Raw genomic sequence first — 239,902 nt, 5'->3', positions numbered from 1 at the left:
CCAAAGGGTAGGCCTCTCTTAGCCTCCCCATCTGTTCTTAGATTATTTAACTCCCAGTTAATGTTGCAGTGGAATTATATGCAAGAAGTTTGGAAAAGAAATTTTACAAAGCCAGTAAAAACCAGGCTTTGTAAAATTTCATAAAATAATGGTCTTTAAAAAGGACCTTAGGTGTTATCTAATTAAATGGCCTCATCTAATAACGGAGGAAACCTAACCTCAGAAGGTGAATCCACTTGCCCAAGGCTACTCTATTAATTAACAGGAGAGAGAAGACTATCCCAAATCTTCTCATTTCAATTCTGCTGCTACTACTGTGTTATGTGAGAGTGGAGTTTACGGATATGTAACTACCTTATGTGGATTTGAAATCCCAGCCAGGGAGCACTGATTGCTATGTTAGCTTCCTGAAAAACTTCTAAATAATTAAAAGCTTTTTTTCCCCTGTAGTCTGAAATTTCTACTAAGGTAAAGAAGCAGGATTTCATGGCAGCCTTACTGTAAGAGATTCCCACAAAGTTTCAGAATGAGTTTAAAAAAAAAATTCGGCAACTAACCAAATGGGAACAAATTTTTGCAATTTACCCATCTGACAAAGGGCTGATATCCAGAATCTACAAAGAACTAAAACAGATTTACAAGAAAAAAGCAAACAAGCCCATTCAAAAGTGGGTGAAGGATATGAACAGACACTTGACAAAAGAAGACATACATGAGGCCAACAAACATATGAAAAAACGCTCATCATCACTGGTCATTAGAGAAACGCAAATCAAAACTACATTGAGATAGCATCTCACACCAGTTAGAATGGCGATCATTAAAAAATCTGGAGACAGCAGATGCTGCAGAGGATGTGGAGAAATAGGAACACTTTACACTGTTGGTGGGAGTATAAATTAGTTCAACCATTGTGGAAGACAGTGTGGCGATTCCTCAAGGACCTAGAAATAGAAATTCCATTTGACCCAGCAATCCCATTACTGGGTATATATCCAAAGGGTTATAAATTGTCCTACTATAAGGACATATGCACATGAATGTTCATTGCAGCACTGTTTACAATAGCAAAGACCTGGAACCAACCCAAATTCCCATCAATGATAGACTGGACTGGGAAAATGTGGCACATATACACCATGGAATGCTATGCAGCCATCAAAAACAATGAGTTTGTGTCCTTTGTAGGGACATAGATGAACCTGGAAACCATCATTCTCAGCAAACTGACACAAGAACAGAAAATCAAACACCGAATGTTCTCACTCATAGGTGGGTGTTGAACAATGAGAACACATGGACACAGGGAGGGGAACAACACACACTGGGGTCTGTTGGGGGGAAACAGGGGAGGGACAGCAGGGGGTGGGGAGTTGGGGAGAGAGAGCATGGGGAGAAATGCCAGATATAGGTGATGGGTAGGAAGGCAGCAAATCACACTGCCACGTATGTACCTATGCAAGAATCTTGCATGTTCTTCACATGTACCCCAAAACCTAAAATGCAATTTAAAAAATCCAAAAATAAATTGGTGCTATGCTTAGTTTTTGGTTTTGTATAGCTTTTTAGATGACCAAAGTACACTGTAGTTGACATTTATTGGGAAAACTCAAGCCATATAGGCAGGAATAGGACGAAAAGTGAAACTATCCTAACCCCATTACCTAAATTGCACTTCCCAGAGACAAGCTTTAGAGTTTGGTGAATATAAACCACCTTTGCCTTGTGTAGTGCCAGTGATTCCAACACAAAATGCCTGGCCAGGTTTAGGGGCAAGGATGGGGCAGGAAATAGCCCTTTTACAGCTTCCTGGGTTTTAACTGTAACAAAAGAATGTTAGGAACATGAAAATCACTCAGAAACAAAATCCTTAGAGTGGGTCACTCCCTGTCTCCCCGCCTCATAGGTTATTGAACTCTCAGTTGCTGGCTTGGGTGGATGTCCCTTAAGACATGATTTTCAAGTCATTCTGGAGGCATCAGAGGTTCTATTAGAGTTTAAAATTTCGTTAAAACAAAAGTGGCCAGGCATGACACCTCATACCTGTAATCTCAGCACTTCAGGAGGCCAAGGCAGGTGGATTGCTTGAGCCCACGAGTTCGATACCTGCCTGGGCAACATAGAGAGACACTGTCTCTACAAAAAATAGGAAAAATTAGCCAGGCACGGTGGCTTGTGCCTGTGGTCCCAGCTACTCAAGAGGCGGAGGTAGGAGGATCACTTAAGGCCAGGAGGCGGAGGTTGCAGTGAGCTGAGATTGCACCACTGGGCTCCAGCCTGGGTGACAGAGTGAGACCTTGTTTCAAAAACAAACAAACAAACAAAAATAAATAAAAGACAGAGAAAAAAAGAAAGAAAAGGTAGTAAGTACATCCAGCCAAATGTATTAAATGCCATGTTCTAGAGTATTCATGTTAACTCCCTCTTGGTTTAGGCTCACCTCAGAAAGAAGTTTCTGTCATTCCTCTGCATACGTGCAGGATTTGATGAGGAAAATTGTCAGTGGTGGTCTTTTAAAAATATATAGACCTTTTTATGTCCATCTAAGCAACCTGGGAAAGCAGGTACAATATGACTTATGAGTGGGAAGCAGAATATTTTCAAATTTGGATCCTGAACCTCAGAGTGTACAGTGGGAGTCTGGATTCTGCAAATGAGCAGTCTTAGGTTTGAATAGCTTTTTATTCCCCCTAGGCTGGAGTGCAGTGACACAATCACAGCTCGCCGCAGCCTTGATCTCCCAGGCTCATGTTATCCTCCCACCTCAGCCTCCCGAGTAGCTGGGACTACAAGTGTGCTACCATGCCCGGCTAATTTTTGTAACAGGGTTTTGCCAGGTTGCCCAGAGTGATCCTGAGCTCAAGCAATCTGCTACGTCTTGGCCTCCCGAAGTACTGGGATTACAGGTGTAAGCCTCCTTTCCGGCATGAATAGTTTCCTATGTGTCCTTGGGCAAGGCATTTAACCCCTCTGAGCCTTGATTTTCTCATGTGTAAAATGGGGAGAACATTATAAAAATAAAAGCCATACATGTTCTTAAGAGTCATTGGTTATTTCTGGAACTTCTCCCTGGCTGTCTTTCTAAGATGATTTACTATCTCATAATTTCTACCATCCAGCATCTTTCTAACTACCCTTCTCAAGACCCCAGTCTTCTACTCCATCTAATCAAATTTTTCTCTTCCTTTAGGCATTCCCTAACCTCCAGGAGTCGTATTCATTTCTTTGGAAGAGCAGCTTAGCTCTGTGCCTCAAGCACAATGCCTCACAGAACGGTTCCCTCATAGCTAAAATCTCTTTAGGAAGCAGCATTAAACAGAGCCTCTGCCCAGCACTGCCTTCAGCACGAGGCCCAGCAGAAGCTCTTAACCCAGTTTCCTTGAGTATGATTCACTTTCTTGGGCAAGGTGCTCTCCTCCACCAGCATCTGTGAGCAGGGGAGATTACCATCTTCAAATATAAACCCTGCCACCTTCCTCAGGAGGCACAGCTGCCTATTCGCTTGCTTCTAGAAGGGGTGAAGTTACCAATGTGAACTAATAGATTTGTCCTGATACAATGTTCCTTTTAACTCTTTTATATATGGGGGTCCCATGTTGGAGTTTACTAGAAATATAGGGCTCGGTCACTAAAAAAACAGTTGACAACCACTGACTTGGCCTTTTCTGTTTGCTCCCTGCTACTTAGAGGGAGACCGTTGGTTCCATTTTCCTTTTTTTTTTTTTGAGACAGAGTTTTGCTGTTGTCACCCAGGCTGGAGTGCTATGATCTTGGCTCGCTGCAACCTCTGCCTCCCGGGTTCAAGCAATTCTTCTGTCCCAGCCTCCCGAGTAGCTGGGATTACAGGTTTGTACCACCACTCCCAGCTAATTTTTATATTTTTAGTAGAGACGGGGTTTCACCTTGTTGGCCAGGGTGGTCTGGAACTCCTGACCTCAGGTGATCCACCCACCTCAGCTTCCCAAAGTGCTGGGATTGCAGGCATGAGCCACCATGCCTGGCCTTATTTTACTTTGAACTGCTAAGATGCCTTCTTTCTTTCTTACTTTTTTCAATTAACTTTTCATTCTCTCATACTTTAAAACTAGCAGAATGTTTACATCCTGACATCTGAGGATATAAGACCCTCTCATCTTAATTTCTCTCAACCATAGCAGATTTTTACATTCACTTCCTAATTCAAATGCTTTCATGGGTTACAGCTGCTGATTTTATAATTATCGATGAATTGTTTTGAATGCAAAGAGACATTTTCTTAAAGTCATAGCATTTAGAACAGTCAACTGACCAGAATTTTAACGACGTGATATTATAGGTACACATTTGTTTATATAACTAAAACAACAAACTTAGATTTTAGATATTTTCCCTCAAAATGAACCCACCTTTCAATTGCTTTGGAATAATATGTTAATATTTTCAAGATAAATATACAAACTTGTGTATACAGAAATCCCCAACTAAAGTTGGAACTATTTCCTTTATTATTTTGAGATGGAGTCTTACTCTGCTGCCCAGGCTGGAGTGCAGTGGCATGATCTCTGCTCACTGAAACCACCACCTCCTGGGTTCAAGCACTCAGCCTCCTTAGTAGCTCGGACTACAGTCGTGCGCCACCACTCCCAGCAAATTTTTGTATTTTTAGGGGGGCTTCACCATATTGGCCAGGCTGGTCTTGAACTCCTGACTTCAAGTGATCCTCGCCCTCCCCCCCGCCCCAAGCCTCCCAAAGTGCTGGAATTATAGGCATGAGCCACTACACATGGCTGGAACTATTTCCTTTAGGCCAATCTGAAAAACTGAGCTTAGCATGATAATGGTTGAGCTCTCAAAAAAAAAAAAATTAATAAAAGCATTTAACAACCTACATGATCTTCGGTAAACAGTAGCAATAAGAGTATTAATTCTCAAACTGTATATCTTGAAGATTTATAAAAAATGCAAACTTGCTTTTGAGAAATTATAGAAAAAAAGAAACTCTTTAAAACACAAATTTTAAAAAACAACACTAGACTGTAAGCACCACAGGGCAGGGGTTTCTGTCACTTCTGTGCTCTGCAAGATCTCCCATGCCTAGAACAGGGCCTGGCTCATGGCGGATGCCCAGTAAATACATGGGGAATGAATATATATATATTTTTTTGAGACAGAGTTTCGCTGTTGTTACTCAGACTGTAGTGCAATGGCACGATCTCGGCTCATGGCAACCTCCGCCTTCTGGGTTCAAGCAATTCTCCTGCCTCAGTCTCCCGAGTAGCTGGGACTACAGGTGCGCACCACCGTGCCCAGCTAATTTTTGTATTTTTAGTAGAGACGGGGTTTCACCTTGTTGACCAGGATGGTCTTGATCTCTTGACCTCGTGATCCACCCACCTCGGCCTCCCAAAGTGCTGGGATTATAGGCGTGAGCCACCGCGCCCAGCAGATGAATGAATATTTTAACAGCAAAGTTTCATTAACAATTTAAGAAATTACAGCTGCGCTTGAAAGGCAGTGGATCAAATGGATACTAAAAAGCCATATAATTCTGCATCTTAAATTGCCCCTGAAACAAACTGAGTTAAGCCCAATTTTTCTTTTCCATTTATAACTGGTTATGGTTTTAAAAAGTAGCCAAAGACCCCAGTTGAGAAAAACCAAGTAATTGGATATATTTTCATATATAAAATGTTACACTTGTCAAATGTTATTACTAGTCTATAGACCACAGATTTCTAAGCCCTGCTCACCATCCTTGTTGGCTTTTATTCTTTAACATTATTTAGGTTGCAGGTAACAGAAAGCAAACTCCAACTAAACTGAAGCAGTAAACAAGTGGAAGGACTCTGGGGTGGCTGATTAACTTGACAAACAAGTTCACGGGACCTCCCTCAAGCACTGGAAGGAAAACCTTAAAACCATCAGGACTCTGCCTCTCTCTGGATGGCTGCTTCATTCTCAAGTTTTTTCCATGAGGTTGAAATCAAGTTTGTCGGCATCACTGGGACTCCTATCCTCCTTTTCTGAGAGAAAATGTATCTTCCTAGCTCCAGTTAGAGAGATGCTAGGGAGGGACACCTAGTGACCTATTTTGGGTCAGAGTCCTGTCCTGAGGACTGGTGTCTGAGACCCATAAAGGAAGGATAGAAAAGAATTTGAACATTTTGAGGCCAGGTGCAGTGGCTCATGCCTGTAAACCCAGCACTTTGGGAGGCTGAGGAGGACGGATAACTTAAGGTCAGGAGTTTGAGACCAGCCTGACCAACATGATGGAACCCTGTCCCGGTCTCTACTAAAAAATACAAAAATTAACCACCCGTGGTGGTGGGCACTTATAATCCCAGCTACTCACTTGGGAGGCTGAGGCAGGAGAACTGATTGAATGTGGGAGGTGGAGGTTGCAATGAGCCAGTATCACATCACTGTACTCCAGCTTGGGTGGCAGAGTGAGACTCCATCTCAAAAAAAAAACTCGAACATTTTGAAAGTCTCTCCTTTAGACCATGATAGCAGGACAAAGAGGACAGAGTAGCTCCCCAGAAAGAGGGGTGGGCCATTCTCAGGAATGTCTTACTGAGGGTCACTGTTGGCTTCCAGCCTAGTATGTTTTCCATTAAAGATCAGTGTTTCCACAACTAAATGCAGCCCACAGACCGATGTTTGATATTTGGCTTTATTTTATAAAAATACACAACTTAAATACATATGACACTCTGTTTACAAGACATAAACAACTGGTAGATCTAACATTTTCAGTTATTTCAACAGAAAGAAATATGTAAATTACCTTGTAAGAGCAAAGAGCTCATTGATAGACTCTGCTTTCAGTTAATGGGGAAGAATGCCCAGGAGCAATCAATGTAGGAAGCTAACCAACACTGTCCAGCTCCCCAGCAAAACTCATCTCTCCAATAGGACCTCTATTGCACCGCCTAATATTGCACTGCTCGTTAGTCACCATCTCACTTATCCATGTCACAAGTGTAAGCTTTTGTCTTCACTAGAAAATTTTAATGGAAAAAACAATATACAGACAATATAACTGTGTCTTCCAATTGTGCTAAATACCAATTATGAGAAGTATGAACCTCTCTTCACTTTACAAAGCTTGCAATGGAAGGTGGTTAGGTATATTTTGCAGCTAAGTTCATTTTCAAAAGTTCTACAAAAACTTTGATTCAGAGTAAGCTTGATGGGGTACAGTAGCAAAGGAGGTTGGAATTTCCGTGCCTAGTGGAATTACTTGTAAGAGGGGCACTGTCACTCTCAAAGGCAACATGCACATGGCTTACAGCTCCACCCTTTCTAACTTCAGAGCCAAATCCCTCCCTCCCCCTTGTGATGCTGTCGTTCTATGATTCGGAGCTTGTAGTGGCTGCCTACTTACTCAGGCTATCTTTCAGAAATTTAGCTGCCTTATCTATGGCTCCTTTAGCTAACAGTGAATCAGGTACTAGTTTATAGGTATAAAGAAATAGTCACTTAGTTTAGAATTCAGTATATCAGAACCTACTAGGGTAAGTTTCCTGAGGTAAATGTATGCCTTAAAGAAGGATGTGCAATCTACAGAACCGTAGCAATTTCTCTTGGGTAGCAACACAATGACCCCCAAGTCTGTACTTTTAAATTAACAGGCTAATAAAACCAGGGACACATTTATATGTAGAAATAAAAATGACAAAGCCAAAGTCAAAGAAATATTGACAGCTGAGATATCAATCCAAAAGGAGGCATGAAGAGGAACAGATGAACAAAAGGAGGCTGTATCTTAAAGTGCTTAGGTAGATTAGACGATGAATTTGAAATCCCTCCAGGGATTTCTAACAAGTTTAAAAAGTGTTACTTCTTGGTGACTCAGATGTTGAAGACATGGCTTTTCTTCAATAATAGCTATTCAAGCTTTTTATTCTTTTTTGAAAAACAAGATTCTCTATAAAAACATTTTAGCCATTGTAATTATTCTGCCAGCTGTTACTCTTGCTAATGTATTTTGAAATCCTAACTGGCTGAAGGATTTTGAATAAAGTTGAACTGCAAAGCACACATCTGCACCAAGAATTTAAATTAATGCACAGAGGTCTGTGAAATTTTGCATGAAGTTAGTGCCAAAAACTTTCTATTACAAATCACACTTTGTTATTTCTTCACATTCTGCTGAAGGATTATAGAAATCAAAAATTGTAGGACCCTGAAGCTTAACTTGCTTATTTTATTCCTTTTATGTAAATGAAGTGCTCTATGGCCATTCTTAATATTAATAATGATGGTGCTGGAAACTGAGTTCCAAGCCCTAAGAATCAAGCTCAGGAATATTTCAGCAACTCACATGTAAGGATATGAATGGAAGCACTAATGAATGCTCTCTGCTATAATTGTTCATCTGCGCAATATAGTTGAATGACGTTACCAATCTGGTATTTAATAACAGTGATGAAAACTGGCACCAGCTTTCATGTAGTGCCTCACATTGAGTTATCATGTCAATCTGGGCTAACGCTACCATGCTCATCCCTCATTCATATACTTCTACATTCTATTGTGAGGGAAGACATATCTGAGTGCTTTCGGCATGATAAAGGCCTTCCTTAAGGAAAATTTAGGTCCCGAAGAACTCTGGGTTGAAGTTCTATAGCCTCAGAAGCCAGTTAAAGGCCAGAGGAAAACCTCGTTGACATATATCAAACAGTTTATTTAAAAAGTTGTTTTGATATTGCCAAGCTGAAAACTGATAGGATAAAGCAATGCTCTGGTTTCCTGATAACAAGCCCAGTGTAGCCCAAGTACAGTCACACAGTGAAAAGCTGCTGCGTGGAAAATCCACAAGACTGCAGTGGGCTTGGACTGGAAGAAGGTGGCTTTTCTTCTTAGGTGGTAAGGTAGACACTCTTTGGCAATTGATATGGGATAGCTTTTTAAAATTCACAAGATAAGAATATTTTACATACTTTCAAGCCCCAATTAGTCAGCTAATTGAAAGTATATAAAAATGTGAATTAGTGTGGTTGCAGCTCAAAATGAGTGATGTTAACAAGAGTGGTGATGTAGTGAGTCAAGTGCTGAGACTGGTTCCATAAGCAGGGAAAGGAGTGCCAGTCCTAATACGTGAACTTCATCTATCCCTGTACACCAAAGAGGAGGAGACTGTGGCCAGAAAATGTATTTTGTAAGCTATAGTTTAAAAATACCACTCTTTAGAGATTTGGAGCCCAAGCAGGAATTACAGAGATTCCTCCCCACAGAGGCCCCGAGATCTCCCCTGACTGGCAGCCAAAGGATCCATACTTGTCTCTGGTCAACCGGGCCCTGGCCAAGGCTTAGAAAAGGGAGGAGGCAGTGGCCAGAAGCCAGGGACTCAAGAGGAGAGAAATGATGGTGGATGCAGGGTTCAGAAAAAACACAAGAGGGAAAGGGGAAGAAAAAAAAGGAAGAAACAACACTGGTGAGGAAGTGTAGAAGAGGCCAGCTTTGCAGAAGAGTGACCCTGCCATTCCCACCTGCCTGAGGCAAAGGCTGGCAATAAGACAAGGGCTAAGCCTCATAAGAAGTCTCTCCTACTGCATGCATCAAGCTTGCCCCAAGCTTGGCTGGCCTTTCTCTCTGCCGATGTGTGCAGAATCTTCAAGTGTGACCTGTAAGTACCTTTCTTTTTTTTTTAACAGACAAAGTCTTATTATGTTGCCCAGGTGGGACTCAAGCTCCTGGGCTCAAGCAATCCTCCTGTCTTGGCCTCCTGAGTTGCTAGGACTATAGGTGGATACTACTGTGCCTGGCTTCTGCAAGTACTTCTTCTTGGGGTCTGATTCCTCATTCCCAGGTGCACAGTGCTCTCTACTGCTATCAGCAACCATTTGTATGGCAAAGGAAAGGCCTCAGATCCAGGGGCAGGATAAGCAGCAACCAATGTACCTAGAATTTGTGGCTGCCACCACCTTTTCTCTTAGGACTGGCTTGTCTCTCCCCCTGGTGGCTGCAGAAGGGGAAGAGAGTGAATGTCATAAAGGACTGCTCAATTCAGAACTGAATCACCTCATTTTACAAACTCCCAAGGGGCTGCCAAGAGTCATCATTACAGATCGATGGTTAAAATACCACCTAAGGAGCTCATTGTAAAAGCAGCACCTTGTCTTTAAGATCACACTAAACTTACAGGGGATCTGATGTTTTGCTTCCATTTTTGTTATTTTCTTCTCTGATGATGAACTGAGTAAAAAAGAAAAAGTGAAAGGGTCCTCTTGTCCTCTCTTCCCTCCCTCCAGAAACCTCGTGCATTTCCCCAAGTGAAATGTCTAAGGAATGCTACAATTACAGAGCTGATGAATGAGAAAAAAAATCAGATTATCTAGATATATGAAATGAAGTATAAGGGTGTAAGTGACGTTCAGTTCTCTTCACTTCATACAAGTGCAGATCATCTCTCAGTAAAATGCCTATGAAATGGCAACAGACACCTGAATTACTAATACACAAATGAATAAAAAGAGCAGTGAGATTCTGGGAAGGAAAACTTCATGTTGGTTATTTCACCTCTAGGGAAAGTCTGTTTGCGCTTGAGTCCCGCACTTGGCTTTTTTCTCTACCTTCTACTTGATGTTTTTCAGGAGGGCTGTCCGAGCATTCACAACTGCTTTGAAGGCATCTTCACTACCAGGCGCTACACATTTGTCAGGGTGAAGAAGCACAGCAAGTTTTCGATACGCTTTATTGACTTCATCCCTGTGAAAAGAAGTGAAGATCTGTGTTAGTAACAGAGTTAGCCCGACCCACTGCATGTTAGCTGCTCAGATACACATAATATCTCTTGCAGTAAACATATCCTAAATTATTAGCCTTTCTCAAAGGCAAGATTAAAAGACTAGAAAACAGACATTGAACCAATAAATAATATGCAATATATAATACAAAGTAGTACACAATGCAAAAAGTATATAAATGCTAATGAAACACTTAGTAAAAGCATGATCAGATGAAAACAGGCAGTATTTGGCACCTCGCAGGCACTCAGCATATCTTTGCTGATTGAAAAAATAAGGGCTTGGGCACCAGGGAAGGCACTAGAGTCATCTTCTGAAAGAAGGGGTCTGGGAGAGAGCTGACAATGGCCTGGAATGGAAGCAAAACAACCTCAGCACCTGGGCTTGATAATCACAACGGTAGGTGTTTCACGACAATCGTGTGCTGGGAAAACTGTTTCTTGAAGTTAGGATACAGGAGGTTGTTACATAACCCAGGCATGAGTAAAAGAGTTTAGATTAAGGTGTTTATGGAAGGAAACAAGGGAAGATAAAAGATAAAGAACGAAATGGCAGAGTGGATGATGAGCTGAGTATCCAGGAGGAGAGGATAAAAGGAAAAGGGCTGAAATGAGCTCCAGGGTCAAGGTCATGAGGAATCTGAGGCCCAAGAAGGTGATATCACTGAGAAAGCAAGGGATGCTGGAAAGGGGTAGACCAGAGTGACAATGAGCTCACTGAGATGAAAGAAGAAACATGACACAGATCAGTATTATCCAGAGATGTAAGGAGCTGTAAGAGTGCCTCTCCAATCCAGTAGTTCCCATAAACCAGCAGCGCTCCAGGAGAGAGCTGCAGGCTTCTGAGCTCCTCAAATAGCAGAAACTGGCTAGGGTGGGGCCTGGATAGTCCTGTCCCATCCCCACTGGTCATCACTTTCAGGCGTCAGGCCTCCCAGAGGGATCTAAGTACCCAACCACTCCCCTGGTCAGATTAAGCTCTGTCTCTACCAGATGGTTTTATTTCCCACCTTCCTCTTGTAATTCAGGGTTCCAGTGATCCTATAAGCATGGATATGCTTATAGCCTTTCTCCTTATATGCTTATAGGCTTTCTCCTTTATTTTTTATTAGAAGGATTTCTAATGTGGCTCTCTAAATCAGGGAGATGACCTTTGATACCTTGGCTATGACGGCAAGTTTTATGTTTCAGTTTGGAGAGACTGAAGTCATAGGGTCATGTTAACAGTTCTCCAAATCTTAGGTATACATTTTAGGGCCTTTTCTACTTTCTGCTCTTAGAGTGGTTCTGAATTTTCTTGTTTTAGCAAGAACCCCATTCTTTCAGAAGGCTGCTCTGTGGGGGCCTTCTTGGTGCCCTGAGTGTTGTTTTTCTACATGTGTAACTTTGATAATTTTGCTAATAAGAATGACATTCTCCCTCTCTGAAGCAATTTGAATTGTCAGAATTGTTATTTGTCCTAAAGACCCTGTGTCCTTGAGGAAGGCATTGCATCCTCTTCTTCCATGAGGGAGTCCTGGGAAGGGACCTTCCAGCCACTCTGCCTCCTGAGAGAGGGTGTCCACACTGGGTCAGTAGTTACACCTGGTCCTCTGCATTAAGAGTGCCTTTCAAGATGTGCAGGTAGCAGCAGAAACTCTCAAGATGTAACAATTACATCAATTCTGCTGAAGATGAAGATTTTATTAAAGTTCAAGAACAGTAAACACAGTTAACACTCAAGAAATATCAAAACTCTCTACAACTTAAGAAAAAAATATTTTAAGGTTTTTTCCCAAATGTACTCGGTGCCATACAAAATTAGTTTGCTAGGCCCAGTGGAACAAAGGTAAGAGAAGCACATGTTTCTATTGGTTAAGGATATGGACCCTATGGGGGTCTGTAAGTTCTAGTAAATTCCAATTAAGCAAAGTGAATACATAAGGAACCCTAAGTTTCTTCTCCCTTAATGAATATTGTTCTAAGTCTACTAGTAAGTAGACAAAGTAACCATTTCTTAAGTTTAGAGGCAGTATCCCTTGGAGATGACACAGAAGAATTCAGAAAGAGACTATGAAGGTCTAAAAAGAAATTTAAAAGATGCAGATATACGGATTCAGTGCCATCTGATTGAAACCCTACTGGCTTTTTTTTTTTTTTTTTTCATAGAGAAGCTGATCTGAAAATATATATGGAATTACAACAGATCCATAATAGTCAAATGATCTTGGGGGAAAAAAAATCAAAATAGGAAGACTCACATTTTCCAATTTCAAAACTTACTAAAAATCTACAATAAACAAGAGCATAGCACTGAGCAACAACAAAAAATAAGATCTCAATAAACTCTGTGCTCTACACGTGAGGTCACCTGAACTCCCTGACAGGTTTAAAGCATCCTCAATATCACCTGGTGAGTGAGTGTGACCAGTAGCAGTCTTCCCCTTCCCTTCCCCTCTTTCCTTCTAGACTTGAAGATATGCTGTGAGGCCAGAATGGAGAAGAGATATTTAGTCCTTTGGGTGCTGCATGGCAATTTCAAGACATGATTTTTTTCTTTTGTGGGAACCAAGGTGAAAAAGTAGGAAGGGTGAAGTAAATGCGGGGAGCCAAGGTACAAAATAAGACACATAAATTACAACATATGTAGTAATGGTAGAATTAGACCACCGAAAGTTACATAACCATACTGAATAATAATTTAAGTTTTGTACAAGAAACAAAGAATAGTGACTGTATTATTTTCTTGAATAACTCTTTTGACTAAAACAAAATAATTAACATAAATACACACACAGGGGGCTGGGTGTGGTAGCTCATGCCTGTAATCCCAGTACTTTGGGAGGCTGAAGTGGGTGGATCACCTGAAGCCAGAAGTTAGAGACCAACCTGGCCAACATGGAGAAACACCATCTCTACTAAAAATACAAAAATTAGCCAGGCATGGTGGCTCGTGCCTAGAATCCCAGCTACTCAGGAGGCTGAGGCAGGAGAATCGCTTGAACCCAGGAGACAGAGGTTGCAGTGAGCTGAAATTGTGTCACTCACTCCAGTCTGGGTGAGAGAATGAGACTCTGTTTCAAAAAAAATTAAATAAATACATAAATAAATTTAAATTTAAAAATACACACATAGATGAGGAACTTACAGGGCTTCAGAGACAACGACAGAGACAGATGAACATACAGTGTTCCAGGGTAAAGAACCAATGATACCACTAACTCCTGGGATTCTTGAACATGTTTAATCTCACTGAATCCCAGTTTCCCACCAGTAAAATGAAATGCTTTGTACAAGTTGATTGCCAACATGCTTTCCTCCTCTAACATTCTATGATTTAAGGATTCTCTTTTGTTAAGTTTTTAAGGTGTGCTAACTTCAAGGCTCTTCTTGTTCAACACAAAAGCAGAGCATACCATTTCATAAAGCATTTACAACAGTTTTCTTAGCAGGCGACTGTGTCCTCTATTTTGTCTCTGGTATTCAGCTAATTTAGTGAAACAGAGTCATTCTAATATATTTTTATACATCTTTGCATTTCCAGCCAATTGGAAGAAGATACACTGCACCTATAATTTTGGTGGTGGAGTCTTTTTGTATGATAGAATACTGTATGATGGGATACTCAGTGTTGAGTATCCCAGAGCACTTACCTTGAGGCCCCAGGTTTGACTCCCAGCATGTCCCAACTGTCTTTACTATTTCGAATTCTGCGAATGGCATCTGCTTGTTCTTTGGTGAAACTAGCACTGCTATTTGTAGTAGGGCGTTTCCCGCCATTTTCACATAAATCAACTATGGATACATAAAAGGTCTGCAAAAAGAAAACACATCCCAGTGTAGAAATGATTTGGTGAAAATAAGAATTCCTTTTAAGTATCAACTTAAGAGACTTTTAATACATTCCAGCAACTCTTAGAAGTCATGTATAAAGCAAATACATACTTTGGAAGATTTTTTTCTTTTATACTATTTAAATATAAATATAAATATATATATATTCACATTTTAATACACAAAAAGTATAAGGAATGAAATTAAAGTGGCTAATAATCCTACTTTCAGATAATGACACTTGAAGTTAAAAAGTAATAGATGAGCTTGGCATGGTGGCTCACGCCTCTAATCCCAGCATTTTGGGAAGGCAAGATAGGCAGACTACTTGAGCTCAGGCATTCCAGACCAGCCTGGGCAACATGGCAAAACCCCATTTCCACAAACACACAAAACACAAAAACTATCTGAGTGTGGTGGTGCACACTTATAGTCCCAGCTACTTGGGAGGCTGAGGTGAGAGGATGGGTTGAGCCCAGGAAGTGGAGGTTGCAGAGAGCCCAGATGATGCCACTGTACTCCAGCCTGGATGACAGAGCCAGACCCTGTCTCAAAAACAAATCAACCAACCAAAACCACAAAAGTAATAGATGAACACTGTTAGAAAAATACAAATAGTAAAGAAAAGTGTAAAATGAAAACTGTGTCTCTCTGTGCCTCAAGTTCCTCTCCTGGAGGTAACCATTGTTAATTTTTTTTTAACATCCTTCCAGAAAAATTTACCATCACTATGCCAGTATACACACAGATCCACACTCTTTCAACATATACCTAAAGGAGATCAGCTTATACACATCTTAGCACCTTGCATTTTTTTCCACATAATAATACATCCTGGAATCTTTCTATAGCTATAAATAGAGACTTTCTTTGTTCTTTTAAATGGCCGTTCAGTATTTTATTGTGTGGTTGTACCATAATTTATGTAACCAACTTTTATTCTTGGACAAGTCAGTTGTTTCTAGTTGTTGTTTTTTTTTCCACTACCAACAGTGCTTTAGTAAATTTTTCTTTTGTGTATACATCTCCGTACACTTGTGGAGATACTGCTTTAGGATAAATTCCTAAATGCAGAACTGTTGAGCAAGAGTGTATGCACATTTTAATTTTTGAATCTGACAACTGTTGTCCAAAAAAAGCTGTACCAGTTTACATTCCCATCACTGTGTGTGTGTGAAAGAGTGCCTGTTTCTCCACATCCTCATTAACACTGGCAATTATCAAACAATTTAATTTTTGCCAATCTGATACACATCTAATATAGTTTGATTTGCATGTCTTTAATTATAAGTGAAAGTGGATATTTTTACAAATGCTTATGGTCTTTTCTTTTTCTGCAAACTTCATATTCTTTGCCCAGTTTTTTTTTTTTTTTGAGACAGAGTTTTACTCTTGTTGCCTAGGCTGGAGTGCAATGGCGTGATCTTGGCTCACTGCAACCTCTGCCTCCTGGGTTCCAGTGATTCTCCTGCCTCAGCCTCATGAGTAGCTGGGATTACAGGCATGCATCACTACACCTCGCTAATTTTGTATTTTTTTTTTTCAGGGTTTCTCCATGTTGGTCAGGCTGGTCTCAAACTCCCAATCTCAGGTGATCTGCCCGCCTCCGCCTCCCAAAGTGGTGGGATTACAGGCATGAGCCACCACACCCAGTCTCTTTGCCCACTTTTACAATTTTTTTTTTTTCTTTTCTTTTTTGAGACAGAGTCTCACTCTGTCGCCTAGGCTGGAGTCTGGAGTGCAGTGGTGCGATCTCTGCTCACTGCAACCTCTGCCTCCCAAGTTGAAGCGATTCTCCTGCCTCAGCCTCCTGAGTAGCTGGGACAACAGACATGTTCCACCACACCTGGCTAATTATTTGTATTTTTAGTAGAGACAGGGTTTCACTGTGTTAGCCAGGATAGTCTTGATTTCCTGACCTCGTGATCTGCCTGCCTCAATCTACCAAAGTGCTTACAGGCATGAGCCACTGTGCTTGGCCTGTTTTTTCTTTTTTTGTGAGACAGGGTCTACACTGGCCAGGCTGGTCTCAAACTCCTGGGCTCAAGTGATCCTCCTGCCTCAGCCTCCTGAGCAGCTGGGATTATAGGTATGCGCCAATGTACCTGGCTATACTTTTCTAGTTTTTTAAGTGAAGGCTTTTTTGAACCTGCTCATGTTTCATGTTCTGTGTACTGTAATTATTATTGAATAATACTCATTTACCACACCATAGCTAATTTTAAATAGACATATTTCTTCTCTTAATTTCTTTAAAAATCTTTTTCTCTTCTTTTTCAGATTCTTCTAAAGTTCCTGTTACCTTCTAATATTTTTATCTTTCTTTTCGACTCTTCTTTCTTATCTCTAATAATACTTAATCAACTTGGTAACCTAACAAGAAGCCTTGATGTTTGAAAAGGGGTGTCAAAGGAATACCACTAGAGACCAAGACACAAGAAGTATTAGCTTAGCTTTACTCTATTTTAATATTGCTCTCTCTAGTAACAGTATCAAAAACTAAGTTCCTTCCTGACATAAAATGTCTATTAAATAGATAGAAAACAAAGAAAATATTTATTAAATTGAACCAGCAGGAAAGCACTACTTTTAAGTACTTACTTATAGATAGTGTAATTATTCTCTTCTTGTTAGACTTTTTTTTAACAGACTAATTTATCCATTAGTTCTATTCAAGATGTATCTAAAAGGATAAAAGCCACATAAAAGGGATCACAGTTCATGGATGTTTGCTAGTGGTATGTATCATTAAGGTTATTGTCTAGCCTATGAATTAACCCGAAGTATGAATACTCACAGATTTCTGAGGGCACAGGATTCCATTCACTATACACATGGTTGTAGAAGACAAGTCATGGTGTAAGTTACAGAATACTAGGATTGAGATCAAATCCTGTTTAAATTTCATGTCTGAGTTCCAGCCATGACAGAGTAATGAATACTGGATTAGACCTGCTGCCATCAACTATGATTGAACTGGGAAGAAAACTGCTGGCAGTGGACAACAGCAAGTGCAAGACCGTTCCCTGAGAGGTAAGCCCCACAATCACCTGGCTGTCTACTTGGAGTCCATTTTCCTGACCACATCACAGAGAGCTAGAGTCTGAGCAGACACAAATCTCACTGAGCCTTAGAGGTAGTCTAAGGCTCAGTGAGATTTGTGTCTGCTCAGACTCTAGCTCTAAGTCTCTCCTCTCCTTAGAGGCAGAGATTGGAGTTTGAGGCTGCTGAGGTGGCTAGAATCTGCACAGCAGACCACAGGAGAGGAGAGAGCTGGGCAGAGCTGGGCACCAAGTCCATATGGGGGTCTCTCATAAGTCTGTAGTCAAAGGCTAGGCTATATATGTATAGAGTGAGATCACCCAAGGCTTACCAGATAACAGCTGGTATGGGGTTGAGAATAAAACCAGTATCCTGAGGTCTAGTGGTGCCAGAGGAAGAGCTATCTGAGAATGTTAGGGTTTAGTCTTGTCAGAGTGGAGATACTGCCTTAACCCCTCATTAATAGCCCTACCATCTACTGAGGTATCACAGAAAGGCTGTGCCTTAAAAGTTATAGACTCATCCTAACAAAACCTAAAACCAAGAGCTAACAAGATCTGGAAAAGAGGCAGAATTTGGAAGCTGAGTCCTGCCAAATTAGAATGGCTTGGGAAACACTTTGGGCTTCCTTCAAATCCTTGCTATTAAGGCAAAAAAACAAGCCAACACAAATTCATTTTAATTTGTCAATAATTGAACTGCCTCCTGAGGAATCAAAAATCAACATTTGACCTTCTTCAATCAAGAATCAACAGTCTTCGGAGGAAGATAAAAGAATCTATAGTCTCTACAATATATATTATCCACAATGCCTTGTGTTTAATCAAAAACCACTACTCATACAAAAAAAAACATGAAAATGTGATCCATAGGAAAAAAAAGTAGTAAATAGAAACTGAACCTAAGATGGTTCAAATGTTGGACTTAGCAAAGATAGTAAAACAGCTAGTATAAATATTTCAAAGATGTAAAGGAAAATACATTCAAAGAATTAAAAGAAAATACACTCTTAATGAGTGAGCAGATAATTTAATAGAGAACTGGGAACTATACTGGGAACCAAATGCAAACTCTAGAGCTATAAAGGACTGAATGGAAAACTTCCCTTGGTGAGTTTAACAGTAGCTTGTCAGTGGTGAAGTCAAATCAGGAGAGATTATGCAATCTGAAAAATGCAGAAAAAAATGGAAGAAAAATAAATATAGCCTCAGGAACTCTGGGACAAAATCAAATGGTCTAATATACAAGTAATTGGAGCCCAAGAAGGTAAAGAGAGTCAGAATGTGGCCAAAAACAAACAAACAAACAAATAAAAAACCTAAAGAAATAATAGTAAAACAAAAACCAAACAAAAAAATTCCCAAATTTGATGAAAAACACCTAACTACCAATCTTAGAAACTCAGTAAATCTCAAGTAGAATAAATAAGAAGAGAACCACATCTTGGCATATCATAGTCTAACTGCTGAAAACCAAAGAAAAGAGAAACTATTGAAAGCAGCCAGGGGCAAAAGGGGCACATTAGGTACAGAGATTAGTAAGAGTCACAATGAGTGCTAACATCTCATGAGATACAGTGGAGGCCAGAAGAGAATGGACCAGCATCTTTAAAGTGCTGAAAGAAATTTCATTTCTAACCATTATGACCTTTGGATGAATCACTTTACTACCCTTGGATGCTCTCATATATGAAATGATAACACCTGCCACACATTGTTTTCATAAGTCTGCATGAGATGAAATGTGTAAACTTCTCCAGAATGGTGAAGTACTATTCAAATGGTTAGGTATCATTATTGTACACATATAGGTAAAAACTCACATAGCTCTATGTACTCAAAAGAATAGAAAGCATGGCAAACCAGCATCAACTTGATTTGATCTTGAAATAGAAACTACTTTTGGCCAATTCAGCCTGTCAGCCAAGGAAGAAATCTGTCTTCCAGTAGGAGGAGTGACATCTTGTGAGAAGGAAATTCAGTATAAAAGATTAAGTACAATCCCACTCAATAATTAAGAACAAGTCTTTATAATGTAACTACATTATTTGAAATGCTAAAAACTCCCAAAATATCAGATATATTCATAAGAAGAAAAATACATTATTCACACTACCACTTACTTCCAAAAGTATCTATAATTAAGGGCTGCCTTTGTAAGTTATTGTTTTAAATAGCCTATTTCCCTTAAAATTACTCAAGATGAGGTTTTTTAAAGTGGCATTCAGGTTGCAATGTGAGCACCTCCATTTCCTGCTTGATTGGCGAGGCCTTATTTTTATGTGTAATTAGCTGGAGTCTATACTGAGAGTCTCCTGTTCTCTAACTGCACCCCTGTGGGCTACGATATAGGATTATACTAGCTGTAGCAAGGCAATTTTTGCCACAATAATGCTTCTATTTGATTACTCATACAAATGTAATACCATTAGCCAAAGGTGGCTTTGCAGAAAATCTCTGTCCTGATTAAGCGGTGTATAATAATTGTTATTAAACTTGATGATCCTCAGAATCACCTGGAGAGTTTTTCTAAAATATAGATTCCTGAGCTCCATAGCAACATAAGTTTCCAGTAGATCTGGAGCCCAGAAGTATGTATTTTGAAGAATCTCCTCAGGTAATTCTCATGATCAGCTAAGTCTCATCTAAAATAGAGAGCAGATAGCTTCTTTGAAAAGAAAGAGCTTATTCTAATGAGAAATTCCTGTTACTTTTTTGCTTCCTATAATCTAAATTAAAAATTGGCACAATTGGCCTTGACACAAACCTTAAAACAACAAAATGCTAGGTTACCTGGAACATCTCATTAATGCCTTCTCCAGTTTGTGCTGAAGTTTCAAAGTACAGGAACCCTTTGCTTTCAGCCCAAAGACGTCCTTCACTTTCATCTATACAACGGTGTTTGGTACAGTCAATCTGAAATGTGGGGGTGGGCAGAGAGAAGATGACAACCTTGTCCTACTAGAATGGACCCAGTGCAGTCTTTGTCAATCCTTTACTAAGGCAAAGCTATTCTTAGTAAATGCCTGTACTAGTGTGTAAAATTACCAGGACCTAAAGGGACAGAAACAAATCCTAATATTGAATGTAGACTGATATTCTATAGCAGTAGGACTAGTGCCTGTTGCTGCAGTGCCCCACCTGACCCCTTGTGAAAACAGCTGTTACTCAGTTCTGTGAAAGTTGGCTTCATGATATCTGCCATACCTTTGGGGCCATAGTCTGCTTTTCATACCTTTCTCCAGTCCACATCACCTAATTAATGCCCCTCCTCCAATTGGATCAAAGTGTGATTACCCATGGCTCCTCCTCAGTCACCAACATCCTTCCCCAAGTATGGCACCAGAAAAAAAAAAGTATACAAATCTTGACATAGCAGGTTTTAGGTTGCTGTGCTGTTTTGTTTTTGTCTTAGGGACATTATGTTTTGAAAGGTTATTGATTCCTATATTACACAATAAGGAATTTTTCTTTTTATTTGATCCCCAACACTCAAAGCTCCACTCTTCCCCTAGTAACCTGAACATACCATTTCCAAAGGGGTTACCTTGTTGGCACAAACTACAAATATAATATTTTCCATGTTTCCATGAGGTCCAAGCTCTTGCTTCATTTCTGCCAGCCATGCATCAAGGGCATCAAAGGAGTCTTTCTGCCCAACATCATAGACCAGTATCACACCCTGTGTGTCCTTGTAAAACTCATTTCGAACCTTCAAATAAAAGGACAGATGCACAAAATGTAGTTTTTGTGATGTTATAAGAGTATCTCTCATAGTCATTAACCTGGCAAAATGTGTTCTTTTATAGTGTCTGCTATTGTATCTCAGTTTCTACTGGTCTCTAGAAGTTTTTTTATAGAATCAAAGTAATGCCATTCTAAAAAGTTATTAGTATGGAAGGACTTATAATGTAAAACAACGGCCTCCTGCCCCACTCCGCCCCACCTCCAGTTCCACTCCCCAGAGGCACTCGGTCTTTAACTATCAGTAGACCTTAAAAGAATACCAATTATATAAAGTTCTTCTTAGGAAGAATTAAGAAGATGAGTGAGCGATGCAAAAGAACTTAAGGCAAAAATGACACGAAGTATTAGCAATGGCTAGAGCCATTTATAAATCACATCCCAAAGCCGGCTTCCCCCAGGGTGCGAGGCAGAGCTTCCCTGACTCTCGGGTCTGCACACCAGCTTTAGAACTCCAAACTCAGAGCCTCAGTGTAATACAAAGGAAAAGGGCACAGGCTCTGGAGTCAGACAGATCTGGGTTCACACTTACTTACTAGTTGTATGATCTTGGGGAAGTCACTTAACCTCTCTGCGTCTCAGTTTCCTCATCTGTAAAATGGGGATAATACTACTTACTTCACAGGGTTATTATGAGGGTTAAATGAGATAATGCAGGCAAAGTACTTAGCATAGTGCCTGAAAAACAATGTCTATTTAACACCTTCTCCTTCCTTCCTGGCATCCATTCTCTGATTATCCTTTGATGCTTCATTAGAAATGGCAGCTTGCCTCTGGGGCATGGCTCCAAATCTGGGAAGAGGCAGCATGAAGTATGGGGCATACTCAAGCATTAAGGCCAGAGAGAGGTTGGGTGGGTGAGGAGCAGCATTGACAGACGGGGATTCTGGGACAAAGTTCCAGAAAGAATCTTGACAAAAGCCATACATTATACATTCCTTTCACAAAATTCCCAAATGTCCTCAGACCCACACAGGCTATGTAGTAAGAAATGAAAACATGTTATACATATCAGGTAGGGTTTCTGGGCATAGGCAGATACCTGGACCAAGAATTTAGTGCTCCTATTTGTTTACAGAAACCTAAGAAACTATCCCTGAAAGTTAAACCCAACCAAATCAGAAAGAACTAAAGATGATGAAGGCCACCAGTCCTTTCCCTCAGGACTCGTGGTCCTTGGCCCTTCTACAGCAGTTAACAATGGACTGTATCTTCTTTCCTAAAACGCCCGCTGCCTTGGCTCCTGTACGTCACATTCCCTAGGCTCTTACATTCTCTTTCACCAACTCCTTTCTCTCTATTGCTCCTACTCCAGCCCACCACCAAAGTGTCCTGTGCCCCCTTCCTTTCTTTTTGAATCCTTCCTCTTAAATCAACATGAACCACTTGTACAGTTTCAACTGTGAGAATCTCCAAGATGAGCCCTCTCCTCCGAGTTTCCGGACCTGCATTTCTAATTAGCACCAGATTCTTCCAGCTGAATGTCCTGTTGGAATCTCAAATTCAATATGCACAACACGAAACCCTTCAACTTCTTTCTTCTTAAACTATTCTCCAAAGTTCCAACTCTCTCAAATGATGTTAAAAGTTTCTGATCAGTCCTCCACCAACCTTTCCAGTCTTATCCTCCCACTATCCCCTGACCTTCAAACTGGATGATCTCTCATTCCCCAAACCTGTCCCATGCCTTCCCAACTCCATCTGGAAACAGACACCTCTTTATGTTTCATCGTTCAAGCCCTGGCTATAATGCTGTATCTTTCATGCAGTTTTCTCTGCCCCATTCCTCACCATCCAGCCACCATTCCTGCCAAACAGAATTTAATCTCTATGTCCCCTGGACCATACTGTTTTGAACTTCTAATAGTGCTATCACTTCCTGCCCAGTTTTGCAGTGTGTAGCATATCCAGCTGTCTTCCCTCCTATGCTAGAAGAAACATGAAGACATGCATCTTGATGCATCTACCCTTGTGTTACCCACAGGGCCTAGCCGATACAGGGACATCTCAGTTTATTGCATGCTATGTAGATATTTATGCACTTATGTAAGGCATACAGGCACACCTCACTTTACTGCATGGTATGTAGATATTGTGTTTTTTACAAAGTGAAAATTTCTGGCAACCCTAAGTCAAGCAAATCTATCGCTGCCATTTTTCCACAGTGTGTGTTCACTTTATGTCTCTGTGTCACATTTTGGTAACACTTATAACACTTCAAACTTTTCATCATTGTTTTATCTGTTATGATGATCTGTGATCAGTGATATCTGTTTCTATTTTAAGTGTCTCGGGGTACCATGAACATATAAGCTCATTTAAGAAGGCAAACTTAATAAATGTAGTATATATTCTGACTGTTCCATTGAATGGCTATTGCCCCATCTCTCTCACACTCCTTGGGCCTTCCAATTCTCTGAGACAAAACAATATTGAAAGTAGGCCAGCTGGGCGCAGTGGCTCACGCCTATAATTCCAGCACTTTGGGAGGCTGAGGCGGGCGGATCACAAGTCAGGAGTTCGAGACCAGTCTGGCCAACGTGGTGAAACCCCATCTCTACTAAAAATACAAAAATTAGCCAGGCATGGTGTAATATCATGCCTGTAATATCAGCTACTTGGGAAGCTAAGGAAGGAGATTCGCTTGAACCTGGGAGGTAGAGGTTGCAGTGAGCTGAAATCGTGCCACTGCATTCTGGCCTGGGTGACAGAGTGAAACTGTCTCAAAAAAAAGAAAGTAGGCCAATTAATAACCCTACAATGGCCTCTAAGTGTTCAAGTAAAAAGGAAGAGTCACATCTCTCTCATTTTAAATGAAAACCTTGAAATGATTAAGCTTAGTGAGGAAGGCATTTCGAAAACTGAGATAGGCCAAAAGCCGGACCTTTTGTACCAAACAGCTAGCCAAGTTATGAATGCGAAGGAAAACTTCTTGAATGAAATTACAAGTGCTACTGTGGTAAACACATGAATGATAAGAAAGTGAAGGAGCACATTGCTGATATGGCAAAACTATCTGTGGTCTGGATAGAAGTCTAAACCAGCCACAACCTTCTCGTAAGCCAAAGCCTAATCCAGAGCAGGTCCAACTCTCTTCATTTCCATGAAGGCTGAGAGAGATGAGGAAGCTACAGAGGAAAAGTTGGAAGCTAGCAGTGCTTGGTTCATGAGGTTTAAGGAAAGAAGCCATCTTCATAACATAAAAGTGCAACATGGAGCAGCAAGTGCTGATATAGTGCTGCAAGTTAATTCAAAATATCTAGCTAAGATCATTGATGAAGGTGGCTAATCTAAGCAACAGATTTTCAATGTAGATTAAACAGCCTTAGAATAGATAGCTCTAATGGAAGATGGTATCTAGGACTTTCAAGGCTAGAGAGGAAAAGTCAATGCCTGGCTTCAAAAGCTTCAAAGTACAGTCTGACTTTCTTGTTACATGCTAGCAGAGCTGATGACCTTCGGTTGAAGACAACGCTCATTTGCCATAATGAAAATCCTAGGGCCCTTAAGAGTTATGATAAATCTACTCTTCCTGTGCTCTATAAATGGCACAGCAAGGTCTGGATGACAGCGCATCAGTTTTAGCATAGTTTACTGAATATTTTAACCCCACTGTTGAGACCTGCTACTCAGAGTATAGATTCCTTTCAAAATATTACTGCTCATTCACAATGCACCTAGTTACCCGAGTTCTGATAGAGATGTACAAGGAGATTAAAGCTGTTTTTATTATGCCTGCTAACACAACATCCATTCTGCAGTCCATGGATCAAGAAATAATTTTGACTCTCAAGTCCTACTATTTAAAAAATACATTTTGCAAGGCTACAGCTGCTATAGCGATTACTCTAGGAAAAGTAAAGTAAAAACCTTCTGGAAAGCATTCTAGATGCCATTAAGAACAATCATGATTTAGGGGGGAGGTCAAAGTATCAACCGAGTTCGGAAGTTGATTCCAATCCTTGCAGATAACTCTGGGGGAGTTTAAGACATCAGTGGAGGAAGTAACTGCAGATGTGGCGGAAATCAGAAGAGAACTACAATAAGAAGTGGGGCCTGAAGATGTGACTGAATTGCTGCAATCTCACAATAAAAAATAAGTAAGGACTTGCCTCTTATCAATGAGCAAAGAAAGTAGTTTCTTGAGATGGAATCTACTCCTAGTGAAGATGCTATGAACATTGTTCAAATGAGAACCAAGAATTTAGAATATTACATAAACTTAGTTGATAAAGAGCAGCAGAATTTAACTGGATTGACTCTAATTTTGAATTAAGTTCTAATGTGGGTGAAAATGCTGTCAAATAGCATTGCATACTACAGAGAAATCTTTCATGAAAGGAAGAGTCAATCAGTGTTGCAAACTTTATTGTTGTATTATTTTAAGAAACTGCCACATCAACCACCACCCTGATCAGTCAGCAGCCATCATCACTGAGGCAGCCTCTGATCATAATAGAATCAAACTAGAAATCAGTAACAGAAGGATAACAGGAAAATCTCTTAACACTTGGACACTAAACAGTATGATTTTTTCTTTTTTGTGTTTTTTTAAATTGTTTTTGAATAGCACACTTTGTTTTTCAGATGGAGTTTTACTCTGTCACCCAGGCTGGAGTGAAGTGGCATGATTTTGGCTCCCTGCAACCTCTGCCTTCTGGGTTCAAGCGATTCTCCTGCCTCAGCCTCCGGAGTAGCTGGGATTATAGGCATGCACCACCATGCCTGGCTAATTTTTGTATTTGTAGTAGAGATAGGGTTTCACCATGTTGGCCAGGCTGGTCTCAAACTCCTGACCTCAGGTAATCCACCCTCCTCAGCCTCCCAAAGTGCTGGGATTACAGGCGTGAGCCACCGCCTGGCCTGAATAACACACTTCTAAGTAACTCATGAGTCAAACAGAAAGTCTCAAGGGAAATTAAAGAAATACATTGAAGCCGGGCATGGTGGCTCACGCCTGTAATCTCAGTACTTTGGGATGCCGAGGTGGGTGGATCACGAGGTCAAGAGATCGAGACCATCCTGGTCAACATGGTGAAACCCCATGTCTACTAAAAATACAAAAATTAGTGGGCATGGTGGCACAAGCCTATAGTCCCAGCTACTCGGGAGGCTGAGGCAGGAGAATTGCTTGAACCCAGGAGGCGGAGGTTACGGTGAGCCGAGATTGTGCCATTGCACTCCAGCCTGGGTAACAAGAGCAAAACTCTGTCTAAAAAAAAAAAAAGAAAAGAAAAGAAATACATTGAACTAAGTGAAAATGAAAATACATCTCAGAATTTGTGAGACACAATTAAAGCTGTGCTGAGAGAAAAATATGTAGCATTAAATGAATTTATTAGAAAAGAAAAAAAGTCTCAAATCAATCATCTAAGCTCCCACCTTGAGAATCTAAAACAAAATGAGCAAAATTAGCCTAAAGCAAGCAGAGAAAAGGAAATGATAAAGATAAGAGCAGAAGTGAAATGGCCAAACCAGAAAAGAACAAAAAACCTCCTTGGGAAAAATGAAAAAGCCCAAGGAAGGAAAAACAGAAGAAAATGGTCATGAGATTCATTTGGGGATTACTTAGGGGTGATAAGCAGATGAAAGTAAACCAAGTGGTTGCTGTAGCTTCTTCTCTGGAAAGAGTGCACATGACTAGGCATGAATAGGAATGATCACTCCAGTATCCTGATGTGAAAGAAGTCACATCATTGAGTTCTTAAGTCCAAGCATAAATGTAATTATTTTTTCACATTTTAGGCTAATGTATGAGGTAAAAAGCAAAAGTCCTCTTAAAGTCAAAATGTTTGAAATATTAGCAATGAAAGTTCCTACTGCTATTTAATGGGATAAACTAAAAGATTAACAGGTGTCTATTATCTTAAGGCTCTGAAGGCAAGCCATGATCAAGCTAAATTTATCCAATTTTACACATGATTTCAATAGTGGTTGTTTCAGATAATTCTGGATCTTTCCCACACCACCATCAATACTGGATATAGGTTTTGTTACAAAGGCTTTCTTACCTCATAGAAGAAGGGATGTCCAGCCATATCAAAGATGTTAACTTTGATTTCTCTGTCTCTGACGTGTACCCTGAAATGTTCAAATGAAAACAATCCCAAAGAAGGTCATGGTTTCTCCATTTACCTTAATATCATTTATAAATTTTAAAGGGTATGTGTATGCAATTTAAGAAGCTTTCTTAGTGCCTCTTCTTGATTCCAGATCATCTTTACAACAGTAGTCAGCAACCTGACAGATGATCCTTCCTTCTTATCTCAAGAACACTGAAGCCACATGGAGTAGGCATTCTCAATTACGTCACCTTCACCTCACCTCTAGATTCTCTGGTCCACAGCTCCCAACCAACAAAGGGTAATTTTTACTATGGTATTAAGAAAATTTGATTTGGGATAAGTAGGAGCAAGATAAAGGAAAACGAAAAGTTTCATTTCACTTAGTAAGAGACATCTTAATTACCACTGGTTATATTTGGTTACCATACAGTAGAATAACAAAGACGTATATTAATGATGTCTATTTAATTTTCTTGTGATCTTTATTTGAGCAAGGGCAATAGTGAATTTGTTTTCAGAAATTTGGAAATAAAGGATAAAACCAAAGGGGAAACAATAACCATTCATATTAGAAGTAACTACTATTAACATCATAGCATTATTTGTTTCTAGTCTTTTTTTTTTCATGAAAAATCACCATTGAAAAATGATAAAGGAACATTAGAAGTCAAACACTAAAGGAAAACACAAAGATGAATGCTTAAAAGTTATTCCAGGCCAACAGGTAGGGAGAGAGAGACGTAGTGAAATGACCCGTCTAGACTCCCTCCCTGATTCCAGCCATCTCTGAGGCCCCACTGCATCCTTGTCACTAGATTTTGTGACTTGTTTGATATCCTTTTTCTTTTATTTTGCTTAAGTTGGTTTGAAATAGGTTTCTGCCAATTATATCCTCCCGACTCATTATGGGACAACTATCTCTTCCAAAAAATCTCTGGCAGAAAAAGAATAGTCTGTTGAATATACCATGGTCCCATGCATAATATGGTAATTCTCACATCTTAGATAAATAAACTAGCTACTTACATGAATTCAGAACAAAACTACCTTAAATAGGATGTCCTACTATGTCACTGATGAAATTCTATGCTTTGAAGTAGGAAAGAGGAAAAGAAAACTAGAAAGGTGAATTTTATTTTTATTTGTTTATTTTATTGAGATGGAGTCTCACTCTGTTGCCCAGGCCAGAGTGCAGTGGCATAATCTTGGCTCATGGCAACCTCCACCTCCTGGGTTCAAGTGATTCTCCCACCTCAGCTTCCCAAGTAGCTGAGATTACAAACACCTGCCACCATGCCTGGCTAATTTTTATATTTTTAGTAGAGACGAGGTTTCACCATGTTGGCCAGGCTGGTCTCAAACTCCTGGCCTCAAGTGACCTACCCACCTGGGCCTCCCAAAGTGCTAGGATTACAGGAGCCACTATTCCCGGCCAGAAATGCGAATTTCAAATGAAGAGCTTCATACATTTCACTGCCAAGAGCTACAATTTTCATTCTTTAAGGAAAATTTGCAGAAATACCCTCTGCTGCTGTTACTTGAAAAATGGTGCTATAAGAGGATTACACAGAACTCTTGAGTTTTACTTTACCATTTACTGGGGCCCTATAAAAACTCATGAAGGATATGTCTAAACTTGACTCCACTCTTCACCTAATCAACATTCTGCTAGCTATACATCACAACTTTAGTCTACCTTCTTTAGTCTACCTCTCCTAGTCTAATCTGGCAAACTTCCTCTTTAAATGTATCTATCTTACCTAACAATAAATATTTGTTGAGTACCTATTAGGTATAAGCACTATGCCAGGCACAGGGAGTTTATAATCTAGCAGGAGATATTTAACATACACAAATAATAACTATACAAGGCAATTTATGGTAAGTACTATAAATAGCATAGAGAATGTTACGATTTCTGTCATTTGCAACCAAAGAGAGTCCTGACCAATAAAGGGCATGTTTAAAAGACCTTCTGGGAACCGAGAATTTTTATATCTTGAAGAAATTGGCAGGGGTACTCCAAGCAGAGAGTGAATAATGGCACTGAGGTAAAAGTATGAGGGTAACAGTTCAGTGTGGATGGAAAGAGAAAAGGGGGAAGGCCAGAGTAAGGCTAAAATAGTGAATGCCTGAAATTTCATGTTTAGGGAGTGTGCCATCTACCCCAATTCTACTCTATGGCTATTTCCTGCTAATTTAATCCAACTCTTCCAGCTCAACCCCCTCCTGACTCATCTCCAGGTAAATCCCCAATTAGATCCAACTTTACTCGTTCCAGATCATTTTTGTTGGATTCTAATAGCTATGAAGACCACAAGCCAATAAGAAAAGTTCTCTGGTAGAAAATTTTCCACATAATATTTATAGACATTTTAGAGAGAATATTTCAAAATGCTCTAAAAACACAGCTGCTGAAAGGACCTGTTAATATAGAAACATGTTTCCTAGAAAGTTACACTTGCTAGTTAGGCTTTGTGTTGACATGCTCATTGTTGCAGCCTACACCTAACACAAGGCATGGCGAATAGGGTGTGCTCAATACCTGTATGTGGGCTGAATGAATGATGTGATCATTAGATACCTGTAAAAGCCTCCTATTCCCATCTTTCCCAATTTATCTTCAAAGTCTGTTTCAAGATTACCTGCACAAGGGCACTGATGCAAAGAGAGATCATTTTTGAAAGTTCTGAACTTCTATGTAATTTACAAACCCAAGGAAACAATATACTTACTTTGTGACTCCATAGTCAATTCCAATTGTTGCCAGGTATTTAGACACGAATCTTTTCTCACAGTATCGCTTTATAATACAGCTCTAAAAAGGTAAATATATATGCATATAATAAATATACATTGAGAACACACAGACAAGAAGTATATTTCTTCATTATGGTTCCTTCATTCATCACTATGAAAAAGCACTTTCAAAAGACAAAAATGGCTGGGCACAGTGGCTCAAGCCTGTAATCTCAGCACTTTGGGAGGCCAAGGCAGGTGGACCACCTGAGATTAGGAGTTTGAGATTAGCCTGGCCAACATGATGAAACCCCACCTTTACAAAAATACAAAAATTAGCCAGGCATGGTGGTGGGCAGCTGTAATCCCAGCTACTCGGGAGGCTTAGGCAGGTGAATCATGTGAACCCAGGAGGCAGAGGTTGTGGTGAGCTGAGATTGCTGCCATTGCATTATAGCCCAGGTGACAAGAGTAAAACTTTGTTTAAAAAAAAAAAAGACAAAACTATAAAATAACTGAAACAATTATTAAAAGATTTTAAGACAAATTATCTTTAAATTCTTCCCTTATTACTAAATATGTATATGTTTTCAGTTGAGTTCTCAATCTTGTGCTCTTTGCTTTTGAAGATCTTTTATTCTTATCCTTTCAATCACAACACCAAAATACCTGTCTAGCTTTGACCTCACTGCCAAGACCAGATCCACATCTCCAAATATCTATTAAATTAGTTCCTTTTTTTTTTTTTGAGCCCAGGAGGCGAGGCTGCAGTGAGCCAAGATGGTGCCACTGCACTCCAGCCTGGATGGCAGAGGGAGACCCTGTCTCAAAAAAAGAAGAAAAAAAATTCTGTTAAATCAATTGAATTGGGTTTGTCCTACTTGCAGTAAAAAGTGCCCACTTCATAGAGTATTGTACATACTTCTGGAGTTTGCTTTTCTCTCTCAAGAATAATAAATTACGGTTCCCAAGTTAACTTTAAAATAGGTTAGTCCATGATATACAAATATTCCTTTTCATTGCTTGCTAATTACTTTGTCGTTTGATTTGTTGTTTGAGCCAAGGATTATTTACTAAGGCATTCCTTAATTTTTAACTTTAAAATGCTTTACCTGTATATATCCTATTATTTTCCAAATCCTTTAAAATGAGTAAATATGTGCTACTTTTACAACTAAGGCAAAATGGTTTGTTTTAAAAAGTTACACTTAAATCTTTTATTCATCTAGAATTTATTTTTGAGAAAGAAATGCAACAGGAATTCAACCTATTCCCAAATAGCAGATAGTTGTTCCAACGATATTTACTAAATGATATCTATTTTCCTAAAATTTTACTACATTTTTTTTTTGTAAATTGAATTTCCTTATGTATTTAGGTTTATTTCTGGATTCTACTCTGTTCCATTGATGTCTCCGTATTTCCTTCCCAATACCAATAAGAAAAGTTTGGTAGCTTGAAAACAAAAATTTTTAAATTAAATTATCATTTTATTGCTTGAGTACATAGACAAATTTATACGACCAGGGCAGAGGCTGTATGTAGATGACTCATTTCCAACTGGGAGGGAGGACTCACTTGGTCTTACAATATTGAGCCAAAGGGTCAATCCAACTCTGTCAGAATTAGACGGAATTTAGTATCCTTAACTTTTCTGTTCATCTCAAGATGCTTTCAAACAACTACTTTTGTTTTTGTTTTTGAGATGGAGTTTCACTCTTGTTGCCCAGGCTGGTGTGCAATGGCATGATCTCCGCTCACTGCAACCTCTGCCCCCTGGTTTCAAGGAATTCTGCTAACTCAGCCTCCTGAATAGCTAGGATTACAGGTGCATGCCACCACGCTCAAATAATTTTTGGTATTTTTAGTAGAGACAGGGTTTCACCATGTTGGCCAGGCTTGTCTTGAACTCCTGACCTCTGGTGATCCACCTACCTCAGCCTCCCAAAGTGCTGGGATTACAGGCCTGAGCCACCACACCAGGCCCAATAACTACTTCTTAATTAAAGGATAGAGATCTTCAGGGAGATCAGGAACAAGTCCCTTCTTGGACTTAAGAATTCTTAAGATTTTATTGCCTATCACAAAATGTACATGTGAGTCTCTCAAGATCACACTTGAAAAGGGAATCATGTTTTAACTTCCAACACCAAAGACAAACTGGAGAATGTGATGACATGAAGGCTCAGGTATCACAGCAGAGTTTCCTATTTGTAAGATGGGGTCTACTTTTATACATCACAGAAACTGCTATGGGAATGCATAAAAAGCCCCGACACTAAGGAAAACCTTTCTGGTGGAAACGGAATGTTGGAAAACCATCATCACAGTGAAATATTTTTTTTCTTTTTTATTCATCTCTAAAAAGTTTTTAGAGATGGAGCCTTGCTCTGTTGCCCAGGCTGGAGTGCAGTGGTGCAATCTGAGCTCACTGAACCTCCACCTCTACGGTTCAAGCAATTCTCCTGCCTCAGCCTCCCGAGTTGCTGGGACTACAGGCGCCCACCACGCCTGGCTAACTTTTTGTATTTTAGTAGAGATGGGGTTTCACCGTGTTGCCAAGGCTGGTCTCAAACTCCTGAGCTCAGGCAATCCGCCTGCCTCAGCTTCCCGGAGTGCGAGGAGTACAGGCGTGAGCCACTGCACTCAGCCTAAAAAATATTTTAAAATGGTAGATACAGTTAGTCTTCCCTCATTCCTTTTTTCCCCCCACAATTTTCTTGGTTGTTTTCACATTGATTTTTCATAAAGACTTTAGTAATCTTATATTATGTTCTGAAAAAGAAAACCCTTATTGATGTTTTCACTGGAATTGAATTTCATTTGTAGGTTATTTTGAGTAATTCACATCTATACAATATTGCGTGATCCCATCTAAGGAAAAAGTGTATCTTTCCATTTGCCTAAGTAATTTATGTCCCTTCGTAGAGTCTGAAACTTGTCTTCATATAGTCTACCTATTTCATGTTAAGTTTAAACCTAGGCACTTTATTTTTGTTGTTTCTGTAAATTAAAATTGTTTTTCAATATACATTCTAAATGAATATAATTTAGACACAATAAAATTAATTTGTTAGTATTAATTTTGTTTTACTGAATTTTTGTAATGTTTCTAATAGTTTTTCAGTTAATTCTCTTTGGATTTCCAGGTAAACAATCTCATTATTAGCAAATAATGATCATTTTACCTTCTCCTTTCTAATATTTCATATTTTCTTAGTCTTGCCCAATTGCGTTGGCTAATAAAACTAGACAAATGTTTAAACAGATGTGGTGACACCAGGCATTCTGAGCTGCTTCCAATGTTACACCATTAGGCACAGTTAAATTACTTTTTTTTTTTTTTGAGATGGAGTGTCATGCTGCCTCCCAGGCTGGAGTGCAATGGTGTGCTCTCGGCTCACTACAGCCTCTGCCTCCCGAGTAGCTGGGATTAAAGGCGTGCACCACCATGCCTGCATAATTTTGTATTTTTAGTAGAGATGAGGTTTCACCATGTTGGTTATGCTAGTCTCGAACTCCTGGCCTCAAGTGATCCACCTGCCTCGGCCTCCCAAAGTTCTGGGATTACTGGCCTGAGCCACTGAGCCCAGTCCATAGAGGCTTTTTTTTTCCTTAAAAACAAAAACCTACACAGCTGACGTTCAAAAACGTTGACTTTCAAGTGAATGTTATGCTAAAACATGCACACTGATACATAAGTAGTATCATAAAATAAAAAACACTAGCAAACATCTACTGAGCATCTCCTGGGTGCTGGGCACTGGCCTAAACACTGCCTCAACAGCTTTTTCCGAGTTGATTTTGACCGAATACAATGATGGAAAAGAGCACTGCAGTGGGAATGTGAAGACTCGGGTTCTAATCGTTTCTCAGTCACTGATTTAACGACCTTGGGAAGTTCTTAACCAACAGCTTCCACTTGCCCAGCGGGAGAGAATTTGGGTGAAGAGGAGGCCGTGTTGGAATTTATATGGGGAAAGGCCTCAGGTTACCTCTGGCCTTCCCTCTAGCACACGAAAGGAGTTTATAGCTGATGCATAGATAGGGTAGAGTGAAGGGCGGTGGAATTGACAGATGTGGGGACACCACTAGATCCAGCCATCCACTGCACATCCTCTGTGAAACACGTCAGCGTCATTACGCTCTCTCGTGACGGGAATGCAGAATCTGGGCTGCCGGGCACCATTTCGCGAACCCCAAATTCTCACACGCACCCCATGACGTTCCGCCGGCTCCCAGGCACAGCTGGGGGAACTAAACTTTCATCCTCCACCTCCCGGTCCCAGATGGCCCCCTAGAACGGGGGCACGGTATCTAGGCCAACGGCCCAGCATGGGGACCCAGGCCTCCTTACTCTTTTGGGGGCACATTCAAGGTTTAGAGGCCACTCCAGACACCTTCTCCGGGAGAGCGACGTCGGAGGAGGAGGGGGCAACGCAAAGGTCAAAAAGCTCAGGGAGTTTCGCTCGCGGAGTCGCAACCCTCGGCGGAGACCCGGGCCTGTTCGGGGGCGGAGAGGAGGCCGGGCCCCAGGCTGTTGAGTGGCCGCCCTTGCAGCCAATGGGCACGTCGCACCACTGCGCTGGGTCCCGCCCCTCCCGGCGCGCTGTACTCACTTTCCCCACTTCGGCGTTGCCCATGGAGATGACTTTGATGCGGAGGGACCTGCCGGGTTCCTTCCGCTTCGGCATGTTGGCCTCCATGGCCCTGGCTCTCTCGGGGCAACCCGCCTCGGTCTCTCCTTGTGCACGGCTGGCCCGTCCCTCAGGCCTCCTTGTCCAATGGCGGACCCGCTTCTCTCGTCACCGCCTCGGCTCCGCGGCTCGCCATCCCCGCCGCTGCCTGGCAGCAGGTGCTGGCGGTTGGGAGCGCTGGGAGCCGCGGGAGGGAGGTGGGAGTCTCGCGATGCTACCGCAGGGCGGCTGACGTCATCGGCAGGCCCTGGAGACGCGGCTGCAGTTACCGGGTCTCTGGGGCCGCATCCCCTGACAGGAAGGCGGCGTTGGAGGGTGGCTGGGTTTACCCTATGGGGTGAGCACGGCCTTGTCAGGGGCTCCTGGACGGGAGACGTTTGTTGCTTTCGCGGCCAAGTGGTGGAAATGTATTGACTATTCAGGGCAGGTCGGGTAGTATCTGGTCCATTTGTTGTTGTTGTTGTTGTTTTTCCTGGATTCTTCTTCGATTCCTTGGTCCGTTTCACCGGTCCAATATTATGTTCCCCTTGCTCGAGATCCCCGAGAGGCAGGCACTGGAGCCAGTAAAGTGTGGGGGGGGAGGGTCGGAACCCTGGTTCTGGAAGAGGGCCTTGGGCAAGGCGGGAAGCGATTTTGATTCTCGTTCAAATCGTTTTTCTTTTTAAATAGATTTGTCCATTTGGAGTCAAGGCAAGAGCGTTAGTTTAGTCTTAGCCCTCCTGTTACAGAGCTGTGATGGATTTGTTGACTCCTCTGTCGGAGAAAGGCTCGGCCTGCTGCAGGTGTTAACGCTCCGCCGAGGTGCGGGGCTGGAGCTGTGCGACGTCAGTTTCCTCCGCTGCCCTGCCCGCCGTTCACGTCGAACGTTACCTCGAGTTTGCTCTCGCCTTCCCTTTAGCTGACAATGTAACAGTGGAAGAATAATGAGGCCTAAGATAACCACTTTTCTGCTCTGATTCCAGGGGATGAGAAAAGCAGCTGGTTGAATAAAAGTCAGTCTGACAGGAACGGTCATTTTTTTTTTCAGCCAAATTGCTTCAGTTACCGAAGATAAATACAACTTGGCAATGATTGTTTATAGTGCCCTGAAAAAGAATGGCTGTATATTGCAGAGACAAAAGTAGCATTGCCTCTTTTCTCACCTAACTTCAAGGAAGTGCATTACAGGAAGGCAATGAACAAAGGCTCAACAGTTCATAGTTAAGGTCAGATTTTCAGACATTTTAATTTTAAAATGTGTTTTTCAAACGTTAAGTTTTTTTTTTTTTAAGACAAGTTTATTCTGGATTGTTTTTATAATCAAATATAACTTAATTCACTGAAGCTTCTAAAATTCTTTACAAATGTGAAATAGGTCCTGGTTAGAATTTGGATACTTTTTTTTTTTTTGAGACGGAGTTTCGTTCTTGTTACCCAGGCTGGAGTGCAATGGCATGATCTCGGCTCACCGCAACCTCCGCCTTCTGGGTTCAAGCAATTCTCCTGCCTCAGCCTCCCGAGTAGCCGCAACCTCCGCCTTCTGGGTTCAAGCAATTCTCCTGCCTCAGCCTCCCGAGTAGCTGGGACTACAGGTGCCCACCACCATGCCCAGCTAATTTTTGTATTTTTAGTAGAGACGGGGTTTCACCTTGTTGACCAGGGTGGTCTCGATCTCTTGACCTTGTGATCCACCCGCCTCGGCCTCCGAAAGTGCTGGGATTATAGGCGTGAGCCACCACGCCTGGCGAATTTGGATACTTTTAAAGCTTAAAAGAATCCACATGCTAGCTTCTTAGTATGATTTAATAAATTACTAAACATCCAATTTATTCTACACTTCACCTTAGACCCCATAATACGGTAGCTGTTAAACGACTGATTAAGAATGGTACTGTTGAGACTAAGCAATAAAACATATTAGAGATTTAAATTGATTACTGTTTTTTCATATTGATGCTTTTTTTTTTCTTCCCTTGAAACGGAGTTTCGTTCTTGTTGCCCAGGCTGGAGTGCAATGGTGCAATCTCGGCTCACTGCAACCTCCGCCTCCCGGGCTCAAACAATTCTCCTGCCTCAGCCACTTGAGTAGCTGGTATTACGGGTGCCCGCCACCACACCCAGCTAATTTTTGTATTTTTAGTAGAGATGAGGTTCCTCCTTATTGGCCAGGCTGGTATTGAGTTGTGGACCTCAGGTGATCCGCCTGCCTTGGCCTCCCAAAGTGCTGGGATGACAGGCATGAGCCACCACATCTGGCCCATATTGATTCTTTTGACATTTTAATATGTATAGCTACATTTTCTATTGTATGCATTAAATTAGTTTGGAATTGAAAGAGCAAGAAAATCCCCCCTGTCCTGCATCTTTGAATATAAAAAAAATAAAAATCAGCACGAGTTAGCTGCTCTTTCCATGGTATGGACCTGGGAGGTATGGTTTAAACATGGATTCTGGAGCCAGCCCATTATACTTAATGTTGGCATATGATGTAGGCATGAGGTGGTGGTAAGGATTGTAGAAGGTAATGCATATGAAGGGGTAGTGGCCTCCCAGCAGACAGTAGCTACATGCTTTCATTTGCTCATACCTTTTTTATGTATTAAGAAAAATCCTACATTTTTAAAATGTGTATTGTTAGAAAGTAAATTATGGGGGCCTGGCGTGGTGGCTCACGCCTGTAATCCCAGCACTTTGGGAGGCCAAGGTGGGCAGTTCACCTGAGGTCGGGAGTTTGAGGCCAGCCTGAACAACATGGGGAAACCCCATCTCTACTAAAAGTACAAAACTTAGCCAGGCGTGGTGGTGCGGCCTGTAGTCCCAACTATTCAAGAGGCTGAGGCAGGAGAATCGCTTGAACCCGGGAGGCAGAGGTTGCAGTGAGCTGAGATCAAGACGCTGCACTGCAGCCTGGGCGACAAGAGTGAGACTGTCTCAAAAAATAAAAAGTATGAAATATTTTAGACATACTTAAAGATATAATGTATAATGGAATGAATAGCTATGTATCCCCCAGCCAGTTTAAGAAATAAAATATCACCACTGGATATGGTAGCCCACACCTGTAATCCCAGCACCTTGGGAGGCCGAGGCTAAAGCCAGTGGATCATTTGAGCCCAGGATCGAGATCAGCCTGGGCAACATGGTAGAACCCTTTCTCTTAAAAAAAAAAAAAAAAAAAATGCCATGTAGTGGCCCAAGGCTGTAGTCCCAGTTATTCAGGAGGCTGAGGTGGGAGAATCACCTGAGCCTGGGAGGTTGAGGCCAAAGTGAGCTGTGATCATTGCCACTGCACTCCAGCCTGGGCAACAAGGTGAGGCCCTTGTCTCAAATAGAAAGAAGAAAACATCACTCATACTGTGTGTAGCTTTTCCCAATACATCTTTCCTCTCTGCAAACAGTTGCAACAATCTGAATGCTGCTTTAATTTTCAGGCATTTAAAATTGTTTTACTACATATGAATATATACCTTAAAATGTAGTATTGCATTTCATCTTTCAAGACTATTTTAAAATAATTTTACACAAAAAGTTTCAAGAATGGTAGCAAAAAAATCTTGCCTATACTTTATCCAAATTCATCAATTGTTAACATTTTGTCCCATTTACTATATCACTGTGCTGTCTATATGTACATGTATATTCACATTTTTCTGAGTAGTCAGAGGTTTATTTGCAGGCATCTTTTATAGATAGATTTAGATAGATAGCTAGATAGAGATATAAACACAGGCTCAGCTTGATGGCTCACACCTATAAACCTAGCACTTTGGGATTCCAAGGCAGATAGATCACTTGAGGTCAGGAGTTTGAGACCAGCCTTGCCAACATGGTGAAACCCATCTCTACTAAAAATATAAAAATTAGCCAGGTGTGGTAGCAGATGCCTGTAATCCCAGTGACTTGGGAGGCTAAGGCAGGAGAATAGCTCAAAAAAGAAAAGAAAATGTATATATATATATGCACACATAAACATATATAATATACACATTTACATATACTATGTGTATATATATGTATGTATATATGTGTGTGTGTATATATATATATATATATTTTAATATGTATAACTACATTTTCTACTGTATGTATATTTTTTTTTTAGAGAGGGAGTCTCGCTGTGTTGACCAGGCTGGTCTTGAACTCCTGGGCTCAAGCAATCCTCCTGCCTCAGCCTCCCAAAGAGCTGAGATTATAGGCATGAGCCATTGCACCCAGCCAATAGTTTTCTTTATCCATAAATACTTCAATGTGTGTTTCCTCAGAAAAAGAAGTTTATTCTTTACCTGGCAACTATATATCAAAATCAGAAAATGCAGCATGACTGCACTATTATAAAATCCTGTGGTTTGAATCAGTGCACTGAGGTACCTCACAGCTCCCCAGTAAATTCACAGGGACATATCTGTGGAATATCTTGCATTCTAAATTTTCAAGGCAAACAAAATGAAACAGACTATGCAAAACTAGCTTGAGGTTGTTTACAGTTTCGACAATAGATGGTGCCAAATTCCTTGGCTATGTCATATCTTGATCTGGGTTTTCCAGTTGGTTGTGATGAAGAGAGTACAGTGCAAAAATCAATGCAGAACAGGAAATGAGGGTGGCCTTCGCCCAATCTGATTCCAAGGTTTTAAGAAGTATGTGCCCTACAGGTCCACACATCCCTTGAGTAAGTGTGATTATTTAAGAATGAAATAAAAATGTCGTTTTCCTATTAATTTGCATGTATTTTTTTTTCAAATGGCTACTTAAATTATTAAGGCATAAATACTTAATAAGTTGTTTGGACCTAGATATTTCTTTTCACCAAGGGGCATCGTGAAATACTGAGAGGCTGGGCGTGGTGGCTCACAGATGTAATCCCAGCACTTTGGGAGGCTGAGGTGGGTGGATCAGTTGAGGTCAGGGGTTCAAGATCAGCCTGGCCAACATGGTGAAACCTCTTCTCTACTAAAAATATAGAAATTGACCAGGCATGGTGTCAGGCACCTGTAATCTCAGCTACTCAGGAGGCTGAGGCAAGAGAATACCTTGAACCTGGAAGGTGGAGGTTACAGTGAGCCGAGATGATGCCACTGCTCTCCAGCCTGGTTGACACAGTGAGACTCCGTGTCAAAAAAAAAAAAAAAAGTACTGAGATACTGAAAGCACTGTGAACAAAGAAAACTTGGGAAATTTTTTTTTTTTTTTTTTTTTTTTTTTTTGAGACAGAGTCTTGCTCTGTCACCAGGCTGGAGTGCAGTGGCACGATCTTGGCTCACTGCAACGTCCATCTCCCGGGTTCAAGTGATTCCCCTGCCTCAGCCTCTTGAATAGCTGGGACTACAGGTATTCACCACCACGCCTGGCAAGTTTTTTGTATTTTTTAATAGAGACAGGGTTTCACCATGTTGGCCAGGATGGTCTTGATCTCCTGACCTTGTGATCTGCCCACCTTGGTCTCCCAAAGTGCTGGGATTGCAGGTGTGAGCCACCGTGTCCAGCTGGAAAACTTTTATCTAACCCACAGTTAATACTCAAGTTTCACCATTTGTCCCAATAATATTTTCTTTTTTTTGAGCGGGAATCTTGCTCTGTAGCCCAGGCTGGAGTGCAGTGGCACAATCTTGGCTTACTGCAACCTCTGCCTCCTGGGTCCCAGTTCAACCAATTATCCTGCTTCAGCCACCCAAGTAGCTGAGATTATAGCCATGAGCCACCATGCCCAGCTAATTTTTGTATTTTTAGTAGAGATGGGATTTCACCATGTTGGCCAGGCTGATCTTGAACTCCTGACCTCGTGATCTGCCCACCTTGGCCTCCCAAAGTGCTGGGATTACAGGCGTGAGCCACTGCACCCAGCCAGTGATACCCTTTATAGCCATATTTGACTCAGTCAACTGGTCTGGGATCTAATCTAGGATTATTTAGTTATCATGTATCTTTAGTCTTCTTTAAGCTGGAATGGTTCCTCAACTTTTCTTTCTCTTTCAAAATAAGTTATTTTTAGAATATTCCTCAATTTGTGTTTATCTGGTGTATTCTTGAAATTAGATTTAGTTGTGTTTGACTGGAATACTACAGAAAAGATGTTATGGGCTAGGAGAGGTGGCTCATGCCTATAATCCCAGCAGTTTGGGAGGTGAAGGTGAGCAGATCACCTGAGGTCAGGAGTTCGAGACCAGCCTGGCCAACATGGTGAAACCCTGTCTCTACTAAAAATACAAAATAATTAACTGGGAGTGGTGGCACGCACCTGTAATCCCAGCTACTCAGGAGGCTGAGGCACAAGAATTGCTTGAACCTGGGAGGCAGAGGTTACAGTGAGCTGAGATCACGCCACTGCACTCCAGCCTGGGTGACAAAGCAAGACTCCATCAAAAAAAAAGATATTACATTCTTTTTTGGGCATTATATCAGTTGAGATGCCATTTTTTTCTGTTTATTAATGATGCTTACTTTAGTTTATTGGTTAAGGTGGGGTTCATGAGGCTAATCCAAAGTGACTTTTCCCTTTGTAATATGTAATTTGTAAAGGGGTACTTGGAGATAATATGGGTATCCTTTCTTCACTGAACTTTCACCCACAAATTTTTAGAACCAATGATTGCTTATGGCTGAAGAGATTATTACTATGATGGATGCTATATGGTGATTTTCCAACGCTGTCATTCCATTTGTATTTATTACTTGGTATTCTACCATAAGGGAAAGTTTTCTTTTCTCATTCATTCATTTATATCAGTATGACCTTATATATGCTTATTTTACTCCATGGATGTTATTTATTTTGATAGTCAGGTTGGCTCCTATGTCCTTTTGATATGTTTTCACCTTTTTTGTTATTTTTGTTTCTGTTTGTTTAGCACTTTCTTTCTTAGCACAGCAACAAGGCCTGCTTCCAAGGATCCTTTTAATAGAGGATGGTATTTAGAAACCAAGATCTGGGTGCTAGGTGTGCTCAGTAGTAGTAGAGTGTCTTTGCTTTTGGACCGTTCAGTTGATTGAGCCAAAAAAGAAACACATATACATATATACATGCATCTAAATCCATTTATTAAAATATAGTTCACATGGATAATACCAATACATTTTAGCATAACAGGATTTGTTCTAGTCTTCTCCCTTTCTGTATTAGGACTCCTTGCTTTAACAGTGAGAAACCTGGCTCCCTTTATCCTCATTATGTTTACTCATTTGCTCAATCCTACACTAATATTAAGTAGTTTTGGAGTTGCTAACCCATACCATTTTTAAAAAGCAAAAGCTCTTTGAACTAGAGTTCAGTATGTGTTTATGACTTTTTGTCCAAAACTGACAAATATAGTTTGTCATGTAGTATAAATATTATGTTCAAATGTTGGGTTAATCCATTTTTTTCCTTCAGTGTGATTATGGTTTCCATTCAATATACAATTAAGCTCATTTGTTTCTTTTGTATTTTAGTTTCAGGTTTTTGTCCCTCATGGTTATTGACTTTATTAAGTTCTGGGGGTATGTAAAACATTAACAGATTCAAAGTTAAAGCAATACAATCTGTATACCTACACGAGTGTCACTTTCACTCTTCATTCCAATCCTTTTCACCCCTTCCCACCTACCTCCTGTGGGCAATCAATCATGTAGACTGTGGTTTACTCCTTCCTGTGTTTCTTTCCATAAAAAATGAACAGTTATATGTATATTTTCTCATTTCTCCTTCTTTCTGACACAAAAAAGTAACATGTGTGTGCACAATTTTGAAATTTGCTTTTACACTTAACAATATATTCTGGGAAGGACCACATGCTATTTCACTATTACGTAAGAAAGATCATTCTCCTTTTTTTACAACTACATAGCACAATATCCTATTGTATGGATATATAATTTTTTCCGTCAATATATTTATGGGCATTTAGGTATTTTTGTATTATTGTGGATATGTCTTCAAGGTAAATTTCTTAAAAAAAATGGAATTACTGGATCAAAGGTAAATGTACATTTACTTTGTTATATATTGCCAAATTATGTAAGGTAACATTTTGAGAATTTTTGCATTTATATTCTTAAGTAATGTTGGAAGTAAGTAATATTATTAATACTAAAGTAATTTTATGCTACCTTTACCTGGTTTAGATATTAATGTTATACTTGCATTTTAGGTCAGGTGCCACGCGTGGCTCATGTCTGCAATCTCAGCACTTTCAGAAGTGGAAGTAGGAGGATCTGTTGGGGCCAAGAGATCAAGACCAGCCCTGGCCACATAGACCCTGTCTCTACAAAAATAAAATTTAAAAATTAGCCAGTTGTGGTGGTGCATGCCTACAATCCCACCTACTTGGAAGACTGAGGTGGAAGAATCACTTGAGCCCAGGAGTTCAAGGTTACAGTGAACTATGATTTCACCACTGCACTCCAGCATGGGTGACAGACAAAGACCTTGTCCCCAAAAACACCTACCAACACACACATATTTGGAAGTTTAAAAAATTCTATGCTCTTGAATAATTTGTGTGACAATTTTTTTTTTTAAACAGGGCTTCACCATGTTTCTCAGGCTGGTCTGAAACTCCTGAGCTCAATTGACCCTCCTGCCTTGGCCTCCCAAAGTGCTGGGATTACAGGCATGAGCAGTGGCACCTGGCCCAAAATTCATAAATTAGCAAAAGTAGGGAGAATAATGAACACTTGTTTTCCACCTTATCAACATGGATCAATCTTGTTTCATCTATACCCCACTCTCATCCAGATTATTTTTGAGGCAAACTGTAACTATGGTTATACTATAACCATCCATATCTTATTATATACTTTAGAAGATGAAGCTCTTAAAATACAAACAAATGAAATCTAACTGGCATACTATGGTGGCCGAATTATAAGATGGCCTCCAAGATTCCTGGCTCCTGGTACACACGTACCTTCTCGCAGTTAATCAAACATGAATTTGTGTGCTGCTACAAGGGATTTTGGTAATTAAGCTCCCAAATCAGTTTTTTTTTACACTAAGGATATTATCCTCCATGGACCTGACCCAATCAGATGAGTCCTTAAGTAGGATAGGGCTTTTCCTGGCAAGGGATATTAACTATGTGAGAAGCAATGGATAGGAGGAAGGTTCCCCAGGCTGGAAGGGGACACTTAGCAAGGACCTAAGAGTGGCCTCTTGGAGCTGACAGTAACCCCAGCCAACAGCAAGAAAAGGGGTATCTCAGTCCTACAACCAGAAGTAACTGTATTTTGCCAAATACCTGAATGAGCTTGGAAGGAGGTCCTGAGCTCTGATGAGAACCCAGCTGTCTGCTACCTTCATTGCAGCCTTGTGAGACTTTTTTTTTTCAGTCTCACTCCATTGCTTAGGCTGGAGTGCAGTGGTGCAATCTCAGCTTACTGCAACCTCTGCCTCTTGGATTCAAGCAATCCTCCCACCTCAGCCTCCCTAGTAGCTAGGATTACAGGTGTGCACCACCACACCCAGCTAATTTTTGTATTTTTAGTAAAAATGGAGTTTTGCCATGTTGTGCAGGCTGGTCTCAAACTCCTGGCCTCAAGTGATCCACCTGCCTTGGCCTCCCAGAGTGCTAGGATTATAGGCATGAGCCACTGCACCCGGCCTATTTTTTTGAAACAGGCTCTCTCTGTTGCCCAGGCTGGAATGCAGTGGCAAAATCATAGCTCACTGCAGCCTTGACCTCCTGGGCTCAAGCGATCCTCCTATTTCAGCCTTCCAAGTAGCTGTGACTACAGGTGTGTAGCACCATGCCTGGCTAATTATTCTTTGTAGAGGCAAGGTCTCACTATATTGCCCAGGCTAGTCTTAAATTCCTGGCCTCAAATGAGCCTCCCACCTCGGCCTCCCAAAGTGCTGGGGTTACAGGCCTGAGCCACTATCCTGGCCCTTTGTGAGATTTCTGGGCTAGAGAACCCAGCCTCTGTATGCCTGACCTTCTGACTTATAGGACTTCAAGATGTGTAATGTCTATTGTTTGAAACTGTTAAATTTGTGGTAATTTGTTATACAGCAATAGAAGACTAATATACACACTGAAAAGTTGGTAACAATTCCTCTCAGTGACCAAGTTTTTGTGGGAAAGTTTTTAACTACAAATTCAATTTTTTAAGGAGTTTTGCTTCCAGTATGGTAGTGTAAACACTTTAGATGAACTCTCCCACTGATTAAAAGAGCAATAACAGAGCTGGGTGCAGTGGCTCCTGCCTGTAATTCCAGCACTTTGGGAGGCCAAGGCAGGCAAATCACTTGAGGTTAGGAGTTGAAGACTAGCCTGCAAAACATGGCAAAACCCCATCTGTACTAAAAAGACAAAAATTAGCTGAGTGTGTTGGTGCACACCTGTAATCCTAAGGGAGGTTGAGGTGGGAGGATCGCTTGAATCCAAGAGCCAAAAGTTGCAGTGAGCTGAGATTGTGCCATCACACTCCAGCCTGGACAACAGAGTGAGACTCTTCCTCAAGAAAGAGAGAGAGAGAAGGAGAAGTGGGGAGGACAGGGAAGGAAGGAAGGAAAAAAAAACAACTACTGGGAGATTCTGAAGAGTCATAGAAACCAGGCTGATGGTAAAGGGGAGTAAAAATCTTGGACAAGCACCTGGCATGAGGATGAGTCTCTTGAGCAATGTGAGAACCTTGGACCCCTGACTCCATTGAGACTTTCTGCCTTCCTTATTAGGGTAGAGGGTTTTAGTTCTGAGTCTGCGGGCATATTATGCTTCCCTGTAGACATCCCTGTACTCATCCTACTACAGACCATCCCAAAGAGTGTGTGGTGGTTCATCTTTTCCAAAAGTGGCTGTGACATCTCCCATTCCATATGACCTTTTTTACGTAGTGGCAAAATACACATAACGTAAAATGTATCATTTTAACCATTTAAAAATGTATACCTCAGTGGCATTAGGCACATTCACGTTGTTGTATGTGCCATCACTGCCATCTGTCTCCAGAACTTTTTCATCTTCCCAAACTGACACTCCATACTCACTGAGCACTAACTCTCCTCCTCTCCTCCCGCCCAGCTCCTGGCACCCATCATTCTACTTTTGTCTCCATGAATTTGAGTACTCTAGCCACCTCATTTGAGTAGAATGGCTGGCTTATGTCACTTAGCATAATGTCTTCAAGGTTCCCATATGAAATTCTAAGAATGGGCTGGAGACTCCTCTTCATAGGTCTATGTTTCTCTACCTTGAATCTGCGTGGAATTGTAACTATGGTGTTAGTGACGTCATGCCACCTCCAAAACTAAGCCATAAAAGGCAATGCAATTTCCTTCTGGTTCTCTTGAAATGCTCACTTTTGGAATCTAGCCACCAAACTGTGAAGATTCCAGCTCTTCATGGAGAGGACCATCGAGAGAGAAACTGGAGCTTCCCACTCACACCCACAACCACAGCTGAGCTCCCATATGACAAGCAGCACCACCTTGCCAGCCCTGGGATTGAGCCATCTTGAAAGTGCCAAGACAATGAAGCAAAGATGCCAACAAGCAGTGGAATATAGCAATAAGGAACACATAACAAGTGATATTCAGTAATATGGGCAGGTAGAAAATTACCATTAACCAGATCATGAGGTCAGGAGTTTGAGACCAGCCTGGCCAACATGGTGAAACCCCATCTCTACTAAAGATACAAAAAATTAGCTGGGCCTGGTGGCAGGCGCATGTAACCCAAGCTACTCGGGAGGCTGAGGCAGGAGAAAGCAGAGGTTGCAATGAGCCAAGATTGTGCCATTGCATTCCAGCCTGGGTGACAGGGAGACTCCATCTCAAAAAAAAAAGAAGAAGAAAAGAAAGAAAATTATTATCAACCCAACCAAGAAAAATTTGGGCTCAGAGCAAGGTGCCAATTTCTTGGGCGACATCCTGAGGTACCTAGAGGATTACTGGAAGTGCTCAAATGCTATCTTCCTTCTGTTCTTTGAATGTCAAGTTCACATGCAGCTCATGGCCTTTGTATACAGGCCTCTTCCTAAAATGCCCTTCTCTAGATCTTGAGGTTCTCCAGCCATACCATTCTGGCTCCTCATGGAGAGATTTTTGGCACAAACCAGTGTTTCCACCTACATATCTAGTTGCAGTTAATGGCACCCAATTGCCTAATAAAAATGTAGGGAAGGGAAAGGAAGGGTAGGGAAGTGAAGGGGAGAGAAGGGGAGAGGGAGAAAGGAAAGAAAAGAAAAGAAAGGAGGGAAATCTTTAGAGCTATGGCACAGGGCTCTACTTTTTAACCCAGCTCTCTTTAACAATTTGGGTAAATATATAGCAGAGATAATATTCAAAAGTTGTGGATTGGCCAGGTGAAAGCTGTAATTCCAGCACTTTGGGAGGCTGAGGTTGGTGTATTGTTTGAGGTCAGGAGTTCAAGACCAGCCTGGGCAACATGATGAGACCCCATCTCTACCAAAAAATACAAATATTTTCTGAGTGTGGTAACAGGCACCTGTAGTCTCACCTGGTCTGGGGGCAGAGGTAGGAGGATTATTTGAACCCAGAAGGCAGAGGTTGCACTGGGTTGGGATTGAGCCATTGCACTCCAGCCTGGGTGAAAGAATGAGACCTTGTCTCAAAAAAAATTGTGGATAACAATTCAAAATTGAGAACAACGTTGATTTTTGTTTTACTTTTTTTAGACACAGGGTCTCACTCAGTCACCCAGGGTAGAGTGTGGTGATATGACCATACCTCACCATAGCCTCAACCTCCTAGGCTCAAGGAATCCTCCCACCTTAGTCTCCTGAGTAGCGAGGACTACAGGCACATGCCACCATGCCAGGCTAATTTTGTTTTCTTTTCTGCAGAGACAGGCCTTGCTATAAGCTTGTCTTGAATTCTTGGTCTCGAGTTTTCCTCCTGTCTCAGCCTCCCAAAGTGCTGGGATTACAGGTGTGAGCTACCACATCTAGCCAACATGTTGCTTATAATGGACAACTGAAAGAAGTTTTTTTTTTTTTTTTTTCGAGGCAGAGTCTCACCCTGTCACCCAGGCTGAAGTGTGGAGGCACGATCTCAGCTCACTGCAACCTCTGCCTCCCAGGTTCAAGTGGTTCTCCTGCCTTAGCCTCCTGACTAGCTGTGACTACAGGTGTGTGCCACCATGCCTGGCTAATTTTTGTATTTTTAATAGAGTCAAGGTTTTACTGTGTTGGCCAGGTTGATATTGAACTCCTGACCTCAGGTGATCTACCCGCCTTGGCCTCCCAGAGTGCTGGGATTACAGGCATGAGCCACTAGTGCCCAGCCCTGAAATAATATTTCAAATGATCAGTCTGCTGCTGATTGATTATGCATATTAGCAATTTGACTCAGTTTTAACATTTTGCAGTTAAAGTCCATCAACGTTACTTATACAACACTCACATTTCTAATTCAACTTAGGAGTTGAATTGCTTTGTCATTGGGTAGGTCTGTTCAGCTTTGGTTGGTACTGCCAAACAGTTTTCCAAAGTGGCTGTCAACTTACACTCCCAACAGTGAATGAAATTTTCAGCTGTTCCAAATTCTCATTGGCCCCTCAATTTTGCTAGTCTTTTAATTTTAGCCTTCCTTAGACATTTGTAGTAGTATCTAATTGTAGTTTTAATTTGCATTTCCCTGGTGACTAATGAGGTTGAGTGCCTTTTCATATTTTTAAGGGTTGTTTCTTCTTATATGAAATACCTGTTGCCTGGCACAATGGCTCACACCCGTAATCCCAGCACTTGGGGAGGCGGTGGGCAGGATCACTTGAGTCCAGGAGTTCAAGACCAGCCTGGGCAACATTAGGGAGATCCCATCTCTACAAATAATACAAAAATTAGCTGGGCATGGTGGCGTGGGCCTGTGATCCCAGCTATTTGGGAGGCTGAGGTGGGAGGATCACCTGAGCCCAAGAAATTGAGGCTGCAATGAGCCATGATTCCACCACTGCACTCCAGCCTGGGTGACAGATGTACCCTATGACAAAGCAATTCAACTCCTAGGTCTATACCTCTTAGAAAGGTGAAAATGTGAAAAGGCACTCGACCTCATTGGTCTAAAAAAAAAGTATCTGTTCAATGATCTAATGTTTTATTGAGTTGCTTATTTTTTTATTGATTTGTAAAAATCTTTATATAGTCTACATATATATTCTTTATCAGATATACACTTTGCACCAGAATATTTGTAGCACTACTATTAGTAATAGTAAAAACTGGAAACAACTCATTTGTCCAGCAGTGGAGGAATGGATACATAGTGATATATTCTTTCCTTTTTTTTTTCTGAGACAGAGTCTTGCTCCATCGCCAGGCTGGAGTGCAGTAGGGTGATCCTGGATCCCGGCTCACTGCAACTTGTGTTTTCCGGTTTCAAGCAATTCTCCTGCCTCAGCCTCCCGAGTGGCTGGGACTACAGGCACGCACCACCACACTCGGCTAATTTTTTGTACTTTTAGTAGAGACGAGGTTTCACCATGTTGGCCAGGATGGTCTCAATTTCTTGACCTCGTGATCTGCCCACCTCAGCCTCCCAAAGTGCCGGGATTACAGGCGTGGGCCACCGCGTCCGGCATAGTGACATATTCTTAAACAATGGAACTCTAAATTATTGCTATACAATACTAAGCTTCTGCTGGGAATCTCACAGATGTAATGATGAGTTGAAGAAGGTAGGCACAAAAGTGTATTACTGTATGATTCCAATCATATAAAGTTCAAACCAGATCAAACTAATCAGTGAGTAAGGAGTCAGGATTCTGGTTATTTCAGGGATAGGGATGGAAGAGGGCTATAAGGAGGTGTCTGGAAGCTGGTCATGTTCTAGATCTTGATCTGAGTTGAGGTTACATAGGTGTATTCACTTCATGAGAATTCAGAGGGCCACACACTAATGATCTGTATAATGCTCTTCTATTATATGTCACACTTTGAAAAAGTTTACAGAAACAGTTCCTTCCTAATTTTCACAGGGCCTAAGAGCTAAAAACGCAGCCCTGGCCTGATGTTTTTCTCTGCTCAGGGTTTCTTGTGCTGTGCCTGTGATAGCTCTTGGTGTCCATGGAAACCAGACGAAGACAGCGTGGTGGGGAAACAAGCCAGAGGGAAACTGGAGCTGGAGAAGCTTTGCTCATGTAACGGAGGAACAGAGCCCCCCCACCCCCCAACGAGTCTTCCCTCCCTGTACTCTCAGATTTCAATCAGCTACAGCCAGTTCCCTGCCACCACAATGTCCGCCTAAGACAACTCTGGCTGCTGCTTGTCGTAATTTACATCAATAACTGCTACCAGTCCACCTTCTCCTTCCTGGCTTTCATCTTCCTCTACCCAGCAGGAAAGTTGGCCTGCCAGGGACTCAAAACAACAACAACAAAAAGGTCTTCGCTAGATCAGGGGACACTAATACCTCATTAACCTTACGAGGGCATAAGTCCTAAAAGGCCTTTGAGTAGCCGTGGTAAATGTTACAGACTCTGTGCATTAGAGCATAAGCTCTTTACTCACAGGAGAGTTCTCTGGATTCTTGCTCAGAGCTTATGCATCCCTATTTTAAACAGAGTCGTATCACCTTGTTATCTGATTGCTTAGATCTGCAAAAACACAGGGTAGAAGTGAATGGGTGAAATTCTCCCCTGAGGGTGCCCACGTGCCTGGCTTTGTAAGTTTGAGAATTGTTCTGGTTATATCTGGGTACGAATGTGTGTATGCAAGCATATGTGTGGGGGTCTCTGTGTACACTCATGTGTTGGTTATAATGAATGTGTGTGAGAGAGTGTGGATTAGCATCTCGTGCATCTGTCAGTTTCGTGTGTGCATATTGGGTGTATACTAGATGAGGACGTTTGTGAATGAGTTTGTCATTTTTTGGGTTTATATGTGTACATGTGATCAGATGTAAAATATGTAAATGAGAATTAGCACTTTTTTGACTCTGTAGGAAATATGACACAGCATTTGTGGGGATGCTTATAAGTTTTTATCTTCAATTTAAACTGTAAGTTTGTATGAGAATTTATATAGGGATAGCTCTAGGGAAAGTTTTCAAGTCATATGGTTGAACCATATGGAATTACCATTTTTGTGGGCTAAAAATGGTTAAATATTCTGTAATTTTTGTATGATTCAAATTAATGGGTGTGTATGTACATGTGTATGCACACATACATAAATTCAAGTTAGCATAGTTCCTGCATCAATTAGTAATACAATCAGAGCTGAGAAGAAGATGACCACCAGGAGCCTGAGATCTGGGAAGAAACTTAACAGAGACCTTGAGGGAAAGATAAGATATGGAAAGAATGATGAATAATGCAACAGAAAGTTGCAAAAGGGAAATAATGGGAAAAGAAGTTGAAAGTTCTTTACCCAGGAAAGCCTTCTCCGACACTTGTTTTGTATCCATGCAACCCAAGTTCGCCTCTGCCTCGGGCCTTCTACAACCCCCATGAACTGACTCTATGGCAACACTCATCACCCTGAGCTATAATTGTTCATCTAATTGGCTGTCTTCCCCACCACGCAGCAAGTTCACATAGGGCAATGACTGTCTCTCTCGTTCACTTATATTCCCAACACTTAGGACAAAGCTTGGTACAGAATGGAAACTTAGCTAGCATTTATTGAAGAAACGGATGGCTGAAAGCCAGGTCTCCTGATAAAGCAGTGCATCATCAGTCTAAGGAGTACAACTTGTTCTGGCCAATGCATGTGACTATCAGTTTTTTGGCAACTGACAGACATTTTGGAGAGTCAGTTAACATAGACAAAACATCATTTAAAAATACTAATTTAGGAGTGGTATCAAGAATAGACAGAAGTAGGTCAGGCGAAGTGGCTCAGATCTGTAATCCCAGCACTTTTAGAAGGCTGAGGCAGAATTACTTGAGACTAGGAGTTCAGGACCAGCTTGGGCAACAGAAAGAGACCCTGTCTCTTAAAAAAATAAAAATAAAGGCCAGGTGTGGTGTGGTGGCTCTTACCTGTAATCCTGGAACTTTGGGAGGCTGAGGCAGGAGGATCACTTGAGCCCAGGAATTCAAGACCAGCCCAGGCAACACAGGGAGACCCCATCTCTACAAAAAATTAAAAAATTAGGCCAGGCACAGCGGCTCACACGTGTATTCCCAGCACTTTGGGATGCTGAGGTGGGTGGATCACTTGAAGTCAGGAGTTTGAGACTGGCCTGCCCTAAATGGCAAAAACCTATCTCTACTAAAAAAAAAGAATACTAAAAGTAGCCAGGCAGGTGGTGCACAAAATAAGTCATCCTACCCACTTGTGCATGCCTGTAATGCCAGCTACTTGGGAGGCTGATGCATGAGAATCGCTTGAACCTGGGAGGTGGATGTTGCAGTGAGCCAAGATCACACCACTGCACGCCAGCCTGAGCAACAGAGCCAGACTCTGTCTCAAAAAAAAAAAAAATTAGCCAGGGATGGTGGCACACACGTATAGTCGCAGACACTGAGGAGGCTGAGGTGGGAGGATCACTTGAGCCAGGGAGGTTGAGGCTGCAGTGAGCTGAGATCACACTACTGCACTCTACCCTGGCTGCCAGAGTGAGACCCTGTATAAAAAACAAAAACAACAACAATAACAACAAAAATGGAATGGAAAGAAGTAGGTTAATGTAGGTTATGGTTGGCCATCAGAGGCCCAGTAGTTCCTATGCATGTGGTAATAAATATCTAGATGACAATGGCAATGGGAATGGACAGCAAGGGAGAGATGAAAAAACTGCAATAGAAACAGCTTCTTGGTGACTGCTAGGTTTGGGGCAAACAGAGAAAGTGGAGTGAAGGCTGACCCCAAGTTCTGGAGCCTGAGTGGCTGAGATAATGACAGTCACCCCAACAGAAATAAGGAGACCTATTTAAACAGTGACAAGATCTGTTTTGAACACATTGTAGGTTTTGGATATTGATATGGTTTGGCTGTGTCCCCATCCAAATCGCATCTTGAATCATAATCCCCATGATCACCACGTGTTGTGGGAGGGACCTAGTGGGAGGTGATTGAATCATAGGGGCTGTTTTCCCATGCTGTTCTCGTGATAGTGAGTGAGTTCTCATGGGATCTTGATCATTTTCCCCTTCCGTAAGATATCACACTGGCCCATTACATTGATGGCACTGTGCTGATTGGATCCAGTGAGCGAGAAGTAGCGAGCACACTGGACTTGTTGGTGAGACATTTGTATGCCAGGGGATGGGAAATAAAGCCGACTAAAATTCGGGGACCTTCTACCTCAGTAAAATTTCTGGGAGTCCAGTGGTATGGGGCCTGTCAAGATGTTCCTTCTAAGGTGAAGGACAAGTTGCTGCATTTGGCCCCTCCTACAACCAACCAAGAAAGAGGCACAATGCCTAGTGGTCCTAACTGGATTTTGGAAGCAACACATTCCTCATTTAGGGATGTTATTCCGGCCCATTTATTGAGTGACCTGAAAGCCTACAAGTTTTGTGTGGGGTCCAGAACAGGAGAAGGCGCTGCAATAGGTCCAGGCTGTTGTGCAAGCAGCTCTGACACTTGGACCATATGACGCAGCAGCTCCAATGGTGCCTGAGGTATCAGAGGCGATAGGGATGCTGTTTGGAATCTTTGGCAGGCTCCCATAGATGAATCACAGTGGAGGCCTCTAGGATTTTGGAGTAAACCTTTGCCATCTGCTGCAGATAAATACTGTCCTTTTGAGAGACAGCTCGTGACCTGTTACTGGGCTTTTGTGGAAACTGAACATTTGATTATGGATCATCAAGTCACCATGTGACCTAAACTCCCTATCATGCACTGAGTGCTTTCTGAGCCATCTAGTCATAAAGTGAGGCATGCACAGCAGCATTCTGGCATCAAACGGAAGTGGTATATACATGATCGAGTTCAAGCAGGTCCTGAAGGCACAAATAAATTACATGAGGAAGTGGCTCAAATGCCCAGATCTCCACTCCTGCCACCATGTCTTCTCTCCCCAAGCCTGCACTGATGGCCTCATAGGGAGTAACCCGTGATCAATTGGCAAAGGAAGAGAAGACTATGGCCTGGTTTACAGATGACTCTGCACGATATGCAGGAACCACCCAAAAGTGAACAGCTATAACACTATAGCCTCTTTCTAGGACATCCATGAAGGACAGGGGTGAAGGGAAATCTTCCCAGTGGGCAGAACTTCAAGCGGTGCACCTGGTTGTACACTTCACTTAAAAGGAAAAATGACAAGATGAGTGGTTATGTACTAATCCATGGACTGTTGCCAATGGTTTGGCTGGATGGTCAGGGACTTAGAAGAAACATGATTGGAAAATTGGTGACAAAGAAATTTGGGGAAGAGGTATGTGGATGGTCAGAAAGAAGTAAGTGGTCAAAAACTGTGAAGATATTTGTATCTCGTGTGAGTGCTCACCAGAGTGTGACCTCAGCAGAGGAGGATTTTAATGATCAGGTGGATAGAATTACTTGTTCTGTGGGCACCACTCAGTGTCTTTCCCCACCCAACCCTGTCATCACCCAATGGGCTCATGAACAAAGTGGCCTTGGTGGCAGAGATGGAAGTTTTGCATGGGTTCAGCAATATGGACTTCCACTCACCAAGGCTGCCCTTTCTATGGTCACTGCTGAGTGCCTAATTTGCCAGCAGGAGAGACTAACACTGAGCCCTCAACATGGCATTATTCCTTGGGGGTGATGAGCCACCTACTTGGTGGCAGGTTGATTATACTGAATCTCTTCCATCATGGAAAGATGATTGTCCTCTCTGGAATAGCCACTTACTCTGAATATGGGTTTGCCTATCCTGCATGCAATGCTTCTGCCAAGACTACCATCTGTGCATTCATGGAATGCCTTATCCCCGTCATGGTATTCCACACAGCACTGCCTCTGACCAAGGCACTCACTTTATGGCTAAAGAAGTGCAGCAGTGGGCTCATGCTAATGGAATTTAGTGGTCTTACCATATTCCCCTGAAGCAGCTGGATTGATAGAACAGTGAAATAGCCTTTTGAAGTCACAATTACAACACCAACTAGGTGACAGTAGTTTGCAGGGCTGGGGCAAAGTTCTCCAGAAGGCTGTATGAGCCCTGAATCAGCACCCAATATGTGGTGCTGTTCCTCCCATATCCAGGATTCATGGGTTGAGAAATTAAGGGGTGGAAGTGTAAGTGACACCACTCATCATCACCCCTAGTGGCCCATTAGCAAAATTTTTGCTTCCTCTTCTGGTTACATTGCATTCTGCTGGCCTAGAGGTCTTGGTTCTAGAGGGAAGAATGCTGCCACCAGGAGACACAACAATGATTCCATTAATCACCTGGACACTTTGGGCTCCTCCTACTTCTAAGTAAACAGGCTAAGAAGGGCATTACAGTGCTGGCTGAGGTGATTGACCCAAACTATTAAGATGAAATCAGTTTACTACTCTACAATGGAGGTAAGGAAGAATATGGATGGAATTATAGGAGATCCCTTAGGGCATCTCTTAGTATTACCAGGCCCTGTGATTAAGGTCAATCAGAAACTACAACAACCCAATCCAGGAAGGACTACAAATGGCCCAGATCTTTCAGGAATGAAAGTTTGAGTCACTCCACCAGGTAAAAAACCATGACCTGCTGAGGTGTTTGCTGAAGACAAAGGTAATAGAGAATAAGTAGTAGAAGGTAGTCATCAATACCAGCTATGCCCACATGACCAGTTGCAAGAATGAAAATCCAAATGTTAATCACCAAGGTAATGGAGAAAATGTCTCCAGGGCTTGTCAGAGGTCTTCATGGCAGCCCCTCCCATCACAGGTCTGAAGGCCTAGAAGGAAAAATTGGTTTTGTGGGCCAGGCCTGGGGCTTTGCTGCTTTGTGCAGTTTCCAGACTTGGTGCCCTGTGTCCTAGCCATGGATAAAAGGGGCAAATGTACATCTTGGGCCATGGCTTTAGAGGGTGCAAGCCCCAAGCCTTGGTGGCTTCCACATGGTTTTGGGTGGTTCACAGAAGTCAAGAATTGAGGTTTGGGAACCTTCACTTAGATTTCAGAGGATGTATGGAAACACCTGGATGTCCAGGCAGAAGTTTGCTGAGGGGTGGAGCCCTCATGAAGAACCTCTACTAGGGCAGTGCAGAATGAAAATCTGGAATTGGGGCTCCTGCACAGAGTCCCCACTGGGGCATTGCCTAGTGAAGCTGTGAGAAAAGGGCCACTGTCTTCCAGACTCCAGAATGGTAGATCCACTGACAGCTTGTACCATGCACCAGGAAAAGCTGCAGACACTCAGTGCTAGCCTGTGAAAGCAGCTGGGAGGAGGGCTGTACCCTGCAAAGCCACAGTGGTGGAGCTTCCCAAGGCCATGGGAACCCACCTCTTGCATCAGCCTGACTTGGATGTGAGACATGGAGTCACAGGAGATCATTTTGGAACTTTAAGGTTTAATGACTGCCCTTACTGGATTTTGGACTTGCATGGGGGTCTGTCACTCCTTTGTTTTGGTCAATTTTTCCCATTTTTAATGGGTGTATTTACCCAGTGCCTGTACCCCCCACTGTATCTAGGAAGTAACTAAGTTGCTTTTGATTATACAGGCTCATAGGCAAAAAGGATTTGCCTTGTCTCAAATTTGACTTTAGACTTAGACTTGTGGGTTAATGCTGGAATAAGTTAAGAATTCAGGGACTGTTGGGAAGGCATGATTATGTTTTGAAATGTGAGGACATGAGATTTGGGAAGGGCCAGGAGTAGGATGGTATGGTTTGGCTATGTCCCCACCCAAATCTCATCTTGAATTGTAATCTCCATAATCCCCATGTCATGAGAGGGACCTGATGGGATGTAATTGAATCATGGGGGTAATTTCCTCCATGCTATTCTCATGATAGTGAGTAAGTTCTCACAATATCTGATGGTTTTATAAGTGTCTGGTAGTTCCCCTGTTGGCATTTATTCACTATTCTGCTGCCTTGTGAAGAGGTGCCTTCTACCATAATTGTAAGTTTCCTGAGGTCTCACCAGCCATGGGGAACTGTGAGTCAATTAAACCTCTTTTCCTTCTAAATTCCCCAGTCTGTTATTTCTTCATACTGATAGTGACAGGAGGTAGACAAATGCCTAAGCAGATAGGGTTGGGTCCCTTGTGAAACCCAACTTTCAAGCCAACAACAGTCCCAGGTAAATCCTCAGACCAGATCAAAAACCTGTCTTCCCTTTTGGCACATTTTCCTCTGATGGATTCCACCCTTCACCTATTTTACATATACCTACACTTCCCTAATTGGTTTTTTTACATGGCTGTTGTCACCTTTGAGTAGATTCTTTGTTTTAACTTTTTTTTTGCATACTCGTAAACCAATCAGCATGCACTCCCCTATTCTGAGTCCATAAAAGCCCTGGACTCAGCCACACTGGTAGAGAAACCACCAACTACAGGGTTGGGGGACCACCCCGTGTCCCTTCTTTGCTGAGAGCTATAACATCACTCAATAAAATTATTCTCTGCCCTCCTTACCTTTTGAATCATCAGCATATCCTCATTCTTCTTGGTTGCAGGACAAGAGATCCAGAACCACCATATGTCAATACAAGCTATAACACAGGCAGGCCAAGTGAGTGGGGCACCTCCAACAGCAGGCCTGGGGCCCAGCAAGGCCCAGGCTGAGAGTGGAGGTGGGGGTGTCACTGGCCATGGAGCTCCTTGGATGGCAAAGTGGCCAAGGAAAACCCTGCATCATATCTGGGGAATCATCTGAGATTTGTCAGACAGGTGAGTGAATGTGAACATATAACTTCACTTTTTTCTAAGGCTTCTTGTCCTTACACTTTTTATTGAAGGCAGACAAAGCACCAAACTTCTGATTAGCTAGTTAAGAGCAAATGGTGTGACTGGGTGTGGTGGCTCATGCCTATAATCCCAGCACTTTTGAAAGCTGAGGTGGATGAATCACCTGAGGTCAGGAGTTTGACACCAGCTTGGCCAACATGGTAAAACCCAAACTCTACCCAAAATATATATTTTTAAAAAATTAGCCAGGTGTGGTGGTGCATACCTGTAATCCCAGGTACTCTGGAGGCTGAGGCAAGAGAATCACTTGAATCCAGGAGGAGGAGGTTGTAGTGAGCTGAGATCCTGCCACCTTACTCAAGCATGGGTGGCAGAGAAAGACTCCATCTCAAAACAAACAAACAAACAATAAACAAACAAAACCCAACAAATGGTGCAATTACAGAGGACAGGATGCTGAAAAGGAACCCCCACTGTTGCTCTTGGGAGTTGAGAATGTCAGCCTCATTCCAATCCAGTCTTTTCTATGGCATTTTTCTTCTTTTTATTGTGGCTGTCATGGCACCCAACTCTGCCTTTTACAATGCTGACAGTGTTGTTGCAAACTACAGAAATATTACTGGGAAGAATGGGCACTTGGCCCAGTCATCAAAAATGTAATTCAGGACAATGCAGTTTCTGTCTTCTTAGAAGAGTGGGAGGAAGCAGTGATTAGGAGTTTCCTTCCCTGTTGGGGGAACCCATTTGCAGAAGAGCAAGAGGATTTTTCTCCCAGACACCTTCCCCTCCCTGCCCTTAAGCTGTTTTTTCTTCCTTTTCTCCACAATGTCAGGAGGTAACACAGCCCTGTGAATACAGAGAGCTTTTCTATGCAAAAGGTTTTTTTTTTGGAAAGGGGAAGGCATAGGCCAGGACACCAATTCATGGGATTTCTTTTTCACTGCCTTGTTTGAGGAGGACCCCATTCCACAGCTTCACTTTAACATTTGCATTATAATAAGGAAGCACCAGAGGAGCGGCCTTTCCAGCTGCTGGCTACAGTCCAGCAAGGGCCACCTGGGACTCAAGAGTCCGTGCACCCTCCTGAAGCACCTGTTTTTCCCAAACTCAATTCCAAGCTTTGAGTTGAAGTCTTAGAAAGGAAAACTGGACCTGAGGGATCCAGAGACAGATGACGATGGAAATCAAGGGGCACAGTGCAGGTAGGCTTAATTCCTGCTGATTAGGCCTCCCTCCTTTTCATGGATGAGAGTTATACCCGTATCCATGGCATAGATGAGGTTACTGACAGCAGGGAGGGCAGGCCAGCATGTAGATGAGTGTAGATAGTTCCTACCCTTTAGGTGTCCCTGTTACATGGGTGAAAGCCATTTTGGCACCCATGGGTGGCACTCTGCCAAGGTTGCCAGAGCTTGGGGATATAAGGAGAAAAGAAAAAAGGGGATGCCTTTTCTTTCTCTCCCTTACATGCCCCATGTATTCACTGGGAAGAGAAAGGACAAAGGGACTCCTTTTTCCCCTCTTTCCAGCTGGGTAACCAACCATCTTCAGTCTGTATTTCTCTCTAATGCATCCTGAATCACTGGGACTCCTTTGGGAAGAAAAGCCTTCTTTTTCTTTTTCCTCCTCTCTCCTCTCTTCATGGATGGGTAATTGTGCCCCCATATGACAGATGTATCCCTCAAACTGGGAAAAGTTTAATTTCCTCAAACCTTAAACTGTTTGGCTTAAAAATAAACCAGGAAGAAATTACAGATCAAACGGGGCAAATCTCCTGAGGAGGGCCAACTTTTACAGTATGCAAAAACTCTTTATTTGCTCCCCCTTTATGTGACTCCATGGTCAAAAGGGCTCCATAACTCAGGGGAAGGGAACCAAGAAGCCTGACTTGCCAGAAAAAGAGTAAAAGTTTTTACCAGTCAGGCTTCTAGCCTCTCTCTCTCTGTGCAGACTGGTTGAATTAATGATAAAAATCACTGTTTATATCCTCTGCAAAGTTTTGATTAATGGAAAAAAAGGATTAATGAGGCGAGTCTTAAGCTGTAGCCAATCGGGTATGCTTTGTGTGTTTTTCAGTATGGTTCTGTCATAAGGAGGAGTACCTTGGGATAAAATGTGGGTTACTGCTCATGCCAGCCCACCAAACTCGTCAGTAACAAACTTTGTTGCAGGTCTCTGAAGAATAAAAAACAACTGAATGAGGTCTCCATGTTGTTTTACATCCTTGGGAACTTGACCTTGTAACCACGTAGCAGTACTTTCTTTTGGTCTCTGCCATTTTACAGTGGTGACCTGAGTTCAGTCCTGGCTTAAGGAATGAGTACTTTCTGGTTAGTATCTGTGTGACTGTTACCATTTGCTGATTCTCTTTTCCTCCATGAACAACTTCTAGCTTCCTTTCTTAAATCTTCCTTTCTCTGAGCTACCTTTAAAGATTCTAGGTTTTGTTAAAAGTGCTGACTACCTGTTTGACAATACCTTGTACACTTACAGCTAAATCATAACCTTAGTTGAGGCTTATTGGTTTCATCTGTGAGATACTTTTGGTAAAGTTCAAAAGTCAGAAATATTGGCTGTTTGGCATGGTTAAAGTCAGGTAATAGGAATTGAAAAGGATTTTTTAAAAAGAGTGTTGTGGTTAAAAGCTTAATTAAAAGTGGATGCATATATATATGTGTGTATATATATATGTGTGTGTGTGTATTTATATATGTGTATATATATCTCCAAGCTGTAGGTATATCCAGGTCTTTATGGTTTTTTTTCTCTTCTTGAATCTTTTTTTGCTGGGAAAGGTTTTTTTTTCTTCTCAGTCGACTGAATTATTTTTCCCATTTTGCCTTGTCACTCTTAATGCATGTATGAGGGGCTCTAAGGTAACTTCTGATAGCCTGGGACTGCTTGGGAAGCCTCTGTTTTCCTCATGAAACCCCAAGAATTAAAAGCAAATAAATCCATCTCAAAATCTGTTTTTATCTTCCAGCTACATCTGCTTATTACACCTTAGAAACTGCATGATTTCCTATCCCTGCTTCTTGAAGGGTTCCACCCAGAGGCCAGTAATCCAATTAAGAAACCAGCAGATGAAAAATCTTACAACTACTGTATTATCTTCTGTCTACCTGTGTAGTTATATATGTGTATATATGTGATGTTTATATTAAAAAAGAGCTCTAATTAATTGGCTAGAGAAAAGTAAGTGCTTAGATCAAATCTTTTTTGAAGAAAAAATTGCCTTTTAGTTCATGCAACATTTATCTTTGAGAAATAAAAACAGTTTTAAAGATTACTGGCAAAATACAAATGTCTTCTAATGTAAACATGTAGTCTAAATTGTGTTCAGATATTAGGTTTGCTAAATGCTTTAAGATCATGAATTGCTTCTTTGGCTTTTGAAAATTGTTTAAGGCCAGGTACAGCGGCTCATGCCTGTAATTCCAGCACTTTGGGAGGCCAAGGCAGGTGGATCATGAGGTCAAGAGATCAAGACCATCCTGGTCAACATGGTGAAAGCTTGTCTCTACTAAAAATACAAAAAATTAGCTGGGCGTGGTGGCGTGTGCCTGTAATCCCACCTACTCAGGAGGCTGAGGCAGGAGAATTGCTTGAACCCAGGAGGCGGAGGTTGCAGTGAGCCGAGATCGCGCCATTGCACTCCAGCCTGGGTAACAAGAGTGAAACTCTGTCTCAAAAAAAAAAAAAAACTTACCAGATTTTACATTAAAATTAAAAATTGTTAACAGTTACCATTATAACATGTAATTGAGACAACTGAAAATAGATTCACATGCAAGGTGTGTAAGGGAAATAAAATGTTTTTAGTAAGATTATAAAAAGGCATTGGAATGTAAATTTTTGCTTAGTTTAGAGGGTTAAAAGACTGTTTTTCATTAAATAAGATAAAGCTAAAGGTTTAAACAAGTTGTGGGAGGTTTGTAAAAATTAATATTACAGGTGGGGGAGGGGAATAAAAAAAGAAAAAAGAAAAAATTAATATTACAAAAGAAATTATGTGTGTGAGTATATTGACTAAATTCAAAAGAGTATTATATGGTTTTTCCATAAATTGAGCATTGGTATAAAAACACAACAAGGTTTTCTTAAGGCACTGATATGCTCTTTAACAAAAATTTGTACAGGGTTATAAGAGGTTTATAAGAATCTGATGTCACAGTCAAACTGGTTAAGATTTGGTGGAATTATCTATGAGGACTCATTTTAAAAAACTGTGATTTGTTGACATTAATAGTAGACTAATGCAAGGGTGAAATTTGACTTTCTCTCCCTTGAACAAGATTTCATGTAATGGCAAAAAATAATGAAAGATTTTTGTTTGCCTTGTGAATTAACTACCAAAAAAGAAGAAGAAGAAGAAGAAGGAGGAGGAGGAGGAGGAGGAGGAGGAGGAGGAGGAGGAGGAGGAGGGGGAGACAGGAGAGAGATTGTTTGGAAAGCTAAGTCTTCCCTCTTAATGAGTAAAGATTTTTGCTTTTTATAAATTTTTGACTCATCATTTTAGCTAAATAAAATTACTTATGTTAATCTGGAATTCTGTTTCATAATATCAAGTGTTTTAAACCTCTAATATATTTAACATGCTTCCCAAAATGAAATTTTAGCTTCACAAATTGTCTTTTTTGACCTCTATCTTTTGAATGCTACAGAGGGCCCCTGGAGCATCCAAATGAAAGGTAAACAGGATTATTTGACATGCTTAGTTACATGGGATTGCCAAAATAAAAATAAGGTTTAATCTTCTTCAGGTTATATTTTAGTGAATAATATTAATATATGTTCCAAAATTATATGGTACAGCTAAAATGCTAATGTCTGAGTATATGCTGTCAATCATATTTAAGGTTACTAGGTTAAGTTGTTGTAAACCACAGAAATAACCAAATTTCTTTTTCAGTCATGTTTTTGACTGACTACATGAAGACATTTTGTCATTCTCAGACAATTGTTGTAATCTTGCTTTGATCCTCTTCAAAAGATGGTTTATAATCAGCTATAGGACTTTGACAGGTGCTCTTAATTGCAGGTTTCTGGTAACTCTGGAGATTTGTAATTAAGGAAAAATGTACAGGACTCACAAAGAGCTGAAATGTTCGTGACTATCAAGCAGAACAAGAGTTGATGGAATGGGCTGAACTAATAGAAAACCGAAGTAATCTTTTAAAACTTTTTGCTTAAAACATTGCTGATCCTTGTTTTGTTTTTTAACATCAGGAAAACTTTTATTCTGAACTATTTACAGCTTTTTACAATTGAGTAAGATATACTCTTATGAACAAAGTTTGCTTCTCTATGCCTGGTTTCCAGAATTGGGAAACTATTTGTGAGTTTTCTTTTTTCTTTCCTTCTTTTCCTTTTTTTTTTTTTTTTTTAAAGACAGTCTTGTTATGTCACCCAGGCTAGAGTGTAATGTCACAATCTTGGCTCACTGCAACTTCCACCTCCCAGGTTCAAGCAATTCTTTTGCCTCAGCCTTCTGAGTGGCTGAGATTACAGGTACCCATGACCACACCAGGCTAATTTTTTGTATTTTGGGGTAGAGACAGGGTTTCACCATGTTGGTCAGGCTGGTCTTGAACTCCTTACCTCAGGTGATCCACCTGCCTCGGCCTCCCAAAGTGCTGGGATTACAGGCATGAGCCACTGTCCCTGCCCTATTTGTAAGTTTTCTTAACTTATGGCAATATACTTATTTGCATCAGTGCAATAAGAATCTGTTTTATTTTGCAACAGGATGCAATTGGAGAAACTGGCTGTTTTTACCAAGGCTTTGATGGGAAGGGTGTGCTCCTCTTTATGGAATCAAGCTTGACTGGTAGAGCCAATAAAAGCTCCTGGGAAATCTGGCTTCATACGTCGTCTATACAGTCCCTGTACAGGGTTCCTAACCTGTAGTGAGTAAAGAATGTCACTTTCTAACAGGTCCAGGATCCCCAAGTTATCTTGCAATCTCAAGAGGAGAGAAATTTACACAACTCATAGGTATTTGAGGGTACTAACCCATGGCTGGGCTCAGCTTTAAAATGTCTTATCTGAGATTCCTTGTGAAACAGAGTTCCATCAAAGCCAATTTAAAAAGCTTATGTGAAAAATAATTATTCTTGTTGTACTTTATGCAAATAATCAGGCCAAGTATAACACTAAAGTTTATTTTGCAAATAACTTGGTTCTATTATGATTTGTTTTTAACAAAAATGAAGAATGGAGAGAGAAAACTTATCACACACCTGTCATTAAATTCTAGGCTCATTAGTTGTTTTTAAATTTTTGCCAGGCCAGGCGTGGTGGCACATGCCTATAATCTCAGCATTTTGGGAGGCTGAGGCCAATCACCTGAGGTCAGGAGTTTGAGACCAGCCTGGCCAACATGGTGAAACTCCCTCTTGACTAAAAATACAAAAATTAGCTGGGTGTGGTGGCGGGTGCCTATTAATCCCAGCTACTTGGGAGGCTGAGGCAGGAGAATTGCTTGAACCTGGGAGGCTGAGTTTGCAGTGAGGCGAGATCGTGCCACTGTGCTTCAGCCTGGGTGACAGAGAGAGACTCCCTCACACACACACAAAAAATGTTTTTGTCTACATTTTAGATTAACCCTGCTTATTCCTGTGAACCAACCAGTGATCTCCAGCTGCAGCTAAGAAGAAACAAAAGGGCTGCGTGATGTAAAAATATGGATCAATATTCTAGCTCTGGGTAACTTTCCTGCCAATCCTGCCAGGTGATAGGAGTAAATAGATTACCCATAACCCAGAGGTTTCTTTGTTGGGGAAAATAAGATCACTGGAGCCAGCAAAACCAAGCCCTATCCACCCAAATCTTAGCAGGCATAACTATAGCCACCAGTTATCTGGGCATGTTGGCAGCCTTGGGATTTTTTAGCTGTCCTTGCCCCCTTGTTTCATTTTGGTACATGTTTGGTACATGCCTGCTTCCAGTTTGTCTCTTCTTGCCTTCAGACCATCAAACTCCAAACAGTCATCCAACTGGAGCCTCAGATGATGGCTCCATTTTACTAGCAATCCTTGGCTAGGCCTCTGAGAGAGATCTCACTGCTGCCTTCCCAAAACAGCACTCCCTGTCAGTTAAGATCAGTCACCATCCTTATCCTAATGGCAGTTAGATGTACCACTTCAGAGGATGGAACTGAAACCTGACCTTCAAGTCGAAGATAGTCCTGGGTAAATCCTTGGACTGGATTGAGAACCTGGACCCTTTCCTGTGATTGATCTCCACCCTTCACCTATTTCAGCCTTCCCCAGTTGGTTTTCTTTATTCTTTTTTTCTTTCAGACAGAGTCTCACTCTGTCACCAGGCTGGAGTGCAGTGGTGCAATATTGGCTCACTGCAACCTCCACCTCTAAGATTCAAGCAATTCTCCTGCCTCAGCCTCCTGAGGAGCTAGGATTACAGGCGTGCACCACCATGCCCAGCTAATGTTTGTATTTTTAGTGGAGACGTGGTTTCACCATGTTGATTAGGATGGTCTCTATCTCTTGACTCCGTGATCCGCCCATCTGGGCCTCCCAAAGTGTTGGGATTACAGGTGTGAACTGCCATGCCTGGCCCCTAGTTGGTTTTTTTTCTTTGAGACAGAGTTTCGCTGTTGTTACCCAGACTGGAGTGCAATGGCATGATCTTGGCTCACCGCAACCTCCGCCTCCCAGGTTCAAGCAATTCTCCTGCCTCAGCCTCCCGAGTAGCTGGGACTACAGGCGCGCACCACCATGCCCAGATAATTTTTGTATTTTTGGTAGAGACGGGGTTTCACCTTGTTGACCAGGATGGTCTCGATCTCTTGACCTCGTGATCCACCCACCTTGGCCTCCCAAAGTGCTGGGATTACAGGCGTGAGCCACCGCACCCGGCCCCCTAGTTGGTTTTTTATACCGTCATGCCCACCTCTGAGTGGTGCCCTTGTTTTAACTTTTTTTTTTTAACATACTCACAAACCAATTAGCATGCATTCCCCTATTCTGAGCCCATAAAAGCCCCAGACTCACTCACACTGGGAGAGAAACCACCCCCACATCTTCTCTCTGCTGAAATCTGTTCCATCACTCAAAAAATTCTTCTCTGCCCACCTCACCCTTTTAATTGTCAGTGTATCCTCATTCTTCTTGGATGCAGGACATAAGCTCAGGAACTGCCAAACACAGATACAAGTCATAACACAGTTGGACGGAGTGGGTGGGGTACCTCCAGTAGCAGGTTCGGGTCACCAGTTGCCAAAGTGGCCGAGAAAAATTCTGTGTCAATAGCAGCATGAGAATGGAAAAATAGAGTAAATGTTGGATAGGAATTGAAGTTAGCAAACAAAAGGATGTCCTATTAAAGATGGCCAGTAGGCAGTTAGATATTTGAGATGAGCACAGACAGGAGGCCTCAGTTACAAATAATCAGTCACTCTCTCAAAACTTAATAATTATTATGTGTTCAACAATGGTCTAGGTACTGGGCATATAGCAGTGAACAAAATAAAGTTTCTATCAACTTTTAGAGTTTCCTCATCTCTGAAAATATTTTTCAGCTATTCCTTTATTTACTTACATATAGTAAGCATAGTTATATTATGATCTGTATCTAAAAGATCTATATCTGAAGTCTTTGCTGGTCTATTTCTGCTGTCCCTCACTCATATGATCTTATTTCCTTGTATGCTTGATTAGTTTTGAGTTTGGATTTACATTTTACTTGTAGGAATCTCTTGAGAAATAAAATGAAGCTATCTTTCCCTAGAAAAGATTTACTTGTTTTTGTTTATGCCAGTTTAGAAGCCTTTAATTCCAAGGCTTGTGGTTACTTGGTCTACCCTAGAGATGTGAATTAGGCTTCAAGTCTGTGTGAGGACTGGCTCATGGTTTCCACCAATCAGAGATGATATTCTTTTTTATCTTCCCCTGCTTTCTTCAGCATGCAGGTAACTCTCCCTATAGTTCTCTGGATGTGAGTGGGAGAAGGCAGTTTACTTCTATATGTTTATCCTAATGGTGTAACCCTTGGGGGTTCAGCTTTATATTTGGGTCTATTAGGCTGCATTGGGCTTTGATTTTTTTTCGTCCTCTCCCTTATGAGTCTGTCAAAATTACCATTTGGTTTCACAGTTTATGTAAACAAATACTCTCAAAGTATAAAATGGCTGCTTGCTTCTTTGTGTTCTAGCTTTTGCTTAGATTTTTTTTTTTTTACTTAATGAATTCTTTCTAGATTTTGACATATTTGGTGCTTTTATGAAGATATTCAAAATGTTTTATTTAGCATTTTTGTTGTTTTCAGCAGAAATACTGGTCAAATAATCCAGTCCATGGTTATCAGAAATCTTCCTAATGTGATTTGATTTCTGTCCTGAGATGAATTTATGTCACACTTTTATTTGGAACCGAGTCATGTGGGGAAAGAGGCAGGGTGCAGGGCATCCGTTTTCCTGGTATAAATTATGAGAGAATTGGCATGGTTCTGGAGCTAGGTGCTGTCACGGGGATTTTCTGTGGCAGTGTCTTCTGGGGCCAGCATTTGTAGCAGCAGTTTTCTGTTTCCACACTTTTGTGATCATGGAGGAAGTAGCCGCTCATGTCAGTGGAATCGTCCTGAAAGTTGTTTGCGTGAAACCTCAGAAAGCTCTTTATTTCTTCATCCCACCCATTGATTCCATGAGCTACTGCCCTTAATAAATTTCTTCCATTTAAAAATGATTATAGTTTTAATGCAATAATTTAATTGCAGGTGCCAACATTATACATTTTAATTGCATACACCAAAATTATATGTTTTTTGGTATAATTTGTTTGGGAAAATATGACCAAGGGAGGTAACCAAACCAAGCATACATTTTAGCTTATACAATTAAAAACTAAATGTAACCAAAGCAGCAATCTATTACAAACTTGTAACAAGCCCCATTCTTAATGATAAAACATTAGCAGCATTCCCTTTAAAAAAGACAATGGTGCTCAATATTGCCACTTCTGTTTAACATTGTCTTGAAGAAACTAGCCAGTTCAGGAAACTGTGGAAAAGAAAAAGAAAAAATGGGGGGAACGATCCAAGATGGCCGATTGATAACAGCTCAGGATTGCAGCTCTCAGTCAAAGCGCAGAGAACTAGAGGACGCCACACTTTCAGACAAATTCTGGTTGCTCATGGAGCAGAAGATCCCCAGTGGAGAAACCACACGGGTCGCCGGCGCAACTCTTGTGGCCGGCGCAGCGGTTTCGCCGGCACCTTGGCGCGGCAGCTCTCGGAGCAGAGTAAACAGGGCCGGCTCCCCTTCTGACCGAGGTTTGGAGGACCCACACGGGTCCCCAGCACGACTCCTGAGATTGGCGCAGTGGCTGTGACGGCACCTCAGTATGGCAGCTCTCGGCGCAGAGTAAACGAGACTGGTTCCCCTTCTGACCAAGGTTTGGAGCCCGGGGAAGGCAGAGTTGCCCATTACGGACACAAGAAGGAAGCCAGACAGGAGAATCCTGGGCAGAAAAGCACTATCAGTCTTAATGCCGCAGTTCTGGCCCTGGGAAATAACAACTTGGACGTCCAATCAAGAGACCAAATCTGAAAGTTGGTAATTTCAAAGACAACAGGAGGATAAATTTACAATGATGGGAAGAAACCAGCGTAAAAAGACTGAGAATACTCAAAATCAGAACGCCTCTCCCTCTAAAGAGGATCATAATTCCTCATCAACAAGGGAACAAGACTTGATCGAGCATGAGCACATCCCATTAACAGAATCAGGCTTTGAAAGATGGATAATAAGAAACTTCTGTGAGTTAAAAGAACATGTTGTAGCCCAACATAAAGAAACTAGGAACTTTGAAAAAAGGTTTGATGAAATCCTATTGAGAATAGACAACTTAGAGAGGAATATAAGTGAATTAATGGAACTGAAGAATACAATACAGGAACTCCGAGAAGTATGCACAGTTTTAAACACTGGAATTGTTCAAGTAGAAGAAAGAATAACAGAGGTCAAAGTCCAACATAATGAAATAAAACAAGAAGACAAGATTAGAGAAAAAAGGATAAAAAGGAATGAGCAAAGTCTCCAAGAAATGTGGGACTATGTGAAAAGACCAAATTTACGTTTGATAGGTGTACCTGAATGCAACGGAGAGAATGAATTCAAGCTGGAAAATATTCTTCAGGAAATTATTCAGGAAAATTTTCCTGAACTAGCAAAGCAGGACAATATTCAACCCCAGGTAATACAGAGAACACCACAAAGATATTCCTCAAGAAGAGCAACCCCAAGGCACATAATCGTTAGATTCACCAGGGTTGAAATGAAGGAGCAAATACTAAGGGCAGCCAGAGAGAAAGGTTAGGTTACCCACAAAGGCAAGCCTATCAGACTTACAGCAGATCTCTCAGCAGAAACTCTACAAGCCAGAAGAGAGTGGTGGCCAATATTCAACATCCTCAAAGAACAGAACCTTCAGCCCAGAATTTCATATCCAGCCAAACTAAGCTTCACAACTGAAGGAAAAATAAAATCTTTTTTTTTTTGAGGTGGAGTTTCACTCTTGTTACCCAGGCTGGAGTGCAATGGCGTGATCTTGGCTCACTGCAACCTCCGCCTCCTGGGTTCAGGCAATTCTCCTGCCTCAGCCTCCTGAGTAGTTGGGAATTACAGGCACGTGCCACCATGCCCAGCTGATTTTTTGTATTTTTAGTAGAGACGGGGTTTCACCATGTTGACCAGGATGGTCTCGATCTCTTGACCTCGTGATCCACCTGCCTCGGCCTCCCAAAGTGCTGGGATTACAGGCTTGAGCCACCACGCCCAGCCGGAAAAATAAAATCTTTTATGAACAAGCAAGTACTCAGAGATTTTATTACCACCAGGCCTGCTTTACAAGAGCTTCTGAAAGAAGCATTACACATAGAAAGAAACAACCAGTATTAGCCTTTCTAAAAATATACCAAAAAGTAAAGAGCATCAGCATAAAGAAGAATTTACATCAACGAATGGATAAAACAGCCAGTTAACATCAAATGGCAGTAACCCTAAATTTAAATAGACTAAATCCCCCAATCAAAAGATACAGCCAAAACCCAATGGCATGTTACATCCAGACCCATTTCACTTGCAAGGATACATAAAGACTCAAAGGGATGGAGAAAGATTTACCAACCAAATGGAGAGCAAAAAATAAATGAATAAATAAAAAGCAGGAGTTGCAATTCTCGTATCTGATAAAATAGATCTTAAAGCAACAAAGATATAGTGGTAAAAGGATCAATGCAACAAGAAGAGCTAATGATCCTAACACTCAGATACACAAGACCTATAAAGAGACTTAGACTCGACGAGACAGAAAATTAATAAGGATATCAAGGACTCGAACTCAGATCCAGAACAAGTAAACTTAATAAGTATTTATAGAGCTCTCCACTTTAAATACACAAAATATACATTCTTGTCAATACCACATCACTCCTACTCATAGGTTTAAATGAAACATTGATTGGCCATTATTAATACCCATTTTTTTTTTAGAATAAAGCAATATTTCCCTTCTCTCTCCCTCTTTTTCTTCCTCTTTCTTCCTCTCCTTCACTCCTTTTTTTTCTTTCCTTCTCTCAAAAAAAGAAAAAAAAGAAATCCACTTGTAGACCTCTAGATCCAGGTCGGCAATGTCTCTCTCATTACTCTATTTCCTTCCTTCCCTTCTCTCCCTTCCTCCCTCCCTCCCTCCCTTCCTCTTTTCCTCCCTTCCTGCCTTCCTCCCTTCCTCCAAAAAAAAAAAAATTAAGACGACCTTCTATCCTGACCAAGAAGACTTTCAGCTAAAGTGTGACATGGAAGAAGGACAAAGCCAAGCTATAGCTGCAAAATTCAGGACCTCTGAAAAGATACTTGCGTCAGAATTACATTTGAGAGAGAAGGGGTTTCTTAGCACTGGTTATTCCAGAAAGAGAACCAAATTAATAAATACACTAAATTGAAAAAGCCAAAAAATAGCCCTTGTAGTTGCAAACCACATGCTAGTTTTGTTTGTTTGTTTTATGGAGTCTCGCTCTGTCACCCAGGCTGGAGTACAGTGGCAGAATCTCACTGCAACCTCTGCCACCTGAGTTCAAGCAATTCTCCTGGCTCAGCCTCCCAAGTAGCTGGGATTACAGATGTGCACCACTACACCCAGCTAATCTTTTTATATTTTTGGTAGAGACGGGGTTTCACCATGTTGGCCAGGCTGGTCTTGACTCCTGACCTCAAGTGACCTGCCCACCTCAGCCTCCCAAAATGCTGCGATTACAGGGGTGAGCCACCTCGTCCAGCCCACATGCTAGTTTTTAACCCATTTCCTGCTGGAAGGAGACAAGAGGTCTGTGACTTCTGCTCAGCTCCACCATGGAGACCAAATCAAGTAGGCTTTGGAACTGCTGCTTCAGGTGAATGGTAACCAGAAACCCAGGGAATTTATAGAGAGGGCAAGGTCAAAGATCTGAGAAAAAGACTTAAGTCATGGTCAACACCTGCCAATGCAATGGTATAGGCATGAAAAGGCTTGAAGGCTGAGAAATGCCACTAAACCAAGTGACAATTCCCAGGGTTTCCCTTGAAAAGGTATTAATGAAAAAACAAAATAAAACAAAAAAAAAAAAGGTATTAATGGGCTTCAAAACAGAAAAACTTAGTTTGCTGTGAGGCTTCTGTTTTATTTTTTATTTTCTTTGTTCATTTATATATTTATTTATTTGTTTTTGAGACAGAGTCTTGCTGTGTCGCCTAGGCTGGAGTGCAGTGACACAATCTCAGCTCATTGTAACCTCTGCCTCCTGGGTTCAAGTGATTCTCCTGCCTCAGCCTCCCGAATAGCTGGGATTACAGGTGTGTGCCACCACACCCAGCTAATTTTTGTATTTTTTAGTAGAGAGGGGATTTCACTGTGTTGGCCAGAGTGGTCTCAAATTCCTGACCTCAAGGCTCCAGCTTCCTGATCTGCCAGGCTCAGGCTCCCAAAGTGCTGGGTTAACTAGCATGAGCCACAGCACCTGGCTGTAGCTTCCTTACTCTCTAAAGAAAATACGGCAGGATGGATGGATAATTTTGGGATTCAAATGTCAAATTCATAACCATATTCTTCAGCAAGGATAGGAAAGCAGGTTTACCGATGTGTTCATCAAGAGTAGGCTATTAACAGGGGTCCATGACAGGGGTCTGGAGGACCTCAACACTTAAATCGGGATAAGGTAAGGATTCTTTATACTAAAAATATTAATGAAGACATTATAACAACTCCACAATCCCAGTGAATTCGCAGACTTGGTGAATTATTGATGGCTAAAGAAGAGAAAAAGAAACCAGAAAAATATCCCCTAGAAAAAGCGAACACGTGGCAGAATTAAGGTCTGGAGTAGCAATACATAAATGGTACAGACAGGCATCTGCTGCTTATCCAGATCTCTGGCCAGTGAGTTCAGTGCATGGGGCCCAGCTGATCTCCAACCCCAATCAAGGGGCTCTGGCGAGCCAGCTGGGCTCAGAAGAGTGACTTCACAGCCTGATTTGCTTTCAGTGTGAGAGAGTATGTCGCAAATTATCACTGTGAATATTTGGCCACTTATTTTTTGGCATTTTTGACACCAGAATTTATTGACCACGTTTGAAGCCTGGGGAGATGAGAGATGACCCCGTATTTTCTTTTGCTGTGGCAAAGAAGACCATCTAGTGGGAACCTAGAGGCTTGAGGATTCTTGCCCTTCTTACCTGTGACAATGCCACTTCTAGAGAATTTCCCCATTCCTCAACCTTAAGGATTTCAGGCACAAACTATGAATCACGAAGAATCTGACAGCAGCTCTAGAAGCCTCCAAAGAGAATTGCACTTCAGCAACGGGGGCAGGGAGTGGAGTGTAAATATAAAAGAACAGTGGATGGCCTAAATCAATACGTGTCCCTCTTTGTAAAGAGCCACAAGTGTTTGACTAGAGAAAAAGGAAAAGAGGCGAGAGTAATGAGAAAGAGACACCAAGATCAGGAGGAATGGGGGAGAAGAAGATTTCTATGAAGTATAACTGTGAGTCATGGATAGGTCTTTATTAACAGACTTTGAAGGATGTAAATAGAATTGGAATTTCTTTATTTATTTTATGTTTAATTTTAATTTTTTTGAGATGGAATCTCACTCTGCTGCCCAGGCTGCAGCGCAATGGCACAATCTTGGCTCACTGCACTCTCCAGCTCCCAGGTTCAAGTGATTCTCCTGCCACAGGATTGCAGGCATGGGCCACCATGCCTGGGTAATTTTTGTATTTTTAGTAGTGATGGTGTTTCACCATGCTGGCCAGGCTGGTCTTGAACTCTTGACCTCAGGTGGTCTGCCTGCCTCAGCTTCCCAAAGTGCTGGGATTATAGGTGTGAGCCACTGCACCTGGCCTGGAAATCTTTTTAATTACTTTTTGTTGCTGGCCACCGTTTATTTGACTGTGATTTCATGCAGAGACATAGGACCATGGAGCTCAGGTCTCTCTTTGGGTCACACCAGGCTCCTGAAAGGTGACTGTAGTATAGTAAATAGGCAAGTGGGTTCATTATTCTTGGAGAATGAGAGACTGGATTGAAATAAAGAATAGGAGTAGGCTGGGTATGGTGGCTCATGCCTGTAATCCCAGCACTTTGGGAGGCCAAAGTAGGAGGAGTTCAAGACCAGCCTGGCCAACATGCTGAAACTCCATATCTACTAAAAATACAAAAATTAGCTGGACATGGTGGTGTGTGCCTGTAGTCCCAGCTACTTGGGAGGCTGAAGCAGGAGAATCACTTGAACCCAGGAGATGGAGGTTGTAGTGAGCCAAGATCCAGCCACTATACTCCAGCCTAGGTGACAGAGAAAGATTCCATCTCAGAAAAAAAAAAACAAGTGGTTGTGTGGTTGAAAAAGCAAAGCCCAAGAGCATGGAACTAGACATGGCTTTATGCACAGGCCAGAGAGAATGTCACCAAGGTACTCTCTAAAGGCATAGCTCCGTGTTGGATAACAAAGCATTTGATTCATCCACTCATTTATTCATTTATTCAGTAAACATTTATCAAATGCCTACTTATTTAATAGGTATTGTATTAGGCGCTGAAGATTAATTATAAACAAGGCACACACCCTTAGTGTGTGAATCTTTAAGACTGAGCACAGCAACTATGGCTCAGGGGCCAAATCTAGCCTGTGTTTGTAAGTAGTTTCATTGAAACATAGCCACACACATTCATCTACATATTGTCTTTTTCCTTCCTTCCTTCCTTCCTTCCTTTCTTCCTTCCTTTCTTCCTTCCTTCCTCCCTCCCTCCCTCCCTCCCTCCTTCCCTCCCTCCCTTCCTTCCCTTTCCTTCCCACACTCAAGCCATCCTTCCACCTCTGCCTCCCAAATAGCTGAACTATATAGGTGCATGCCACCACATCCTGCTAATTTGTTATTTTTTATAGAGATAGGGTCTTGTTATGTTGCCCAGATTGTCTCAAACTCCTATCTTCAACTGATCCTCCTGCCTCAGCCTCCCAAATGCTGGGATTACAGGTGTGAGTCACTGTACCCCACCTTAACCTTATTATCAAAGATAAATAATGAGGCCAGGCATGGTGGCTCACACCTGTAATCCCAGTGCTATGGGAGGCCGAGGCAGGTAGAGCACTTGAGGCCAGGAGTTCAAGGCTAGCTTGGCCAACATGGTAAAACCCCATGTCTATTAAAAATACAAAAATTAGCCGGGTGTGGTGGCAGGTACCTATAATCCCAGCTACTCGGGAGGCTGAGGCACAAAAATCACTTGAACCCCAAAGGCAGAGGTTGCAGTGAGCCGATATTGTTCCACTGCACTCCAGCCTGGGCAACAGAGTGAGACCTTGTCTCAAAAAAAAAAAAAAAAAAAGATAAATGATGACTATCATCTTACTTTTCTTAAATCCAAACTTGTTCATTGTAAGTAGGCACAAGCATCTGCCTGCTTTTTATGTCTTCAAGTTTAGCTGTACCTTAGCATTATGTATTAAAATACAATTTATTTCATTATAAATCATTTTTCTTTCTCTTTTATATCGTAGGTAAATATGAATTTTAAGAAATTGTGTCCTTATATAGGCTATATTACTTGTAAATTTCATTTTGGCAAGTTAGAAATACTTTTTAAAAGGGCTAATGGTGGGTTTTATAAGATTAGAACCCCTGTCCTGGAACATTAAGTGAACTTTTTTTAAAATTTGTTTTTGAGATGGAGTCTGACTTTGTTACCCAGGCTGGAGTGCAGTGATGTGATCTCGGCTCACCACAACCTCTACCTCCTGGGTTCAAGCAATATTCCTGCCTCAGCCTCCTGAGTAGCTGGGATTACAGGCATGCACCACCATATCTGGCTAATTTTTGTATTTTTAGTAGAGATGGGGTTTCACCATGTTGGCCAGGCTGATCTTGAACACTTGACCTCAGGTGATCAGCCTCCCGAAGTGCTGGGCTTATTAGGGGTTAGCCACTGTGCACAGCCAAAAGAACTTTTAAATATAGCTGCAGACCTGTAGTCTACACATACAAACCCCTATGTGTCCATATATACTGCACATACAAAGCAAATCTCTTTTTATAATATAATTTGTTATTATAAACCGTCACATATATCATATGTCATAACCACCTCCCATGGACATAACTTCCTATGGAAAGACTGAACCTAACTTGTCTTTAAATATCCTTCCTGGTCAGACTCATATTCTTGGAACAGGACCAAACTAAAACAGTTTTGGCATACATTATTGCTTCTGTAGCTTGAAAAGAGCCATGATTCTTGTCCTTAAGATTTCACTGTCTATATACATCTGAATTTGGATATTCAATATACATGATATTGTAGTGCAAGTTACAGTAGCTGCAATTACACTAACATCCTCATATAACGGGTTCAACCCTCTCTTTCCTTGGAGTAATATCCAACAAGATGCAGGACTGTTGTATGAAGATGTGTATCTCATCATTTTATACTTTAATCACCTGGAGGCCACAAGGGGCAGGGCAGCTTTACAGATTGCAAGAATCCAAACCCTTCTTTCCTTTGCTTTTTCTCTGCCTTCTTCCCCTCTTCATCTTTGTTTTCCTCCGTGTTCCTCTCTTCTCCCTCCCACTCTCTTGCATTTGCTGAGCCTCCACAGTTTGAGTCACAGGCTGCATCCTGTCTTGAAGGCATGATCATTAGTCAGGGATGCAGGATCAGCCTTCCCCAGGCTTTCTGCGGACATCTGGGAATCTGGGAGGCTTCAGGGAGACCAGGGCTGCTGGCACAGCCCATGCACCTCGGGAGTTTTTGCTGAGACCAAGGACAGTGACAGCACCAGAGATAGAAGGGATACAGGAGAGTCAGTGCTGGACACTGATGGAGGCTGTGCAGGGGAGGTAGAGAGGGAGTCACAGATGGCGTGGCAGATAGGGGTCAACCTGTCTGCCTGGTCTCTGAGGAGAAACCTCTGACTGAATGGGACCCAGAGTGCCGGTAGTAAGCTGGTCATCTCCCTGGGGTGTCACTAGGTATAGGCATGACACAGTGAGAGTTCCCCCACCTGCAGCTGCACCTGGGACCAGCCTTTAACCTCCCTTCTCTCTCCTCTGCCTCTGTTCTCATCCCTCCTCTCGCTCCCTCTAGGGAAACAGCATTCTGGCATTTCTAGCATTTGCTATGAGGTAATGCTCTGGAATTCCCAGGTAATCTAATGATATAAACCAGGGGACTTAGAGGAAGAAACGGTGCTGTCGAAATCCAGTGCTGCAGCCAAGCAGGAAGGCTTCCCTCTTTCATTTCACCAGGCTGTTTCAAACCAAGGCGCTGGGTTTTTGAAGCTTATGGTCGTTCCCCTTTCATATATTTTCAACTTAGAGTCCATGTGAGAACCAGACTCTTTTACTGAAACATAGCTACACAAATTCATCTACATATTGTCTTTTTCTTTTTCTTTTTTTTTTTTTTTAGACAGGGTCTCACTCTGTTGCCCAGGCTGGAGTTCAATCACAGCTCACTGCAGCCTGGACCTCCCACACTCAAGCCATCCTCACACCTCTGTCTCTCAAGTAGCTGCTTTGTTAAAAAGAGGGGACACAAAAGCTGAAAATACCCAGAAGGCAATGGATTCCTGGAACTGCAAGACTTGTAGCTGTGGCTGTGGGGTGGACCATGGAAACAGGTTTGAAGAGAGAAGCTCTGTTCTTCTCCATTTCCCATCATTGTTCTAAGCCAGGTTTCTGCCTCCTCCCTAGGAATGAAGTTTGGTAGCAAGGGCCAGAAAAATTAAAGTTCAAGGCTGGCACAGTTTCCTAGGGAATGAAGGTGGAAATGGCTACTACCCTTCTCCAAATTTCAAAAGGTGAAATAATGAATCATTATTATCATTATTTTTCGTGAGATGTAGTCTCGCTCTGTCATCACTCAGGCTGGAGTGCAGTGGCACCATCTCAGCTCACTATAGCCTTGGCCTCCCAGGCTCAAACCATCCTCCGACCTCAGCCTTCTGTGTAGCTGGAACTACAGGTGCCCACCACCATGCCTGGCTAATTTTTGTATTTTTAGTAGAGACGGCATTTCATCATGTTGGCCAGGCTGATCTCAAACTCCAGACCTCAAGTGATCTGCCCACCACAGCCTTCCAAAGTGCTGGGATTACAGGCCTGAGTCACCACGCCTGGCCAAGATGGACCCTTAGTTTTCACCTTGGCATCTCTAGAGAGCGAAAACTTGGGGAAGACCCACAGCTCTACTCTTGAGTGAAGTGGCCAAGTAATTATATTATAATTGGTCTTGAGTGTCATTCTTTTTTTTTGTCTGTGCCTCTCTTTCATCCCTTCCTGTTGTTCTTCTCTTCTTCCAATTTATTTCTGTCCAGGGGATTATGTTCTCTATCCAGAACGCCCCACCCAGGCCTCTGGGCAGGAGCTCATGCTGTAAGTCTACTTCTCTTTCTCCTTCTTCTGCTCTTCATCACAACTCTGGTTCCTTGGAGGGTGTAGTTTATCTTGGCTAGTAGTTAGGAGAAAAGCATCTAATTAAGCGAATTCAAATTAAAGCAAGGAAAATACTCTTTTTAAAGAGCTTGGCTATTTCCCCTTACTCCTGAAAACAGCCACACAGGATACCCAAGTGGGCTGACATGAGGGAATCATCTTTAAACCAACACGCTCCTCTCTCCCTTGCCTGTAGTATATGAACTCTGTAGGCTCCTTTAAAGAAGGCAGGGCTTTCTTACTTCCTTTCATGCCTCTGAGAAATTTCCCAGAAATTTAAGGTGAAAGCTGGAAAATATCCTCCATAATTGTTCTTTAAAATGCACTTGACTTTTTTTTTTTTTTGAGACAGTCTCTCTCTGTTGCCCTTGCTGGAGTGCAGTGGTATGATCTTAAACTCACTTCAACCTCTGCCTCCCAGGTTCAAGCGATTATCCTGCATCAGCCTCCCGAGTAGCTGGGATTACAGGGGCATGCCACCGTGCCCGGCTAATTTTTTTGTATTTTTAATACAGACAGGGTTTCACCATGTTGGCCAGGCTGGTCTCGAACTGTTGACTTCAGGTGATCCACCAGCTTCGGCCTCCCTAAGTACTAGGATTACAGGTGTGAGCCACTGTGCCTGCCCTGTACTTACATTTCTGACTCCAAGGGTCCTTGGGCAGATATCCACATTTCTGTCTCGGGAGGCAGTACTGGTCCTTAGCTCTCCACCCCAGCCCCCTTGTGTCCCTGGAAACTGAGAGCTGCCCGGAGTAAAGCAGATTATTGCTGACCTCAGAAGAACACAGATGTAGTCGCCATTTGTGAGGAGGAGGGTTCAGTAACCTCCTGGAACAGAAATAATGAAGATGAGGCCAGTCTTTCAAGTACAGCATGTTTTCTAGGTGTGCTTTGCTCCTTTGGAAGAGACATAGGGGACAGGAGCATGAGAACGGGGCCCCCAACTATACCTGTCCCTTCTGAGGCAGGTGAGAGGCAGCACAGATGAAAGCCCTCTTCCTGGCTGATAAGGGCAGCAGAGATGTCTCTACATCATTTCTCAAAAAGTAGCAAAGGACTACATGGAGTGAAATTCTTCCCCATCTCAATTTGCCTGTTTAGTCAAATGTGGAATGTTTTAGAATGCATCTCTTGTATATTAGTCAGGATTTTGTCAGCTTCCAAAGCAAGAAGAAAAGGATTTGTTGACTCCAACACCAGGAAGTTTAAAACATGACTCTTCAGATGTGACTGGGTTTTGGGATTTCAATAATGTCATTAAGGCCGGGTACAGTGGCTCACGCCTATAACCCCAGCACTTTGGGAGGCCGAAGCAGGTGGATCACCTGAAGTCAACAGTTCAAGACCAGCCTGACCAGCATGGTGAAACCCTGTCTCTACTGAAAATACAAAAATTAGCCAGGCGTTTGGCATGTGCCTGTAGTCCCAGCTACTTGGGAGGCTGAGGTGGAAGAATCGCTTAAACCCAGGAGGTGGAGGTTGCAGTGAGCCGAGATTGTGCCACTGTGCTCCAGCCTGGCAATAGAGCAAGACTCCATCTCAAAAACAAAAAAAAAAAAAAAAAAAAGAAAGAAAGAAAAGACCAGTATTTTAATCTTATGAGACCACTGTTGTATATGAGGCCTGTTTACCAAAACATCAGTAGGCAGCACATGGCTGTAGTTTGAATGGAGTACATGAGCGGGTACAGGGAGAGATGAATCCTAAGCAGTAGGCAGGAGCCAGATCACAAAGGGTCCTGTGTCAGGCTTACAGATGTAAGCTTGCCCCTGATTTCGAACAGGACATGGACGTGTCCAGATTTGCAATAGAGCATGCTCATTCTGGCAGCAGGTGAGAGAAATGAGCCAGGCCAGAGGCAGGAAGGAGAGTCGGGAGACTGCTGTGGGAGGGCATTTGAGATGTGCAGGGGACTCCTTCTGTGCGGGCAATGTCAGCTGATAAAATAGATAATTAGAAAAATCACTGTTCTGCAACCCCAGTTCAGGCAAGGATTCAGATTATCAGCAGATGCTAAGATATTCACATGGTCTTAAAGAATCACTCCACGGATTATTTAAAATAATTTTTAATTTTTTTGACCAGGTACAGTGGCTTACACCTGTAATCCTAGCATTTTGGGAGGCTGAAGTGGACGGATCATTTGAGGTAAGGAGTTCACGACCAGCCTGACCAATACAGTGAAACCGAGTCCCTACTAAAAATACAAAAAAAATTGGCCAGGCATGGTGGTGGGAGCCTATAATCTCAGCTACTCTGGAGACTGAGGCAGGAGAATCACTTGAACCTGGAAGGTGGAGGTTGCAGTGAACCAAGATTTTGCCATTTCACTCCAGCGTGGGAAACAGAGTGAGACTCCATCTCAAAAAAAAAGAAATTATTTTTAATTGTGGTGGGTACATAGTAGGTGTATATATTTATGGGGTATGGGAGATGTTTTGATACGAGCATGCAATGCATAATAATTATATCATGGAAAATGGGTATCTATCCCCTCAAGCATTTATGTTTTTATTCCATGGATTATTATTATTATTGTTATTATTACTATTATTGTTAGATGGAGTCTTGCTCTTGTTGCCCAGGCTGGAGTGCAATGGTGCAGTCTCGGCTCACTGCAACCTCCGCCTCCCTGGTTCAAGGGATTCTCCTATCTTAGCTTCCCAAGTAGCTGGGAGTACAGGCATGTGCCACCATGCCCAGCTAATTTTGTATTGTTAGTGGAGATGGAGTTTCACTATGTTGGTCAGGCTGGTCTCGAACTCCTGACCTTAGGTCATCTACCTGCCTCAGCCTCCCAAAGTGCTGAGATTACAGGCTAGAGCCACCGTGTCCGGCCATTCCACAGATTATTAACTACACAGTGGAAACTGTACTACTGTACTTTTGCAGTGGCAAGATCTGGTGGCCATCATCTTAAGCAAGAGGTAGTGGGACAAGCTGTCATTATGGAACTTCCGTGGGATGTGATAAGAGATGGGTAACATCTCCTATACAGTGTTCTTTCCAAAGAGGTTCAGCCTGAATCTAGTAATGAGGAAACAACTAGACAAATCCAGAATGTGGGAGGTTATATAGGAAAACAGGCTAGAACTGTTCAAAAACTCAGTGTCATAAAAAACAAAAATATAAACAAAATGAGAGGAGAATGTTCTCAATCAAACGAAGGAGACCCAAAAACCACATGAAATAAGTAACCCTGATGAGATCTTTGGTCAGACACTTAAAGCAGCCTGAAGGTGTCTGGGCACGGTGGCTCATGTCTGTAATCCGAACACTGTCTCAAAACAAAACAAAAAAAAACCAGCATGAAAGACACTCGGGGACAATGGGGACAGTTGAGTTGGAACTAAATGTGAGGTACTGGTTTTCTTAGGTGTGATGTTATGTAGTTATGCAGGAGAATGACTTTATGCTTAGGTGACATTGCAGAATTGCGGTGGGAGGTGTAATGATGTTGCCAACCTATGTCCCAATGACTCGGGAAAGCATGCATGTTATTATGTACTTACATGACATATGGATGCTTTTACATGTGTATGATATATGGAAAATATCATATATATGACAGTTACAGGTGTTCTTACAAATGTGGCAAAATTTTTTTTTGACCTGGCATAACTTTAATGACAGAGAACTATCATACGAACTACGAAGCTCTGGCATTGAATTTCAAACATGTTAACCCAGGGGGCTGCCCAGTTGAGTCTGAGTTCCTCTAAGCCACCATCGTCAAACATCAGGGTATAGGGGATAAAGCATGAGACATTCTTTAGGAAGAATCAGTGCACAGCACCCTTCCTGCACCAGGGAACCATGTGGTAGTCAGGCAGTGGTGGTTAAGGAGCCCCGGTTGGCACTGGGCCACTCAATAGGCTCCAACAAGGCAAGAGATGAAGAACAGCTTGGAAAGATACCAAGAGCTTTACGAATGTCTGGACTTATAACTAGAGGCTGCTTTTTAAAAATTCCTTTGGGGCCGGGCACAGTGACTTATGCCTATAATCCCACCTGTAATCCCAGCACTTCAGGAGGCGAAGGTGGGCGAATCACTTGAGGTCAGGAGTTTGAGACCAGCCTGGCCAACATGTTAAAACCTGTCTCTACTGAAAATAAAAAAATTAGCTTAGTGTGGTGGCGCACACCTGTAATCCCAGCTATTTAGAAGGCTGAGGCAGGAGAATTGCTTGAACATGGGAGGTGGAGGTTGCAGCAAGCTGAGATCACGCCACTGTACTGCAGCCTGGGAGACAGAGTGAGACTCCATCTCAAAAAAATAAAAATAAAAAAGAAAAGAAAAAAAAGAATTCAATTTAAACACTAGTAACCGAGGCATCCTGAAAGCATCAGGACACATGGAAAACGATGTATTACTGCCACAACCCATAGAGTCTTCCCTACAATCATGAGATGACAAATCTGGCTCCAAAGATCCTTTACTGAGATCCACCTGAAACACTTTGGTCCTAAATTTGTTAACTGAGTTGACAGGCTGATGGCTGATCTAAGTGAAGGTTTTACAGTAGCAAAAACACTTCCTGCCCAAAGTATATCAAAACAGCCTCCTGAATGACGTGTGTAAATGTCGTCAGGGTCTCTGTCCCATCTTCTTCAGGGTTCGATTAAGCTCCTTGAATTTGTGGAACTGATGGATGAAGAAATCCCCATAGCGCCTGGCGACCTTGGCGGCCACGATGTGGATCATATCCTTATCAGTGCAGAAGTCAACCTCTGAGGCTGACTGAAATTCACCATTCAGGGCTGAGATACCGCTGGTCCATACCAGGTTCTTCATCTTGTGTTTGAATACAAGAAGCTGTGAGATCCAGGAAGCCAGCCAGCTTGGCTACAGGCATGGTGGTATAGAGCTTGAGGAAGCTGCGGATGGTTGAAAGCTGGGCCTGCTGCTGTACTTTATCAGCAAACACATTCAGCTGCTGCAGGAAGGGCTCTTTGTGGTAGTTGGGGTGCACATTATCATAGTTGGGCACTACTGGTGATAGAAACTTGGGGCAGGAGTAACTGAAAGGTTCTTCATAGACTTGTGGGTCACCTTTCTGCATGAGCAGCATGCTGTCCCCATATTTCTCCCGCAGTTGGAGGTGAATGCTCTCATCGATATGCATGGGGTACATGGTGAGGGCAATAGCCAGCAGCGCATGCATCTGCTCATTCTGTTTGATAATCATCTCATACTTATATGTGGTCCTCTGGAACATGCCTTTGGTCCTCCGGATGTAGAGGAGGACGTTGGCAAAGACCCAGATGGCATCCTGGTAGCGACGCATCATCAAATATGCAAATCCAACATAATAGTACGTGGTGACCTGGCACTCTGGAACACGGGAATACATACTCTTTTTGTTCAGTTTGATGTTCTCCAGCACCTTGATGGCCTGGTAGTAATCTCCTAACAGGGAGTGCAGGCAGAGAAGCCCCACCAGGCTGAAGTGACCAAGCATCTTGTAGAGGGAGTGCCGCCCATACTACCCAGCCACACTCTCAGGGTCACCTCCGCTTGTGTATACCTCCAACTGTCGGTTGATGTTGGATTTGTCTACTAGGCAATGAAGGACATTGAGGACATTGTGAACATTCCAGATTTTGGGATTGGAACGAAGGAAGTCAATCTCCTCCTCTGACTTCTTGGCAGTCTTGCACCGGTAACTGACTGAATGACTGAAACCAGTAGATGAACTCATCGATGATATCCCAGAGCCACTGGTTGGGTAGTTCAAGGGGAGCAGGACCATCAGCATTAAGAATGTAGTTGAAGAGATTGCAATAGTTGTAATAGGATTCAAACCTCTGCTCCAAGGAACGTCCCCCACTGACTTTGGCATATATGTGCCTGTAGTATAATTCTTTGTATAAAATCAGGAAGACAGCATCGTTGCCAACCTGTGGAGCAATGGCTTCAGCCTCCGGCCAAGGTGTATTCTTGAAGAATCTTTCAGTCAGCTTGTTCTCATAGATGTTCTGGATCTCATATACCTTCTGGTCAATGACATTGCTGGAGACTCGACTGGCCTGTAGCTCATACACTTTCTGGTCAATCAAATCTGAGACAGTTTTGTGGAAATATTGGATGAAGTTCTTGATCACCTCAGGGATCACCTGATAGGTTTGCTGTTCATACTGACGTTCATAAGCAAGGTCCTGCTTTGGATCTCCTGTGTGCATATCATAGTCACCTGGATAAGCATAGGGGTCATAAGCCACCTCAGATTCGTAATCATCAGCGGCATAAGACATGGCTGCTGGGCTCACGAGCATGGTGGGAAAGCAAATGTGGCAAAATTTTAACAACATTTCTGTTCGCATGAGAGATACATGGGAAGTCTTATTTGATTCTTTCAGGTTTTTTTTTTTTCTTGGTAGTTTAAACACTATGATAGCTGAGGTCATGCCACTGTGCTCCAGCCTGGGCAACAGAGAGAGACTCCATAAAAAAAAAAAAAAAAAATGCCGGGCAGGGTGGCTCATGCTTGTAATCCTAGCACTTTGGGGGGCTGAAACAGGCAGATAACTTGAGATCAGGAGTTCAAGACCAACCTGGCCAACATGGTGAAACCCTGTCTCTATTAAAAATACAAAAATTAGCCAGGTGTGTTAGTGCGGGGCTGTAATCCCAGCTACTCAGAGGCTGAGGCATGAGGATCGCTTGATCCTGGGAGACAAGGTTGGCCATGAGCCGAGATCACACCATTTCACTTCATCATGGGGAAGAGAGAGATACTCTGTCTCAAATTTAAAAAAAGAAAAAGAATTTTATGCATGAATTTTAGGGGGACACGAACATTTGGTTCAGTTCACTGTAGGGAATTAAGAGAAACACAGGAGTATGGGGAATCTGTCCCCATGTGGAATGATGTCTGGGGATTCAGCTACAGTGAAGTTAGGAAAACCAGCCCAGTCAGGGGTTCCAGTACTGGACATAGATTAGATGACATCGTTTTTTGAGATGGAGTCTCCCTCTGTTGCCAGGCTGAAGTGCAGTGGCATGATCTCAGCTCACTACAAACTCTGCTTCCTGGGCTCAAGCGATTCTCCTGCCTCAGCCTCCCAAGTAGCTTGGGACTACAGGCACCCATCACTACACCCAGCTAATTTTTGTATTTTTAGTAGAGACGGTATTTCACCATGTTGGCCAGGCTGGTCTCAATTTCTTGACCTCGTGATCCGCCCACCTCAACCTCCCAAAGTGCTGAGATTACATGCGTGAGCCACTGTGCCTGGCCACTTTTTTAATGCGAACAGTGCCAAAAATCACCATAAATCAGCAATGCTTACCTTACCACACCAAGTAGAGAGTTGTAAACAGTGCTGAGTCAGGAATCAGGACGCTGGGGTTCTAATCCTGGCTCTGCCACTGAGCAGCTGTGAGTGAGGTGAGCTCTTCTTTGCTCTTCCTCTGAAAAAGGAGAAGATTGGAGCAGACCTTCCCTGAGGCCTTGCTCAAGTACACAGCTGTAGTCACCCTTCCTTCCTGATGTCACTGAGTCATCTGAGCTAAGTGTTAGTGAGATATTGGGGCATCTGCCATTTCATTCTTGCCATTTGATTTATTCCTCCAACCCTGTTGGCCTCCCTCTCATGAGAGCCTGTCCTTGACTAGATGAATTCCTCATTGAACGCTGTGCTTTATGGGGGAGCTGTAATCATTGCCAGGTCCTCATGATGTCTGCCCTAGATTTAGTAACAGGGTTTCTTCCTGGACTCTTGGATGCTGCTTTCTATTAACAATGCATCTGACTTTCTCTTTGTTTTGAAGCTAGCACATACTTATGATAGAAAATCTAGAACATTTGGGAAACTCTGTAAAAGAAAAAAAAAATTTTTCTTTCAGACTTGTCTTGCTCTGTTGCCTAGGCTGGAGTGCAGTGGTGCAATCTCAGCTCGCTGCAACCTCTGCCTCCTGGTTCAAGTGATTCTCCTGTCTCAGCCTTCTAAGTAGCTGGGACTACAGGTATACACCACCATGCCTGGCTATTTTTTTTTTAATTTTATAAAGATGGTGTTTCATTATGTTGTCCAAGCTGGTCTTGAACTCCTGACCTCAGGTGATCTGCCCACCTCCCAAAGTACTGGGATTACAGGCATGGGCCACTGTGCCTGGCCTTGTAAAAGAAAACTTAAGTTACTTACAATTCCAATTTGCAGATAGCCACTAATAAATTTTTTTTGTGAATGGTGTGTGTGTGTTGCATAGTTCATCTCTTAACATATACATAATTTTGTATTCTGTTTCATTTAATAATATATGTTGCACACTCTCTTGGGAGAGAATGGGACAGACTCCCATTCTAACATTTATTTTTTATTTTTTTTATTTTGCCTCCATTACCTGAAGCATCTGAATCCCAGCATTCTATAATTTCTTTTTCAGAATTTTACAAGCTTGGAATGTCATGATGGCGCCTCATTTTAACAGCCCTCCATATATATGAAACACATTACGTACCCAAGAAATGTAATGTTAAAATGTGTTTCTTTATCATATCTTTTTCTATATATTAAAATATTCAATATTTTCATATCAGAAAATTTCCAGGCCAGCCCAGGCACAGCGGCTCACACCTGTAATCCCAGCACTTCAGGAGGCCAAGGTGGGCAGATCACTTGAGAACAGGAGTTCAAGACCAGCCTGGCCAACATAGTGAAAGCTCATCTCTACTAAAAGTACAAAAATTAGCCAGGCATGGTGGTGAGTGCCTGTAATTTCAGCTACTCAGGTGGCTGAGCCATGAGAATCATTTGAATCCTGGATGCAGAGGTTGCAGTGAGCTAAGATAGAGTCACTGCACTCCAGCCTGGGTGACAGAGCAAGACTCTGTAAAAAAAGTAGAAAGAAAGAGAGAGAGAGAGGGAGAGAGAGAGAGAGAGAGAGAGAGAGAGAGAGAGAGAGAGAGACAGAGAGAGAAAGAAGAAAGAAAGAAAGAAGAAAGAAAGAAAGAAAGAAAGAAAGAAAGAAAGAAAGAAAGAAAGAAAGAAAGAAAGAAAGAAAGAGAGAAGGGAGGGAGGGAGGGAGGGAGGGAGGGAGGAGCATTTTCCAGGCCAGGCATGGCGACTCATGCCTGTAATCCCAGCACTTTGGGAGGCCAAGGTGGGAGGATGATAGCTTGAGCTCGGGAGTTTGAGACCAGCCTCGGCAACATGTCGAGATTCCATCTCTACAACCTTAAAAATTAGACGGGTGTGGTGGTGGTGCCTGTGGTCCCAGCTACTCAGGAGGCTGAGTTGAGATGGGAGTATCACTTGAGCCCAGGAAGTTGAGGATCACAGTGAGCTGTGATCATGTCACTGCACTCTAGCCTGGGTGACAAAGTGAGACCTCAATTAGAAAAAAAAAAAAGAGGAAAATTTCCAAATAACTGGGCAACACTTTTTCCACATTCTCTTGTTCTGCTGTAAGCCTGGCCTGTTACATCATCAATACCACTGGGGAAATACCAGGATATAGAAAAAACAAGGGAAAGATGTCTTAGTTTACGATGCTACATTGTTAATGGTGGATCCATAGAAATACATCTGGGTGTTGATGGCATTTGTAGGGCATGTATGCAGTGAGCTGGTGGTAGGGGAGAGGTAAGTAGAGAGGGTAAGGAAATGAATTAAATTGGATAGGTGTTGAGTGAGGCATGGAAACTACTTTGGGGATTTTTTTCTCTTCCTTTGTTACTAATGCCAAATAGCAAAGGCTAATTTTAATGTAATGGGTATATTCGTGTCTAAGCGGAGGGACAGACAGACCTCACGGGGAGAATGCATCCTAGAGTCTTTTTAAAATAAAAACAGAACCAGCACTAATGAAGAGCAATTTTCTAATATCATTAAATTAATTCAAAAACATCATAACGCTTGACAGATGGATATTCTTAAATGTCTCCAAGGAAGAACCTAAACCATTTGCTCATTCTAGCAACTCATATTTTGATCTGAAAAGTTCAAGCCACTTAATTCATCCTCATGGCTCTCCTGGGAAGCAAGGAGAAAGAGGAAATTACTCTCCACCACCTCTTTTATATGATATATGTCTATATACACTTACATTTTTATTACACACTTAACTTTACAGGAAAAGAAATCCCATAAACTAGGTGCATCTCTCTGAAATCACTTTTAACCCTCATTAGCTTGGAGGCATTCATCTGAAAGTTGCCTACATGCTCACTGTCTCTCTGCATTCTTTCCAAATCTACACATTCCAGTGACCGTCACATTTGTTATTTTTAATGACTGCATAGCATCTCATTGTCTCAGTCTGTCATTGTTTATACAATCATCTTATTGTGAGAGCTTTGGGGGCTGCCTTTAAATTATTTGAAACATCATAAGTAATATGAATGCATCATTGTGCAAAATATTATTTTTCTTTTCGGATTCTTGAGTCCCATTGATGCTGGCTTTTGCTGGCATATAATAATAAAAGGTAGATGACAGAACCGCTAGGCTGTTCATATTTGTCTAGTTTCTATCAATGGTTTAGGATATGGCTTCTATTTTCCTGTGTATAAAATTGTCTATTCTTATTATTTTACACTCTGGCTGTTTGCCAAGTAGAAGCTAAGGATAAGCCATATACATTTTTTATTAAATCTAGATTTTTTAAGGAATATAAGCTGTTATAAGTTATATTTGTCATGAATCATCTTCACATTCTGTGTCCTTCTCTTTTTAAACTTTGTTCAGTTGCATTATTTTTTATGATGTATTTTTGGATGTTATAGAGGGAGTGTAACAGGACTCACTCATGGACTCTTCCAAGAATTTCTGCAGCCCTTGGAAACTCCATCACCCATGAAAAAAACCTAATACCTGAATCCTCTGTTCTCAGCATAAGAAAATATCCTTGGTTCAGGACAGGAGTGGTGGCTCATGCCTGTAATCTCAGCACTTTGGGAGGCCGAGGTGGGTGGATCATGAGATCAGGAGTTTGAGACCAGCCTGGCCAACATGGTGAAACCCTGTCTCTAAAAAAAAACACAAAAATTAGCTGGGCACAGTGGTGCCTGCCTGTAGTCCCAGTTACTCAGGAGGCTGAGGCAGGAGAATTGCTTGAATCTGGGAAGTGGAGGTTGCAGTGAGCCAAGATCACACCACCGCACTCCAGCCTGGGCAACAGAGTGAGACTCCATCCCAAAAAGAAAGAAAGAAAGAAAGAAAAGAAAATAGCCTTGGCTCATGGTTGGGGCCTGGGATATCCTAGGAAAATGATCTCTGTGGGGCGTGTGGCAAGAGCTGGGTTGTCAGTCTCCAGGGATACTGCTATCAGTAACCTCCTTTTCCACTTTGCTCTTTGTTCCAAAACAATCATTGTAATATCTCAGAATTAAATCTCTGGCTGTGCTTTCAACCATGTGGTTAGGGACCAGACCTGATTATTCCCAGAACCACCCATGGGCCACGGGAAAGGCAAGGACCATGTGTTTCCTTGACTTAAACATGCTTGTTCTGGGCCACTGTGATCACACAGTTATCTTTCTTCCATTATCCTGGGCCTGCACATCACATACTTCCCTGGAGGTGCAAGATAACTGAAGGTTTTCTTCATGATCATCTTGAGTATGACCAGTTGTGGGGGTGGGGGGGTGTTTGTGCATGTGCATGTCTGTGCATATGTGCATGCTGCTTATCTCTCTGTATGTCTGTTGGGCTACACTCGCTATGCTTGTGCAGCCGACCCTCGTCTGCAGCCCTGCCTGGAAGGTGGAGGTGAGATGTCTGGATGATAGTGGTGGGGAAGGATGCCCACACAGCTGCTGAGCCATGCCCACATAGCAGCTGAGCCACACCCACATAGCTGCTAAGCCACGCCCACAGGCTCAGTTCATTCTGCTCAGCTGTGCACAGTTGGAATACAGGAGGTTATTGTTACTGGAACTGAACCCCCTGATCTAAATTCCGCCAAAGTATAAATAACATGACCCAGGATGAGAATCATGATTCCAGAGAGGCTGGGAGCTCCTATGGGCTTGAGAGCGGGGAGTGGTGGAGCAGGGAGGAGAAAATGTGGCAATTATCATACAATTGTCTGCTGATGTAGTTCAAAGGTGCACTCTAAAGCTTTTCTATAAAAGGATATATTAAAAAAAAAAAAAATGGGCTGGATGCAGTGGCCCATGCCTGTAATCCCAGCACTTTGGGAGGCCAAGGCCAGAGGATCACTTGAGGCCAGGATTTTGAGACCAGCCTGGTCAACATGGTGAAACTCTGTCTCTACCAAAACTACAAAAATTAGCCAGGTGTGGTGGTGCTTGCCTGTTAATCCCAGCTACCTGGGAGGCTGAGGCAGGAGAATTGCTTGAATCTGGGAGGTGGAGGTTGCAATGAGTCAAGATCATGCCGCTGCACTCCAGCCTGGGCAACAGAGTGAGACTCTATCTCAAAAAAGAAAACAAAATGCCATTAGGATCTCTGAAACTCCTATTAAACAGAAAACTGAAAAAGCCAGTGTTGAGGAGATGGTGGGAGGAAAGCTGGTCACATGTCGGCAGAATGAGAAAATTCAAGAACAAGACAAAGAAGGACAAGACTGGGGCAAACATGGTGTAAAGAAAGGGACGAGGAGAGAGGGTAAAGGGAAGGAAAGGGTCTGTCGTTACCGGCAGGGCTAATCCCAGGCAATGCTGTGTGCCTGGCAATCTTTTAGCCGAGCTCCCTACCGGTAAGTCTCTCGGTACAATGCCACAGGTATATAATGTGCTTCATATGTTTAATCAGCTTTCTTTTCAAAACAAGTATCTAGTTCATCTTAAATAGTACTATGTGGGAAATTACAACTTTGATATCTAGTTATATGTTTTTCTAATACATGTTAGCATAAACACACAATTAGTGTATCTGTCCATCTATCCATCTATGAAGCACCAAAAACAATCTCAGTTGCTGCCCAGTGGTGTGCACAGAATTCCATGGAAAGTCCGTTCCCCCCTCACCCCATAACCCATCCCTTAGCCATCATCATCTCTTACTGGAATTATTCAAACAGCTGTCTCATAGATGTCTCAGCCTTCAGTATTGCCCCCACTCCAATCCTGACGACAAACTAAAGCAATGGTGATAAATTCTAAAGTGAAAATTATATTATGATTAAAGATGGTTGATGAAATGCGTACATTTAGCACTGCTCTCTTCTAATACTGTTGAAACCATAATAAAGAATTTTTTTGAGGTGTGAAGTCATGAGAGCAAAGAGCATAGGAGAAGCTACCACAACCCACTGGGAAGAAGCTAGCGATCAGATGACAAAGTGCTCCTAGAGAATGCGAGCCCTCGGAAGTAAGAAGTATAAGAGATTGAGACCAACATCCTGACCAACATGGTGAAACCCTGCCTCTATTAAAATACAAAAAAAAAAAAAAAAAATTAGCTGGGCGTGGTGGGGCTCACCTGTAGTTCTAGCTACTCGAGAGGCTGAGGCAGAAGAATGGCTTAAACCCGGGAGGCAAAGGTTGCAGTGAGCCAAGATGGTGCCACTGCATTCCAGCCTGGTGAGACTCCATCTCAAAAAAAAAAAAAAAAAAAAGTACACCAAGAAGGGAAGAAGAAATGGGACTCCGGAAACAAGACTCCAACCCATGAGAGAGCATGATTTATGGAGATGCCAAGGAGATGCCAAGATCACAGCTACTGGTCCAGACTGGAGCAGGTCAACAGGTTCAGGAGAGATTCCTTTAAAACAGGAAACTGAGAATCCCTGAGGTGTCTGAAGACATTAAGAGACTTGGGCACAGTGGCTCATGCCTGTAATCCCAACACTTTCGGAGGTCAAAGTGGGAGGAGTTCAAGACTAACTTGGGCAATATAGTGAGAGCCCATCTCTACAAAACCTTTTATTTTTCTTTATTTTATTTTATTTTATTTTTGAGACAGAGTCTCTCTCTGTCACCTAGGCTGGAGTGCAGTGGTGTGATCTTGGCTCACTGCAACCTCCGCCTCTTGGGTTCAAATGATTCTCCTGCCTCAGCCTCCCAAATAGCTGGGACTAGAGGATTGCACTACCATGCCTGGCTACTTTTTTTTTCAGATGGAGTTTTGCTCTTGTTGCCTAGGCTGGAGTGCCATGGTGTGATCTTGGGCTCACTGCAACCTCTGCTTCCTGGGTTCAAGTGATTTTCCTGCTTCAGCCTCCTGAGCAGTTGGGATTACAGGCATGCGCCACCACACCCGGCTAATTTTGTATTTTTAGTAGAGATGGTGTTTCTTCATGTTGGTCAGGCTGGTCTTGAACTCCTAACCTCAGATGATCTGCCCACTTTGGCCTCCCAAAGTGCTGGGATTACAGGTGTGAGCCACCATACCAGCTGCTTGGCTAAATTTTGTATCTTTAGTAAAGATGGGGTTTCACCATATTAGCAAGGTTGGTCTCAAACTCCTGACCTCAAGTAATTAGCCTACCTTGGCCCCCGCAAAGTGTTGGAATTACAGGCATGAGCCACCATGTCTGGCCTCTACAAAACATTTTTAAAAATTAGCCAGGCATGGGGAAGCATGCCTCTCACCCCAGCTACTCAGGAGGCTAAGGTAGGAGGACCACTAGAGCCCAGGAGGCTGAAGCTCCAGTGAGCTGTGATCCCACCACTACACTCCAGCCTGGGTGGCAGAGTGAGACCGTGTCTCAAAACAAACAAAACACGCATTGAGAGGAGATTTACACAACCAAAGGATTCTCAAATTTGTGCTAGCACACAGAAAAGTGGACAACCAATAAAAAAACAGTCATTAACTCCAGACAGAATGCTTTACAGGAAAAGTGATTACAGTGCATGACACGGCTCAGCTGTGAATAGGCCCAGGGGGAGGTGGGGCTGACTGCAGTTCTGGAGCCCAGCGTGTGAACAGCAGGGGACAGGAAGGGAGAACAGGTCAGAGGCCGCAAGGGGCCAGTGTTCATCTCCATGGCAGGAGTGGCTGGATAATGAGGGAACAGGAAAACCGTGTTTGAGATTCCTGAAACTGAAAAGCTGAAGTGTTTGAAAGTGGTTGGCTGTGGGGAGGAAGTAAGAGTATGAAACAATTTGCCTCTTGGTTTTTTCTTTTTGCGATACTGAGTCTTACTCTGTCGCCCAGGCTGGAGTGCAGTTGCGTGATCTCAGCTCACTGTAACCTCTGCCTCCTGGGTTCAAGTGATTCTCCTGCTTCAACCCACAGCCCACCCATGCCCCCCAGCCCCCTCCAATACTCACCCCGCGCCCCCCACCCTCCAGTAGGTGGGACTACAGACATGCACCACCATGCCCAACTAATTTTTCTATTTTTAGTAGAGCCAGTATTTCACCATGTTGGTCAGGCTGGTCTCAAACTCACGAACTGAAGTGATTTGTCTGCCTTGCCTCCCAGAGTGCTGGGATTACAGGCAGGAGCCACTGTGCCCAGGCTACAGTTTGCCTCTTGAAACTGTGAGCAGTGCATAAATTTGAATTTAAAACACCAGATCACGTTATCGCTGCTTAAAACCTTATAAGCAATCCCTGACTTACTATGGTTGGTCTTGGGACTTTTCAACTTACCATGGTGCAAAAGCGACACACATTCCATTGTATTACACATTATTCCTCTCCACATTCAGTAGAAATCATTCTTTGAATTTTGATCTTTTCCTCTGCTGGCAAAATGTGGTACAATGAGACTCTGGGAAGAACAGTGAGTGATTCTGGTTTTCACTTTCAGTGCAGTATTTGATAAATTACATGAGATATTCAACACTTTATTATAAAATAGGTTTTGTGCTAAGTGGTTTTGCCTAACTCCAGGATACTGTAAGAGTTCTGAGGTTAGGAGGACTAAATGCATTTTCAACTTCATGATATTTGCAACTTACAATGAGTTTATCAGAATGCAACCCTTTCGTAAATCAAGGAGCAACTGTGATGGCTGGGTAAAATAGCTTTCGAGGCCTTTTCTGGGTAGGTCCTACCTACAGCCAGGGCTGAACCTTTCCCTGGTCCATAATGCACACTTCGTGTCAAGATATGCTTCGCCCCTAGGGCCAGCTATGATCTCTCAACTCATACATCTAGAATTTTGAACATGTGGCCCCCAGACTCTCCCCCTCCTCTCTATTCCCTTCTCTGGGCAAACTCTGATTCAATGTCAAGTTTCCATTTGGCCTTCACTTTTGAAGGAACTGTACCTCCACCCGCTAAACTCCCACCCAGCTAGACTGGGGAAGGCTTCCCTCCCGTCTGATTCCGTAATCCCCCTTTGTTCCTTATCACTTCCCATACTTGCTGCTGGTGCTTTATTAATTGTTTTCAACCCTCCACTGGAGAACTCTGCCAGGGCAAGAAAACAGTCTTTTTCATCATATTATCAGGGACTATCACTGTGCCAAGGACATTGTAAAACTCAGTAGATGGTTGTTGAATGAATGAATCCCACCGTCTAGTCCCTGGGGCAATATTTATCAAAATCTCCATTACAAAAATGTTTTCTCAGCTGAATTTTTTTTTTTTTTTTGAGACTGAGTCTCACTCTGTCATCCAGACTGGAGTTTGGTGGCATGATCTTGGCTCACTGCAACCTCTGCCTCTTGGATTCAAGCAATTCTTCTGCCTCAGCCTCCCAAATAGCTGGGATTACAAGCATTTGCCACCATGCCCAACTAATTTTTGTATTTTTGGTAGAGAGGGGGTTTCACCATGTTGACCACGCTGGTCTTAAACTCCTGCTCTCGGGTGATCTGCCTGCCTCAGCCTCCCAAAGTTCTGGGATTACAGGCGTGAGCCACTATGCCTGGCCTGACTTTCAATTTGAAGAGTATTCAGGCATCTAGATATAAATGAACTATATAAAGCAAATGTGTAATTGGCCTGTTTGTATGGTCCAGTTGGCCAGTGAGATATTTCTCTGCAGAGGATCCTTTCAGAGTCCCTCAAACCACACTTAGGTGGTAAAGTCACGTGTTTGGCTTCGTATTACTCAGACAAGCAATGTCATGTAGCAGTTGACCATGTGGTCACAAGGACTGGACTCCAGGGTTCAAATCCCAGCTTTCTCACTTAGACTTCAGCAAGTTATTTAGCTTCCCACGACTCGGGTTCCCTATCTGTAAAACTGGTATAAAATGATGCTTACTTCATAGGTGTTTTGCTCTGTTTTGAGACAGAGTCTTGCTCTGTTGGCCTGGCTGGAGTGCAGTGGTGCGATCTTCGCTCACTGCAACCTCCACCTTCCAGATTCAAGCAATTTTCCTGCCTCAGCCTCCTTAGTAGGTGGGATTACAGGCATGCGCCATCACATCCAGCTAATTTGTGTTTTTGTTTTTTGAAATGGAGTTTTGCTCTTGTTGCCCAGGGTGGAGTGCAGTGGCGCAATCCACAACCTCCGCCTCTTGGGTTTTCTCCTGCTTCAGCCCGAGTACCTGGGATTACAGGCATGTGCCACCACACACCCAGCTAATTTTTGTATTTTTAGTAGAGATGGGGTTTCTCCATGTTGGCCAGGCTAGTCTTGAACTCCTGACCTCAGGTGATCTGCCCACCTTGGCCTCCCAACGTGCTGGGATTACAGGCATAAGCCACCGTGCCCAGCCCTTCATAGATGTTTTTAGAGTGTTTTCAGCATGGTGCCTGGCACATAGTAAGCACTGAGTATATTATCATTATAGCTTCCAGATAGCTTTCTCTATATTCACTCCAGTTTGTTAATATTTTTTTAAAGTGTAACTGGTCAAAATTAAACGCAAACTATTTTGTCTGACAGAGCAAAGGGTACAGGGTTTTAGCACTGCCCTAGATCTAGAAATTTTACTTCTTTTAATGCAGTCTAAAATTACACTGACTTTTTTTTCTAAGCAACCGTATCATACTATGGAGTCATATCGACCTTGCATTTAATAACCCCCTCAGACCTTTTAGTGTGACTCTCTGTCCAAATAGCACTTCCCTTCCTGTATCTGTGCAATAAATTTTTAAAAATATATCTCTTTTGTTTTTTAAGATGGAGTCTCCCTCTGTTGGCCAGGCTGGAGCGCAGTGGTGTGATCTCGGCTCACTGCAACCTCCGCCTCCCAGGTTCAAAGGATTCTCCTGCCTCAGCCTCCCAAGTAGCTGGGATTACAGGCACCCACCACCGAGCCCAGATGATTTTTTTTATTTTTAGTAGAGATGGGTTTTCACCATATTGGCCAGGCTGGTCTTGAACTCCTGACCTCAAAGGATCTGCCCTTTTCAGCCTCCCACGGTGCTGGGATTAGAGGCATGAGCCACCGCGCCTGGCCTAACTCATTCATAAAGTTGCTGAACAGAAGGAGGCCAAGGACAAAATCAACATAACTCTAGTAAAGCCTGTTCAAGTCAACAGCAATCAACAGTCCAGCAACATTCTTCACATGCAGTCCTTCAGCCTGCAATTCCTTATCTCTGTCTATAAGGATATCATGATAAAGGTCCCAAATTACCATTTCTTAAAGATGTCTGAAAAATATGGGCTCTAAGGGTGTTTGTTCATAAGAGCAAAAAACAGAAAACACCTTAATGTCCAACAAGAAGAGATTAATGCATCTGTGTTTGTAGATATTTTCAGTGGACAGCTTTTGCATTACAAAAAAATTAAAATTCTGGCCACGTGCGGTGGCTCATGCCTGTGATCCCAGCACTTTGGGAGTCTGAGGCAGGTGGATCACAAGGTTAGGAGTACGAGACCAGCCTGGACCACATAATGAAACCCCATCTCTACTAAAAATACAAAAATTAGCTGGGCATGGTGGTGTATGCAGGAGAATGGCTTGAACCCTGGAGGTGGAGGTTGCAATGAGCCCAGATCACACCACTGCACTCCAGCCTGGGCAACAAGAGCGAAACTCCATCTCAAAAAAAAATTAAAATTCTGCACATTCATGTTGCCTAAACTTATTTTTGGCCATAGATAGATTGGCTATTTGGGGTTTAGTTCCCTAGTTTTCCTTCCCTCTTCTGGTAATATCACTCTGACTTTCTTTGGGTGGAAAGAATTTCCCTTTCTCACTGGGTTACCTCTAATGAAATTGTCTAATAAAGCAACTCTTGTTTCCCTAACCAGAGGGAGGATACTCGGCCCAAGCTAGGATATCGAACTGTCTCGTCAAAGACTTCGAGAACTAAGAAAATTGGAACTGATGTGTCACAGCATTTGTGCCCTGATCCAACTGGCTATAAATCCCTGCTGCCAGAGCCCAGAGCTGCCCCGTGTCCTGCTCTTTCTGATTTGGATTTTCCATCTCTCCCTTTGATGTGGTGGACTCCCCATAACTCCCAATGAAGGGCATTTTGCTTAAATCATCCAGTGTTAGTTTCTGTTGCTTATGATAAAAAACTTTAACTGGTTAAGTGAAGTCCCTTAAAATATTTTAGAACTGTTTTTCAAATTCCAATATATAAAACAGAGTGCAGACCAAGTGCAACGGCTCACATCTATAATCCCAGCATTTTGGGAGACCGAGGCAGGCAGATTGCTTGAGTCTGAGAGTTTGAGACCAGCCTGGGCAACACAGTGAGACCTCATATCTGCACAAAAAAAATGCCCCCCCCCAAAAAAAATTAGCCAGAGGTAGTGGCACATGCCTATAATCTCAGCTACTCGGGAGGATGAGGTGGGAGGATTGCTTGAGCCCGAGAGACAGAGGTTGCACTGAGCCAAGATTGTGCCACTGCACTCCAGCCTGGGTGACAGAGTGAGACCCTGACTCAAAAAACAAACATACAGGCCAGGCGTGGTGGTTCACACCTGTAATCCCAGCACTTTGGGCAAGTGGTCAAGGTGGGCAGATCATGAGTTAGGCCAACATGGTGAAACCCTTTCTTTACTAAAAAGACAAAAATTAGCTGGGCATGGCGGTGCATGCTTGTAATCCCAGGTACTCAGGGGGCTGAGGCAGGAGAATTGCTTGAACCTGGGAGGCAGAGTTTGCAGTGAGCCAAGATCACGCCACTCTAGCCTGGGTAACAGAGCAAGACTCTGTCTCGAGAAAACAAAACAAAACAAAAACAAACAAAAAACTCAAACAGAAAAATAAAGAAAAAAACAGAGTGCTCTTGCACGTGGCTGGTCTGTCCATTTGGTGACCTCTTACCTGTACAATAAACTCCCAGAGCTCTACAAATGCAGCGTAAAGTCGAAGTCATCTTTCGAGAATGGAATGAATGCTTCCTCTCCTCTCTGGTGATGCTAAGTATAAAGAGTTCACTTGTTACTTCCTACAAGTCTTATTGTTTGTTATGTGTGTTGTCCTGTCTTTCATGTTAGAAGCTTTCCCCAAATGTCTGACGATTTTTGGCTCTCAGTTTCTATTTAAAAGCAACCCAGTAAAATGATGATCAGAAATGTACATGGGCAGGGCTTGTACCCAATTCTCCTCTTTTCAACTCCACTCCTTGCTTCCGAGGTCCTTGGTGCTTCGGATTCCTGAGACTTCCTGGCAATCTGTTGCCCAAAGTGTCTTCCTTTGTTGGCATCTACTTTTGTAGTCACTTGCTTCCAGCTTTCTCTGTTCTGCCAAGTCAGTTACCACTCATCCATTTATTTTCCACCTTCCAAAAATGCGTTGTCATTGCTGGTCCTGTCGTCTCCTCTCCTAATCTCTTTATCTGTAGATTTTTATCTTTCTTGTTCCTTTCATATGATTTTAGTGTTTTTTAGTGAGAAGGAAGTAGAGATAATAGTTGAGTTCATTATTTCAGTGGAAATCTCTACCTTTTCTGGAGTTACCATGTTGTATTTTTATATTAAATACAAATAGGAGTATTTTTAAGTGGATGAAGACACAGTCCTATAACATTTGTTTGTCGTCTACCAGTGGTCTACAAACCTATTAGTCAAATCAAAAAGGAAATAAAGACGGTTACTATGATTTGTCCTTAATAAATTCATTGGGTTCACTTGATTATTTTCTGAGTGTTCACAACAAGCAACCCTGTTTAACCAGGTGATCCTATTAATTGCCAATATTCAACACCAAGCTGGTGATGAGCAGAATCCACTATTTTCCTTCATACAAGGTCAACTCAATTGCAATTCCTTTCTAGTTTCTCATGAAATTTTAAAGCCTATTGATAGTTACTTTGCAATCCCTTTTCCAAGTCCCCTCAGCTTCTTATAAATAAATTTGTCTAGACATGAGGTTTTTATTTATTTATTAAAATAATTACTTTAAATAAATTGCTTCACCTACTGTAGGCTTGAATCCTCTTTTTGCAATGTTTGTCCTAAGGTTTTTTAGTTTGAAGACTGCACTCGATTTTTTTCTGGGAGAAGTGGGACTCCTAGCATCTAAACACCCTTCTTATCTGGAGGGGAGTCCAAACATATGTGGAGACAGGGCTCCACCTCCCACCATGAAAACCAAAGGGGTAGAAATTCTCTCTCCTTGTCCTCTAGCAAGAGAGCATGTGACCTAGGCTCAGTGAATCAGGATTTTGAATATTGGGGGAATAATGTAAAGACAAAAAAGGTGGGAGTTTCTTCACTGCAGCAGTAGAGGAGTGGAGAGTAGGGCGGTAGTGGGCATCCTTTGCCAGTGATACCTAAAGTAGAAGGACCAGTATCCCCTGATGGCATTTCCAGCCAGGGTGGCCCTATTCTGGTGGCAGGACCTTGATAGAATTTGGCTGCCTAACCTCTCTTGGTCCCTGTTTGGGGCTTTTTTGTTTGTTTGTTTTTGAGAAGGAGTCTTACTCTGTTGCCCAGGCTGGAGTGCAGTGGCTCGATCTCAGTTCACTGCAAGCTCCACCCCTGGGGTTCAAGCAATTCTCCTGCCTCAGCCTCCCAAGTAGCTGGGATTATAGGTGCCTGCCACCACACCTGGCTAATTTTTGTATTTTTAGTAGAGAGAGGTTTCACCATGTTAGCCAGGCTGGTCTTGAACTCCTGATCTCAGGTGATCTGCCCGCCTTGGCCTCCCAAAGTGCTGGGATTACAGGTGTGAGCCACCACACCTGGCCCTTGGCTAGGTTTTGATCTTGGTGTTGTAGACTTCCCCTTGATTCTGTGAACTGCTTTACACCATTCCAGCAAATTTCTTTTGTGCTGAAGTTAACAAGAGTCAGTTTCTGATATCTGGACCAAAGACCTTGACTGGTACAGAGAAACTGGTAGAAGGAGATGGTTGCAGATGACAGAACCCTGGAGAAATGGATGAGGGAGGGAATCTGAGCTGGCTACCTAGTTACTTAGGACTGAGAGCAGTACAAATTTAGTTAGTATGTAGGGATAATATGTGCTTGATATTGTATAGTGGTAGAAAAAAATTAAAAGATATTTTCCAGATCACTGTTTATTAAAAGCAACTATTTGTCCCTGCAAACTATAGGAAAGTCAAAAGAAATCCCAAACCTTCAGAGTGGTGTTAATTTCTTTTCTTGGCTCTAGTCTGCTTCAACAAAAATAGATTACAAGCTCAGCTCCTTAAATTTTCAGATCATAATACAGATGAACACACAGGCATTTTCTAAAATCATACTAAAGAGAATCTCATTTCTCACAGCTACAGAACAGAGGTAACTGAAAGCCAAACTCCATGAATTACCAAATTACAAAGTCAGCTGAATTTTTAGCCTCACTAGGACCGGTATGTGAAAGTTAGAGCATTGATTGGGACCGCACTGCCGCTTGAGAACTGGAATGAGAAAATAGGAGGATATCTGAAAAACTCAGGGAACTCTGTGCCCCCGAGCCTCACTAAGCCTTCATCACCAGCCAAAACAAAGCCTACTCCTATGTGTAATGAGGCTATTATTGCTTTACATGAAGATGCACCTAAGAGAGTTATCTTGCAAAAGGAAGCCAATTATCTTCCTGTTTGACTCCCCTCACTCCTCATTATCTCCAAACTTATAACTAGGAGTAGGTACCAGCATGTCCAGGAGGGCCAATTATAAAGTACAACCAGAGAGTTAATGATTAGCACACACTGGACAAGATACACACACACACACACACACACACACACACACACACACACCAAGATTTGCTAATTTACAGTAATGTGGAGGAACATACATAGGAATAGATCTTCTGAGGGAAAAAGTAAAATTTTGCAGATATACTTTCTAGAAATTCAGATTTAGCAGGTTGACTCAAGTAGCTGGAAATGTTTCTAAATATTTTCTTGGTTGGTTGCCTGAAACCTAGTCACTGGGGAGGACAATGCCAAATGCAGTGGAGGTACAAAGTGGTGTCATGTTGAGGAAGGAATTCGAAGGCACGGGAAGACAGAAATACTGGAGGGCATTCATATGTCCTCTTTCTATGTCCCCAAGGTGGCCCAGAAAGCCAGTGAAGAAAATACCAGCATCTTTGAGAATGCTTTAGTGACTGTCTAAGTAGGCCAGGAATGCCGATGGGAGATGCTGCAGCTGCCATGGTTCCCCTTATTTTAACAGCAGTGGATAGATCCCGGGTCAGCAGAGGCTAAATGGTGGCACTTAACTGCCGGTGGCATGGATGTGACTTTCCTCTTAGGCAGCAAGGCCAGCATGATGATCAGAAACTTCAGGCCTTCAAGCCTCTCTTTGTTTTCTGGTTTTGGGTGTTTTTTGTTTTTTGGTTTGTTGGTTGGTTGGTTTTTGAGACAGGATCTTGCTCTGTCGCCCAGGCTGAAGTGCAGTGACACAATCATGGCTCACTGCAGCTTTCACCGCCCGAGCTCAAGTGATCCTCTTACCTCAGCCTCCAGAGAGTAGCTGGGACTACAGGCTCAAGCCACTACACCTGGCTAGCTTTTATATTTGTTGGTGGAGACGGGGCTTTGCCCTGTTGTTCAGGCTGTTTCAAACTCCTGGGCTCAAACAAGCTGCCTACCTCAGTCTCCTAAAGTGCTGGGATTACAGGCATGAACCACCATGCCCGGCCCCTTCAAGGCTTTTTGATCATGGTGCCTCAGTACCAAAACAAATGATTAGCCACTAGACATCCTCAGAATCACAGAAATGGCCTCCTGACCTGTGGAATAAAGCCTATATGTAAACAGGGCCATTTGAAAATACCTGTACTTCCCCCTACCTATCCAAAATCAGTCAAAACAACACTACATCCCCAGGGAAATCATCACCAGGATCTTGTTAGATGCCAGGTGCAGAGTTATACTACATTTCCATTAACTATTTAGTTTGGCTACTAGAGAAATTGGCTGGATCTTGAAAAATCGCATGGGTCCTCAGTGCTCTTGTATCTGCTATTCCAGATGGGGTCTCCTAATAGAGCCTGTGGCACTTGGAAGACTGCAATAACCCTAATGCCTTTGTTCTCTATCTCAGGAATTAGAAAACGCCAGGAACAGGGTTGTTTTCACCGGGAAGAGAAATATTAGAGCAACACGCCATCTTCCTTGGCATTATTATCTCTCTGTCTCTGGACAAGAATGAAATTCACAGGTTACTGGGTGTCTTTTTATCCCATTAGGCATCATGCTAGTCTACAATACTGATCCTACACCATGATGATAGGATCTGAAGATCCGGAAGTTCCAGGTACCCAAAGCACCTTGATAAAACACATGTCAGAGTAAGGAAAGGAGGATGGGAAGGAGAGAGATTCTATGAAGATGCAGGCATCAGTGATGCTTCTAGAGGTTGTAGGGATCTAACTCCCATCAGAACACCCCATACAAAATGAAGACTAGGTTGAGCATCTTTTAATCTCATCACTAAGAAAGAGGCATAAGCAGCTGGGTGCGGTGGCTCACACCTGTAATCCCAGCACTTTGGGAGGCCGAGGTGGGTGGATCACCTGAGGTCAGGAGTTTGAGACCAGCCTGGCCAACATGGTGAAACCCTATCTCTACTAGAAATACAAAACAAATTTAGCCAGGTGTGGTGGTGGGAGCCTGTAGTCCCAGTTACTTGGGAGGCTGAGGCAGGAGAATTACTAGAACCTGGGAGGCAGAGATTGCAGTGAGCCGAGATCGTGCCACTGCACTCCGGCCTGGGCAACAGAGCAAGACTCCATCTCAAAAAAAGAAAAAAAAAAAGGAGATAAAAAGGAGGTACAAGCTTTGCTGGGCCTTTTTAGACTTTTTTTTTTTTTTTTTTTTTTCCCGAGACAAGGTCTCCCTCTGTCACCCAGTCTAGAGTGCAGTGGTGTGATCTTGGCTCACTGCAGCCTCAGCCTCCCAGGCTCAGGCAATTCTCCCACCTCAGCCTCCCAAGTAGCTGGAACCACAGACACATGCCACCATCCCTGGCTAATTTTTGTAATTTTGTAGAGACAGGGTTTCACCATGTTGCCCAGGCTGATCTTGAACTGGGCTCAAGCAACACTCCTGCCTCGGCCTCCCCAAGAGCTGGGATTACTGGCGTGAATCATAGAGTCGGCCCTATTTAGGTATTTATCTTTGAGATAGAGTTTCACTCTCTTACCCAGACTGGAGTGCAGTGTGACAATCTCAGCTTACTGCGACCTCCACCTTCTAGGCTCATGTGATTCTCCTAACTCAGTCTCCTGAGTAGCTGGGATTACAGGCACTTGCCACTACCACTCAGCTAATTTTTGTATATTTGGTAGAGATGGGTGTTCACCATGTTGACCAGGCTGGTCTCAAACTCCTGACCTCAAATAATCCACTTGCCATGGCCTCCCAAAGTGCTGGGAGGCCATGCAAGATCCTTTTTAGACTGTCCAGGTAACACATACCACAGTTTGGTATGCATCTCCAATCCATTTGCCAATTGACTTGAAAGGCTTCCTGGTTTTCAGAGGGGCCAGAGAAAGAAAATCTCCAGGTTGCAGCATGTGTGATTCAGCCACTTGACCTTAACAACCCAGTGGATCCAAATAGTGCTTGAGTTAACAATGGCAAACTGGGCTGCAGAACATAGCTTGTGGCAAGCCTGATGAAGAGAATCACTGTGGAGACCTTTATTGTTTTGTGTCAATCTGTGACTTCTTCAGTAAGCAGCTGTTACCTTTGTAAGAGATACTCTTGGCCTGCTAGTGAGCCTTGAAAAAGATGGAATGTCGCCCACGGAGCATCCGGTCCCAGTGAGATGTTGAGTTACCCATCGTGGACTTGGTAATGTCTGAGCCACAGGACCGTAAAGTTGAGTGTGGTTAGCAGGTTACTAGAAAGCAGTGAGAACAGGTTCAAGTAGGTCCTGGAGGCACAATAAAAGAGAATTTTTTCACACGTCTCATACACCAGTTCCTGCCACTTGCTGCCGCTTCCTCAGCCCACATCTGTGGCCTCATGTGGAGCATCTTACCAGCCACATCCATTAACAACCCCATTCAGATTTGTTCTAAAGGGCATCCTCTCGGTGGGCAGAGCATATAGCTCATCTCACTGTCCACTTTGTCTTGAAGAATTGATAACTTGAGGTAAGAGTTTACAGTGAGTGTCTGGCAGTGTCCGGTTGTATAGCAAGTGACTTGGGACAAGACCGCAGAATAGTTTTGGGAAAGAGGTACTTTTAATGCCCTGTTGGTCAGAAATGATGCTGTCATTTTGGAGCAAGACGTTTGGGGAAGAAGAAAGTAAAATGGTCCAGGTGCAGTGGCTCACACCCGAAATCCCAGCAATCTGAGAGGCTGAGGCAGGTGGATCACTTGAGGTCAGAAGTTCAAGACCAGCCTGGCCAATATGCTGAAACCTTGTCTCTACTAAAAAATACAAAAATTAGCTGGGCATGGTGCTGCATGCCTGTAATCCCAGTTACTCGAGAGGCTGAAGCATGAGAATAGCTTGAATTCAGGAGGCAGAGGTTGTAGTGAGCTGAAATCATGCCACTGCACTCCAGCCTGGGTGACAAAGTGAGAGTCTGTCTCAAAAAATAAATAAGTAAATGTTTCTAGAATTTCCATAGTTACAATAAGTTTGTCAGAAATGTTTTCAAAAGTTCCACTCTTGGCCGAGTGCAGTGACTCGCACCTGTAATCCCAGTACTTTGGGAGGCCGAGGCGGTCGGATCACTTGAGGTCAGGCGTTCCAGACCAGCCTGACCAACATGGCGAAATCCTACCTCTACTAAAAATACAAAAATTCGCTGGGCTTGGTGGCACATGCCAGTAATCCCAGCTACTCAGGAGGCTGAGGCAGGAGAAACATTTGAACCCAGAAAGCGGAGGTTGCAGAGATCACACCACTGTACTCCAGCCTGGGTGACAGGGCAAGACTCCATCTTCAAAAACAAGATATAAGGAATCCCTCATATGATTTTCTTTGAGTTGAATCAAACTCATATCTCATCAAGATCCCTTTTTGTAATTATTGCTTCATTAGAGAGACAGAAACAGGAAGTAGAGGAAATAGAGTTGAATATTTGAAAGTCAGGACATCCTCGGTGGGTAGGCTTCAGTGAAGTCAGCAATGGACAGATGTGACTACACTCTTGGGGCTATATCAAGCAGATTCACAAGAAACGGATGTTTCCAGAGTGCCCACGTACAGTTAGAAATATAACTACATACAGGACTGAAATGTTCAAATTGGCTGGCTTGCCAGTCACACAGAGAAGCTAAAATATAACCAGAAGATTGTGGTGAACCAGGGAAAAGAACAAAGACAATTAGCAGGTTTATCTAAAGGTATTAAGCTTGATCACCTGATGCATCCATCTATGGGAACATACCTGGCAATTATACTGAAATACCTGGGTCTGCTGGTCAGGGATGTCTGTCCCCCTGAGGTGTTTGTTTCAAGTTCATTACCAAAGTCAGGCTCCCTGAGCACTCCTTTCCCAGGCTTTAGTCTGACCATCTGCATTATTTTAATGTGCATTTTCTTTTAGGGTGAGTACAGCCCCAGAACACTGGCTCTAACCTATAATCCTTTCACTTTGGGAGGCCAAGTTAGGAGGATCACTTAAACCCAGGAGTTCAAGGCTGGCCTGGGCAACATAGTGAGACCCCATGTCTACAAAATACAAAAATAAAGAAGATTAGCTGGGTGTAGTGGCATGTGCCTGTAGTCCCAGCTACTCGGGAGGTGGAGGCACAAGAATCGCTTGAACCTGGGAGGTGGAGGTTGCAGTGAGATGAGATCGTGCCACCGCACTCCAGCCTGGGCAACAGAGTGAGACCCTGTCTCAAAAAACAACACAACAAAGAAGTGTGAGTACAACATAGTAGACGAGGGCCAAGCCTGAGCCAGAGATAGGTGAATACTGTCCTGTGAAAGTGTGACAACATCCACACACTCTGTCCCCCTGGTACTCCCCAATGCCTGAGACTCCCATTGTGAATAGTTACCTCCTCCATTGGCTCCTCTCACTGACAGTTATTGTGTCAACTGAAGTTGTGAATTATTTTGCCCTTAACCACATACCCATCACTATATTCAGTTGTGCTGCGAGTTCTCATCTGTTTATTACAAAACCAGCTCCTGTCTCCTTTTCTAGAGTCTCATGTTGCACGCATTTCTGCTGCCCCTTAGCGATGTCCCCTTAACCACCACTAAAGGAAACTCCCCGTCTTTATCCTGTGACAGCCTCCTCCTTGCTCTATAGTCTCTTATGCTGCCTGCTCTCAACTCCTCTCAGCCATATCCACCAGTTCCCTCTCCCTGCGGAACCTAGCCTTCTTCCATGGGTCTGGCATGGAGCTCAAGAATCTGCCCTGTAGCAAGCTCCCCATGGGCTGCTGGCACAAGCTGAAGGGAAGCCCTCTGTGAATCACCTTCAGTTCCCCAGTGACCTTCTTTGAACAGTGACATTGGCCAGATTCATCTGCTACCTCATCTGTTGCCACATCACCAACCTGCGGCTTAGCTACTTGCAATCTGGTGAGAAACAGAAGAAAGAGAACAGAGTTTGGAGAAAAGCATACCTAGACTGGAATCCTGCTTCTGCCATTTATTGTGTGACTCTGGGAATGGCTCTTTTAAAAATGCATTTCCTAATTCCAATCTAGTTCACAGGGTTGTTGTGAGGCTTAGAGGGAGAAAGATGCTTCCTTCAGTAAGTATGTGCTGAGCACCTCCTATGCACCAGGCACTGGGTACTGGGTACTGGTACAAATACCCATTCCTTGCTTCTTCCCTCTCCCTCCCCGTCTCATCGCCCTGAAACCTGGAGGTCACTATTTGAGTTCTCCCTTCTCTTGGCTGGGTTTGTATCTCATCCAGCTGCCTCCTGCCACTCTTAGATTCCTGAGAGGTGACACGGGGCACATTACTGATGAATTCCTTGTCTTGATTCCTGATCAAGGCTTCTATGTGTCCAGTCTCTGGGTGGGAAACCCAGTGTGCCAAGCTAGGCAATGTGGAAACCAGTGTGGACCCATTTCCCCCTTGCCGATGAGCTGACAGCCACAGTTAGCCATAAGGAGCCAGCTTGCTGTAGCCTGTTCCCCTGGCTGGATGGAACCCTTTAAAGCCTAAGGAGCCTCCCAGGTAGGAGGCTTGCATGGCCCATGTCTTGCCATCCTAAGGACCACTTCCTAAGGGAAGGAGAAAGAGAACGTATGGGGATGAAGATGAATTTTATAAGCCCTTCCCATTCTTCCCTGGGAAACAGGAAGAGACTTTGTTCTGTACGACCCTGCTGTGCATCTTCAATGCCCCCAATGCCAGGAAACGTCTTACTGAAAGAGGCGGCCACGAGTCAGTGAGGAAATGTGTCCGGTCACCAGGGACCTCCTAGCTCCATACACGTCAGCCCTGTCTGCTCCTTCCCCCACCTATTAGCAACATCTCACACTGTTGATTCCCCATAGCTTCCAGAAGAATCTTCCTCACTGAATAGAGGCCAAAGTCCTTAGGTACTCAAGGCCTTCTGGGACTGGGCCAAAGCCTGCCTTTCTTACTGCATCCCTCCCCATGTCCCTTCAGTTCGCATATGTTCCTATCAAATGTGCCATTTGCTTTTCTTTATAAATAGCCATGACTTCCCGACACCTGCCTTTGCTCATGTTCCATTCTGTCTCCATGCCTGGCTCCTTCCCTAACTCCCTCCCAGTCCACCCATGTGGAGCCTCTCTCCTAGGCTTCTGCCAGGACTCCATTTTTCTCTCTCTCTGAGGTATATCTTGCTGTCCTGACTTGCCTTCTCTACTGGGCTGTGAGTTTTCTGGACGGCAGGGACTTTTTATTCTCTCCTCACCGTGTCTTGCATGTCGTAGGCTCTCAATAGACACATGTGCCATAGTTTAGAACATGAGTGAGGCCTAACCGACCAGACGTCAGATACTAATGGGACTCAGACTTCAACTCGATTTTGTCTGCTACATGCATGTTGGTGTGTGGACGTCTGAGCTTCTCCATTATGTTCACTGAGAATTGCTGAACATCTTCTTCCTTGGACTGTCGTCATGAGACTGAGGTCAGCTGTCATCCTTGAGCCAGAAAAGTGAGGGTGAACTAGAGATCTGGAAGCTGAGGATTGGGGTTGAGTATCAAAGAGGAGTCCTGTGGCCAAGAAGAGTCCAGAAAGGGGAAAGCAGGCGCAGCCAGGGATCCTTAACTACAGAGCTGCCAAATGCTGAGGGGGCTCTGGTGAATGTAAAATGCAGCATGCATTATTGGGAAAGGGGTGATATCAGGGTCCAAAGCCCATACAAGGCAGCTGCTCTATAAGGCCTGAAGGTCAGGGTTTGGCTTAGGCGGGCGAGGGTAACATCTCTGGAGAGGTTGCATCTGGCCCTATTGAAGAGCTGGGCTCTTCCTACGCCAGTACCAATTTTCAGGTCTTCGGGACTCAGCATCTCACATGTTCTTTTTGTATTCTCTATTAGCCAGGTTTACAATTTCCTGGAGGCGTTTTTCTTTTCATATATTTAGTTTTTTGAGACAGGGTTTTACTTGGTTCCCCAGGCTGAAGTGCAGTGGTGCCACTATGGCTCACTGCAGCCTCAACCTCCCAGGCTCAAGTGATTCCCCTAACCTCAGCCTCCCTAACAGCTGGGACTACAGGCACCGTGCTTGGTTAATTTTTTTATTTTTAATATCTGAATTTTTTTGTAGAGACAGGGTCTCATTGTGTTGCCAGGCTGGTCTCGAACTCCTCGGCTCATGTAGTCCTCCCGACTCAGTCTCCCAAAGTGCTGGGATTACAGGCATGAGCTACCACACCTGGCCCTGGAGGCATTTTTCTCCCTCTCTTTTCATTTTGTTTAAACCATCCTTTGATCCTGTTGGCCAGACAGTTTCTGGGAAAGCCTGTTCCTTGGCTGTGGTGAGGTGCAGATGTCCTTAGCTCTGACCAGGAGCGCCAGATCTGACTTTTTGAGACCACCTATGTAACTAGCTCTTCATTTCCTAGCTCTTCTTTTGTCTTCCCTGTCATGCAGATCAGCAGGAAGAAGACACGAAAGAAAAATGGCATGGACCTTCATGTCCTTCAGAGTGACGGTGGGCTTGGGCCTTGCAATGAGAACAAGTATCACCCAGGATGGAGATCGGCCAGGGGCGGGGGTCATGGGTGGGCTACAGGTACCTCCTACCACTGACAACAAGGAGGCAGAATTTCCTTGGTCTAGACTAGAGTCTGGGTCATGGGCATGGCCGTGCTTGAGCTTCTGACCAGAAGCAGGTGGACATGGATTTGAGCTTCGTGTAAGAATGGAGACTCCCCTCCAGGGACCATAGGGGCTGGCAGCTGAAGAAGGTGACCTGGCCCCCGTCTAGAAGGTGAACACAGGGTAAACCCAAGCCCATGAAGTGGATGCAGCTGGGAAAATCTGCCTGGTGCTTTCAAACCTCAACATCAAACACTGCTCACACCTCAAACACTGCTCACACCATGGTAAAATCTAGTTGCAAAATCTGTCCTGCAGCAGTTTTCTTTCCAGACGCTCAGGCCTCTCCTGGCAGCAGGCAGCTCTCCCCACCCACCCCCTCCACTCGTGCCCCTCCTACAGCCCAAGGCAACTCCCAGCAACCTTTGTGAACCAAGCCCATCTTGCCGCCCAGGCTCCGGAGCTGTTTGCATGTTGTGCAGATGCAGCCTTCAGCCTTGGATACCCACCCACTCCTCTGCTTGGGAGTTGTTTTCACAGGCTGCTCTTCCTGTAGCTTCAGAGAAGTAGGTCAAGTAGGTTAAATTGCTTTGAAGGAGAAGTGCCAGGGGTTCAAGTCATCCAGCCTGGAGGCAGGAATCCTGGGTTCTATTTCTGGCTTCACAGCTAATCAGCTGTGTGACAGGCGTTAGGGGCTCATTCTCCCATCTGGGTCTCCCTGGGTCCTTCTCTAGGTCCCACAATTTTTTTATTTTCTTGAAGCTATATTCCCTGGGACTGTCTTCTTCCTCCCTCTTCCCTCCCTCTGGGAGGTGCTTTAAAGATGTTGGCTGCTCAAGGCTGGCATCCTGGGCAAGAGGGGCTGCAGTTGTTGTAGCCGATGAGGACTACAACAACTGCAGCTTTTGTGTAGACACGGTAGAGCTTATGGGGCCATGTGAGGCTGGAGTGTCAGGAAGTCAGACTCCTGTAACTACAGGACAGGCCCTGGTGATGTGATGACGGGGATGCTGAAGCCCAGAATTTGAGTTCGGGCTCCTGGGTTTTATGCAATGGCTGGAGATTCCCTCCCACTTCTAAGCCTCTCTTTCTGTGTCATGCAGGGAAATTCAGTCTCTGGTTCATATAGAAACTTGGGACCTCACTGTGCTGCTTGCTCATGGCAGAAGATATCATTTGAGCTGTCACAGCAGAGGACCAAGGTGCATTTTGGCCAAAGAATAATAACCTTTCTAAGGCTTAGTTCCTCTGGCCTGACCAAACCAGTCCTAGGAGGCCCCTGGGCTCCAGTCAAGGTCACAGGAGAGGCCCTACATGGATGAGGCCTGGGGGAGCAGGGTGGAAATTAAGTGCCCAGGTTGGTGTAGATAGCCTCAATCCCTCTCCAATCCCCACCCTCCAAACCCAGTCATGGGGGACGTGAAACAGGTGAGGCAGAGAAGCAAATGTAGGTCAAGGGCAGGAAGGAACGTGAAGCTTTAGGCTGCCGGGAACTCCGAACTGCACTCAACTCACAGCACAGCTGTGGATGTGCACATCACATGTGCGCCGCCAGACAGCATGGCGTGATGGAAAGGAAATGGGTTTTGGATGGCGTGTTCTGGGTTTGAATCTCTGCCTGCCCATGTACTAGAGAGTAGTCTAACCGCTCTGGGCCTCGGTTTCCCAGCTGGGAAATGGGAATAATAGTGCTTATCTTGCACGGTTGCTGAGAGTGTTCCATGAGATGAGACAACCCGAGTAAAGTAACTGGCATAGACCTATCACATTTGGGGCACTCAGTAAATGCGACGTCCTTTCTACTTGCCTTCCTGTCATACCTTTCACCATGTTTTGAATTTCTGCAGCTAAAGATAGGAACCCCAATTCTCACTTTGCCTCCTTTTTGTAATTCACCTACATGCCTGACTTCTGCTCAGTGCCTCTTCAGAGACTCACTATTCTGGAGAGTGGGAACCTAGAGTTCTGCCCTTCTGGTTTGTTTTGTTTTGTTTTTTTTGCTTTGTTTTTTTGAGGTGGAGTTTGGCTCTTGTTGCCCAGGCTGTAGTGCAGTGGTGTGATCTCGGCTCACCACAACCTCTGTCTCCTGGGTTGAAGCGATTTTCCTAACTCGGCTTTCTGAGTAGCTGAGATTACAGACGTGCACCACCACACCCAGCTAGTTTTTCGTATTTTTAATAAAACAGGGTTTCTCCATGTTGGTCAGGCTGGTCTCAAACTCATGACCTCAGGTGATCCACCCACCTCGTCCTCCCAAAGTGCTGGGAAATCCAGGCCTGAGCCACTGTACTGTTTTAAACTGTGAGCCGAAAAACCATATCTCAGATTCCTCTTATGCATAATGCCACCCACTGTGGTCAACTTCTATGGCACCGTTTCCTGCACATATTTTGTCTAAATACCTTGACTGCACCTCAGAGAAGCTGGGTATGGGCCGATTCCTTCACCATTGAACACATAGAGCCCAGAGAACAATGTTGGCTGCTGAGCCCCGGGGGGAGAACAGAGATCAGAGCCTCTTTTCATGGTTCTCACAGGCCATATGAGAGACAGATGGGAGAAACTGGCTTCTGCAGGGCCAAAGGCCTCTGGCCAAGGCACCCATACCAAAGGGGACAGATTGGCCAAAGCGGCATTATCCCTGTCTCCTTAGGAACCATTCCAGTGGGATCTGTTTGGGAGTACAGGTTGGAAGTATGGCTGGGGAGACCTACTCTAGGCCCGGTTCAGTCATGAGGATTCAGGAACACCTCCAATAGCTGATGCTAACTACGGTTGCCAGATAAAACATAGGTGGGATTTGAGTTTCAGAAAACAAACAAAAAATGTTTTTAGTATGTCTCACATGCCGCCTGGGGCATACATTACAAATCACTCCATTTATATTTGAAACTCAAATTACATTGGACATCTTGTCTTTTTTTTTTTGAGACAGAGTCTCACATTGTTGCTCAGGCTGGAGCGCATTGGCGCCGTCTTGGCTCACTGCAACCTCTACCTTCTGGGTTCAAGCAATTCTCCTGCCTCAGCCTCCCAAGTAGCTGGGATTACAGGTATGTGCTGCTACGCCCAGCTAATTTTTGTATTTTTAGTAGAGACAGGGTTTTGCCAATCCTGGAGCTGTCAGGAAGGCTTTTGGGTTGGGTGCTTGTATGGGACAATCCTCTATAACAGCGTTTTCCCTCTACCCTCACACACAACAATCAACGCAGAGGAGTTGTGACCAAATTAGTGTGTGTGGGGGTGTTTCCCTATGCAGCAACCAGCTGGGTGTCCTCTAATGCAGTTCTGACACTGAAAGATGGTGTCAGATCCCACAGGTTGAAGGCTTAGTCCCCAAGACTGCCCCCAACAACACCCAGTTGTAAGTCTGGACCTCCAAAACTTCTGACCGATGGTTCCAAGCTGGGATTCCCATGACCCCCTCTTTGGGTTCAGTTCATTTGCTGAAGTGGTTCAGAGGGACTAAAATTTTTAAAGGTCAGAGATGGTAGAGGAAAGAGTATGGGAAGTGTGGTGTCCAAGCCTGTCTGCGGAAGCACAGTTGAGGAGGGAACAGGAGGTGGAAGTCAGGTGGGAAAGAAATCTGGGGCCCTATTGGGAGGACCTTGAGTGCTGTGCTGTTATGATAGACATTAGTTTTCCTCCACGATTCCTGCCTCATAACTCCCACAGCCCTTGTTATAGTCTTTTGTAATAATATTGCGTGTTAGGCCACAGGAAACAGAATCTCTACTCCTTCTCCGGCTGTCCTTTCACCTGCCCCAAGGCAGGACTCTAATCTTTCCTGAACTTTCCCATGGTCATTCTTGAGATCCTCCCCAGAGGGGTTCCCACCCTTTACCCCGGGGGAAGGAATGCTGACGTTATGAGGCTTTCATAAAAACCCAAGAGGAGCTTGGATACCTGAATACGTGGAGGTTCCTGGAGGGTGGCACCCCTTGGAGGGTGTGGAAACTCTCCACCCCTTCCCCGTATCTGAATGGTGTTTTCTTTCTCCCCTTCATGAAACTCTTCCCTGTTCCTTGTATGATAATTTTTATATGTCTCCTAGTTCCTAAGTATCTTCCACAGTGTCTAGCACATCATAGCGAGTGATCGGTAAATAGCTGATAGAACGAATTAAACTATCTGCCTTGTGAATTATCTAAATAGAGGTCTGTGCTTCTCATGAAAAATTGACCATGTTTTTTCTTGTCAAGTAATTTTTTCTTTTTTTGGAGATAGAGTCTCACTCTGTTGCCCAGGCTGGAGTGCAGAGAGGCAATCTAAGCTCTCTGCAACTTCCGTCTCCCCGCCTCAAGTGATTCCCCTGCCTCAGCCTCCCAAATAGCTGGGATTACAGGCATGCGCCACCACGCCCGGCTAATTTTTGTATTTTTAGTAGAGATGGGGTTTTACCATGTTGGCCAGGTTGGTCTAGAACTCCTGACCTCAGGTGATCTGCTCACTTTGGCCTCCCAAAATGCTGGGATTAGAGGTGTAAGTCATGATACTCGGCATCAAATAATGTTTTTATCAGTATTCATCTGGAATTCCCGGCTAGACTTTTCATTCTTTGAAGACACTACATTTCCTTCAGTATTGCAGATACCAATGTTTCATGAGTATATATTGTATTGAGTGGAATTGTGGGAAGGGAGTGTCTCTGGGAGACCATATCAAGCTAGAGTCCAGATTCTCCTTTCTGCTCTGGTTCAGATATGACTCTCAGTCAATCTCTTTTTTTTTTTTTTTTTTTGAGATGGAGTCTTGCTCTGTCACCAGGCTGGAGTGCAGTGGTGCAATCTTGGCTCACTGCAACCTCCGCCTCCTGGGTTCAAGCGATTCTTCTGCCTCAGCCGCCTGAGTAGCTGGGACCACAGACGCACACCACCATGCCAGGCTAATTTTTTTGTACTTTGAGTAGAGACAGGGTTCCACCATTACCAGGATGGTCTTGATCTCTTGACCTCATGATCCGCCCGCCTCGGCCTCCCAAAGTGCTGGGATTACAGGTGTGAGCCACCGTGCCCGGCCTCTCTCAGTCAATCTCAAAGCCACCTGGCCTGGTCCTGGAACTGAAGAACAGAGACAGAGCTTATTTGTAAGATGCAGGGTGTGTGTGTCCGGGGTCGGGGGTCTAGATTAAATGTGTGTTCCAGGAACCATCCCAGAGTTTCCCTTGGGGCTGGCATGCTGCTAAGAGAGTCAAAGAAGGTCAAGGGACAAGAAGAAAAACTGGAAACAGCAAGAGAATGGGGTAGGGGCTGGAGGTGGGGGCCGAGGCTAGAGAGAAATAGAAAACATGAGTTTCGGATGCAGCAATGAGAGCACTGCTTTAAAATTCTGGCAACCTGGATTCTTTCTCTGGCTCTGTCCATGCCTTGAGCCATGAAGGAAGGAAAAAATACATATGCATGTCTACTGTGTCACTTCACGTAGATTTTATTACAGTTTCCCAACAGTCCTGCAGGACGCTGGGAGGGTAATTACTGGCCTACAGACACATAGCCCAGCCTACCAACACAAATTTACCTCTCAACGTTAAACGAAGTAAAATGAAGTTAGGTTCAATTTTTAAGTATCTTTAAGTTCGTTTCCTCTCTGATTTCTACCAGCAGAGCATTTCTACTAGTAACAAAACAAAACAAAACACCCAAACAACTCTCAACCATGGGGCAAGAGAAACTAAGGAATCGATATTGAAAGGCCAGGGGGACCAGGAGAGGTGGTTCAGTCCCAGGCCTGTAATCCCAGCACTTCGGGAGGCAAAGGTGGGCAGGCGACCTGAGGTCAGGAGTTCCAGACCAGTCTGGCCAACATGGTGAAACCCCGTATCTACCGAAAAATACAAAAAGTAGCCAAGCGTGGTGGCATGCGCCTGTAGTCCCAGCTACTCAAGAGGCTGAGGTGGAAGAATCGCTTGAACCCGGGAGGTGGAGGTTGCAGGAGCCGAGATCGCCCCACCTCACTCCAGCTTGGGCAACAGAGACCCTGTGTCAAAACAAAACAAAACAAAACAAAACAAAACAAAACAAACCAAAACAATGACAGGGGAACGCGTGCAGCGTAGAGAAGCCCGGATGGGAAGACCAGGGAAGTCCTGAGCTAGCTTGGGAGAGATCTTCAGGAGTGGGGCGTAGGCATGAGTCCCTGCCTCTCTGTGCCTGTTCCTCACAGAGTCAAGGCAGGTGGAGAGCTGGAGTTCGAGTCGGCCCTGGGACTCAGCAGGAAAGGATCCTGGTGGCAAAGCTTGCGAATTACACATACAAATCTGGGAGAGGAAAAGCAAGCGGACTTCCTGCAGCCCTTGGGGGTTGGGAGTGGGGTGCGTTTCCTGCGTCCCTGACCCGGGAAGGACGCTGTTTGGTAGCAAGCACCTAGCCAGAGAGTAGCTGGTAGGGCGCAGCTAAGGGCTAGAGGACTTCATCTGAGAACCCGGCTTAGCTAAGGTAGCCAGGGGAGGGTGAAGGGTTATTTCCCAATTCCCATCCTTGCGCCCCCTGGCTTAGCCCACGCAGCCTGGACAGAACTGGGGGAGGGGTGCACCTGCAGCTCCCCGCGGCCCGGCTGACCTCGAGGACCCCAGGTTAGGGAGAGCTTCCAAGCGCTCCGACAGGAGCAGTGAATTCGGATGGGTGACTCCTCAGGTGCACGCCCCAGCCCGTAGGGCGACAGCCTCTGAAAAGGCGCATCTCCGGCTGTGGGTTTCTCGGGGGGCGCAGGGGCGGAGCGGGGCGGGGCGAGGGGCTCGCAGCAGCCGCGGGTTGGCTGAGCCTGGAGGGAGGGAGTCCTCATTAGCATATCTCCGCCCTCTCCTCCCCCCCCCTGCGCTTTGCCGGGCCCAGCCACCAGAGCGGAGGCGGCCGCGGCCAGCCTGGTACTGAATGGACTGGAGGCGCCCAGCTCTGTCCCGCCCGCGGCCGGCCCCCGCGTCTGCTCCCTCCCCGCTCCGGCCCTTGCCGGCCGCCGCCAGCGCCCTTCCAGGCTGTGAATGAAAGGCGGGCGCCGCCGAGGGCTGGCTGGGAACGCCGCGGCGACGCCGGCCTCCCAGGAGGCGCGCGCCCCGCCGAGATGTACGGTAAGGAGGGCTCCGCGCCCCGGCCCGGCCCCCGGGGGCGACTCCGCAAACTTCCCGGGCGCGGACCACTGTCCCCCAGCGCGGCCCCGGCGCGGGTCCAGGCCGCGGACCTGGTGCCCGCCGGGGCTGTTGCGGTTGCTCTGTGCGCGCGCGTCTGTGCTGCGAGGACAAAGATGCCTCGGGCCGGGGACCCTGGGGTCCTCTCCGGGCCCGGCGCGTGCCGGCGCTGGGCGGTGGTCCTTTGGGGGGCGGAGGCTCCGGTGAAAGCGGGTCTCCCGAGCCGCGCAGACCGGGAGTGCTGGAGGAGGTGGTCGTGTGGCGGCATTTGGGGAATTAACAAAAGCGGTTTGTGCCTGCGAGTTTTCTGCGGGAAGCCGGTCCTGGGCTGAGGGAGACGCCCGCGGCCGGTAGTCTGCGCGTCTCGGAGAAGGCGGGAGGCGGCGCCGGCGGCGCAGAGGCCCGGGGAGCAGCCAGTGCCCGAGTCTCGCCTCGCCGGCCTGGATGGACTCGGCCTCCGCCTGCCCCAGCGCCCCGCAGGATCCGGGTTCCCCAACTTCCAGATTTGCCCTCCGCAGGGTTGAAGGGAGGAGACGCTGCTGAGAGGGTGCAGCACAGCCCTGACCTCTCCCCCCCCGCCATCGCCCCCCCCCCTCCACTGCCGTGCAACAGTTAGACCCTCACGATGAGCGGCTCTGCTTGATCATTTGCCAGGAATCCCTCTGGTTTTGCAGGCAGTGTGGGTGAAGAAGAGAGAGCGCGTTGGGTTCCACATTGCAGCTCTGTTGAATGGAACACTGGAGACTCAGACCAGTCTAGGAACGGACTGCATTCGCGAGCCTGCAGCCCACCAAGGGCTGTGCGTGTGTGTGTGATCCCAGTAGACATAAGTCCATGAAAACCCAGGTCTCTGGCAGCTCTTCTAGGGCCAGCAAAAGAATTGGAGCTGTGCTCACTTCCCACCCCCACTGCAAGGCAGGGGCTCCGGCTGCACTTGAGGGTCAGTGTTTGGAAAGAGTACGTTCCCCATTTAACCCATCACTGAAGCTGCTGGGCTGCTCACCTGCCTCGCTGCACGAACAGACAGTGAGTCACAAAGTTTCTTAGGGGAGAGGAAGCTGAGAGCCTGGTGGAAAGGCTCAGCAATTGGTGGGCCCCCTGCTGAGGGGGCGGGGAGGGGGGGGGAGAGAGAGAGAGAGAGAGAGAGGCTGACTTAACTTTTTGATCAGTCCCTTTTCCTGCCCAGTTGCTCAGAAATACATGTGCATTTCTGATCCAGGGTGCGACATCAGCAGGTCCCCTCAGCAACTGCTATTTCTTTTGGACCAAGTGGGGTAGGAGGAGTTGGCCTGAGAGGCTGTGCTGCTGACCACTGGGGACTCTGGGGAAAGGTAACAAGGCAGTTGTGCTTTCTAAGTCGGAGGTTGTGAGATATGTATGAGTATGTATGTATTTTTTTTACTCTCTCTGTTTCCCCCCTATTCTTTTCTGCAGAGGGAGCAGCCTGAAGCTGCAGATCATTTGACAAAAGCATGTGACTGCAGGGGCAACTGCAGTGGGGAAGGAGTTAGGACAGTCTCATCAGAATGGGTTAGAATTAGGAACTGGGTTCTGCTGAGCTGCCTTATTGCATTTAGTCCAAGATAATTTAGTAACTTAGCCGAGATATCTGAAGTTGGGGGTCCCAGGCTGCCTCTGTTGTACGAAGCAAGACAAGGAAAAGAGCTGGACAGTCAGAAAGGTGAATTGGGGAGCCAGCGCATCTGGGCGCTATTTTGAGATACATCACAGATTTTCATTTCTCTTTCATAATATATTTTTATTTCCCCAGATGCAAACAGAGATGGTATTTACCCTGAATGATTCATAGAAAGATGATAATGAAGGAATCCTCTGGGCAGTTGCCATCAGCAAAGGAAAGTCACACCAAGTTTGGGTGGGAGATTATTACTGAGTTGCTGGTGCAGAGAGTCTGGTCTTAGGAGGTGTGGGAGGAAGCCCCTGGTGAGGACTCAGCTGCCTGAATATACTCATTTGAGTATATTCCTGACTTTCATGAAAAGAAAGGGTTCGTGTGATACTTAAAATCATTTTCTCACCAGAAGTCAATAGAGTGATGAATAAAAGTGTGACTGGGGAGGCTGGGGGAGACAGGCATAGAATTATTGGCTTCTTATCATTGCTATTTTCCTCTTGTTTTAAAAGTGATTTTTCCAGGGTGACACAGATGGAACAGGGCAGAATGAAAACAGGGGCCACCTGGCACCATGCTTCTTCCCCTCCCACCTCCCAACCTCCCCCATGCATACTGTAAAGGCTCATTAGAAAAATACCACCAGGGGTTTAATTAACTGATGGGCAGAGAGGCCCAGCTGTGGAGCCAGAAGTCACCTAAGAGCTTTAGGTAAATGTGTCCCTTGTCCAACCACCTTGGTGACTTGAGCCACTATACATTTTTCTTTCCATCTTTCCAGCTCTGGAAGAGCTCCATCTCCCATCCTTCCCCCTCCTCACCCTACCTCTGCCCTCCACAGCTCAGCCTTCTTTCTTCTGCTTTTGGAAGGCTGGGAGCCCCATGTCTTTGCTGAAGGATACAGTGCTATCTAGGATAAAAAGAATCCTTGTTCTGGGGTCATCCCACCTCAATCCAGGAGCCATTTCATGGCTGGGTGACCTTAGGCAAGTGGGGTTGTCACTCAGCATTAAACCCCTGTATACAAAGGTGAAATGCCTGTCTGTCTACCTTCCAGGTCTGTTGTGAGCATCATAAGAGGTTCCAAGCTCCTGGTTGCTCAAGAGCCTGTCCTCTTGGTGCCCCCTGGACCTGTTCCCTCCTCTCCTGTCTGCCAGCTCTGGCACAGGCCCGTTTGTATCACCTGCCGCCCCCGCTCACACACATACATCACCTCAACTGTGCCAGTGCCAAGCCGCTGAGCCGCTTCCCTTTCTCAGACTCACCCCAGCTGTCTCCTCACAACTCAGTCATCCCTAAACCTATCACTTTCTGGAAATGGCTCTCGAAAAGCACAGAGTGACTTTCCCACAGTTTTGTGTGGGAATCCTATAAAGGCAAATTGACAAGGGGTGTGAAAAAATAAAAACATTTTTACTGGGGTGAGAAGATCATTAGCAAATTCTCTGCAAAAAAATGGATTTCCCATGAGTTTTCTTTTTGTTAGAATTATACAGCTAAGAATTTCCCTGTTGCTCTCAGCTCCCATTTCCCCACTGAGGTGACACAGAGCTCTGAGAAATGCCACTGTCTGAATTAGGAGAGCCAGGGAGAAGGGACGTTTGGAAAGGATTTCCCCAACCACACTCTATGCACCCTGATCCCACTAACACCAAAGCTGCCCTAATTCTTCCTCACCTCTGACTGCTGCCTCATCCTCAGCAAATGCCTCTCTTCCTCCTCAGTGGTTGAGAATGCTGACTGTAAGGAAATAGCAACAGTGAACAACGTTTTGAAAATGTGCTTGGGCTGGGGGCAGTGGCTCATGCCTGTAATCCCAGCACTTTGGGAGGCCAGGGTGGGTGGATCACCTGAGGTCAGGAGTTCAAGACCAGCCTGGGCAACATGGTGAAACCCCATCTCTACTAAAAACACAGAATTAGCCAGACCTGGTGGCAAACACCTGTAATCCCAGCTACTGGAGAGGCTGAGGCAGGAAAATTGCTTGAACCTGGGAGGCAGAGGCTGCGGTGAGCACAGATAGCACCACTGTTCTCTAGCCTGGGTGACAGAGCAAAACTCTGTCTCAAAAAACAACAAAACAAAAAAACACTGAAAATGTGCTTGACGGCATCCTACTTGGTGAGTGAGACTGTGGCCAAAGTGGTGGAGAAACTGCAGGGCAAGCAGGCTCCCCCTGAGGGGCAAAGTCTGACTTCTGCAGAGATCTCCATAGACACCCTGCTCCTCCTTACCAGCGACCCCACAGCACATATGCGCATGTGCACACACAAGCACCAGCCTCCTCCCCCAGATCCTGTGATTTCTGCAGCCCCATGATGCCAGGTATGGCTTGTGCATGTGGGAGCTGTGTGCCCTGCCCCCTCCTACCCACCAACCCAACTCCTTTATTCCCCTTGAGAACAGGGCCAGGTGAGTATAGCCTGTTTTCTCTCCTGCTGCTCATAGTTCAGTGAATTCAAGTGGTCAGAGTTTTTTTCTTGTCCATAAATAAAAATAAAAAGGTGATATCTTATTACAGAAAATCTGGAAAAGAGTAGAGGAAAAAAAATCCACAGTTCTACCCGTTTAAAGCAACCTTCTATAGATGATAGCAATTACTGCTCTGGTTTTGTGTTCACCTCCTTTGGCTCTTTCCCTTCTATTTCTTTCTGATCCTTCAAGAAGCACCAAGAACCCCACAGCCTGGGTCTGAATCCTAGCTCCGACCCTCGGGTAATCTTGGACCAGAGCATTTCTCAGCCGCTTTCCTGCCTCTGGAAAGATGATGGCAATGTTTACCTCATAACAGAGATGAATTAGGATAAGAGAACTGTCCCCACTTCCCTTCCCTTGGCCTCCCAAGGTGCTGGGATTACAGGCATGTACCACCATGGCTGGCCCTTAATTTTTTAAAGGCAAAAATAAAACAGATAAAAATCTATGTTCCTTAAGATTAAGAACAGTGCTGTGATACCTTTCCTTGTATCAAAGAAAAAAATCTAATATAAAAAATCATCTAATCCCACTAGAAAATATAAACTATAAACAAACATAGCATTTACTGTTCAGTATCTTTCTGTCTATGTGTTTGTTTAGGTGGTTGGAATCATTTATTTACTTTAGAGACAGGGTTTCACTCTTACCCAGGCTGAAGTGCAGTGACACTATCATGGCTTACTCCAACCTCCTGAGCTTAAGCGATCCTCCTGCTTCAGCCTGCTGAGTGGCTGGGACTACAGGCATGTGCATGTGCAATCATGCCCAGCTAATTTTTTATTTTTTGTAGAGATAGGGTCCTGCTATGTTGCCCAGGCCGGTCTTGGTCTCCTGGCCTTAAGTGATTCTCCCACCTCAGCCTCCCAAAGTGCTGGGATTACAGGCATGAACCACCACACTTGGCCTGGAATCATTCATTTTATATCATTTTACATTCTTAGTTTTTACTTAGCAGTAGAATATAAGCAAGCCCCACAAGTCAGTAAACTCCTTGGCTATCATTTTTAATGTCTATGTAACGGCACACTGAGAAGTTGTATAATTTCTGTATTGTACATTTAGGGGTGTTTCTCTATTACAGCCCTTGGAAAAGTACTTGGTACTCAAAGCTTTGTGTGAACTTTGGAATTTTTCCCTAGACTGTCGTCCTTCAAATGAATTGGTCAAGGTGTATAAACATTTTAAGACTAGTTACACATTGTCCAATTGTTTTCAGTTTGTGTCCATTATACTCCTACTTGCAGTTATAGGATAACCCATCTCCCAGACCGGAATGGTGGCTCACACCTGTAATCCCAGCACTTTGGGAGGCCGAGGTGGGTGGATCACCTGAGGTCAGGAGTTCAAGACTAGCCTGACCAACATGGTGAAACCCCATCTCTACTAAAAATATAAAAAATTAGCTGGGTGTGGCGGTGGGCGCCTGTAATCCCAGCTACTTTGGAGGCTGAGGCAGGAGAATCACTTGAATTCAGGAGGCAGAGGGTGCAGTGAGCCAAGATCGTCCCATCGCATTCCAGCCTGGGAGACAAGAGCAAAACTGTGTCTCAAAAAAAAAAAAAAAAAAAAGAGATAACCTATCTCCCTATACTCTCAAGAGCATTCGATATTAAGATCTTTTTCCCTAGTACTTGCTAGTTTGATAGAAAATTTATATCACTTTAACTTACATTCTTTATTATTAGTGAAACGCTTCTTCATCTTCTAACCATTTGCATTGGAAGTATGAGTTATTAACTACTTGCCTGTCTTTTGCTGTCTGCTCTGTGTTTGGAAGAGATATGGACTAGGAATGTAAGCTATCAAGTATTTATGGAGTCGTACCTACGTGTGATACTACAGAGGCCATCATGAGGGATAGAAGAATATGTAAAAGTAGTTTCTGTCAAGAGCATTAGAATTGAACTGGGCAAACAAGTTGTAAAATATGCAAACAATGAAATGATACCAAGTTCAGTAAAATTGCACAATGTTTTGCAAGGTAGAATGGAGTTACTCATCAGATGTTCAGCCAGCAGTGATCTTGAAATGGAAGAGAGCAGTGTGAGGTGGAGTCATTTGGGCTTGCTGGGTGCTGAGGGGTAGAGAAGGGAAGTGGGTGTGGTTGGTGGAGGCACCCATGCAAGGAAGTGTGCATGGAGGTGGGGATGGAGAAGACCTGTCCAGGGAGAGTTGGGGGCTGCCTAGGTTTGAGCAGAGTTTAAGTGGAGAATTATGTAATAGGTAAGGAGATAGGCTGGGTGTAGTGGCTCACACCTGTAATCCCAGCACTTTGGGAGGCTGAGGTGGGCAGATTTTGAGACCAGCCTGACCAACATGGTGAAACTACGTCTCTACTTAAAAAGATACAAAATTAGCTGGACAGGGTGGCTCATGCCTGTAATCCCAGCTACTTGGGGGGCTGAGGCAGGAGAATCGCTTGAACCTGGGAGGTGGAGGTTGCAGTGAGTGAGATCGTGCCATTGCACTCCAGCCTGGGCAACAAGAGTGAAACTCTGTCTCAAAAAAAGTAAAATAAAATAAAAATAGTTAAGGAGATAATGTCAGGATAAGGAGTTCTCACTCATTCCTGTAAGCAGTGGGAGCCATTGATGGTTTGAAACTGCCAAAGGACTGACTGACTCATGTGATGTTGTGAAGTGAAATCAAGCTGGGGGGAACTTGTTGTGGGGAGATGATGTGAAAATGAAGAGAAGCAGAGGAGGAGACAGTTGTTGCAGCCACAGGTGGTGGCCTAAGGAGAGGGAAAGCTTTGGACCACAAGTTTCTGTGAGTATGCAAAGGATGATGTTGGTCCCTTTTAAAAAAAAAGCTCTGTGTCAGGGTACAGGGGTAGGAGTGAGGATTAGATGAATTGAAACTTCAAAATATTTTTTTCCATGGTACATAAAATGGAGGTTACATAGGCAGTTATTTTTAAAAAGTTGATTTTAAAATAGAAAATAATTACCTAGAGCTATACATTTATTCTAAAGAAGATTTGAGGCATATGTTTTACATGTACATGACAATACATAAAGAGATCAAAGCAAATAAGATCTTAGACAAAAAAAGCCAGAAATAAAGTTATTTCAGAAAAAAATGCATATAAGCAGGCCATGTTGCAAATTCTATTTTAAGCTTACTGTAGGCCAAAATTAAGAGGGGGAAAGTCATTTACAAGATTCATTAGCATTGTAAAATTAATGAGATTGCCTAGGATGAATACTGCTTTTTTGAGATGCTAAGATCTGAGAGGAATTCATCCTAAAAGAGGAGATACTTCCTAAACCTTGGTTTAAATTAGATATTTCTTTTGAAAATATAGTCACCTTAATCTGCTCTTTATCCATTTGCATAGTGTTAAGATTGGTCCAAATGGGAGTTTGTGAAAAGGTTGTGACTGATTCCCTCAGTGAAATTGCCATTGGCCCTGGTCTCGACTGCCTCCTGATTTGCTTGTGGAGGCTCCTGCCCCTTTGCATCAGTGGATATGATTTCTCTTTGTTTGAGGCAGAGTCTCATTCTGTTGCCCAGGCTGGAGTGCAGTGGCATGACCTCGCCTCACTGTAACCTCCGCCTCCTGGGTTCAAGTGATTCTTCCTCAGCCTCCCAAGTGGCTGGGACTACAAGCGTGCCACCATGCCTGGCTAATATTTGTATTTTTAGTAGAGATGGGGTTTCACCATGTTGGCCAGGTTGGTCTTGACCTCATGATCTGCCCTCCTCATCCTCCCAAAGTGCTGGGATTACAGGAGCCACCACGCCTGGCTCTTTTTTTTTTTTTTTGAGACCGAGTCTCACTCTGTTGCCCAGGTTGGAGTGCAGTAGTGTGATCTCATCTCACTGCAACCTCTGCCTCCCAAGTTCAACTGATTCTTCTGCCTCCGCCTCCCAAGGAGCTAGTATTACAGGCTAATTTTTGTATTTTTAGTAGAGATGGGTTTTCAGCATGTTCGTCAGGCTGGTCTTGAACTCCTGACCTCAAGTGATCTGCCCACCTTGGCCTCCCAAAATGCTGGGATTGGCCGGGCCTGGTGGCTCATGCCTGTAATCCCAGCACTTTGGGAGACCAAGGCAGGTAGGTCACCTGAGGTCAGGACCAGTCTGGTCAATATGGAGAAACCCTATCTCTACTAAAAATACAAAAATTAGTTGGGTGTGGTGGTGCATGCCTTTAATCCCACCTACTCAGGAGGCTGAGAGTCAGGAGAATCACTTGAACCTGGGAGGCAGAGGTTGCAGTGAGCCAAGATCGCGTCATTGCGCTCCAGCCTGGGCAACAAGAGTAAAACTTCATCTCAAAAAAAAAAAAAATAAGTGCTGAAGATTACAGGCATGAGCCACTGTGCCTGGCAGAGAACACATTTCTCTTATTCTCTACTGCATCTTTAGGACACAGAACACTGCCTGGTACTCGAAAACCTTGTTGAATGAATGCATCCTGAGTGAGGCATTATCTTTTTCATTTGCTTCTTTTTAACTTCTGATTCTCTATATATTTCAGCCTCAGGTGAGTTCTGAATAACAACACAGTTACTATTAGTGTGGCTTCCATTCGTTGGGTACCACTATGTGCCAGGCAGAATTCTTTTTTTTTTTTGAGACAGAGTCTTGTTCTGTTGCCCACACTGGAGTGCAATGGCTTGATCTCGGCTCACTGCAACTTCACCTCCTGGGTTCAAGCAATTCTCCTGCCTCAGCCTCCCGAGTAGCTGGGATTATAGGTGCCCACCACCATGCCTGGCTAATTTTTGTATTTTCAGTAGAGACAGGGTTTCACCATGTTGGCCAGGCTGGTCTCAACTCCTGACCTTGTGATCCACCCACCTTGGCCTCCCAAAGTGCTGGGAGGGACCTATGCCCCCATTTTAGAAATGAGAAAACTGAGGCATTGAGAGATTTAATAACTTGTCCACAGCCACCCAGTTATGTGAAAAGTCTGGCATTGGAACCTCAGCATTCCAGCTCTAGGGAGTGGACACAGCCTTCTATCACACTGTCCCTAGAACATTCTGAATAATCCAGAGAATACAGGTCTTTCCTCTGTGGAGCTCACTGTACTTCAGACTCATGTGTTATTAGTAATTTGGGAAGGGCAGGAGAATGTAAGAGGCAGGGCTGAAGGTCCCAGGCCAGTCAACAGTGAGGCTGGGAGCTCTCACTTCTGATGGATTCTCTTGGCATCTTTCCCACCTCCCTTATCTTTGCTTTGTCAAAGGGGGAAAAGGGCCTCAGGAAGAGCTTTGGGGACCACAATGAGTATAGGTCCTGAGAGACAGGCCAAAGACTAGGCTGAGGTGGGCAGAAGACAATATCAGCACTGACAATGGCCTTGAAAGGAAGCGTGGGCCTGCCTTTAAGAGACAGGCAGATTGCAGGGTGGGGTGTCACGACCAGGGCTGGGTCACACACACACCTGGATGGGCAGTGTTCTTAGAAATGGGTTCCATGGTCAGTGCTTGGCCTGGAGGAGAGCAGAGACAGGAACCTGGCATTGCAGGAGGAGCTTCTGCTTCTCTGATGGTTTGGCTGTGAATGAAAACTCCTGCCCTACATTTTCAGGTCCAAGCAGCAATTGGTGCTTCGAAGATGTGGAGCTGAGAACAGGCTGTGTGGTGCAGGCCCATCCTGTACAGATCCCTTATGCCTAGACAGCAAAGCTGTGCAGTCCAGGGGTTAGACTGGAATTGAGGGACATAAGTACCAGATGACCGACCATCTTCCAGCCAGGGGGCCCTGGACAGTTGGCTCATCTTTCTCTGAGCTCATTTCTTCCCCTGGAGAAGTGGCATAAATTAGTTTGCCCCACTCATGAGGGTGTAGTGAGGGGGTCAAGTGAGATAATGTATATGTACATGGACTTATATTGCAGGAAACTGTACCTGTGAAAAGTGATATTATTACCATGCAAGTAATCTTTTTTTTTTTTTGAGACAGTCTTGCTCTATCACCCAGGCTGGAGTGCAGTGGCGAGACCTTGCCTCCCTGCAACCTCCGCCTCCCTGCAACCTCTGCCTCCTGGGTTCAAGTGATTCCCCTACCTTAGCCTCCTGAGTAGCTGGGATTGCAGGGGCCCACAACCATGCCCAGCTAATTTCTTCTATTTTTAGCAGAGATGGGGTTTCACCATGCTGGCCAGGCTGGTCTCAAACTACTGACCTTAGGTGATTCATCAGCCTTGACCTCCCAAAGTGCTGGGATTACAGGTGTGATCCACCACACCAGATCCATGCAAGTAATTCTTATGGGTGCTTGTGGAATATAGCCATACCCTTTCCAGAAAGTGACAATCTAATTAAAATCCTTAGAAGGGTCTGGGTAGTAAAAACATAGGAACAGGGCTTCTGTGATACTGATGATCCTGCCTCAGTGCTGTCTGTCCACCCCTGAGAGGATGATTGCCTTAAACACTTCCTCGTCACCTAGAGGGCTGCCTGTAGGTCAGCAGTCCATGACTGTGTCCCTTTCATCTCTGCACTGGAAAGACAAGAAAATCTCTTAAGCCACAAAGAGGACAGAGGTGACATCTTTCTCTAAATCCTTATGCAATTCTAAATTCATATGCATGACTAAAATTTCACAATGTTTATTCCATGCCATTCTAAACATTCTCTCCATTCAGAACAACTCTTTGGAGGTAGATGTCATCATTTCTGTGGCTGAGTGGAGAATGCTGAGATTCAGAAGTTCAGTAACTTGCCCAAGGTCATGCAGCTGGTTCAAGTCTGTTCTCTCCACTGCCTCCTAAGCAAGCGTTCACAGAGCTTCATGTGAGATTAAAATACTGCTTTGACCTGATGGCAAAGCACACGTCTTATGCCAAACAGCAAATTTCACTATTAGAGAACTCCAAATTGAATGCTTTCATAGATTTTACGTAGTTAACTTATGACCTTACATCTAGGGCTTGGGTTATATGAATCCCTCATTGGGACCCATATGGACTTTTAAGCTCAGTACTCTATAGTACGTCCTTTATCCTGACAGAGTAGTGTGTCTATAAATCTGAGAATTAGGATTCCTGGATTCAAATGCTGTCTTATTACTGTGCAGAAGGACCCAGATAAATTCAAGCATCCAGAAGTCAAGAGTCTTAGCTGCTTAGCTTGGCAGAGCTCCCATCCCACCCTTGTATTAACTATAAAGACTTCTTTCCACATCCCCACTTTCTTTTTAGGTGGATAAAAAGAAATACTGTTTATACATTTCATGAAGGATAATCCCTAAATTATGAGTTTATAAAGACCTTGCCTGAAGATCTTTTAGAAAGGAGCAACTTGCAATAAAGGGATGCATCCCTAGCACCTTATAGCTGCTCACAGCTGTGCATGAGAGATGCTTCTAAAGCAAAACATACAGGGTGGAGGCTGGGAAAATCCAGAGCAAGTCTTCTCTATTGTATCTTAGAGTTTACTTTGTCATTTCTTTCTTTGTTTCTTTTTTTTTTTTGAGAGGGAGTCTTGCTCTCTCATAGCCTGGAGTGCAGTGGCGCGATCTTGGCTCACTACAGCCTCCACCTCCCAGGTTCAGTTGATTCTCCTGCCTCAGTCTCCTGAGTAGCTGGGACTACAGGTGTGCGCCACTGCGTACAGCGAGTTTTTTGTATTTTAGTAGAGACAGGGTTTCACCATGTTGGCCAGAATGGTCTCGATCTCCTGACCTCATGATCCACCCACCGTGGCCTCTCAAAGTGCTGGGATTACAGGCGTGAACCACCGCTCATTTATTTCTTTATACAACAGATCTGTGAACCTCTTGAGGACACTATCTTAATCAGCTTTGTTTTTCTTAGGATCTAACAGAGAATGTTGGTATGTAGTAGTAGGAGTCCAAATGTTTGCATTTGACCACAAAATAATGATACGTATCATCCATTTATCTACACCTACAAAGCAGCCGGTGTTGCCAGGGTATCAGTGAGCACGGGCTGGGGATTTCTCTAAGGTCAGAGAGTTCTGTAGTGACAGCAATAATATTTTGTCATCTCAATGTGTCTTCTCAAGGATTTTCATTCCATTTAAATACAGAATATACTAGAATATAGCCATTTGATTTTCCCTCCACACTTGGAGGTGTTGTAGACGCAGCCACTTGGCCTACCTGCTGAAATGGTTAAGTCCATTAGAGGGATTTCTTGTGTATTTCCTCCTTGGTTTGTGGCACTCAGGATAAATGTCATAGTCTTTTCTTCTAAAAGGAAGGTCGTTTAATCGAATAATTGTGGATAATTCTCTATTTTGATTCCCATTCATATCTTTTGTGCATTTTTTTTTCAAAGTAAGAACGATGAAAAGGCCCTTTGAGGCAAAGGCAATAAATGTCTGTATCTTGTTGCCTGGAAGCAGCCAGCTGGAATGTTCCTGATAAACCCCTAAGCAGCCTTGTGCACCTTCCGCTTGTGTGCAGTAGCAGGTCTGCAGGTCATATACAAACAAAGCAGAAGAGGGAAACACAGCAGGGTCTTCCCGTTGCTGTCATCCAGTTCCTAAAAGTGCCTGATCCTACAAGTAGGCCTGGGCCCTACAGCTGGCAAATACAGTAAATACATCTGACTGTCCAAAAGCTTTTTCACAGGGCTGCTCAAACCATCCTCTTCTCCTCCAGACAGCACTGTCAGAGCAGGCTGAGTATTCTGGAGAGGCGTGGGTGGCACTGGGAGGCACTGTTTCTGGACAGCGGGGAGAACTGGCCAGTCGAGCTGATTGCTGTGTAAATTTGGGCCAGATTCTCAACCTCTCTCAGTTTCAGTTTCACTATCTGTAAATTGGGAGGGCTGGAATAAATGGGCTGGAAGGATTTTCCAGCTCTTCTGCCCTGCACTGGTGGTACAGCCAGAGTAGGAGTTTTCAGAAGATCCCAGAGGGAATGTAGGCGCTGCCATCTCAGGTTCCTTATTTAACCTGGCTATGTGGAAATTACCTCACTGGTAAGACAGGGATAGTGCTCCCTTCATTAATTCAGTGGCTGTCATAGGACTCCTGTCTAATGGCATGACCGACACTTGGGTCATGTATAGGTAGGAGTCATGTCCCTTCCAAGTGCTGGTGCTGCATTTCTTGCTTTGCACACATTCTAGTTCACAAAACTTCTGCATGGGGGATATGCCTTTCCCTGTTTCCTCTGCCATTTTCAGATAAGTTAAATGCCTTGTCCAAGTCACTCAGCTCGTGAAGTGGCATGGCTAAACCAGGTCTGTTTTATTCCAGCACTCTTCTCTTATATCCCATGTAGACTCTTATTGAAAACAGCATTATCAGGCCAGGCAAAGTGGCTCACGCCTATAATCCCAACACTTTGGGAGGCCAAGCTGGGCAGATCATCTGAGGTCGGGAGTTCAAGACCAGCCTGACCAACATGGAGAAACCTTGTCTCTACTAAAAATACAAAAATTAGCCAGGCATACTGGTGCATGCTTGTAATCCCAGCTTCTCAGGAGGCTGAGGCAGGAGAATTGCTTGAACCCAGAAGGTGGAGATTGCGGTAAGCCGAGATCACACCTTTGCACTCCAGCCTGGGCAACAAGAGTGAAACTTTGTCTCAAAAAAGAAAACACCATTATCAGTTGGGCTACAGTAAAATTAAAAACCTTTGTGCATCAAATGATGCTTTTCAACAGTGAAAAGGCAACCTACAGAATGGGAGAAAATATTTACAAATAATAGCCAGGATAATAAGTTAGCCTCCAGAATATGTACAGAGCACGTATAACTTAACAAAAATGAGCAACTTTGATTAAAAATGGGCAAAGGATTTGACTAGACATTTCTTCAAAAAAGATATACAGCTGGGCATGGTGACATGTGCCTGTAGTCCCAGCTACTCCAGATGCAGGGGTGGGAGGATCATTGGATCCTAGGAATTCTGTGCTGTAGTTCACTATACATACCTGGTGTCTGTACTAAGTTTGGCATTAATATGGTCACCTCCAGAGAGCAGGGGACTAGCAGGTTACCTAAGGAGGAATGAGCTAGCCTAGGTTTAAAACAGAACAGGTCAAAACTCTCATGCTGATCAGTAGCGAGACTGAGCCTGTGAATAGCCACTGTACTCCAGCCTGGGCAACGTAGTCAGACCCTGTCTCTTTTAAAAAAGAAAAAGTGGCCAAAAAGCATATGAAAAGATACTCAACATCACTCATCATTAGGGAAATAGGAATCAAAACCACAGTGAGATGCTCCTTCACACCCATGTAGGATGGCTATTATCAAAAAAGCAGAAAATAAGCAAGTGTTGGCCAGGTGTGGTGGCTCATGCCTGTAATATCAGCACTGTAGGAGGCCCAGGCCGGGAGATCACCTGAGATCAGGAGTTCAAGACCAGCCCGGCCAGCATGGTGAAACCCTGTCTCTTCTAAAAATATAAAAATTAGCCAGGCGTGGTGATGCACGCCTGTAGTTCCAGCTACTCGGGAGGCTGAGGCAGGAGAATCACTTGAACCTGGGAGGCAGAGGTTGCATTAAGCCGAAATTGTGCTACTGCACTCCAGCCTGAGTGACAGAGTAAGACTCTCTTTCAGAAAACAAAACAAAACAATAACCAAATGTTGGTGAGGATATGGAGAAATTGGAACCATCACTGTGTACTGCTAGTGGTAACAAATGGTGCAGTCACTGTGGGAAAACAGTATGGTGACTCCTCAAAGAATGAAAAATAGAATTACCATATGATCCAGTAATCCCACTAATAGACATATACTCCAAAAAAATGAAAGCAGGGACTTGAGGAGACGTCTATGCACCATGTTCACAGCACCATTACTCACAATGGCCTAACCACAGAAGCGACCAAGTATCCATTGACAGATGAATGGATAAACAAAATGCAATATCTACATACAATGGAATATTATTCAGGTTTTGTTGTTGTTGTTTGTTTGTTTGAGATAGAGTCTTGCTCTGTCTCCCAGGCTGCAGTGCAGTGGCGCAATCTCAGCTCACTGCAGCCTCCACCTCCTGGGGTCAAGCGATTCTCCTGCCTCAGCCTCCTGAATAGGTATGCTAATTTTGTATTTTTAGTAGAGATGGGGTTTCACCATGTTAGTCACGTTGGTCTCGAACTTCTGACCTCAGGCATGCTAATTTTGTATTTTTAGTAAGATAGGGTTTCACCATGTTGGTCAGGCTGGTCTCGAACTCCTGACCTCAGGTGATCCACCTGCCTGGGCCTCCCAAAGTGCTGGGATTACAGGTGGGACACACCGTGTCCAGCCTAGAGATTGATTTTTGATCACGCTGCCTCTCTCATGAGCAACGTAGATTGGCCTACTCAGAAGTGAACAGCAACAAGCTTTGTTTACTTGATATTTTTTTAAAAAACGAATGCCACACCAGGGAGCCAGTTTGTAATAATCACATATGTACTAGCCCTGAAAGAAATGCACTGGAACACGAACAGTGGTTATTTCTAGGTGAAATGATCGTGAATGATTTCAATTTTCTTTTCATTTTTTTTCTTTGTTCTTTGTTTTTTTTTTTTTTAACTGCTCCTTGAGGAGCAGGGCCACCCCATAGGCAGTGTATGAAATTGTTTCAATTTTCTTTTAAAACATATTTTGTATATTCTACACTTTGTGTAGTATTTTTAATTTTTAATTTTTTTCCCTATAACTTACTGATCAGCAGTGAGCATGTATTTTTAATGGTAGAATGTAAATATAGTTAAAAATGTTCTTCATCACCAGAGGCCTTGTGGATAGCTATCTAGACTCTAATAATTATATTTCAGAAATGGTTATGTAAGAATGCATGCAGAAACAAATCTATGACAATAGAAATCAGATAGTTGGGCCAGTGGGTTGACTGGAAAGGGGGACTTTGTGAGAGGATTAGAAATGTCCTATCTCTTGTCTGGGGGGTGGTTCCACAAGTGTAAAAGCAGTTGTCCAGACTCAAGGTACTGAACTGTTAAATGTGTGCATCTTGCTGCATGTTAATTATATTGCAGTAAAACAGTAGGAAACCCAGGAAGAGAAGAAAGCATCTGTGCAAACAATCCCAGGGCTGTTTTGCAGTGCTGGCAGCGGGTATACCAGGAGACTGACAGTCAAGGACCTGTGCCAGCCCGCACCAGGGCTCTTACCAGCAGCCTAAGGCCGTCCCCAGCACCAGTGAAAGAGCTTATTGAGAACTGCTGGTTGGGGCCGCAGGCTGTAAGACAGCTTATGTGCTGAGTAGCCTGCAGAGGAAGCTGACCCAGGAGGTCCGGCCTGTTGGCAGCTGGGAGGCCGATGGTGCTGGCTGGGCAGTGGGTGGAGGCCCGTGCAGCAGGGCCATCTGGGTGTAAGGCCGGCCTTTGGAGTACTGCCATTGGCATTGCTGACTCTCAGGGGACCTTCAATGACAAAACAAAGCCCAACTCTCCTAGACCTCTGGCACTGTCTCAGCACAATCATAGACATGGCTGACCAGGGCCGGGGATGAAGGATTCATTTTCTTTTTTCTTTTGAGACAAGTCTCACTCTGTCGCCCAGGCTGGAATGCAGTGGTGCAATCTCAGCTCACTGCAACCTCTGCCTCCCAGGTTCAAGTGATTCTCCTGCCTCAGCCTCCTGAGTAGCTGGGATTATAGGTGCCTGCCACCGCGCCTGGCTAATTTTTTTTGTTTGTTTGTATTTTTAGTAGAGACATGTTTCACCATGTTGGCCAGCCTGGTTTTAAACTCCTGACCTCAAGTGATCCACCCACCTTGGCCTCCCAAAATGCTAGGATTACAGGCATGAACCACCGTGGCCAGCTGAAGGACTGATTTTTTCCATTTCCTCCTTGGGGCTTTTGTGACCTCAGAGCCCACAGTAATGTCATTCTCCTAAGAACGCAGAGCCTTTAATGGCCTTATTATTCACTTGTTCCTTAATAATGTGCTGGCTTGTGACATCTCTGTACAAGGGCCTATACTCCCTGGCTAGGAATGATATATTTTTTTCATCATAATAATGACACATTGAAATGAATTAATCTCAATGTGTCCTCTGCAGGTCAGAGGTTAAGTTTGAAGACCCAGCAGTCAGACAGCCCTGGGTTTGAATCCAGCTACCCCGTTTAGCAATTATGTGACTTTGAAAATGTTACTTAACTGCCCTAAGCCTCATTTTCCTCATCTGTAAAATGGAGATGATAGACCCCACTTCAGTGCTGTTGGGAGGAGTATGTCAAGATGCATTCAAACCTCCTAACAGTTCCTGAGCTATTGTGAGAGCTCCATAGCTATTAGCTGATGCTGATGTTAATTACAGAGCTTGTAATACATATTTTCCCATCAGCGGATCCTTTTGATGACAGTGCGGCAGTAACAGGGTCACCCTCTCCAGGGTCCTGAGGGTCTGCATTGGAGGAAGGGTTCTGCACTCCTTATTTAGAGCTTTTCGGGAGCTGTCTCTTTCCAGCTGCGTTCTCATCCGTCTGTTCCTTGCTTCTTGCTGTGGGCAGATTCTGTTTGAGGGACTTCCTTCCTGGTGCAGGGGCTCCCAGAAGGCCCATGCGCAGTAGATCCGCTTCATTAAAAATGGGTCTTGGCTCTGCTTGGCCTGCTGCTTGCTTGGCATTTTTAGTAGGGCTCAACCTAGTACTTGTTTTGCATTTTTGCAGAATTCTGGTTCTTGCTTCTGATTCTGTTTTGCATTTCAAAAGTGTTGCTTCTGAAATTTCTCTTTGGCACCGTGACCACCCTGGCCCTGGCTGTACGTTTCGGATGCTCTGGGCATGGTGCCTGTCTTGTGTTCTGGCACCGTGTTCATGCTGCAACAGTCTCTCTGATGATATATTTGAGCGTTTGAATGATTGATCTTGGATCCTTAGCTTTTCAGAATCTGTCTCTTAAATCTGTGAGTTCATCTGTATATTTAAAGCGCTTACACTTGATCTCAATCAGTTTGGCTCCATAACAATAAAGCTTCCTCTGTTTCTATATTTGATACTGTGTGTTCATTTAGAAAGCTGAAGGTGAGTAACCCTGCTTTTTATAGGCTGCCTGCTGACCACAATAGGAAACTGGGCATATTTTGGAAAAGGGGAAAGCATAAATGTGTTGTAAAGCCCAAATCCTGATTTCTAACAGGATTAGTTTTCATGTGATAGATTCTACTCACTATGATGCAAGCTCTTTGAGATTAAGACTTATTTATTGGAATGCTTCTTACCCTCACAGTCCACATGTTTTTTGTTTGTTTGTTTGTTTGTTTTTGTTTTGAGATGGAGTTTAGCTCTTATTGCCCAGGCTGGAGTACAGTGGGGCAATCTTGGTTCACTGCAACCTCCGCCTCCTAGGTTCAAGCGATTCTTCTGCTCCAGCCTCCCGAGTAGCTGGGATTACAGGCTACTGTAAATTAGCCACCATGTTTGGCTAACTTTTTGTACTTTTAGTTGAGATAGGGTTTCACCATGTTGGCCAGGCTGGTCTCGAACTCCTGACCTCAGGTGATCTGCCCACCTCACCCTCCCAAAGTGCTGGGATTATAGGTGTGAGCCATTGCTCCCGGCTCACATGTATTTAAAAAAAATCAAATGCCTTGATGTGCCAAGTGGTAGGTATTCAGATGAATGATTCCCATGAGGAGCTCATATCACCTTAAGAAAGCTGTATACAGAAGCATTAACTTATTTCCCTTTGGTCCCATTTATTGAGATTTCTGGAGCTTAGAAAGTTCACAATGCACTTCCTTCCAAAAATATAACCGATAGATTCTTTATGCTGATACATAACATTTGTAAAGTGAATACCAATCAAGTTATAAAATACCAACAATAAATTAATAGTAATTTTATCATCAAAGTTACAAAACACATTTTGGATTCTAAGGACACAACTGAAGCCCGGTGTCAGGACCACCTTAGCTATTCACCCCTAGCCTGGGGTGACTGGTTCCCAAGGACCTGCACTTCTGATTTGGGAAGCAGCCTGCATCCCTCAGTTGTTCCCACGTGATTGTGGGGGTGCACACTGAGGCAGCACATCTGTCCTGATCTATTCAGAGATAAAGCAGCACCACCTTCTGTTGTTACTGTTGTTAAATAAATGATTCCTATCATATTTATTTATTTATTTTGAGATTAAATCTTGCTCTGTCATCCCAGCTGGAATTCAGTGGCACCATCATACCTCACTGCAGCCTCAACCTCCCTGGCTCAAGCCTCCCAAGCAGCTGGGACTACACAGGTGCGCATCAGTATGCCCAGCTATTTTTTTTTTTTTTTGGTAGAGATGAGGTCTCACTGTGTTACCCAGACTGATCTCAAACTCCTGTGCTCAAGCAAGCCTCCTCCCACCTTTGCCTCCAAAAGTGCTGGGTGTTAGCTACCATGTTCAGTTGATTATACTGTTTTATAATGCTCTTGAGCCAGCAGTCATTGAAGCTGAGATTGCACCTTTCCCCCTTTCATAGTCATTATTCACTTCACTCTGTTTGAAATTCCAGTGTCACCTCCCCACTGACAACCTCTCGGGAAGGTCACCAGTGCAGGCCTGAGGGCTGGGCCCTATGCTTTCACCTGCTTCTCGGTTCTCACTGCTTCTTCCTCTCTCGGACATTTTTACTTCTTGAAATTAACCTCACCTAAGGACTCACAATATGCTTTCCCCTTTCCCAAAATATGCCCAGTTTCTTATTGTAGTCTCTGGGCCCCTGGGATCCCTGTCTTCTTCTGTGATGGTAGCCTCTGCTCTGGGCTGTTCCCGGCCCACCCATGTCACACACTCACCCGATGTAAGCAGGCAGATGCTGGGAGGCTCCTCCTCAGCCCTCTGCTGTCCCCTGCCTCTCAATGGCTCCTCTGGAAACCCCTCCCGCATGAAGGGAGGGAGAGCAGCAGATGTAGCCTGTGTTCTACCCACCTCATCTCTGATCCTCTACTGAGCCTAGATGTCACCACTTGGCTATGGGGCAGGTGGATGCCAGTCAGAAGCCTCTGCTTTCTTTCCAACTTCCTTTTATAACTCCTTAGTACCTCACTGCAGGCTGGAGACCAGATATCCCCCCACCTCCCCATGTCACACACTAGCCCAGTGTGATGCCCTCAAGTTTATCACACTTCCAACTGGTCACTTAGAGTTCAAGGCCTTGTCTTGCTCTTCTTTCAAGAAGGCACATTCTTAGTGGCTTCCTGGGAGGGGCAGGGCTTGCTCCATCCATTTATCCAGTGAAAGTAGATTCCATACACATTCCAAGAGCACAATAGAACGTGATAGTGGCTATTATTTAGTCATAATGACAGTTCTCCCCTCTTGGCCTGGCACTTGAGGGTCGTTCACCATTGGGCCCCTCTAATGACTCCAGCTTCCAGTGATACTCTAGACAGACTGGCCAGCTGATGTCTCCAGAACATTCCTTTGTGCTTGGCTCCCCCACACATTTGCTGATGCTGTTTCCCCTGCCTGGAATGCCTTCCTTTCTTGTCTTTGCCCACATGTTACTGATACTCCATCTCCATGGGGAGGCATCTAAACCAAAACAACATCTCCACCCTCTGAAGTCCCAGCGCACTGGCTCTCTGACCTCAGTGACACTTGTGCTTCCTTTCATTATGGCTGCATGCTGTCACTCTAAGGGGACAAGGACTTAATGCATTCTATTTTTCACCTTCTACTGTGTCTAATGCACTTAATGCATTTTGTGTTGCATGTCATGTGTCCATGAATAAACAAAATGACTTCTAGATCTTCAGTTAGCTCATTTCGTTCAAAATTCCAGCAAGAACGGAGGCAAACAAGTATAGAAAACAGGTTGTGGGTGTATATGTGTGTGAGTGCATGCTTTAATGCCAAGATTTCAGATGTTTAAACAGACAAATTTTGCTCATCAGATTTTGTAAGGAGTTTTATCCTGAAGAGAAAATGGGAGAAATAGTAAAAATTACATTTATTTTAAATTAAATGAGTAATACTTCTGCCATGATGTCAGTGCTCTGTTTCTGCATTGTCCAGTGTGGTAACCATTAGCCACATGTGGCTAGGAACACATAAAATGTGGCTAGTTTGCTGGAGGAACTGAATTTTTTTTTTTTAAGATGGAGTCTTTCTCTCTTGCCCAGGCTGGAGTGCACTGGCATGATCTTGGCTCACTGCAACCTCCAACTCCCTGGTTCAAGTGATTCTCATGCCTTAGCCTCCTGAGTAGCTGGCATTACAGGCAGCCACCACCATGCCTAGCTAACTATTTTTGTATTTTTGGTAGAGATGGGGTTTTACCATGTTGGCCAGGATGGTCTCAATCTTCTGACCTTGTGAACTGCCCACCTTGGCCTCCCAAAGTGCTGGGATGTGAGCCACTGCACCTGGCCTATCCAGTCCTCTATTGATGGACATTGTAGGTTGTTTCCAAACAAAGACACCAGATCCATCACTTACCTGCTTCCCTGTGCATACGAGCAGATGCAGATACCCAGACATGGGCTATCTGAGCCAAGGGGAAGGGACGGGTCCATATTTCTTCTGTGCTGCTCTCACCCTTGGTTCTCCTGGACTGTGTGTGCATGGTCAGGGCTGATGTGGGTATGAGCTGTGAGTCTGAGCTGCTGCTGGGGAGCCATTATTTATTTAGCTTTTTTAAGGAAGCTGACAGCCGTGTCCTACTCTGATCTCTGTTTCCACTCCCTATGCTGAGAAGCTGAAACTTAGATTTGATCAAACAGGCTGTGATGAGCCCTAAAAATACTGAGACATTAATAACAATTTGAAGCTGACAGACACAGACAGCAGGCATCTGCAAGCTGAGTCAAACACAGGCTTGAAGAAGATCAGGAAGGCTCCACGCCTCGTTTTCTAAGTTAGATTTCTCAAGCCTCATTTATTACCCTCAACCTGGGGCATAGTGTAAGATAATTGGGATTAAGGGCCTATGTGTTTGCTAGCATTTGAATGTTAGGTGTTGAGTAATGAATAAAATGAAGATTCACCATATCATCTGTACTGGAGTCACTTTGTTTCTTTTTCTTTTTTTTTTTGAGACAGTCTCACTCTGTTACCCAGACTGGAGTACAGTGGTGAGATCTCGGCTCACTGCAACCTCTGCCTCCCGAATTCAAGTGATTCTCCTGTGTCAGCGTCGACACCACACTCAGCTAATTTTTGTATTTTTAGTAGAGACAGGGTTTCACCATGTTGGCCAGGCTGGTCTTAAACTCCTGACCTCAGGTGATCTGCCCTCCTCAGCCTCCCAAAGTGCTGGGATTACAGGCATGAGCCACTGGAGTCACTTTCTGAGTAAGCAAAGGAGGCCAGGCCTTGGGCATAGCAGGAAAGCCAGGGTCAGTTAAAACAAGATGAGAAGCCATCACTTGTCTCTAGTGGTCACTGTGTGTCTTGCCTGATGCGTCCCCCCCCCCACCCCGCTCCCCGCTTTCTAATTTCAAACCATGCTAAAATAAAGATTATTAAGGATTCCACACTAATAAAGGCCAGGCAGGCCCCAAAGTGAGGCTTAGTCTGCTAGGGTTCTTGGCTTTGCCTAGGAAATAATTCAAGGGCAAGCTAGTGATAGAGTAGAAGAAAGCAGCTTTGTTGAAGCAGTAGCATTATAGCTCCAGTGGTGTTCCAGCTCCGTGACTTCTCCTGAAGGGCAGGGCTACCGCAGGAGACAGGCTAGGGCACAGGCAATGTGCCGAGAGTAGCAGCTCAGGGCAGTTTTGCAGTCATAGTTATGCCTACTTTTAATTATATGCAGATTAAGGTGCAGTTTATGCAAAAATCTCTAGGGGTAGTAGAGAAGGGAAGAGAAGGGGTAGTAACTTTTGATTCATCAGGTCATTGCCATGGAAAGGGGCAGTGACACCTGACTGTTGCTATGGCAATAAACTGACATGGCACACTGGTGGGTGTGGTTTATGAAAAGCTGCTTCTGCCCTGTTTTAGCTAGTCCTCAGTTTGGTCCAGTGTTCAAGCCCAACCTCCAGAGTCTAGTCCCATTTCCTACCTCATTATGCAATGTTTTCCCTGTGATTATTCGGGGCTTCTGATGGTTTTATTAATTAATTAATTTATTTTGAGACAGAGTCTTGGTGAAATCTTGGCTCACTGCAACCTCCACCTCCCAGATTCAAGCAATTCTCCTGCCTCAGCCTCCTGAGTAGCTGGGATTATAGATAGGCACCACCATGCCCAGTTTATATTTGTATTTTTAGTAGAGATGGGGTTTCACCATGTTGGCCAGGCTGGTCTCGAACTCCTGACCTCAAGTGATCCACCCACTTCGGCCTCCCAAAGTGCTGGGATTACAGGTGTGACCCACTGCATCTGGCTAGCTTCTGATGATTTTAAAATTCAACTCTGGAGGAGCTAGTGATGGCTGATAAGGAAATGAAGGAGGAAAGCAGTGAGCAGCAGCTGACATCCTTTCCATTTGAAACGTCCCTCTAGCAGCCAGGAGTGGAAGATATTTGGCAGGAATGGGCCACTGTCAATGAGGAGCTGCGGAGGGGAGAAAGGCGGGGTGGAAGTGGGAAAAGTGAGGGTGCAGCCGCTCAGAGGGACAGACTCTGCTAATCTGCTAATCTGAGAAACTGTGAAGGCACACACACAACATTGGGAGAGTGACAATATCCATTTGGATTAATGCAGAGATCCACACGGTGTTAATGGAAATGAAAACAAAGGAGAAAATTTACTGTCATTTAATATTCCACAGACCAAGCTCTTTTCTTTTCTTCTTCTTCTTTTTTTTTTTTTTTCTGAGACAGAGTCTCCCTCTGCGCCCAGGCTGGAGTACAGTGGCGCGATGTCGGCTCACTGCAACCTCCACTTCCTGGGTTAAAGCCATTCTCCTGCCTCAGCCTCCTGAGTAGCTGGGATTACAGGTGTGTGCCACCATGCCTGGCTATTTTTTGTATTTTTAGTAGAGATGGGGTTTCACCATGTTGGCCAGGCTGTTCTAGAACTCCTGACCTTGCCTTCTGCCTGCCTTCACTTCCCAAAGTGCTAGGATTACAGGTGTGAGCCACCGTGCCCAGCCAGCCAAGCTCGCTTCTTTTCTGCACATCCCCTGTCCTAATGTAATCATATCTTTCATAGTTTTGGCCCTACTGTGGATACAGTTGAGTATACCCCTTTCTCATTAAATGCTCTAGCTTAGGAATTTTTCCATGTGGTTGCCTAAATTATGTCTGTTTGTCGTGAAAATTATTTTGTTGTCTTCCAAATTATGTTATGGAGGTTTGCACTTACTTAATCGATCCTTTCAGCCCGCTGGCTAAGCTCCATTCAGAGTTCCTTTGTTTACAAACATCCTGGTGATACGTGTCCTGTAGCTGTGATTAGCAGGCAGAAGAGAAATAGATGGTGGTTCTGGAAGGCTCCTGCCTGTTGCTTTCCCCCTGAGTTTTCATCAGCTTTTCAGTGTATCTGTTTTACCGGGCAGTCTTCAGACTCTGCCCCCAGTTCCTCTTGTTTTTTGTGGCTGGTCTCAAACCTCGCACGTCACCATGGCAGTGTGATTTTATTGGTGCCAGCCTTCCTTAGTGGTGGGATGAGTTTCTAATCCAGTTTGCATTGCCAGTGTGGCTACTGCAGCTCCAGCGGGGGTGGGGTCCCCACTTTCGTCACTAGTTCCAGACTCTCAGCTTCTCCCTCTGGGTGCTGGCAGTGGTGGATGTGGGTGGCTGTTACTCAGTGCTTGGGCCATCTGGCCCTTTCTTTCTGTTCTCTTTTCCCACCACCCTGGCTCCGGCGCTTATTTTCTTTACTTATCTTTATTTTTTTTTTGAGACAAAGTTTTGCTCTGACATCCAGGCTGGAGTGTAGTGGTGTGATCTCAGCTCACTGCAACCTCCACCTACTGGGTTCAAGTGATCCCCCCACCTCAGCCTCCTGAATAGCTGGAATTACAGACGCGTGCACCATGCTGGGCTAATTTTTTGCATTTTTTGTAGAGACAGGGTTTCACTATGTTGCCTGGGCTGGTCTTGAACTCCTGGGCCCAAGTGATCCTCCCACCTCAGCCTCCCAAAGTGCTATGATTACAGACATGAGTCACCGCACCCGACACCCTTATTTTCTTATGCCTTGACTTCTGCTTCTTCTCTAGATGATCTCTCTTCTTCCGAGCTCTCTAAACTCAAATTCAACCATAGCCAGACCCGTGGCTACCCTTCCTAATACATCATTCTCGTCTTCCTGTACCTCCTCTTCAGAAAGCCTGCCAACAGCTCCCCTCAGCTGCAGAATGCCACTGAGTTCCTCACCTGAGCAATCAGAGCTTCTTGGAGCTTTGGGACCCAGGCGACTGCTGCTTGGAATCTCCTCCCCAGCCACTCTCAGTCATTTCTTGTTCCTGAAGGGACTATTGAAATTCTTGAGTCTTAAAAATACTTTTGACTCCATTTCTGGAAATCCAGCCTAAGGAAATAATCCAGAAAGTGGAAAAAGCTGTGATGTCTACACACTCTTTCCAGCATTGTTTTAAATAGCATGAAAGTGTAAACAAGGTACATATCGAACAATATGGAAAGGATTTGGCATATTATTGTGGCTCTTCCCACTTGAATTTACAGCATAAATTCAAGATGATAATTATGATGACAATTCAACACCAGGATCAACACTTATGAAATAAAATGAAGAGGACCAGGGAGCTGCCAGTTATGGAGCCTAGTGTGTGTGCCACCTCACACTCAGTGTTTTGCTCACCTCCCACACACAAGGCAACCCTCTGAGGGTGTGGCACACCTGCCTAAGGTCACATAACTCATGGTCCCAGTTTTGCTGAATTACAAGGCATGCTTGCTCTATGCTGTAAAATACAAAACTGTGTATTTTTAATTTTTTTTTTTGAGACAGAGTCTTGCTCTGTCACCCAGGCTGGAGGGCAGTGGCATCATCTCAGCTCACTGCAACCTCCATCTCCCAGGTTCAAGCGATTCCCCTGCCTCAGCCTCCTGAGTAGCTGGGACTACAGGCACGCAACATCACGTCAGGCTAATTTTTTTGAATTTTAGTAGAGATAGTGTTTCACTATGACCGGGATGGTCTCAATCTTCTGACCTCGTGATTTGCCCACCTCGGCCTCCCAAAGTGCTGGGATCACAGGCATGAGCCACCGCACCTGGCCCAAAACTGTGTATATTATTGAAGCTATTTATATTAAATAGTTTCTATATATATATATCTATATATATCTATACATATATATATATATCTATATCTATATATACATATATATATACATATATATGTATAGATATATATATGTATATATATATATATATTTGAGACAGAGTCTTGCTCTCTTACCCAGGCTGGAGTGCAGTGGTGCGATCTCGGCTCACTGCAACCTCCACTTCCCAGGCTTAAGTGATCCTCCTACCTCAGCCTCCCAAGTAGCTGGGACTACAGGTGCGCACCACCATGCCTGGCTAATTTTTGTATTTTTTGTAGAGATGGAGTTTCGCCATGTTTCCCTGGCTGGTCTCGAACTCCTGAGCTCAAGTGATCCAGCTGCCTCCGCCTCCCAAAGTGTTGGAATTATTGGTGTGAGCCATCGCACCCAGCCCACTATGTAATGATTCTGTGGAATGCCTGCTGTGCACTAAGAGCTGGGTGGTAGGTGCTTGCAAGGAGCTCCCAGGCAAGCTTAGGCTCTGAAGCCACATCCACATGTGCCCCTTAGCTCAACAGTTTCTCTTGCCAGGACCCACCTTTTTCTCTTGTTCTCCTGTTAGGCACTGCCTTAAGTCTTCCACCCCTGTAAAGGAACCAACCAGCCTGAGGAGCACAAACCCTCCTTTGAGCCTCTGCAACACATAAAACTTTCCATGAGAAACATCAGTATACCCAAGCCACTTATACTTTATCAATTGTGCCTTTCTTTCCAACTAGACTGTAAGAGCCCCCAAACCAGGCCTGATGTCTTGGCGATGTCTGATATCCCACAGTGAGGGAACCCATAATGGATACTCAATGTATGAGTCAGCAAATCTTATTCTCCCTCCTCTTGTGACCAACCTGGTGTGGGGCTGGTTGGTCACTCTAGCGGGTGGCAGGAGAGGCTCTGACATGATGCTGGCATGTTCTTGTGCCTCCATGGCCCATCAGGTTCCTGAGCCAGAGTCTTCTGCCAGTTACCACCTCTACTCAAAGGAAGCTTCTTTGGACAGGCACAGTGGCTCACGCCTATAATCCCAGCACTTTGGAAGGCTGAGGCGAGTGGATCACTTGAGGTCAGGAGTTCGAGACCAGCCTGGCCAACATGGGAAACCCCATCTCTACTAAAAATACAAAAATTAGCCCTGCATGGTGGCACATGCCTGTAATCCCAGCTACTCAGGAGGCTGAGGCAGGAGAATTGCTTGAACCCAGGAGGTGGAGGTTGCAGTGAGCCAAGATTGCACCATTGCACTCCAACCCGAAGAACAGAGCAAGACTCCATCTCAAAAAAGAAGGAAGCATCTTTGCCTTCACCAGCCACTAACTTTTTTTTTTTTTTTTTTTTTGAGACAAAGTCTTGCTGTGTTGCCCAGGCCAGAGTACTATGGTGCGATCCAAGCTCACTGCAACCTCCACTTACCAGGTTCAAGTGATTCTTCTGCCTCAGCCTTCTGAGTAGCTGGGACTACAAATGCGTGCACCACACCAGGCTTATTTTTGTATTTTTAGTAGAGATGGGATTTAACCATGTTGGCCAGGTTTGTCTCTAACTCCTGACCTCAAGTGATCCACCTGTCTCCACCTCCTAAAGTGCTTGGATTACAGGCATGAGCCACCACACCTGACCTATCTGCCAACTTTTAAAGAAGTTTTTATTTTGAAATATGGATTCATGGGCAGTTGCAAAGAAATGCACAGATAGGTCCTGCTAGGCTTATAGGCATGTCACCATGCCCCACCTATCTGCCAACTTTTTAAAAACTTTTTATTTTAAAATATAGATTCATGGGTAGTTGCAAAGAAATGCACAGAGAGGTCCTGTGTACCCTTCACCCAGCCTCCCCCAGTATGAACCTCCTGCATAACTATAGTCCATTATCAACACCAGGAACTTGATGGTGGTACAGTCCATAGAGTCAGTTCAGATTTCACCAGTTACGCATAACTTTTCAAGAATAATCCATCCTGGAAATTGTCCCTTTCTACTTGAGCACATTTTCTTCTTAGCACCATCTGGCTTATTTACTCTCAGTTCAAATCCCCTGCAGCTCTGAAGTCAGAGGGCCTCCCTGGCTCTGTTCCTGACTCTATTCCTCACTTCCTGTGTGATAGTGGGCAAAGTAACTAACCTCTGTGAGCCCTGGTTTTCTCTTCTGAAGACAGACAATACCAACCTCATGGGATTTTTTTTTTTTAACATAAAGTGCTCGAGTTAGGCAGTTAAAATAATAGGCACTCAGGAAATGCCTATTTTCTTTTCACCCTTTCTGACATGGAAAACCCTCTTTCTCACAAAACAATGGAATCCTTCTCTTTTAAATAATGCTCAAAATTAGTCTCCTCTGACACCTTCCCATCCTATCTCTAGTTTCCTCAGCAACCCTGCACTGTGTGTGTCTAACAGTTAATTTGTATGATCCTGATTATATGTTCCATGTTTCTGATGAATGTATTTTCAATTCTATTTTTTACCTACCAACAATACAAGGTATTTGCAGGCAGAGACCTCAGTTACTTAATTTTACAAGTCAACATATTAGATAAGAGCCTAAGTTTGGTGCCATCTATAAAACAAGGAAAACTATCAACCTCATAGGCTTTTTGTAAAGATTAAATGAAAGAATGCAGGCTGGGCACAGTGGCTCATGCCTGTAATCCCAGCACTTTGGGAGGCCGAGGTGGGCAGATCACGAGGTCAAGAGATCAAGACCATCCTGGCCAACATGGTGAAACCCCATCTACTAAAAATACAAAAACTAGCTGGACATAGTGGCGCGCACCCATTGTCCCAGCTACTCAGGAGGCTGAGGCAGGAGAATCGCTTGAACCCAGGAGACAGAGGTAGCTGTGAGCTGAGATCATGCCACTGGACTCTAGCTTGGTGACAGAGCAAGACTCTGTCTCAAAAAAAAAAAAAAAAAAAAGAAAAAAGAAAAGAAAAAAAGAATGCATAATGCCATGCCTGGAACAGGCAAGCTCAAAACACATTAGCTGTTGTTGATGATCATGATGACACCCTTTCACTTGTGTTTCCTCATGGAGCTTTGTCCTTGGGTCTCACTCTGTCACTCAGGCTGGAGTGGAGTGGAGTGCATCACAGCTGACTGCAGCCTTGATCTCCAAGTCTCAAACGGTCCTCCCACCTCAGCCTCCCAAGTAGCTGAGACTACAGGCATGCGCCACCATGCTTGGCCGATTTTATTTTCATTTTTATGGTTGAGGTCTCCCTGTATTCCCCCGGCTGGTCTCAAACTCCTGGTCTCAAGTGTTCCTCCCACCTCAACCTCCCAGAGTGTTGGGATTACAGATGTGAGCCACCATGCCTGGCCTTGGATTTAAATGTCTTAATAATGATTGGCATTTCACATCCAAGCATGAAATAAAGATAAAGGACATTAAGGGCTATTCTTCCTCCAACATTACATTTTATTATACCCTGCCTTTTTTCTCCAAAGTCGGGAAAAATATTTTAATAATTATTATCATAGTAATACTGATGATGATGATGAAAGCTAACAATTTATGAGTACTTATTGTGTGCCAGGAATAGTTCTAAGAACTTCACTGTGTTAGCTCAGTGAGTCTTTACCACAATCCTATTAAGTAGATTCCCTTCCTCCCATTTTGCCCATAAGTAGACCAAGGCACACAAAATTGTACAGCTTGCTGAAGCTGGAACGGGGTTTGAAACCAGGCTATTTCCCCAAAATGGCTGGGATAAAATTTTCTTGCTGTTAGTGGTCCCAAGAGACAGAGAATGGAAAAACATTCTGTTTATTTTCATCTCTTCTTTGCTTGAAGAGCATATTGAAGCCCAAGGAAGCCTGTAGTTAGGGAAGAATTGAAGCTCTGACATTAAATCGATTGGACATGTTTCTCTCTTTTTAAATCCCCATCCTCAATTAAGGTGGCAATCAGATCAACCAAGATTGCCCGGAAAGGGGCGAGCATCTTGGAAGCTCCAGAGCTCCGAAAGGTCAGGCCACTGACAGCTACTGGTTTGTCTGTTACTTCAGGCAAGTCTCAGCCACATTGTCTCCCCAGGGAGAATTCAGCTGCTGTTTAATGCTACTCCAAGTAAGATCTGTTTGGAAACTCAGACTCTGCCTCCTTCCCCAAATTCATTTTCATCAGCATTTCCTCTTGACCTCTTCAATCCTGAATCTTTCCCAGACGAGATACAGGTCCTGGCCCCTGCAGATGTGCCCCTCTGCTGCATACCAGCCCTGCAGCCACATGTGAGGTTTGATTTCCTTATCACCAATAAAACAAAACCAGGCTCTGCCTGTCTGTCTGATTCTGGGCTTTAATTACCAAAGGCAGATTGCTGCATCACTCGGAATAATGAAAATTGGAAACAACAGAGAATGATTAAATAAATCAGGATCCAGTCAAAAGATGAAATAATAAAAGTAGCTATTAAAATGAAGTTTTGAAAGATTTTCTTTTTTTCGAGATAGAGTCTTGCTCTGTCACCCAGGTTGGAGGGCAGAGGCCCTAGCTCATCTCACTGCAACCTCCAACTCCCGTGTTGAAGTGATTCTCTTGCCTCAGCCTCCTGAGTAGCTGGGATTACAGGCACTTGCCACCACACCCAGCTATTTTTTTGTATTTTTAGTAGAGGCGGGGTTTCACCATCTGGACCAGGCTGGTTTTGAACTCCTGGCCTCGGATTATCTGCCCGTCTCAGCCTCCCAAAGTGCTGGGATTACAGGTGTGAGCCACCACGCCAGGGCAAAAATTTTTCAGTAAAAGTAAGTGCTCACAGTATAAGAAGAAATTCGCATTTAACACTATCCTGTAGGATCCCAATTTTATGCATATATATTTTAAAATATACATAAACATGGAAACAAAAAGTAGAACAAATACATCGAAATTCTAATAGTTATCTCAGAATTATGTGATTCTAAGTAATGTTCATTTCTTTTTTCCCCTGTTTTATAAATTTATACCCATAAGCATCTATTCCTTTTAAACTCAGAAGCAAGGAAAAGGGGAAAAGAAAAGAGAGAATATTTTTTTTTTCGTAAGATTGTCACCACTGGAGGGTTGTTGATTTTTTTGTTTCATGGATTCACCATTACTTACCAGCTCTCTCCACCCCTAGTGAGGCAGCTCACATCTCACCTCTTCCAGGAAGCCTTCCTGGGTTCATTAAACTCAGATTTCTTCAGTTTTATGGACTCCTTAGTTTCATTGTGACATATCATCGACCTTAGATGTGTGCGGCTCTTGTGTCCCAACTAGAGAGTAAGTTCCTCAATGGCAGAACCTGTCTATTTTAAACTTCCATCTCTTCCCCATGCCACCCAGCAAGTGCCCTGCGAACTGCTGGAGTCTATTGATGTCAGTGAACACCAGTGCCTCGTGGGAGACACTTGAATCAGACACACCTCTCTGAACTTTGCTCCATTTCCTCCAATTCATTTGAAGGGGGTGTCCGTGCCATTGGCCGTGGGTCAGATTTTATTGTAAATTGTTTAAAAAGAATTCCATTTGCTTTGGTAGGAATGATCAAGTCCAGCCCTTGTCTTTACAAGCAGATTATAAAGCTGAGAAAATAAATATGAACTCTTTTGAGCAAAAAGGCATTTTTTTTGGTGAATGGGGATAAGGGAGTTGATGTTTATAAGAAGGAGAGGAAAGGCTGGGAGGGGAGGTGACTTCCCCGGGTCTCACACTGATCAAAGGCAGGTGAAGTCACACATCACGCCAGCTTTCCTCCAGCCCTGCTGGGCTCAGGATCCTGTATTGAGGTCAAAAGAAAATGAGACCTAGGAATTAACTTCTTGGGAGAAGAAAAGATGAGTCACTGAAATAACTTCGCCTGAACAAGCAGTGGGAGAAGATTACATAAGGTGATACAGTGTGAAGGATGCAGAAAAGTCGAGCTATCAGAGAGCACGCTCTGCCTGGGGTTGGAGAGTGTTGTTATGGAAGGCTTCCCGGGAGCTCAGCAGGTGTCAGGATCCACCAGGTGTCAAGTCTGTCGTGCTGACTCTCCTGCCCCTTCAACATCTCCAGCTTGTGGCCAGTCCCTATCACCCAAACATCCTGTCATAGCTATGGGTCTGCATGGCCCCCCGAGTCTGCTCCTCTTCCGACCTCCCAGCCTGTCTCACTGTGGCCCCTGGCTGCTGGAAACAGAACGTTCCAGGAGGCAGAGCATGTGTGAGAGGACCACCTACAGTGGAGGAAGGACTTGAAGATGAAGTAACTGCCCCCACCTCTACTGAGGTATCCCTTGTGAAATCCTAAGTGGAAGGGTTGACATTTTATGCAGCTCAGGCCGTGCTACCTGCTTGACCATGAAGCAAACTAAATTAAATATTTGCCTTACAGCTACATGTAGAATGAATTGAAGTGAAGAGACACTGACCAGGTGGCTGGGACTGGGTGACAGGTGTTAAGGAGGCTTCCAGCAAGGTGGCTGTCGCAAAGGAGAGCACAAGATGAACTTGGGAAATTGCTAGAGATGTATTTTTGGGAAAGTGATGGGAGGATTAGGCGAGTTTCATGGCAGAGAAGCACACAGGGCACTTAACCTCTCTGATCCTGCCTCTTAATCTGTAAAATGAGAATAACAGTATCTACTTTATGGAGTTGTTACAAGTCTTTTATGACACATTTGTAAAGTGCTTGTCCTAGTGCTTAGTACAGAGCTGGGGGTAACCCTGGGAGTTTTTAAAAAATTATTTATTTTATGTGTAGGACTCTTATCAATGAAGAACTTTGTATCCAACAATAATAAACAGGCATATTGCAAGTTACATTTTGTAGGAGAAGCAAGTAAGACTGGCTGTGACAAAAGAAATTAGATACCTGTATTGTAGGATCTTTATACAAACAGTCCATTCTATAAATAGTAGAGCTAAATGCAAACCGAATGCTTTTAAAAGTTTGTATGCCTACATGGCGGTTACAGTCTCCACACACTAAAAAGAAAAAGAACAATAACACAGAGCACAGTATTCTTAGTGAGTATAACATAGAACACAGTATTCTTAGTGAGTATAGCACATTTAACACCTTCAGCATCCTCTGGGTTTTCCGATCATATTGACAACTGAAATTTCTTTTTTTTTTTGAGAAGGAGTTTCGCCCTTGTTATCCAGGCTGGAGTGCAATGGCGCTATCTCGGCTCACCGCAACCTCCGCCTCCTGGGTTCAGGCAATTCTCTTGCCTCAGCCTCCTGAGTAACTGGGATTACAGGCACGCGCCACCGTGCCCAGCTAATTTTTTGTATTTTTAGTAGAGATAGGGTTTCACCATGTTGACCAGGATGGTCTCGATATCTTGACCTCGTGATCCACCTGCCTCTGCCTCCCAAAGTGCTGGGATTACAGGCGTGAGCCACCATGCCCGGCGGCAACTGAAATTTCACATCCACATGTACTTGCTTGGTTAAGGTCACTATTTCAGAGAGCTTTCTGACCATTCTAGCAGCTTCCTCCAAGTCATCACAAGCAAGAATTTTAAGCCCACTGCCCACTCTCAGTGCCTCATCATCAACTCGTATACCTTGTACCCTGTACCACAACAGGATTTTGATTTCCACATCTTTTACTGCCACAACTATAACCTGTGCAGTAACATCGCAGTGCATGATTTCTCCAAAAATGTTGACCAGAGTAGTCAGTACCTTTTTTTCTGAAGCGATAAGCTTAAATGCTTCTGTTACTTGATGGACTGTAGCACCACCGCCAACATAAGGAAGTTGGCTGGAGTTCCTCCATGAAGTTTTATTTATATCCATTGTGGCCATGGCCAAACTAGCACCATGTACTAGACAGTCTGTAGTTCCATCGAGGCCAGTGTAATTGAGATCTGCCTTAGCAGCATCTTTGTCACTTTCATCTTCCTGGATTCAGTCCTATAGATTAAGGATTTTCTTTTTGCGATAGGCTGAATTAGAGTCAAAATTGATCTTTGCATCCAGCATAGCACAGCTCCATCTGAATCTTCCACCACTGGATTTATTTCTTACTAGGGTTGCATCATATTTCAGAAAAAGGCTGTAAAGCTTGACCATGTTTTCTGCTGCAGAATTCACAATATCAGGTGAAAATCCCATCTTCTGTTCAAACCAGAGAGCTTGTTCCTTTTTGATGCCTTCTACAATATCAACAGTTCTTTAATTGCATCAGGAGTCTCCGCAGCAACATCTGCAATGTTGACACCACCATGTGAACTCCCTGTTAATACAGGACCTTGAAATGACCTTCCCATTGTTAATTGCAAAGTAGTGTTCTCTCCTGGGGTATTTTCACTCCAGTGCTTGATAGCATATTCTGCCCTTTTCTCCCATTTGCTTGGTAAACAACTTTTTCCCAATCATTTGTGAGGAAACAGCTTTTGTTTCTTCTGGAGAGAAAGTTGAGGCAACTTTCCTTTTTTTTCTTTGAGATGGAGTCTCACTCTTGTTGCCTCAGGCTAGAGTGCAATGGCCCGATCTCAGCTTACCACAACCTCTGCCTGCCAGATTCTAGCGATTCTCCTGGCTCAGTCTCCTGAGTAGCTGGGATTACAGGCGGGTACCACCACACCTGGCCAATTTTTGTATTTTTAGTAGAGACGAGGTTTATCCACGTTGGTCAGGTTGGTCTTGAACTCTTGATCTCAGGTGATCCGCCCACCTCGGCCTCGCAAAGTGCTGGGATTACAAACATGAGCCACTGCACCCAGCCAAGGCCACTTTAAAATGTTTCTTTTCCTCTACCATCAGCTAAACCTGCGCCTTTATCTCAACATCTTTTGAACCTGCTTCTTACTACTTGTGAGTCCCAGAGAACTTGCCAGCAGTACTCATAGTCACAGTTTATCCTGCACATATTATGTCTTTCTGCTGTACCTACTTTTTTGGCAATTGCATAAGCTTCATCTGGTGACTTTGCCACATATCCTTTGGGAACAGAGACTCCAGCTTGTTGCAGTAATTCCATGCTCATGTATTCATGTAGTGAGAGATTTTACTGTTGCTGCTGTACTCGGAGCCCACGGTTATTCAACAATCCAGAACTTCCTAGAGCCTGAGCAGTGGCCTGCAGGACTGTCCAAGGCAGGTGGCTCCAAAGGGTGGCGGCTGTAGAACAGGGAGGCTGCCATTTCTGAGTTGGACCTGTCACCTCGGTGCTGTCTGCAGCCGTACAGGCCCCTGGAATATTTTTAGATATTAAAATCAGCATGAGGGAGACTGGAACGGCAATGAAGGAAAAGAAATAATTCAAAGGAACTAATGTATCTCAGTGGGCCTTACAGGTAATGCTGGGTTACTAGTGGCGAGATTGGGTTAAGGGGCCTCGATTTTGAAAAGCATGATATAGTTAGTGTTTGAGACTTTGTTTCAGTCCACCAATCGCCCTGAGTAGGGGGCAGCTCAGTCAAGCAAACAAGATCCAGCAAGCAGGTCAAAGGAGAAACAGGGCTGTACCGCCTTGGGGTCACGGGGACCCAGATGTTGCTGGCGGCCGAGGTCAGGGGTCCTGCGTCCTCTGTTGCAAGGCTGCCAGCAGCTGCAGGATCTGCTATCACATGTTGGACAGGCAAGGAGCTGGCAGCACTTCTCACCCTGGCTGTGCGCCAGAATTGTGGTGGAGCATTTTAAACACCTCTGGGCCCTCTTCACAGCACAGAGGTCATTCTGATGAGCAGCCAGGATTGCAGCCACAAGCCAAGCCAGGAGCCAGCCAAGGGGGTTGAGGGAATGAGGACAAAGCAGGCAAGAGGCGTTGGGCGGACAGGAGGAACGCTGATCCAGGCTTTCTGCCTCCCAGCATGTCTGCCCTGGAGGGAGATGGGTCCCAGTAAGCTGGGCCTCAGGAGCTACAGGTGTTGGCAGCCCTAGAAGGTGGTCTGGGCACCAAGTTCAGGAACAGGAGCCAACCATTCTTTAACAGGAACTTTCACCTGAAGTTACCCTGGAAGCACTGTCTTGCAAGCACTGGAGATCCTTTGCTAAGTGCCTCATAAACTTTGAGTTACTGACTTTGAAATCACTGACCTCCAAATTCATGATGGCTTTTCCACTCAATCACACCGTCATCCCTTCGTGCAACAAATCTGTGGGTTGGACCCTATTCCAGCCATGGGACACAGTGGGGACAAACGGACAAAGGCCCCACACTTGAGGAGCTTACCTTAAAGTGGGGAGCTGGAGTGTAGACATGGATGAAATGTGTCCATTGGCAAAAAGTACTATGAGAGGAATAAATCAGGACAGAAAAAGTGGAATGCTAGTCAGGGAAGCTCTTTCCAGCTAGGTGACATTTGAGCAGAGACCTTAGGGACATGAAAGTGGGAGCCCAGAGGACATGGGGAAGAACATTCTGGACGGGAGAATGAGCCATCGAGCGAGGTCTCACCATTCTTATGGTTTTAATGGAGGAAGCTGCCGAAACCATGTCAGTGAACATTTGGTTGATTCCTACTGATTTGACTTCTCAGTGGCAGTGCAGCTACATACCAGGGAATTGGCCATCTCACGTTTCCCTCGCTTCCTTAAAATAGGTATGAAAATATCAGGTAAGGCAGCTGCCAGTGACAGAAGAGAATCCTTCATAAATTTACCTTCGGCTACTGTGGTTGGATCTGCCAGACACCATCCCCAGAGAGTGAAAGAAGACCCTGGTGGAAAGTGTTTCTGTTTTAGAAATAAAATGGCTCAGAATTAAATGATTCTTTTATAGGTATATAGTTGTGAGTTAAACTCCCCAATTTGTATGTGTGAATACTAACATTAAGAATAAATACCATCAGAGGTAAGATTAAAGAAATATATTAAAACATATTAATCTCTTGCTACAATGAACTATTTTCAGTTTCTTTTTAATGTCTATTAGTTGTTTCTTTCCTAGCTAGGTTTTGTGGCTACTTAGAATTCACCACTGTTGGGTTGGAAGCTTTCTAGGGGTCCTTGTGCGTTCCCAGCACCCCTAAGCTGCTTTGGAACCCAGAGTCTGGGCACTCCTGACCAAAGTCCCCTCAGCTCTTCTCTCAGAGAGGAGAACTGGGAATCTCCTGCTGTCAGCTTCTATTACCTACCCAGGAAGTGTGGAGGATTGCACAGGGCCAGACGGTTAAGAATGGGAAGAGCTAGGATTTCATCCTAAGCATGTCTGACCTGCGAGCCCAAATTCTTAACCACCATGCTCTGGTGGCCCATCTCTTCCCTGGTTTTGTATTTCAGAACATGGCCTCCGAAAGGGAGGTTTTGGGGTTCAAATTCTAGTCTGCCATTTATTAGCTGTGTGGCTCTAGGCAGGTAACTTAACCGCTTAATCTCTGAGTTTTCTCATCTATAAAATGGGGATAAAAATAGTACCTATGCCATGGTTTGTGAACCCCGAAAATATGAGACAGTTCTCAGTTAATTAATTTATTTTTAATTTTTTTTTTTTTGAGGAGTCTCACTCTGTTGCCTAGGCTGGAATGCAGCAGTGCAACCTCTGCCTCTCAGATTCAAGCGATTCTTGTGCCTCTGCCTCTCAAATAGCTGGGAGTACAGGAGCAGGCTACCACACTTGGCTAATTTTTAGTAGAGATGGGATTTCATCATGTTGGCTGGGCTGGTCTCGAACTCCTGACCTCAAGTCATCCACCTGCCTTGACCTCTCAAAGTGTTGTTGGGATTACAGGCATGAGCCACCATGCCCAGCCAGTCTCCGTTAATTTAGAAAGTTTATTTTGCCAGGCTGAGGTCGGGCCTGTGACACAGCCTCAGGAGGTCCTGAGGACATGTGCCCAAGGTGGTGAGGGCACAGCTTGGTTTTCTACATTTTAGGGAGACATGAGACATTGATCAGTATGTGGAAGATGTACACTGGTTCACTCCGGAAAGGTGGGATAACTTGAGGTGAAGGCTGGACAACTTGAGGTGAAGGCGGGACAACTCAAAATGAGGAGAGGGCTTCCAGGCCATAGGTAGATAAAAGAGAAATGGTTGTATTTTTTTTGAATTTCTGATTAGCCTCTTCAAATGAGGCAATGGGCTATACATTTATCTCAGTGGGCAGAGGAGTGACTTTGAATAGAATGGGAGCCAGGTTTACCCTAAGCAGTTCCCAGCTTGATTTTTCTCTTTAACTTAGTGATTTGGGGGGCCCCCAAGATTTATTTTCCTTTCACTGGTTATTGTAAGGATTACAAAAGTTGGTGCTTGCGAAGTATTTTAGAGCTGTGGCTGGCTCAGTAGGAATAAGGCACCTACTGACTTTTTCATGCTGTGAACCCTATCCCCGTCTTCTTGCACCTCTCTTCTGGGAAGCCTTTCCCAACTATCAGAACTCAAAGTAATTTCTCTCTTTCTAGATTCTATGGCAAATGATCTGGGATTTCTATCATAAAAGTGTAACTTAGGGAAAATCTCTTAATATATTGATAAGGAAACTTATCAAGTCTCAAAAGTCAAATGACAGAATTGGGCCTGGACCTCAAAGGTCAAATGACAGAAGCAGGACTTAAACACCAATATTTTTTAAACTAAAATTCCAACTGTTTCCAAAGTGCTGTATTCCTTCCTCTTTCCCACTTTTTTTTTTTTCTTTTGAGACAGAGTCTCACTCTGTTGCCAGGCTGAAGTGCAGTGGTGCAACCCTGGCTCACTGCAACATCTGCCTCCTGAGTTCAAGCAATTTTCTGCCCAGCCACCATGCCTGGCTAATTTTTTGTATTTTAGTAGAGACAGGTTTCACCATGTTGGCCAGGATGGTCTCAATCTCCTGATGTGGTGATCCACCCACCTTGGCCTCCCAAAGTGCTGGGATTACAGGCATGAGCCACTGCACCCAGACTTTTCCCACTTGTTTTTAAAGTGGGTAATAAATGTCTTGATAAGAAGCATAATAAAATTATTCATCACAGTGATGATATTGATTGATTGATTGAGAGGGAGTCTTCCTCTGTTGCCCAGGCTGGAGTGCAGTGGCATCATCTCGGCTCACTGCAACCTTCACCTCCCAGGATGAGTAGCTGGGATTACATGTGCGCGCCACTGCACCTAGCTAATTTTTTTATTTTTAGTAGAGACAGGGTTTCACCATGTTGGCCAGGCTGGTCTCAAACTCCTGACCTTAAGTGATTTGCTGCCTCAGCCTCCCAAAGTGCTGGGATTACAGGCGTGAGCCGCCACACCTGGCCAAAATGGGGGTGCTAGTGGCTGCTGACTTTTCAGTATATGTTAATTTGTGCTATGAATCTGGTATAGGAGGATTTGGTATGCCTGGCTTCGTATATTTATTTGTCCATGGAGCCTTTTTCTGGGAAATGCTTGTTAGCATCACACAGCTAGTGTTTCATGGAACACAGTTTGGGGACTGTGGCTCTGCTCTTCAGAGCATCTGCTCTCCTATACCATGTACTTTTTTTTTTTAAGTCTCTGTTTTTTAGAGCATACAGTGTGTAGCTTTTTCAGATTGGCTTCTTTCCTTTAGTAATACACATTTAAGTTTCCTCCATGTCTTTTCATGGCTTGATAGCTCATTTCTTTTTAGTGCTGGATAATATTCCATTGTCTGGATGTACCACAGTTTATCCATTCACCTACTGCAGGACATCTTGGTTGCTTTGAAGTTTTGGCAATTATAAATAAAGCTGCAGTAAACATCCACGTGCAGATTTTTGTGTAGACGTAGTTTTCATTTCCTTTGGGTAAATACCAAGGGGTGTGATTGCTGGATCGTATGGTAAGAGTATATTTAATTTTGTAAGAAGCTGCCAAACTGTCTTCCAAAGTGGCTGTACCAGTTTGCATTCCCACCAGCAATGAATGAGGGTTCCCGCTGCTCCACTTCCCTGCCAGCATGCGCCATTGTCAGTGTTCTGGGTCTGGGCCATTCTAATAGGTATAGAGTGGTATCTCATTGTTGTTTTAATTTGCATTTCTTGGATGCCAAAGATGTAGAGCATCTTTTCATATGCTTATTTTCCATCTGCAGGTGCAGTGTCTATTAAGGTTTCAGGCCCTTTATTTGTTCATTTATTTTTATTTATTTATTTTTTTTGAGACAGAGTCTTGCTCTGGAGTGCAGTGGGGTGATCTTGGGTCACTGCAATCCCCACTTCCTGAGTTCAAGCAATTCTCCTACCTCAGCCTCCCAAGTAGCTGGGATTACAAGCATGTGCTACCACACCTGGCTAATTTTTGTGTTTTTAGTAGAGACAGGGTTTTGCCATGTTGGCCAGGCTGGTCTCAAACTCCTGACCTCAAGTGATTCACTTCCCTCGGCCTCCCAAAGTGCTGGGATTACAGGCATGAGCCACCCTGCCTGGCCCCATTTTTAATTGGATTATTTTATTTTATTGTTTAGTTTTAAGTGTTTGTATTAGTCCATTCTCATGCCATTAGTGAAGACATACCTAAGCCTGGGTAATTTATAAAGGAAAGAGCTTTGATTGACTCATAGTTCAGCATGGCTGGGGAGGCCTCAGAAAACTTACAGTTATGGCAGAAGGAGAAGCAAACATGTCCTTTTTCACATGGCGGCAGCGAGAAGTGCAGAGTGAAGCGGGGAAAAGCCCCTCATAAAACTATCAGACTTTGTGAGAACTCACTATCACAAGAACAGCATGAGGGTAACTGTCCCCAGGATTAAATTACCTCCCTCCAGGTCTCTCCCATGACACATGAGGATCGTGGGAACTCCAATTCGAGATGAGATTTGGGTAGGGACACAGCCAAACCACCTCGATGTTCATTATATTTTAAAGATTTATATATACACACATATAGTTTGGATCAGATATATCTTTTACAAATATTTTTTCCCCATCTATGACTTTTTACTTTCTTGACAGTGTCTTTTGAAGAGCAGGATTTTTTTTTTTTTTTCCTTGAGACAGAGTCTCGCTCTGTCGCCCAGGCTGGAGTGCAATGGTGTGATCTCGGCTCACTGCAACATCCACCTCCTTGGTTCAAGTGATTCTTCTGCCTCAGCCACCCAAGTAGCTGGGACTATAGGCATGTACCACCACACCCAGCTCTCCTCTGTATTTTTAGTAGAGATGGGAGTTTCAGCATGTTGACCAGGCTGGTTTCGAACTCCTGACATCAAGTGATCCAAACACCTCAGCCTCCCAAAGCGCTGGAATTACAGGCTTGAGCCACCATGCTCAGCCAAAAAGCAAGAATTTTTAATCTTCATGAATTCCAGTTTATCAGTTCTTTCTGTCATGGATTGTGCCTTTGGTTTTGTATCTAAGAAGTCATCACCAAAAGCAAAGGTCATCTTGGCTTTTTCCTATGTTATCCTCAGGAAGTTTTATAGTTTTGTGTTTGACATTCAGGCGGACGATCCATTCTGAGTAAGCTTCTCTGCAGGGTGTGAGGGCTGCGTCTATATTCATTTTTTTTTTTTTTTTTGCACGTGGATGTCCAGCTGATCCACCTGTTAATTATTTCATTATACCACGCTGCCTCGATTGCTGTAGCTTCCTCGTGCACTCGTCAATCCCTTAAGGTTCACCTCCTCTTCCCTTACCAAACTGCAACCACTCCACTAGTGGCCTTCCAATGGCAAGTCCCATGGATTCTCTCCAGTGTGCCTCTTGTTTGTGACTCCATTCTGTTGTGTGAGTTCATGTTGTGTCACCTTTGCATTGGGGTTTATAGAGTTGGTGCTCATGTGCTGGCTTGGGAGGGTGGCCAGACAGGAATGCAGGTTGAGGTCAAGTTCTTGTTACTTACAAGTGCACAGAGCTGCCTTGGGGATGTGACACGTGTTTCAGACCCACAGTACCACAGTATTCTGAAGGGGTGTTCTGTGATTCTCATTTCCTAGGCCTTTGGACATCTGTGGCAGAGCAAGTGGTCAATTGGAAACCTCCACTAAGATGGACCCAGGGCACCCATGCACAGAGAATGTTGTTACTTGCTCAAAGTCACAGATTAGGAAGTGGCAGTGCCAGGATTTGACCTGAGAGCCAATGTTGTTGGCCATGCTGCCTCCCTAACCCCTGCCCTCAGAGGGTCTGAAGGTTAGAAAGAAAGACAAGAAGGAAGTGTTGGGGAGTAAGTCGGGAAGCCCCCACCTTCCCCTCTTGTTCTTTAGGCCTTCTTACCTCTTCCTTACTGGTGGAGAAAGGCCCTGGGGCCCTGCCTGGGACTGGTTCCCACCATGGGCCCTGCATGGTGGCGGCTCCTGGAGGCCTCTGTACCCAGGAAACCACTTTTCCTGGAGGGCCTGTGGGCCAGAGAGGGGAGGATGGAGAGGCGGGTGGCCTGAGGAGCTCCCCTTCTGGAATCCAAGATAGCAGGAGGCAGCAGGTGATCTGGTTTGCATTTGAGAAGGGCTGAGTTGGTGTCCCCAAACCAGGACTGTCCTGGGCTGATGCCTCAGGGAACCCTCTCCAGCGCACTAGCTGCGCTGACAACCCCAGAGCCCCCTTGGGGTGCCGTGTGGAAGTTTCTACTGTGAGTACCCAGGATGGTACCGCGCTTTCTCCTTGACAAGCCTGGGTTCTAGCAGCTGCGAGCTTAGCCTCTGTCCTGCGCAGGCCTTGGCTCCTAGGCCATTCAGAAAGTTTCAAGGGAGGAAGTGATGCTACAATCTTTTTTAGTCCTAACTTCTGCATGTTTCCACTTCCTCACTCCCTTAAGATGCAAAGGGCCAATGTTCCTGGCTTAGGGACTGTAACAAGGGAGGCTGCTACCTGGGCACCTTGGAAAGATGCATCTAGGCAGCCATGCCAGGCAGAAGACTGGGCAGCTGCAGGTTTTAACCCTGGGCTTCCAGGCCCTAAAATGGGAACTGGGCCCCCAGGGTGCTGTCCCATCACAAGAAACAACACTGGATGCCAGTCACCCAGGGCCCTAATGCCTTTTCTCAGGCAGGGGCAGGGAGGGGATGAGAAAATGGGAGTGAGGTCAGGCAGTGAGGCTGAACCTGGAGAGCCTGGGCGTGCAGCCCGCCCACTGGTCTGCCTTGTGCCTTCCTTGCAAGAGCTGGTGGAAGGTGAGGGTGGTGGAGGGGATCACAAATAAGTTATATGCCCCTGGATGCCCGCCTCCTGGTGCCCCATGGCGTCTCCAAGGGCATACACATCCCCAAACCCAAGTCACCCCAGAGCCAAAACTGCTGCTCTTTCCTCCTCAAGGGGCACCCACCCACCCCAATTCCAAACAAAACTCCGAAAGAACGCTTTTCTCCACCCACTGTAAACCTCTTTTTGATTAAAGTAATTCCCACTGAAGGAACTCATTCTTTTCTGAATGATGTGTAGGCTAATCTTCCTAGGGTGCATTTGCATTTCAAGTGGAGTGCTTGTACAGTTAGAATTCATCTTTAATTGACAGAATGAAGGGGCACTTACTGGGTGGAGGAGAGAGGCAGACTTTCCCAGGCTCTCCTGGCCCCTCCCTGATGCCCTCCTCTCTTCTCCTCCTCAGCGCCCACCCCTCAGTGAGGAGTGGAGCTGGGTGGATTTGGAGGCTGACTAAAGAAACGCACTGGCTATTGTTTCTTTACTAATTAAAACTTTCTATGGTGGACCTAGAGTTACCAACTTCTAATTTTGTCAGTTCGTTTTATCACGGGTTTCCTAACACCATCACTTCACAGCACCAAAAGATGAAGGAGGAGGTCACTTCAGTCTTCTCAATGGAGTAAATTTAGCTTTACACAAACATGCCACAGGGTTGTTAGATTTTTCATTTTGCTACAGATTGGTGCAAACCTCGCTGGGCGTCAGCATTTGAGAACCACAAACCGGATGGCCCTCAGAGCCCTGCCCAACTCTAAAAGGCCGCAGCTTTCAAATTCCATTGGCACACTACATTAAAGATGCATCTCTAAATGTGAATCATTGATGATGATGTTAATTTATCATAGTTGCACATAACTTTCTATGATGGAAATGGCTCCAGGAGACAGGACAGTAGAGGGAGACTGAAGAGCAGGGAATAAAGTTAGGAGCAAATGAGGGGGTAGAGAGGGCAGCACACCTGCCCCCCAAACCTGTATCCATCTTCCCAGGACACTCAGTTAGATTCTTGGGCTGCAGGAGGCAGTTTCATATGCCTGTTCCAGAAACATGTGTGTGTGTATGTGTAACCATGCAGTGTGCGGGTGCAGCACCTGACCTTTGTGTAAGCTCCCCCCAACGAAGCCTCACCCCTTAAAATGCTCCCTGTGGCCTGGCCTTCCCTATGGCATGGTTCCCAACCCCCAGGCAAAAGACATGAAGATGCCAGAATGGCAAATGGAAGATGTCTTAGAATGTGGGGGTGGGGGGCAATGATAGATGCCAGCTCTGGGAGGACAAGGCCCTGGGCCCTCCAAGGGAGGGGTTGTCTGTTTCCAGCCTGGGTTTGTTTCCTCACCAGCTGCCCTGGCCCTGGCTCCTGGTTCTCCTGGGCCTTCCCAGGAGGCTTTGCTCACAGCTTTTTCCATTCTCGTTCCAGGTGTGTGTGGTTGTTGTGGTGCCCTGCGCCCCAGGTACAAAAGGCTGGTTGACAACATCTTCCCTGAGGATCCTGAGGTGAGTCACATCTCTGGTAGGCATTGTGGCTCTCAGCATCTAGGTAGGGCCTCTGACGGGTGAAGTGGCAGCTTGGAAGCCAAGCCTCCTGCCAGGTGGGGAAGGCAGGACCTCTCAGGGCCCTTGGGCACTGAGCCTTCTCAGGGAAACTGGAACCTGGGCCACAGCCATGGGCAGTGGTGAGAGGCCGCTAGGGACATGAAGGAAGAGGGCGTTTGGATCTGCAGAAGGCAGCTGGCAGGTAGTCTCGGCATGCTTGTAGCTGTCACATCTCCTGCGTGTCTCTCTGTGCAATTGCCTCATGAGCTGCTAACTCTTTGAGTGGTCATAGCTCTGTGCTGGTCAGTATGAAGACACCCCTGTCTTGGGTTGGGTTCAGGACCCCAGGTCTTTCCCCCTGGCTGCCACCCTCTAGTGTCTGCCAGGTGTCTAGGGGCACCCACATAGAAGGCCTGGCCTCCAAGCTGCCTCTCCACCCGTCAGGCTGCTTTGTGGGTTGTGGTCTGGGAAATGTTGGGATCTGAGGTACTTGACTTGCTCTCTGGGAACCAAGGGCCTGTCTGGATGACAGCATCCTCTGGAGAGTTCCCTAAGAGCTGCAGAGCTGCCTTTGTCCTGCATGTATCTTGGTGCCAACTATCCAGCATGCTTTAATTTTGGGTGGCTTTTAATGATGCTATGCCATTCATTCCTACACATACACACACATGGTATGTATATACATACCCATACCCACATACGTTTATACATTCATGTATATATATCCACATACATGCACACACATATAAACATTTGTATCATTTACTATTTTTTTTTCCCTGAGATGGAGTCTTGCTCTGTCACCCAGGCTGGAGTGCAGTGGCGTGATCTTGACTCACTGCAACCTCCACTTCCTGGGTTCAAGCAATTCTCCTACCTCAGCCCGTAGCTGGGATTACAGGCGCCTGCCACCATGCCTGGCTAATTTTTGTATTTTTAGTCCTAACAGGGGTTTCACCATGTTGGCCAGGCTGGTCTCAAACTTGTGATCCACCCGCCTTAGCCTCTTAAGGTACTGGGATTATAGGTGTGAGCCACAGTGCCTGGCCCACTTACTATTCTTATTTATAGCTTGCATATACTTTGAGCTAGACCATGGGTTCCTGGGAACTATGTTTTAATCATATGCCTGTCCCTGAAACTCACATGTGGTCTGGCACATCCATAAAGGGGACTCTGTAAATGTCAATTCAATTGAATTATTAATTTTCTCTAGACTTGAACTCATCTAGCCATAGTGTGGCTATAGTGAGTACAAATTGTTTTCTCCCACAGGATGGTCTGGTGAAGACCAACATGGAGAAGCTGACATTCTATGCCCTCTCAGCTCCAGAAAAACTTGATCGTATTGGCGCCTATCTCTCTGAGAGGCTCATCCGTGACGTGGGTCGTCATCGATATGGGTAAGTGGTTTGGAAAGGAGGGAGAGGGACTGTCAGGAGCTATATTGTTAAGTTAAACATAGTCCTTTTAGAAAATGATGGCCAGGCAGAGTGGCTCATGTCTGTAATCCCAGCACTTTGGGAGGTCAAGGTGGGAGGATCACTTGAGGCCAAAAGTTCAAGAATATCCAAAGCAACATAGTAAGACTCCATCTCTACAAAAAACTTTTAAAATTAGCTGGGTGTGGTGGTGTACTCCTATAATGCCAGAGTACCATCTCAAAAAAAAAAGAAAATGATGGTAGACTAGATTATCAAACAGACCAAGAAAATTGGGGCCTGGGACTAAGGAGTATATCCCATACGATCTTCCAAAGGCAGGGTTGAGTGTGATACTGCTGCCAAGGTTTGGGAAGAAAGGCTGTTGGCTTCCTACAGGCACCTCTTCCAGCATCCATTCTTTCATGGTTCCATACAAAAGCCCTCATACAGTCTAGGGCTTTAAAAAAAAATTAAGCCTATGATTGCACCGCCATCCACATCCAACCTGTCCTGCCTTATCCCACTTACTGCCGTGAAAACTAAGGAGGAGTCACCTACATTCTAGTAAGAAGGCAGAGTTAATGGCAATTTGTCCATTAAAAATACACTTAGGTGAAATATTTATCAATCTTCTGAAAGAGGGCTATGTTTAAAGAGAGAAGAAATCTTAAAGCGAATGACTGATCAATAGACTTAACTGTTGAAAAATTTAAATATTTTGATGTCAATAAAGAAACAGACCAGACATGGTGGCTTATGCCTATAATCTCAGCACTTTGGGAGGCCAAGAGGGGAAGATCGCTTGAGCCCAGGAGTTCAAAACCAGCCTCGGCAACATACTGCCTATCTCTACAAAAAATTTAAAATCTAGCTGGGTGTGGTGGTATGCGCCTATAGTCCCAGCTACTCAGAAGGATGAGGTGGGAGGTTGGCTTGAGCGCAAGAGGTCAAGGCTGCAGTGAGCTATGTTTGTGCCACTGCACTCCAGCCTGGGTGACAGAGTGAGACTCTGTCTCAAATAAATAAATTAAGACAAAGGATTCAAATTTATATATTAGTAGCTCATAGCTCATACCAAATAGTGGATGGAATGGGGAAACTGAGACACTAAGAGATTTAAGGCAAGGACCACAAACAGGAGACTTCAGGAGAGGAGAGAGAGTTTGCCACACACATGGGCACTCAACAGACCTGTGATCAAAGATGCATACTGAAATACTAAGATGCTAACTTATCAAATTCATCACAAAGGAAACAGAATTTCAGTGTTCACCAACAGATGCCAAAATGGGAGGCCTTTTCATTCTTTTCTAGGAAGAGTGCAAATTGGTTGAAACTCTCTAGAAAGTAATTTTGAAATAATGTGTCAAGGGCTTTAAAAACACTTATGTCATTTGACTCTGTAATTTCCATTTCTATTTGTCTATCCCAAAGAATCTTTTTTTTTTTTTTGAGACAGGGTCTTGCTTTGTCACCCAGACTAGAGTGCAATGGCGTGATCTTGGCTCAGTGAAACCTCCGCTTCCTGGGCCCAAGCCTTCCTCCCACCTCAGCCTCCCAAGTAGCTGGGACTACAGGCGCATGCTACCATTTCTGGCTCATTTTTGTATTTTTTGTAGGGATGGGGTTTTGCCATGTTTCCCAGGCTGGTCTAGAACTCCTGGGCTCAAGCAATCCTCCCACCTGGGCCTCCCAAAGTGTTGGGATTATAGGTGTGAGCCACTGTGCCGGGCCCCAAGGAATCAATCATAAATACAGTCTACCTCACATACAGAGATGTTCATTATCATATTATTTATAATAATAAAAAAGTGGGAATAACTTAAACGTCCAACCAGAGGAGAATAGTTTAGTGAATTATGGTGTGTATCATTTGATAAAATGTTATCTAGTCAATAAAAATGGTGTTTATAAAGATGCTTTCCATATAATTTAGAAAATGCTTGAAGTAAATGAAAACCAAAATCCATAATTATGTAGACAGTACTTGCAATCAAGTTAAAAAATAAACAACAACAAATCTCAATGGGTAGAAAATATACTAAAAACAAACATACTGGCCAGGTGCAGTGGCTCATTACTGTAGTCCCAGCACTTTGGGAGGCCAAGGCGGGTGGATCACTTGAGGTCAGGAGTTCAAGACCAGCCTGACCTCAATTATAGGTGTGAGCCACTGTGTTCAAGGTCAACATGGTGAAACCTTGTCTCTACCAAAAAGACCAAAATTAGCTGGTTGTGGTGGCATGTACCTGTAGTCCTAGCTACTTGGGAGGCTAAGATGGGATAATTGCTTGAACCCCAGGAGGCTGAGGTTGCAGTGAGCCGAGATCATGCCACTACACTCCAGTCTGGGCGACAGAGCAAGACCCTGTCTCAAAAACAACAACAACAACAAAATAAATGAACATATGAATATGTTAGGAGTGCTCATTTTATGAGCAGTGTGGCTGGGGTTTTTTGGTTTTGTTTTGCATCTATTTTTTTCTATGTTTTTCCTAAATATTCTTTATGTGGATGTGTTACTTCCACAATAAAAAACATGAACTACAGGGCATGTTGTGTTTGCTGCCCAACCATCATGCCATGATTCAGAGACCAAATGTCAGGAGGACGCTCAGATATTCCTGGTGGCGTTGCTTATGGGGCTAAGGGTTGGGTGGTCATTCAGGCCGCTGTTCTCAGGCCTGTTGGTTCCATTCCATATAAAAGACTCCATGGAGTCTTTTATAGCCATCCTCTACTCTTCCCTTTCTCCTGATCCGGGCTCTCCTCTTTTTGTTCAGATGATGGCAGTAGCCTTGGACATGGTCTTCCTGCTCCCCATCTTTCCTGCTCTGGTCCTTCTGGGTTAATACTGCTGTGTATGATCTTCAACACACAGACCCCAAGTTGTACTTTTCTAGCTCCTTGAGAAAAAAATCCAGCATCCTCAGCTTGACTTCTGGGGTCTTATACAACCTGCCTATAACTCAGCCAAGCCCACCACTCCTACCACACCTGCCGTAGACCCACTCCACAAAGACTGGCCGACCCCCCTGCTGGCTCTGTGGGCCTTTCTGGTGCTCTCTCACTTTGACTTCTTTGTTGGGCCTCCCCCTACAATTGCCCACGAGCCCCACCACCATCCAACGCCCCTTCCTCCTTGCAGGAGAAGATGGAGCCAGTCTTGAACTACAATGAAACGTGCACGATGCTGACAGGGCATAGAGGTCTAGAAAGCACAGGCCTCACCAGCAAATCTTAAATCAAGCCACCCCTGGTGTAAAAAGTAGGACCCAAACCAATATGTTTCTGTGATCATTTCGTGTAATAAAATAAGGCTGCATCCTAAATAAGAGTGAATCTACCATGCATGCTGATTATATTAGGGGCCATGACATATTGTAAATTATACTCAAGCAAGTCAAAATGACTGTTTCCTAGGTCGAACCTAAAACCAACATGCTAGCTCTAACATTAAACATTTAATACTAATTTCGCTGGCCCTCTCTGTGGTGATGGCTCTCTCAGTAAAAAATGTCCTAGAGCCGGCAGAGACACGTAGAATCATCCTGCTGCCCTTACAACTGCAATTCAAATTTAGTATCATTCTGTTAAAAATAGCCATTGCAGCCTCTTAGTATTTAAAACCTGACGGACTCACTGAGGGCTTTGTTCATAAACATTTGGAGAAGAAAAATCTGTGAGATCTGATCTCTTATTCTGTCTCTCTTTGCCCTCCCTGTCTTTCCGTATCCAATGCCACATACATCATCATTACCTTTCTCATCACTGAAGGCAGCTTTGGAAGAGTAAAATATTCTTCTGCAGACAGGGTGAGAGGCTGTGTCTCCCTGCCATGATGTAGGTGTCTGTATTTGGGGTTCGACCATATGGACATGAACATTGGATGCTGGACCCAGGGGCAGAACCACCCTCATCTGCCCCACTGCCTCCCCACATTGTCACCCCATTCCAGTTGTGTGTGGGCTCTGGCTCATAAGTGTTTAGCTTGGGGACAGTGTGGGCAGCCAAATATGGGCAGAGAGAAGATGAGATGTGAATTTCAAGGCGTTGTTCATGGGCGTGGAATATGATGGGCAGTGATGTGCAGAGTGGCAAAAACCGAGTTGTCCTATTTTCCCTTCTCTTTACATTTCCCTTTCAGTTCAGCTCCAGTGCCAGCACGTCCCCTAGAAACTAGAGGAGAGTAGGGGAGGGAACAGCAGTGCTGGGAAAGACTCTCTCAGTTGACAGTGACCCCTGAGCACTGACAGGTGCAGAATGCCATATAAGACGACATCAGGATCCCCAGTGCCTGGAGCTCTCACCCAGCCTGGGACCAACCCCTGGCAGATGGAGATGCCCATGCCAGAGGATTATGATTCTCTCATCTGAGGACCCTGGCCCTGGAGCTGACCCAGTGGTGCTCCTAAGAGATACACATTCACCAGAAGGACTGTGAACCTGGTCAGAGGATGGCTGACCTTGAGATAGGGATACCACAGACCCCTACCAGATGAGGAGGGTCATCACTCCCTTCCTTAGCTGAGGTCAGCCCTCTCTCCCTACTTGTGGACTCCTAAACCCAGAAGGTTTTGTCTAGGAGTGGGCAGACTAAATGCACTCAAATCGCCTGGAACAAGAGGTTCTTTGTCCAGGCCACTGCCCTTGAGCGATTCTTGGGCAATGATTTGCCCTACTAAAGCTGTCCCCTCATCCGACCTGCTGCCCTCATCCCTGACCCTGGATCTGCCTTTCCTCTCCAACTAAGCCTGGTTCCCGGACTCTACTCCCCACTCCTCCTTTCTTGGAGGCTTGGCACCTCCTTTGGTTTCCAGGGTCACTCCCTACTGAGCACAGGGTATTCCAGCAGAACCAGCTGCCTAGTCTGGGACTGCATACCCGGGACTTCTTGCCTCTCACCTAAGCATCATGTTTTCTTCAGTTTTTTTTTTTTGAGACGGAGTTTCGCTCTTGTTACCCAGGCTGGAGTGCAATGGCGTGATCTCGGCTCACCGCAACCTCCGCCTCCTGGGTTCAGGCAATTCTCCTGCCTCAGCCTCCCGAGTAGCTGGGATTACAGGCACGCACCACCATGCCCAGCTAATTTTTTGTATTTTTAGTAGAGACAGGGTTTCACCATGTTGACCAGGATGGTCTCGATCTCTCGACCTTGGGATCCACCCGTCTCAGCCCCCCAAAGTGCTGGGATTACAGGCGTGAGCCACCGCGCCCGGCCTTCTTCAGTTTTTATAACTCACTTTCTGCCTGGATCCCTGACCCTGAGTTCCTCCAGTTGTCACCTGTCTTCTCCCAGCCTCCATTGCTACCCGTGAACCCCAGTCCATCCTATATCCCTTGGGTTCTGCCCTCCTCACCCACTGGCAGCGCTGCTAGTACCTCTGCAACCCTTGGTCGTCAACGGCTGTTGTGGTCTGTAACTTGCTCTTGCCTTCACCCGTGAGCCCAGCTCCCTCCTACCCCTCCTGCTCTAAGTACCCAGTTAGGCCAGTTCAGATTTCCAGACCTGTTATGACTTTGGACCCCTTCCAGGACACCCACCCCAGATCAGATCTCTGCTGGTAGTGACCTTCTGATCCGGGAATCCCAGGCTCTATTCCTTTTGAGTGTGTAACAGATTGGACACACTCAAGAAGGTTAAAATAAAATAGCACAAACATGGAGACCATTGGACTCGGGGCTTCCAAGGTCCCATTGACGTCTAATTCTCTAAGATGTTTTGAAAAGTTCATGTTCATAATTACAAATATTCCATCCTTAAGATTGGGATCAGAGATGAGGAACAGAGAACTAGGCCTTATACTTCTTACACTTTTCAGTTTCACATCTACCATAATTTTCACCTTCTACCAAAATGGAAAATTTCCACTTTCCACTCTTGATAAGTAGCCAAATTTTTTTTAAGCGAAGAATGGTTTTTCCATATCAGGATTTTCTGGAATTTTTTCCAGGAAGAGGAAAAGCAGTAGTCTAAAGCTCTGGGGTTTGTGAGGCATTGAGTTTCTTCTCTTGCCTAACTCCATCCCTTCCTTTACCTCATTTAAACACTGTAATAATGGTGAAATGCCACAGATCCCTTCATAGAGAAGGATGCCAGGATGATTCGTAAGGGAAGAGAATCCCATGCTACCTGCCGTCATTTCCTACCCGCCATGCTTGGCTGCATGAAGGTGTTCAGGTCTCTCTGCAGGGAAAGCCTGTCCCCTTTGGAAGGGCTCCAGCCCAGTCTGCATCCCCAACCCTGCAGAATTCGGTCTCTACACAGTGGACCTGAAACATGCTGGGACTGGGTCTGCAAGGCATGGCAGGTTTCCTGGATGGTGATTATGATGGCCTCTAAAGGTTGAGGTTGCAGAGCCAGGAATGGCTGTCCCAGGAGCTGGAAGGATTGATAGGCATGGTTCTCGTTCACCAGAAGGGCTCAAAGAGCCACGGCTGCCTTTGTATTTGGAAGACACTCTGTGGATAGAGCATGACTGGATCCATTTGTGAGTGGGCCCAGAGACAACTATTCAATAATACTTTTCTTTAATATCATTAAAGAATCACTTAATAATAGTTGACTCAAGACAGGCACAGTGGCTCACGCCTGTAATCCCAGCACTTTGGGAAGCTGAGGTGGGTGGATCACCTGAGGTCAGGAGTTCGAGACTAGCCTGGACAACATGGCAAAACCCTGTCTCTACTAAAACTGCAAAAATTAGCCAGGTGTGGTGGTACGCACCTGTAGTACCAGCTACTTAGGAGGCTGAGGCAGGAGAATTGCTGGAACCCGAGAGACAGAGATTGCAGTGAGCTGAGATTGCACCATTTTACTCCAGGCCAGGCCAACAAAAACGAGACTCAGTCTGAAATAATAATAATAATAACTGACTCGGCTCATCTAGATAAAAGAAATAAACATTTTATAAACGTGGAAAAGAAAATTTCAGCATTTAGAGGCTGTTTTATTTTCTGGTTACTTGGTATAGAAGTTAGCTCAAGGTTATGTAAGAAATAGCTGATGTCTTAAAAAAAATTTAGAAGTCATGACCGCTGTGAATTTTGTTTTTATGTTTGGATTTGCAAAGCTAGCTCATGTCTGAGGCAATCTGACCATGCAATATCTGCAACTGGGTAGCTATCCCAGGAGGTATCATGGAGCCTTGTGCTGTGGCCTTGTGAGAGCTCATCCTGGCTGTGCTCTTTGTTCACCCCAACTTTGTTTAAAAAAAAAAAAAAAAGACTAGCTAATCAAGAATTTTTAAATAAGCTGTGTGTGGTGGCTCATGCCTGTAATCCCAGCACTTTGGGAGGCCGAGGTGGGTGGATCGCCTGAGGTCAGGAGTTCAAGACTAACCCGACCAGCATGGTGAAACCCGATCTCTACTAAAATACAAAAACTTAGCTGAGTATGGTGGTGGACACCTGTAATCCCAGCTACTCGGGAAGATGAGACAGGAAAATTGCTTGAACCTGGGAGGTGGAGGTTGCAGTGAACCGAGATCACGCCATTGTACTCTATCTAGCCTGGGCAATGAGCAAAAGTCTGTCTAAAAAAAAAAATTTTTTTTTTAATATCTGCCTAACATTCAATGATGGATATGATTTGGGTCAAGACATAAAGAAGAATAAACTTCTTAACTCATCTTTATTATATTTACAGCATGTGAACCTGACTTTAGAGTTTTGGGCACCTTTAAACACTGTAAAATCCCAAAGTGACAGCTTTGCTGCAATCTTGTAAAAGAGGCCTTTTGCTACTTGATTTTGACTGAGGAAACATTACCTGATTTCTTGGTACCCCAATTAGGCTTTACAGTTTTCTGCTTACTTTACCTCTCCTGTATTTTCTTTGTATCAGAACATACTTTTCTATTCCACATGATTTGACATTACAAGTAGAAGGATCACCATCCTGTAATGGGCACATGCGCCCAAACTCTGAGTTCATGAAGACTTGCAATGATCTCACCTCTAGCAGCATAGACAGATTTCTAGCTCTTACTTTCCTTTCCAATGAGGTCAGTCACTTGGTTTGCTTTGGATTGCTCAGAATTCACCTTTATTTGTGTCATCAGGCTTCTAAAGCATTCCCAAACCTGATTATTAGGTGCCTGTGCTATTTGGAGTATAAAGAAACTAAAAAAGACAGTAGTTCCCGCAATATGGAAGTATTTATCTTCTCTCTCACACCACTCTGAGGTGGGCCAGTGGGCTCTGCTCCATGAGGTCATTCAGGGATCTTCAGCACATGACTTTTCTCTTTGGGTCTCCAGTTGTTGCCACTTCCCCCCAGCTGGTAGGAAGAGGGTAAGAGAGAAGACAGGATTGTGTCTTATAATCAAGAGATGCTGATGTTCACATATCTTCCTCTTATTTTATTTTTTTGTTTATTTATATATTTATTTTTTAGTGAGATGGCGTCTTGCTCTGTCACCTAGGCTGGAGTGCAGTGGCATGATCTTGACTTACTGCAACCTCTGCTTCTTGGGTTCAAGTGATTCTCTTGCCTCAGCTTCCTGAGCGGCTTGGACTACAGGTGCTACCACCATGTCCAGCTAATTTTTGTATTTTTAGTAGAGACAGGGTTTCACCATATTGGCCAGGCTGGTCTTGAACTCTTGACTTTGTGATCCACCCACCTTGGCCTCCCAAAGTGCTGGGATTACAAGCGTGAGCCACTGTATCTGGCCTGTTTATTTATTTTTGAGACAGGATCTTACTCTGTCACCCAGGCTGGAGTGCAATAGTTCAATCATGGCTCACTGCAGCCTCAACCTCTCAGGCTCAAGTGATCCTCCCACTTCAGCCTTCCAAGTAGCTGGGATTACAGGCATACACCACCACGCCTGGCTAAGTTTTGTATTTTTTGTAAAGAAGGAGTCTCGCCATGTTGCCCAGGCTGTCTTGAGCTCCTGGCTCAAGCAATCTGCCCACCTCAGCTTTCCAAAGTGTCAGGATTCCAGGCATAAGCCACCATGCCCTGGCCACTTCCCCACATTTAATGGCAGTGTTTTTATCATGTAGCCTCACCTCACAGCATGAGAGACTAGGAAATGGAGTCCCAAATGAGCAGCCACATGCACAGCTAAAATTCTGAATTACTAGGGAAAGGCAAAGGGACACATTTTAGGAGAGACATCTGGCATTCTACCCCAGAAACTTAACTCCAAAACTATAAAGATTTTAACCAGAATAATTTCTGAAAGGTTTGCAGCAGCTTCCTTGCTAGAAAACAAAACAAAACAAACAACAGAAACCCTCTTTCTTTAGAATGCAAATGCTTTGTAAGTAAAGGATGTATGTTTTATGATGTAGACATTACTAGTTATGTCATACTCTTGCAACGAATATGAAATTTGAGCTTAGAGGTGTCTCTCTCCTCATTAGGAATTTGATTCTTCGCACTTTTTGGGGAGATTTATGAGAAGCATTGGGTAAGACGACTAAGATAATTGGGGGTTGTCCTGTGAAGGCTAGTTTGGGAGGGCTTGGGTATATTTAGCACAGAGGAGAGAACAGCAAGAATTACAAATGAGATTGTTATTTTCAGGGGTTAAGGAGCTGGAGGTAGGGGATGGCATGGCCCTCTTTTTTGCTTCTTCTAAGAGTAGAATTGTGAATAGAGGACAGAGGTTATTAGGCTTTAGCTTGACATTTTATTTCACTGTATTAGTCCGTTCTCATGCTGCTATGAAGAAATACCCTAGACTGAGTAATTTATAAAGAAAAGAGGTTCAATTGACTTACACAGTTCTGCAGGGCTGGGGAGGCCTCAGGAAACTTATAGTCATGGTGGAAGGCACCTCTTCACATGGAGGCAGGGGAGAGAATGAGAGCCAAACTAAAGGGGAAGCCCCTTATAAAACCATCAGCTCTCGCACGAGTGCACTCACTGTCACAAGAATAGTATGGGAAAAACCACCCTATGATTCAGTTATCTCCACCTGGTGCCCCACCCTTGACATGAGGGGATTATTACAATTCAAGGTGAGATTCGGATGGGGACACAGAGCCAACCATGCCAGTTGTCAGTCATCTAGTGAGCTGGCTTAGCTCTTTGACACTGGATGTGGTGTATTCCTAGTTTCTGAGGTTGTTCACTCAGGTTTTAGACTTGAGAGGAATTGTTTAAGTAGAACTAAGACTTAGTTCACACAGGGAACATTCCTCATAAGGAGAAAAAAAAATTTATTCTGTATCCATCTTGTCTGTCTTATTCCCTAAGTAGGGAGTATCATCCAAACATAGTAATGTTGTCAACCATATTGCTTGTATAGTAATTTATCATGGGACTTCTGAGGCTTTCAAACACAACACTTGCAAATTCTGTTCCTCGTATAGTAATGCTGTCAGCCACATTGCTTGCAGAGTACTTTCTGAGGCTTTCCAATGCAAAACTTACAATTTTCTATTCCTTAAAGTTGTTCCTCAGGCCTGCCTCAGATTCTTCATAAAGATCTTGACTTTCTCCCCACTCGAACCATCTCTTTCCATCCTTGGAAACCTCATGCATAATGTATGATTTTCTTGTAGGATTTATTTTCCCTTTAAAGGAATAGTTGTCGTTCCGCTGAAGGACTGCCTTCCTCATCCTTATACCCCCTGCACTGTCTAGGACAGAGCCTTTCCACAGTGGGTACTCAAAAACACTTCTTGACTTGGATTGGGTAATTCTCCAACCTCATAGAGTTTAGAATTAGAGTTTGCTATTGTGGGTATCAATCTTGCTCTTTGTATTGACTCATGAAATGCTCATCTCATCCATCCTCCTGTTATTAATCTGTAAATGAACAGCTGAATGAGTTGGTCTCCAGGCTTCCTTCCAGCCCGGATTCGTTGTAACTGAGTTCTGGACTGGAGCAGACACTTGTTGGAAAGGCTGCCCAGACATTTGCAGGCTGTGGGGAAGCCTCATTACCTGGATGGTGCATTGCCCAGGTCACTGCGCTGACACCTTGCATGTCCCGGGTGGGCCATGGGGTGGCAGGGATGTGGCCAGTGATGGTGTGTGCTGCCCTTCCCAGGTACGTGTGCATTGCCATGGAGGCTTTGGACCAGCTGCTCATGGCCTGCCACTGCCAGAGCATCAACCTCTTCGTGGAGAGCTTCCTAAAGATGGTGGCCAAGCTGTTAGAGTCGGAGAAGCCCAACCTGCAGATCCTCGGCACCAACTCAGTAAGGAGCGGCCCGGGGGGATCCTGGGCTCCCACCTGCATCCTGGGGGTTGGCAGGGGAAGGGGAGACCTCAGGGTCAGCATTGTCACATTCTGTTCCTATTTACTTCCCAACCCTAAGTGTGATACACTGCTTGTTTTGGGGTCTCTCTTTGTGTGAACAAAGGGCCCTTTCATTTTTAAACAAATTATATAGATGCATAATAAAATAATTTTTAAAAACAGAATTCACCACTTTTAAGCATCCCATGTTAAAACTCAGTGGTGGCCGGGCATGGTGGCTCACACCTGTAATCCCAGCACTTTGGGAGGCCAAGGGTTATATCACTTGAGGTCAGGAGTTTGAGACCAGCCTGGCCAACTTGGCAAAACCCCATCTCCACTAAAAATACAAAAAAAAAAAAATTAGCCTGGTGTCATGGCACACACCTGTAATCCAATCCCAGCTACTTAGGAGGCTGAGGCAGGAGAATCACTTAAACCCAGAAGCAGAGGCTGTGGTGAGCCAGGATCGCACCACTGCACTCCAACCTGGGCAACAGATTGAGACTCCATCTCAAAAAAAAAAAGAAAGAAAGAAAAAAAAAACTGGTTTTAGTGTATTCATAAATTTGTGCAACAATTAACACCATCTAATGTTTTCAGCGTTAGACTGATAATCTCCAAACTTTTTTTACTGATAGAATTTTTTCCCCTCAAATAATTTTAAGTGGGGCCCCCAATAGATATAAAAATCAATGGAAACAGAGGCATTCTTTGGAGGGCAGGAGGAGCCCAAGGTCCTCACCACTCAGCACTCTATGGGGGCATATCTTGAAAGCTGTCCAGGTTATGTCTCTTTCAAAGACAGAGTAAAGTGATGTCCCCAGGACAAAGCTACCAGATCAGTGGAAAGACCACAGGGAAGCAGGAAACAGGGCTTCTGGCTTAGTTCTGTCCTTCCCTTACTGTGAAGCGTCGAGCAGGTTACCTTTTATGGGCCTCAGTCTTTTCATCAATACCATGAGCAGGTTCAACTTGGTCTCTGTAAGTCCTCCAAGCTCTCTAACCCTGGTCTCAGTGCAAGTGGCTGCAGTCATGAGAGAGTATGATTTGTTAGAGAAGAGCTATCAGATAGGTCAAAAACTCCCAGCTTCATGTGTGCATCTAAACAAACTCCCATGCCCTGGTTGTCTTTAGTTTCTTGCCATCTCTCCCATTCCTTTTCCTTCAAGACATACTTTAAGCTCCAGGTCTTCATACAGCTTAGATGCAATTATTTTACAGATCTTAAGTGAGGCCTTTATCTAGCTGCAGATATCACCAAACTTTAAGGTTTGCCTCTTACCCCCCCAAGCTGAGTTTTTATTTTTTTATTTTATTTTATTTTATTTTTGAGGCAGAGTCTCGCTCTGTTGCCCAGGCTGGAGTGCAGTGGTGCGATCCTGGCTCACTGCAACCTCTGTCTCTGGGTTCAAGCAATTCTCGTGCCTCAGCCTCTTGAGTAGCTGGGACTACAGGTACGTGCCACCACGCCCGGCTAATTTTTGTATTTTTAGTAGAGATGGGGTTTCACCATATTGGCTAGGCTGGTCTCGAACTCCTGACCTCGTGATCCACCCACCTCGGCCTCCTAAAGTGCTGGGATTACAGGCATGAGCCACCATGCCCAGCCCCAAACCTGAATTTTTATTGCATGAGTCAGGGTTGCTTTCCTGTTCTACATAAGTTGATTTAACCAGAAGAGAGTCTTCCAACTTTCCTTCTGAGGACCAAGAGTAGCAACCTATACAGATTCCCTTCTCTTTTCTCTCCCTGGCAGCCAGCTGCCTTTGACACGTTACACATACACTAGATGAGGGGAAAGTCCTTTGTCAAGTTGCCCTGGCAACAGCTTCAGATACTGTTTTAGTTGTCCTGTTTAAGATAACCACAGCCTAAAAGAGAACATCTGAATGGAAAATGAACCAGCCATCACGCATCTGTGGGGGCCACAGGAAGCAGGTGGCTGCCAGCTTAGCTTTCCCCATAGCAAATCCTAGCCCAGGGTAGGTGTTTTGTCAGCTACTGCCTGGAAAATTCAGTGTCCTGCAGATTCCCCATCACAGTGAATCATCGCATCAGCCAGAGAGCAAGTTGACTCATGATTGCTGTACTGCAGACAACACAGATGATTTAAGGACCAGCTATTGTCAATAAGTTAAGTCAAATATTTGCAGTAGCTCCAGAGGGCAGCTTGGAAGGCAGCCTTTCCCCTTGCCATCCCTGTCTGCTGCTCTTTCCAGCTCTCTGAGCCAAGACCTCTTGAGCCTTCCTGAGAAGAGTGTCCTTTTGCTCCTCATCATTTTACACCTGCCAGCATGTCATTGTCTGACAGTCCAGCTCAGGAGTTCCAAACTGGTCTTCATGGGGATTCAGAGCTTTGTGGGGGAAAGGAGGGCCTGGGGGAAGAGGAATAGAAGTCTCTAGGCCCTTTACTGATACTTCATCCAATAGCCAGCTCCTTTTCATTGTTTTGGTTTTTTTGAGGTGGAGCCTCACTCTGTTACCCAGGCTGGAGTGCACTGGCATGATCTCGGCTCACTGCAACCTCTGCCTCCCAAGTTCAAGCAATTCTCCTGCTTCAGCCACCCCAGTAGCTGGGATTCAAGGTGTGTGCCACCATGTGCAGCTAATTTTTTTTTTGAGACGGAGTCTTGCAATGGTGCAATCTCAGCTCACTGCAACCACCTCCCAGGTTCATGTGATTCTCCTGCCTCAGCTTCCCCAATAGCTGGAATTACAGGTACCCGCTACCATAGCTGGCTAATTTTTAGTAGAGATGGGGTTTCACCATATTGGCCAGGCTGGTCTCTAATTCCTGACCTCAGGTGATCTGCCTGCCTTGACCTCCCAAAGTACTGGGATTACAGGTGTGAGCTACAGCGTCTTGCCCTAGTTAATTTTTTTATTTTTCATAGAGACAGGGTTTCGCCATGTTAGCCAGTCTGCTCTCAAACTCCTGACCTCAAGGGATCCACCTGCCTCAGCCTCCCAAAGTGCTGAGATTACAGGTGTGAGCTACCACGCCCAGCCCATCCTTTTCATTGTTTGAATGGAAGTTTGCAGCATTTTATTTGGATAAAAGGTTTTGATGCCAGGAAATCAAAAGAAAGAGAAGGAGAGAAAGGAGAAAAGGAAAAGAAAGCAAAATGCATCAACTCATCTAACCCCTCGTTTTGTCGGATTTCTCAGTGTAGAGATGGGGCCCTGAGAAGTGAGATGATTTGTCTGTGCTCACATAGCTGGAGCGCTGGCTTTAGACAGTGATTCTTTCAGCCCCTGTGCATCTATCAACATTCTCCCTAGAATCTGAGGGGTGGCAAGGTCAGAAGCCCCTCACCAGGCCCCACCCGATGTGAAGTCCTCCCCATGGATTCCAAAGCATGGCACCCAGCCTCTGTGCTGATGCTCCCATGACCAGGCTTAGTCTATCACAAGGCAGCCCACCACCCCCCGGCCTGTGGGTGAGAAGTCAAGAAAAACCTCACCCTGAGCCCATGATGCCTCCCTGTAGCTTTTCCTTTAGACCTGGGTTTGCTTCCTGAACTGGCATAGCACAGATCTCCCCCCAGTAGAGTGTCTCTTCAGAAACCATAACCCCTTCAAGGTCCCTAACTCAGACATTGAGCTTTGGAAACTGATTCCTAGGGCTCAAAGAGACCCACATCTCTGGAGAGGAGACCTGGGAATCTGTGTATTTTTGCTTCCCACGTGATGCCTTTTAGGTCTGGGAACCATTGACCCATTCTCATCTTAAGCCTGTGTAGGATTCCTTCCCTTCCTTCCTTCTTTTATTCTTTCTTTCTCATCTCCCGCTCCTTGTCCCTCCCTTGCTTCCTTCATCTGGGATAGATATTCATACAGGTTGTGCTTAATCATTCCAAGGATGAAGTTGTCAGAAGACTTGTCACAAAATCCAGATTTGCTAATATCACTCTGCATTTTACATCATGCAGTAAAGTACAATTTAAAAATTTAAGTGATGCTTTTTTTTACTTTCTTTTCTTTTTTTTTTTTTTGAGACGGAGTCTCCCAGAGAGAGTTCAAGCAATTCTCGCACCTCAGCCTTCTGAGTAGTTGGGATTACATGCACCCACCACCACACCTGGCTAATTTTTGTATTTTTAGTAGACAAGGGATTTCACCATGTTGGCCAGGCCCTTCTCAAACTCCTGACCTCAGGTGATCTGCCCGCCCTGGCCTCTCAAAGTGCTGGTTACAGGTGTGAGCCACTGTGCTGGGGAAAATTTAAGTGATGCTTTCCAGCCCTTAATGAAAATACCTGGGCTTTGGATCATGAGGAGGGACAGGAAAAGCCAGGAGAAGGTGGGGAGGCAGGGCCAGCTAAACCCCTTACTCGCTCAGGGTTCACTTCTGCACATCTGCCTCACTGCTTGATGGGTCCAGATGCATGTCTTGGAGACAGTGTCAATCACCACGTCCTGACTTTTAAGGGCACTTACTAATGATAAACTAAAAATATTAAATCTGATGATCCTGAGATCCTCCATATAAACAATCTAACATATTAGCCTAGTGTATACACATAGTAAAATATTATGAAGATTCATACATTGAAAGTTTATACTTCCACTTCTATCTCACACCACACACAACAATTAACTCAAAATAGATCAAAGCCCTAAAAGTAAGAGCTAAAACTATAAGACTCTTAGAAGAATCTATAGGCATAAGTCTTTATGATCTTGGATTTGGCAATGGATTCTTAGATATGATATCAAAAGCAACTATAGAAACAACATAGATAAATTGAACTTCATCAAAATTTAAAACTTTGGCTGGGTGCAGTGGGTTACACTTATAATCCCAGCACTTTGTGAGGCTAAGGTGGGTGGGTCACTTGTGAGGAGTTCCAGACCAGCCTGGCCAACATTATGAAACCCCGTCTCTATTAAAAATACAAAAATCAGCTGGAGTGTGACTGTGCATGCCTGTAATCTTAGCTATTTGGGAGGCTGAGGTGGGAGAACTGCTTGAAGCTAGGAGGTGGAGGTTGCAGTGAGCTGAGGTCACTCCACTGCACTGCAGCCTGGGTGACAAAGCAAGACTTTGTCTCAAAAAAAAGAAAAGAAAAAAGAAAAAATTAAAACTTTTATGCAGCAAAGGACACAATCAAGACAATAAAAAGATAACCCAGGGAATGGGAGAAAATATTTACCAATCATATATCTAATAAGGGTTCAATAACCAGAATATACAAATGATTCTTAAGACTTAACAATAAAAAGACAACCCAATTAAAAACGGGCAAAGAACTCACATAGACATTTCCCCAGAAAAGATATACACATGGCCAAGAAGCACACAAAAAGATACTTCACATCCCTCATCATTAAGGAAATAAAAATCACAACCACAGCAAGATGCCACTTCACCTCACCCACTAAGATTGCGATTAAAAACACAGTCACACACACGAAAGACGGCAAATGTTGGCAAGGATGCATGGAACCCAAAACCCTCATGCATTGCCGGTGGAAACGTGAAATGGGGCAGCACCTATGGAAAATAGCTTAGTGCTTCTTCAAAAAGTTGAACATATGGAATTATCATATGGCCCAGCAATTCTGCTAAGGTATATACCCAAAATAATCATTAACAGGTTCTCAAACAAATAGCTATACACAAAATGTTCATAGCAATAGTATTCACAAGACACAAAATGTAGAAACAACCCAAAGGTCACATATTTATCATCATATTTATATGGAATATCCAATTAGGGAAATCTGTAGAGACAGGAAATAGATTTGTGTTTGCCAGGCAACGGGGGAGAGGAATGGAGAGGACCCGCTGAGTGGGTTTAGGGTTTCCTTTTGGCGGGAGGAACATGTTTTGATTGCAAAACATTGTGAATGGATTAAAGGCCACTGAATTGAACACTTAAACAAGGCTAATTTTAGGTTATGTGAATTTTACCTCCATTTTTTAAAAGTTATACTTGGCCAGATGTGGTGGCTCACACCTGTAATCCCAGCACTTTGGAACGCCAAGGTGGGTGGTCCACCTGAGGTCAGGAGTTTGAGACCAGCCTGACCAACATGGAGAATCCCTGTCTCTACTAAAAATACAAACATAAGCTGGGCGTGGTAGCACATGCCTGTAATCACAGCTACTCAGGAGGCTGAGGCAGGAGAATCGCTTGAACCTGGGAGGCACAGGTAGTGGGGAGCTAAGATCGTGCCATTGCACTCCAGCCTGGGCAACAAGAGTGAAACTCCATCTCAAAAAAATGAAAAATAAAAATAAAAAACAAAAAGTTGTCCTCCGAATAACCCAGAGTCAATGGCACACAGGCATTTGTGCTTTTACTGTGCCACAACCTCAAACCAAGCCCACTCGGAGGCTAGTGCAAAGCAAATCACTCAGCAGATGAGTGGGAGGGCAGCCTCCCTACAGCAGGGCCAGGGTCGTGGGGGTCCTGGATGGTGGAGGTCTTGGAGACATCCCTCCTTGTGACTCAGTCTGTGCAGCTCCCTGTTCCCCCCACCTTGCTCCCTCACTCTCCTCCACTCGCAAGGTCTCACCTCCCCAGGTCTCCTCTTTCCCTCCAAGCTCCCACTCTTGCTGAGACTCCCTTCCTCTGCCACCCTCCTGGGCCCTTAGGACACCTTCTGTCCACCTGCCTCACCCTCCTGGGGTCTGCACAGCCACCCCGCCTTCTCCACCAAATGCCCCCACTTCAGAAAACCACATGGCCTGTGGGTCAGGGCCTCCACACATTGGTGCGCTAGGAGTTTACCAGGGTTTCAGAGCAGCCTCCTCTTACGTCCCCCAGGTGGTCTTCACGAAGCTTCCATTTTCTCATCAACTCCCCTCCCAAATCAGCTTCTTCAGTCTCAAGATGCATTTGCCTTCTTCTCCCACTCAGGAAATGGGGGCTGTCCCAGGGGGCTCCTCCCACTTCCAGTGTCCATCTTCTTTCTCTCCAAAGGAAGAGGTGCCTAGCCCCTCCGGAGCCTCCCTGGATCCATTCTTTCTCCCCCTCCCCATCTCCATCCTTTGCCTTGCTTTTGTTCCTTCCCTCAATCTAAACACAAGTTTAAGTCTCTTGTACTGTAGAAGTAAATTAAATTAATAAACAAGAGAAAAACAAAAAAATTATATTCGCCTGCATAACTACAAAATGCCATTATCTTGCCTGACAAAATCGAGTCATTCCCCAATCTTACTTTCATATGTCGTCCAAATCCAGGTTTCCCTGCTTGTCTCCCGTTGTCTACATTGCTAGCATTTTTCAAATCAGAACTTAATAAAGACTGTGTTTCTTTGTTTCCTGCATCCCTTACCTCTCTCAGCAGCTTCCCAACCTCACTCTGTACCTCTTTTACTCATGACATTGACTCTTTGAAGAGGGAAGGTCAGTTGCTTTGTAGAATGCCCCCCATTCTGAATTTGTCTGGTTCTTTCCTGTGGTGTCACTCACCTGACTCTCCTGTCTCTTGTGTTTCCTGCAAACTGGAATTAGATCTGAAGGTTTGATTGGATGCAGGTAACTACTTTTGGCTATAATACTTCATGGAGGTTGTGGGTTGCTATACTGGGTATCACAGCAGGAGGCAGAAATGTCTGTGTCCCACTTTTATGGATGCCAAGTGTGATCCTGGCCCAGGGTGTGGCCAGCTACCCTCTCCATTGTAAAATTACATTTTTGTCTTTACAGTTAGAATCTGTAGAAACCATGCAAATAACTGTCTCCCCACCCACCTTTCCCCTCATGTTTTTATCTCTTGGTGGCATTTCTTCCTGGAACCACACCCATTTCTCCCTGGGATTGCTCCCGTTTCTCCCCTGGAGACTTCACCAGTTTCTCCCTGGGATTGTGCCAATTTCTCCCTGGGATTGCAAACAACCACACAACCATTTCTCCTTGGGGATCACACCCATTCTCCCCTGGGGACCGCGCCCATTTCTCCCTGGGATTGCTCCCGTTTCTCCCTGAGGATCATGCCCTGAAATAGTGTCCATTTCTCCCTGGGATCACCCCCATTTCTCCCTGGGGATCGCACCTTTCTTCACACTCCCTTGGCTTCCTCAAGCCTGTCACCCCGACTCTTCCCACCAGACTCACCCTGCTTAGTTTCTGTGGTAGGCTGAATAATGCCCCCTTACCCCAAGGTTGCCTATGTCCTAATCCCTGGGACCTGTGAATGCCACCTTATATGACAAAAGGGACTTTGCAGATGTGATCAAGTTAAGAATCTTGAGCTGGGGGGGATTATCCTGGATAATCCAGGTGGGCCTGATACAATCCCAAGGGTCATTATAAGAGGGACACAGGAGAATCAGTCAGACAGAGGGGGATGTGATGATGGAAGTGGAGGGACCGAGACAAAGAGATCTGAAGATGCTCTGCTGCTGGTTTCGAAGCTGGAGAAGGGGACGTGAGCCAAAGGATGCAGGTGGCTTTGGAAGCTGGAAAGCACAAGGAAATGGATGCTCCCTGGAGCCCTCAGAAGGAATGCAGCCATGCAGACCCATTGTAGACTTCTGAGCTCCAGAACTCAGATAATAAATATGTGTTGTTTTAAGCCACTAAATGGTGGTAACTTGTTACAGCAGCCACAGGAAGCCAAGACAGTGTCCTTCAATGATTCTCTTCTTCCTCATACCCCTGAGTGTCTGTGATCTCCAAGGCTCTGTCCTCTGCCATCTTCTCACTGAATATGCTGCCCCTGGACAATTTTATTAACTCTTGTGGTTTTAACTGTCATCTGTGGACTAGATATAACCCAATCTCCAGCACTTTGGTTCAAAAATCAGCACTGCTAGAGACCAGCAGGCCAGAGGTGGGTTCTCTGAAGTCAGGTGAGGTCAGAACTGCAAGGCCAGTGGAACGGCCCAAGGCCTGGGACTCAGCACCAGCTAAGGACAGGCTCTGAGAGCAGAGGCACCCAGCTGGTGCTCCCTGAGGTCTGAGCAGAGGTAGCCAGGGGGTGCTCCCCGAGGCCTGTGCTTCCTGAGTGTAGACCTTGGAGTCCAGTATATGGGGCTGCCCAGGGCCAGCAGGGATGGCATCCTAGGGCCAGCAAGGGCTAGTCTTTCCCAGGAGTCCCTAAAACCAGAGCCAGTTTTGCAAAGAGTCTTGAAGGAAGGACTGTATAATGCGGGTGGACAGGAGAGCATGTCATAGATTTGGGGAATTACTATGCCTTGGCTGGTAGTCAGGAGGTTGGCAGGACATGATCAAGTTAAGATGGGATGGACTGTGCTTCTGGCTATGTGAAAACTGCTCCAGGGAATTGCTGTAAACAAGGGCAATGGGGAGAAAGGGCCAGGCAATGATAAGCTCAAAACCATGTGGTTGGCAAGATCTGCTTCCAGGTAGGACCTTGTCTTAGATTTGGGCATGTTTTTTGGTATTGATTTTTCTAGCCAGATGAAGTCTAGTGAAGCAAAGAAGCAGTTCTCCTTTCTCTCTGTGTGGGTAAATGCAGCAAAAAGGCCTGCAGTCCTTCAACTGTGAGAGAGCTAGGGTTCTACGTATGCCCAGTGGTTTTTTGTTTTGTTTTGTTTTGTTTTTTGAGACAGAATTTCACTCCTCTTGCCCAGGCTAAAATGCAATGGTGTGATCTCAGCTCTCTGCAACCTCCATCTCCCAGGTTCAAGCAATTCTCCTGCCTCAGCCTCCTGAGTAGCTGGGATTACAGTCATGTGTCACCATGCCCGGCTAATTTTTGTATTTTTTAGTAGAGACGGAGTTTCTCCATGTTGGTCAGGCTGGTCTCAAACTCCTGACCTCAGGTGATCCACCCACCTCAGCCTCCCAAAGTGCTGGGATTACAGGCATGAGCCACCGTACCCAGCCATATGCCCAGTATTTTTAACTATAGTTCTGTCACTGACAACAGGAAGTTGGTTGGTTCAGGATGCCTATAGAAGAGGGAATGGCTGTCTTCTGTTTGGAGAGACTTGGCCCATGACTATGGCCAGCCAGCTCAGCTTCCCTTTTCCAGACCAGGGGAGAGCTGTTTTTGCAAGGCCAGTCTTTGGAGCTTGCTCTCTCTATTGACCCTTAGTAACCCTCAGTTTTCAAACCATTGTGCCTCCCGCCTGCCTGTACTGCAGGGTGGGTGATCATTCCAGCAAACTTGGCACCCTTTGTTGTGTATAAAGAGCTAAAACTTTGATCTTGAAAGGTGGCCCTAGCAGTGCCCCTGGCCTTTGAAATATCACATGTTTAAAATCTTCAGTTTGTTGCTATGGCAACCTTCTTCATCATTGCTAGACCTTAAAAAAAATAAACTTTATTCTTTCGTGGTCTCATGCATTAGACAATTCGAATTTTAATAAAAGTCATCTATAAAGTGTGAATTCACAATGGTAGGGGTGAAACAGGAAGTTCCTGCTGTATCATGCATTTAAAGAAATAGTGACCAGTCACACAGGTAAAAGGGCCCAGTGAAAACTCATTGAGTATTGATGGCAGGCCAAAATGCACTGGGGGAAAACTGAGGAGACAGCGGTTAACTGCGACAGGCAGGGCAGGTAGAGTCTGGTCATTCCAAGCCTACAAGGCAGATGCTTGGGTTACCCCCATTTGATAGATAGGGAAACTGAGGCACAGGGAGCTTTAAGTAACTTGTTCCAGATCCCCCTACTAATAATTAGGATTCAAATGTGTGGTCTGGCTCCAAACCCCTTCTTGTAATCATTAACACTACGCTGCCTCTTTAAGAGGGAAGAAGGCCTTACTTGCTATAAAACCCAAAAGTCCCAACCTCATCTGAGCCAGATGTTGGCACATTCCTAGGTGGAGTTCCACAGTAGGTGTGGTCCCTTGACCAGGGCTCCCGGGAAACACCCCATCAGACCCTCTGAATCACTGTCACCAAAATTTCCATCTTGGCCCCCTCATGTACACCCCTAGAAGATTTAGGAGCAACATAGGGTGGGCTCTCTAGGAGCTGCCCCACAGGGATCCACAGCCAGTGCTCCCTGACCAGGTGATGCAGCTAGGCTGCTGCGACTGTGCTTTTATACTTTCAGGCTCCACCCCACAAGCTATCAAATCAGGGGTTCCTAAGGAGGCTCGAGATCCTGGTACCAAAAAGGTGCTTGTTTCATCAGACAGCCCTGTTGCACATACCTTCTTCATGGGAGATCAGGGACTGACATTAAGTGCAGCTTCCTTAGAATATCTGATAGAGCAAGAGTCCTGGCAGCCTGAGGAAATGGAATGGTCAGCAGCCCGAGCCTCAAGGCTGCAGCTTCCTAGGCAGTCCTGGGCCCCAGAGGGCAAACAGTGTGCTCCAGAGATGGCACCATGCTACCCTTGGTTCAAGCCCGAACCCTCCCAGTTCTCCCCTTCAAAGGAAGTGGCTGTCCATTGATCCAGTCTTGACGGACCTCCATGACCAAGGACATGCCTCCCCAGCTTTTCCCAAGGTTCTGTGAGAGCTTTCTTCCCCGCAGCCTGCCTTAGAACATTTCTATAGCTGTGGAACCAGTTTACCCTGGGCCAAGTACATGCGGCCTGTAGATCCCCTGCCCTGGAATAGGGGGAGCAGGCACTTAAAGATGCAGATACCTGGCTGGGCGCAGTGGCTCACTCCTGTAATTCCAGCACTTTGGGAAGCCACGGCAGGTGGATCACTTGAGCCTAGGAATTCAAGACCAGCCTGGGCAACACTGAAACTCCATCTGTACAAAATAAAAAATTAGCTGGGCATTTTGGCATGCGCCTGTAGTTCCAGCTACTCAGGAGCTGAGGTGAAGTTAAGGCTGCATCACACCACTGCACTCCAGCCTGGGCCCTGTGACAGAAGGAAGGAAGGAGAAAGGAAGAAAGGAAGGAGGGAGGGAGGGACAGAGGGATGGACGGAGGGAGGAAGGAAAGGAGGAGAAAATGCAGATACCTAAATCCTACCCCTAGAGAGTCCGTTCAGTAGGATGGCAGTAGCCTGGAGTGGCTCAGAAATCTGCATTTTAAACAACCTCCCTAGGTAGTTCTGATACACATTAAAATATAAAGAGATAAGATCATGGGACCCAGTGTGAGAATTCTCAAGCCTGAGTCTCAGCTCCACCTGTCACAAGTGGATTGACCTGAAATAATTCACTTGCTCCCTTTAAGCCTCAGTTTTCTCATCTCTGTCATGGGAGCAACACATGTTCTGCTAAACTCACTCATTTGCTGAAAATTGTATCAGATAATGGATGTTGTGATCAGCTGGAAAACGATGCAGCAATAGATGTCTGCATCTTATCCTGGAAACCTGTGCGTGTTACCTTATATGGAAACAGTGTCATTGCAGTGGTGATTAAGTTAAGGACTGACTTAATTTGAGATTGGGAAATTATCTTGGATTTTCCAGGTGGGCCTAAATGCAATCAAAAGCATTTTATTAGAGATAAGCAGAGGGAGATTTGGCACACAGGGGAGAAGACGATACGCAGACTGAGGCAGAGATGGCACAGTCATAGACAACTAAACACTGACGTGCTAAGCAGCGAGTGCCACAGAAATATTTGATGTTATTGTCACTTGGAATATAGGGGCCTGTCATGGCCATTCCTGAGGAAAACTCCTACAAATGAATAGCCTCTTCTATAACTTATGCTTTGTGATGTCTTATAGATATTTTGAAGGCTTCCAACAGAACAAGGCATGGGTTAAACCAAAGCAAATAAGCTTTACTACAACCATATCTGAAATTTGTTTTTCTGATTGAGCGGGATGTGAAGGAATAGGGGGTGGAGTCCCGGACATATTAAGAATGGTGTGCTGTTTTTTAAGTTGTGAGTGGAATGTATTTGTACATTGTCCCAGCACATGCTGCTGTTCAATGATTGTGTGGTGCTGAATCCTGCAGGGGTCATAAAAAGTCTAAGCCTCTTAGAGTAAGAACCTTACTAATAATATGCCTTGAGTTCCCATTACTCCAGGAGCTCAGGGAGCTTTTCTGAATCTTCTCTACTTTATTCATGTTCCTAGAAGGTGATAGATACATTTTTTTGGGGGGGGGGGACAGAGTCTCACTCTGTCGCCCATGCTGGAGTGCAGTGGCACGATCTCAGCTCACTGCAACCTCTGCCTCCTGAGTAGCGGGGATTACAGGTACTGGCCACCATTGGTGGCTAATTTTTTTTTTTTTTTGTAGAGACTGGGTTTCACCACCTTGGCCAGGCTGGTCAGAGGTGACAGGCACATTTTAAAGAAAAGAAACAGGCCAGGCTCAGTGGCTCATGCCTGTAATCCCAGCACTTCGGGAGGCTGAGGCAGCAGATCACGAGGTCAGGAGTTCAAGACCAGCCTGGCCAACATGGCAAAACTCCATCTCTACTAAAAATACAAAACTTAGCCAAGCATGGTGGCGTGCGCCTGTAATTCCAGCTACTCGGGAGACTGAGCCGAGAGAATTGCTCGAACCTGGGAGGCAGAGGTTGCAGTGACCCAAGATTACGCCACTGCACTCTAGCCTGGGTGACAGGGTAAGACTCTGTCTCAAAAAAAAAAATTTTTTTTTTAAGACTCAAAACTAAGTTTTCAGGGAAGAAGAGCACAGAAGCACACACATCCAGGGACTCATGGAGCTGCAAAAGAAGAGAACAAGGGAGCTTTCCAGTGAGGTTAGCAGCTGTGGCTGACGCACTTGGGACAGATTCAGGAGAAACTGCTGACCTTCCGTGGTTTTAGGAAAGGGATTCCCACTTATGTTTTCTAACCCACACTACCTCAGGGGTAGCTGCAGAACTTTCATTTTTAAAAAATTGATTTTAACATCAATTTTGACCTTACGGCCAGAGATAATGATTAAAATATTTAACAGTGTAGACAGCAGAGATAATGAGGACAGACACTGGCCGTGAGCAGCCGCACTGGCCACGTGGCCTGACTGCCCATCAGTCCTGTGGTGCCACAGCTCGCTGAGGAAGAGTAGACTCAAAGTTGAACGTGGAGGGGTCTTGGTGTTCCAGTTCCACCAGGAATGGGTTCTGAGGGGCATGGGTGAGGGAGGGGAGAGGAGGAGAGAAGGCTGGACTGCCAGTCAGCCCTGCCTGAGGCTTCCAGGTGTGAATCTCAGACAGGCCCACTGAGATTCCCAGGCCTCTTCCAGGACAGACTCAGCATGCCTGAGTTGGGGGAGGGGTAGGGGGTAGAAATCGGTGTGCTCAGCAGTGCCCTGTGACTCTGCTGTCTGGTACTGTTTGAAAAGCAGAGTCCTCCCACCTCCAACCCCAGCTATCTGTCCCCGACCCTCTTAATAAAACAGTATTAAGGTGCCTATTGGCCACTTTCTCTTCCTCCTCTTGTTCTTCCCTAACAATGTCATCTAGCCTGAGGCTAGAGGACGCAGAAGGCAGGAATAAAAACTGGAGAACATTTGTACCCTTTGACCAATATTTCCCCAGTTCCACTCCCCCCAACTCCTGGCAACCACGCTTCTACTCTGCTTCTATGAGCTCGAGTATTTTATTTTATTTTGAGATGGAGTTTCATTCTGTCACCCAGGCTAGAGTGCAGTGGTGAAATCTTGGCTCACTACAACCTCTGCCTCTCAGGTTCAAGCAATTCTACTGCCTCAGCCTCACAAGTAGCTGGGATTACAGGTGTGTGCCACCACACCCAGCAAATTTTTTGTATTTTTAGTAGAGACAGGGTTTCACCATGTGGCCAGGATGGTCTCAAACTCCTGACCTCAAGTGATCCACTCTTTTCAGCCTTCCAAAGTGCTGGGATTACAGGTGTGAGTCGCTGCGCCTGGCTGACCTTAACTTTTTAGATTCCATATATGAGTGAGATCAGGCAGCGTCTGTCTTTCTGTGTCTGATTTATTTTACCTGGTATAATGTCTTCTAGGTTCATCCATGTTGTTGCAGCTATCCCTTTTTTAAGGCTGAATAATATTCCATTCTGTGTGTGTGTGTGTGTGTGTGTGTGTGTGTGTACACACACCACATTTTCCATATCCATTTCTTTGTCAAACATTTACGTTGTTTCCACATCTTAGCTATCTTAAGTGTTCTTAACACAGAAAGGAAGGAGGGAAGGGGAAAGAAAATGGCAACCATGTGAGATGATATGTTAACTGGCTTAACTGTGGTGGTGACTATTTCACAATGTATGTCAAAAACATCAAGTTGGAGGCCTATGTGGGAGGATTGCTTGAGCCCAGGAGTTTGAGACCAGCCTTGGCAACATAATGAAACCCTGTCTCTACAAAAAAAAAAATATATATATATATATATATATATATATATATATATATATATATATATCCAGGCATGGTGGTGCACACCTGTAGTCCTAGCCACTCAGGAGGCAGGAGAATCACTTGAGCTCAGGAGTTCCAGGCCGCAGTGAGCCATGATTGCCTTACTCCACTCCAGCCTGGGCGACAGAGTGAGACTTTGTCTCTATAAATGAATGAATATGTACGTAAAACATCAAGTTGTAAACCTTAAATATATAAATATATACAATTTCTATTTGTCTATTATATCTCAATAAAGCTGAAAAACAAAACAAAACAAAAAATGAAAACCAAAGGTTTTCAGGAAGTCCTGGAGACAGGCAGCAGGATGCAGGGGACTGTGACCCTCCTGCAGGGCCTTGGGCAAGTTGCTTAACTGTGTGGATGTCAGTTTCTTTGTCTATAAAATGACAATAAAAATCTCTCTAACTTAGAATCATTTTAAAAAATAAAATCGATGATGTATGTACAAGTCTTAGGGAAGTACCTGACATTATATAAGCTTCTAGGCCAGGTGCAGTGGCTCCCACCTGTGATCCCAGCACTTTGGGAGGCTGAGGCAGGTGGATTGCTTGAGGTCAGGTTCAAGACCAGCCTGGCCAACATGGCAAAACCCCATCTCTACTACAAATACAAAATTAGCCAGGCATTGTAGCTGTAGTCCCAGCTACTAGGGAGGCTAAAGGGAGAGAATCACTTGAATCCAGGAGGCAGAGGTTGTAGGGAGACAAGATCACACCACTGCACTCCAACCTGGATGACAGAGAGAGACACTGACTCAAGAAAGAAAAAAAAACTTCTAAAATATTCATAACTGTTGGCCGACAAACTCCCAAACCAGTGAACATAAAATTTGGCCATTCATTCTCCTGATGTATACACAGTCACTGCATGCTGGGGACAAAGGGTGTGTTTGTTTCTCTCTCTTTATTATTGGCCTTTTTTCATTTTTTCTTTTGTTCTAAAATGCATGCACTCTTACACATACACTGGGAGTCTTATTTTAATCTGCCTCATCATATTTGAAGTAGACACAGTATAAATTTTTAAAACTTTAAAATAAAAGAACCTTAGTGACAACCGGGCCGCTTATTTTGCACATGGGAAAACCAAAACATCAAAAGAAGTTAGATGTCTCGCTGAAAGTCCACACCTCCAGTTAAGGGCTAGATCTGCATTAGGACCTGCTAGAGACTGTGTGTCTCCTTTGAGTGGACAGACACCTCTACCGGGCCAGCCTTTGGCTGTGAGGAGTGCGGTCAGGGAACATGCTCTCAGGGTTAAGAGCAGTGAAGCTGGGCGGGGTGGCTCACACCTATAATCCCAGCACTTTGGGAGGCTGAGGTGGGTGGATCACGAGATCGAGACCATCCTGATCAACAATGTGAAACCCCGTCTCTACTAAAAATACAAAAATTAACTGGGCATGGTGGTGCGCGCCTGTAGTCCCAGCTACTCGGGAGGCTGAGGCAGGAGAATTGCTTTAACCCGGAAGGCGGAGGTTGCGGTGAGCCGAGATCGTGCCATTGCACTCCAGTCTGGGTAACAACAGCAAAACTCTATCTCAAAAAAAAAAAAAAAAAAAAAGAGCAGTGAAGCACCCAACTTCAACTTCAGCCAGACCTGGCTTCAGCACCTCCATTCTGTGTTCCGGCCTTGGGGGATTATGAAGGCCAGGCAGCCAAAGGCCCAACTCAGCCTTCTTTCTGGAACTCTTCTGTACTTGTATGTAATCGATGATCTTGTGATCACATGGATTACTACCATGCCTCTTTTTTTTTTTTGGAGAAAGAGTCTCACTCTGTCACCAGGCTGGAGTGCAATGGCGTGATCTTGGCTCACTGCAACCTCCACCTCCTGGATTCAAGGGATTCTCCTGCCTTAGCCTCCCGAGTAGCTGGGATTACAGATGTGTGCCACCACACCTAGCTAATTTTTCTATTTTTAGCAGAGATGGGATTTCACCATGTTGGCCAAGATGGTTTCGATCTCTTGACCTCGTGGTCTGCCTGCCTCGACTTCCCAAAGTGCTGGGATTACAGGCGTGAGCCACCACATCCGGTCCCTACCACTGTGCCTCTTCTGCATCACCACGTCAGTCATGCCAGCAATGTCACTTGGAGTTATTGCTAATATCAGAATATTCACTCCTAAATATGCCAATACATTTTAGATGTAGTTTGGAAGGAAAGGTCTCCTTATTTGCTTTGTAGGTTGGAAGTCTCTCAGTCAACAGAAAATAGCTGTTGTATTTATTATTGTAAGAACAAAACACTACAATCATTAATGATGTTTGTGGAAGCTGCTAGTTTTCATCCAGAAAAAGTTATTAACAACTTGTAAGTCATTAAATATGGACACAAATTAACAATACTAAATATCATAAGAGTCTACTAACTAGATATTTTTAGGAAGAATACCATATCCTTTTTGAACCAACACATGCTTATAAAAATTAAATAATAATACAGGGCAGAATAATGGAGAATATATCTTATAGTGCATCTAACCTTTTTAGACTTGTTTGGGGGTATGAGATTAATAATATTTTAAAAATTACCTATAAAGGCCAGGCATGGTAGCTCATGCCTGTAATCCCAGCACTTTGGGAGGCCGAGGTGGGTAGATCACCTGAGGTCAGGAGTTCAAGACCAGCCTGACCAACATGGTGAAACTCCATCTCTACAAAAAAAAAAAAAAATAGCTAGGCATGATGGTCTGTAATCCCAGCTACTCTGGAGGCTGAGGTGGGAGAATCCCTTGAACCCGAGAGGAGGAAGTTGCAGTGAGCTGAGATCATGCCCTTGCACACCAGCCTGGGCGACAGAGTGAGACTTTATCTAAAAAAAAAACAAAAAACAAAACAAAACAAAATCCTATATGAATCATATTAAATATTTAGTAATTTGATTCCATTTAATTCATGATTCTTGCTTCTCTGCAGGACTCAGTTGAAATTAAGTCCCTATTTAGAATTGCAAATGTGCAGCACTGTGGTCCAGAAGGAATCTAGCTGCCCAGGATTGCCCAGACTTACTGAACTGAAATGGCAAACTTTAAAAATTGACTCCAATTTTTGTTTGAGATGAAGTCTCGCTCCATTGGCCCGGCAGGAATGCAGTGGTGCGATCTTGGCTCAGTACAACCTCCGCCTCCTGGGTTCAAGCGATTCTCTTGCCTGAGATTCCCAAAGTAGCTGGGATTGCAGGTGCCGGCCACCATGCCTGGCTAATTTTGTATTTTTAGTAGAGACAGGGTTTCACCATGTTGGCCAGGCTGGTCTCGAACTCCTGACCTCAAGTGATCCACCTGCCACGGCCTCCCAAAGTGCTGGGATTAGAGGCGTTAGCCACTGCACCTGGCCAGACTCCAATTTTTAACAATAAAGTGTAATTACATTTTTAAGTCAAATTTCAGATTTGTTCTTGCATCCTTGAATTCATTGAGGGTGGTGCTGCTGCTTTGTCACTGGCTAAGAGCCTCTCAGGCCCCGTGTGTTTGTGTAGCTCTGGATGGAGGGGTGAGGGCAGGTGCTTCCGTGAGCCCCTTCATGTTCCCTTCTCTTCCACCTCTGCTCTTGCAGCAGGGGAGGCCTGAGAAGGGCCTTGTTTTCCAATCTTGTTGTGCAGATGGGAGAGGTGAGCGGAATTGGGAACTCAGATATTCCCAGCGTGCTCTGCGAGGCCGGCCGAGCTGGCTCTGGGATGCGCGGTTCCCGTGGCTGGACCATGGCAGGGGGTCTCGGGATGCCCAGCAGTGAGGAGCATGGTGGGTCACCTCTCGTGTATTTCTCTCCTTCCTCCCTGATAGTTTGTGAAGTTTGCCAACATCGAGGAGGATACCCCGTCCTATCACCGGAGCTATGACTTCTTTGTGTCCCGATTCAGTGAAATGTGCCACTCGAGCCACGATGACTTAGAAATCAAGACTAAGTGAGTAGGGGAAGGCAAGGGTGGTTGGTTCAGCCCACAGTAGAAGCAACGGTGGGTCCTGTAGATAATTTCCAACCCGCCACTGTGTGTCTGCTTTCATTAGTGTCTACATCTGCTCTGATGTTGCTGGGCAGGAGGGCAGTGCCTGGCTCCCTACGTGGGGTTTCTTTTCTTTTTTTGTTTTTTTTGAGATTGAATTTCACTCTGCCACCCAGGCTAGAGTGCAGTGGCATGATCTTGGCTCACTGTACCCTCTGCCTCCTGGATTCAAGTGATTCTCGTGCCTCAGCATCCTAAGTAGCTGGGATTCCAGGCATGCACCACCACGCCTGGCTAATACTTGTATTTTTAGTAGAGACAGGGTGTCACCATGTTAGCCAGGCTGGTCTTGAACTCCTGACCTCAGGTGATCTGCCCACTTCGGCCTCCCGAAATGCTGGGATTACAGGCAGGAGCCACCACGCCTGGCCCCCACATGTGGTTTCTAAAGGAAAAACTGCTTGGGCCGGACAAAGGGGCTCAATGTAAGATAACAGTCATTTGATCCCAAATTGAAAGCCAGTGACAGAACACACGCATGTACACTCACCCCCCCACATATACTCTTTGTTCAGAATTACATGCATTTCTACTCAGAAACACGCCCATTCACCATTAACCATCAAAGTCTATACCTACCAATAAATAGCCGAAGTCCACCCCTTGGCTGATCCCAGCGCCCTTCTCCACTCTCTCTCCTTGGCCCTCCTGCTCACTCTTTCCCTTCCAGCACACCACAGAGACTGCCCCAGGGCCTTTGCGCAGTCTGTGCTTGTGCCTGGCATGCTTCCTCCAGGGATCTGCGCAGCTCACTGCGTCGCCTCTGTCAAACCTTTGCTCAAATGTCCCCTTGTCAGTAAAGCCGCCCTGCACACCCCCACATGCCCACTCCCTACTCCCTCACTCTGCTGGGGTTTCCTTCCCCTTTTAGCAGTTTCATAAATTACTTTCTGTGTTTCTTGTTCACCACCTGTCTCTTCCCACTGGAATGTAAGCTCTATGAGGGCAGGGTCTGTCATTTTACTCACAGATGCATCCCAAGCACTAACACTGCCCGGAGAGCAGTAGCACTTGATAAGTTCTTGTTGAGTGAATAACAGAATGAATGAACACTTTAAGACAAGCAGCTTGCCTTATGGGATATGCTTTTATATGCACACACTCCATTTATAAAAACACTTAGCTGACAGAAGTATACTTGGAGACATAGAAGCAAAACCCCTCAAGTAAAATCACAAAGAAATTGACCAGGTGCAATAGCTCATGTCTGTAAGCTCACTACTTTGAGAAGCTGGGGCAGGAGGGTCACTTGAGCCCAGGAGTTTGAGGCCAGCCTGGGCAACATAATGAGACCCTGCCTCTACAAAAAATAAAATTAGCTGGGCATGACTGCACCATGGCTGTATTCCCAGCTATTTAGGAAGCAGAATTGGGAGGATCACTCGAGCCATGATTGCACCACTGCACTCCAGCCTGGGCAAAAGAAAGAGTCCCCATCTCTAAAAAAAAAAAAAGAAAAAGAAATTAAAATGAATATATGCTTCTAAGGCAGTGGACTGACTCCTGGGCAGGGCCCAGTGCAACTACGTGGTGTTGTCTGGGTTCCCCCAGTCCCCAAGACTCTCATAAGCCAGGTGTGGACCCCCTGCAGCTGCACGACCAGAGTAGAGGAAGAAGGAGCTCCTCACCTTCTCCAGGATTGGCTTCCCAAGTCACCACCATTGGAAAATGGCTATGAAGAGGCAGAGGGGCTGGAGCTGTGGGGGCGTGTCCAGAAGCAAGTGTTGGGGGAGGTACAGACCATGGCCACATATGTCTGTAACACGTGCTGCCCATGTAGGCCCTGCCAACCTGTCCTAGGGTGCTGGGGAAGTGGATGGGACACTCCTCATGCCACTGCGTGTGCATGTGCATGCGCACACACACACACACGTGCACACACACCAACCATAGTTCGTGATGTGGTCAGCACTGTGTTCCAGCAGCATCAGGAGTTTCCTGAACATTAGGAGGAAGGTTGGTTCCCAGCCACCAGCAATGCCGTTACACCCACAGGCTGGCACTTGTCACCCATCCTCCCACCTCTGCCTCCTAAGTAGCTGGGAATACAGCCATGTGCAGTCATGCCCAGGTAATTTTATTTTTGTAGAGGCAGGGTCTCATTATGTTGCCCAGGCTGGCCTCAAACTCCTGGGCTCAAGTGACCCACTGCCCCAGCTTCCCAAAGTACTGAGCTTACAGACATGAGCCATTGCACCTGGTCAGTTTCTTCGTGATTTTACTTGAGGGGTTTTGCTTCTACGTCCAGGTATACTTCCGTCAGCTAAGTGTTTTTATAAATTGGAGTGTGTGCGTATAAAAGCATATCCTGTAAGACAGGAAGGCCTGCAAGTGACAGAGGGAGAGGGAGGGATCGTCTGGTGTCAGTTTTCTTCCTTCATCCCCTTCTTGCCTGTCTCTTCCGTCCCCTCCCTGTACCCCTTTTTCCCTGAGATCTCTCCTGTTGTTCATTCTCAGCCTTTTCAGACTCAGCTGACCTGGTGGCAGCTTTGCTGGGCTATCCATGCACACAGCATTATTTTGCTCTAGGAACCCAGAGGCTGCCTCTGAATGCCATTTGCTTATATGCAAGTGTGTGTGTGTGGGGGGGGTATGTGTGGGATATGTGGTGTATGTGTTGTGTGTGTGGTATGTGTTGTGTTTGTATGTTGTGTGTGCTGTGTGTGGTGTCTGATGTGTGTGTTTGGTGTGTGTGTGGTACGTGGTGTGTGGTGTGTGTATGGTGTGTGTATGTGTATGTGTGGTGTGTGTGGGAGTGTGGGGGTGTGTGGTGTGTGTGGTTTGTATGTGTGTGTGGTGCGTGTGTGTAGTGTGTGTATATGTGTGTGGTGTGTGGGTGTGTGTGTGGTGTGTATGTGTATGTGGTATGTGAGTGTGGTGTGTGTGGTGTATATGAGTGTGTGTGCAGTGTGTGTGGTATATATGAGTGCATGTGTGGTGTGTGTGTTTGTGGTGTATATGAGTGTGTGAGTGTGTGTGGGTGGTATATGTGGTGTATATGAGTGTGTGAGTGTGTGGTGTGTGTGAGTGTGTGTGGGGATGGTATGATTCCTCAGGGCCAGTGCATCAGTATTATCTGATCTCCCCTTGGATTCAGAGACTTCAATGGGCCTTTGGTCATGGGTAGATCTCCACTGTGCCCATTAAAAGGAGCAGTAAGGGCCAGGCACAGTGGCTCGTGCCTGTAATCCCAGCACTTTGGGAGGTTGAGGCAGGCAGATCACTTGAGGTCAGGAGTTCAAGACCAGGCTGGCCAACATGGTGAAACCCTGTCTTCATTAAAAATACAAAAAATTTGCAGGAGTGGTAGTGTGCAAATGTAGACCCAGCTACTCAGGTGGCTGAGGCAGAAGAATTGCTTGAACCCAGGAGGTGGAAGTTGCAGTGAGCCAAGATTGTGCCACCGCACTCCAGCCTGGGTGACAGAGTGAGACTCTGCCTCGATAGATAAATAAATAAATAAATAAATAGGAGCAGTAAGAAGTTTCCTCCTCCCCCAGGCTTGATCTTTCTGAACTTTTGAAAGGCATGGTCTGGGTGCCACAGAATGAATCATGTGCATTTATGGAAGGGATTCTGGGGAGACCGAAGAAGTGCGAGGTAGTTAGTGAAAGAAAAAAAAATTAATTCACATACACACATAAGGGAGCTCGAGGTAGAACTTTTTCTGCCAACCAGGCCTGGTTTCCTGCCAGCCAAGCCCTCCTGAGTGGGACAAACGAGTCCAACACGCTGAGGATGTGTTTCACCTGTGCCTTGGGAGAGTGCCTTTTATATTTTGGAGGCAGAGTCTTGCTCTGTTGCCCAGGCTGGAGTGTAGTGGCATGATCTCGGCTCAGTGCAACCTCCGCCTCTCGGGTTCAAGAGATACTTCAGCCTCAGCTTACTGAGTAGCTGCGATTACAGGCACACACCACCAAGCCTGGCTAAATTTTGTATTTTAAATAGAGATGGGGTTTCACCATGTTGGTCAGGCTGGTCTCGAACTCCTGACCCCGTAAATCCGCCTGCCTTGGCCTCCCAATATGCTGGGATTACAGGCCTGAGCCACTGTGCTTGGTGGGGAGTGCCTTTTAACTTGGAACCAAGAAGAGTCAGTGGGACAGTATTCCTGATTGTTCATTCCCAAGTTCAAACAGCTGCCAACTCAGGGTCTTGAATGTGATCAGGGTCAGGTCAGTGTGGCCAGGTGCTTCCAGGGAATCCTTGCCCATCACCAGTGGCCCTAGAGGTTCCTGGGCCACGGTATGCTGGTGCTCCTAGGCTCCTGCCACCCCCAGTCACAGTTCCTTGGTAAGGCCCAGGGTAGCACCCTGACAACCCAAATTAGAACTGAAATTTAAAATGCAAGTGGCAACTCAACCTTAAGAAAACTGCTCATCTCTGATAATCACAAAAGGATGTGAATTGAAATAGCTACAAAATGTGAGGATATTTAGGAGTCATAAAATTAGAACAGATGTGTAAAATGAGATCCTCAGTACCACCTCAGGCACTGTCAGAGTGGCATTCTCCTGTGACTTGCACATGGGCAGGGGGTTGGGGGCAGTTATTTTGGCAATTTGGGAGCCTTTCATTTCTCTTTTTGAAACAGAGTCTCACTCTTTCATCCAGGCTGGAGTGCAATGGCAGGATCTCAGCTCACTGCAACCTTCGCCTCCCAGGCTTACTCAGTCCTTCCACCCCAGCCTCCTTAGTAGCTGCGACAACAGGTGTGCACCACCACACCTGACTAATTTCTTTTTTTTTTTTGAGACAGGGTCTCACTCTGTTGCCCAGGCAGTAGTGCGGTGGCACAATCTTGGCTCACTGCAACCTTCATCTCCTGGGTTCAAGCGATTCTTCCACCTTAGCCTGCTGAGTAGCTGGGACTACAGGCGCCTGCCACCAGGCCGGGCTAAGTTTTGTACTTTTAGTACAGATGGGGTTTCACCATGTTGGCCAGGCTGGTCTCAAACTCCTGACTTCAGGTGATCCACTCGCCTCAGCCTCCCAAAGTTGGGATTACAAGCGTGAGCCACCGTGCCCAGCCTGATTTTTAAATTTTTTGTAGAAACAAGGTTTCGCCATGTTGCCCAGGCTGGTCTCGAACTACAGAGCTCAAGCAATGCACTGGCCTTGACCTCCCAAAGTGCTGGGGTTACAAGTGTGAGCCACTGTGCCTGGTTGCCTTTTATTTCTTACATTTTGACTCAGTGATTCCACTCATGGCAGTGACTTGAAATGTAGTGAAGTATTTTATACAATGATGACCCTCATAGCATTATTATAAAAGCAAAATGTTTGGCCGGGCTCACGCCTGTCATCCCAGCACTTTCAGAGACTGACCTGGGCAGATCATGAGGTCAGGAGTTCGAGACCAGCCTGACCAATGGTCTCGACCAGTTCGAGACCATGGTGAAACCCCATATCTACTAAAAATCCAAAAATTAGCTGGGCATGGTGGTGGGCTCCTGTAATCCCAGCTACTCAGGAGGCTGAGGCAGGAGAATCTCTTGAACCTGAGAGGCAGAGGTTGCAGTGAACCGAGATTGCGCCATTGCACTCCAGCCTGCAGCCTGGGCGACAGAGTGAGACTCTGTCTTAAAAAAAAAAAAAAGGAAGAAGCAAAACTTTTGGAAACAACTTAAATGACCAATAGTCACTAGTTTAAAAAGATCTGATGATAGTGTATCAGGCAACCATTCATCATGTTTATGAAGAGTTAATGATATAGGAAAATGCATAGAATATATGTGAAAAAAGCCAATACAAATCAAATATGCACTAGGTTCTTAATTCTATAATATATTATGCACAGAAGAAAGGAATACCATCAAAATGCCAGTAATGATTATCTTTGAGTGGTGGTGGTAGTGGTGAATCTGCTCTTCTCTATACTTTTCTATGATTAGCATATATTATTTTATAACCAGAAAAAAGGGTTTTATAAGAAAAAAGAAAAAGAAAGAAACTTCAGGCTGAAATACACAGCCAGTGACAAGGGCTCCCTCCCACAGGGCTGTGCTGATGCTGGGTCAGCAGAGTGGGGACTGGGGTGGACAAAAGGGTCTCCCTCTGTGCTGTTACTCAGTTTCTCCTCTGGTTAAGCCTAGCCCCAAGCTGAAAGCTTGTGCCCAGAGAGCCTGCTGCTCTGTGCCTCTCCCTCCAGATCTGCCTCCCCCAGCCTCCACAAGTTGCTCACAGCCTTGGATTCTGCCTTATCAGTTCTTGGCAGCATTTTAAGCTCTCACAGCTGAGTACTAAACACAGGGAGCTGGAGCACCCAGCACCCTAGGGCTGGAGCCTGGGTGGTACCAGGGCAAGGGCAGCCTGGAGTCTCCAGGATGAGTCAGAAGACATGGCTTCCTGGGCTCATGTCTGCCAGCGCCAAGAGGTCCATGAGAGTAGCAGGTGGTCTCCATTCTGCCTTCTGATGGACAAATATATCCCTACCTCCCAAGCTGTGCTGCTCTCTCAGCCACTAAAGCTGGACTTCTCAGGGCTTGAGGACTTCGAGTCCCATTTCACCCTTTTCCTTACAGAATTCGAATGTCAGGCATCAAAGGTCTGCAAGGGGTGGTGAGGAAGACGGTGAATGATGAACTGCAGGCCAATATCTGGGACCCACAGCACATGGACAAGATCGTTCCATCACTGCTTTTCAATCTGCAGCACGTAGAGGAGGCAGAGAGGTAAGCGGGCGGGCACTGGAGCGGGTCAGTGGATGTGGTGAGCCCTCCAAGGGCTGCTTGGGAAACACATGGTTTGGGTTGGTCAGTGAAACCCAGCTACAAGGCCATGGACCGTGGCATTGTAGCTTGCTCTGCAGTGAGTCCAAAGCTGGCTTCCTACAGCCATGGGTCTGGCTTTGTGCCAGCCCACAGTTCCCCTAACATCTGTGTTACCGAAGGAAGGACATGGTGGTGCTGGGCTCCCTGGGGCTAAGTCGGTTAGTAATAACACACAGAACCAAGAATCTGGTTGCTTTTGTCTCCCTGAAAGCAGGGCCAAGGAGGCTTTAAGATGCCTTTCGTGGCTCTGATCACTACAGACTTTCCATCTGGACCTTCCTTCCTCTGTTGCTTCCTGATGCTATTTCAGGCCCTGCAAATGTGCATGCTTGACCAGCCCGCAGCCACTCAGCAAGAGCTTGCAGATTCTGGGTTTTAATCCTGGACCCCCTAAGCATGGGATTCATTCCTGCCCCTGCCCCCTCATTTTTCCCCTCTCTGAAAAGGAATGGGGAGAAACGTCCATGTTGCTGTCCCACCTGGGCTATCTGTGCACTAGGCTGGTTAGGATGGTTGAGCCCAGGCTACTAGACACTGGGATGGGGGTAAGGGGGTATGTGTGTCCTCTGGTGGCTATTTCTAGAATAGCATCTCACTGACAAGCTGCTGTGGTCTCTGAGCTGGGAGTCCTCGGACTCCTCTTCTGTCCAGATATGGGCTCGCTCCCTATGACTTGGGTATCACTGAGTCTTGCCTGAGGCAACCACTGTCCCTTTTCTTTTCCCTCCCTCTCTTTCCTCTCCTTTCTTCCATTTTTGTCTTTTGCCTCCCTTCCCTATCTTCATCTCCCATCTCCTTTTCCTTCTGAAGCTTTAGATGCATCAAGACACACATGTTCTACACCTCGCCTGGCCCCTGGGGCTCAGAGCATCCTTCCCACAGGGGCACATCTGGAACTTTATTTCTTCTTTCCTAATCTTCCTTCACCCCACAGTGGGGGCCTTCTTTACCCCGGTTTAATCTCTGACAGCTGTGACACCTCCCCTATTGCCTAGTATGACCCATGTCAGACACCTGCTTGTCCTGCATGGATGAGGCACGGAGAACCAGGACTGTACAGAGCCCAGCCTGCATGCCACCCTCTACCTACATGCCTCTGTCTTCCCAGCCGGTCTCCCTCACCCCTCCAAGCGCCCGAGAAGGAGAAAGAGAGCCCTGCGGAGCTGGCTGAGAGGTGCCTTCGGGAGCTGCTGGGCCGGGCTGCCTTTGGCAACATCAAAAATGCCATCAAACCTGTTCTCATGTGAGTACCCGCACCCCACCACCTTGGCCCAGCCTTCAGCCTGGACGTGTTTCAGGTCCCTGGCATCTCCTGGCTGGCTGGGAGGAAGGGGTATTACAGTTGTGGCACCGCAGCCAAGCTGGTCCCTTCCCTGTGCCTGTGTTCCCTGCATTTTGATAGCAGAAGCTGCCACGGGGTGGCCAAAGGCTGCCGGTAGGAAGGCACCCAATGCTAAACGATGGTGCCCAGCTTCACTGCATGCATCCACACCTGCAGAGCTCTGTCCTTGGCCTCTCTCCAGCACTGGGCTGGGACTGCCCCAAGGCCCTTCAGGCTTCACTTCCTCACCTGTGAATTGTGTGAGGGGCTCTGAGGAGGCGTCCCTCTCCCTCCAAGCTAATCTCTTCTCCCTGACATCACGGGGAGTTTCATAGTTGTTCCCCTACATTCTCTCCCTCACAGCCATCTGGATAACCATTCTCTTTGGGAGCCCAAGGTGTTCGCCATCCGTTGCTTTAAAATCATCATGTACTCAATTCAGGTACGGTGGCGCCCAGGCCAGCCAGATCCTGGGACAGGGGCCCCACTGGGAACCGGCCAGTGCTAACGTAGAAAGCCAGAAATCCCCTGTGACTCCTCCGAAGCCACCGTTGCCTAATCCAGTGCTGCTGAAGCTGGCTGTGGAGAAGGGCCGGCTGATTTTATTTCCTGTACATCACAGACCAATAGTTTTATAAAATGCAATGAAAATAAATAATTCTTAGAAAAATTAAATGCAAAACTCATGCAAAATGCAAGCCTACAGATCACACCCTTGGCTGCTACAGCACTGACAAGTTGTTTACTAAGCGCTGACTCTGTCTCGTCCTTACCTCAGTGTAAACCAGTATCAGATCCATCTCCAGTGGGCACCAGCCCAGGAGCCACACTTTGAGCAGCACTGGACTAAGCCATGTGGCCTCTGCGGCCCTTGCTGGCAAGACCTGAGGACTGGGGAATGAAAGGAAGACACTATTTTCAAATGGTCTTTTGACCCATTTTGAAGGCAAAGGGCGCTGGAAAACTGCCAAGGCCTCCACTGGGATTTGACTCTTTTTTTTTTTTTCCGGAAACCAAGTCTTACTCTGTTGCCCAAGCTAGAGTGCAGTGGCATGATCTTGGCTCACTGCAACCTCCACCTCCCAGATTCAAGTGATTCTCCTGCCTCAGCCTCCCGAGTAGCTGGGACTACAGGTGTGCATCACTACCCGGGCTAATTTTTGTACTTTTAGTAGACACGGAGTTTCACTATGTTGGTCAGGATGGTCTTGAACTCCTGACCTTGTGATCTGCCAGCCTCCGCCTCCCAAAGTGCTGGGATTACAGGCGTGAGCCACCACTCTGGCCTGGATTTGTCTCTTTGTTGGAGGGAGGAGGGAAGGATCCAGGAAGGGCACGAGGTGTCAGTGCCACTTGCAGTGTCTGGGGCCTTGAGATGTCCCTTTAGTTGACCCCCACCTTTGGGTGCCAGGAGAGGGCTGCGCGGCCCAGGGGCCCCGTGGGGTTGCTGTCAAGGCCCATCTCATCTTCCTCCCGCAGCCGCAGCACTCCCACCTGGTTATCCAGCAGCTCCTGGGCCACCTGGACGCCAACAGCCGCAGCGCCGCGACGGTGCGCGCGGGCATCGTGGAGGTCCTGTCCGAAGCCGCGGTCATCGCCGCCACCGGCTCTGTGGGTAAGAGGCATGGCGAAGGCCTGAGGGCCGGGGACCCCGCGGAGGCTGCCGCCTCTTCCAGAGAGAGGCAAGGGGCAACAGGGAGGGATCGGAGTCCGTTTTCCTCAAGAGAAGTCCACCAGGAAGTTGGGGGCGCAGAGGAAGCCCAGGCTGGAAGGCGGCCTGGGCCTGTCCTGCCTGCGCGCGGTGCAGGGAGGAGGAGGGTGCTAGCCCTGGATCTCCGGTGTCCCGCTCTGCCGCGCTCAGGGCCCACGGTGCTGGAGATGTTCAACACGCTGCTGAGGCAGCTGCGGCTCAGCATCGACTACGCGCTGACCGGGAGCTACGACGGGGCGGTCAGCCTGGGCACCAAGATCATCAAGGAGCACGAAGAGCGCATGTTCCAGGAGGCCGTCATCAAGACCGTAGGTGCGGCGCGGGGCGGGGCCGAGGGGCGGGGCGGGCCAGGGGCGAGGAGGGGCCGAGGCGTGGGGTGGGGTCAGGGGCTGGGCGGGGCCGAGGGGAGGACAGAGGGAAACTCGAAAGGGGCGAGGCCCCGGGGGCAGACCGGGGATGGGGGCTGGAGAGGGAGGCACCTCACTGGGGCGAAGATCATCCATCCGCGTGCTGTAGGACTGTCCATCACCCACATGCTATTCGCAGACATCGGAGAAAATGAAGTCGGTTCTTGGTGCACTGGCTGGGCAGGGCCCGAGCGACAGCGCAAAACAGTCAGATGGTTTTCCAGGTCTGAAGTCTCAGACCTTCCTTAGCCCCGGTCTCCATCAGACCTGCCTGGTGCTTCCAGGTTTGGACCTCCAGGAGGGAGAGGTGGGGACTAAGAGAAAAGGATGAGGAAGGGGACAGTCCAGGGAGAAAGTGTGTGTGCTCTCGGGAGCAGAGATGATAAAGCCGCTTTCACAGCCTGCCTGCCCTGGCCATGTGAGCTTCCTCTCAGCCTAGAGAAGTAGGCAGGGCAGGAATGCAGAAGCCGCTCTTCGTGGGAGGAGGATTTACCCTAGGGCAGCCGGTGAAACCAGCGCCCAACGAGATCTAGGCTCTTCCCGCCCTAGTCCCACGGCCCAGCATTCACCATCCCCACCCACTAACCAAGGAGCCAAGACCTTAACCACACACAGCCTCAGGAACAAGAGAAAAAACGGAGCCTGGAAGAGACCTCCGGAGCCACCTGATGCCTCCCCTTCCCGGAGAGGCCGAATCATACCAGGGCCATCCTGGGTTCCTTTCTCTGGGCCTGGATTGGCTCCAGAGAGCAGCAGCCCTCGCTCTCTGCAGGGGTTTGTGCAACTGAAAGGATGAACCAGGAGGGGCCCTGGAGCTTGTGCCTCACTGGACGCCCTCTCCCCCACCTCCCGCAGGCTCCTTTGCCACCACGCTGCCCACCTACCAGCGCTCCGAGGTGATCCTCTTCATCATGAGCAAGGTCCCACTGCCGTCCCTGCACCAGGCAGTGGACACGGGCAGGACAGGGTGAGCCACCAATCTCCCCCAGCCTGGAGTCCTCTCCTAGTGGCATTTTCTGACCCCCTCCTTTATCCCTCTTAACTTTCTTGGCTCTGCCCTCTGCTCTCTTTTTACTCCCAAATCCCACAGCAGCCTTTAGTGGTGCTTGTGGATCCCACAAGTTTCTCAGGCTGCTCCACCAATAACCACCTCCCACCGTGGGGGGAGCCCATCACCCCTTGGTCTGCTTCCTGGGTCCAGAAGTCACTTTCCTGGGTAACCTAAGATGATAAGCCTCATGGAGAAATGAAGCAGGGGTAGAACTAAGCTGTCAAGTGTGGGATCTCCCCCCTATTACTGTCCTGTTGAGTGTTTGTGTCTCTTGTCTACAGGGAGAACAGGAACCGACTGACCCAGATTATGCTGCTAAAATCCCTCCTGCAGGTGAGCCCCATCTATCCCTATTCCTGCTCTTCCTCTGCAGGAGACAGCTCCAAGGGATCAAGTGACAGCCTCCACATACAGCCGTGCAGGTTGCATACTACACAAATACGCCCAGTCATTTGAGTGGGGGCTGAAATCTAGCCTGTACTCCACTCACTAGCCAGGCTGGGCACTAGCACAGAGCTGGGTCAGCCAGAGCAGGTGGGGCACCTGTTTCTAATTTTCACAAAGGTTCCTTATTGGCTACGGATAGCCTTGTCACTCAGACATGGTCTGTCTTGAGATGGAATCTGTTGGTTCCCGCCCTGGTTCCCTCCAAGTACCCCCTCTTTCCCTTTTCCCCTCTGTTTCCCCTGTCTTGCCAGCATGTGTTCTTGGCACATGTGCCCACCTCAGTCCCCCAGCCCCCATCCTTCCCATCCTCAGTGTTTTATGTAACTCTTCTTTACATCTTTGCAGCCCTCACTAGAGTCTAGATCCATTGCTCTCAAACACCATTCCGATGCCAATCTTGTGATAAATATATTAATTCCCCAGAGGTTTTGAGCTATTAGCCTGACTGAGGTCCTGGAATCTGTATTTGTAACAAGCTCCCCAGGTATTCTGAAGCACAACCCCTGGCCTAAACACAACATCCCACAACTACCTCTCCTCGCCTATCATAAACTCAGCTATAAGAAGAATTGTCTAAAAATGCTGTTCTCTATAAGGTGCCTCATATTTCAGAGTAGATCTCAGTTTATAATTTTTTTTTTTTTTGAGACAGAGTTTTGCTTTTGTTGCCCAGGCTGGAGTGCAGTGGTGTGATTTCGGCTCACTGCAACACCCGCCTCCCAAGTTCAAGTGATTCTCCTGCCTCAGCCTCCCAAGTAGCTGGGAATACAGGTGCCTGCCACCACACCTGACTAATTTTTCATATTTTTAATAGAGATGGAGTTTCACCATGTTGGTCAGGCTGGTCTTCAACTCCTGACCTCAAGTGATCTGCCCACCTCTGCCTCCCAAAGTGCTGGGATTACAGGTGTGAGCCACTGTGCCCAGCCTCAGTTTATAATTGATGTACAACCAGATTTCAAACTTCTCAGACTGAAGTTGGGAGGTCCCCAGTCCCCTCTCCGTCTCTAGACCTCCCATCTTGTCTCTGTTTTCGCCATGCCAGTCTAAACAGACTCCCCCACCCGCCACCTCATGCCTTCCCTCCCCTCCTCTCTAGTCCACACTCTTCATGGCCCTAGATTTTTATGAACCCTTTGTGCTCCAGCACTGCCCTCATATAGTTATCAGCTTGGGCTCCATATTCCTGCCATTTTTTTTTCTGAGTTTACCCTCACTAATTTGTACCCCCCAGCATCTTTTTTTTTTTTTTTTTTTGAGACGGAGTTTCACTCTTGTTGCCCAGACTGGAGTGCAATGGCACAATCTCAGTTCATTGCAAACTCTACCTCCCAGGTTCAGGCAATTTTCCTGCCTCAGCCTCCTGAGTAGCTGAGATTACAGACATGGGCCACCATGCCTGGCTAATTTTGTATTTTTAGTAGAGATGGGGTGTCTCCATGTTGGTCAGGCTGGTCTCAAACTCCCGACCTCAGGTGATCTGCCTGCCTCAGCCTCCCAAAGTGCTGGGATTACAGGCATGAGCCACTGTGCCCAGCCCATACCCAGCATCTTCTTAAGGTGACAGTTTGGGGTCCATCCTCAGGGACCTTCTGAATCATCAAAGGCATTGCTTTGCAATATGGATTTAACAGGAAAAGTGCTTGGCTGCATTTGAATGCTTTGAAGACAGCATATATGGCAGGTCTATTTATGCCAAACTGGCTTTAGTCACAAAGCCCCATTATTGCCATGCTAACAGACATGTTACCAGATGCTACCTGTGTGCACTATTTGGTGGTTGCCATGTGTGTGAGTTCTGATCCATCAGCCCAGCTGTGAGTTCTTCCAATGTCTTGTTCTTTGTGATGGTCATACTCTTAATGAGGCATTGTGTTCCTGGTGGCTGTTCATCAGTTGTGCCCTAACTGGCTGGAATGTTAGATTCAGAGATTGCCCGGCTTTCGCTTCCCTCCAGGGCTCATCCTTTGCTTGCTTTTGACACCCTAATGTCCCTGCACGCTGTCCCTATCCATTCACATGTCTACTGAGCTCAGTGTCATCTAGGTGAATGTTGGAGTGTTCAAAAAATTGCCTGGGCTACAGGGTAGGGGAGGCTGGATTGGGTGATGTCTAGAGAGGATGTATACATCAGATCTGACTTCCACTGTCTCTCCTCCATCTCCTCCTGTACCTGAGAGGGACGGTGTTCCTGGGCACACCTGTCATGCCTCCCTTACAGGTATCCACAGGTTTCCAGTGCAACAACATGATGTCAGCCCTGCCCAGTAACTTCCTGGACCGCCTTCTCTCCACCGCCCTCATGGAGGATGCAGAAATTCGACTCTTTGTTCTAGAGATTCTCATCAGTTTCATTGATCGTCATGGCAACCGCCACAAGTTCTCTACCATCAGGTGAATTTGGGGTGTCTCCTTCAGGTGATGCAAGAGGGGGAGAGGACTCTCCAGTAGGTCCTGTCCTTTGGGCCAGTAGCCTCACACCCAGACAGGAGGACAGTTCAGATACTCAGTGAGACTCTCAAGGGAGTTGATCACCAGCATTGACCCTGGGGTCCTGCAAGGGGAGGAGAGACCAAAGGGCACTTGTGTCTGGGAGAGGAGGATGGTGGACTGAAGATCTGGAAGATAGAGAGGAGGCACTAAAGGGAGTTTGCAAGTGTGAGGAGGAAGGGGTACAGGGTTATCAGGAGTGACTGAAAAGACCTGGTGGGAATAAGAAGAGGAAGAGAATAATCAGAGTGAAGATTTAAGAGAAAGGGATCAGGTGTGGTGGTTCATGCCTATAATCTTGGCACTTTGAGAGGCCAAGGTGGGAGGATCACTTGAGCCCGAGAGTTTAAGACCAGCCTGGGCAACATAGTGAGACCTCATCTCTACAAGAACATTTAAGAATTAGCTGAGTGTGGTGGCTCACACCTGTGATCCCAGCTCCTTGGGAGGCGGAGTTGGCAGGATTGCTTTTGAGCCCTGGAGGTGGAGGTGGAGGCTGCAGAGAGCTGTGATCACTGAGCCACTGCAGTCCAGCCTAGGTGACAAAATAACACCCTGTCTCAAAAAGAAAAAAGAGAGAGAGAGAGAGAGATAAAGGGACATAATCTTGAGAATTTGAGAGGAAAAGGTAATTGGGGTAAGAACCAGGGCCAGGGAGCACTGGAGGCTTTGTACCCACTAACGGTGTTGGGGATAAAGCCCAGTGACCCCCTGTGAGTGCAGGCTGGCCTCGTATAAGAGCTAAAGAGGCCCTTTGCATCCCGTCCCAGTACCCTCAGTGACATCTCTGTCCTAAAGCTGAAAGTGGACAAGTGCTCTCGACAAGACACCGTCTTCATGAAGAAGGTAAGCAAGCATGACCTCAAGACACAGTGAAGGCCAAGTGCAGTGGCTCACGCCTGTAATCCAGAACTTTGGGAAGTTGAGGCAGGTGAATCACTTGAGGTCAGGAGCTCAAGACCAGCCTGGCCAACATGGTAAAACCCCTTCTTTACTAAAAATACAAAAATTAGCCAGGCACGGTGGCAGGTACCTGTAATCCCAGCTACTTGGGAGGCTGAGGCAGGAGAATCGATTGAACCCAGGAGGTGGAAATTGCAGTGAACCAAGATTGTGCCAGTGTACTCCAGCCTGGGTGACAGAGCAAAAGTCACTGGTGACCACTGACTGCCCCTGGAGCCTGCCTCTTCCCTCTATGGCTATGCCTCCTCCCTCTGTGGCTATTCGTGGTCAGATTGACCAGCTGGCCTCTCTAGGAGTCAAGCCCAGAGTGATGAGCCAGTCCAGGGCCAGTCACTGTGTTCTGCTCCTACCCCCAGATTTGGGCAGCAGCTTCTATTGCTGGTTTCCCTAGAGCCCAACCTTCCCTACACGAGCCTTCCTGTGTGTGTCCACTTCTGCTAGAGTCTGCTGTAAAGGTATCCCCTCCCCAAGGGAGGAGGGGGCATACACAGCCATCCCCCTCATCTTCAGATTGGTCTTCCTCCCTGTTCTCTTTGCCCCTCCTGTCCCTACCCTACCCACCCCGGCCTTCCCCTGCCCATTCCCCAGCACTCCCAGCAGCTCTACAGACACATCTACCTGAGCTGCAAGGAGGAAACGAACGTGCAGAAACACTATGAGGCGCTCTATGGCTTGCTGGCCCTCATCAGCATCGAGCTGGCCAACGAGGAGGTGGTGGTGGATCTCATCCGTCTGGTGCTGGCTGTTCAGGTAGGGCCTGGTGTGCACAGGGCGTGGGGCTTGGGATCAGGGGAGGGACCTGTTTTGGCCAACCCCTGCTAAAAGTATTGAGTGGCAACTGCTTAACAGTTGTTTTGGAACCCAGGAATATTGCACTCGTGGTTGGCCACTTTTCCCTGAAGACCCCAAATCATGGTCCTGGTTGGGGAACCCCAAAGAGTGCTTCATTTATGCCCTTGGCCTATCCTCAAGCTAAACAAGACCCAGGCAACCAGGTCATTCAGAAGTATCACTTAGCTACTAGTATGTTGAGTCTCTTGCAGGGTCTGAGTGAAACTCCAAGGATTCCTGAGAGGATGCTCGTAAGCCCTGAGTGATCCCAGACAAACTCATTTGTCTAAAAATTCTCTGGTTCCCTTGGCCAGGCACAGTGGCTCACACCTGTAATCCCAGCACTTTAGGAGGCCAAGGTGGGCGGATGACTTGAGGTCAAGAGTTTGAGACCAGCCTGGTCAACATGGTAAAACCCCGTTTCTACTAAAAATACAAAAATTAGCTGGATGTAGTGGTGTGTGCCTGTAGTTCCAGCTACCTGGGAGACTGAAGCAGGAGAATCACTTGAACCCTAGAGGCCAAGGTTGCAGTGAGCCAAGATCGTGCCACTGCATGCCAGCCTGGGCAACAGAGCAAGACTCCCTCTAAAAAAAAAGATTCTCTGGTTCCCAAAATCTGAGCTGTGCTTCAGAATTGCTTTGAGCACTTGTTTAAAGTACACATTTCCTGGAAAGATAAGTCACAGTCTCAAAGGCTGGGGGCCTGTCTACCAAGCCTCCTTTGATTCGTAGGCAGCCAAAGTGGCACCAGGCAGGGCTTGAGACTTTCCTGGTCTTCCTGGTTGCAGGTGTACACCCAAGGCTACTGGGAGTCAGGGTGGGTCCTTTGGACCTCAAAGTCTGGGTCTCCAGGGTGCTGACGCCAGGCGGGCATCATAATTCTGAATTGGGCAACCCTGGGAATTCAGTGACAGAGTCTGAGACCACCTGTCTGATGGTGCTAAAATCCTGCAGGGTCAACCTAGATGCTGCAATTCTTTTTAACTCTATTTACCCTTAAGAGTGACCGGGCGCGGTGGCTCATGCCTGTAATCCTAGCACTTTGGGAGGCTGAAGTGGGTGGATCACCTGAGGCCAGGAGTTCAAGACCAGCGTGGCCATCATGGTGAAACCCCATCTTAAAAATAAAAAAAATAAAAAGTTAGAATTTGGGGTTCCTTTGTGTCCCAATCCCCTGGTAACGCTCACAGCTATTTTAGCTTAACATATGAACCAAGTTTAACCAGCTAATTCAGTCCTCTAAGAATCAGCTACAGTGACGGAGACAGCACCTAGCAGTGGGATTAATGATGGGGGTGTGGGCAGGAGAGGTCGCCACAGCTAGAATTGCAGAGCAGGGAGTCGAGGTCGTTGCCTCTATAGTCTGTGAGTACTTAAAAGCCTCCCAGTTCATGGATTGTTCTAGGGACCCTTCCCTTCCTTTAATGAAGGCAACTTTTTTCCCCAGGAAGTTATGGGTCAAATAACTGAGAAAGATTTCGTCTAGAAAAGAAAGCATTTCTAAAGAAGATTGGAAGGGGTTGGGCGGAGGGTTGACACCCAGTGTAGTTTGTCGGTGAAAAACTCCGGAGGCCGTGTCTCTGTTGCCACAGGACGTGGCCCAGGTCAATGAGGAGAACTTGCCTGTCTACAACCGCTGTGCCCTGTACGCTCTGGGCGCAGCCTACCTGAACCTCATCAGCCAGCTCACAACAGTGCCTGCCTTCTGCCAGCACATCCATGAGGTTGGTGTCCTCGTGACTTGAATAGCTTGAACTCAGGGGGCCCTCAACGTGGGGTTCCCGGGAACAGCTTTTGCTTACCTGTGTTAGTCCTGTACCTACTCTTACACAGTGAAGGCACAGCTGAAGTAAGAACCGCTCATGGTGAGAAGTTAGTTACTTATGGCATCTTTCCTTCCTGTATGACTTGGCAGAGTAGGGTGGGGTTAGGCACAGGGGTTGGGGGGGGTCTCCTATACCTGTTTCTAACCTACTGTCTGCCCCCTCCACTTCCTGCCCCTCTGTCTTCCCCTACTCATGGGAACACACCAAAACACATACCTCAGATCATGCAAACTAAAGCTATGAAATACCGCAAAAGTGGCCTGAGTAGAATGGTGAGTGAATGTCCATTCACGGCCACATAGATGAAATGAAGAGATACGAAAATTTCTCCCCATAGGCCTCATCTATCTCCTTGTCTTTTCCTTTGCTGAACAAATGGTAAATACTTTAAAACAAATATTTTAAAACAAATCCCAGCTACCCTGTCCTTTCATGCAGTGTATCAGCCTGCACATCTGAAACAGTATGAGCGCCTCCCTATGTGATTGCCATGCCTTAACACAGCTCATTAAGTCATCACCAATTCCTTGGTATTACTTGACACCCATTCTATAGTCAGATGTGTTCTCCGTTGTTGCATAAAGATCTTTTAAAACACACTGAAGTGTTTAGAGATTGAATGATACCAACATACAGGATTAACTTTAAAATATACTAGCAAGCTGGGTGCAGTAATCATGCCTGTAATCCCAGCACTTTGGGAGGCCGAAGCAGGAGAATCACTTGAGGTCAGGAGTTTGAGACCAGCCTAGGCAACCTCTACTAAAAATGTAAAAATTAGCCAGGCATGATGGAACATGCCTGTAATTCCAACTACTCAGGAAGCTGAGGCAGGAGAATCGCTTGAACCTGGGAGGTGGAGGCTGCAGTGAGCGGAGACTGTGCCACTGCACTCCAGCCTGGAAAACAGAGCAAGACTCTGTCTCAAAAACAAAAAAAGCATAGGAATGAGACACCAGAGCCAGAAGCTGCAGTCTCTTAAGAGTTAAGTTCCCTACATTTGGAGGAGACCTAGTACATAGGTGTCATTGCAGGCATCCTAGGCCTCCAGCTGCTCTAAGGGTACTTGTTGATGGGAGTTTCCACTGGAGAAGATCAGCTTCGGACAATGTGCTGAGGAGGCTGTGGGAGGGAGGAAGCGCCTAGCCTGGCTTGGGGGTTCTTTCATTGCCTGTGAGCTCCCTCTCCCTGCTGAACCAGCTCTTATCATCTGATTCCTCCCAACCACCAGGTGATAGAGACCAGGAAGAAAGAAGCTCCATATATGCTCCCAGAGGATGTGTTTGTGGAGAGGCCCAGGTGAGGAGAGGACGGGGGCCTGGTCAGGGATCCCCAGGGCAGCTGAGTATGAAGGTGGGTGGTCTGAGGCCAGGAGGGGTCAATGCCAGGAGGCTCGGCCTTCTGCAGACTCTCAAGGACAGAAGGTGGGCTCTGCCTGGGGTCCGGAAGTCCTGGGTAAAGCTGAACCCCATCCCATTACTGCAGTCCATGCCTTGAGCGTGCAATGCTGAGCCATGTTCGCAGGTGAGGCACAGCCTCCGGGGGCTTTGGCCAAGCCCATGGCAAATGCGTCCTGAAGGAGTCATTCCTGACAAGACGTCACTGTCAATCCAAGTGATGTTTTCGGTCCATTGTGGGTGCTGTGGGCCAGTGTCACTTCAACATCAGAGGAATTCAAGGGAACGGTATTTTGCAAAACCAAAATGTCTCACAGTAGTGGGTGGCTTTATAAATCATGGCCCATCCATACAACAGACAATTGTGCCAATGTTTGAGAAGAATATTTAATGTAAAATACCCACTACATAATAGGTCAATAAAATAGATCACAGAACAGCAGGTGGGGAAGGGGATATCTATCTGTATACATAAAAATATGTGGCTAAGCTGGGTGTGGTGGCTCACGCCTGCAGGTCCAGTGACTCAGAAGACTGAGCAGGAGGCTGTCTTCAGCCCATGGGTTCCAGACAACCATGTGCAGCAAAGCAAGAACCCATGTCTACAAAAAAGTTTTTTAAAATTTGACTGGGCTGAGCACGGTGGCTCATGCCTGTAATGCCAGCACTTTGGGAGGCAGAGGTGGGTGGATCACTTGAGGTCAGGAGTTCAAGACGATCCTGGCCAACATGGTGAAACCCCATCTCCACTAAAAATACAAAAATTAGCTGGGTGCGGTGGTGCCTCACCTGAAGTCCCAGCTACTCTACTCGGGAGGCTGAGGCAGGAGAATCTGCTTGAACCCAGAAGGCAAAAGTTGCAGTGTGCTGAGGTCTTGCCACTGCACGCCAGCCTGGGTGACAGAGCAAGACTCTGTCTCAAAAGAAAAATTAGGCCAAGCACAGTGGCTCATGCCTGCAATCCCAGCACTTTGGGAGGTTCAGGCGGATGGATCACTTGAGATCAGGAGTTGGAGACCAGCCTGGCCAACACAGCAAAACTCTGTCTCTACTCAAAATACAAAAATTAGCCAGGTGTGATGGCACGTGCCTGTAATCCCAGCTACTTGGGAGGCTGAGGCAGGAATATCCCTTGAACCTGGGAGGTGGAAGTTGCAGTGAGCTGAGATCGTGTCACTGCACTCCAGCCTGGATGACAGGGAGAGACTCAGTCTAAAAGATAACAAATAAATAAATAAAAGCCGGGTGTGGTGGAGCGTGCCTGTTGGGAGGGTGAACAGGAAGATCACTTGAGCCCAGCAGGTCAAGACTGTAGTGTGCTATGACGGTGCCTGTGAACAGCCACTGCACTCCAGCCTGGGTAACGCAGTGAGACCCTGTCTCTAAAAAAACAGTAACCGAAGGATGCAGTTGTGCATAAGAATATATTATAACATGTGAATGGTGGTTATCTCTGGAAATGGGACCAGGGGTGACTCTTCCTTTTACTTCTCTGTCATCTTCCATAGTGAAGATGCTACTTCTGTAAGGAGAAAAGTTGGCCAGACATGGTGGCTCATGCCTGTCATCCCAGCACTTTGGGAGGCTGAGGTGGGTGGATCACCTGAGGTCAGGAGTTCAGAGAGCAGTCTGGCCAACATGATGAAACCCCATCTCTATTAAAAATACAAAAAATGAGCCAGGCATGGTGGTGGGTGCCTGTAATCCCAGCTACTCAAGAGCCTGAGGCAGGAGAATCACTTAAATCCAGGAGCTAGAGGTTGCAGTAAGCTGAGTTTGCGCTAGTGCAATCTAGCCTGAGCGACAAAAGCAAAACTCTGTCTCAAAAAAAAAAAGTTATTCAGAAGTCATTCTAGATACCATGATTCTAATGTGCTTCCTCCCTCCTTTGTCTTCAGGCTGTCTCAGAATCTTGATGGAGTAGTGATTGAGCTCCTCTTCCGCCAGAGCAAAATCAGTGAAGTCTTGGGAGGCAGTGGCTACAATTCAGACCGGCTCTGCCTGCCCTACATCCCTCAGCTAACAGGTATGAGCTCTGTGCAGGGATGCCCGAGCCTGCCTCTGTCTTCCTTGGCCAGTTAAGGGCCTGAGTGTAAGGGACTTGTGGCCCTTTGATTGCCTGTAAGGCACCTTGGATGTCATGAGAGCTGAAGGACACAGTGGGAGTTTATGGTGAGGCGCTCTTGATTGCCCCACCTCTTCTCCTCAGGGCAGGGTCCTTGGAAGTACCTGGCCCATGAGATGGCCTGGCCTGAGGATGGGAGAGGCTCCATTGTGCTGGAAGGAGCTACAGAACCAGAGACCCAGTTCAAGACCTCTGTGCAATTTACTGCCTGAAAGATCTTAGAAAAGTCCTTTGCGTCATGAATTTCAGTTTCCTTGACTGCAAAACAGGGATATGAATAAGAGCTGCTGGCCAGGTGTGGTGGCTCACGCCTGTAATCCCAGCACTTTGGGAGGCCGAGGCGGATGGATTGCCTGAGCTCAAAGGTTCAAGACCAACCTGGGCAACACGGAGAAACCCCATCTCTACTAAAAATACAAAAAATTAGCTGGGTGTGGTTGTAGGTGCCTGTGGTCCCGGCTACTCCAGAGGCTGAAGCAAGAAAATTGTTTGAACCCGGGAGGCGGAGGTTGCAATAAGCCAAGATTGCACCATTGCACTCCAGCCTGGGCAAGAGAGCGAGACTCCGTCTCAAAAAACAAAAACAAAAAACAATAGCTGCCTTAGAAGGTTGGCGTGAGAGGTAGATGAGATAGGTACCTGTATTAATGCAAATGCACTTAGTAAATACTTATGGACGACAGCTACTGGTGCTATTAGTAGATGATGTTTACAGGTAAGGTGAGTTATATTCTGGTCATAAGAACCTTCTTTGTGTTCTCATTGATGATTTCAACATTTTAGCCCCAAAGAGCAAAACTGACCATCCTAAGATGGACGGAGAAGGCCCACAGCAATCAGAAGCTTCTGTAAACTGCAGGTGTAGCCTGAGTGTACACTGAGCCTGAGGACTGTGGGCCAAGCAGAGGCAGAGGGGTTGGGAGGTGGGACTAGTGGCCCAGTCCTGGACCTCCGAGGACTGGGAACTCCAGCCTCTGGGCTGCTTCTTCCCCAGATGAGGATCGCTTATCCAAGAGGAGAAGCATTGGAGAGACCATCTCCCTGCAAGTGGAGGTAGAATCAAGGAACAGCCCAGAGAAGGAGGAGGTGAGTGACCCTGCCACCCTCCTGAGGCAGCCCCACCTCCTGCAGATTGGATGCTGGACACCAGGGTCCCCTGCCCACGCAGTGTGCTTAGGATGCATGGAAAGCAAGCTTCTCAGGTCATTCCACATTCGTCCTGACTCTCCCCATATATGTGTCACAGATACTTCCATTCGGAAAAATTGTTAGGGTCCTCCCTGCTCCCATGAGGATATCATAAAAATCACTCTTGAAAGGCCTGGGTGGGTATGGTGGCTCATGCCTCTGGTCCCAACATTTTGGAGGCTGAGGCAGGAGGACTGCTTGAGCTCAGGAGTTTGAGATGATCTGGGGCAACATAAGGAGACCCCATCTCTGCAAAAAATAATTTGTGATATGCACCTGTGGTCCCAGCTACTCAGGATGCTGAGGTGAGAGAATCACCTGAGCCTGGGAGGTGGAGGCTGCAGTAAGCCATGATAGCACCACTGCACTTCAGCCTAGGTGACAGAGTGAGACCTTGTCTCAAAACATTCAAAAGAAAGGCATGCTGGTCATCATTCCCCACTCACATGGGGACAGATGTGCTCTGGGTTGGAAACTGGAGTGATTAGGATGAGAACAGCTTTCATACTGTTGTTTCCACATGTATCAATAAAGATTTGTTTTTTTTTTCAATTTAGACTATTTTTTAAAGCAGTTTTAGGTTATAGCAAAATTGAGTGGAAGGTACAGAGACTGCCCTATACCCACCACACATGCACAGCCTCCCCCACTATCCACATCCGAGTTCAGAGTAGTATGTTTCTTACAATTGAACCTGCCCGAACACAGCGTTATCATCTGATGTCCATCGTTTATATTAGGGTTCGCTCTCAGCCTGGTACCTTCTGTGGGTTTGGACAAATGCATAATGACATGCCTCCCCCACTAGAGTGCCACACAGAGTCACTTCTTGCCCTAAAAACCACCTGTGCTCCACCTCCGCATCCCCTAATCACCCACAGCCAAGATTCTTTTTTTTAAGAGAAAGCTGCTACAATGCCTTAAAGACTTCTCTTCCTTCTCTCCTCTCTTGAGGACTGTAAATATCTAATATCTGTTCAAAATAACATGTCCTATCTCCCCTACCATTATCTCATTTCTTCTAACTTAGCAAAGGAAGCAGATACACCCATGAGTAGGGAAGAATAAGGAATCATAGTGGAGATACAAACCCAATTCTCCCAAACGAGAAAGAAACAGAGGGGAGGGCAGAGAGGAGGAGGAAGGAGGCATGAGGGAACCGAAGCCACAGATGCAGTACACCTTTTTTTATTTTTATTTTGAGACAGAGTCTTGCTCTGTCACCTGGGCTGGAGTGCAGTGGTTGTCTCAGCTCACTAAAACCTCTGCCTCCTCAAGTGATCCTCTCACCTCAGCCTCCCGAGTAGCTGAGACTATAGGCATGCACCACCATGCCCAGCTAATTTTTGCATTTTTTGTAGACATGGGGTTTTGCCATGTTGCCCAGGCTGGTCTCAAACCTCTGGGCTCAAGGGATCTGCCCACGTTGGCCTCCCAAAGTGCTAGGATTACAGGTGTGAGCCACCATGCCAAGCCTTTTTTTTTTTTTTAATTAAATGCTGACTGTCCCAGTTCACAAGAAGTACGGAGTACACACATTTGTGTGAGATGGGACAGAAAGACTTATGTGGTCCTCAGGTAGGGACAGGCTGGCATTCCTGAGCTTCTGTGCCCATTAGGGCTGACATAGACATGGAGGACAGCTTTGACATCAAGCCTTTCCTCAGATGCAATCAGAGTAGGAAGTCTCTAGGGGTGAGGAACAAGCTTGCCCCTAACTGTGCCCTTGACCACTTCATTTATTGGGCAGATCTCCAGCCCAGGGCCCTCAAAGCTTATCCAGAACCTTCCCACAGAAGGAAGCTCTGACTTGGGCTAATTGAACAAGTAAAATGAGGTTGAACAAGGCGTCCTCCATGGCCCTTCCAGCTCCAAAGACTGGGAACCTCCAATGTGTTAGGGGTCGAGGTGAGTTTGTGGCTCTCTCCCCATAGTGGTGATTCTCCCTTCCCAAGAGGTAAGAGATCCTTGGAAATTGAGGAGTGAAGTGACACAGGAGGAGGCGAAATGCTTACGCCACTACAGAGCACCTCCTCACTAGTGGCCTCCTGGGCCACCAGTATCAGTTCCTTCCTCCCTCTAAGAGTCAGCTTAGGCCAGGCACAGTGGCTCACACCTGTAATCCCAGCACCTTGGGAGGCCAAGGCAGGCAGATGATGAGGTCAGGAGTTTGAGACCAGCCTGACCAACATGGTGAAACCCTGTCTCTACTAAAAATACAAAACAGCCTGGCGTGGTGGCGGGCACCTGTATTCCCAGCTAGTCAAGAGACTGAGACAGGAGAATCGCTTGAACCCAGGAGGCAGAGGTTGCGGTGAGTCAAGATTGCACCACTGCACTCCAGGCTTGGTGACAGAGTGAGACTTCATCTCAGAAAAAAAAAGGAGTCAGCTTAGCCCAGAATTGGCTTGGTGGCAAAGCAGGGGTGCAGGGGCCTTCATCCTGTGCCCTTCGGCCATGCCGCAGTTCTCTTCCCCCTCAGCTATCATGTGCCAGCCCAGAGTCCCATGGTGGTTCCTATGGCCTTACTGCCAGGCTCGCTGCAGTGGTGAATAAATGCCGGTTTGGTCACATCTCCCTCCTGGTGCCTGGCATTCCCAACCATTCATAGTCTGGGCTCTACCATTTCATTTTCTGCCACCTGCTCTGGCCTGTATCCACTGTCCCAGTCTGGTGGAGCTGCTGTCAGTCTCTCCCGTGCTGTACTCAGCCATCTCCAGGCCTTTGCTAGTGCAGAATACCACATCTGAACCACCTTCCCCTCCACACAGGAGCAGCTGAGCACCTGTGAGCTGACTTCCCCAGCACCCAGCCCCCGTTCAGTTTCCTCCATAAACTCCTTTCTCCCTGCACTTGCCCAGTGAGCATCCTTGCTCTCTTGCCCAGAGAGTGGCCTTTTCTTTGACTGTTGCCACCACACAGTTCCCCAGCACCCAGCAGGTGAATATCCGATGTTGCTCAGTGCTGACAATGGAGGAATGGATGGACATACAGAGGATAAGTCCTCAGAGGGAGTTAAGGCCCAGCACTGCTCTCTCTTGCATATAATCCCTATGCTAACAAATTGTGCAGTTTCTACGGACTCACCTGGAGTCCTGCATGTAGTTGGTGCTCACTTAATGTTTGTTGAATGACTTTATCTCATATCTATACTTCTGTCCTCTCCTACTCAAATAAAAATGCCAAACAAATCAAAAATTGCACAACTCAGTGAATTTTCATCAAGTGTATATGCCCGTGCAGTCACACCTGGATGAAAGAGTGGGCCCTGCCTCTGTGCCTCCTCCCCTAAGGGAGCCCCTAGCCTGAGTTGTGTTACTTCTTGAACTTTATATCAGTGAAATCATCCTCTTCTGTGTCTGCTGCTTTTGCTTAAGATTATGTTTAAATGATAGAGCGTGAGACTGACGCAGTGGCTCACGCCTGTAATCTGAGCACTTTGGGAGACCGAGATGGGCGGATCACTTGAGGTCAGGAGTTTGAGACCACCTGATCAACATGGTGAAACCCCGTCTCTGCTAAAAATACAAAAAATTAGCCAGGTATGGTGATGGTCACATGTAATCCCAGCTACTGGGGAGGCTGAGGCAGGAGAATCACTTGAAACCAACTGGGAGGTGGAGGTTGCAGTGAGCCAAGATTGTGCCATTGCACTCCAGCCTGGGCGACCAGAGTGAAACTCCGTCTCAAAAAAAAAAAAAAAAAATAGAGCATGGGTAACTCATAGGTCTAATAGCTCATTGTCTAGTAAGTAATTTCTGGAATTTAGTCCAAATTCCTTTACTATTTTCAGCATCTATGGAGTTCCCTTCTTTGAGTTTTATTATTTTTCACCTCCTTTTATAGGCTCTGCAGAGGACTGAGCGGGGCAACTCCTTGGAACCTCAGTAGTAAAGTGAACCTTGTCACTTCTTCTTTTTTTTTTTTTTTTTTTGAGATGGCATCTCTCTCTGTTGCCCAGGCTGGAGTGCCATGGCGTGGCGTGACGTGGCATGATCTCGGCTCACTGCAATCTCTAGCTTCCAGCTTCAAGCAATTCTCTTGCCTCAGACTCCCTAAGTAGCTGGGATTACAGTTGTGTGCCACCATGCCTGGCCAATTTTCATATTTTTAGTAGAGAAAGAGTTTCACTATATTGGCCAGCCTAGTCTCGAACTCCTGACCTCGTGATCTGCCTATCTCGGCCTCTCAAAGTGCTGGGATTATAAGCATGAGCCACCACGCCAGGCCTGTCACTTCTAACCTTCCATTTCTTATCTTTACTAAATGCCCAAGTCGCCTTGGTTGGTAATTTAATACTTTTAAGACTTCAGAACTGATATTCAGTTCTTGAAATTTACATTTGAGATTCTGTTTGCCACCTCTCTCCTCTTGCTTCCAATATTTTCTGTTGTGTTTTCTGAAGATGTTTTAAAATTGCAGTACTGGCCTGGCACAGTGGCTCACGCCTGTAATCCCAGCACTTTGGGAGGCCGAGATAGGCAGATCACCAGGTCAGGAGTTCAAGATCAGGCTGGCCAACATAGTGAAACCCTGTCTCTACTAAAAATATAAAGATTAGTCAGGCATAGTGGCATGTACCTGTAATCCCAGCTACTTGGGAGGCTGAGGCAGGATAATCACTTAAACCCAGGAGGCGGAGCTACAGTGAGCTGAGATGGCGCCGCTGCAGTCCGGCCTGAGCAACAGAGCGAGACTCCATCTCAAAGAAAACCAAAAAAATAAAATAAAATTGCAATATTTTCCTCCCATAGTGCTTGATGGGACAGTCCTGAGGAGGGGGCAGGGAATAGTGTGTTCTTTCACATGAGACTCAGGACTCCGTTCTGAGTCTGAATCTGGTGAGGAATGAGCTTCCCCGCTGTATTTCTCTGTCCTCTGTGCTGCGCAGGGAGCTTCTGAGACCCTGATGGGGCTGGGGGTGTCCTGAGGGACTTCCTGCCCACTGGGGCTTTGTTCTAAGAAGCAAGAGGCTGCCAGAGAGCAGGGGGTGTCAGGGCTGCCTCCTTCCCCCACTCACTGCCTTTCTGAGCATCTCTGTCCCTTCTTCTTCAGCGAGTGCCTGCCGAGGAGATCACCTATGAGACGCTGAAGAAAGCCATTGGTAAGTTGGGGCCAAGGGACTCTGCTTAGAGGGCAGAATGGGGTGGGGTCCTTGGGCCTGCTCCTGCAGAAGCAGCTGGATCCACCACCCTCCGCAGTGGGATACAGCACCCGAGTGAGGGTAGAGGCTGGTGGCTTTCGACAACTCATCACAGCCACCAAAGCTGCCATTGAAAGTCCCTGCTCTCCTGATGGGGGTCAGTAGTGTGGCCCACAGTGGGCAAACCTTTTGTCACTAAGGACAGAGGCCTTTAAAAGTAATCAGTTGACAGCTGTAGGTAGAAAGCAATTTGGAGTAAATACTTTCTTTTTTTGGTGAAATGTGATACAAAAGAACAAGCTGGCCAACGGAAGATATTAAGAATGAATCATATGAATGTCTATTTAATAAGGGAAGTAGATTTTGAAATGCATTGTTACCCCTCTACCTGGATCATTGGTCAACAACATATTTTTCTAATTGCTGAAAAATTATGCCTATAAATGCCAAACTTTTAAATTTTTTGTCATCATTAATGGTAGTCTCTCTGAATTTACACATTCCTTTCCTATAAATTTTTTCTTTTTCCTTCGAGATGGAGTCTTGCTCTGTCACCCAGGCTAGAGTGCAGTGGCACAATCTTGGCTCACTGCAACCTCTGCCTCCTGGGTTCAAGCGATTCTCCTGCCTCAGCCTCCTGAGTAACTGGGATTACAGGCACCTACCACCACACCTGACTAATTTTTATATTTTTAGTAGAGACAGGATTTCACCATATAGCCCAGGCTGGTCTCAAACTGCTGACCTCAGGCAATCCGCCTGCTTCAGCCTCCCAAAGTGCTGGGATTACAGGCATAACGCACCATTTCTTACCTTCTTAAACTGAGTGTGGGCCCAACATGGTGGCTCACTCCTGTAATCCCAGCACTTTGAGAAGCCAAGGCAGGAGGATCACTTGAGTCCAGAAGTTTGACACCAGTCTGGGTAACATAGTGAGACCCCATCTCTGTTTGAAAAAAAAAGAAACAACAGTATGATGGACATATGCAGCACATACCCCTTTTCTTCTCGGTGCTAACTCATCTTGGATACCAAACAGCGTGTGTGGAATCCTTAAACTAAAGGCAGCCCCGGGCTGCCCTGCCACAGTTGTTCCACATTGGTTTTCATGATCTTTGTGGCTTTGCCATTGTCAATGTCCCTTTTCTTTTTTGTTTGTTTTTTTGAGACAGAGTCAGGCCGGACGCGGTGGCTCACGCCTGTAATCCCAGCACTTTGGGAGGCCGAGGCGGGTGGATCACAAGGTCAAGAGATCGAGACCATCCTGGTCAACATGGTGAAACCCCGTCTCTCCTAAAAATACAAAAATCAGCCAGGCATGGTGGCACGCACATGTAGTCTCAGCTACTTGGGAGGCTGAGGCAGGAGGATCGCTTGAACCAGGGAGGTGGAGGTTGCAGTGAGCCGAGATCATGCCATTGCACTCCAGCCTGGGTAACAAAAGCAAAATTCCGTCTCAAAAAAAAGAAAGAAAGAGTCTCACTCTGTTGCCCAGGCAAGAGTGCAATGGCATGATCTCGGCTCACTGCAACCTCCACCTCCCTGGTTCAAGCGATCCTCCTGCCTCAGCCTCCCAAGTAGCTGAGACTACAGGTGTGTGCCACCATGCCTGGCTGATTTTTGTATTTTCAGGACAGAGGGGGTTTCACCATGATGGCCAGGCTGATCTTGAACTCCGGACCTCAGATGATCTGCCTGCCTCAGCCTCCCAAAGTGCTGGGATTACAGGCGTGAGCCACCATGCCCAGCCTCAATGTCCCTTTTCAAAATACCCACAGGAGGCTGGGCGTGGTGGCTAAAGCCTGTAATCCCAGCAGTTTGGGAGGCCGATGTGGGCAGATCACGAGGTCAATAGATCAAGACCATCCTGGCCAATATGGTGAAACCCCATCTCTACTAATAATACAAAAATTAGCCGGGGATGGTGGCGTGTGCCTGTAGTCCCAGCTTCTCGGGAGGCTGAGGCAGAAGAATTGCTTGAACCCCGGAGGTGGAGGTTGCAGTGAGCCGAGATTGTGCCACTGCACTCCAGCCTGGCGCCTGGCGAGAGAGTGAAACTCTGTCTCAAAAAATATATATATATATACCCACAGAGCACTCAAAGGACCAACTCTCCAGGACCTTAAATTTAAAAGTCCTAGTGGGAGAGCAACTACTTGGGGCTGTAAGAGCCCCGCTCAAAGTTCCTCCTACATATTTCTCAAACTTACACAAGGAAGAAAGCTGAGCCCTCAGAATCAGAAAGAGGTCCTGCCTTCCAGGGCCAAGTGAGGGCACTACACCTCCATGCCACTGTCCCCTACTCTTCAGAAGAGGGGAGGGCCCAAGCAGTGCTCATGGACGGTGCTCAGAGGAGGAGTCCCTCCCCTTCCCCTCAGTGAGCAGGGCCTGGCACTGACCTAGTTCTCTGCGTCGCAGTGGACAGTGTAGCCGTGGAGGAGCAGGAGCGTGAGCGGCGGCGACAGGTGGTGGAGAAGTTCCAGAAGGCACCCTTTGAGGAGATTGCTGCACACTGTGGGGCCCGGGTAAGTGAGTCATGATTTTCCTGGGCCTGCATTATTCTAACATCTCATCCCACTTTGAGAGGGATGCCTATTTCATGAGCTAGGAACTGGGGCCCAGTTACTGAACACATGCAGTCCCACTCTCTGCATTCATTGGCCTCACTAGAGCCAGAAGGAATCGGAGATCATCTCTAAGCCACCAGTTTTGCAGAGTACTCCTTGTAAGTTAGAAAAGAGCTTGCACAGCCTGGGCACAGTGGCTCACACCTGTAATTCTAGCACTTTGGGAGGCTGAGGGGGGCGGATCACCTGAGGTCAGGATTTCAAGACCAGCTTGGCCAACATAGCGAAACCCCATCTCTACTAAAAATCCAAAAATTAGCCAGGCATGGTGGTGTGTGCCTGTAATCCCAGCTACTCAGGAAGCTGATTTGGGAGAATTGCTTGAACCCAGGAGGTGGAGGTTGTAGTGAGCTGAGGTTGTGCCACTGCACTCCAGCCTGGGTGACAGAGCAAGACTCTGCCTCAATAAAAAAATTAAACTAGATTAAATTTTTTAAGAAAGAAAAGAGCTGGCACTGGCGTAGTCTCCCGATTCCATGCCCAGCAGCCCCACTGCCCCATCTTAAGGAGAAGGACCTTCAAGAACCCGGCTGATGGCCCCCCTGGCGATTCTGAGCCTCTGGTCCTGTCCCCAGTCAGCCTTCAGTAGGTAGTTTTCCCAGATCTGAATCTGCAGTCAGGGTCCAGTGGAGGAGTGCTGGACTGTGTTCACTTCTGCCTGCCTTCCTAAGGCTGTGGCTACCCTGCACCTCCAGCGCATACTCTGGACATCCTGAGCCAGCTGGCAGGTGTTCTGGGTGCCCCCCACCTCACTTCCCCCTGTTTGTGTGTAGGCATCGCTGCTCCAGAGCAAACTCAATCAGATCTTCGAAATCACCATCCGGTAAGTGGCAACCCTGGGCAGGGGACCCTGACCTCTGTGGCCCAGTATTGGGGTTCCTCATCCTAAGTCCTTCTCTCACCCCTGTCTTCCCTTCTCCCCTCCCTCCTCCTCCCACCTCACTGCAATCTCTATTTCCTGGGGTGGAGTCAACCACCAACTCTAACCCTCCATAGACGAGGAAACAGAGAATAGAGAGGGAAGGAGCCTGGCTCAGTGAGATCTGGAAAGACCCAAGCATCCTCATGTCCCAGGCTGGCACATTCTAAAGCGGCAGCATCACTGTGGAGCCTGCAGAGAAGCCTGACTCCAAGCTGTAGATTTTAGTACAACTTGGAAAGCTGGGAACCTGTAGAATGAACGGGTCTCTGGTCCCTGTGCAAAAAGAAACCTAAGTCACCTACTGTTTAGTTTCACAAGGGTGGAACCCTAAAATTTCCCTTTCACACCTTTCTCCCCATGTGTTCCTGCCCCTAGGCCCCCACCAAGCCCATCAGGAACCATCACTGCAGCCTACGGTCAGCCGCAGAACCACTCCATCCCCGTCTACGAAATGAAGTTTCCCGATCTGTGCGTATACTGAATTCCAAGAGCTGGAGCTCCTCAAGGGGATGGGGTCTGAGGGAGGGGCACACCTCACGCCCACCCCAACCCCATGGAGATCTGGCTGGGATCTCCGAGAAAATGTCACCTTGGATGGCAGCGCCCCCCGGGCTAAGCCAAGGTGGAGACTCTGGTCCTTCTTGGCCCTCCTACCTCCTCTTCGTCTTCCCCAAGGGAGATCTCACCAATACCTGTCTCACCTCCACCCTTCATCTTCTCTTTTGTGGCAGCCAGGGCCAGAGAATCATGGGTGTCTCCAGAGAGAAGCCAGGGGACTGGGGCGGAGAAGCTCCCACTTGGTGTTTTGAGTGAAGGGCTTCCATGGGGGCGCATGTCCTCCCCAAAGGAGGGAGCTGGATGGAGACTTGGTTGGTGAGAGGAAGTGATGGGCTCTACGCCCCTAGGGAAAGAAGCTGAGAGCGGAATGGCTGTCTCCTCCGGAGCCTCCCCCACTCCCCGCCCATGTCCCTGCTGTGTCTCCCACTCTCTTGCTCATTACCCAGTTGTCTGTTTATGTTTCTTCTATTAATGAATGCTGAGCCCTTATTACAGAAGCTGGGGTGGAGATGCCACGGGACAGGACAGCAAAGGACAGGAAGCAGGGCTGGCAAGAGGTGAGGCTGTGGCATCACAGTGTGGTCCCTGCAGCAGCTTCTCACCTCCTTTATTCAGAGGGAGCCTGCAGTGGCCTCCCACAGTCCTGTCTGCTGGACGTTTTTCAGAGTTGGGTTCTCTTTGATGTCTTTCTTCTGAGGGTCCCAAGGTGTTCATGGAGCCTCTGGGTTGAGGGAAGGCAGAACAAGGTAGTTTCAGAGGGCAACTGCAGGGCGCCCGAGATTTGCCCACATCATCTCCTATAGAAGAGACTCCCAGCCCGACCTGGGTTGTAGGAGAGTCGGGAAGGTGGTATGAGTGGCGTTTGGGGGCTCAAGGATATCAGAAGCCAACTTTCTGGATGTTCCATTTGAAGAAAGAAGGATCTAACCAAATACGGGAATGATTTCTTCACTCTCTGGACAAAGTCTGAGACATCGGGACCATCTGGCAACACCTGTGGCTTGGGAGGGGCCGTGGAGACTCCTTTGGGTTCTGGATTCTTGTTTTCCTGGTGTGCCATCTGTGTCTCTGTGTAACGAGGGTGTGCAGAGAGGAGCTAATGTGGAGCCAGGCAGAGCCACCCAGGAGACAGTTTGCTGCCTTCTTTGCCAGTTCCCCTTCTGGGCCTTCTTCCAGGTGCCTTTGTGCCTCCGGGGTGCCCCTGACAGAACCTCATTTCGGCCTCCTCCCTGGGCAGTGCCATGTGGTTCAAACTCGCCCTTTCCTTCTCCTTTAGTCACATTTGTGGTAACTCTTCCAAGCCGACATGACCTACAGTAAGATGTGAATGTCACATGTTCTTTCCCTGGAGTCTGCTTTCCAGAGGAGGCAGTGTGACTAGATTTCTTCATCTAAAGGAATCCATTTTTTTTTTCAGAGATGGGGGGTCTCACTATGTTGCCCAGGCTGACCTCGAACTCCTGAATTTAAGTGATTCTCCCTCCTCAGCCTCCTGAGTAACTGGAAATCCCTTTTTAGGATACAATTTCAGGCAGTATGGCATGGCGTCAGAAGCAGGCTGTTTCTGCTAAGGTTGGGGGGCAGGCTTCTTGGGATGTGCCACCAAAGCGTGGCACACACGGATATACAGGGACAGCCTGATTGTTAGGTGGATGTATTTTCCAGAATCCGGGAGAGCCTTAACACAAGCATTTCCCATTAATATGTGCAATAAATTTCTTGGGGAAGCGGTTATTTGACTCTCATTCCCACAGTTTCGGCACTTCCGAGGAAGCTCTTCCCCACGGTCATGATCTCTGCTGTGGGCATGCAGCTTCTTTTTCTTATTTTGTTTTTTGTTTGTTTTGTTTGTTTTTGAGATGGAGTCTCGCTCTGTCACCCAGGCTGGAGTGCAATGGCACGACCTCGGCTTACTGTAACCTCTGCCTCCTGGGTTCAAGTGATTCTCCTGCCTCAACCTCCTGAGTAGCTGGGACTACAAGTGTGTGCCACGATGCCCAGAAAATTTTTAGTAGAAATGGGTTTCACCATGTTGGCCAGGCTGGTCTCAAATTCCTGACCTCAAGCGATCCACCCACTTCAGCCTCCCGAAGTGCTGGAATGACAGGCATGAGCCACCGCACCCGCCTTGGCACTCGGCTTCTGAATAGCCTGAGTGAGTGTGGGGCCCAGGCATGGAGGCTCCTGCGCCCCCAGGACTTTTTGGCTGTGCTTTATGGCCCCTGGCTTATGCTCAACTCAATTTTACAAGCATGAACTTAGACTTCTCTTTAGTGCTTCTATATGAAAAAAAAAAAAGTTTAACTCAAAATTGACAGCAACTGCTAACCTTTGAAAGAAACTTTAAAGAAAATTGAAATCTTGAGTCACAAACATGCCTTTCCTCACTGGCTCCTCCCAGGTTTTATCCTGTGCCCAGCTTGGATGAGAGACCCTCTGTTCCATGGGCCTACTTGACATTAGGGCTTCCTCGTGGCAGCTTCATCCTGAGCACTGCCTGTGAGCCCTGGTTCTGGGACTTGCCAGTCGCCTCCCTGGAGGGTCTTTCCAGACCCAGCATTAGAACCAGAGACCTGCAGATCCACTCAGATGTTTCTGCCCTTCATCCCCGTCCTGTGAATACATAGAAGGAAAAGGTCTATCCCATTCTGCATAGACTCTGCTGTTCCCTCTCCATCTGCCCGAGGCAGCGTCTCCTTCCATCACTGCTGCTTAGCAAAAATGTACTTCTTTTGAAAAACTCGTCATTTCTTGAGTGCCCTCTTCTCGGTTTCATTTAAACTTAGACTCAGTAGAGTGTTAGGTTGTCTGCTGACATGGAGTAGAACCTGGATTCTGGCCAAATATGCCAGAATCAGAAAAGTTAAGGTGAGTGTTAGAGTAGGTAGTCTCCTCACCCCAGCACAGGCCCTGAGAGAGGCGAAGCGGTTCGATGGGGTCCAGATGGGAGGGATATCCCAGCCCTTGAGCTAGCATCAGCGCATCCTGCTTTCCAAATCCCCAGCGGCTGGTGGCACTGCATCATGCCCCTTCTTGCCACCCTTCTCTGCTGTGATTTCGAGCAAAGAGGAGCCAGTAAGTCCATTGAGACCAGCTGCTCGCAAAACCCCAAGGACTGTGGCTCTGTGGGGAAGGGCTGGCATTGGTCACGACTCTGCTGGCCACACTGAGTAGGCAGGAGTGTATTTGAGATTTGGAAGTTCTGTTAATTTGGTGGAGTCAGGTGAATGCATAAGTAGCAGATCAGCAGAAAGCACCAGTGTGGCCCCGGAGGCTCCCTCTGTTTTCCTTGCAGTGGAGACCCTAGCACCTTGTGCCTGTTTCCATTTCCCTCTGTCTTTGAAAAGTAGAAATCAGTGGTTTCTTGACTCCTAAATAGCCTCCTCACTATAGAAGGAGCCTGAGCAGGTCAGCAGAACTATGAAAGTTCCCAGAGACCCTGCTCTATGCAGCCCTCTTTCCCATACACAGATATAAATGGATGAGCAGGAAAAGATGAGGCCTGGACCCACTAACATACTTTAGGAAGCACAAGTGTTATAGTTGTGCCGCCCTTTGCCCTGGCTGTTCTAGGTCCCACAGAACACAATTCAACTGGACCAAGAATCAGAATAGCCAGGGGTTTCTCTGAACAGCTCAGGTCAGGCCTCTGGGCTCCTCTGGGGGCCCTGGGACACGATGCCTTCCAGTTTCCATTCCATTATCCCTAGGCCTCCTGACCTGACAACAGAGTGCCCTGGAGAAGTGAGACTATTTTTCCCAATACCTCTTCATGACCAGAAAATGGCAACTAGCCAGTTGGGGTCCAGCGGGGAAGGGCTAGACTGGGCTGTTAGGTAGATACTAGGTTGAAAGGTAGACAGGGAGAGGGCTTCATTAGGGCAAGGCAGGCCCACTTCCTGTGGCCCCAGACCCTGGCAGGCAGTCATGCTGAAACCGGGCATCTCCCTCACACCTGGGGAAAGGTTTGGGGCCATGTGTTGCCTCCTCATCCCATTAACGCTAGAAATCTTCTGGTTTGAGTGGCCCCTTACCCCACATCTGGCCTAGGTCTGAAGACTGCAGAAGGATGGTCATGGTGGGCCTGTCCTAGAGCCTGGCTATCTGGGAAACAGGAGGGCAGTGGGAAGGGCGTTGTGGCCCTGCTGGGGCCAAAGGCAGTTTTCTGTGCTCCCTTTAGCCCCAGCCTGGCTGGCCAGGTCTCTCTTCAGGGGACCATGGGGCCGCCCAAGCCCATCCCCTTCCCGTTCCAAGCTCTCCCCCCATGACTGCTGATTTCTGGCATGTGGAGGCAGAGCTGTGAATCCACAAATGCTGCAGCCCATACCTTGTAATGTGTCTGTGTCCACTTAGAGCCTCACGACCTGGCTGAGTGTGTGTGTGTGTGTGCGTGTGTGTGTGTGCATGTGTGTGTAGTGTAGTTTGTAGTTGACAATATGTGTACATAATAGATGGTGTATTTATATGTGAGTGCAGAATTAGTGCCTGTGGCAGTTTTCTGTATTTTAAACCCATTGGATTGATTAGTTCTATTTTAGGGAAGTGGAAAAGGGGGTGTTGGGGAAGTATAGGAAGAAGGACTCTTAGCAAAATCATTCTCTAGGCCTATTAGTTGCTATCTCCCAGTGAGCCATCATGATGCCCTTTTCAAATAAATGTTAATGTTGCCACCACATGGCTGTCTGTTTGATTTCTTTAAAGTAAATGGTTTTTTGTGAGAAGCAAACGGGATCTGAAAATACCAACAGTGTACCTCTGACATTTAGCCACCTACACCAACCATCACGTTACCTGCCTCAGAGGGAAGAGGTGCAGGGGAAAGAAGGCTACCAAGATGGAAACCTTAAGCCCAGAATGCCCAGCATGGGAGCATCCTCAGTTAGGAAGGCCTAGGCCATTCCTCATTCTAGCACATTCCATGTCAGTTATACTGGGGAACACCTTGTCATAAGAATATGGCTTTCTGGCTGGGTGCCTTGGCTCAACCTCTAATCTCAGCACTTTGGGAGGCCAAGGTGGGTGGATCACTTGAGGCCAGGAGTTTGAGACCAGCCTGGCCAACATGGTGAAACCCCATCTCTACTAAAAATACAAAATTATCCAGGTGCAGTGGCTTACACCTGTAATCCCAACACTTTGGGAGGCAGGTGGATCACCTGAGGTCAAGAGTTTGAGACCAGCGTGGCCAACATGGAGAAACCCCATGTCTAAAAATACAAAAATTAGCCAGGTGTGGTGGTGCATGCCTATAGTCCCAGCTACTTGGGATGTTGAGGTTGGGGAATCACTTGAACCCAGGAGGCTGAGGTTGCAATGAGTCAAGATCGTGCCAGGGCACTCCAGCCTGGGTGACAGAGCGAAACCCTGTCTCAAAAAGAAGAAGAAGAAGAATCTGGCTTTCTTACTAACCTCACATAAAAATTTACCAGGGTGAATTCCCAATTTTTTTTCATTGTGAACTCCCAGAGCATCAAAATGGCACGGGGTTCATGTGTCAGTGCCACACACAGATGCTTCCTAGCTGGCTTTGCTCTATACCACCCCCGGTGTTTCTAATGCATTTGACATATATTTGTGCATCTCTTGTGAGTCTCATGTGAATTGTAAAATGTGTAAATGTGCAAACCTGTGGCCCCAGCATTGTGACAGCACAATGGGGAGACACAAAAGAAACACAACACCTGGCTTCTGCCCTTGAAGAGCGTGGAATTTTCCCAAGAGAAGGCAAGGCACAGATACAGCAAGGAACTTGCCATCCAAGCCAGATGAACTTGCCATCCAGCATGCCCTCCAGTGCGGAGTGGGCTAACAGAAACACTGAAAACGAACAGGGGCACCTGGCAGAGGGCATCACCTGCCCTACAAAGGTGAACATGAGCCTGAGCTTGTACTAAAAAGAGTTGCATTCAAAATGGCAGGGGAGCCAGGTGTGGTGGCTCATGCCTGTAATCCCAGCACTTTGGGAGGCCGAGATGGGCAGATCACCTGAGGTCAGGAGTTCAAGACCAGCCTGGCCAACATAGTGAGACCCCCGTCTCTCCTAAAAATACAAAAATTAGCCAGACATGATGGTGCACTCCTGTAATCCCAGCTAAATGGGAGGCTGAAGCAGGAGAATTGCTTGAACCCAGGAGGCAGAGGTTGCAGTGAGCTGAGATCACACCCCTGTACTCCAGCCTGGGTGACAGAGTGAGACTCTGTATTAACGACAACAACAAAATGGCAGGGGAAGGTCGAGGATTCAGGCAGAGGGTGTAGGAGGATGAGAGACCTGGGAGGAGACCAGCAAGTGTGAGGCAGAGCTCTCATCTGGGGAAATTTGGGAAGCAGGGTTTAGTAAGGAGAGAGTGCCCCAACTAAAGGGCCCTGTCCACCATGCTTAATAGTTTGGAATTGACAGAAATTGGGGTTGGGTTACTGTTTTGATTCTTGAGCCTGGGACTGTGGGGAAAGCAAGATTTTATATACATTAATATGAATAATTCGTATATAATGGGCTGAGGAGAGTGGCTGGACACTGGGAGACCAGTTGGTTAGGAAGCTGTTATCGGAGAGGCGTCGGGGGGAGTACTGAGGGTGAGGAGGAGGGCTGGAGCTGAAACGTGGGGAGGGAGGAGCTTGGGCATAGCAGGAGGGGTCAGAGAGCCTCAGTCAGGGCTTAAGCCCTAGGGGCTGGAAGAAGCAACTGTGTAGTTTGTTGTATTAAACAAATGTGCATCTCCATGATTGTGTGTGTGAGAGATGGTAGGTTTGAACATATGAGTAGCCTGGGAGTGCAAATTGGAACTGATACCAACTCCCAACTCTCACACTTAGCTTCTGTGATAAAAAGATGATCATGTCCATTTTCTCTCATCTTCACAATAACCCTCACACTGGCAAAGAAGGGGTAGATGAGAGAACTACATTTTGAAGAAAAGTTCAGAGACTTGCCTAAGGTCACATGGATTGCTAGGAGCAGTGAGGACTCAGTTCCGCGGAAGCATTACCAAAGCTTCCCATCTGTGCCCTCCCAGGTGTCGTAGACCTCAACCTGTCCAACTGGCTTTTGTTGGTGGACGGGGAGCCGGCAAGTCCTAGCATGCGGGGTCACTCTTGCAGGAATCCTGCCTTTTAACACGTGTGCTAGCTGAGCCGCCTTTCCCACTCAGTGGAGTGTGTGGAAAACACAGCCATCCTAGAGGTGTTGGAGCCACCCGGAGCCGTCACCCAAACTATTAGATCCCTTGAAGATCCATTTGGGGTGGGGGAGGAAGCACATTTTTCTTCCACGCTCACTACGTTCTGTGAAATATCCTACCACATGGAAACCACTGTGCTCCTCCAATCCACGCTGCTGTTATTTGATGGCTGTGTTTTTATTTTATTCACAGTGTACATTCAAAGTCAGAGGCGGATGTGAAATTTGAAAGGTTTTATTTCCTAACTATAGACAGCTTTAAGAGGCTGAATATCTGCCTCGACCATCTGCCCCAGGCTGGGAGGCGGCAGCAGGGCTGGGGAGGGCAAGGGGCTTTGGGGTCGACCTCCCCGGGGAAGGAAGCTCCGGGGTCTCGCTGCGCCTTCACTGGCCCTTCTTGTAGGCGTTCTTGATAATGGCGTTTTTGAACAGCGTCACCAGGGGCGTCTGGCTCTTCTCGGAGGTCATGAAGCCGCCGTAGCGCTTGTCCTTGGGCGGGCTGCCCCAGCGGAAGTGCTCCATCCTGTACGGTCCTTCGTCTTTCTTCTCAGCCGCCACCAGCAGGCCGTGCTCCAGGTCGGCCTCGGCGCCCGCGCCCTCGTCGGTAGGGCTGTCGGGGCCATCTCCCGCCAGGGGCCGCTGGTCGGCCAACTCCCTCTTGAACTCCAGGGGGAAGGCCTCGGCCGACTCGTTCTCGGCGCTGTTGGGGTACACCTTCACAGGGCGCCGCTTCTTGCCCACCGGCTTGCCCCAGCGGAAGTGCTCCATGGAGTAGGAGCGCTTGCCCTCGCGCGGGCCCGGCTCCGCGCCATCGCTGCGGGGCTCGGGGCCGTCCTCAGGGAGCAGGCCGCGGTCTTCGCCCGCCGCGAAGTCCTCGCGCTTCTGCCCTGCGCCGCCGCCGCTGCTGCTATTGCGGCGACCGAAGCGGTCCCAGCGGAAGTGGCTCATGACGTACTTCCGGGGGTTCTCGGTCAGCGGCTGCTCGTCACCATTGCCAGGGAACACTGGAGTCTCAGCCGAGAGGTCGGGCTTGCAGGCCCGGATGCACTCCTGGGGGAAGACGCCATGGCATGAGGGCAGCCCATGCCCTGCACCCCTGCCTGGCCGCCGCGCCATCCACTGCGCCTAGGCCCTGGCGGCCGTCACCACGTGCGGGGGACGCAGGGTGCGGGGGACGCAGGGCGCAGTGCCCAGCGTGTCAGGCGTCGAGGCCTCCCTACGGAGCAAGTCTGCCCACCTGTCCTCTTGGCACTCGTGGGCATCTAAGATCTTGCCACCACCTCTTCTGTCTCCTTCCCTGCATGCTTCTTGCCTGGCAACCGCCAACAAACTCCCCATCCCATTCCGTGGTTTGTCTAGCCATTTAGCCGCCCCTAGCTTTTGTGAACAGGACCGAAGTCCTACTGTTATGTCTGACATAAAGAAGTGGCTCCAAGGGTCCAGGCGCGGTGGATCACGCCTGTAATCCCAGCACTTTGCGAGGCCAAGGCGGGCAGATCACAAGGTCAGGAGATCCAGATCATCCTGGCCAGCATAATGAAACCCCGTCTCTACTAAAAATACAAAAAAGTTAGCTGGGCGTGGTGACGTACGCCTGTAGTCCCAGCTACTCGGGAGGCTGAGGCAGGAAAATTGCTTAAACCCACGAGGCGGAGATTGCAGTGAGCCGAGATCGCACCACTGCATTACAACCTGGGCGACAGTGAGAGACTCTTGACTCAAAAAAAAATAAAAGAAGTGGCTTCAAAAAAGGCAGACGGATGGTCGTTGTTGGTTCTTTATGAATATTGAGTGCGGTGGCTCAGGCATGTAATCGCAGCACTTTGGGAGCCCGAGGCAGTTGGATCACCTGAGGTCAGGAGTTCAAGACCAGCCTGGCCAGCAGGGTGAAACCCCATCTCTACTAAAAAACAACAACAACAAAAAACTAGCTGGGTGTGATGGCAGGCTACTCGGGAGAGGCCGAGGTAAGATGCAGGAGAATCACTTGAACCCGGGAGATAGAGGTTGCAGTGAGCCGAGTTCACACCACTGCACTCCACACTCCAGCCTGGGCAACAGAGCAAGGTGCTGTCTCAAAAAAATAAAGAATACTGAATAAATACATATGGTTTAATTCAAGACCAAGAGGGGAGTGGGACTGAAGTTTACGGGATAATCTCTCCAGGCGATAGAAGTCTGACTACTAGGGTCTATATTTTTAAGCATAGTTTAAATAATGCCTCAACCTTACCTCAGTGATGGAAAACGTACTTTATGCCCCACCCCAGCTCCATCTCTGCACTATGCCTCCAAAACTGCACCTTGGTTCTTTCACGACTTAGGAGCTGATCTCTGTGGGAGATCATTTCCCTGTAACCTCATTCTGAGTGGAGGGACGGGTAGAAAGCTAGGATTAGTTCTATTGCTCTATCTGTGGGACCTGTGTCTCTCTGCTCTTTGTCCCTAGTGGACTCAATTGTGGTACATATTTGCTTAGGAAAATGGCTGTATAGGCTGCAGCCTTGAGTTTTCAGTGATAAAAAGATGAAAAGCCCACTGGCTGCTCTCTTACTTGGGAATAACAAAGTTGAAAATAAAAGGATCCTACCCAGTATGTTAAGCTGAACATAGCCTATTCCAGGTGTTTAGAATTACAACACTGTGGAATGTTAACAATGGAAAATTAAAACTAATTTGCATTCCCCTCCCCTGGAGAGACAATGAAGCAGGAGGCTCAGAGAGGTGAAAGGACCTGGTCAAGGTCCCACAGCTTAGAACTGGGACTAGAATGCATGGGTCCTGACTGTGTCCAGGGTGCCCTCCCTAGTTGTCTCAAGTCAAGAGACTTGGATCTCTCTGAACTGAAACTCGCAAAATCCCCTGGGCTCTTAGTTTCTCTTTTACATTACACATGAAAAATGGTCTGTGTCTTTGAGAATCGCATTCTCTCTTCACCTTAACTCAGCTTCTCCATTGACAAAATACACAGAATGTAGATATACATTCCACCCTCAGCACCTGCCAGATGTTGGCAACAGAATAAAATCCCAGTCATTGATACTAGCAGTGTGGGGTTTTTTTTTGTTTGTTTTGTTTTGAGACAAGGTCTCATTCTGTTACCCAGATGGGAGTGCAATGGCATGATTATAGCTCACTATGACTCCTGGCCTCAAGTGAACCTCTCAAGTAGCTGGGACTACAGGCACATGCCACCACACCTGGCTAACTTTTTTATTTTTTGTAGAGATAGGGGTCTCACTATATTGCCCAGGCTAGTCTTGAATTCCTGGGCTCAAGCAATCCTCCGACCTTAGCCTCCAAAAGTGCTGGGATTACAGTCATGAGCCTTCTCACCTGGTCTCAGTGTGCTTTTAATCTCTGGATTTGGCATCATTACTCATTTATGCCCCCTAACACACACACACACACACACGCACACCACATGCACATGCATGCAGATACTTATACCCTGTGGTGACCTGGAGGGAGCTCCCACCTGACACAAAGGGCCTTCACGTGCTCTGGAAATGCTGCAGAGGAACATGGTAGAAGGCCAGTTCTCCAGAAGGAGCATGAGACATTTGGCACCAATTACAGAAGAAAAAAAAAAAGGTCCCCTGGTGTTTCCTTTTTCCAGAGATGATTTGTAGAACTACCTGGCTGGTTTTGCAACTGGCAATAGATAAAAGGGGAAGAAATAGGAAATGAAAATGACATGCTATATGAGCTTCTTAAAAATGAATAGTTTGGGAAGGTAAAGATTTAAAGTACAGAATAGATTGAGAGGGCAATTATTGCTCTTGTGGCACCATCTCTAGTTTAAGGGGTTCAGGGTCTCCATAGAAGATGAGGCAGAAAGTAAGGATAACCAAGCAGAAATTGTGGATTTGGCTGGGCACAGTGGTTCATGCCTGTAATCACAGCACTTTGGGAGGCCTAGGCGGGCAGATCATGAGGTCAGGAGTTCAAGAGCAGACTGACCAACATGGCTAACCCCTGGCTCTACTAAAAATACAATAATTAGCTGGGCGTATTGGTGCGCACCTGTGATCCCAGCTACTCAGGGTGCTGAGGCAGGAGAATCACTTGAACCCAGGAGGCGGAAGTTTGCAGTGAGCAGAGATCATGCCACTGCACTCCAGCCTGAGCAACAGAGCAGACTCTGTCTCAAAAAAAAAGAAAGAAAGAAATTGTGGACTTGACCCATCTCCCTGAAGCTGTTTCCTTCCCTCGTTCCTTCCCCCTTTTCTTACTTCACTGCAAAGTTCTGCTCCTGCCCTGGATTGAATCATGCCTGTCAGTGGGAATGAATTAACCCCTTTCCCACACCTCTTTTGAGCTTTCCCAGCTCCAGTCCCATCTGATGTCTAACCCAAGATGACAACCATGGCCCACATACCAGCAGGTTGCTTTCGGTGGTGAGATCCTGACACTGGCTGCTCTCCAGGCACCAGCCACGCACTTCCATGGAGACCTGAAGCAGCAAGGCCAGCAACAGGGCCCCTGAGCGGCTGCAACACGATCTCAGCATCTTCTAGGCGGGCTGAGCCTCTTCAGAAGCAAACAAGGTTGGTGGGACCCCTGCAAGGAGCAAAACAATGTTGGCCGCTCACCAGGAAGGACCTTGAGCCAACATTAACAACACACTCTCTTGTGGAGTTAAAGGCATTTTAAGGACAGGAGCAATGCTGAGAAAGGAGGTGTGTAGGGTGGTGGTATAAGTTGTAAGGAGGAGGGAATGGACCTGGGTAAGCTGTGGGCATTTCCCTGCTATCTTGTATTAGAACCAGACCCCTGAAAAGGTTAAGGCTGGAAGCTATTTTGGGGATTGCTTGGTTCAGCCCCTCCTATGAGAGATGGGAAAATTGAAGCCCAAAGATAGACAATTACTTTAATGTTCATGACAAGGTAAATCTAAGCTCCTAGCACAGAACTTTCCTATTTCACTGCATAAAGCTGTAGTTCTAACATGCTAGATCTAAGGGGTGAAAATAACTTGGGAAAAACAGAGAACCCTGAAATTTCTGCTCACGATGGGCTTTTCCCCTTTTATTCCACCAGAATCCTACCATTTCTCTGAAACTGTATTTCCTGTGAGTATTAGGTTTACAGAAAAGCAAATAAAACTACTGGCCAATTTAGGGAACACTTCAAGCAACCTGATTTGATGTCCTGCACACAAATTACTCTGGTGATCACTATTATCCAGACTCCAGTAACTCTGGAGAGCTTTGTTTTTAAAGCAGATCTCAACTCTTAAAACTGGCTCATCTTCTGAACACATCACATGTCAGATGTCTTGTTCTCTAGGTCTCTCAAATGTGGTCTGAAATGACTGGATATGAAGAGGATGCAGGTGTGGAGAAGAAAGAAACAGACCAGAGGGAATTACTTCCTGGTGGAAGAGCCATTTGAGATACTTTTGGAGAATCCAGAAAGTGCCTGGGGCAGAAGCTGAGATCAAGATACCAGGGGACAGTAAGGAGGGGGCACCCATGGTGCCCCTAGCCCCTTGTGCCCACCCCTTTCTCCAGCACTGCCCTCTTGCTGCCAAATTTCTCTTAACCAGGTGGGCCCACTGAAGCCACCTCGAGATGTGAGATCAGCTCACCACCGACCCTACATTTTGGCTTTCAGAAGATCTTCTCAGCCAGCTGCTAGAAAAAAATGTAATTAGATGAGAAAAGTAATTCACATGAAAGTGTGGATGACTAAGTGTCTCGTCACTCCTAATGAACTCTGGTATGTTAACATAAGTTTGCCTAAAAGAAATCTCTCATTTGGAGAGGCGTGGGCCAAATCTTTTTTCATAGAGGAGGCTTTGGAAGTGAAAGTCCTCCCAGGCGCTCATTGTCTACTTCAGGAAGCCACTTCCTTCTCTCTGCCCCACCCTCATCCTATTCCCCAAGGCGCCAGGCCAGCACAGGGCTCACTTTGGGATTGCTGGGCAAGGCTGAGCATTCTCAGAGCAGCCGTTAGATGGCGCTAGCAGTCAGTGACTGGCCTAGGGGTGCTTTTGCCAAAGGGGCAACTGAATGAGCATTGGTCAACCTTGGTGCCCTCTCCTGGCTCCAAGGGACAGGCTGTTCCCATTGTAGTCTACCAGTGATCCAGTTCAAGTACACAGCCTGAACTTGGTGGACCAGCAATTAGATTAAAGCCCCAAGATGACCATAGAACATTCAGGTCTGAAAAATGCCCAGATGTTACAGTCACAGAAAAATGGTAGTTATGTATGTCACCAAATGCAAATGTAAAGTAACATATTAATAGAAAAAATAATAAAATCATATGTCTGATAGTTCCCTCGACTATATTTCAATTCTCGTCAAAGATGACCGTTCTGGAATGATTTCTATTTGTTAGAAGTCTACGTCAAGACTTCAGGCCTGAAAAGCCCCAGAGAACTTTCCCCTCCCACCCCATCGGCTCTGTTGTACAATGTGGTAACATGTTCACTCCCACCCTCTCAGAGCTTTTATTCTATTGCTAAAATGTTAGACACCTGCTGTTGCTAAAATTTCAGATGCTTTCCTGAAAGATAATTTTGTGTTTGTATTGTATATTTTGCCTATGTGTATTTTCAGTTTTCTACAATGAACAAATACGACCTTTTTGTATCTTTTTTTTTTTTTTTAAGACAGAATCTTGCTCTGTTGCCCAGGCTGGAATGTAGTGGCATAATGCAGCTCACTGCAACCTCTGCTTCCTGGGTTCAAGTGATTCTTCTGCCTCAGCTTCCTAAGTAGCTGGGACTACAGGCACATGTCACCATGCCCAGCTAATTTTTGTATTTTTAGTAGACAGGGTTTCACCGTGTTGGCCATGATGGTCTCAAACTCCTGACCTCAGGTGATCCGACCGCCTCGGCCTCCCAAAGTGCTGGGATTACAGGTGTGAGCCACTGCACCCCGCCTTGTGTCATTTTTAAAGCAAGAAATTATTGGGGAAATATCAAATGCAGCGCTTTTTATAAGTAGGGAAAGTTATAATCCAAAGATGAAAAGCTCTGGAAAAATAGAAACTTGCCATTTGCTCATTTTGAGATTAACTTTATGTAGAACTACACTTATTAGAACTTCATAGGTGTGAGGGAGCTCTCTATGAGCTCAACAAATCATTTTGCTTGTTACTCTAAAACTGCACGCTGGCCATGCCCTTCTGAAAGATTAGAGGAACACAGGGGCGGAGTTTTTTCCTTATACCATGACACACATGCATTAAGTCCTATAACAAAAGTGTCAAAGGAATATTAAGTCATTAAAGTAGCCATAATCTGTGCATAGCTTATAAACTGAGAAGGAAAACACACACGCTTGTATTTTCCTTGGCTCCTTCCAGCCATTCTATAAGAACCCTCCCTGCTTCATTTAAACATGAAGAATTTGGGGACTCCAAACGCCAAATGGACTGTCTCTCCTTCGCTGGAAACGCCCCTTGCCTGAGCCTTGATTATTCCAAACGGCTGCCGGCACCCACAACCCAGGGTCTGAGCCATAAACAGCCCACCCCAGGGTCCTGTTGAAGCTGTCCCGTTTCAGGACCCGGGACAGCTCCCGCCCGGCCACCTGTTTTTAACCCCAGCTAGGTCTTGGAGAGGAGGCACTCAACTGTCCTGAATTGTAATTACTGACCCAGGAATCATAGCGTGGCCACCTCGGATGCGCTAAGGTGGGTAAGGAAACAAGGAATTCAGGGATCCGAATCACCCCCCAAAAACGTTTTGAGAGACAGGGCGTTCATTATGACTTTTCTCTGCCGCCCCGTTTCCAACATTCATTTGCGATAGCGTGTATGGAATGTTACTTTCCAGAAGTGACACCTATCCTGGAAATTGGGAGCAAAATATACTAAAAGATCGGGCTCTCCCAAGACCTCCTAGCAGGCGCTCGGAGCCTCCGGGGTCCTAGCAGCCCGCGACCCCCATTTCCACCCTAGCGCCAGACCGCGGACCGCGTTAGCCCCGGGGCTGGACGCGGGCCCTCCCGCTCAGCTGCCAGCGGCTTCTCACGCCGTAGTCGGTGCAGAAAGTTTGCGGAGAACTCGGGACCGCGGCGAGCCAGAGGCGCCCAGGTCCGACTTCGGAGCCGGAGCCGAAGCCGGCCGAGAGCGTCGCGAGGACTGGGACAGGGAGTCCCGGGGAAAGAGCGCGGTTTCCCCGCTGCGCCCTTACCTGTCCCGGGAGGCTGCTTTCTGTGTGCGAGGACGCTCGGCGGCTTCTCTTGATCGCTGCTCTCCTTCCTCTCCTTCGCCGCCGCTTGGTCCCGCGCTCCTCTGTCCTTTTATACTTAACGAGTTCTCCCGGTGGGCGCGGGACCTTGACCTTCCCAGCAGCGCAACTAGCAGCTCCCAGGGCCCGGGGAAGGGGGGCCGCGGGGCGTGGGAGGGGGGCTTCCAGACGGGGGATGAGCGCAGCGGAGACGCACCTGGAAAGGGGCTAGAATTAGCACTGTCCTGCC

General features: G+C 45.6%; 3 protein-coding genes, 1 long non-coding RNA gene and 2 pseudogenes across 14 annotated transcripts; 2 read left to right on the top strand and 4 right to left on the bottom strand.

The window, feature by feature from the left end:
- Nucleotides 1-6,638: 6,638 nt before the first annotated feature.
- On the bottom strand, nt 6,639-34,994 carry DNAJC27 (DnaJ heat shock protein family (Hsp40) member C27). Of its 4 annotated transcripts, XR_013526749.1 has the most exons (8): nt 34,751-34,994; nt 30,128-30,210; nt 27,339-27,408; nt 21,131-21,295; nt 20,377-20,499; nt 17,144-17,225; nt 14,362-14,522; nt 6,639-10,692 (listed from the first exon to the last, which is right to left on the bottom strand). XR_013526749.1 is itself a non-coding variant. In XM_002757987.7 (7 exons), exons 1-7 carry the CDS (start codon nt 34,835-34,837, stop codon nt 10,560-10,562), a joined length of 822 nt encoding a protein of 273 aa, XP_002758033.1. In that variant the 5' UTR covers nt 34,838-34,994; the 3' UTR covers nt 6,639-10,559. The 4 variants fall into 4 exon arrangements, 3 of the variants coding, with proteins under 3 accessions (XP_002758033.1, XP_008979300.1, XP_078205934.1); XM_002757987.7 differs by lacking the exon at nt 17,144-17,225; XM_008981052.5 differs by lacking the exons at nt 17,144-17,225; nt 34,751-34,994 and adding an exon at nt 34,489-34,640.
- Nucleotides 34,995-35,058: 64 nt separating this feature from the next.
- Nucleotides 35,059-109,619, top strand: LOC118147379 (uncharacterized). Of its 6 annotated transcripts, XR_013526750.1 has the most exons (8): nt 35,059-35,165; nt 35,856-36,033; nt 42,931-47,868; nt 49,037-49,413; nt 57,269-57,482; nt 76,459-76,669; nt 79,572-79,634; nt 96,510-98,917. It is a non-coding gene; the product is annotated as an uncharacterized LOC118147379 (long non-coding RNA). The 6 variants fall into 6 exon arrangements; XR_013526752.1 differs by lacking the exon at nt 76,459-76,669; XR_008476437.2 differs by lacking the exons at nt 76,459-76,669; nt 79,572-79,634; nt 96,510-98,917 and adding exons at nt 59,672-59,830; nt 60,484-61,867.
- LOC100414455 (eukaryotic translation initiation factor 3 subunit L pseudogene) lies at nt 81,907-83,771 on the bottom strand (annotated as a pseudogene).
- A 6,046-nt stretch (nt 109,620-115,665) lies between the features above and the next one.
- On the top strand, nt 115,666-228,954 carry EFR3B (EFR3 homolog B). Of its 3 annotated transcripts, none has more exons than XM_035273030.3 (23): nt 115,666-115,914; nt 160,528-160,604; nt 161,919-162,046; nt 173,080-173,230; nt 192,279-192,400; nt 199,024-199,173; nt 200,381-200,515; nt 200,957-201,035; nt 202,073-202,208; nt 202,455-202,616; nt 203,567-203,678; nt 204,044-204,095; nt 206,431-206,603; nt 207,470-207,545; nt 208,251-208,412; nt 210,088-210,219; nt 211,553-211,620; nt 213,617-213,744; nt 214,838-214,929; nt 220,087-220,135; nt 222,593-222,699; nt 223,575-223,624; nt 224,099-228,954. In XM_035273030.3, the coding sequence occupies exons 1-23, from the start codon at nt 115,908-115,910 to the stop codon at nt 224,202-224,204; spliced, it is 2,454 nt and encodes an 817-aa protein (XP_035128921.1). In that variant the 5' UTR covers nt 115,666-115,907; the 3' UTR covers nt 224,205-228,954. The 3 variants fall into 3 exon arrangements, with proteins under 3 accessions (XP_035128921.1, XP_078205933.1, XP_035128920.1); XM_035273029.3 differs by lacking the exon at nt 115,666-115,914 and adding an exon at nt 117,156-117,302; XM_078349807.1 differs by lacking the exon at nt 173,080-173,230.
- LOC103788108 (succinate--CoA ligase [ADP-forming] subunit beta, mitochondrial pseudogene) lies at nt 132,223-150,481 on the bottom strand (annotated as a pseudogene).
- A 2,726-nt stretch (nt 228,955-231,680) lies between the features above and the next one.
- On the bottom strand, nt 231,681-239,699 carry POMC (proopiomelanocortin). Its single transcript, XM_035273028.3, has 3 exons — nt 239,617-239,699; nt 235,843-236,024; nt 231,681-232,511 (listed from the first exon to the last, which is right to left on the bottom strand). Exons 2-3 carry the CDS (start codon nt 235,972-235,974, stop codon nt 231,846-231,848), a joined length of 798 nt encoding a protein of 265 aa, XP_035128919.1. The 5' UTR covers nt 235,975-236,024; nt 239,617-239,699; the 3' UTR covers nt 231,681-231,845.
- Nucleotides 239,700-239,902: the final 203 nt, after the last annotated feature.

This window comes from Callithrix jacchus, chromosome 14, assembly GCF_049354715.1.
Source record: "Callithrix jacchus isolate 240 chromosome 14, calJac240_pri, whole genome shotgun sequence".
In the NCBI taxonomy this organism is placed as follows: domain Eukaryota; kingdom Metazoa; phylum Chordata; class Mammalia; order Primates; family Cebidae; genus Callithrix; species Callithrix jacchus.
The sequence above is the reverse complement of the archived record's forward strand: the minus strand, read 5'-3'. Positions and strand labels throughout refer to the sequence as shown.

Bases quoted from the DNA above. Each gene is read 5' to 3' on its own strand.
- DNAJC27 (XM_002757987.7), bottom strand. From the start codon at position 34,837: ATGGAGGCCAACATGCCGAAGCGGAAGGAACCCGGCAGGTCCCTCCGC. The intron at 21,296-27,338 runs GTAAGAAAGCCT...TTTTATTTGAAG, and splicing joins GACATCCCTTCTTCTATGAG to GTTCGAAATGAGTTTTACAA. The intron at 20,500-21,130 runs GTAACCCCTTTG...CCCACATTTCAG, and splicing joins TTGTAGTTTGTGCCAACAAG to ATTGACTGTACCAAACACCG.
- EFR3B (XM_035273030.3), top strand. The intron at 160,605-161,918 runs GTGAGTCACATC...TTTCTCCCACAG, and splicing joins TCTTCCCTGAGGATCCTGAG to GATGGTCTGGTGAAGACCAA. The intron at 202,617-203,566 runs GTGCGGCGCGGG...CACCTCCCGCAG, and splicing joins GGCCGTCATCAAGACCGTAG to GCTCCTTTGCCACCACGCTG.
- POMC (XM_035273028.3), bottom strand. From the start codon at position 235,974: ATGCTGAGATCGTGTTGCAGCCGCTCAGGGGCCCTGTTGCTGGCCTTG. The intron at 232,512-235,842 runs GTATGTGGGCCA...GTCTTCCCCCAG, and splicing joins CCACCGAAAGCAACCTGCTG to GAGTGCATCCGGGCCTGCAA.